This window comes from Myotis nattereri, assembly GCF_964212035.1.
Source record: "Myotis nattereri genome assembly, chromosome: 1".
NCBI classification, from domain to species: Eukaryota; Metazoa; Chordata; class Mammalia; order Chiroptera; family Vespertilionidae; genus Myotis; species Myotis nattereri.
The window spans coordinates 179,550,754-179,839,111 of NC_138075.1; the positions used below are offsets into that span (position 1 = coordinate 179,550,754).

At 38.6% G+C, this 288,358-nt stretch overlaps 1 protein-coding gene across 2 annotated transcripts; it reads left to right on the top strand.

Annotated features, from left to right (window-relative positions):
• The first annotated feature begins 13,494 nt into the window (after positions 1-13,494).
• Positions 13,495-152,381, top strand: ANTXR2 (ANTXR cell adhesion molecule 2). 2 transcript variants are annotated; one of them, XM_081099790.1, is made up of 17 exons: positions 13,495-14,197; positions 14,858-14,929; positions 17,015-17,086; positions 30,626-30,707; positions 31,166-31,273; positions 31,418-31,486; positions 32,489-32,569; positions 46,119-46,179; positions 47,872-47,970; positions 49,766-49,835; positions 62,096-62,174; positions 72,009-72,104; positions 85,316-85,363; positions 86,775-86,867; positions 93,428-93,595; positions 93,906-93,986; positions 150,897-152,381. In XM_081099790.1, exons 1-17 carry the CDS (start codon positions 14,046-14,048, stop codon positions 150,933-150,935), a joined length of 1,470 nt encoding a protein of 489 aa, XP_080955916.1. In that variant the 5' UTR covers positions 13,495-14,045; the 3' UTR covers positions 150,936-152,381. The 2 variants fall into 2 exon arrangements, with proteins under 2 accessions (XP_080955916.1, XP_080955915.1); XM_081099789.1 differs by lacking the exon at positions 150,897-152,381 and having other exon boundaries at positions 93,906-94,147.
• Positions 152,382-288,358: the final 135,977 nt, after the last annotated feature.

Below are 288,358 nucleotides of genomic sequence, written 5' to 3' on the forward strand. Positions count from 1 at the left end.
AACTGTGTGTCAGACTGTACTATTTATATGAAAACTCCAGAGTCCTACAGAGAAGGAAGGTCAGAAGAAAAAAAAAAGAATGTTTAATTTCAAGAGGATGCAGAAATTAAAAGCGCAGGCAAAATAAAAGGAAGATTTCTCTACCTGAGGCAGGTCCTAAGGCTAATACATGGGAGGTGTTAATCTATATATATGTGCTCAGAGATAAATGTTTTAGAGACATATGTGTATAAATATTGGATCAACTAAGTTAGCAATGTTAGGAAGAGAGGAAGAAGGAGGGAAAGTGCCCCACCACATTCAAAATATTTGCCTGAATCATTAGGATAAAGAATTTTAAATACCTGTTTTGCTAGTGGAGGTCTGACTAAAGAGACAGCCAGTGATGCAGACACAATTACAGGGGCTGTCCTGGTCATACTGGACATGGGAATAGCTTGTAGTTGTTTAGCAAAAGGGTGATTTTTGTCATATTTCTTTAGAAATTTATTTTATACTAACATATACATTTTTAGTCTGCACTGTTAACTTATTAAGCCACAGCAAAGAGATTTAAAAAGACTACATTTTTTTCCCTTGTTCTCTTTGGAACTAGCTTTCAGTGTAAATCCCAGCATGCAGTAATGTATGAAGAATGTCAATACACTTTATCTCCTACAAGATAGTCTTGTAAGAAAAATTGCTAGTTAACAGGGATGATACACTTCTTAAGAGTGCATCAGGGAAAAGAGAAATTATTTGTTTGATGTCATGCGTTTAGTAGTGTGTTATGATACCATCTAACATGAATGCAGTTTAAAATTCTGTGTGAAGTCCCTCTATTTTGACTGTCAATTCAGGGTGGAAAACCATTTTGTTAGAAGTGTCAAGGATATATGAATGGTGAAGATAACAACTTTGTTAGCTTATTTTTTTGACTGCCACATGATTCTTCTTGCACGATATCATGTATGAACAAAAAAAGGCATTAATTCAAAGACCAGAAATGCAATGAGTTTTAAACTAATCACCTCAAGGTGCAATGAATTTATCTGCAGTGTTCTTTATATATTGATGTCTGTGTCTATGTTGCTTCCTTGGCTTATATTCAATATTTGCGCCACAGAAAGGAAATCATTAATGAATGCCTTTAAAATGCAAATTTGTCAAGGTCAGCATTTCAAAAACAGAAGCTTGTGTTAACCATTCACTGCATTTTATTTCTCTTTAATAGTTGGTTAGCTCCTCCATCAAACTGTTGACTATAATTGTTAAAAATCTTATATAATAAAAGCCTAATATTCTAAGTGTCCAGTTATCCGGTCGGCCATTCAAACAATCAAAGCATAATATGCTAATGATATGCTAAGGCCACCCAACTGCTCGCTATGATGTGCACTGACCACCAGGGGGCAGATGCTCTGATCAGTAGGTTAGCTTGCTGCTGGGATCTGGCCGATCGGGACTGAGCGAGATAGGTCAGACACGCCCTGGAGCCCTCTCATGGTCCCTCCCTGGCTGGCCAATCTCCTGCGTCCCTCCTTGCCCCAATCATGCACCAGCGGGGTCCCTCGGCCTGGCCTGCACCCTCTCGCAATCTGGGACCCCTCAGGGAATGTTGGAGAGCCAGTTTCAGCCGGATGGCAAAATGACCAGTTGCTATGATATGCACTGACCACCAGGGGGCAGATGGTCAATGCAGGAACACTTGAAGAGTGCATTCTTTTACTATTGTTTAACATTACATATCAAATTTTTATCTATTAGGTGCTTTTATCACCAACCAGATTCAAAATAAAAGGTGAGTTAGGTGCTTTAAAAGTAGCTTTGAAATTCAGCTCCCTGGTGGTCACTTCGCTCCCACAGGGGGAGCACCGCCTGGTGGTCACTTCGCTCTATCCACCTATGCTCTATCCACTGAGCCAAACTGGCTTGGGCCTATTTTTTTTTTTTTTTTTTTTTAATATGCGTACTCTTCTCCCCATTTTCATTAATGATGCCAGACCCAACCCTCAGATATAGAAGCTGGCTGTGGCTTTCTTTCTTCAAGTTTCTTTTTCAAGTTGCAGGTTAAATGTTCTGTCCTTTATCAACTCTGATCTCTCCAAATAGCAGTAATTTCTCTCTCTTTGGGATTCCTGTTACACCCCATCACATCACATATGTTTAAAAAATAACCATAATTCTGTATCATGGTTATTTTTTAAAGTGTTTTAGTTTAATAACTAGACTATCTAGAGTGTCTCTGGGAATGGACTGGATGCAGTGGTTGGCAATCTCATTAGTCAACAGAGCCAAACATCAACAGTACAATGACTGAAATTTCTTTTGAGTGCCAAATTTTTAAAAGTTAAACTATATAGGTAGGTACATTGTTATTAACTTAATTAGGGTACTCCTAAGCTGGCCTTTGCTTAAAAACTCCTCAATCTGATTGAGGTACGTTCACTGAGGTCGACCCCTTCCAACTCTCCCATCCACACTTGTCTTGTATACTTGTTTCGTCTATCTCCTTTCGTCCATCCTCTCTATATGTCCAAACCATCTCAACATACCTTTCTCAATCCTCGACACTACATCTTCTTTCACTCCACAACGTTCCCTAAAATTAACTTAATAAACTTTACTTTTGTCACCGGCGCACGATTTGCAGATGTGACTAGCACTAACCACTGCACAATGAGACTGCTGACTGACTGGCTCACTCAACTGCATGAATCGTGGGGGCCTCCCCCGCGCTGTGTATCCTGCAGGCCGCCTGCACCGCGTCTCCAGTCACCCAACCCGACACCTCCCACTTCTTCTAAGGCCACTTCTTCAAAATAGACTCGCCCAGGCCGAAAACCGACTTCTGCACATGGGCCACGAAGTTTCAATCACACTGTACGTGCGCGCCTGCATGTGGTATTTTGTGGAAGAGCCACGCTCAAGGGGCCAAAGAGCCACATGTGGCTCGCGAGCCGCGGTTTGCCAACCACTGGTGTATCCTAAAGACCACAGATCAGTGCTTTGCAGAGAGTAGGCATTAGAAAGTTATTGGATTAATAGATTTTTAATACTTATAAAGATGGATTTCTTCACATTGAAGTTCCCTTTGTTTGATGAAGAAGTGTTAACTCTGTATAAAGATCAAGGTCAAAAGCAAACCTTTGGTTCACTAATCTTTAAAAAATACCCTCAGGCACTGTGGTCCAGTGTTGCTGAACTGAAGTTGGCACTTTTGCTAGCCAAATTCGCTCCATATGAAACCCACTGGCCATTTGGGGATTGACAACTCTCCTACTGCTCCTTTCAGAGAACTTCTTAAGAAAACTGGGATAGATAATCTATGTGCCATATGTGCTGTTAAAATAAAGTTGGATATGCACTAATCAAGCGGTTTCCATGAGAAACGCAAGGCCTCCAAAATATGAAAAATCGTTTTAATTGTAGGACTTATGGTAAGCACTCCAAATAGCAAAATTACATTTCAAAGTTTTTTATCTAAAAAACTAAAAACTAGTTTGTACCAAAGCTTAAATATCCTGGAGCAAAAACACTGTGGCTGTTTAAAATGTTATAAAACAAGTTTGAAGCAAGCAAAAGAAACTTTTCTCTTTCATGTTGCCTGAAAAGTCTTTAAATTAGTGCTTAGCTTTTTGAGAATGGTGGAGACTCAGGTATAGGGTTCCCCTTTCTCTCCCATAGCAGACTGCAGCCAAGAGAGTGAGAATAGCCAAATCCAAGTCCCTTAGCTGAAAGCACTGGCTGAGAACATCCTGATTTAGGTGTCAGACCCAGGATAAGCCAGTTTTTTTGTTTGTTCCTTTTGAGGAAAGTGATAGTTAAGGAGGAATTGAGATGGAATACTGTTAATTTTTAATGCACCCAGTGTTTAAAGCCAGCTGGTCAACTAAAAGTGTTTTTTTAAATCAAAAAGACAATGTAGACAGAAGCACTAAAATCTATAACTTGCCATCCAAATTGGTTTCTATTGTTATTTTTAAGTTTTATGTTATCACAACATATTATGAAATAAAGATTACAGTAGTAATTTAAATTCTTCTAAGTTATTATGCATTGTTAATCTCATAGAAGTCAGTATAAATATGCAACCTATTTGTTTAAAATAATGCGGGAGTGGCAGACTGAAAGATTACTTATGTCCTTTGCAATTTTTTAATTGAATTTATTGGGTTGACATTGTTTCACAAAGTGATACAGGTTTCAAGTGCTTGCTGCAACTTGCTTCATTTCCCTTCTGAATTGTCTGCTTCTATTTATATTCACTCCTAGGCTTTGAATTTTGTTATTTATAATTTCTGCCTCTGGTTCTATAGGTAGCTTAAAGGATTTATATTTGTCTTCCAGTATTCTCAAAGAAGTAGATTGGATCTCCTTTTATAAAATCTACTAGAGGCCTGGTGCATGAATTCGTGCATGGGTGGGGTTCGGCCGGCCTGCCCCGATGGGGGCTGATCTGGCCCGACTAGCGACGGGGGGGGGGGGGGGGGGGACACAGGAGGTTGGCCAGCCACACCCCCTATTGGGGTGGGGGTCGATCGGGGGTGGAACTGGCTGGGGAGGGGCCACGGGTGGTTGGGAGGGCTGATCAGGGCTCCAATCAGGCTGGTTGGCCACCGCAGTGTACACCATAGCAACCGGTTGTTCTGGTCCTTCCAACGTTCTGGTCGCTTGGCTTTCATATATATATAGATTTCTCTTTTTCCTCTAAGGCAGTGGTTCTCAACCTTGGCTGCACATTAGAATCACCTGGGAATCTTTTTAAAATCCTGATTTCTGGGCCTCATCCTCCGGAAATTCTGTTTCTTTGCTACTAATGTTGTGGAAACAGAATTTCCGGAGGATGAGGCCCAGAAATCAGGATTTTAAAAAGATTCCCAGGTGATTCTAATGTGCAGCCAAGACTCAGAACCACTGCTCTAAGGTATCTATGTTTCCCTCAGAGGAGGAATAATATCAAATGAGTGCGATGGATAATTTAAAACTTCACAATTTTTTATCTTTATTTTTCATGTATAACCCTTTAATTATAAATGCCAACAAAATGACTAATTTAAGGCTTATAGAGATGATAGAATGTTAGGACTTGTCAATGCCTTTGAAAACAGAATCTGCTCTAGCGACTTTAAACGAAAGGGGTGTATTAAGGGTGTAAATAGCTTCCAGAGGCATTTGGCTTGCTGAAGGAGAGGGAAGGCTGAGCTCCCAGGAACAACTCCCAGGGCACACTCAGGCACTGAGCTGCAAGGGGGCTGATCTCTGCTGGGATCAGGGAGGAGATGAACCCCAGATCCTTCAAATGGGCCCCCAACTGCTGCCTCCTGCACGCTGCCTCTGTCAGGACCCGCACCAGCAGAAAGGACACCCCATGTCCTGCCTCTCTCCCCATGGGACTCAGGTCTGATTCAGAGTCGGGCCTGAGCCTGTATAGCCAGATTCTAAATCATGAGGAAATCGCCCATAGGGGAGTCCAGGAGATGTCTCTTTTAAGCTTTTCCTAATGTGCAGAAGGACGTGTTAGAGGGGAGTTGGGTCAGTGTTGGGTTTACCCACCGGGTCCATCATGCCAGGCAACTTTTATTTTCTCTTTTCTTTGATTCTCACCTCTGATAAACATTATGCTGATAAACAGCAAAATGATTAGAATTTGAAAACTGGTTTAGGAATCAAGTTGTGTCAACATGCATCAAAGACCAATGAGGAAAATAACTATTTTCCCATTTCCTTACGTGTACCTTCCTTCTCTGATGGTGAAAACATGGCTCCCACGATCTATACTTGCTGAATTTATCAACCTCCCCTGTCTGGAACAATTCCTCCTCACCACTGTGAGCCTCAACCTGCAGGAGCTCTGACACCACCACCAGCCTGCATCGCTACCCAGGCGTCAAACTCCCCATGTGGCTGCTACTCTGCCAGGGCATTTTCTACAGCCCATCCCCAGATTTCCCGACAACGTATGGGGGAAAGTGATTTCTGAAAAGAATCTCCCCATGGAGATTACATGGGTTTTCATCTCCCATGCTTGGCTCCTCCTTGTTCTGAACTTCTTTTCCCCTGCTTGCCCCACTCCTGCTCCACATTACGGACAGCTCAGGCTCTCTCCCTTTCCTGTTCATGCTCTGACACCCTGCACTGGGGTGACTCTCCTGCACAGAAGTCCATACTGGAGCTCCAACTCCTTCAAGATGAGCTTCCCCCATAAAGAAGTCGTCCTCCCCTCACATGGGCTCAGAAACCACACATTGGGCAGTGCTGCCTCTACATACATGTCGCACACACGCATAACCTCCTCACCTGGCTTGTTCTTTGACTCTTCATGTTGGGCCACTGCCTTCGCATGTGGACATCTCTCTTACCCTTCTTGGGCTCCAATACCCCATGCCAGGATGCCCCTCTCTGCACCGGGGGACACTCCTCCATCTGCTTGGCCTCGGACACCCTGTGCAGGACCACGATAGCTTCTCTTTTCCATGACACCATTTCTTGCCCCTACCTAGTGGCTTTTGACCTGAATTGTTCCTTAAGGGATTGGAAGAGCAGATAAATAGGAGGAACGTGGTATCAGAGAAATGGGGGTACAAAATGAGGTAAGACCAAAGGTATATCTGTGTATGTATATGAGGGACACAGAGTACATAAGGGGACTTATTAGCGGTGATAATAGAGCTAATTTGTGATGCTACTGTGGAGGGCCTTACATTGTCAGGGAATGAGATTTCTTTGGCAGTTGGTAAGTGATTGGCTTTTATATTTCAGAAATAAATCACATTGCAGTGTGTAAAAGGTATGGGAGACAGAATACTATTAGAATAATTCCACTGAGAATTGAGAAACTGACCTGGACCAGGTCAATGAGAGAGGGCATGAGAGGAAGGGATGCAGTTACACTGAGTGGAGATTATTATGACCGGCCAGATTGTTATGGCCACCCCATCAGTACTTCGTTGGGCCACCTCTTGCCTTCAGTACTGCGGCGATTCTTCTTGGCATTGATTCCACGAGATGTTGAAAGGTGATGCGAGGAATCTGACACCATGCCTGATGAATAGCACTGTCCAGTTCTGTGAGATTTGATGGTTGTGGAACCAGCTGCCTGATGGCTCTTTTAACTTCGTCCCACAAATGCTCAATTGGATTGAGATCTGGTGATTGTGGGGGCCACCGAAGCAAGATAAAGTCTCCCTCATGTTCTTGAAACCACTCCTGCACAATACGAGCACCATGGCATGGCGCATTGTCTTGTTGGAAGAAGCCATTGGGATACGCCATCAACATGATAGATGAACTTGATCAGCAACGATACTTAGGTATGTTGTGCTATTCAGACGTTTATAATGATCTGGCTCTCTAGCAACTTCAGTGCAAAATTATAACTAATTTGCCTACAAACGTGAGGTGGTCATAATAATCTGGCCACTCAGTGTATAGTGCAGTTATAGATTTTATCCTTCCAGAATGCCATTCGGAGCCTGACCTGGTTAAGGTCTGACATTGCATGTGAGATGCGACTTTCCTCAAACAAGCTGCCAGGTGTCTTTGATTTTTGTGGGTGTTCTAGATGTTATAGTTGCTTCACCTGGATTCCTTCACCAAGACTGAGGCACTCCTTCCCCAAAGCCAGGAGTTTGGCTGATGACAGCTCACCATTGAGTTCCTCCTTAAAATTGCCTTGAGCCAAAGGAAGCTACCTTGTCCCTGGTTATGCTCCCTCTACAGGGGCAGCCACATTTAAGGAATGGTCCGGGAGGGGACACAAAACCCTGGCCTCACTGCGTCACTGAAATCAGGACAACTATGAAAGACCATTTCAACTCCAGGAGCTACCCCTGAAGTTGGCCGAGGCCTCCTTTGCAACTTCATCATGTTCAGCTTTCCCTCTGAACATTCCTGCTTCTCACACCTGTCATAGTGCTTGCTCCTGAGAGCACGCTCCAATACACCTCCCACATGCAAAGCTCCGAGTCGCGGGTCTGTTTCTGGAAACTGGATTTAAAACGCATTCAATCCCAAACGCGGATGTTGGTAATCATTCTGTCATTGGTTGACGTCCTCTGCTGTCATACACGGAGACATTAATGTTGAGGTAGAATCATTTTGTTCCCTTTCAGGAACTAGTTCAGACATTGGGGAAGTCTAACTCTTTCATGACTGTACCTGATAAAAGTTTAAATAAGCTTTGTCACCTATGGGTCCTGAGGATTTATTTTCTGCCTCTGAATCATTGGGGCTGTGCGATGAATCGCTCTGCATGTGATGTGACTATGATTCACTTCCAGTGTGGTTCTTCCCTTCCAGGAGAGTCGTGTTTGTTGCTGCGGATGTAACACAAAGGTATCTGCTTGTAAATAATATAGATCACGTGATTTTTTTACTCAGAAAGGATACATTTATTTTACTTTCCTATGTGTATTATTGTTGCTTATTTGCCTCTGCTGTTTATTATTTGTCTGGGTGGGAGACATAGAAATAAGTTAATGATAGGGTGTTGGAGAGGTGAATTCCTGAGAGGAGTGGGTATATAATATGTGCTTAGAACATTGCCAGGTACATAGTAGGTATCAAATATTTGTTAAATAAAAGTTAGTAAAGAAATAATTAAATAAAATTGAACAAGAAGTCTATGGGAGCTCTGCAGGTGGCAGAGGGCCTAGTGAACATTTTTAGTCATCGGGTGTCCACCTCAAGCTACTCTAAGTCTGTACAACTGGGTTTAAAAGGGTTTCGTGCCATAACCGGTTTGGCTCTGTGGATAGAGCGTCGGCCTGCGGACTGAAAGGTCCCAGGTTCGATTCCGGTCAAGGGCATGTACCTTGGTTGCGGGCACATCCCCAGTGGGGGGTGTGCAGGAGGCGGCTGATCGATTTTTCTCTCTCTCATCGAAGTTTCTAACTCTCTATCCCTCTCCCTTCCTCTCTGTAAAAAATCAATAAAATATATTTTTAAAAAAGGGGTTTCGTATTCAGTAGCATATTTTTTTTTATAATGAGGTGATAAATTCTAACATTGAATTTGAAGTTTGGTTTGATACCAAGAATAATTTTCAAAGAGTAGGGTCTTGTATGGATTGTGAAGCAAAATACTTCAGCAGAAATCTAGATAATTTGATAAAAAATATTTTAGATTTCTTTATCTAAATAATTCAGTCTAGCCCCTCATCTCTCTCTTCCTCTCTGCTTTCCCTCTCTAATATCCCCTTTCATTTTCTGTCTCTCTGCTTAAAAATCTGCATTTCCTGTCCCATTCTTGATTTAAAACTGAAAGTTAAACAGAGTTCCTTAACCTGGCTAGTGTCTAGCTGTCACAATGCCCCAGTCCTCTCACCTGGTAGAGAAGAGAAGGTGTTGCTATTGTTACTGTTCCTTCTTCGTGGCTTGGTGAGATCCCAAGTCTGCCCTCATTATTGTTTGGGAATTCGGAGACCAACAGCCTCCTTCACCAAGGACTATCCCAGGGACTGCCCCAGTTTTAGCACTGAGAGTCCCCTGTCCCTGGACACCCCTCATCTGGAACAGATCAGGACAGGTGTTTGAACAGTAACTAATGCACTTTCCACCGATTTTTATTAGGTGAAAGTGATTCTGATAATTATCGATTAATTATTGGTCTGTGCCAGGAGAGGCCACTTCCCTGCTTTGCTGAGACTCTTATATGTGCCAATGAATACAATGAAAAGAGTTCCAGAACTGGGCTGAACTAATCACCCAAAACAAACAAAAGAATGGTAACAAACTTTAGTATATCAATCACCTCTACTGGCTTTGTAGTCAGGAAAGAGGAACTGTGTGGGAGGACTTGACTAGGGCCTGGGAATTGGAGGAAGAACAAATTTTAAGGTATTCTGTTTTACTTTGTGCCTAAAACAAGATGGTTTCTGAGATCAGTTTGTGGAGTCCCAGAGATGAGCAAAGAGTCAAGAAGCTAGGGGAAAAGAAAGCCAATAAATGTGAGTTTAAAATACTTCATCATGAGGACATGTCGCAGGCAGATAGATAGTCATTATTCAATGCAGCTGGTCCTGAGGTCAGCCCTGGAGTCTCACCATTTTCCTGGTTTTGCTGCTTCTCTGGGCCTAAAGCTGAAATACAACTGAGGCCTAGGTGTTATCTCTAGGGAAGAAAGGTCACACTGGGGATGAGATCACATCTTACCTTGTCCTTTGCTAGGCACCTGGGGCTTTCCACCACAGTGACCTTTTGTACTTGGCCCATTGTCCTTGCTCTGCTCATATCTGCCTTCCAGCCTACCATAGCCCCATCAATACCTTCCCCAACCCATCAATTAAGAAGTGGTGGGTCCAGAGGATGGTATTAGAATTTCCGTCTCCAAGTGGCAGATATTTCAAAACAGGGTCCATCTGTATTTACTGAAGCTCTTACCCATTCATTTTTCTCGGTTAAGCTGCTGTAGGATGATATAGTCTCCTAACTGGTCTCCCTCCTTTCATTCTTGTTCCTCCAAGTTCATTGTATCATATCAACACAAATAATCTTTGAAAAACATAGATCTTATTACTTTATCCCCTATCCCACCCTCTGGGATAAAATCATCTAATGGGTACTTGTCACACCTAATATAAATCTTTATCACAGAAATCTTTATCACAGTTTACAAAGCATCATCTAATGTGGCCTCTGCCTACCTCTCTTCATCTTACCCACACAGCTCCAGCAACATGATTGTCTTTCTGCTTCTTGAATGTGCTCAGTTAATGTCTATGGAGAGTTGCAGGAGCTGGGAATGTGTCCTCTTTCAGCTCCTGGAATAACTGCCTTCTTTTGGTTAGTCATCTAGTCAGTTATTCTCTATTATATTTTAAAACTAGAGGCGCGGTGCACAAAAATTTGTGCACTCGGGGAGGAAGGCGGGGTCCCTCAGCCCAGCCTGTGCCCTCTTGCAGCCTGGGACGCCTCAGGAGATAACGCCCTGCTGGCTTAGGCCTGCTCCCGGGTGGCAGAGTGCAGGCCCAATTCCTAGGTGCAGCCCCTGGTTGGGCTCAGAGCAGGGCCGATTGGAGAGTTGGGGCACCGCCCCCTGTCATGCACAGAGCAGGGCAGATTGGGAGGTTCGATGCCACCCTCAGTCACGCTCAGGGTAGGGCCGATTGGGGGGTTGGGGCACCACCCCTGTCATACTCAAGGCAGGGTCGATGGGCAGGTTGTGGTGCCACCCCCTGTCACGCACAGAGGAGGGCCCATCGGGGTTGGGGAGCTCCCCCCTGTCATGCACAGAGCAGGGCCCATCAGGGGGTTGAGGAGCTCCCCCCTGTCACTCACAGAGTAGGGCCAATAGGGGAGTTGGGGCACCGCCCCCTGTCACACACAGAGCAGGGCGGATCAAGGGGTTGGGGCGCTGCCACTGCCATACTCAGGGCAGGGCCAATGGGGAGGTTATGGCTCTACCCCATCACACACAGAGCAGGGCCCGTGGGGGGGGGCAGGGGGTTGGGGTGCTGCCCTCTATCACCCACAGAGCAGGGCCAATCAGGGGGTTGGGGCGCCGCCACTCTCACACTCAGGGCAGAGCCGATGGGGAGGTTATGGCTCTACCCTGTCACACACAGAGCAGGGCCGATCAGGGGGTTGGGGAGCTGCCCCCTGTCACAATGATCTGGGTGCCGGGAGGCCTCAAGGCTCCGCTGATCCCGGTGCTGGGAGGCATATTACCCTTTTACTATATAAGATAGAGGCCTGGTGCATGGGTGGGGCTGGCTGCTTTGCCCTGAAGGGTGTCCTGGATCAGGGTGGGGGTCCCCACTAGGGTGCCTGGCCAGCCTGGATGAGGGGATGATGGCTGTTTGTAGCTGGTCACACACCCTTCAGGGTGGGGGTCTCTACTGGGGTGCCTGGCCAGTCTGGGTGAGGGGCTGAGGGCTGTTTTCAGGCTGACGGGTGACTGAAGCTCCCAACTGCTCCTTTTTTTCTTTTTCTTTTTTTTTTTATTCTGGGCCAGCTTTAGCTCTGGCTCCAGCTCTGAGGCCTCTGCTGCTGAAAGAAGGTATCTGGATTGTTTGTGTTCTATAATTGAAACAATGTATAACTCCAGCTCTGAGATCCCGGCTCGCTGAAAGCAGGTTTCTGGGGTTTTGTTTTGCTTCTATATTTGTTACAATGTTTCAAACTGCAGGCTCAGAGGCCGGCAAGGCAGGCGGGGAACATTGGAGTCCTCCGACACTGAATCAAGCAAGCCTCATGTTAGCTTCAAGCTGCCTGGCTGCCGGCCACCATCTTGGCTGGCAGTTAATTTGCATATTTCCCTGATTAGTCAATGGGAAGTGTAGCGGTCGTACGCTAATTACCATGTTTCTCTTTTATTAGATAGGATATTTTAAATCTCTGCAAACCACCTTTTAATATGGATATGATTTATTTATTTTTGTCTGTTTTTCTTCCTTGACCACACTGTAAGCTTGGTGAAAGTAGGTGCTTATCACCTTGTTCTGTGCATTAACTGTTAAGTACTAATACATAATTGATAGCAAATCTTTGTCAAAGTGACTGGTTTCTATCCTCAAAATGCTTATAAACAAATCCGTTTGTATATAAAAAATAACTTAAATGAAAAGTTGCATACACATGACAACAAACTGGAGAGATAGTAAAAGGCAATATGTAATTAAGTACTATGTGAACTTTTTATCACAAAGCCTTGCTTTAGTTAAAACACAAAGGAGGAGGTGACACATCATATTACTGTCAATCATTATAAGTTCTAAAAGCCAGTTTTAACCAGGAGAAGGCAGAAGACTTAGGTGGAAGTGGTGGAAAAGGAGAAAGGAGTGGGCGGGGAGTGTAGTTGGCCTACATAGAGTATTCGAATGCAGCAAACTTCAGCTCCTGTACTAGTTTGGTAAGGGCAGCCTGGCTTGCCCCAAGATGAAATTCTTAGTATTTGGAGCTTGGGGTAAATGACAGTGGGAAAAAAATATTTTGAAGTACAATTTTCCATTCAGAAAGATCCACCCCCCCACCCCCAACCCCCCACCCCCTTATCCCCGCCACACACACACACACACACACACACACACACACACACCCCTTTCCTTGGCTTGGCGAGATGAAACTACAAAGGTTTATAATAGAAAAAGAAGTTGCCTTCCTAGGTGGAGAGTTGGGGAAGTAAAAAGAGTGTGTGTGCTTGTGGGAGTCGGGGTGGGGCGGAATAGCCTATCGCCCCGCTTGGAATTGTTAGTCTTTGGTTTTCGATCCCAGCGATTCCAGCTGCTGAAACAGACCAGGCCTGCAGGGTATATGGGTGTGCAGCTGCTACAGGACATTTGCTTTTCTAAACTCCTCCTCTTCCCCAAATTTGGCAAGCATTAGTCATTTTCAACTCGGCAAGAACCCACAAGTGTGCGTGTGTGGCTGCGGGCTGCGGATCAGGCCCCGCCCACACTGAGCGGTGACTTGGCCCCGCTGCGCTCCGGGCTCTGGTTGGAGTGGCGGGTCCGAGCCACTCGCCCCGGGCCGCTCAGCCTCCTCCCCTAAAGGGGACCGCCCGGCCGCCGAGCACAAGGAAGAAAGTTTGCAGCGCCAGGGCGAGTCGGGCCGCCGGAGGAAGGGAAGGAGCCGGAGGACCGGGACCTCCGCTCTGAGTTTGTGCAGCCGTCGTGGCGTCCGGGGGGCGGCTGCCCGCCGCGCACTGCAGCCGCCGGGCTTCGGGCCACCCCGCGGAATGGGGCTCGGGGTCCCGTCCTAGGCGGGAGCCACAGGCTGGTCTGGAGGCCGGGGAGGAACTTCTTCCGCGCGCTGCCGCCTGGGCCCTGGCCGCCTGCAGAAACCCTCCGGATCCTCAGGGGAAGGACTGATTGCTCTCCGCCGGGATTCGCCTGGGTTCCGGCGGCTGCGGCTGCAGCGTCTCCCTTTGTCCTCTGTGGACCTCCCTCCCGCCCCTTCGCCCTCCCGCTGTCAGGGAGCGGGTTCCGCTGCTCCAGGCGCCGGCGCCCTCGCAGCTCGTCGTCCCCCCGCCCCACGGTCCTGGGGGACTCCTACCACCGCCGCCGCGTCCCGGGGAGCCCCGCCGAGGGGGCCGGGAGCTGACGGAGGCGCAGGCTCCCCGGCAGGATGGTGGCGCGGCTGTCGCTGGCCCGCAGTCCGGGGAGCTGGCTGGTCCCGGGGCTGTGGCTGCTGGCGCTCGGCGGTCCCGGGGGGCTGCTGAGCGCCCAGGAGCAGCCCAGCTGCAGAGGCGCCTTTGATCTCTACTTTGTCCTGGACAAGTGAGTGCCAAGGGGGTCCGGTGTCTTGTGGTGCGGGTGGCATGGGGTGAGTTGTGGCCGGGAAGCAAAGATGTGTGCGCGCCCTGGGGCGGGGAGTGAGAAACCCGTGGATGGCTACCTTGTTGCTCTTTCCGGGCACAGGGCCAGCGCTTTGGGATCTTTGCTGGCTGGGGGTGGTGATAGGAGCCAGTCCTGAGGTGCAGGACTCTCTGGGAAAGTGGGGTAGTCCCTGCTTGCAGTCCAAGGGCCTTCTGGGAAATGGAAATGCGGCCACTGGGGGTAGCCTTCTGTGCCCCTGGAACCCACACCAGACTGTTTGTCAGCCTCCCGGTCCTCACCCAGTCACTCTGGCTAAAGTTTGCTTGGTTTTATCCTACGAAATGCCCAGGGTTAACAAACCCTGAGTGGTCTGCATGTCCTAGGAAGAGGGCTGTGTTTATTTTAAAGAGCTGGGGTCCTGCTCCAAACTATGAGCAGGCAGGTGGTCCCCAAAGATGGGTTGACTTTCTCAGTTCTTGCAGCACCTAAGTTTCATGACTGGTGTTGTTACTTTGATTCTAGCGGCGGCCCCATGTACATGTTTGTTTTTCTGATCAGTTCTATTTCTTTCTTTCTTTCTTTCTTTCTTTCTTTCTTTCTTTCTTTCTTTCTTTCTTTCAGGTCTTGGAGTGTGGCCAATAACTGGCTTGAAATTTACGATTTTGTCAAGCAACTTACAGAGCGATTTGTGAGGTATTTCTCCCACTTTACTTTTCTAGCGACTGGAGTGTGAAGTTGAGGGAAGTAGACCAACATGCAGGGTATCCACCCACCCCGTTTTTGGAAACCTTTTGCAGGAAAAGCCTTCAGTGAAATGTGGATGTGAAAGAGCCTCAGGATCATTATTACACACATGCTCTTATTAGGACAGACCTTCACTTGTGGAGGGCTTATGTCATCTGGACCCCAGAAACTTGGCTCAGGCCCCAGGGAAGCATCTTCAAATACTATTCCACATGTCTTTTCCTTTTTGAATTTTCATCTGTTATGGATTTCAGTTATGCTTTCTCATAATTTATCACATTAAAATGTTTATGCTAATAGTATCCACAATATATTTTCCTTTCCACACGATTCTTAGCATTGTAGAGGTCCTCATTAAAAAAAAAAAAAAAAAAAAGTGTTGGTAAACTTCAAATGAACATGTGTTAATAACCTACTACCAGAAAAGGCACTTGTGTGGATGTTTAAAGAAATGACTTGTGTTTACAAAATGTGTGGGTGGGTGTGTGGTGCGTTTAAAATTTAACTGTTCTGTATATGCAATAAGCCTTACTACGAAAGACTGGTTTCTTCTCCTATAAAAAGCATAACTACTATGCAGTCCAGCTCACCCTCTTATTTAGAGGTAACTAGGAATTAGTGGCATCCCTACTTAAACATAGCCCCCAGACACCCAGGCTTTTGAGGCTTTTTTCCCCTTTCATTTTTCTTTTTTTAAAGAAAAAACATGCAATGAGCAAATGCAAGTTTATCAAGATAATGGAAAGGACACAAAAAGGAGCTGTATCATTAAATATTGCTTCTTTCAGTCTTGTTAGCCCAAATGTTGTCTGTAAAACAGGCTTGGATGATCAAAACATTTTGAAAGTCATGTTGCAAGTAACTTCAACAATCTGTAGAGGCCTAGGCAATCCTTGCTTTCAGTTATTGGCAGCCGTAAAGTTATCCCTATAAAATGTATGCTTGTCCATGTTCCATCATCAGTCTCCTGATTCAGAAATCAAGTATGACACTCATTTCTGGGCAGGGTCAGAGGTAAAACTGTCTAAGAAAGAAAAACAAACAGGGCCCTATGTCCTTTAATGTCAAAGGCAGAAGAGAGCTGTTTATAAATTTTCTGATTTAATCCAGGAGTGTGCAGAGAGTGTTCACATAGATTTTGATTGAGAGCAATGGATCATTTCAATACTACATTTTTAAGAAGTGAGGTTCTTATTTATTTGGTCTGCTTTGCAAGTTGGATTTCTGGAATACACAGTTTTCTGGCTCAAGTTTGGTTGCTCCGTTACTAAGGATACAGCATAGGAAGTGAATAAAGGGTGACTACTGAAGAGAGTAACTTTCAAAATATGCATGGGACATCATTCTGATCTTGCGGTCTGTAGGTCTTAGCTTCATACCTTCAGTTTCCAATCTGAGTAATGGTTGCGAAGAGTGTCTTAGAAACAGGAACCATTCTGTGGTATAAATGCCTGAAGCTTAAAAGATGCGGCTCACTGGGGCAGTTGTTGACTATGGAAATATGATCGTTGAGACATGGAAAATTGAAGATGACTAATCAAAACGGGATTTGTTGGTCTCTTTCACATTGCCCATGGCATTCTTTAAGTATTCTAAAGTATTCAGGGTAACTTTTTATGAAATTCATAATGTAGTGGTAATTAAGTCAAGCTGGCTACTCCCCAGCCCTCGATATTGCTAGCCATAGTCTCTCTGCAGGGTTTGGTCTCCTTTAAGGAGATGGGATAGAACATCAAGCAGTTTCTCAAAAGAATTGTTCATGGACCTAGAATTTATCTTTCTAGTAAGTCTCTTCCTAAACGGCCCCAAGGGTCATGGAGGAGTGCTTGAGTGCTGAGAAGCACGGCCTGAATCCAAAATGACTTGTGCAGTAACGTTAAGCAGAGTTAGTGTACCTACTTAGGGGGTTCCATTGAACAGAAGCCTGGGCTATTCAGTGAGACGGATTTTAAACGAGACTCCCTAGCTATATATCTGCATTGTATCACTGTTTCCTTTAAACATGTTTTAACTGCCTCTCTTCTTATTTTGCAGCCCTCGCATGAGAGTATCTTTCATTGTGTTTTCTTCTCAAGCGACCACTATTTTGCCATTAACTGGAGACAGGTTAGTGCATTATCATGTCGCTGCAGGCTTTTAGCAGAGAGTAATCTTAAAAGAATGATTGATATTCCAAGTGGTGGTTCAGGCCTCTCGGTGGAATCAAGCAAATGCACAGACAATTGGGTTCTCTTCACTAATAGAGGGGGAAGGAGGTATGAGTAATATAAAAGAGCGGATGATCTGAAAATCAATATCATTCATATTGGCTGTGGAATGTACAATGAAACCCAGAACTCTGCCTAGCTGTATGTCCACTACCTCCCACCATTGCCCTCCTCTGTTACTATAAGTAGTTCTACATCTTCCTTGTTTAGGTGTAATATATTAATCAACTAGGAATTTGAAGAACATTAGGGAGGGAAGGCTATGGATCTATTTGGATAATTCACTAGATTCAGCAGACATCCTGGATCTCTAGTCTTACTCTGAGGTGCCCTGGTGCTGAATATGTTTATTTTTGTAAAGGAACTTGCTTTATATTATATTAGTATGTATATGTATATATATAACATACATATAAAATACATCTATATAGCTCACGTTTTTATCAGACATATGTAATATATATGTGTGTGTCTCTACACACAGATACACACACACACACACACACAAATACACAAATCTTTTGTAAAAAGTGTGGCTTTTTCCAAGCCGATGTCACAGGATTTCATATGACCATTTCTATGTCGTTGGAAATAGCCACCGCCGTATTTTAAGGAGTGGCTAGTTTCCATGGGGTCAGTTCTGCTTACTAGACTCTGAGTTCTTTGTTTTATATCTACTTCATTTAATACCAGCTGTGCACATAGCTCTTGCTCAGTTCTTGTTGAATCAATGAATGAGTTAGCATTATTTTGAAATCAAACTGTAGTTTTAGCAGGGGAGGCTGGTGGAGTTTGTTTTGCATAATATGTGGATTTCCCAGGAGTTATGTGTGAGTACTGGTTTCTTTTATAAATTATTTTTTCTTTGAAAAATGTCAAGAAAGCATAGTATTTAAAAGGATTCAGGGAGAGAACTTATATAAACTTTAAAGTTATTTGTGCTTTAAGTATTACTTTTCCTGGAGAGGAAGTCTGTAGATGGCGGGGGTGGGGGTGGGGGTGGTTCTGGCTTACAACCTCAGGCTTCTCATGGATACTTCCCTTCCATCCCTTTTTACATGCACCTGGGTTTCTTCAAGGCCAGAACAATAGCAGCCCCTTATAACCCATATACAACATCTTTCTACACTCAGTGAAGTGACAGTCCGTGCCTTCATGGGAATACATTTTCTTCACTGCCCAGCCTCATTTCCAAAGAAACGGATTTGGACCTAGCCTATCCTCTAGGAGGAAATAACAGCGTAATGGTGACATTTATGGAGTGCATATGTAGAGAAAAGCACTTATCATAGTGCCAGGCATACAGCAGACTCTCAGTAAGTGTCACCTGCGTATGCTGTGCCAGGTGCTCCGTCAGACACTTTACGTATGGGTCCTCCAGCTCTTTGAAGATGAAGTGTAATCGGTGGTCTCCAAGTTGATATTGCTTAGACATGCACATGAGGAGTTTGAATCATTAATGTAAATGAGAGGTTCTTCCCTTCCCTTGGTTGAATCTAATCGGGGAGAGATTGGAATGGGATAAAGAGGCCTCTATTTGAAGAGACAGCATAACATTGTTGTTAAGAGCCACTGAACTGCTATCTAGCTAAATGGTCATGGGCAAGTTACTTAACCTCTTTTTATTTAAAATATATTTTTTTATTGATTTTTAGAGAAAGAGGAAGGGAGAGGGAGAGAGACAGAAACATTGATGTGAGAGCCAAACAGAGACAGGCTGCCTCCTGCACACCCACCCTGCCTGGGAATCAAGCCTACAACCCGGGCATGTGGCCTGACCAGGAATCAACACTGCACACTTGCAGTGCAAGGAATGATGCCCAACCAACTGAGCCACATTGGCCAGGACACTTAACCTCTTCAGGCCTCCTTTTTCCCCATCTACATACTGACGGCAAAGATGATGATGACAATAACCACCTCATAAGACTGTTGTAAGAATCGAAGTCAGTGAGTGAGGAGAATATACAACAGAATCTGGCACATATGTATTCAAGAGGTGAAAGCTTTGTTGTTACCTGGTGCTAGGGAATATGTAGTATTTAATGATCAGGGAAGAATTGTGTTTATATAAAGAGATTATTGTCCTTTTGAAATGATTTATAATATTCCAGGCAGAATGTTAATAATGCTACTTGCAACTTACGCTGCTCGCCTGTCTCTTGGAAATAAAGATACATTTATTTTTATTGAACTTGATGGTTTGTGGCATGCTGACCTAGTTGGGGATGGCAGAGAGAACACCAAGAAGGTATGGGTTAGAGTTCTGGTTTTGCTACTTCCTGACTTGGAGACTTGGACCAAGTATATACTCAGTGTGTTACTTTTTATATGTGTAAATCACAGACATAAACTATCAAGTTTTCTTAAGGGAGATGTTATGAAGATCAAAACAAGATAATGCATAGAAAAGTACATTGTATATCACAGAATAGTCTCCAGTAAAGGATATTATTTTCTGCTTCTAGTTATTCTTATACTAACTTTATTTAAGTCAGTAACTTTTTAAATTTCTATGGCCCTCTATATTTGGCTATAAGATCATTTTTCACCCATTACATACTGTCAAGTGTGTAGAAACAATTTGCATATTTAGATGCAAGATCACTGAACAAATGTTTCCACAACTATTGTGGATCTTTGAGTCAAAGCCTAGAAATTGGTATTCTACATATCAACTTTCTTGATGGCGTGTATCAGACTGACAAACAGATGTGCATGCATGAGCAACACAAAAGTTAAGCACAGCAGGTTTCACAATTTTGGTTCTATCACTCATAATTCTTCAGTTCTGTGGTAAATATGAGAAGTACCTCTTTCGTGTTTCTCAGAGTGTTGCTAAATACTTTCAGTAGAAATGAAGCAAGATTGGAGGGCAGTACGTCCTTATGGTCGGGCAGTGTCTTCTGTTAGGGTTTCAGCATAACATCTAGTGCTATGTAAATGCACGAATAGAATAATGGCCAGAAATGACCAGTTATACATTTCATATACTCATCACTTAGAGACTTTATTCTTTTAAATATTTCAATTGAAAACATTCCCTTCTACTCTCTTGTCATCATGATTTTTATCCTCTATATATCTGTTAGTCCATTTTTTCCACCTACCTGCATGCCTTCCTTATAAGATTTATTGAGCATTGTGGGCTCTGGGAGTAACACAAAGATGTATAATCTAGTGTGTGTGAAAATAAGGGGTGTGCACGTACACATCAGTAGTTCAGGGCTGAATTACAGGATCAGGTAAGAAGAAAGTGCTGAGTGTTTTTCAATATGGAAATATCCAGCCTTTTAATATTAGAGAATTTGAAACAGGACTAATTTTAAAGGATATTTTTAGCCTTTGTGGTGCATACTTGGGGATAGTGAATTATGCTCAGTTGTGTTTAGTATGGTCTTAATGATATAAAAGTGATTTAGTTGAAATCATTTAGTGAACAATTATTAGGTGCTAGGCAGTGTGCAAAATGCTTTCCATTCATTACCTCATTGAATCCTCCTATCAACTCCATGTAATACATACTATTATTATCTCATCTTTACAAATGAGGAAACTGAAGCTAACAAAGGTAATGTAGCTTGTCCAAGGATACTTAGTTAATAAGTGGTGATCAGTATATCAGCCAGAATGGTATCTTAATGTATAAAGTAGATCATGCCACTCTCATGCCAAATACAGTCTAATGGCTTGGAATAGAAGAACATGTCTCCCCGTGGCCTAAAGCTCCTACCTGATTGCCTCACCCAATCCTCTGTTACAACATTAGATGCTGTAGCTAGCCCACTGGCTGCCTTTCCATTCCCTAAAAAGGCCACGCTTGTTTCCACATTAGGACATTTGCTCTTTCTCAGCCCCAGATCTTGTCCAGGCCAGGTCATTCTTGTCATTTTGGCCTTATCCGATGTGTCACTTCCTCTGCGAGGCCTTGCTTGGCCATCAAGTCTGAGGGAACCCTGACCTGCCTCCTCAGTAAATTCTCACAATACTCTATCTGGTTATCATGTTTTGAAATTATTCTATCAATTAATCAATTTATTTTTATCTCCATGACTCTAATGTAAAGTACATAAGAGCAGAGGGATCTTCTTTGTCTTGTTCACCCATATATTCCACACCTAGAACAGAGAGTGGCACACAGTGGATGCTCAATAAATGTGTTGAGTGAATGGTTGAGTTTGCCTGACTCTAGAACCTTAGTTATTAATTGTTCTAATGTTTTTTCTCTCTTTGAAAAATGATAAATGATGTCATATTTCCCAAGGATGTCATATTTCTCATTCCCATTCTTATAGATCAGTTGTAAATATTTTCAATATATTTGTCCCAAGATTTAAAAGGTTATATTTATTTGATCTGAACACAATTACCCATTACTTAGGAAAAAAATATTCCTTGGCCTGACTTGTTGGAAATTGAAGAGAAGTCATTAAGTTTAGATAATATACACATTTCTATTATTTGAAAGAATTTATTCTAATTCCTAATCATCTGAATTAAAAATGTACTTCTGACAAGATAGTCCTTTTAAGGGACATATGACAGTCTCTGTAAATGTTTAGAAGGTTCCTATTAGCAGTTCTCCTTTTTAGGGACGATGTCTCACTGAGATACTAGCACCAGAGTGCAAAGATAGGCATGTGCAAAATTAGACGTTGCAGCTTTGTCCATAATGGTGAAAAACTGTATTCAATCCAAATGCCTATAAATTGATACTGTAATTAGAGTATATTCATAGAACAGATACTATGCAGCCATTAAAAGAATTGGAAAATTCATATAGATTGACATGAAAATATATCTAAGATATATTAATTGAGGAAGGAAAGTTGCCAAACACTCTGTTAAGTATGATTTTATTTTTTAAAATAAAAACAAAATATTTACCTGTTTCTGTAGTTGTGTGTGTGTGTGTGTGATTATAGAAAAAAGGCTGGAAGATAGGCAACAAACTGTTAACAATGTTACTGTGAGATTCAATGTGGGGAAAGTCTTTGTGTTTTAATTTCCATGCATATAGTTTATTCAATTTTATTTTGACAATAATATACCATGTAGAAATTAAAAAGAATTGTTACTGACTTTTTCTGTAGCTAGAGATGGCTATCTTGAAATCAGAATGAACCCAGGGGTTTGGAAGAGTAAGCGCTAGGAATAGAGCATATCCAGCTCTTCTACTGGAGGGTCCTGAAGTCTTCTTGTTAAAATGAAAACGCCAGGACTACACCTTGGGTAAATAGACATAGGAGCTATACACTAGCTGTGTGACTTTGGACAAGTTACTTTGCCTCTTGTTGCCCAATCCCCTTGCCTGCTAAAAGGAGCTTATCATCCCTACCATATAGTGATGCTGGGACAATAAACACATATAATGTGTGAGAAAGCCTCCTTGATGACTGGGTGGGAAGGAGGCTTATGTGGAAATGAGATTTGGAGGCTATCAGTGTACGCAATTATTATCATTTCCAACATCTGTGCCAGGATTATAACTCAAGTGATTTGCTCAAAGGTGACACTGCTGAGTAACTAGACCCAGAATTCCCGCCCAGGTCTGACCCCGAACGTGAATCCTTACCTGCCGCACTGCCTTAGACTCTGTTCCCCCTTCACCAGCTTTCACAATTAGTCAGAATTTGTCATAATTCAAAGACATAGTCATCCTCTGAGTTTATTCTATTATGTTGAAAACCAGTGATGTGATGAGAGGAAGTGACTGTGGGGTTTAAAAAAACTCTAATAGGGAAGTAATGACTCCTGTTTAGAAAAGCCAGTTTTGGCCACACACTGTGCTAATCCTGAGGGGTTTGGGCATGGCAGCTCAGATCCTGGTCCTGGGTATGTTAATACTTACTTTCAGTGAAATTCTACATCTGTTTTGTGTGTTCTAGAGAATTAAATGCACTGTTACTCATGCCTGTGAGGCAGCTCTGGCCTCCTGAAGTGGTAGAATGCCGAGGTCCACTTCTCATGGCCCAGGAAGGCTTCGAATGGGGAAATGGAATAAAAATGTACAAAATGCAGTTATGGACTCCAGGTGTGATCTGTGTGCCACGCTTTGGTTAGTGTAGAATAAATTGGAGAACAATCTTTCACAAAACCCGGATTGTGTGGAGCATTTTGTAAGCAGAGACTGTTGAGTCAGGACTGCTACCTTAGGGTCACTGGTTTGGACTGGAGCACGGAGGCTTGGGCATATGTTAGCCTTAGAGTGACATGTTAAATAAATAATAAGCAAGTTTGTATATAAAGAGATAACTAAACTTAGATAATAGAATATATTAGCAATGTTTGTGTTTAGAAAATAATCTTTCACTGTTTGGAAACCTTAAAATATTTTTAAAAAAATATATTTTATTGATTTTTTACAGAGAGGAAGGGAGAGAAATAGAGAGTTAGAAACATCGATGAGAGAGAAACATCGATCAGTTGCCTCCTGCACACTCCCCACTGGGGATGTGCCCGCAACCAAGGTACATGTCCTTGACTGGAATCGAACCTGGGACCCTTGACGCTCTATCCGCTGAACCAAACCGGTTAGGGCTTAAAACATTTTTTTTTTTGGTTGAAGAGCAAATAAGAAAACAATTACTTTTCTGCAATTTATCATTCATGCAGTATGTAGTATAGCAGAATATAATACAATTAAGTAGATAATTGGAGGAGGTATGTGTGAATGAATGAACAGGTTTCCCCTCATATTTTTTTTTTTTTTTAATTTCTGGCAGTCTGGTGAATATTGTGGCTTATTAATAGAATGAGACAATAAAAATAGATAAAGTTCATTGAACACTTACTATGTATCAGACATTTTGTTAAATGCTCAATATACACCTCGTGGCCTGATGCATGAAATTCGTGCAAGAGTAGGCCTTTCCCTGGCTGCTGTCACTGGCTACCCTCTGGCACTTGGGACCCGGGCTTCCCTCTGGCTGCTGGCAGGCACCCAGGACCGGGGTTTCCCTTGCGGCCCCTGCTTCATCCGGAAGGTCGTCTCGTCTACTCAGCATATTATGCTTTTATTAACTAGAGGCCTGATGCACGAAAATTCTTGCAAGAGTAGGCCTTCCTTCCCCTGGCTGCTGGCACCAGCTTCCCTCAGGCACTGGAACCCGAACTGGCTTTCCCCAGGCTGCCTTCAGGCACCCAGGACCCAGGCTGGCCTCCCTCTGGCCCCAGCTTCATCAGAAAAGACGTCTGGTCTAATTAGCATATTACCCTTTTATTATTTTATTATAGATAATTCAGGTAAAGTACAGTGCTAAGTGAATCATTAGTAATTTTTTACAGACAAAAATAAAATTTTGAGAATATTGTTTTGTTTCATATTCTACTCAATCTACTAAGGTCTACTTGTAAAATAAAAATTTTATTATATTATGTAAATGGGTTATAATGATAAAATTCTTAGGTATTGCCATGTTTTGTTTGCAGTTACCATTTATTTTAAAGACTAATGCCCTTGACTAATAACATCTTAAGAATAAATAAGAGAATCAATGTATGATATAAACATCTATACATTTATGCTTATGCAGTTATCCAAATTGGCATTTGGTAGCATAGATGCCTGGAGCTTTTAGCTTTTGTGGTAGATTGTTCTTTTGTGACCTCCAATGAAGCACAGCATACATGCATACATAAATACATACATAAGTGTATATGATCATATACGTAATATGTGTAATATATAAAGTACATGTATATATGAAATAAATATATTCATTTAACTATATAATTTTAAAAATCTGGGCTGGCCCTATTGCTTGCTTTAATCAAGATTGTGACAGACATAAACATGAAACATGAAACTGTACCAGTGTCAGGTCTAAGACTTAATAAGGTGTGGGCGTTTCCTCTTCTTGTGGTCTTGGTAGCCAGCTGCCATATGAAAACTTTGACAACCACGAGACCACCATGGTAGGAGGAAACCTCGCTGAGCCACATGGACAAGTCACATGTAGAAGAATAAAGATGCTGGTCAGCAGTCCTGGCTGGGCTCAAAGGCAATCGCCAGCACCAGCACCAGCATCAACTTGCCAACCATGTGTTGGAAATCATTTCTACTTTCCTAGCCATTCCAGCCTCCCAGCTCACAACCTGTGAAGCATAACTGCTCATTCAATGCACAGTATTATGAGAAACAGTAAAATGTGTTTATGCCACCAGTTTCTGGGTAGGTTATTATACAGCAGTAGATAACTGCAATAGAAATTGTGGGAAGCTGAGTGACCTTGAGGAGACTGAGAGTAAAAACTGGAAGAGCAGTGACAAGTTGTTATTGGAGGCTGACGCAGAGATGACCATTTTATGTTAACAGGGTGAACAAAATCCTACTAACAGGGGAGTGACTGATGTCAACAAATAACAATAGTAGCTACAACTTACTCTGCACTTATTATGTGCCATTTAATCCTCACAATGCCCCCACAGGGTGGATATCTTCATCCCTATTTTATAGATGAGGAAACAAGGCTTAGAATAAATCTCTGTTCTCTCTGGCTATATGCCATACTATTTCAGAAACTGAACTTTACAGTTTAAAAGAATATCCTTGTCACTCCCAAACCCTTTCAGTAGGACTGACTGGCAAAACAGGTAAGGAAAAGAGCATTCCAACAACATGGAAAAGTTTTTAAATTAGATTAGGCCAGAGGTTCTTAGTTATTATTTCCAAAAATTAACCCATCCCTATTACAAAGCAATTAGAATTAGAATATTTAGGTAAATTAGAATCTTTTAATTAAGGCACAGAAGAGATTTTTTTAAAAAGCCCATTAGGTGATTATAGGGCACAACCAGGGTGGAGAACTACACTGCACCTGTAGAGAGGTATGTGGGAATAGCCATGGTCCATGTGTGAGCTGTTCTCACATCAGAATCACAGTGTTAATGTGGGGGTGTGTGTGCAACAGATGTGTGTAGGTTGGTTGACATCTGGAAAGAGCTTTGAGATCTGGAACATTAAGATAATGTGCATTGAAAAGTTCAAGAACTATAGAGATAAATTGTATACTAGTAAATGTACATCCTCAGCATAAGTAGAAGGTACTTAAAATTGTGCCTTAATTATGTTAGTTGGGAAATTTAGAATGCTCTGCCAACCCTTTTTTTTATGCCACTATTTGTAAAAATACATCTTTGTTTTAGTTATGACATCATGAACACCTTTCACAATTCAAAGTGTTATAGGGATGGAGAAAAGCCATTGACGTCACACAGTGCATGGTAGCTGTTGCTGTTTCCGTCCCTTCCATTCTTTTTTCTTCTTTTTTTGTATTGTTTCAAGTATTACAAAGAGTATTACATATGTCTCCTTCTCCTCCCCCCCCCCCTTAAAATTCTCCCGGCCTCCCCCCCTTCCATTCTTTCTCTTGTCTTTTTATTCTTCCCTTCCCTTTTTATTTTTTTAAAATATATTTTTATTGATTTTAGAGAGGAAGGGAGAGGGAGAGAGAGATAGAAACGTCAATGATGAGAGGGAATCATTGATTGGCTGCCTCCTGCACGCCCCCTATAGGGGATCCAGCTGCAACCTGGGCATGTGCCCTTGACAGGGAATCAATCCTGAGACCCTTCAGTCTGCAGGTCGATGCTCTATCCACTGAGCAAAACTGGTTATGGCCCCATCCCTTTTTAATCTCTTCCTTTCCCTACTCAACAGAGAAATTTGAGAGGTAGTAATAGAGATGGAAGTGCTAATTTTATAGATTAAAAAAGGGTCAAGTCTTATAGTTGATTATAGAGTTTGGTCTCCAGTTCTCATAAAAACAAAAAACCACCGGTTAAATATACCATTTGTTTAAATTTTTCCTCTTTCCAAAAAGTATCTGAAGCTGCACAGAACATTGCAGAAAATTAACAACATATAAATATAAAAGTGGCCATAGCCAGTTTGGCTCAGTGGATAGAGCGTCTGTCTGTGGACTGAAGGGTCCCAGGTTTGATTCTAGTCAAGGGAACATGCCTGGGTTGTGGGCTAGGTCCCTGTAGGTCCGTGGTGGAAGGTGTGCAGGAGGCAGCCAATCAATACCTCTCATCATTGATGTTTCTATCCCTCTCTCCCTCTCTCTTCCTCTCTGAAAGCAATAAAGAAAAAAACAAAAAATAAAAAACAAACCCATAAAAATAATAAAATAAAAGTAAAGTAAAGATCTTGGAAAGAGGGTGCAGCCTTATAATAACCATAGAAGTTTCTCGGGATTTTGTGAATGAGTAAGAAATTTACTGTGGGCTTCCCAATAAGAGGAGAAGGAAGTTTACATAATGTAGTTAGCAAAAAGGAGGAAGTGTGCAGCAATTACTCAGGGATGACAAGAAACTTCCGCTTTGGGACCTTCTAGGTGACATTGTGTGTCAGGAAAGCAGCACACGCCCTTGACTACAGCTTCATAGCAAGTAGTTTCAATATTGCTGTTCCTTGTAGTTGAAGACATAATGTTAAAGCCCAGCCCAATAAGGTTGATCTTCTAAGGTTGAGATATTGGATTTTAGCTGATCTTTACAATGTATCCATTTTTTTCTATGTTGACGTTTATCATTTCCTCCTTGCTTTTCTTTAGAGATTTCTTTAAGTCAGTGGTTCTCAACCTTCCTAATGCCTCTACACTTTAATACAGTTCTTCATGTTGTGGTGACCCCCAACCATAAAATTATTTTCGTTGCTACTTCATAACTATAATGTTGCTACTGTTATGAATCGTAATGTAAATATCTGGTATGAGGGATGGTCTTAGGTGACCCCTGTGAAACGGTCGTTGGACCGCCAAAGGGGTGGTGACCCACAGGTGAGAACCGCTGGCTTAGAGTCTTCTGCTGTTGTTGTCTGGTCCTCAGGGGTGATGGGAAGCTGAATCTGAACTGAATGGGGAAAGCGATTTTTGCCAGTCAGAATCTGTTTGGGTAAACTTGAATTTCAGTTGTCTTTTTCATTTTCTTTTTGACAGCAAACATTAATGCTTGAGGACACACTGCCACTCATTTCTGGAAAGCACCAAATATTTGTTTTTTATCTGTGAGACTCAGACAGAATCAGTTCCAAGTTGTTCCTGTAGATACTAAAGATAAATATTTAAATTAAAAAAGTTTATAAATTATGTAATTTACTCCATCATCTGTGGAATTATGAATTTTTTCCTAGGGTAGGTTGAAAAATTTATTGAACACTTACTTTGTAAAAGACATTACAATGAGTAATAAGTGCAGAGTAAAGGGATACATTATACATACCAGACATGGGGTAGCCCACTGTAAACTTCTAGTCTTGTCGAGAAGTGAAAATATTACGTGAAATTAATATTTTAAATTATTTTAAAGTAGAATGATTTAAGAGACAGTTATTTATTGTAGTGAAAGCTAAACATTCATAAGTTTGGGGTACTGTAGAAAGAGAGTATAATGAAGTTAGAGATAGGCTCAGAATAGGTAGATTCTAAACCAAGTATCAAAAGAGACAGCATCTGTTATTAGAGATAACTAAATCAGGAAGGAGAAAGATTAAGATCATATTTTGAAAGTTGTCTTGTGTTTTGGGGAAACTTCTTGAGAGGGAAAACTTATCTAATAATAATTTTCATTACAATATTATCAATAACTTACTTTTAAAATGTGAGTGAGGCTCTTGTGAATGACTCATTTATTGCAAGTATTTGAAACACAACATTGCAGCATGAAAAAATAATAATTAATTTTTTATTATTTTTGGCATGTGTTTTAATAGTATATGAAGTATATATAGTATATACACATATTGTGTATGACCCCAGTAAATTCCTTGATTTTCAGATAACATGAAAACTTGAATTTCAGTTCTCTTATCTGTCATCTATCATCCTCATGCGTAGTGTGACTGCTTTTCATGATTTATTGAAAGCATTATACTTAAGTTTAATATTTCAAGACTTTTATTTAGAAAGGTATTTTTCTTTGCTTCTGTTTTAAAACTATAATACTCAAAGCAATATATTAAGATCTCTCTTCTGATCTTATAAGTTTAAAATTTTAAAAATTAGTTTTGAGTTTATTTCGGGTTATTTTGTAACATTGAAGTATTTATCTCTTAAGATTCTTGAAGTGTTTTTTCCCCCTCTTTTTCTTTTTAAAAAAGTCTTTGGAATCTGTATTGAAAGTATTTCAATCTGTATTGAAAAATGTGTCTTCTCTTACTCATACACACAAAATACCTCTTCCTATTATAGTCACTAGAGGCCTGTTGTACAAAAAGATTCGTGCAATACACCTTCCCTCCCCCTGGCTGCCGGCACTGGTTTTCTTCCGGCACCTGGGACCCAGGCCTTCGCTCCAGCTGGAACCGCCTTCAGTCTTCGCTGCTTTGGCCAGAGCCGCCTTCCAGCCCACCAGCCCCGGGTCCCCGAGGGAGGGCGGGATGAGGGCAGGGCGGGTGCCCGATCTCCACAGTCCCACCCGCCAGCCACAGGTCGGGTCGCACACGGGACACCCGCTGCCCCGGGTCACAGATAGCAGGCCTGATGGCGGGGCAGGTGGGATGGCGCTGTTCCACTATGCCTGCAGTATGCAAATTAGCTGCCATCTTTGTTGGCGGTTAATTTGCATATCTCACTGATTAGCCAATGGGAGGCATAGCGAAGATACGGTCAATTACCCTGTATGTCTATTATTAGATTAGATACTTTATTTCAACGTACTCCATTGGGACAACTAATTAGTCATGATGGAAAAAATATTCTATGGTTCTTTCTCTTTTTAATTCATACTATTCTTCTGAATAATCCATTGTCATCCATCCATCCATCCATCCATCCATTTGTTTTTTTTTATTTGTTCATCTCCATTTATTCTTTTATTTGTTCATCAAATACATGTTAAATATCCACAACATTCAAGAGAATGAAGTGGTGTCTGGATGGATGAGAAGGTGCTATAAAATTGCCTACATCACAAGACTTATGACTCTGGGAGACAAAAGTAGAAAATGTTAATTTTCATAAGTAACATTATTAAGTAACACACTTTAGGAATTTGCAGATAACCAGGAAAATTTCCAACTCATAGGGATGTGGGCTAAGTACTTCAGAAATATTTTTCAGTTAAGCTGACCTACTCAGTCCTTGGTGGTTTTTCTTTTTTCTTTTTTTTATGAAGTAACATGTTTTACTCCTTAGCATTTAGTAAAATAAATATGATTGAAGGTAGATGTTCTCAACTCGAAATTAATAGTTTATGCTTAGATTTTCAAGATATTTCACATTGTTAATACTTTTATTTTTTGTAGTTAAAACACAAATATTATTATATACTCATTAACGTGACAGAAAGCATGAAGAGCTATCTGCCCTCAAAGCTCATGCTCTTTCCTTTTCTTACTGAAGAAAGCTTAGTTGCAATGCTGCCATGTGTTTTGAGAAGTGCTTATTGTGATCTTTGCTAATTTTTGTTTAATGTTATAAAACATTATTTTCAGAGGCAAAATCAATCAAGGCTTGAAGGACTTAAAAGATGTTGTTCCAGTAGGAGAGACATTCATCCATGAAGGACTAAAGAAAGTAAGTTTTTTAACATTTATGCATATGAGAGAGAATGTTTTCTTATGCTGTGATGAAATAATTTATAGCTCTCTAGTCAAAATGAAAATCGTATTACATATCTACTTAGAAAAAATCTAAATTCATTTAGTTGTTTTAAGAATGAGGCTGATAGAAAACATTACTTATCATGATAAGAAAAATTTTATTTGGTATTTTGCCTTTTAAAATTATTTTATTTTATTTTCTCTTTGGTAGTCAACCAAAGCTAAAAATCTATGTCATTTAAACCCAATAGTAACTACTCTATAAAGTAAATATATGTATATTTCAATAAAATAGTTAACACAAATACTGTATTTTAAAAGCCAGTCCATAATATCTTGATTTTGTCACAATTATAAATTCAGTTTGAATAGAACATGCTGGTTCAAAGTTAAGATTAAATTGTGAGTTAGATAATTATTCTTCATTTTCAGGCAAATGAACAAATTGAGAAAGCAGGAGGCTTAAAAACCTCCAGTATCATAATTGCTCTGACAGATGGAAAGTTGGAAGGTCTGGTGCCATCATATGCAGAGAAAGAGGTGAGTATTGAACTGAAACTGTTTTTTATACCCCAGTGTATTCATTGATAGCCTGATATTTGAGTAATATCTCTCTCTCTCTCTCTCTCTCTCTCTCTCTCTCTCTCTCTCTCTCTCTCCCTCTATCTCTATTTCTCTCCATAGGCAAAATTAGCCAGGTCATTTGGGGCTAGAGTGTATTGTGTTGGTGTCCTTGACTTTGAACAAGGTCAGGTGAGTAGAGCAGATATGCAAACTTTAACCTAAATCATATAATTGTCTTAAGGCTAGTTTATTAAATTCCTTGCACTGATGCTAAAGATCTTCTATAAAAATGCACATATTCTTGTATGTCTTGATTAATAATGTCTGATCTTAACATATTTTATTACTGAAATACTGAAAAACAAAATTCAAAATTTATTGAACGTTTTTTGGTTTGGAAGAACTCAGGACAAACATTTAGGTTAAAATAATATAAGTACTTCTGTTCTTTAACTCAACTGACAAGATTATTATGACAAGATTATTATTATGTCTTATTTAAGTGTTTTATTTTGATTTAAAACTAGACCCTTAGGAGTTCAGGGATTTAGGAAGTTTACTTATGAGAAATCTTTTTTTTAAAATATCTTTTATTGATTTTTAACAGAGAGGAAGGGAGAGAGATAGAGAGTTAGAAACATCGATGAGAGAGAAACATCGATCAGCTGCCTCCTGCACATCTCCTACTGGGGATGTGCCTGCAACCCAGGTACATGCCCTTGACCGGAATCGAACCTGGGACCCCTCAGTCCGCAAGCCGACGCTCTATCCACTGATCCAAACCGGTTTCGGCAGAGAAATCTTTAATAATTTTCTTTAAAAAAACTTTTTTTTTTCATGAAGTTTTAAGGTTTTATATATTTAAAATGTTTTTTTGCACTCACAAAATGATTTTGCATTTAAAGTTTTGGTTGAGCATTACTAATTAGGACTCCTGTCTCGGTGACGTTTACAGCTAGTAGAGTTCTGTACTGTTCTGAAACTGAAACTTGAGGCCAACTTAAAGCTGATCTCAGTTCATTTCATTGTGATGCATTTAGAGTATCCCTAGTGCAGTTTCTGACAGGCTGCAGTAGGGGATAAATCTTGTGGTGTAATTCTTCAGAAGAACATAATTAAAATGTAATGAAGTTTATAAAGTGTTATATGTCTCAACCACCTCTTAATTAAATTTTTCTCCTCTTTCTAAAGCTCGAAAGAATTGCCGATTCCAAGGAACAAGTTTTTCCTGTCAAAGGTGGATTTCAAGCTCTTAAAGGAATAATTAATTCTGTGAGTATTTCTCTGGGGAAAGGAAAGGCTCATAATTTTAGATACATTTTAAACTGTAAGAAGTAATCCTGCGATCCAGTTCAGGTGGCCATTATCTTGAAGAAAGAGGTTAAGGAGGAAGGTTGTTCAGCATTGCAAGCACCATGTAATTCTGAAGATCTAGATTTTGTTTGTCAGATTTGGTGTTAATTTTTGCAAATTGAGCTCTGTGAGATTGCGCTTGTGATTTCAAGTTTAAGATTTTCATAAACAATCTTAGACACTTCTACCCTTTGAGCATGGCGTTCCTCAACATCTTGATAGCTGGAGAGTTTTATAGGCTTTATAGAAGCAATGTCAAATAAAAATTTGGATTGGAATGTGTGATTACTCTCTTTCCAATATGGTATTTCCTAGCTATCAGTCAGGCAACTTGAACCACCGGCTGAATATTTGACTGCTCTTGTTGTTCTTTCCATTTTAATGATTAATAGTTTCACTGGAACTCATAATATTTCTGTTTCAAATTCAGCAGAGCTGTCTCTGGTGATCATTAGAATCTGTGCTATCCTAAACAGGGTATGGGGAAGTGGAGTGATGAAATGCAAAGCAAAACTCCCGGACTTTCACAGCTGAGGTTTATGTTTCATTTTACTGCCTTTTGCTAGAAGCACTAGGAACAGTTGCTATTAAGTATTTATGATATTTTGGTAAACATCATCCTAAAATGGAAGTGAATAATATAATATTCTCTAAGTCAAAGCTTTTCCTTTAATCTCTAGGTATTTATTGAAGGGGGAAATATTGTAGTTTCTTCTGACATTGGGCTCTGGCTTTTAAAATTTTTCTTTAAAGATCATGTTTTTCAGAAACAGAGTAATATTTATTGAATTTGGTTTTAGTATCATGTAAGCTCTTTTTCCTATTTAATTAATGGAGCTTTTCAGAGAAGACATGTGATTTGGCCTTATCACATATTAGTACTTCTAGTGGACAGGCAAAATGCAAATGCAGAATGGAACAGAGATTTAAATATTTTAGGAGTTTACATACATTAGTAGTTTTTATGAAAAATTGCAATATTTTTATAGCTGGATACAAGATAAATACTTTACAACTGTGATTTGCTTTAAAATATAGGAATATGGGTGGACATTGCAAAATAGAGGATAATTTGACCCAATAAATCAATCAATCAATGGATTGTATTTTAAATAGAATTTTATTGTGCTTGGGAATTTATAATTATTTTAATAATTATACTGGCAGAGAAAAGACCTTGCTGAGTTATTCCCTTTGGAATATTTTTTCTCTATATGAAAAATTCAATTCAAAATTCTCCACATGACTAATTTCCTTTTCAAAACTCTTTATGGGTTATGATTACAGATTTCTCCTTCAAGAAATTAATAGTTAACTACCAGAGGAGATAATATTGTTGTTATTGCTTTGTTATAATTATTTGTTAAGTTTCGTTTTTAAACATTTGTATTAGGGAAACTTTAGAATGGAATTTCTAAATCCAGTCTTTCTTTCCTGAAGTTCTTGATGGACTTTAGCTTGAGTAAACTGTGTTGAAAGACATTCACTGCTGGTGGGAATGTAAACAGCCACTACGGAAAGCAGTATGGAGATGCCTCAAAAAATTATGAATAGAGCCTCCATCTTACCTAGGAATCCTTCTTCTAGGTATCTACTTAAATAAGACAAATTATCTTCTCTGAAGGGGCTTGAAAATAATGATAAATTGAGTTTTGGAATATGGTGATCCCCTGCAAGAATTATGAAGTGTGGGGATTTGGAGGTGGGAAATTTCAGTGAGCTACCCTATGTGGTAAAAAAGAATCCTATAATGTTATTTATATTAAAATGACAATATGGCTACAGTAGAGTTGCCAGAAGGATGGGTTAAGTTTGATATGTAAAGTCATGGAAGCTTTTTGTGGTAGGGATTGGATTGTACTGTGATAATTGGAGTAGATTGAATTAGAAACAAAGAACATAGACTTTTAGGAACAGCTTGGGCTGAGTGGCTGAGGCGCAGGAGGGAGTGTGGCTTGGCCTGGATCTGGGAGGGATATGGGGAATAAACATTGACCTGCAGGCTGGGTCCAGATTATGGAGGCCTTCAGATGCTTGGATGGAGACTTTGCACTTATTTCATAAATAATTTTGGAATCATGAAAGATTAGGGTATGAAATGTATACGATAGCAGTGAATGTTTAGAAAGAATCCTTTTATGATAATGTAGAGGATGATTTGGAAGATGGAAAGGTGTATTCTAAGTGTCTTGCAGTAATGTTTGTGAGACACGGCAAAAGGAAACTTAATATAGTGGAGACAATATGGTTGGGAATAGAATGACCTGACTGAGTTCCAACCATATCACTGCCATGTGGCCTGTATACGTTCTCTAATATAACCTGAGTTTTAAAATTCTCATCAGCCCAATGGGGGTATTAACATCTGTTTCATTGGGTTGTTTTGTGAATTAAATGAGATGATGATTAAGAATGATCTACTCAGAAGGGCTGGTAAGAAGCGAGGAATGGCGTGAAGCTGGGACCGTGTAGGAGAGGAGTCCCCTGAGAGAGATGCCAGCATTCTAAACAATCAACACTTTAGTCCTAAAAGGGCATGGCATTGATATGTGAGAGGATCAAATCTAGCAAGTGGGTCATAATAACAAAGAGTGCTAGATGATGTTGTTACCCATAGTCATGTATTTGGCCAGGCCTTAGTTCTAAATCCTTAGGCCATGGGACTAGGGGACCAGTCAATAACTGGGGAAGGAGATTCAGTCTTCCCAAGACAAAAACTTTGTGGAATTTCAGGACCCTGCATTCAGAAAAGAGCCACCATTCTCACGGAAGACCCTATAGTGCAAATTAGTGATGCAGAGCAGAAACCTAGTTTTTAAGGAGGAAACAGCATCCTTGATGGACCATACTTCCTCAGGGCTTATTTCAGGCACTGGGATGCTAGGTCTTTTGCAATAAAACTAGGTCAAGAACCTCAAGGGAAATGACTAATAGACTGTGCTCTGTCAGAATCTTATCAATAGACAGGGTCGGACTGAACTCTAGGTATGAAATGTTTTTCTTTCTGAGTCAGGCTCTGAAGGCTCTGGCAAATATTAGCTGGCAGCTGTTCATTGCTGTTGTTACTGTCATGGCAGTGAAACTGGAAAGAAAAACGTAAACTTGGTAAGCTTTAAAAAGTTAATAGGACTTGAGAGCTCACTGGATATACGATGAAAAGGACAGAAGGGCTCACATGCCCCCTTGGGCATTCTCCCCCTGACTAAGGCGACTGACTAGAAACAGTGAGAATGAAAGCTCTTTTTACAAAGTGTTAGAAGACAAGGTGGAGTTGGGTAGGAGGGCAGAGAGAGAGAGAGATGTCGAATTGGGCCTCAGGAGAAATCCTAGAGGGAGATGTGAGATGTCCCTTCAGGAAGTGGAGGTCCAGTGAAATGTTCAAGTGGGAAAACTTCAGAATTTCAGTCATTGTTCCTCCTCTTGTTCTTTCCTCCCTCCCATTGCCCACAAACACAAGGGTATAATTCTTCTATTTTCCACTTTAGGTTGTCATTAACATCTTAGAATGGTTAACATTTATTTTTGGTTTCTTAGAAAAGTGAGCGCAGGACTTTTATTTAAAAGGAAATATTTAAACTAGTATAAGTCAGACTGACATGTGAGTACCACGTGGTTTCTGGTTTAGTGTTTCATAATGCAGTGCTGTGGAAGAAAACATTAACACTTTTGAAAATCTAGGATTGCTGAAAAACATGGAAATAATAAAAATCAAAATGCTCTGTGGAAAACCCCCCTCCTTTTTATCCCCCCTCCCCCCAAAAAACAAGACCATGGGATGTTTTTCTCTTTGCAATTAGTTCCATAATTTTTTTTGATAGAGTACCTCAGAAAATAGTAAACAGAAGAGATGAATCACTTGTGAAGCTGGTTGTATAAATAGCCCTCATCGAGAAGAATTAGCTCTGCATCCTGGGTGATGGCAGCTACTGTCCCAGTTCCTAAGTCCCTAATGGGAAAGTACAGGAAGGTAAATAGGAAGGGAATGATTGCTCACACGTGTAGGAAATTTAAATAAAACTGTAATGCATTCTTTATAAAGGGAAAAAAAGTGCAACATACATTTAAAAAGTAACTTCATTCCTAGTGCTGAAAATAGAAGCTTCGCTGGACCTTTAGAGCTAAATTATTACAGGAATGTCTATTATTGTTGTTTGGTGTTTTTGTTTTATTCTTTAAAAGTATCTCAGAAAGGTGTCTAAACTATGTTTTAGTGGAATGATAAAACATTGCAAATTCATTTTCTCTTCAGGTAAAACATTTCCATAGAAGAGGGTACATAATACACATTCTGATAAGACCTTCGCTTAAGTGGTTTTAGCAGGTTTTACTACGAATGTTGACTGGTTAGTTGTGGAAATCTTTATGTATAAAATCATGGTTGGATAAAAAGCCTAAAGACTGAGCTAAGTATAAAGATATATTCACAGGGAAACAAACCAAACTGGTAGGACTTTACTCAAAATTAGAAATCAGTGTCTATGACTCTTTTTAAAAAGTACTGGCTATAGTGTAAGGCTTGCTATAAATCAGATTCTTCTGGGCTTCTGTTTGTCCAAGGAACGTCAGTACTGAATAGAGATGAGGAGTCTCATCAGGACATCTTTCATATTAATTGTAGGAAGGTTGGGACTATATTTTCCTCCTCCTTTTTATGCCTAGTGTCTAATATAGCATTGAGTAAGCAGCCATTACTTAATTCAAATGTATAAATGAACAAGTCAATAAAATTTATGCCTCCTGAAATTATTTTTGTATTTTTATAACATAGTTATGGTGTATTTAAGCATTAAGAAAAACAAAAACTTTTTTCTTTTTCAGAAAATGCTTAAATTTGTTGCCAGAAAATGCTTTATTCTGGTTCCATATAACTTAGACTTCATCTTCTTATATATATTCCACTCTATTAAGATTTTTGGTTACAACTGATAAAATCCAAGTTCATAATAGCTTAAGGGAAATAAAGACAATCATTGGAATATTACAGGGTGGTCCTGAGGAGGAAATTGCCTCAGTTGCAGTTGGATCCAGTGAATTGATCAATCCTCATTCTTAGGATTTTCTTTCTTTGTAAATTTTGTCAGTTATTCTATTTGCCTCATTCTCTTCTTGCTCAGATGAAGGTAATTGTTAAAGGTGTCAGGCTTACAGGGTCTTCAGTTAGCAAATCTGTTGAAAAGAAACAGCTATTGTCTCTGGGCATCAGTATATTTGGTTGCAGATAAAGACTGATGAACTCATCTGGGTCAAGTGCTCATTCTGTACTGATTAGCTTGTGGACGGTATGTGGACTAGCCTGTATAGCCTGCCTATTTCCGTAGGAGTTGGGAGCAAGGTGGAGAGTGAGAAGGCATCCCGAGCCATAGCCTCACCAGGGACACATGCAGTGGAGAACAGTTTCCCCAATAGAAACAGGAACACTGTTCATAGACATGTTAAAGATGAGAAAGTGTTCTTGGGTAGAAAAAAAAAGTCAATAGCTATTACAGTCCAATATATTCAAATACATTTAAATTTTTTGACATATATTCTAATAAGGCACTTTGTTTCTTCTAAATTCCAATGAACTAAAAAATACAAATATAAAATTTGCTTTAAATTATACATTTTATTTACTGAAATTTTACAATGTTATCTTGACATTCATTGTCCAGTGCCCTATTTCCACTTGCACACTCATTTTACTTAATACTAACATTAGTCATTTCTTTTTCTTTAGTTGGTTGGGATCGTAGGTTTAGGAAATCAAATTACTTTGAATAAATAATTACAGCTTTGTGATATTTTGTGAGTAAATTAAACTGGTAACATGGGTTTACATCGCCAAAATTAGTGCCCAGTGTTTATTTCTTAGCAGTTATCTGTTGGGCTGCAAAAGGAGACATCAGTTAGAGGTTTACCTATTCTTGAAAAAGCAGATTCAATTCAATAGAAGGCCATTGAAAAAGAGGAAATAATGGTTACGACTTATGACTAACTGTATCATCAGTGTAAATTGTAAATTGTAATGGGTGAAATGCATGATTTCTCAGTTATATCTTATTTCCCCCCAATGTTGTAATTCCTAATTCATTCAGAAGCACTTATTGAATATCTACTATGTTCAAGGTACTTTTCTGGGTGTTGAGTTACAAACATGGATATGGTACCCCTGACTTTTCTGAGCTCACAGTTTTTAGGCATATGTGTTTGATGTAAAATTAATAGAAAAACATATAAAGCTTTTTTTTCTATTCTTGTTGGACAATACATATTTTATATGTCAATCCAGATTTTGAAAAATCAAATTGGAACAAGTGTAGAGTTAGAATGCCTGGCAGATCTATTTCATGTTTCAGTTAATAAAATAAGAGAATGGACAAATAGGACTAATATGAAATAATATATGCTGCAGAGTGAGAAACATGCTGGGATGCAATTTCTTTAGATTCTTAAATAGATGGTACATTTATTATTACTTTATCCCACAATTTCAATGAGCTTTTTGTGGAAAGTTTTCACCCTGTAAGTAAACATTAAGTGACTGTTCTGAGTTTGCGCTGGTCAAAAGAATAGAAAAACAAAAAGTAGAGACAGATAAACTCTGTTTCAGATCAGTTCATTTTTAGCATATTTCTATGATATAGCCATATTTTCACCAGCAGTATAATCAGCACTCTGCATGTGTTGTGTTTGGAGCTGAGGAGAGTAAAAGGCAATGATTATAACTTACATTCCTCCCTAGATTTCTTCGGGTAAAAGTGTGTTTAGAAATTTGTCACTTGTGCTTGTACTACCCGCTCACGTGCAGAGGAAGGGAGACTCCATATTTAGAAATGGTCGGTGCAGAACACGCTGTATTGAGCAACTGGTGTTTTGAATCTTCAAGCCTTTTTTTTAAAAAAAATGAACTCAACCAAAACATGTGATTACAAATTACAATTGCTTTCCATTGAACTATTGCCTCTTAGATAAAAATATATTTGAGAGCCGAGAGGAAATAAAAAGTATAAATCTGTATATTGAGAGGCAAAAGGCAAACAAGAAAAGATTGTGAGAAGCATCTTTCCAGTCGTCTTAACTGCTTATATTATGCACCGATATGACTAATTACGAAAGCTTTATTCTGTTGGGAACTTTAGAACTAATGCTGTTTAGTGACTTTTTTCTTATGAGATTTAAAAAATTGGAATCCTTTATATTTGAGATGAGCTCCTATAGTGCTTAAAGCTGCTCAGTGAGTCAGAAAAAAAAAAAGCCTGCTTTTTAGACTTCATTATTATCCTTACTGACATTTTCTGACATGCTACATGTCACAGAAATTAGCAATTTCTATCTGTTAAAAAGGCCCACCTCGGGTGCTTGTAAACTCCCTGCAATGTTCTGTTGTGGGTGGTGTTATACCCCCAGAGTCAATGTTAGAAAATGATTGCTATGGTGAATATTTTGAATTTTAATAAAGTTTTAAAATGTTGGAGATGTTTAGGTGTCATTGAATTTAAGTATGAGGACATATTTGGCTTTTAACTTTCTTGTGTTACTATATGGCAGGCTTTTCATCATACATTGTAAAGGAAGCTTTCAAGACACATACATTTTTAAATAGGACAAAGTTTTGATGATGAGGACAGTGACTGCTATTACAGAGAGTAAACATATAAAACCATCTTTATGCATTTTATTCACAGTTTGCAACAACATGCTGGAATGTCTAATTTTTACACAAAGTACCAGAACTTAGGATTCTATGTATTCTAACATCTTTTCTATTATAGATTTACTTTTACTAGCTTATACACACACATTTTGCAGATGGTCTTGTGTACACCAATAGCTACTCTGTCCAGACCTCTTTCTCGTGGAAGTCCACGCCTTCAGCTTCTACCCAGCCTGCGCCCTGTGTGTGCGACTGCAGGTGGAAAGGTTTAAAGACGCTGCGGTTCAGACACATAGGAGGGGAAGAAACTGAAAAAAAAGAACAGAGGACAGACCTGCTTCCGGCACACATATAGGCAGACCGTGTTTTCCGATGTTGGCATTCCATTTCACAAAACATTTTCCCTCACGCTGCTTGCATTTCTTGCCTTACTCATGGTTCTGCTGCCTGGATTTCCATGGTTAGGGTTTTTATGGCTAAAAAAATCCTCTTCATTTTTCCTAGGTGTAATCCTGTCTAGTTGTCTGAAGGATAATCAGTTCACATATTCAGATGTACGTACAGGAGGTTGACAGTTATTTGTATGGAAAATAATATAATAATAAGTAATAATACAAGTACAAACTCTGTTTTCTGTACTCACAACTTTAAACCTACTTTTGCCTGACTTGTATTAGTATGAATGAGTTTATGCAGTGAGAATGGCTACATTGAAATGGAATATTTTAGGAGGCAAGGCAAACTCAGTAGTGATTGTGTTTAGAAAAGAAGTGTCTATGTGAGACAGTGGTGTGGAAAGGGACAAAGACAAACTTATTTTATATCAATAATTTGCCTGAACTCAGTTCCACATCCAGAAAAAATAGAGAAAAACAAAAGAAAATTGAAACCCCATTCCTTCTAGCGCTGAGAACCCTTTCTTTTTCCAGGACTCAGGTGAGTTCTACAGTTTTTGAACTATGAAACCTAAGTACTATCGATGCCATTACTTTTATGAAAAAAAAGAAAAAGAAAAAAAAAAAGGTGGTTTGGTTCAGTGGATAGAGTGTCGGCCTGTAGACTGAAGGGCCCCAGGTTTGATTTTGGTCAAGGGCATGTACCTCAGTTGCAGGCTTGATCCTGGCCCTGGTTGCGATGTGTGAAGAAGGCAACCAATTGATGTGTTTCTCTCACGTGGATGCTTCTGTCTCTCAGTCTCTTCCCCTCCTTTCCACTCCGTCTAAAAATCAATGGGAAAATATTCTTGGGTGAGGATTAACAACAAAAACAACAAAAAGTCTTCTTAGATCAAATAACAAATTACTTTTTCTAAACAGTTTCATTTTAGTTTTCCAAATGCTTGCTATGTCCCCAAACTAGAGTCAGGACCTCTGGTAACCTGTCTTTTAGGTTCTGGATGATGCTGAGAAGTAAAAAATATGTGTTTTATCTGTGTAACACAAATTTTCAATAGCAAGCAGTAAAAGACAATAGAGAAAAACTAAATAAAAAGAAAGCAAGCTCTATGAATTTGGGTTTCCTATATATTATTAATTCAGAGGATGGTCTAAAATTTTTATTTATTCAAAGTCAGTGGTATTGGGAATTTTAAAACAGACCTGTAAAATCCCCAACAAATGAAAGTCAAAGTTTAGTGACATTCATTTGAAGATAGGAAAGAAACCAGATTTTAGATTGTTTTTGATAACATAAAGGAGTCCAGGAAAATAGGCAACTAAATTTCACTAGTTTGTTAGATATTAGGTTTTATAATGGTTAGACTGTCAAAATGGGTAGTAGAGTGCACTGGTTAGAAGAATGGGCTTTGGACTCAATCAGACATGAATCTGGCTCTACTCTTTCAAAGTTAGTTATTCAGGGCAGTTTTTAAAAATCTCTGTAAGCCCCAGTTTTCCCACCTGTAAAATGGTTATGAAAATAGTATGTATTCATAAGACTTGGGAGAGTTAACTGAAGAAATTCAGTAAAGTGCCTAGCACAGTTTCTGGAACATAATGATTGTGCAACCAAAAAAAAGTGATAATTATGATTATCATTGTTAGTAATTTGTTTGAATTTTTGACTACTTATATTTGTATTCAATTTAGAAAGTTGACTGTTGTCATCCATATTAATATTTGAGGATTTAAAAGTAGGGATTAGGTAATGATATACATATTACATGCATTTGTAAATATACCTTAATACTAATATCACTTAAGTGAACTGATGCTTTTGATCCAGGAGTATACTTTTCATGATGAACATTAAGTTCATTGTCAACTTATATATATTTTATATTCCAAAATCTCAAATGGTGCAATTTTGCATGTAGTGTATGCAAGACTTCAAGTGCCCTGATTTTGTTAGTGGTATTTGGCTTGTTTTTAAATTTGGTTGATGGTGCTATTGGCTCTCTCTGATGTCAACCTTTATTTGAAACTATTTTCTGTTTCTATTGAGATATAATGAAGACAGATAGAAACACATATTTGAAGAAATATCCTTACAAGAAATCTGTTGTACAAATCATGGAAGTACAGAGTATGAAAGATAATGTACCAGTTATGACAATTGGGACACCTGATCCAATGTTCAATCAATCAATAACAGTATTTGATTTGATAAAAATTAACCAGAGTGTTTAAAATATTTGTCCCTCTCTGTCCATTGTCATTTAGTGATGATAATTTTAATAATAGACTCATTTTGAAATCTTGAACATTTGATCTTGTGCAATTACTTGGTGAGAATAGGTTATGAACTATTTTGTATTTAACTGATTATTTAAAAAATGCAATGATGTAAACTTTTGCACACAAACATTAAATTAATTCAACTTCTGGTTGTTTTCTTAAAAATAGGAATATGGTAAACTCCAGATAGAAAAACCAAAGTTAGGATAAATATTATTTTCTAAGAATTTATATACTTTCATCTTTCTCTTTTTTCCCTACCACATTCTCTCTTTGGTTATTTTTCATTTGGAAATGGTTTTGGTGAACTTAGTTACAAATTATGGGTTCCTGGCTTTCCAGCATTCACAATTGATTGGAAGGGGAGATGCTTTTTCACATAAATTAACTTTATTTTTCCTTATGTTAGTCCTACTATGATTGTTCCTTTGCTTATTAGACGTTCTTAATACATAGTCTCATTACTTCATGCATTCAGTCTTTGTTCTGTAAGTGTTTCTTGGTTGTACTGCATGTAAAAACGAATGTGCCAATCCAGAAAGGGTTCAGAAATGTAGCGTGATTCTATTTCTATATTCAGAGTTTGTCTTCTGAACAAGGAAGTGATTCATCCACTCAAATAATATGATATAAAGTCCCAATAAATTTTAAAAAATGAAAATATACTTTAGAGAAAGGCAGGTTGGTCTGTGGTAAATTCAAATGCATTGTGTTCCTGTGTATAAATATGTATTTTTACAAGTTACTGCAAGATATGACTAACCCTTAAATATTCATCCCTGCTTAATGTAACTTGATTTTTTTTTTAAATTTCAGATCTGAGTGCAAGATAAATTGCTAAATGATCCTGAACTCTTTGTTTAAAATCAAATACTTTACAGGGCATTAAAAGAGTCTAGTTTCAGAGATATAGACCATCAGTGGTACTTGAAGGTATTTGATCTTCAGTGTTAAGGAGAGCTCTATAAGAATTGTTCATTTAATCTTGTTATTGAAACTATCATTTAAAAAATGATTTGATAGATTACATCAAATAAAGGTGGAAGTCAACATGCACACTTGTTTTAAATATTACAAGATCTGGTTTAATTGTCGTCAATTTGGTAGGAGAGAGAAAACCAACATAATTTCAGAAATTCACACAGGTCATTCTGGGATACATATTCTTTGACATGGTCTTTGTAAAATCTCTTTACAACTTTTTGATTTACCTTGTTCTAAGAAATATTTTTTTAAAAAGTATATTTTATTGATTTTTTACAGAGAGGAAGGGAGAGAGATAGAGAGTTAGAAACATCGATGAGAGAGAAACATCGATGAGAGAGAAACATCGATCAGCTGCCTCCTGCACATCCCCCACTGGGGAAGTGCCTACAACCCAGGTACATGCCCTTGACCGGAATCGAACCCGGGACCTTTCAGTCTGCAGGCCAATGCTCTATCCACTGAGCCAAACCGGTTTCGGCAAGAAATATTTTTTAATAGATTTCTATTTCAATAGGTTAAACCTTTAAACTACTCTCATACTTCTCCTTGATGCTTGAAATGTTTTTCAGTGAGTCTAACAGAGGTGTGGCTAAAAACCAATAAAGAAATTGTAAACTTGGTGAAGTTCATAATAAGATATGTTTTAAAATAAGTTCTTACAGAACTGCTGGCAGAGAAAACAGATCTGAGGGCTTTGTGTTTTTCTTTGACCTTCCATTTTGGTGGCTCACTGTTCTCACTTTCATTTCAGATCCACCAAAGCTAAAGCTATAATGTGTTTTACAGTTTTGTTTTTTAAGTTGGAACATTGTTAGCTCTGTATTCCTGTAGCAAAACTTTATATTTTGTTTCCTTTATAGTCTTGTTATCTGGATTATGTCAAAATATTTAAAGATATTAGTGATTTAAGATACTTAAATGTACACCATACTAGAGTGCACATTAACCTTTGACAATAGTCTTCAATTCTTAAATCTTTTTAAAAAATATATTTTTATTGACTTAAGAGAGGAAGGGAGGGAGAGAGAGAAATATAAACATCAAAGATGGGAGAGAATCATTGATTGGCTGCCTCTGCCTGCCCCACACTGAGGATCGACCCTGCAATCTGGGCATGTGCCGTGACCAGGAATTGAACCATGACCTCCTGGTTCATAGGTCAATGCTCAACCACTGAACCATGCTGTCTGGGCTTAATTCAATTCTTAATCGAACAATGGTACTCCCTCCTCAGTGGATAAGATAAAATAGCAGATCCAGAGGAGGTATTTGGGTGTGGAAAGTTTTTGGAGTGCTATGGAATCTCTTTGGTCAATCTCTTTCTGCATTTAAATAGACCTCATCTAGAATTTCTCAGGTATAAAAATTTACTACATATGTTTCCTAATCACTAGGTGAAAAGTGGCTTCACTGGGAAACTGTCTAAAAACAGTTGCCCCCATTCAGAGATGCATAGTCAGCAACAAAATTCCCTCAGTTGAAACAGCTAATTTTTAGGGTCTGACAGTTTATATTTTCACTGTTGTTAAAGCACTGAAAATGTTATTTCCTGCTCCAGTCCTTCCTTCCTGTTCTAGTTATGAGCAGGAGATGCTAGAAACCACTGTACGTGCATTATCTGTTTTCAACTCCCATCAAGAAAGGAATGTTGTGCAAAGATCATCTGGAGTTTGTCTGACTTTGATAATGTAGTGCAGAGCAGTTCTAAAAATAGACAGGATTGTTGTGTCCATTAAGAATGGCCTATTTCATCATTGTTGTTTTTCACTTGTAGTCTTGTGCCTTGTATGGTGGTTTCTATTTTTCAGGACAAGCTAAGAAGAGCCATTCTGTGTCTTTGCCCTGGGAATGCGGCACACAAGAGTCTGTGTTTCTGAGAATAATATTTGGCTCATACAAGGAGCCTGTGTTCTGCAAGTGTCATGTCTAATACATATAAGCAGTATCAGCACTCATAGGAATGGAGGCTTTACAAAATAAAGCCTTAGAATACATGCTGAAAAACAATACAGATTTCCTAAGAGCTTGGTAACTGTGTATGTGATGGTTAATAGATTTTTCTCTGTCATCTGGTGAAGTTAAGGGGAGGACTCAAGATTATTAGTAGTCTTATAATTCACTTCACATGTTAAAATTTAGTTCTATATCTTGGTCTTCTCTCTTTCCTTTTTAGATACTAGCTCGGTCATGCACTGAAATCCTGGAATTGTATCCCTCAAGTGTATGTGTGGGGGGTAAGTGGTTAGAATTTAAAAATACCATGTAAGAAAATGTATTTTTTTCCTAGTTAAAATATATGATTTGAAACGCATGTTGGAAAGAGAATAGCAAAATTAACTTTTTTGGCATCTTTGTCTGTAAGAATTTTTAAATAATTCCTTGAAATATTTCTATTTTAAATTCAAATTTTTAAGACTGGAGTGTTATTTTAAATAATGAACATATTGTGTGACAGGCTTTTAGAGTCTTCTGTATATTTAGTTCATGTTTGAGACCTTTCCTATGACAAGTAAAATGAAATATGAAATTTTGTCTTTTATCTTATTATACAGACAGTCATGGATCTGTAGAGTTTGAGCTCCATGGTTTGATAACCAGCCCAAAGGCCATTATTCATCAGCTTAGGACACATAAGGAAGTGACTTAGGGCTTGATGGCAGGAAGGAAGCAGGTGGCTTCTTTAGCTGGTGCTAAGTACAGACTCAGGTTTTAACACATCAAAGCCTTCCTTACCCAGAGCATGAGTCTCTTTGGCCTTTTCTATTTCTCATTCACGTCTGGCCTGGAGTTCATTTTAACCTGACTTTACTTAGGAAAGGAAAAATAATTTGTCTGGTGGGGGAGGAAATGTGCTGTGAAGTTGACCATCAGCCTCCCAACTGCAGGACATGGTGTTGTGTTCTGTACCTTCTAGACTCCTTAGCTAATGATTACTGAGATGTTTAGAGGGAATAGTGCATTGGGCCATCCCAGCAGTTTTATAATTCCTGATTCACAGATGGGGAAACTGAGGCAGAGAAAAATTACTATTTGCTATTAGTAATTGTCTTATTAGACTTCTTTGACTGACTCTAAAGCCCATGTTCTCTTTCTACTGAGTCATATTTTAATTATTACCTGCATTTTATTTTAACTTGTGAGTAAAATTCCTTTTATAACCCACTTCATGGCATGGCAGTATTTTCTTCCATAATTACTATTATGTATGTGTTAGATTATGTGTTAGATAGGAGGTATCTGAGGGGATTGAGAGCCAACCACTATCAAAACAGTTATAGTATATCATCTTGCAGCTAAGCAGCACACATTTATTTGCCAATCAAGATTTCAGACGTTAACTTTTTTTTCTAGCATGTTATTTCACTCTCTAATGTTAAGTGACTGCTCCTGTTCATATACATAGAGTACAATAAGTTAAGTCAACTTTCTTTAGTGACTGGCCAGAGATTATCTGTAGTCCAAAATACTTTACCTCCAGTGAGTTATAAATTTGTACGCAACAAAGAATGAATGTGGGATTAGTAATGTGAAGAAGCTGTTAAAGAACTCTGTATGGCGTGTCACACATAGATTAAAGAAAACACAGCACATGACAGTTCTAAGAACCAAAGCGCAGCAATCACTAATGTTCTTTACATTCCCATACCTCAGTACCTGAAAATAGAGAAAAACAAAGAGGTTTTATTTCTTCTCATATTTTCCTAAGGAGAGAATTGGGGGAAGTTTGTGCGGTAGATAATATCTCCACTTTTCCCCTAAAGGTCTAAGAAAGCACGGAGAGTTGGAAATAGAGCCATGTCTTCTTTGTTATCAGTTGGCTAAATAGTGTGAAGAAATTCATTCTTTCTACCTTGATTTTTCAAATTATATCTTTTTTTTGTGTGTGAAGCAGTGATTAAAATGTTTATTTTTCTTTTTACTTCTAGAGGAATTTCAAATCGTTTTGAATGGAAGAGGACTCAACTTGGGCAGTCGCGATGGCAGTGTTCTCTGTACCTACACAGTAAATGACACCTACACCAAGAGTAGGTCCCCATAACCTGTGTTGCTTTAATACCTGCTGAGCAAGTCAGCGTCAGATGTTTTCCTCTTTTCCCAACTGAAACCAACTGTCCTATATTTGTTAACAAAGGAAAGGGAAATGAAGTCCCATGATAATAGAAATAGTAATAATTATTTAATTGTTATTTAATGAAGGCAATGTTTGCTCATAGCTTAAATGTTGGATGCTGTTCTGAGCAGCCTCATTACACAGACGATGGTCTTGTGGCTGAAAGAGTCAAATAACTTGCCTGTGGCGACACAGTCAATAATGGGCAGAGCTGAGAGTTAAACCCAGTTTTCCTGTCTGCACTCTGTGGTGACTGCATCAACTGCCTGATTAACTGCCTCTTTTTCTAGATTTATTTCTTATCACTCTTGCTTGAAAATCTAACTCATTTGGACTACTCTACTACTTATTGTCACTTGTTTTCTTTATCCAATTTCCCAATAATTTGTCAATTAGGTTTTAGAGATAGGCTTTTTGTCTTATATTTTATGTCTCTAGTGCTCACCCAGCATAGTGTTTATTGATTATTATCATATTTATGGAGTTAGGTTTTATTTTTCCTAGCGTGGCTTTTAAAAAAGCAGATGAGTATAATGTTTTTCTCTTCATTCTGAGAAATACTCCACTTACATGGTCTTAGTATTCTGAGCATTTTGGGTTTCTGTTAAGACATTTTTCCCTCATTGATTATAGTGTCTTCTAAAATTTATACTGGAAGGCATATGCTACAACTCTGAACTCTGGTAGAATTATTTCTTGAGAGGTTCATCTGCAATTTTGCTGTTTATCTGATGGTACTAAACACTTCAATTAGCATAGCTTTGGCTACACACAGAGTAACTAAGTGTTCAATATGTGTTTGTTGAATTAAAGTGGTGATGATCTCAGCATGATAAATGTCATAATGAATTCCTTTCTTTTCTATTAAGATCATCATTTTGGTAAGGCAAGATAATAACATATTTTAACAAATTCTCTATGTCGTAGGTCCCAAAATTGAAGAGGACAAATTATTTTATTTTTATTCAGTAGTCTTCTGTACCTAAGCATTAGTTTTATCTAACTCCTTTTGATTACATAGCTGAATTGATTTTACTATAAACATATTTTATACTTGGCCACATACGATTAAGTTTATTAAAGTAAGTATTCAAACAAATAAGTAGTATAGATTGTATTTTCATAATTCCCATTCTAGGATTATCCATTTGATCATGTAATGTGTGAATATTTATAGTCTAGATCATTTCCTCACATATTATTAAAATTACAAGGGAAACTTAAGCATGCAGCTTTATAAAACATAGATTTTATATTATAGACACAACTGTTTTATTAAACCCTTGAAATAAATTCATTCTCTTTTGGACATTCATCTTTGTTTTCCCATCATTTCTAAATTCTGCTTTTAAATATATATATATATATATATATATATATATATATATATATACCATTTTAAAAAATCTAATGTATTTGACAAATTAGGGGGGAGATGATAATTTCATAGGGTCTACAAATGTATGTGAATTTAGTCTAAGTAAAAATGTCATGATTTATAATTTATCAATACTATGTATCAATGAAATATATAACTTCTATTTTTCATTCCTTTTTTCTTCTCCTCTTTCTATAGATGAGTGTCTGTTTTTTCATGCTAGTATATCTAACATTCCATACTTGAACTTGATTGTCTTTGCCTTTCATATTATTAATAAAACTGAGATTCATAAAACCCTTTACCAAGTCTATGGCATTTTATTTTCCAGGTGTAAAGCCAGTAAGTGTGGAGGGGAATTCTGTGCTTTGTCCTGCACCTAGTCTGAATAAAGTTGGAGAGTAAGTACTTCATTAAAAACATTTAAAAACATTTTAGCTACCAATTATTAGGGAATGGTGACAGATATACATTAGTTGTTTTATTATATTTTTTGTATAGTTTGAACATGAAATAGTAAACCCTAAACAAACCACTCTGATTAATACTTCACCTATACTCTTAGTTTAGTAAAGTCTGTTATATCTTATTTATTAACTATTGATTAAAAAGCTCTATAAATATTTATCTGGGTGGGTTTGAGAACTATTGTTAGAGCCTTTAAAAAATCAGAGCCACAGCCATTATTTTGAACTTCAGAGTATTTAATTTACCCATGTGAGTGTGGTAAACACAAACACACACACACACATGCACACACACACACGTTCCAAAGTGAGATTTTGAGTAATTACTATAGTTTTTAAATATTAAGATTAAAGATAAAAATGAAAATGGCTCAATAAGGCACACCTCAGACTAGGAAATACTTTTGCTTTAATTTGTTTTCTCCTGTCAAAGTCTATATTCTTTTTTTAAAAAAATATATTTTATTGATTTCTTACAGAGAGGAAGGGAGAGAGATAGAGAGTTAGAAACATCGATGAGAGAGAAACATCGATCAGCTGCCTCCTGTACATCTCCTACTGGGGATGTGCCCGCAACCCAGGTACATGCCCTTGACCGGAATCGAACCTGGGACCTTTCAGCCTGCAGGCCGACGCTCTATCCACTGAGCCCAACCGGTTTCGGCAAAGTCTATATTCTTACATTCTTCAGTTAAAAAAAGGGATATTTAGTTTGGGAGAAGACCTTATTTGAATCACCTATACACAAGTAATTTTACTAGTAATTATTTCCACTTATGATTTCTTATATCCTCTCTATTAAGAAGGAAATGATTGGAAACATTTCAAATATTCCCTAGCCCAATAGTAGTGGAAACAATATGCTTATGGCAATGAATAGGATACAGTTTTGTTTTATTTTTTAGGATCACTTTCAACAGATCTTGAACCTAGAGTAGAGGAAAGTAAAATATACAAGGCCCCAACCCAAAATCTGGATTTGTGTTCAGATAACGAAGATTATATTTTTTCTCTCTGGAACCCAAGAGAATCATGTTAGTAGTTTGAAGTTTACTTGAGCACTTATCTTCTGTGGATGCATAAATATTCAAGATATCTATTAAACATCACTTCAGGTCACCTAAGTAAATTTGGGCAGTATCAGCTGTCTATTTTAAATTGATTGAAGTAGTGCAAGACGATCAGACTCTTTTTTTCTTTCTAAGAAAATAGTTATTTTCTGTGTTATGTAATAATCTAGTTTTATTGATAACATGCTCATGGATGTATCAGGCTGCGTCTTGGAATTTGAAGCAGATCTGGCTTAGCCCCAAGTGCACAGTGAGACTCCACAACTTTCTGAGTAATCATATCCTTGTTAGCAGTGATACATGTATGGACTTGATGTTTGGTTCTATTTTAACAAATCTATAATTCCATATTGATCCTCCTGATCATTCTCCTCCATCTGCTCCTGTAGCTGTCTTTTCTGTCTTAGTCACTGGCAGCTCCACTTTTTTGTGGTTCAGGTCAGAAACCTTTGATTCATTAATGATTTCTCTTACATGCAGGCCATCAAAGAACCTCATTAGCTCTACTTTCAAAATATGTTCAGAATCCAATCCTTCCCCACCACCTCTACTGATATCATCCTAGACCAAGCTACTGTCATCTCTTGCTTGGCTTATTAGTCTCTCCACTGGTTTTTCTGCTTCTGTTCTTGGCAGGAGTGATCCTGGTAAAGCACTTAAAATTGTCCATAATGAGCCCCCCATTCCACTCACAGTGAAAGTCGAGTCACTGCAATGTTTTACAAGGTTCTACAGGATCTGGCCCCTCCGATGTCTCAGACTTCATTTTCCTTTTGCCCTTTCCATTATGGTCACACTGGCCTCTTTGCCATTACTTAACCTCGTCAGCTTACTCCCATACCAGTACTTTTACACTTGCTGTTCCCTCAGCTTGAAATGCTCTTCCCCCCATGGTTCACTCTCTCACCTTCTTTGTCTTATTCAGAGGTCTTCTTCTTAGTAAGCTCTTCTTGGTCACCTCATGTAATTATACAGTCTTACTGTGTCTCCTTCTTGCTAGGGTGCATTTTGTTTGCCTTGTTTCTCGCTGTATCTCTAGCACCTTACACATGCCTAACCTACAGTAGATTCGCTAAATGTTTGTTACCTGAAGGATAAATACATTTTTCTCCAATACTAGTTATATAAACACTTAAAGGAGCGCATTTGGTTGCTGGGGCCAGGGTCTCTATTGGGTCAGAGAAAAATGATCAGATTCCTGTTTTGGAAGGAATGCCATTTAAGAAAGCAGAAAACTATCTTAGATTTTTTTTTTTGAATATTTATATCCATTGATTTGGGAGCTTGCTTTGTCTGTAAACTCACAACTGATAAGGCACATTGTTGCAAGATCATGGGGGCTGAGGGAGAGAGACCAATATGAGGATCCTGGTAAAGGACAAAGTGAGAAAACTTCCTGTTTCTTCCTCCCTCCCCCGACTCCAGGAGCAAAGAGCCACAGGTTCCAAAGTCCAGGTGGCCTCCTCTTCACCCCCACCCTTGTTATCAAGCTTCCTTTAAAGCAACACATCTTTAAAAATTAAGTTCTTCTGTTTTTGTTTTGTGTATTTTTTTATCATACGAATCCAAAAAAAAACAATGCTTGGGAATTCATTCTCAGGAATTTATGTAGAACAGGTGGCCTAGATTAAAGCCTTGGCAAGATTCTTGGCCAAGCCGAATCCACAAACCAGCAGAACATGCACAAAGGCAACAGTTCTGGTGAGAAATGATGAGTTACTCCTGTCGGGTACAGGATTCCGGAGTTGGTCAGTTTAGGAGCCAAGGGCCTTCTGTCTTTGAAAGTATGAAACCAGGTCTGTGCCAACTCAATACTGCTGCTCTAGGAAGCAATGACAGCTACAGATAATAGAAACACAGCACAAGAAAAAAACCCTGTTTATATTTTATTGAGTAACAAGGAGCTCAGAATAGTCTGTTGTATTTATTTGCCTCTTGCCAAGCCCAGAGCTGCCTCGGGAGAGGATGCCGACCGACCTTGTCCAGAGTGCCTCTTTTGCAAAGTGGAAGGCTGTAGTGACAGGTGTTTCTTCTGTTCTTTTTTGCGGTGACCTACCTCTTCCAGAAACCAAGGGAAAGAAGCTGACAAACTGCTGAGAACGTCTGTGTACAGTTCAAGAGCATGGTGATTTCTGCGCTGCTCTTTGTGTTCAGACACACCGAGTTTACCATATATGTCAGGTTTCCTCTTGGCTGCCTGGCCTGACAATTAAGCTGATTGTAGACAGATGATTCAATATGAATTGAGCACACTCTGTATGCCATGCATACGCCCTGGAGAAACTCTCATCCCTCTGGACAGTGCAGGGCCCTTGACTCGCCTGAACCAAATGACCATCAGTACATTTTCTAATCTGTGCTTTCTGTGTGGGAATCCCTTCTCCCTCTTGCTAGGAGAATGGATGCAGCACCCCCAGATATTAGCCAGTGTGCCCTCTGAAAGGTTTTCAATTTGTCATTTGCCGAGAATAACTGAGGAATAATATTTTATCTTTTAATTCTAAGAGGAAAACTAGGTTTGGGGTTTCTTTCTTGTGTTGTGTTTCGGTGATCTTGGATTTTTAATAGTACAGTAGTGTCTACTTAAGGAAGACACCTTACTTTCTTCTCCAAAGTAATTATAAAATGCAATATGCCTGGTCTGTCCCAGACACTGAATGTGCTTTCTTTAGAATTTGCCTTTGGGCATAGTCTCCTTTTGAAGAGACTACCATAGAGACTGCTGATAGTCTTCTGTGGCTTGTAGATAGGCTACATTCAGGAGATGTGACTTTTAGAGATCATATAGAGCGTAATAAATATCAGACATGACATCCTCCGTTTGGCTTATGACACTAATATTTCACCTACAAGCAAACTGAGATTGTTTGGGGAAGGAGCTTAGTCTAAAGTAATTACTTTTGATCTTTTTATTTTTTGAAATCAAGTACATTATGCCACTGAGGCAAAACTTGAGAAGATTTTGTTAGTGTATGAGGTATTTAGGGACATCATTATTTTTTCTACTAAGTATGTTGCAAGTAATTTGGAGCTTTCCTTTGCCTTGACTTTTCTTCAGATGCTTTTGTAGCTCTCTTCTGAGATTGGATTAAAATCAACACAGCCGAAACACTTTAGCCTTGTAAGGTGACGGATGCTTAATATGCTTGCTTAATTATCTTTTGGCTAAGGTTTCAAACCCATTAAGTAGCTAGTTAGTCTATATTTCAAATGAACACATCTGGCCCAGCAACGAATGAAGGTTTTTCCTGTGTGAGAGTGACAGATGTGACGATGGTTCCCCCTGTTCCCTCACTTAAATAATTAACAACAGGCTGGTGAAGTAGCCTTAGACAGACAGTCTCAAAGCCAGATGTGTAGTCTTAGAGCTGGATCCATGGGCATGTGCCTCATCTCATTAGCCTACTCTAACAGTTCCTTTCTCATCTTTATGTTATATTTCCTGAATTACATTTGTTTGAGGATTATTTCTTGAAAACCCAGGGCTCATGAATTTTGGGTTGAAAGAGGGTTAACATGAAATTGTTGACTTGGAGATGAGAACAAAGGATGTAGCAGAGTAGTTAGGACATAGATTTGCATTCGGAAATTGATATGGAGTAAACAAAAGTTAAAACCACCTGGGCAACTCTTATGCAGGTATATCACCAGTTAGCCTTGTTGAAGTGGTTCTTCGAAGTACTTTCTTTGAGAAAAATCTTTCATTAAATTTCTTTATTTGATAGAGATTTTTAGACTAAGTTGAACAAATTCTTAATATTTAAACAGAAGGTATGTAACGGTGGTAGTAGTGAGGTTGTTCTTTTCGATTTCTTTCATTGGACACAGTTTAATTTTAAAATGTCACACAATTAAACAAATTGTCTTACCAAGAAAACACAGTAGATAGTTTGGAAGCTTTTTTCTGCTAATGGATCATTTGCACCAAACTGTCTTAAGTTTGAATGGAAAGGACTCTGTGAAGGCCTTTGAATCCTCCCCATTCCAGGGCAGGCGCCTCGTGGTATACAGTGCAGGTGTTAGCCGTATTTTCAGGATGGGTTTATTCTCTGACCCTTGTTTAGTGAGACATCAGCAATAACACAGCTGCTCTGCAATAGTTGAGATCTCAAACCTGTAATTTGGCAAGAAGAACAGAGCAAATTGGGTAAATATACATAAACACATTGTGAAGAAAGAAAAACAGAACAGAATGAACTGGAGCCTTATCCTACAGTTTGTTTGATAGAGATTATTTAAGGAGGCATATGGTATAGTTAAATGTGCTTTCAAAAATGTTGGCCAGAATCGTCTGGCAAATATGAAATAAATATCTAAGTCAGATGAAACTGATAGTATTAGTTCTCTTAAAAGGCACTGTGGGAAGACACTTGACAGAGTGTTTTTAGTAAGAAGTGGAGGAATATCAGCGAATGTGGAAAATTTTAATCATCTGGTGCTGATGGGTCATTGAGATGAATGGTGCGGTAGACTTGGGATTAGTGCCTGAGTTGATAATAGAATCTTTTTTAAATTTTCCTCCACATTGTTATGTTTCTAATATAATCCATTTTCCTGGAATAAATTGATTAATTTCATTACTCTTTCTTGGTTGGACAAATTCTGCCTTTAACCTAGCTTCTTACATGAACACTTCTTTTCAATATACATATGTATGTACACTTATACAATCTCTCATTCCATTGTCTCAGTAGGCGGTGATACAGTCACAACTTAATTCTTCTGTTTTCCCTGATAAATGAGACTTTTATTTACTTGTTTTTATCATGGATACCAGGACGTTCTTTATGTCTTTATTTTGGATATAAACATTGATGCATTAAGGCTGAGGACACTCTCTGTTTCTCTATTTCAGTACCTGCCCTTCAGTGGTGGAACTTTTATCTTTCCTTTCACACGGTGTATTGCTTTCTGATTACATATAAAAATGTGAGAAGTTTACCTAATCTGCATTTTATTTCTACTTTAAAATATTATGTTCTGTTCTGGAAATTGTCTTTTAAGAGGGTTAACAATTAATTTAAGCCAATCTATGGGTGGCCAACAAGATGTTGCCGAGTATGGAAATATTAAATAGGATGCACTTTACAATTTTGGCAGAGTTGGATTCAGGAGTGACACATCAGCTCTGTGCAAACATCAGGTCTGGTCTGTCATGTAAGAGATAGATTTTACTTATTCTTTATTGCCCCAAGTAAAGGAGAGAGAAAGAGTAGAAGGTAAAAGGAGGCACATTTCAGTTCAATATTGGGAAATCTTTCTAACAATTAGAATTATTTAGAGAGTGCTTGGTAACTAAAAGTGTTCAAAGAGGGGCAGCTATGTGATGAGGTAGAAGATATCCTTAAATATGTATGTAAAACCCTTATTATCTGCTTCTAAGTTTTATATTATTGAAGCTTCTGCTATTACTAAGACACTTGACATTTTTAGATGAAAGGCACTAAAAATTGAGTGATTATTTCTAAGTGCCTTTTTTGTATTTTATTAAAATATACAAATCAGTTAAAAAAGAGGTTATTTTCAGTGTAATACTGAAAACATTTACTATACAACATAGCTGTTATGTGCTGTACATCTCTGAATATAGCTTTGTTTTTCTTCTGAAATCTAGCAATCTTCCTGACTGTAATCTTTGTTTTAGTTATACATATATTTTGAGATATCTCAAAAATAAATTACTTTACTTAAGAATCTTTTAACCATATTGAAGAAAATATTTTAGACAAAACATTAATTTATATAAATTCATAACTAGAAGTGAATTCTTCAAAGTATTCACAAATATGAAACTTCATTTTTCAACTTGTAATCTTTATTATGCATAAAACTAACTTTTAAAAAGCTCTGCAGAATATTTAATAGTAGCACTTAATTTCAAAATACCTTAAGTCACCTTAATTTTAATAACTTTCTGAGTAGTTGCCAGTTTAATTTTCAGTATGTGCAAATTGGAGGTAAATTATTTATTACTTCCAGCAAATGTCTTTCACAATTTTATTTAATTTTTTCACCATTTTTAATGGATCATAAAATGGCAGTCTTTTATTGGATATGCATAAAGTCAGTAGCAATTGAATACCTTGCAGATAGGTTACTATAGATTGAAATGTCAATCATATTTCATGGAGTATGAAATTTCTCAGATCAGAGTAGCTCTGACATATGGCACTGAATTATTCCCCTGTTTTGGAACTGTCATACATCTTTAAAAATTAAATAAAAGCACTTTGACCATTAGGCCTTCTTAAATTTTATTTAATGAATTATATATCACAATACTATTTAATATTTTCTCAAATGGAATAAATTTAGTTTTATCACAATTAATTGAGTACCAATTGATATTAAAATGCACTTCAAACAATCTTTTTGTTATGTTAGATTGTTTGGGCTTCTTCTATCCATCTACTTGGGGAAACATTTTTTAAATATGGAGCAAAGAGTGGAAGCAATTCTAAACAATGTAGAACCAATTTATAGAAAAGGAACTTGAAAGAGCTGGTAGTTCTCAGCCTATCTCCCCAGACCACCATGTGTTATCTGTACTATGGGCCAGTCCTGTCTCAGAAGGTTCTTCCTTATATTTCATGAACTTCACTTTCTCACCTGCAGGGCTGTTTCTTCTTAGATGTGACCTCAGGCTCTTCTTCTTGCAGTCCTTTAACGCTCACTTTTCACCATGATTGCATTTCTGATCCACAAATACATCTTCTCTGCTTCCTTTTCTTGCTGATGAGCTTCAAATCTCAAGACAAGATCTTTTCCTTAGCGTAAAACCCACTATTCAAATGTCCACTATCCAGATGTCTACTAACTCACTTATATTTCCCATAGTCACCTTACTCTTGAAGTTCCCAAGTTAAACTCATGTTTTTCTGTTCAAACCTGCTTCTTTTCCTATGTTTTCTGTGTAGGTTTATCCACCCACTTGTATAAGATGGAACCTATGAAGTCATCTTTATTCCTTCTTCCTCACCTACAGCCAATAAGTGTTCAAGTCCGTTTATTCTAAGTCCTAAGTATCTCTCAGTTTTTATTTTAATACCACCCTCGTTGCCACTATTTTCAGTTCTACTTTGATTCTTATGTGAAACACAGTAAGAACCTCTTAACTGGTCTTTCTACTGTAGAAATTTACTCTTCCAAGCCATGCTCTATACTGCAACAAGAGTGATATTTGTAAAACACAATTTTGACCGTATTTCTACCTAGTTTAAAAACTCTTAAGACTAATTCCACATGTCTAAAGATGGCATCCTGGATTTTCCCCCCTATTCCCCTTTAGCCTGAAGGCATATATTCTCACTCTCACGCTCTGGGTTGCTGTATATTTAATGGCTTTCAGTTCCTTGACTCTTCTTTGTCTTTCTTGCCTTCCAGCCTGTCAAATAGTGCTCCATCTTCTTGAATCCCCTTCTAATCTCTTTTCCTAACTTCTGATCATTCTTTAGGATTCATCTTAGAGGTGAATTCCTGCAGGAAACCTTTGTTGATGCCCATGGCAAGGCTGAATCAGTTGTGTCTCCCACCTCATTCTCTGGAACGCCTGTGCATATATCTATTTTAGTTAATATCACACTCATATTGTCATTGCTTATATGACTTTCTTTCAATTACATTGTAATGCTGTGTGTGTGTTTTCTTTATTGGTTACTGCAGCCCTACTACCAAGCACAGCCTAGGTTGGCCTATTGCAGGTAATTTATGAATATATATTTAATTAACTAGTAATAGAATGATTGAGTGGTTGATTAAATAAGCTTATTGGAAAATATTCATAAACTAATTGGGAATGCAGTTTTAGGTTTAACACACAGCTCAACATTTCTACTGTTGCCCCACCCTGTGCGTAATTAGTAAAAATGACATAGCTTTAATATATTTTTGTTTGTAATAAAAGCTCTATAACTGAGAGTATGGGTTTACTGTCTTGATTATATAGAAGTTATATAGCAATAAGAATGAGAAATCCATATATACTAACAGAAGTAACATGAAAAATTACAGAAAACTTTAAACACATATACTGGAGCCTTGGGGTGAAGAAAATCAAGGTATTGAGCTTGGTTAGAGGGTAAGATGGTTTTATCAATGAGTGTAGTAAGCAAATAGCATAGTTTTAGACAAAGGTCTTTTCCCAGCAAGCATGTGTGTGTGTGTGTGTGTGTGTGTTCACAAATAAATATCTCAGCATGTAGTAAATGTTATTATAGTTATACATAAGAAATATGTGAATATAGTGAAAAATTAAAGAAGTGATACTAAGCCAGCCGTGGGCAAACTATGGCCCGCGGGCCAGATCTGGCCCATTTGAAATGAATAAAACTAAAAAAAAAAAAAAGACCGTACCCTTTTATGTAATGATGTTTACTTTGAATTTATATTAGTTCACACAAACACTCCATCCATGCTTTTGTTCCGGCCCTCCGGTCCAGTTTAAGAACCCATTGTGGCCCTTGAGTCAAAAAGTTTGCCCACCCCTGTACTAAGCCCTTGTCTGTGAGAGAGATTTAAATATAAAACCCTAAAATATTTACCGAGGATTAAGGTAGTTTGTGGTAGAAGTGACTACAGAGTCAGAGAAGTCCAATATTTGGGCAAGTTACCTTTTAAGCTTCAGGTTACTTATTTGGAAAATTGAGATAATACTACTTCCTACCTCATTGGCTTACTGTGAGAATTAAATGAGAAGGTAAATTTAATATGGCTTATAGTTAGAATTGATAAATGCCATAATCATTAATACTGCTGTTGACAGCAATGCTTTGATCAAGAAGGTGAGGATTATATTTTTTCAATTGAGTCCACATGTCAAAAGATTCACCAGGTAGCTTTCCATGTATGCGGAGTCTTTTTTTCTTTAACCCTCATCCGAGGAAATGCTTATTGATTTTAGAGGGCAGCGGGGGGGGGGGGGGGGGGGGGAGGGGGAGAGAGAGAGAGAGAGAGAGAGAGAGAGAGAGAGAGAGAGAGATGAGGGAGAACATTGATTGGTCACCTCCTATACATGCCCAGACCAGGAGTCTAACTGGAAAGCTTTTGGTGTACAGGACTATGTCCCAACCCACTGGGCAACACCAGCCAGGCCTCCAGGTCTGTGGAGTCTTAGATCAGTTTTATTTGACAGCAGCCACATTATACTAGACTGAGTTTTGGAGGATAATGTGTAGTTATTTTGGTTGCCTACAAAATCTCATCAGCATGCATCCCTACCATAGGAAAGAGTGAGCTTTCTTGTAAAACAAAAACTGTTCTATGGATCCCTTGAAAACTGAATCAATAAGATTACCTGCAATAATCATACCTTATTTTAAATCAAATAATCTTCCCCCAAACTAAAGCCATGTCATGTCACGTGCTTCCTGGTACGTGCTTTAAAGTAGAGGAATTAGGAACTAGGAAATATTATTTTTGAATTCAACTGTGCTAGTCTTCAACAAAATAAAACATGGCATTCAGTTTTGCAGAATAAGCCATTAGGTTTAAGTTTTCTTTTTTAAGTAAGCCACTTGGCATTCTACGTTGGAATAGTTCAGAAGTTCACTTAAGTTGATATAAACACCCTAAGTTCTCATTCTCTTGTGGATTTAACTAAGCTTTGTTTTAAACACAAAATGTTTTGGAGAGAATATTTTACAAGAAATATTATTAATAGGAGTATTCCTGAATTTTGAAGAAGTTTGCTAGTAGTCACTTTCCTGGTGGTTCTCTCTCTGTACAAATCCATACTAAGTTCACATTGAGAAAAGAAACACATTAGGAACTTTTATTTCATCAAGCATGTGTAGTTTGATGGAAAGAGTTCAAAATTTGTTAAAGTCCTAGTTTTACCACTTTCGGCAAGGTAATGAACATTTCTGGGCCTCATGTACCCCATCTGTAAACTGTGGAACTACTTCTTATTGAAGAGTTATTGTAAGGATTAAATGAGGTAATGTTTGTAAAATGTCCATGATAGCATCTGGCACATAGCAGGCACTAAATAATACCTCTCATCTCTCTTCTCCGGCATCTTTATTCTGTTTAATCCTACCTCTCCTTAACTAACATATATGGCACTCGATTCAAGGTGTAGAGAAGAAATCTTTTAAATCTAGCAAAATTCTACTAATTCAGAGTAATTAAGGCATAGTTTCTGGCTATTACTTTTTGGAATATCTTATGAGGATTGGAGCATAGCACTTTATAGGAGCCAGATTAACAAAATGTTACCTCGTACATTTGCTTTAATGAATCTTGTGATGATAGTAATATTTAGAAATGGGGAAAATAAGCTAAATGGGAATTAAGGGTATTTTATCTCTTTTTAGATTTTTTGAACCTGAAAAAAATCTCATAATTTTTACAGATTAAGGAATTTTTTTCTAATTTATTTAAACCACAGTAGTTTCTCCTTATCCATGGGGAATACATTCCAAGATTCCCAGTGGATGCCTAAAACCAGGGATAGTACCAAAACCTATATATAATCTGTTTTTCCTGTATATACATACCTTTCACTTAAAGGGAGCACTTTACCACTTCTCTTTTGGAATATCTGAAACACTACTTTTGCACTTTGGGGCCATTATTATATAAAGTAAGGGTTACTTGAACACAAGCACTGAGATACATTGATAGTCAATCTGATAATGGAGAGGGCTAAGTGTCTAAAGGGCGGAGAGCATTTACAGCATGGATTAGCTGGGCAGAAGGATGACAGAGCAGGATGGTGAGAAATTCATCATGCTACTCAAAACAACATACAATTTAAAATTTAACAAATTTTTTTTTTATTTCTGGAATTCTCCATTTAATATTTTCAGACCACAGTTGACTATAGACTTATCTAAGTAAAAATTCAGATAAGGAGAGGATTATTGTAAAAAATAACAGGGATTTCTGAATGTTTCTGCTTATGTTAATACTTTTAGGAACAATTAGATCACTTACAGAATTTGCCTCTGGCTAGTCCAGTAGGAACTGGCACTAAGAAAGAAAAAAGCTGGAATTGGTGATTAAAGCATGGACTTTTAAAGTAGACTTTCCGGTCAGTTTTGAATTATGTGAGGAAATAAAAATATCCCATACTATTCTAGTTTTAAATTTATTTTTAATTTTTGTTTCTTCATTTTATTTCAGAACTCTTGATGTTTCAGTGAGCTTTAACGGAGGAAAATCTGTTATCTCGAGCTCATTAGTAGTCACAGCCACAGAATGTGTAAGTACAAAGTTTGCATAAAGTTGCCTTTTAAAAATAGTTCTATCCAGAAGTAACTTCCGGGTCCTCAGTGTTGATCATACTATAGTAAAGAAGGTATATGTAATAAATGAGATCATTACAAGGAAAAATTTGTATAGAGTTTAAGCTATTTTTTTCCCTGTGGCTGTGTTGAAAGGGAATTTTCAGATAGTATATATTCTATTTTGATATTTATAAAATTCAAGTCATTTAAAATAAAAATAAGCTATGAGAATGATTTCCAAATGAAGCATTTCTTCTTGAAATATTAAACACATGAACAGAATGCTTTTTTGTAATGAAGGTTGCATTATAGCATCTATGACATTTATCCTGTTCTCGAAATTATTTGTGCATCTTAATGAATGAGCTATTGTTTTATCCATTTAACTGTTGGCGCTTTCTCATATGATTAAGGAATTTGATTTTGATAGCTTGATAGTATCTCAGTTTGAAGCTATATTTTAGTTGAGATGCTGATTTATATTACCTAAGATGCAATGTTTTGAAATGTAAGCTCCCTTGATAAGATAGTGTTTTCTTTGTAGTTAAAGTTTGAGGTTTATGGAAAATTTTGATATTAGATTGTTGTGCATGAAAACAGAACACAAAAATGGACTGATCACATGGCTATTATTTTTACAAGTATATTTTCTTCCTAAAAACATGTAAATAAAAGCAAAAGGGAAAACAAGCATGCATATGGGCCCTTGGTCGCTATGAATACCCTAAGGATAGCTCTATCGGTACCTGTTTCTATTTTGAAAATAGCTAGTTTTAGTCCCCTTTTTACCTATAATTCATGTTGTAATTTGTAGGTTTGGTGGATGTTGCAATCTGTTAAGTTTTCTGTTCCCTCCGGATGTGGTTGAGATCACAAACACTTGTGGTATAGCTCACTGTTAAGCTCACTGAAATGACATTCTTTCTCCATCCTTCTTCCTATTCTGCACCTCCAGCCCTCTTTTTTCACCTCTTTTCACACAAGCAGGAAAACAAATCTTTTCTGTATCCTGTAACCAGCATGATTGCAGTGTGCATAGATGCTGAGGCTAAATGACTCATCTGGCATTTATAAGTTAGATGCCTTAAGGCAGTCTTTCTACATCTTGCTAGTTCTCAGGAAAACATAATGTGACTTAAAGTGGTTTAAGAGTGAGGTGAAAAAGAAAGAGTGAGGTGATTTCAGAAAAAGGGATATCAGTTGTGTCATAGATGGAGAGTGAAGGGACAAGCTGTAATATTAAATAAAGGATCAAAGCAATTTTCATGGAAAAGAGAGTTGAGAAAATACTTAAGGAAGGTGAGGGAGGGAGCCCTGAAAATCACTCAAGGGAGGAGTGTTTCATGCAGAGGGAGCAGCTGAACAAAGCCTGCAGTGGGACTGGGTCTGGCTCTGGCAAGTTAAAGAAGAGCCAGGTGGTTAGTTTTCTGGAGGGGAGGCAGTTGCGGGAAGCAGGAGTCTTGAGATGAGTAGGCGGGAGTGGAGGAAAGGAGACAGGTTTTGTAAGTCATTGTAAAGACTTGAGTTTTTCTGCCGAGTGAAACAGGGGGCCTTGAAAGGTGACTTTTATGACAATGTTTTAAAAGGATCATTCCAGCTCTTACGTAAAAATATACTTTGCAGGGAGAGTCCAAAGTGGAAACATGGAGACCGATTCTGTGGCTGTTTCCGTAATTCAATTCTAGGCAAAGAGAGTGTGGCTACACTATGGAGATAGCCATGGAGATGGTGAGAAGTTGTTGGATTGAGTTTAAATATATTTTTAAAGATGGTACCCATGGAATGGACAGATTAGATGTGGGTGTGAGAGAAAGACATTAAGAATAGTTTCAAGCTTTTTCATCTCTGCAACTAGGGTGAGTTGTCTTCAGGTTGAGTAATTTTTGCAAGAGGACAGTGGGTAATATTATGAAAAATACCTGGGCATTGTATTTAAGTGAGATCCAGTCTTCCCGGCATATTCAGATGTGATAATTAGGTGAGAAGCACTTAGTGATGTTACTCATTATAAGGTGATACTTTGGGTTTTACAGGCATTTGAAAACCAAACAGAAGAAACACCATTACTTTAGCAACGATTAGTTCTTGTGGCAACCCCACAGATACAGAAGCCTCTCTCTGCGCTCCAAGAACAACATCCGGGCTTAATCCTGTTAAGGCACTCATGTCACTGAACTGTCATTTCCTGTTGACGTCCGGCCTTTCTCAGCGGTCTTGAGATGTTGATGGCAGGGCTTGTGCCTTGCTTGTTGCCCCCTCCCTTGCACAGGACTCATTCACCAAAATTATTCGTTCAATGAATGAATGAAAGTAGCTGTATATCTAGATTAAATGTGGGAAATCTAAGGTTTAGATGAAAGAGATTTAAGACTAGAGCCTGTGGAGGGTATTTGGGCAGTCATTTCTTTTCTATCTCAGAAGGCCTCCTAACTGTGTCTCTGTTTGAAAAAATACAGTTAAGGGTGTCTTGACCTCTCACTTCCCCCCTATCCTCCTGGGAACCACTGCTCTTCTTCTGAATCACTTGGAATGATAATACCAAGAATGCGTTTTCTGACCATGTATTAAAAGCAAGACACTGTGCTCAGCACTATATATGAGTTAATCCCTTTATGACTTCATGTGATACTCAAAATTCAAGAAGAGGCGATTGGTTATTACTTTAATTCTACCGATGAGAAAACTGAGGAACAGAGAGCCGCCTTCCGCTGTTAGTGCACATTTATGTAAACATGTTAGAAGGTACTTTTCCTGTTAGGTGGACCCGACCCTCAGCAGGGGCACATGGTTTGATGCGCAGAACATGTGCTGATTTCAGCCCCCACTGTGCCGAGAGAGGGCGGACTTGGGACCTAGAGGCTCTGGAGGTTAAATTACTTGTTCAGTTTCCCAATTGAGTAAAGGCTAGAAGTGAGACTTGAACCCAAGTCTGTCTTGCTCTCAGGCTGGACACCTGCACAACCTGCCATTTATAGCCAGGCCCCAAATGGATTTTTATAAAACAGGTTGGTAATGTGTGTGTGTGCATGTGCGTGTGCGTGTGCGTGTGCGTGTGTGTGTGTAAAAAGTCAGGTAGTGCCCTAACCGGTTTGGTTCAGTGGCTAGAGCGTCGGCCTGCAGACTGAAGGGTCCCAGGTTCGATTCCAGTCAAGGGCATATACCTTGGTTGTGGGCACATCCCCAGTAGGGGGTGCGCAGGAGGCAGCTGATCGATGTTTCTCTCTCATTGATATTTCTAACTCTCTATCTCTCTTCCTTCCTTTCTGTAAAAAATCAATAAAAATATATATTAAAAAAAAGTCAGGTAGTTAGCATTTCAGGCTTTGGGGCTGTACTGTTTTTGTCACTTCTACCGAACTCTGCCCTGTTGTGCAAAAGCGGCTATAGACTTCTATAAACAAATGGGCACTGCTGTGTTCAACACAAATATGCACATTGAAATTTGAATTTCATGAAACACTCTTCTTTTGATTTTTTCAGCTATGTAATCATGTAAAAAATTTTCTTAGTTTGTCAGAGATCTTATGAAATAGATGTGTTGATTTAACCTTTGGGCCACAGTTTGCTAATTCCTAATATGGAATATTCCAAAAGAATCCAGTAAATGAAATTATCACCTACTCCACGATTCCCCCTACCCCAACTCTAAAGTCATGGAAACAAAATTGTGGAGACCATTTCCCCCTTTCTGTGTCTGTTTTATTTTTAATAAGGTTGCTGTGATTATTTTCTAGATAGATTAAAACTATTCATGGAATTTGGAAATTTTTGACTGATTCCTCTTTCCCATAGTTATTTTGGAAGTGTGGTAGTGACTCTGGTTTGTTTTTATATTTCTGTGATTCTCTTAGCTAGAATTTCAGTTATATTTGGCAAAGTTTTTGACTGTACATTACAACTTGCTTTTAATGAAGTAAAGGAAATTAGATGCAGAGAAAGTTAAAAAACGTAATGTATCGAGGATGACAAGAAAATCTATTTCTTCTACCCTAAGATCAAGTTCAATATCCTGATATAGCTCTAGTTAACCAGTAAAAGAATTTTGGCTTCATGGCCTTGACCAATATCTGGGTACTAAGTTGCTGACTGGACTGCTCAGTTAACTTGTATACCCTAATCTTTTTAGATATCTGAAAATGCTACTGTTCAAAACTATAGTTAGAAAGAATTGTTCTAACAAATGGCCAATTGAAAGGTCATTCAACAAATGACCAATTCCTTCTGTAATAAAAGGAATTACTACTTTTTAGAAATTTGTGTTTCCTATCTCCTCTTCAGCTTTTTCAGGTGCTAGCAGGTCCCTCAAACTCTGTGCTTTAGCCAAAGTTGTCTTTTTCTTGTTTTTGCAAAAATCCATTAATTCTGCTTCCACTCCCTCCCTGGGCTTTCTTATGATCCTCAAGGAGGTCCTCTCAGAACCTTAGGCCAGGTTAGCTCGCAGTTTGACATGTTTCTGTCGTAGTTTCCTTATATACTCACATTTGTAATGATTTTTTCAAGGTCTGTCTCTCTAACTAACTGTGGGCTTCGTGAAGACTTGTCTAACTTTGTAACTTTGGTGCCTGTTTAACCATGTGCCATTGAAACAGAAGCATGCCCGACCAGAAGTGAGAGGCATTTAGGTTCTGCGTACGATACAAATCTGTGTTATCATATCTAGTTCCCTTTGACTCTAAGGCTTCAGTTTGCAGCATGTTATCTGCTCATAGGAATGAAGTCTATGTATTTGACCTCTCCTTAATTTGTTTATAAAGTATGTGAACAATGAAATGACTTCCCTTTCATGATTGAAGTCTTTTATGCACTGACAGTGGCTCTGGGGAATCAAAACAAAGGAACTGGGAACTTCTGAACTTGTATACAGCTAACTGAGCCAATGTCTGGGACCAGGCATCCAGAGCTGGGTTTCATACATTTACAGCAAGTCCCGGTTGTCTGAAATTCTGTGCTTCCTCTGACCCATGTTCTATCATGCTTAGCTTAAATATGAAAAAAGAATAGGTCTGCAGGTCTTTAGAAGGTGTGTATTTTTGTTTTAATTTAGTGTAGACAAATCTTTGGAATCAGTTGAGATGATACTGTCATACTAAATGTATATTGCATCTAGACATGCATAGTGTTTTGTCAATTGTTCCTTATAGGGACATTTATTTTTAGGGAAAATCAAGAATTTAATTGCCTATCATGCCCAGCCCATCTACTTCCGATTCTGTCAGCATCATTTTCTGAATTTCCTACTCATAACACATTCATAGAAAAAAACTAACCACTAAACTTTTAGCAGGTCCATACCCCCTGGTTGCATATCCTTATTTCTGAACACAAGGTTTGAATTCTAAGAAAGGAAGCCAGATGTTCAGAGAACCCTTTTGAAAGCTATATAGCACAGCCAATGAGCAACTTCCGTGAGTGCTACGGCTAGTCCCTTGTGCAGGAGAGGTCTCATGCCAGACTCATCCCATACACGAGCAGTCCCAGGCTGGATGTACCTTATACAAGCCCTTAGATGTGAAGGTGGGATCATGGATTTATACATTTGACAGCATTTCTTCCATAGGATACCCCAGTTTTTATGTATTTCTTTGACATTGTTTTTCTGTTTGCTTAGATTTTAAAGCTGAGCATAATCAAATCTGTGAAGAGTTGCATGATTGTTCATGACTGTTTAGAATTCTGTGTTTAAAGATGCACTTTGAGTATTTTCCTAAGTAGCCTGATGTATATTTGAATTATTTTCTATAACGTACTTATCTCCCTCCTACCCCACCCCCCGCCACACACCTCTTTCTATGTGAAGATTCTTATTTAGATATTTAGGATACATCAATGGCCAAATGTGGAGCTTATATTTTCATTCTCCCTAACTCTAGATGAATAAATTGCTAGATGCATAGATGCCTTTTTACTAGTGGCCCGGTGCACAAAATTCGTGCATGGGGGGTGTCCCTCAGCCTGCACCCTCTCCAATCTGGGACCCCTCGGGGGATGTCCCTCTTGCAATCAGGGACTGCTGGCTCCTAACCGCTCACCTGCCTGCCTGCCTGCCTGATTGCCCCTAACACTCTGCCTGCCAGCCTGCTCGCTCCCAACTGCCCCCCCCCCCGCCAGTCTTCTCACCCCTAACTGCCCCCCCCCTTGGCGGCCTGCTCACCCCCAACTGCCCCCACCCTGCCAGCCTGATCCCCCCCAGCTGGTCCCCCCTCCTGGCCTGATTGCCCCTAATCCCCTCTGCCTTGGCTCTACCACCATGGCTTTGCCTGGAAGGTATCTAATTAGCATATTACCCTTTTCTTAGTATAGATAGAGGCCTGGTGCACGGGTGGGGGCTGGCTAGTCTGCCCTGATGGGGGTTCCGGATCAGGGTGGGGGTCCCCTTGTGGGGGTGGGGCCAGCCTGGGCAAGGGGCTGATGGCTGTTTGCAGGCTGGCCATACTGCCATTGGGGTTAGGGTCCCTGCTGGGGGGGCGTGACCTTTCTGGAGGGCTGAGGGCCATTTGGGGGTGGTTTGCAGGCCAGCCAAGCCCCCAGCTTTGTCTGGAAGGACGTCTGGAAGGTCTCCAGAAGATCTCCGGGTGTAATTGGCATTTCATTCTTTTATTAGTATAGATGCTAAATTATTTTTTATGGTAAATATCATGTAAGAACATTTTTGAGTGCCTTAAGAATGGTTTGATAGTAGATGGAAAAGCTCTGTGAAGATAGTGTGGGTGTGACGTTTTCTAGTTATTTTTGTTTTCTGAAAGAGAAATCAAATGAAATGATCAAGGATTCTAAGTGATACTTTGGTGGTGTCTGTTTTGGTTTATTTGTAACCTAATATTAGTTACAGAAGTAGCTCCCATGGTTAGTCCCTCTTCCATCCAGATAAAAAAATTAGAAAACAAATGACAGCTTTAAATGGTCATGTGTACTTGATTCTAAATCTTTTTATGAAAATTTCTGAAGTTAGTTAATGTTTTATGGTCTATGCTGCCCTGAGAACTATTTATTTTAAAAATTATTTTTAATTTTAGTTTACATTATACATTATTTTATATTAGTTTCAATATACAGCATAGTGATTAGAAATTTTCCAGGCAAATATTGAAAACCAAAGAAAATAATTCAAATATACATCAGGCTACTTAGGAAAATACTCAAAGTGCATCTTTATACACAGAATTCTAAACAATCATATTCTTTACAAAGTGTTCCCCCTGATTTTCCAGTACCCACCTGGTCCCATACATAATTATTACAATATTATTGACTGTATTCCCTATGTTGTATTTTACATCTCTGTGACTGTTTTATAGCTACCAATTTGTATTTCTGAACCCTTTCATGTTTTTCACCCAGCTCCCCTGAGAATTGTTTTAAAAGTTATTTTGTAATGGATTTATTGAAACTGAAAGCCTGCTAATAATAAATATCTTTGAAAATTGATTTGTTTTGGAACGGTTTCCAAGCCACTATCTAGAATCTCGTTTGCTTTGCATTTCTCTGTGATATGAACACATGATCAGGAAGTGACACATTTCAAGATTTTTCAGATTAACCGAGTAAAATACTAGCACTTCCTTGCTAATACTTTTGAAAACTACCTTTTCTTCTTTTTTCCAGTTATTTGCAAATAACTGTTTACATAAAGATTATTATCTCTTTTTGTGCATAGGTCACTATGTATTACTCTTCCAATTCCATTATAAAATGTTCTGATTAAGTGCTACTACCATTCTCGCTTAAACATCAGAAAGTCTCTATTTGATCAATGCTAACATTTTCCAAAGTGGATTCTAGGAATTCCTGGACCTGTAGGTTAGTGAAAATGTTATGAGAAAAAACAAAGGCTTCTGTGCTAATATTAAATTGGACTTTCTTTTTCTTCTACAAAACCAGAGCTTTAAACACGTTAATGAGCAAAGTAATTTTCTGAGAGATATAATAGTCTGACTTTTCCACAGAGTTTGTTGCTTCAGGAACAACTGGCTTTCTTATTTGATGGATTAGTATGATGGTCTAATTTTAAGCGAACTGTTTAATTTCTCTGGGCCTCTATTTTTCAGTATCTTTAATACAATGCCATTCTAAAACCCATACTGGTAGGTCCTCTGCCCCGCCCCCAACATCTCAATCTATCAGCTGTTGGGATCAATGTGGCTCTCACCCTGACTTCTGAGCTTCTACTGATTTGTTTGGAATGCCAGAAGATGTATCTCTGAAAATCTGCCTTATAAAGTGCCTTATAATGTTTTCATCCAGACAGTGCATTGATTTATTCTTTTTCTTCCCTGAGTTCTTTCCCTTAAAAAACAAAATGAAACATTATTACTGGGGATCCCACAGCGTGGGTTAGGTAGAGACACCTTGCCCCCTTGGGACCTTTAGCTTTACACTAAAAAATCAGTCAGCATTCTTCTCTGTGTTTGTGGATGTTGCAATCTTATTTCTTTGGAGGCCATTCTCTCAGGAAGTAACCTCTCATGGGGTAGCCACGGGTCAGTGGGCTGGACCTGGCCCTGCTTCCTAGAGGTCACAGCGAAGGTTTCCTGGGGTCGTGACTGCAGTTACGCTTGTGGGATGAACAGGTGGTCGCTAGAGGAAGGGGGTTAGAGGCAGAGCCCAGCGAAGGGCCTTTGGGCTGGAGGAACTCTACACTAGAAAGTAAAAGAACACTGCTGTGGCTTTTGTGGGGAGAGCATTCGAGCTGCCGTGAGAGATTGTCTGATACGTGAATGCACGAGATTGCATTCTTGCATTGGTGCATGTATACCATTTGTCAACAAGAACCTCTGTTGTTAACTTTTCACCTTGGTGATTTTGATATTCATCTCTTCTATCATTAAATATATAAAGTAAATAGTATTCCATCCTCAAAAAGTCAAGGGAAATTCTGCATAAATTCTGTCTAGAGGTAATCATGATTGTAACAGTCCTTTCCCAGAGACAAAAGATAAGGATCATAGGGACCATTCCTGTAACCCAAATACTGATTCTTTTTTACATTCCTTTACATTCTTTTTACATTCCTTTAAGGCATAATTTAAAACAATCTCTAGCATTTTGGAAGATTTTATATTTATTATTACTTGCCTTATAATAACATATATGAAATAGAATATAAAGCAATTTATATACTTTAAAGAATTTAAAGGAATAGAAATCTGGTTTGACATTATTATGCTTCCTTTATTGGTTTCTGGTGTTTCCTTAAAAAAAATGTGTATTGGGTATAGACATAAGAATCATTCATACCTATTGAGAATTTTTTTAATCCTCACCTGAGGATATGCTTTTATTGATTTTTAGAGAGAGGGGAAGGGAAAGATATTGAGAAACATCAATGTGAGGAATTTCTCTCCCTTCCTCTCTCTCTAAAAAAAGAGGGGAGGATGGACATTCACTAGAATTTTTCACACAAACAAAAATGCCACAACAAACAAAAAAGTATCAAAGGAGGAGACCTAAGGACAGTTACATGAAATCCATTGTTGGTAGATTAAGGGGGCAGGAGAAAGCAAAACAGGGACATCTCTGGGACAGGATAAAACAGAGACACAGGATAGTTAATAACAATAGACAGGCTCACTTCAGATAAAGGTTGGCCTTTGTCAAGGAAGGTGCAGTCCTCGGACGTGACTGCTGGCCTTGACCTGCTTTTGCTTAGGATTTTTATGTTCAGACCCTCCTGTGTGGTTATTCTCTGTCTCTTAGTTTGCAGGCTCACCACGCAGGCCTCCCCTGAGCTTAGTATGTGGCCCCCTTTCGTCCACAAGGACTTGACCATTAGCTTCGCTGACCATCTTGCTTTTGTTTTCTTCCTCCTCCAGTCTAATGGGATTGCAGCCATCATTGCCATTCTGGTGTTACTGCTGCTCTTGGGCATCGGTTTGATGTGGTGGTTTTGGCCTCTTTGCTGCAAAGTGGTGAGTAAGAAGGATTTTTAGCTACTCCTTATTTAACCCGTGAGATATAAATAAGACTTGGAATGTGAATCAACACTACATTGTTCACCAACAGCAAAGTTTCAATTAGCAAATTGAACTTCAATCATTTTTATCACTAATAAGTTCTAGGAAACATGCATGCCAATAAATATTTATTGTAAAACTTCATCTCAAAAATATTTCAAAATCAGGTGTGGAGGAAGAAGGGAAGAGGAAGGTAGAGGAGGTCATAGAGATAAAGGCTTTTGTACTAAGTACAAAAGAATTTCAAGTAAATTGCATGGTATTTTCTACTGGATTTATTGGAAGAAGTTGATCATCTGTCAGGTTTTTTTTTTTTAATATATCTTTATTGATTTTAGAGATGAAGAGAGAGGGAGAGAGAGGTAGAAACATCAAGGATGAGAGAAAATCACTGACTGGCTGCCTCCCACATGGCCCACACTGGGGATCAAGCCTATAACCCGGGCATGTGCCCTGAGTAGGAATCGAACTGTGACCTCCTGGTTCATAGGTTGATGCTCAACCACTGAGCCACGCAGGCTGGGTTGTCAGGTGTTTTTTTAAAGTGCATATTGAATCTTTCATTACCTCTTTGAAAGATCTACTATTTCAGAACCTCTCTGTTTGCTTCTCAGAAAAGCAGTTTAGAAATGTCATGTGCAAATGTTAGGGGAATGGTTAGATAGTCACTTTTGAGGTTATGCCAGTTGGTTTTTGTTTGTATCATGTTCCATGAGTGAGTAAAACCTCTGAGAGAATCTGGGAGTGAAATAGTTTTCTACTGCTGCTGTCTTAGGGTAACTTAGCTTAAAACAATGCATATTTGTTATCTAACCACGATCTAATCACAGATCCAGCACGGGTCTCTCTGGGCTAAAAGGTATCAGCATGGGTACATTCCTCCCTTAGTGCTCCAGAGGACAGTCTGTTCCCTTGCCTTTCCAGCTTCCAGACAACACCCACATTCATTGATTAGGGGTTGTTATGGGTTCACTCAGCGAGATAGACCACCAACTCAGAATTTAAATTTAAGAGCCTTTATTAAGCTGGCCAGCTGACTACAGTTACAGCACCCTGCCAAAGCAGAGGCCGAACTGCAGTGCCCACTTCCATGGCCAGCGACTACAGTTACAGCACCCTGCCGAAGCAGAGGCTGAACTGCAACCCAGACTACAGGAGTTACAGCGTTTTTATTTGCAAAAACCACATAGTTACAAAACCTTAGTTCCCAACACAGTACAGCATCATTACAGTGACTACCTTCCTATCTATGTGTTCTAGGAACAGAGAGTACAGAGTGCTGGGAAGGGGCCATGAGACCATATCTCAGGGCCTGGCCTGATGTCAGTACCTTCCTATCTATGTGTTTTAGGAACAGACAGCACAGCATGACCCGTCTGGCCAGAGTGCCAGATATGCACCCCTCCCCCATCTTCAAAGCCAGCAACGATGCATCTCTCCTGTAGTCACGGCACCCTCTCTCTCAACCCAGCTGGGATGGCACCTCCAATGTTAAGGAACCATGTGATTAGGTTGGACACTAGGATAATCCAGGATAATCTCCCATCTCAAGGTCTTTAACCTTAATCGCATCTGCAAAGTTCCTTTTACCTTGTAAGGCAATTTAGTCACAGTTCCAGGGAATTAGAGTGTGGACATTGTTGTGGGGCTGTAATTCTGCCAACCACAGGGTGGAATGTTGAGTGGTAAATATTGGCAGATTTTAAGCAATCCCATTTGGACTCTTCAGGCTTCATAGAAAAGATTATCCTGAAGAGCACCTTTTCAAAGCATGCCTACTACTTATTTTGATAGTGTCCCTTTTATTAGCAGCACATCATTTAGAACTTTGTATTCCATAGATCACAGTATTGTTTTACGTACTATTCCTAGACTGCCTTTCCCTCTCATCTCTGCTGACTGATTTCAGCAACATCCGGCAGTGCTTTTGTATTAGTCCTGCATCCATTATTCATTGTACTTCAGTCGGCTTTCACGAGGCAGCTTTACAGTCCTTTACGTCAGAGCCTTTGGCCCATGGAGGAGATACAGAACTAAACAACAGTAGAGACAAGAAGCATCCTGCCTCTTTGCTGAACTAATCAGTTTCCTGCCGTAGCAGTTTATGCACAAACGGCTTCCTGTTTTAATCTTGATTTTCCTAGCTACGACTATTGTAGAGCGGCTAGCATTCTTGAGTCTCAAATTTACAAAGCAAAAATGTGCCCTAAAGTGATTTGTACTCCTTGCGTTTTTATTTTAAATTTTGCAATGCTGGATTTCCTTCCTTCATTACTTTGCAATTTCATCTGTTATTGGCCAGAGGGCTCACAAGTGTCAAAGTGTATGCTTTTTAAAGATACTTGCAAAAACTGAAGCAGGCTTCTTTGGGAGTTTGCTGGATGTGCTCCAAGGAGGTTTCCACTATCATTTTGGTCGTGAAAATAGATCTATTTTGACCCTGAGACTCTTCAGATTGCAAAGCACATAGTGTATTTCCTTCTGCCAGCCTTAGGGCACCTTTAAGGTGTGTTTTCAGGACGTGAGGGCTGCCAATCATGAACGTCTGCTAATTTCTAGAGCTTATTTACCAGAGAGAACCAGTTTTAGTTTACATTTAGAAATATAGACTGAGAGAGCAGCTAGCCCTGTGTATGAGCTGACACTTAGATTTAGGTATAAATGAGTCACAGCTAATATTTCCTAAAGTAAGGTTTAAAAGCAGAGAGAAGGTAAAGGCAAAATTCTGTATTCAGCTCTTAGCAATCTAATAAGTTCCAGTATTGTGCTGGGAACTGGGGAGTGGGTGTGTCTGCACAAAGATGATGATAATATGATATGAAAACATATTTTAATATGGAAACACAGAACTGTGGGTAAAATGTCAATGGAGGGTCAAAAGTGCCTCAGTAGCAACAGGTGTAAAAAGGAAGAGGGATTTGCTAGAGCTAAGGGGCTATTTTAGAGGAACCTGACTAAGCTGCTGACTCTAAATTGAGCTTTGAATAATGAATAAGTTGTTGGCAGTTGGTGGGGGACATTTCCGGTGAAGTGTGTGCAGAATTACTAGGTATTCTGGCATGCTTTGGGAAGGCCGAGGCTGAGGCCTAGGATGCCAGTGGCAGGGAGGGGTGAAGAATGGCTTGGGATGTAGCCATGAACCCCATTAGGGAGGACCTCCTCTGTCTTTTAGGAAGTTTGAACTCTCCCTGGGCATGAGGAGAAGCCGCTGGAGAGGTTTGATCAGTATAATCCTTGAAAGAAGCTTTGCTTGTTGCTTGGTTAGAGGTCTGGTCCTCAGGGGGTTAAGTCTGCGTCCAACGCCGTTCCATCAACAATTGAAATGGGAAGCCAGTGACAGGTAGTGCATCTTAGAAATGGTTGCAGCAAAGTATCTCTAACAAAGTGTGGAGAGTTGGAGAATAACAGAGAGGCTAAGTGAGCTAGGGAAACATGGAGAGGTGATGGGAAACCAGGGCCAGAGGAGACTAACCTTGTAGAAAAAATGTTGAGTGTATCAGGTGTTGCAGTATAAATGCGGGAACTTTATTTTACTTTGTTCCTTTTACAGGATACACATGTGCAATGCTGGAATTAGAACGTGGTTATTTAAATAATCCTTAGCATTAACTCATCAGGGATCAGTTTGACTTCGGTTGTCCATTGTTAGCAGTGATATTACTTTTTAATGGGGTGAGAACTGCATTTCTCTCAGCTTGGTGTTGTACAGCTTTCTTTTTGGTTCAGTGTGTTTTAAGTATCAGTGGTAGAAATTTAAAGGTATGTCTGTTCTCTGGGCATGTGTACATCGTGTCTGTGATTCACCTCTTAGGGAGTCACATGCTCAGAAACTCTTATCAGGATAGAGAGCCTGCGGGAAAAGCCCTGAACAGAGGCCTTAATATTTGTCACACATTCTTCATTCAATGGTTTCATATTTAATGGGAATATCTTATGAAATGATTTGATCATTCATTGTTTAAAAATTACAGTTTCATGTACAACAATAGCTCAAATATGACAGTGTTACTTATATCTTAGACAGTGATTCTCAGTTTGTTTGTTTTTTCATGCCTGAGGACTCCTATAAGAGTGGCTGTCCGACTTCAGTGGTGGCCGTCCTCCCTGAGGGGAAGGAGGGCTGAGATATCCCGGGATCAGTGCAGTTTGGAAAGCCCTGTGTGGTAGGCTGGCTAATGATCTCTGAAGTTATCTGGGTCTTAATCCCTGTACACTGAATGCTAGCTTCTAAGGTGAAAGGGACTTTGTAGATGTGATTAAATTAAGGATCTTGAGATAGGGAGATTGTTCCAGGGTGACTTAGGTGGATTCCTAGATCAACCATTGTAGTTCATTATTTAATGAACTAATAAAGAAACATATATTTCTATATCAAAGATTTAGGTTTTTTTACACATTTGATAATTATATTTTAATATAATTGGGTTTCTTTAAACTCTGTTTATTTTAATTTAGCTTAATTATTCCGAGAAGGGGTTCCATAGGTTCACCAGATTGCCTCTGAGGGGCTTAGGATGAAAAGGTTAAGAAAAAAAAACAAAACAAAACATGCAATAGAATCTGGACAGCCAAGATGCTTTTAATATGAGACTGTTTAAAAATTTTAAATCTTTCAGTTTATTTTAATGAGTATTTTCAAGACTAAAAGAGAAATGATATCATTTAAAATGTTGCAGAATAGTGTCTTTTCTGTGCCTGGGCTTTCCATGACAAATAGAAATCTAAATCAATGATATTTGGAGAACTTTATCTAGTAATAATCACAACAAAAGAGCCCTCATGCAAAGCTGACATTTTGGGGCACTACCAATAGTGAATTATGGAGTGTGTTGAGTTTGCAAACTATTCCATAAGGGGAAAAGTTCTCATTTTTGTATGAAGTTATTTCTCACCATCTGTTAAGAGTCTGTATCCTGCTCATTGAGTATCCTCACATCCTCTTTTACAACTGCTTTTCTTTAACAAAAACATCAACAGCATCCTCTCTTTTTCCTTAAATTAAAAAAAAATGGGACAGGAAAGATTAAAAATAAACTTATGTATTGAATCATGAGTGAGATAACGGAAAATGTGGATGTTTTCATCATTGTTTAGCTTAGAAGGCATGTTGGGTTTATGGCAGATTTGTTGTACTATCAGGATGGCAGAAATGACGATCCTGTAGTTGCATCATTTGGAATAACCAGACTCTCCACAGGATTACAGATGTAAGGCTAATGAGGTGGCAAACAAAGGCTTTCTGGAGTGTTGTCAATTAGAGTGTGTTATACAGCTGCAAATATCTGAATATACTGGAAATGATACATGCTCACTCTGCTCTGGTGTCCTTGGCCAAAGTTCTGAATCCGCAAGGGAATACTCATTTCCCTTAGTGCATTTAAGACATTCCATAAAGATCTCATACATCTTAATTTAAAAAACCATTTAAAAAGTTATCTTTTTAAAGCCCAACTTGTTTATAAGTAAGTTGAGCTTTCATGATGAGGATATATCTGACTGGAGCTCTAAGGAATCATTTTCTTAGCCAGCAACAGCTGTGCTGTTTTTTTGTAAATAGTAATAATGCTTCCACATTCACTTGTTTTTTATTGTTGAGGAGGGCTCGTGGTGCCTTTATTGAGTTACTTTGAGAGCAGCTTGATAATTTTTTTTGGAATGCACAATAAAGTAGAAGTAATTTAAATTTTAATGTGCCTTCCTTGCACCATTAATTAAAATGATTTATGTTTGGTTGCCCCCTTGAAATAGAGTGTGATGTTAGTACTCATTGCTTCCATGGTGATGTTTTTCAACAGAGCATCGTGTACAAAACAGGGTACCAAACTCTTCCTGGTCCTAGCTTATTTGCCTTGACAGCAGCAGCTTAACTTAACTGCTGGCAGAATATACTCTCGCACTTCTTTCCAGTCCTCATTTGGCATTTTTAAATGATTAGTCATTGACCAGACTTCCTACCAGTTATTTGTTGATAGTAAGAATCCTTTCCTTATTAAAGATTTTTATTGATTTTTAGAGAGAGAGGAAGAGAGAGGGAGCGAGAAACATCACTGTGAGACAAACATTGATTGGCTTGTCTCCTGAACTCCCCCTACTGGGGATTGAGATAGAAATCCAGGCATGTGCCCTGAGTGGGAACTGAACCAGCAACCTTTCTGTTGCCGGGATGATGCCCAATCAACTGAGCCAGGCCAATCAATTTTTGACCATTGATGAATCTGTCAAGGAGGAAAAGAAAGGAAATGAAAGGAAAGGCAGGATGAGGTAACCCAGATCGCATTTTGGTCTGGCTGTTGAAAGCATCTAATTTTGTGAGATTTAGAAAAGGACTTCCCAAACAGCAATGTAAGAGCCTTTGTGCTTATGCACTTCAGAGGAGAGGAACTACACTTGCTCTCTGATCTTATCAAAAAGAGATGGGAGAATGAAAGGAAGACCCACCTATATTTTTCAACAAATTTTTGTAGCCAGTAAGAATGATTTCTCTATTGTCTGTGGGCTCCCAGACACTTAGATGACATTGCTGATAAACTGGGCATTTGTTTTTGTCATTGGCAAGAATCAGTTCTGAAATAGTTCTTGATCTACAGTTGCTGTACAGTATCTTTTTTAATTCAGTGCAGTTCACTGTTGACAGTTCTTTTCACTCTTTTCTGAATATCAGAACATATGATTGCATCAAGCTGGCTGCAGGCTCCAGTGCTGACATTTTCTAGCGCAAAGAATGCCCACATCACTCGAGCATTTGAAAAGTGTTAATGAGCAGATCAAAAGGACTGTTGCCTGAAGCAGCTAACTTTTTTTTCCCCCTAAGAAATCGGCTCTCCTCCAAACTGAAATCTTCATTCTAGCAGCTAAGTAGATGAGATGTAATCCTCCCCGATGATGATAATAACAAATAAAAAAAAATTGGAGAAGAATCAAACTCTGCATATGGTTCATAAAGTGGTGAAAGTGTTTTCCAGAATCTTCAACTGAGCTGAAGGATGCTAAGTGGAAAAAAATCCTGGCAACTAGGCAATATTATGCCTTTTAAAATCTGCAAATTCTCATAAAATATGGTGCATATGAATACATCTTTTTCTGAAATGCATGTGCTCTTGCACTATTTAACACAAGAATGAGATTCTCATGACTGTTATTTTTAATGTATTTGGACTGACAGTAAGGTTTCCCATTCTCCTGCACTAGTTTGACTGAAATGTAGGGATATCAGTGGGACACAGATTTTGCCATTTTTGGCTTTTGGGCTGAATGGCTTCATATCATTTCTCCCCTCCTTTGTTGCTTATGAGGCCACATGGTAGAGTGAAGAGAGGGAGCATTTTGAAACATCAGACACATAAGGAACATTTTATTTTCTGTTCCATCATTTCTAGGTTAGGGATGTTGACTATGTGAATTATCAAGTTATTGCTCAATAAAATGGGATGATAAACTTTTTTTCACGTAGTCACCATAAAAATTAAATTATATCTATCTATCTGCCTACTGTTTTAATGCATTCATCCATCCGTCTATCTGTCCATTTTTCTATGCATCCCAGCCAGTGACAATTACTCAACAAATCTTAAGCCTTTTCTTCTACCCTCTTCCCCTTTGCAGTCCAAACTTATTTTGAAAGGATGTCATATGGCAGAAGAAGTTGGACTCAGAGTTTGAAGGTAGATGGGCCTGTGTCCTGGGTTTGAATCCTAATACTAATGTTTTCTCTTTGTATATCCTTGAGCAAGTTATTGAAGTTGGAGTCCCCTTATATTTTAATGGAGAGAAGCATAGTAACTGCATAGGGTTATATGACAGAATCAATAAGTGGTGGTTACTGTTAACAGTAATATTAATACACAAATGAGCCATAGCACTGACTCAGTTTCTGAAGGTAGTGTATATTTTGTGGTGATGGCTTTGTCTCTTAGTTTACCAGGTCAAAAGTTGACTTAGGCAGAGTTTTAAGGCTGTTGTTCCTATTGTTAACAATGTAGAAAATGTATCTGCCAGGATTTCAGAATCAATTTAAATTTATAATAAGTCATGCATTTAGTAATTTGTAAGAGTAATTACATGTTATTGGAAAAACAAACCCTAATGTTCTTTTCTATAATAAGGTGAATACAAATGCTTTAGACATATGGCCTACTTAATTATGGAAAGGCATAGAAGCAAAAGTCCTGGTGGAGACATTATGATTTGTAGTATTTTTGTTTGTTTGTTTTTTTAGCATTCTATTGGAATTTTCATCTTGGAAAGGGCTACAATTAATTGAATTAATTTTCTAGATGAAGAAACTTAGGGTAGTCTTACATCTTCCCACCTACCACCGAGTTCCTTAGTTCTCTGAATTTATTGGTTAAGAGAAATGTGATGCTCCATTTTCTTTGGAATAAGCAATATTTTAGTTTCATGGAAATCATCTCTGTTTATCATTTATTTATTTTTCCTTCCTATTTTTCTCATAAATTTAGAGGTTGGCTATGAGCCTTTTAGAATGTTCTCAGCTATTTCCTTCAGTTTACTTTTCATCGTATTTTTATTACCTGCTGCTTGCAGAGCACTTTATTAGGTACTAGAGATATTTATAAAGAAGGGGGAACTATTATTGCCCTGAAGAAATCTACAGTCTTAAAGAGTAATTGAAAAATTCCAAAATAAACATATAAACCCAAGTTAATGAAGCATGAATAGTTCAACTGAACAGCAAAATATAGTTTTTGAAGTTTTAAAGCTTCCAGATAAAGCAATAGTAAGTTGGTGGAGTAGTCTGTGAATGCTGGATAGGAGTTAGCATGAAAATGGTCATTTCATTTGGGGGAAGCAAAGGGATCTTTGGTCTTCCTGGAGTAGAGGGACATGTAAAGGTATATGTGTAAATCGGGGATTAGGATGGAGCCACACTGTGCTGAGGCATGTGAACAAGGAGAATAGAAAACCGGGCTCATGTAAATGTATTGAGAATGAGCTTTGTTTTTCCAGGTTGTGTCTTATGATACCAAATAAAGGGACTCCAGTAAGGTGAAAGAATGCAAAGACATCTCTTACTATCCTTTTGTGAGTTTGTCAGCAGTGATCATATAAGGATTGGAGTTTTGTCTATATCAATACTATGCAGGATAATGAGTATGGCATTAAAAATGGCAGAATCATGGAGAGGGGTGTCCAGTAATTCTTGGAAGGTCCATAGAACAAGGCTGTGGATACCATTTATTTCCTCAGAAATTTATATCCCAGTGCAAGATGTACAGGTAATAAGCAGAGTAAATTTTAAATCCTCAGAAGGAAATGAAAATGAGTTTAGATATATTATACTCAGACTTAGCGGAATGAAGGATGTACCTTGGTCCTTTTCTAGTGAGAGAAGTTTAGACAACACTTCATGGTAATTTGCAAAATTAAGGGTGGAAGCATGATTTGTAAGGGCTCCAATAAATTTCAATAATTCATTGATTTCAATTGTGGTCATTGTAACCATTGACCCATTTTGACCAGAGAAATGATCAATTAAGCTTGTGTTAGAAAAATATTTACCTGACTACATATGTTAGAATGAGGGATGGATTAGAGATAGATAAACAATCTAGATGTCTAATTTAAGTAATAAGAGAATGTAGACATTGATGACAAAAAAGCAATGGTAATTAAAGACTTGTCAATCAATACCATCAATATGTTATTAGTTAAAATGCATAAAATGGGAGTGAGGACTGTTGGGGTGCATCTGTTTCCTCTGAGCACCATTCATTTACTGATAATGGGTATGCCACACTTAAAGTGCTATTAGCAGTTCTGGAAACCACACTTTGACATATTGATCAAATGAACATACACTAATGAAACTGACCAAGATGAGCACATAACTCAGAGCCATTGCATGAGAAATGGCTGTGATGTTTAGCTTTGAGATGAATAAGTTCAATAGATACATGGTTATCATCCTAGTATTCAAAATTAGGAACTGCTCTCTTCTGGAAGAAAAAGTAGTTGTGTGCCTGTGTATTTCCACATCTTAGGATCAGGACTAAAGAGTGGCATCTACAGAGATGGAGGCTTTGGCTCCTTTGGGGAAAAACACTTTCAAATGATTTGAGTTTCTTGCCAATGGAATGAATTGTTTTGTGAGGTAGTGAGTTTCTCTTTATTGCAGGAATTCAAACATAGTTGGGCTACAACTTGGTGGGAATTTTTCACAATATTGAAGTTTTGGTTGATTGTGAAAAATGTTGTATTAGATATTTGTAAGGCCCAGAGAATATTGAGTTTATGATTTTAGGTAGTGACAGTGGGAACAGAATGCAAAGAATCTGCCCTTCTTCCCTGGTCCCCTCCTCTTCTCCTTAGCCCTTTCTTCCCCTCTCCTCCTTTTTCTCCCTTCCACTCCTCTCTCCTCTCCTACGTCCTTTCTCTCTCTTTGTCCCTTCCTCCCTCCTCTTTGCTACCTTTCCCTTTTCTCCTGTCCTGTCCTTCTAACTTCCCTTCTCTGTCACCCCCCTTTCTTTCTTCTCTCTTCCAAAATAGAAAATTAACTAAGTACTGGGAATACAGTGAGGGACAAAGAAGACAAAAACCCCACCCTTATGGAAATTTCAGTTTTTTGGAGCTAAGAAATGTGATCAACTCTGATAAATGCCAGGGAAGAACAAATAGGCATCTGTAAATATGAAGGGGATCTGCTTTGGGAAAATTGGGGGAATTCGTGAGGAGGGGTAATTTCTCAAAGAATCTATTGGACATGGTGAATGATTTGGTGAAGTCACTTAGAATAAAAGAAGAAATTATAGAGTATGAAAAATTTGGAGCTTCAACTAAAAAGAATGTTATACTTGAAAGGAAGAGAAAATAGGGAGAAGAGTTGGCTTTTAAATGAAAATGTTTAGGTTGCTTTTGACTCTTGAATATGAAATGTTGATGGATCTGGTTTTCATTGGTTGCTTTTGGACATGCAGGTTGATAATGGTATGAAAGTGCTTCTTTGTTATAAAGGAAATTCACCTATAGCTTGGTAACCTTGACTTTTTTATTTTACCACAGCATCATTTTAAATTTTAATCCTCTGCTGGCATTTATTTCAGATCTAACTGTAAAAACTCACAGATTTTTATCTTTCAAAATTACCAAAAAGAACTGGAATTTAATTTTATTAATAAAATAAAATTGAATTAAATAAAAGGGTTCAATAGAAACAACAGCATTTCTTGTAGCATTAAGTGCTACATAATGAGTTAGTTTGAGATTCAATTATATCTGTGGGGTTGTAATTATTGTCCGTGTATTTTTTCCTGAGATATACATCTAAACTAAAATTTGAATGATGAAAATATTATACATAAAAATTGAGTCTGTTTTCTCCACTTTATCAATAACATTAATTTTTAAAAAATATATTTTTATTGATATTAGAGAGAAAGGGAGAGAGAGAGAGAGAAAAACATCAATGACAAGAGAGATACAATGATTGGTTGCCTCTTGCATGCCCTCCACTGTGGATTGAGCCTGCAACCTGGGCATGTGCCCTGACCAGGAATCGAACAGTGACCTCCTGATTCACAGGTCGATGCTCAACCACTGAGCAATAACATTAATGTTTTAAAACACCTTTTATTAAGAAAAGTTTCAAATGCACACAAAGAAAGACTAAAATAACGAATCACCCTTTTCTCCTTTATTCAGTTTCAATTTCTGGCTAACCCTAAACCCAGATTATTTTGGTGAAAGTATCAGAAGCATATTATTTAACTTGGAAAAAATTGTAGTATATATCTTAAAAGGGCAAGCAGTCTTTGAAAAACATATCCAAGATAATAGTAATACACCTAAATAATGATTCCTTGATGATGTTAATTTTTAAACTTATGATTTTAAACTTTTGAAAATTTAGTAACATAATTTAAACATTTGACATTAGATGAAATAAAGCAATTATATTTTCAAAGTTTTTTGTTTGTTTGTTTGTTGTTAGTTAGTATAGAGACTTGATATGTACCTGAATGATCAGAAGACACTGGCACTTGGTCAATTATTTTCTAACATGGTGGTACAAAAGTCCAGATACTCCAACCAGAAAAGGTCATTTAAATCAGATGGAGGGGTCTATTTCTCTCACTTAAAGAATTAACCACATAAAATTTCATGAAATAGTATATTAAGTAATTGTTCACAGAAAAAGGAATGTTGGCTAAAAAGTTGGTTTGTTTCTAGGTTACAGGCTGGGGAAAGCATATGTTAATTTCCCTGTCATCTCACCCAGAGCAAACTAAGTTTTGTATTGCCAACCTATGAAAAAGTCAATGAGTCATAGCAGGGAGATTTTGCAAGTCAATCCCTACTCTGTTTGAGGGGACATACTGTAATCTAGTGGGGAAAAAAAGTTTGTATTTTGACATTAGAAGGACCACTTAGTGAAGCTTTGTGCAAGGTATTTGACAATTGTTCTTGTTATTCATGTGACATATGAAGCTAATAACATATTTATGCCGTAAAGACAGAATGAATGTGTGTGGAGTAGTTTTGTGAATTTTAGGTGCTTTTTTTCTATTTTGCCTAACAAATGACTCCACAACCTTGTGTCTTCAAGCAATAATTTAGTGTCTTCACGGCTCTGTGGAGACTGGCTCAACCAGGAGGTTTCCACTTGGTGTTCTCTCATGTGATTGCGGTCAGGTGGCAGCTGGGCTGGAGGCATCAGAAAGTTAGAGAGGCTCTATGTCCAAGAGAGATTCTTCTCTCACATTCTGGCACCTCAGCTGGGAAGGCTGGCACAGCTGGGGGCTGGCCATGTGTCTGTCTCTCACCACCTAGCCATACCATAATGTTATCCTGGGCTTCCTCACAGCTTGATGGTTTCAGGGTAGACATGACATGACAGCAGACTTCCCCTAGAGTGAGTGTTCCAAGGGTGTCAGGGGAAGTGAAAACACTCTTTTTACCTAGCCTCAGAAGCCACATGGTATCACTTCTACCTCATGCTAGTCTAAAGCTAGTTACAGGAAAGTCCGGATTCAAAGAGAGGAGCATACATATTGGGCAGCAGGAGTGGGTGGGGGACGGGGTGTTAAGGATCATTGGGGACATCATTGGTGCTAACACAGTATTTTACTAATCTAATTACTTTATACACCCTTACTGTTTCCTCTCTATGACACAAAAGTTTTATATTTAATTTTTTTGTTTCTGGACAGGTTATCAAGGATCCTCCTCCACCACCACCCTCTGCACCACCTGTAGAGGTAAATGAGTGCTTAATAATTGATGTCAGTGTTTTTCAGATATTATCTCCAAACTTGATCAATTACATTATTATTAGATAACTGTGATACCCATGTATTGGCTTTTGAATTCATGAAAATCAATAGTTATTGTTTGTCCTCTTAGGATTTCTTACATGTGCTAGACGAGATCAAGAGTACATAGATTTAATTTGCTTCTCATAGCAATATATCAATAGTTCTTAAGTCACTTATTTTGTTTAAAAAAGTTTGAAACTGCAAACTGGCAGTTCAAAGATGTTATTACTTTCCTCAAAATGATTAATACAGTAGTCTCCCCTATTCATGGTTTCTCTTTCTGTAGTTTCAGTTATCGGTGGTCAACTGTGGTCAGCTGAGGTCTGAAAATATTAAATGGAAAATTCCAGAAATAAACAATTAAAAATTTTAGTTTACATGTCATTCTGAAGAGGGTGATGAAGTCCACACCATCCCATTCTGTCCTGCCAGGGATGCCTTTGTCCAGTGTATCCCTGCTGTATACCTGCCCATTAGTAGCACAGTAGCTGTCTCGGTTACCAAACTATGCCTCAGTAGTGCAGTGCTTGTGTTCACATAACCCTTATTTTATTTAGTGATGGCCCTAAAGTATGAGAGTAATGATGTTGGCAGTTTGGATATGCCAAATAGAAGGTGTAAAGTGCTTCCTTTATGTGAAAAGGTGAAAGTTCTCAATAAGGAAAAAAAAAAAAGTTGAGGTTGCTAAGATCTACAACAAGAACACCATGAAATTTCCTAATTTATAAATTAAACTATATCCTAGGTATGTATGTATAGAAAAAGCACCGTATATGTTAGGTTTGGTACTATACACAGTTTCAGGCATCCAATGAAGGTTTGAGGGGGAGGGGGGATAAAAGCTAAAAGCGGGCTATTGTACTTTAAATAACTGTTTTTTAGCCAAAAATGTGTTAGCAACATGAAATACAGCATGTACTGTCTTATGCATGTTTAAAGCTTCTCAACTATGTATCTTTTTAGTACAAACTTCACCGAACTCAAACATACACATACTTTGATGCGTTACATGGTTATTGAAATGCTCTCCCAATTTTAATGTTTTATCTTTTCAAATATCAAGTGATGAATAGAAAAACAAAACAAATGATGCTCATAGCAACGTTTGGTAACTTAGTGAATAAGGGAGATTCCCTAAAATTGTGGAGAAGAAGGAGTCCTCCTGTGCTCTGGAACTCCAGGGGAGATTTATGCCCTAAGCATCCACACATCTGCATGTCTCATGTATAACTTGTCTGTGTTTCTTACACATGAATTGCATTATGCAGAAAAATGGCTCAGTGTGAACCAGTCCTGACTAAGCAATATTTTAAAAATGTAATTGAACCGATTTTTTAAACTTGTATCTAAATAGGAGGAAGAGGATCCTCTGCCAAACAAGAAATGGCCAACTGTGGATGCTTCCTATTATGGTGGTCGAGGGGTTGGAGGAATTAAAAGAATGGAGGTTGGTATCTTTAAAAAAATAGAAGCTACTAATTTGGAATATGAATTTCTGGAACTATGAAGCCATGGAAACTATACTTTTTATAATTCAATATCACAATACATCCATTTTTTTACTTAACACTGGTTCTTTTGCAGATATTCTTTTTCTATGGAATCATCTTAGCCATTTCAAAATTCTCTAAGAAGAACTAACTTCATTAGTCAAAGAACTGCATTGATACCATGTCTGATTTCTAAAGGGCAAAACAAAGTTAGGAATTTCCTCAGTATTTTGGAAAAAATTACTGCAGAGAACATCAATTTTAAAGAAGCCAGCCACTTAAAATTGCAACAATACTCATCTTTGAAAAGATCTAATAGCTATGTGCTATTTGAGGAGAAAAATGTTAAAATATTCAATAGTATGGATATGACCTTATCACAAATGTAGAGGAAACACATGTGAGGCTTTTTTTTTTATATACAGCTTTTAGTTACCACTTATGAACAATCATAATTAATATTAAATATCTTTTATTAGAATGCATTGAACTTTTTGACTGACTCAAATTGTGGAATGAACTGAAGTTTAATATTATATTTTAGAAATTAAATGAGGTCTTCTACCACCACATAAATATTCTTCAAAGTGATTAATCTTATATAATAAAACCCTAATATGCAAATCAACCAAACAGTGGAGCAACTGGCTGAACAACCAGTTGCTATGGCACGCACTGTGGGAGCGCCACTCAGCCAGAAGCTGGGCTCATGGCAGGCAAGAGCAGCTTCAGTGATGGGAGCCTCTCCCTCTTGTCTACGCTGCAGGTGGGTGGTAAGGAGCAAGAGGTCCTGGACTGCGAGAGGGATGTCTGATTACTAGCTTATTAGAGCACAGGTTGGGCTGAGTGCCCCGCCCCAGTACATGAATTTCATGCACCGGGCCTCTAGTCCTACTAATAAAAGACAAATAGGATAATTAACCGTACCTCCGATACGCTTCCCATTGGCTAATCAGGGCAATGTGCAAATTAACTGCCAACCAAGATGGTGGCTGGCAGCTGAAGCGAACATGAAGCTTGGTTGCTCCGGCGATGGAGGAAGCCAAGGTTCCCCGCCTGCCACGGCCCGGCCCGGCCCGGCTCTGAGCCTGAAAGCAACAGCTCCAAAAGCAACTATGTTTCAATTATAGAAGCTAAACAAACCCCAGATACCTGCTTTCAGCCAGCCGAGGTCTCAGAGCTGGAGCTGCAACAGTGTTTCAATTATAGAAGCCAAACAAACCCCAGATACCTGCTTTCAGCAGCCGAGGCCTCAAGCTGGAGCAGGGCCTCAGAGCTGGAGCCGCCTCTCAGCTCCAGTAACAGCATAGAAGGTAAATAAATCCCAGAATAAAAGAAAAAAAGGAGAGGTTGGGAGCTTCAGCCGCCCACCAGCCCGAAAACGGCCCTCAGCCCCTCACCCAGACTGACCAGGCATCCCAGTGGGGACCCCCACCCTGAAGGGGGTGTGACCAGCTGCAAACAGCCATCAGCCCCTCATCCAGGCTGGCCAGGCACCCAAGCGGGACCCCCACCCTGATCCGGGACACCCTTCAGGGCAAACCAGCCAGCCCCCACCCATGCACCAGGCCTCTATCCTATATAGTAAAAGGGTAATATGCAAATTGACCCTAACAGCAGAAGGACTGGGAATGACTGGTCACTATGACACACAGACCACCAGGGGGCAGATGCTCAATGCAGGAGCTGCCCTCTGGTGGTCAGGGCACTCTCACATGGGGAGCTCTGCTCAGCCACAAGCCAGGTTCATGGCTGCCAGTACAGCGGTGGTGGTGGGAGCCTCTCCCGCCTCCTCAGCAGCGCTAAGGATGTCCGATTGCAGTTTAGGTCTGCTCCCCGTTGGCAAGTGGACATCCCCCGAGGGCTGCCGGGCTGCCAGAGGGATGTCTGATTGCCATCTTAGCCCCAATCCCCTGGGGAGAAGGCCTAAGCCAGCAAGTGGTCATCCCCCGAGGGGTCCCAGACTGCGAGAGGGCACAGGCTGGGCTGAGGGAACCGCCCCCCCACCCCCCCGAGTGCACAAATTTTTGTGCACTGAGCCTCTAGTTAATTAATAATATGCAATCATTGCCAGCACTGAGCCCTTTACTAGTTCAAATATGCCAGCATCTCACCCCAACGAGAATTGAAAGAATTTTTCATTGATATATTACCTTCATTATTAAACACAGATCTTGATATTTTTCTTCTTTAATTTTACTTCTTGATAAGGAATTTTTTTATGTTGTGCAGTCATGGCACATGTCTTCTGTCATATCTGCTTTGTCCCATCACTGCCAGCAGAAGTCAATTAGCTAACTAGCAACCTCAAAACTGTTGCAATTTTCTTTTTTAAACACTTCAATAAATTTCAGATTCCCAATAAAAGTTTCCTCTTTGTAGAATAAATTTCAGTAGTTTTCAAAAAAAGCTTAGGCCTACTTAACATGTTTGTCATTATCGAAATGGTTATTCAAGTCATCTGATAGTGATTGTCATGTTCTTGAGCACATTACATGTTAAAATAATGCACATTATCCATAAAAGCTTGCCACTCTATTGTTGAAATATCTTCGGAGACAAGAACCTCAATTGCCTATAAGCCATGAAAAAGGCAAGTGCTAAAATCTATTAAGTTTGTCTTTTGGAGAGAATATTGCATCTGTGTTTGCCTGTGGTCAATTGGGAATATCAAGTAGTATGAAGACCATAACTGGGCTAGCTCTTGTTGCTTGATACAGAAGGAAGGTCATTTTCCTTCAGCCTGACTTTGCTATGCCATTCTAGCCTTGGAGGGGTGGGAAAGAGTGGATTAGATATTCCTTTGTATATAGAAAATACACTTGTAAATAAAAGTGTTAATTTGGATATCTACATATGACATCACAACTTATTTTTAGCTTAGTTAGCCTCATTTCAAATGTGTAAAAAGATGTTTACAAAGGGAAAAGAAAGTTTTGACATGATATACCACAAAATGTTAGAATAGTTTTCTCTGCATGGAGTGATTTTCAATTTGTGCTATATATTTCTCCGTTTTTTCCTTATTTATTTCATATTGAACTCATAAGGGTGAGGTAAAAGTAGGTTTATAGTTCTGAGTATGTGAAATAGTTTATTATTGTATTATTATTTACTAGTTATTGTATTATTTTCTATACAAACAATTATAAACCTACTTTTGCCCAATCCTGTATTCAGAACAATAAATTTAATTCCATTTTGAAATCTACACTTGTAAAATACCACATGACAACAAGATACAGATGTGTTAGTATGTAATATATTAGTATATTTTAGATGAGTAAATAATGTTCTTGTTAAAACTCTAGGAATTATGCCAGATTTTTGCTAGTTCAATATTTCAGTGTCCCAAAGATTGAGATCTCTTTCTAAAGAAAAGCATAGGCATGAGCTGAATAGGTCCTAAGTTAAAGGCTATATTATTGGTTCATGCTCAAGAAAGCCAAGGATTCACACACATTTTTTAATAACTTGTACTTTAAGTTTTAAGCATTATTCTCTTAACACGTGAAATTATGTTGCCTGTTTCTATTCAGTTGAGAAAACATTATGATAAGGACTCACCCACTTTTAATAATTGAGATCCATTTTAGCTTTAGATAATTCTGGCTACATTATATGGTGTATTCCATCAATAAGATGGAAATGGGAATGAGAATGACAAAAAATGAAAAATTAAATGTGGACATTACAAAGGGGAAATGCAATACCTAAAAATACACAATAAAAATTGAAGTGATCGTTAAACATCATTAAACTTTCTCAAACATGAACTTACCTAAACTTGGAGAGGGAAAACAGAACACATAATCTGCTTTAAAATTTTGCCTATTTAAACCTGGAAAGCATTTTCTTTGAAAAAATACATTGAACTGGGGAAAGTAAAAGGAATTCTAGAAATTATGACCAGATCTGAATTACAGAACAAATCTTCATAACTAATGCTATTTTAAGCTGGTATAGGGATTTTAGTTAGAACTATGGTAATGGAAATTTGCAGAAAACTGGAATTGAGCTGATGTTAATAACAGCTGTTAGCACAGCTGATCCACAATACCTAATGACTTCAAATGTGTGTTTCTGCCAATTCAGCGTGAAACTGCTTTTGTTTCTTTACTTGATTCTGAAATTGCTCCTTTATAATATAACCTTCTAGTCATCCAAATATGCTCTGAAAATTATGGAATATTATTGTTTATCATGAAAGTCAAGCAGAGTTGGAAGAACTTAATTATCTAGCTTGTGCTTACTTTGCCAACCACCCCCCCCCCCCCGAAAAAATATCCATGTATATGAACTCTGCTAAGTCTCCCTTTGGTGATTTAGTCTTGTTATTCTTTTATCCTTTGTGACCATCTCAATGTGGTCAAACTAAAATATTAAAATGTATACATATACTTGTGTACATACTTAACTGCTTTTAAGAGTTTTAGGAAAACTATAAAGTTAGACTTTGAGATGAAGTGAGATCGTTTGTTATGTTGTTTGTCTGATGGTGATGATGACAAAACAGCTACTTCATGAACTAACACTAGTAGATTTACATGAAGAATTTCCTTTAGAACTCAGCAACCATATTTCATACATGTAGTGTCTTGATAGTTGAGTTCCTGGAAATGCCACCTTGGGTCAGAACTCTAGTTTAATCAGCTTTGGGTTCTTTATCTGAGATTGGTTTTTCAGTGAAACTTGGAGGGAAAAGATGATTACCATGACCTTTGCGATACCAGCTGTGAAGGTTAGGCTGAGGAGCATTAAAATCTATCTTTTCTAAATGGATCTAAAATGTATCTTCTTATACTTCTATTCTGAATTACTTTCAGAATTATAATACTATATATTTACTTAGCTGCATCTTTTTCCATTTTTTGTTTCTCCCCTTAAAATTGAGACTTTACAACTGCAAGGATATGTGTCCTGATGTTAGGGTTTTGTAGTTCAATTTAGCTGTATCTAAAGATTTTAGAAGTCTTAGTTTATCTAGGTGAAGGTGCTGTGATTTGAAAGAGAAGGTCATTTCTCTGGAAGGAGAGCCAGCTATCTAGCTCTAAAGGTTTAATGGTGTTTAAAGCAGTTTAACACCCTCATAAAGAACATTCTAGTACCACTGATCACACTGAGAGATACAGATACATTTTGATGAGTCAATAGGGCCCAGTTGAAATTGAAAGCCTATTCTAAAACTGTAGTAAAAAAAAAAAGTTAAAAACATCTAAGGAATCCTTACCAAAAAGCGGGGAATAGTTCTTTCTGTAAATAGGGATTATCTGTATTCCAACCCACTGAGGTCATTAACTTTGTAGAAATCACTTAACTCTGCTGAATCAGTGTGCCCTGGACAGGCCTTCCTACTTCTATCTAGAGCTTCATTTATGTTACCTCTGTCATCTTTGGTAATGCCCTTGGCTTTGGACTTCTCCACTGCTCTTGGTTGGATAAGCCTTTTCTAGGGGCTGCATCTTGTTCACATGCTCACACATGAAAAAGCTGAGCTCAGATTTAGCTCTTATTTCTTGTTCATTTTAAAACAGAGAAAACAATCGGTTGACCCTGTGGTTTTTCAATGTCCAGAATTTTCAGAGAACAAAAGTCCCTAAAATTTGTGGAAATCCCTGGTGTTTCTGAAATTTTCTTTCCATAACCGAGTTTTTTTTTTTTTCAAAATTTGTCGTCCTCAATGAAAAACTGTTCTATCAAGTAACCATACTCAGATGAGAACAGGAACTAAAGACTGAAAGTTACTTTATAAAATCAAGCTTTACAAAAGTAAGGAAAAAACATATATAGTTATTTTACTTCTGAAGAATAAATGTTTAAACCATACATTTTGCCTCAATCAAACTTTATGAAAAGTTTGGAAGGAGCAATGAACTCCTTTGTGTAAAATACATTTATAAAATCCAAACCTATTTGAAACTTAATAACCTATTTCAGACTATCTGCATTCAAATCTCTGCCCTGCTACTTACTAGCTGTATGGCTTTGGGTATGTCACTTAACCTCTCTGGGTCTCAGTTCCCCCATCTGGAAGGCAAAATACAGTATCTCATTGCATTTTTATATGAATTAAATGCAGATGGGCACATAGTAAGCATTCCATAAATTGTAATTACCATTATTATCGTCTATTTTCCTCAGTGCCATCAGTATATATGGGTATGTGTTTAGCTGGAAGAGGGCCCTATCCGATTAAAGAATAGGATTATAGACTATCATGCATTATGAACTAATTCCTTATTTGAAACAATGGAAAAATGGTTGCTTCAAATTTTAATTAACTCTAGATTTATACAAAGGGCCTTTTATTTTTATTTTTTTCTGGGATCTTAATGTTAAGACCATAAGTAATGGTGGTAAACCCATTAAATCTCAGAAGAGGAGAAATTTAGAGTTAGTCTACTAACCATCTTCTTTTTACTCTGAAGTGGTGAACTGATGGACCATTGGTTAAATCAGAACTTATTTTTCCAAGACACTGTATGTCTGAGATAATGTTTTCCCCTTCGTTTGAAAGGTTCGCTGGGGTGATAAAGGATCTACTGAGGAAGGTGCAAGGCTAGAGAAAGCCAAAAATGCAGTGGTGACAATCCCTGAAGAAACAGAGGAACCCATCCGGCCGAGGCCACCTAGACCCAGGCCCTCTTACCAGCCTCCTCAGACAAAGTGGTACACACCAATTAAGGTATTGCCCAAGTTTTATGTAATTTAACTGAAATTTCCAGAGAAACTGTAACTCGTTTTGTCCTCCGCACCCAAATCTCTGAAGGAGGACCCAGGTCCATCACATAGCAGACATTCAGTCTGCATTATAGCCACTGAATATGTTCTCAGCAACAAGGACCTCCTCTTATTATTACTTACTTATTCTTTATTTTAATTTATGAAAAAAGTGAGAGCAGTGATTAGGCTGTACCATCTTCATTTTAACTCATGTATTCAGCTAATAAAGGTTGCGTGTTTTCCTTAGGAATTTACAAATATGTTCCCTTTAGGGTCGGCTGGATGCGCTCTGGGCTTTGCTGCGGCGGCAGTACGACCGGGTTTCCTTGATGCGACCTCAGGAAGGAGATGAGGTTTGTATGCGAGGATGTGTTGGGAAGAAGCTGACTGCGTGGGTCTGTATAATGAAAGTGAAATAATAATAATCAAAAAGAATTTAAAGCCCTCAGTACAATTGAGGAAGGAATTATCATCTACTATTATATACGGTGCTTAATAAATTATCTGTTTTTAGAATACATCTTCAAGATGCAGTTTAATAAGTCCCTTTTCAAGTAATACATAAAAAAGTATGGCCCATTGTACACTTGCTTTAATGAGCACACTCTTTGCTTCAGCCTTTGACTTGGATGACCTCATGTTCTGAGGTTTCATCCATTGGGGAGACAGACTCCAGGTTAGGAATTGAAGTCTTTCTCTAGCATTTCCTAGCAATGAAGACTGGAGAACACTCCTCAGAGCCTCTATTTCTCAGTATAAATATGTTATTTCCCTGCCTCCAACAGTTGATGAATCTAATTTCTTAAATATTTGAAAGTGTCTTTGAAAGTATTATAGAAATATATACACACATACACATATGTATAGAAATATACAAATACACATACACATGTGTATGCATTTTCTCTACCAAGTAAGCCTATTTGAAGCTTTTTTGTTTTTGGAGATTTGTCTAGAATTCCTCCAGTTTTATAATTTCTTTAATATATTAGCTCTATTTGCTATTGTATCAATGTAGAAAAGAAATGTTTAAAACCTTTTGATATGTAACAATAGTGAGTTTTGTTGAGAAACACACCACTGTTAGTGGTAACAACAATGTTTTCATTATGTGTCAGCACGACCCTGAACATCATTCACTTCAGCTTCAGAGGACTTCGGTTCATTCAGGTGCAATAAGCTATTTTTTTTTAAGGATAAATAAGTGATGAGATTCATATTTATTTTACAGTGCCAAGCTAAAGTTATATTTAGTGTTGTATGATTCTGTCATGGTATTTAAAAGACAAACATGTCTAAATCTTACGATTTTACTCCTATGAGATGGGGGTGATTTCAGAAATATCTGAGTTCAACCATTTAGGAAATCTAATTTGAGAAACTATTCCTGGAATATTCCCAGATCATTTACCCTTTGCTAGTACCACAGGTAGAGAGAATGAGGTAGTTTTTGAAGCAGACTTTTTCATTACTAGACTTCTGTGGTTAATAGAGTGGTCTTATATTTAATGGTACCTCTGTTTAAATGTACGCATGATTTGGAGTTTTGCTTCTGCAACAACATATAGCAACTCTACTTATCATTCAATATGCTAGACTTTCTCTTCCTCATGTTAGACATTAGTTCATGTGTTGGGAATTGCTAACACTGAAGATATATTGGCCAGCAAAAACAGACAATGCTCTCAGCACTCTTGCCAATACTTTATATGTTCTTTTAATTCCCATAATTAAAATTTATTTTTCAGTCTTTCAAAATTCCTACCAATTTTGATTTAATTAAATAATTTTTATTATAAATATGTACAAGTAATGGCATCAGGTAATACTAACCAAGGGGGCAGGTGGTATACAAACTGTAGCTTTTGCTCTTAAGAAACCTGAAATTTGTTTGGGAACCGAGACATATACATATAAAAATAATGTTTTCTCCAGAATGTGATCTTGGGTGTATACAGTAAGAGAGATTAAATCTTCCTTTTGGAGGAATTTTGGATGTTTTTTCAAAAACATAAGCCTTTTGTCTTTGAAAAAAGGTAGGATTTCATCAGGTGGAGTTAGGTAGAATGAGCATTTCCATTGACGAAGCATCATGAGCAAAGTCTCCGAGGCAGCCAAGAATACTATCATTTGTGGATTACTAGGAAGTATGGAGGTTGGAGGTTAAAACCTGAATAGGTTGGGAACAGAAGAGATCTTTGAGTTTGGATAAGTTGATGTATTTGGTTTTTGAAAGGATGCATTAGTCTCATTCATTCAACAAATATTGAGGTAGTGCCTAACACGGACCAAGATGTCCCAGTGGCAAGACTCTTTGTGTTGGATTTTCTTGGTAGCCGGGAAATCATTGAATGAGAAGGTTAGTGTTGGAGTTGTTTTGATTGCATTTTTCCCCCAATATAAATTGGTGAATAACATTTGCACATAATTTTGTTATTTTCCTGTACTCATAAAAGCTGGTGTATGTTTACTACTGAGTATACTTCTTATGAAGTATTTGTTTAATGGTGTAGGAGGTGTGTGTGTGTGTGTGTGTGTGTGTGTGTGTGTGTGTCTGTAAATATAAAGCAATCTGTATGTTATAGGAATTAGGTAGGCTTTTGGAAAAATATTCTAGTTGGAATTGAATGCAGTTTGTTTTATATTGTCAGGAAACAAACAAGAGTGCTTTCACTTCCGAATTTTTAAAGGAAGGAATAGTCTTTTTCCTTAAAAAAGGAAAAAGAACAAACCTTATGATGTTTAAGAAACAGGCCGTGGCTGATGGCTCCAATATAACAGAACCTCTGCCTCGTCAGCGGCGCGTTTCCTACCTTGGAAAACAATCTTGTCATTTATTTATAAGTTGTTTACTGCAGATTCTGCCTCCTGAGAGTTCAGTTTAATAAACAAATCAGCGAACGTAGCACTAAACCCAGAGTCACGCACACTTATTCTGCAAGTCAAATACTCTCCTTTCATGACGCGGAGGCCGCACCGGGCTCATTTGCAGAATTCACGGCTGAATTGAAGTCCTTGATCAAGTCATTGAAGTTCAGGCATAAAGTATCAAAGCGGTGCGAGCCATCCCCGCGTCCCTCGCTCCCGCTCCCTCTGTGCGCCGCCAGCTCCTGCCAAGGAGGCGGTGCGTTAGCGGGCGCCAGGCGCGGGCTTTGACTGTGGCTGCGCCCCCTCCGAGCCATGAAGGTCTCAGCGCCGGCGCGAGGGCAGGGCCGCGGCCAGGTGTGAGCCTGCAGGTTGTCGCCGACATCTGTTTGCGGCCGCGGCGGCGGCCTCCCCAGCGCCAGCGAGCGGCCGCATTGCCCGCGGAGGAGGCTGAGAGCGGCTGGACCGTTTTGGTCTCACCGCTGCCTGGAGGCCCGAAACACCAAAGGTAGGAGCAGGGGTGGACACAGCTGCGCTCCCAAACTTGCCTTAGGCACAGATACAGAGATCTAATGCGGTTTGACTCCATGGCGGTGGGGAGACCGGGACAGAACGCCGCTTCAGAGACGACCGAGCGCTGCAACATCTGCCGCCAAGGTTCCCGGGAGTGAGGGGGACAGCAGGTACGGATCGAAGCCTCCAATAAACAACCTCCACCGCGCGGGGACTCTTTTGAAGGGCCTCCATCAAACGCGCTGGAGTGCGCAGCAGGAGTTTGTTTGGTTTTCAAAGCAGTGTTTTGTTTCTGCAATAACAAGGTAACTTATAAATGATGCATTACCACCCGTTCTTTTTTTTTTTTTTAATTTGAAAAGGGAGAGTTAGAGAAGCAGAAAGGCAAAGAAAGAGGAGAGCACAGCACCGGTTTTGGAGTGGTTCCACAAACCCGTTAAATCCCCGCGGAGCTGCTTGGCTGAACCTGAGGTTATGTTAACGCTCAGGCCGCAATCCCTCATTCACCAGTAAGCAGATGTAAATGTATATACTGCCCTGGAAGGCTCCAAGCAATAGTAACACCCGTGATGTACACCCACACTGTTTGTTTTTATTTATTTTTAAACATATTTTTGTTGATTTCAAAGAGGGAGAGAGAGACAGAAACATCACCGAGCCATGCCAGCGGGGGCCACTGTTTGTTTTTAAACTTAAATCACGGGGCTTCTTATGACATGGAGGTGAAATATAATTTGATTTTTTTCTGATCGGTACACTCTTTTAGTAAAGCGAAGTTAGGAAAATTGCTTCGACTTTAATTTTCTTCCTCTTTATAAAGGCTTCATGCCTATATTTGGATATTAAAAATAAGATTTTAAGTCAAAAGTAAGAACTTCATGGTACTGGTAAAGGCAGCATTTTTCTTTTCTGAGGGGGTTTCCCCCTCTACCATCTAGGTTCAGCCAGAAAAAAAAAATTGTGTAATTTTCTCTGGGAATATGGCAAAACTCACAATTATGCACACACAGATATATGACATAAAGAATTGTTTAAAATAGCCAGTTAAGTAAAACCCCAGGGTATAGTACGATAATACAGACTCTATAGTCCTGTAAATTATTATCATTAAGAAAATGTAGGCCAGCCCATGTGGTTCAGTGGTTGAACATGACGAGGAGATCACAGTTGATTCCAGTCAGGGCACATGCCGGGGTTGTGGGCTCAATCCTCAGTGTGGGCCGTGCAAGAGGCAGAGAGAATCAATGATTCTCATCATTGATGTTTGTATTTCTCTCTCCCTCTCCCTTCCTCTCTGAAATCAGTAAAAATAATATATTGAAAAGAAAATGTAGGCTCCCTCACCTGTGGAACTCTCTGCATGACCATTTGAGATGAAGGACAGGTGCTGGCCTAAAGGCATCCTTTGGAGTGGGAGGAGCCAGGGAGCAATGGCCTGGGGACGGATGCTAGTGTGTAGCAAAGTGTTCACCAGTTAGTGGTGAAATAAGCAACATAAGTGCATGGTGAATTTCCCATTGAGCTAAATTTATTTTATTGAGATTACTTTTGTTATTTATGCAAATACAATTTTAATTTTCTGAAATGATTGTAGCTGCTTAAAAAACAGTCCATTCTGACAGAACTCAATGTTAGTCTTCAATTTCTAAAAATCTACCCAAACAGTGGCTGGGGAGAGGTCAATGGGGGAAAAAAGGAGACTCATGTAATACTTTAAACAATAAAGAATTTAAATTAAAAAATTTAAGTTAAAAAAAAAATAAAATAAAATAAAATAAAAATCTACCCAAACAAATCTGAACATAGGGCAGGTTCGTTGAAAAGGCACCACAGTAACTGATAACTTCAGAGGCACATGGTTTCAGACGGGTTCTCCTGTTTACATCTCTCGTTCTATATTTATGTTCCCTCCTCTGACCGTCCTGCTCTTGAATTCTCATGCTCAAATCAAACTGGCCTTGCCCTCCTCAGTGTGGATTCTTCAACCCTTCTAACCCTCCCAAGGATCATTCTGACTTCCTGATGCTTACAGATCACCCAGTGCTCAGAAATATCAATCGCTTCATCTTCAGACCGAGTGAACACCTTGATAGCAGAGATGTTATGCCACATCACATTTGCAAACTGTAAACCACTTGTGTTACTGAAAAGATTGACACCTCCACTCAAATGGTTTGATGTGCTGCTCATGACTGCATTCTTGAACTTAGTTTTTAGGTTCCATCTAAATACAGAGCGGGGCAAAAGTAGGTTTACAGTTTTGAGTACGTAAAACAGTTTATTCTTATATTACTATTTATTCATTATTGTGTTATTTTCCATAAGAACAACTGAAACTACTTTTGCCCCACCCTGTATGTTGTGCCATAATAGATTTTAGGGACTGTAAGGAAACCCTTTCTTTTAGCATGAGTCAGTATAATTGCACACAAAATGCCCACAGTACTTTCATACCTTTCCTTTTTAAAAAAATATTTTATTGATTTCACATAGGAAGGGGGAGGGAGAGAGAAATAGTAACATCAGTGATGAAAGGGGATCATTGATCGGCTGCCTCCTGCATATTCCACACTGGGGGTCGAGTCCACAACTGGGGATCGAGTCCATATGCTCTGACTGGGAATGGACCTGTGACCTCCTCGTTCATAGGTGGATGCTCAACCACTGAGCCACGCTGGCCTGGCATACCTTCCCTTTTTTTGTATACTTAAATGAAATAGTAGAGAAAAAATATCAATGAAAAAAAAACCCTATAAAGTGATTGCTTACCTTTGATTTCTGTAAGATTTGAAGTTTTATATGGTTCTTTAGGCCAATTATGCTTCATCACCGGGAAAGAGTACCACTAAACCTTCCTGTCCTTTATGTTACCAGTAGTCCCTTTTATTCTTATTATTTCTTGTCTTTACATTTCCTGGCATCCTTATGATACCTTAAATACCCTGTTTAAATGAGTAGAAGTAATTATTAACTTTGGATCATACATATTTGAAAGAAATTTTTACTAAAATAACCCATATCATGAACATGCCGTTGTTATTACAATCCCACTGACTGATAGATGTATGTTTACATCTGTATATGGGTGTGCATAATATGATGAACATAAGTATATGTATATATTTCTATAGAACATGATTTTCTCAGGGTGTATGTCATCAACTAATGTCCATTTCAATGGAAAATAACAAACTTATCAGAGTACTTTTTCATACAACTTCTTAGCTTAAATAAACCCATTTCTTAATTATGCATATTAGCTGGCAAAAGTGTTGACTTAATTTGGTTTCCTAATGTGAAATATAGAATATACTTAAATTACCAAAACATTTATTTGTTCAAAGAAAATGTAAGTAGAACTTGGATAGTGAATTGCCTTTTTACTGTCCTGGTCCAGACATAATTTGTATTTAGTCTCATCATATACATTTTATGTACTAACTTAAAAGTTTAGGTAAAGATTTTTCTTGGTTGAAATTGATCATCAACCTGCTTGTCCACTATGAAGCACAATTTTAGTTTGAATCAAAATAAGAGATTTCTAACGTGTTTTAAAAAATGAAGCACTATTTCTTACAATAAATTTTTCTACTAAAGCCATTTCCTGACACTAAGGATTTAACAAAGAGTTTATTGTGAATTCAGTATATTTCATTCAATTAACATTAATGACCCCAGTGAGAACAGTGTGCACACACACTTATACACAGGATTCTATGGGTTTGCAATTACACATATACATCATATATCACATAATATTTTAATTGCCTAACAGAGTTAGTAAGAAAATTTGTAAGATATCTACTATATGTAAAAGCCTAAGCAACCAGCCAATCTGCTGACTGTCTGACTGTCTGGTAGCTATGAAGCACAATGACCATCAGGGGGCAGACACTCCAACCAGTAGCTATGATGCACACTGACCACCAGGGGGCAGACACTCAATGCAGGAGCTGCTGAGCTGTGGTGACTTGGCAGCTGCAGTTCTTGGGTGACACACCCAGAACCACAGAGGAGGGAGCCCGATTCCAAAGTGTGTCACCCGAGTACCGCCCTCTCGCAATCTGGGACCCCTAAGGGGATGTTGGAGAGCTGGTTTTGGCCCGATCCCTGCAGGCCAGGCCGAGGGACCCCACCGGTGTACAGATACACCAGGCCTCTAGTGTTTTAACAAATATTTAAATAGCACATTTATATACATGGCATAAAAAGTTCTATAGTTATGAGTATTAACTCTCTGATTATCTTTCTCTGACCCTCATTTATCCCCTTTTTCCTACCTTTTAGCATTGGTTGATTCCTAAGTTTTAACCCTTGATCTTATGTTTTTTCTCATCCTACTTTTCTAGAGAGCACACAGATTTTCACTGTTTCGCTATCATAATAGGCACGTCATTTTTCGAAAATCTATCCTCTCTCCTGAATTTTGCTTGCTTGTCTCTGTAAACTTATATGAATTTCCTCTTGGATATTCTATTGTCACAACATCATCTGTTTTTACCTGGACCTACCGTATTCCCTGTGTATAGCTTTCTAATTTTAACTTCTCTCTGTTGTTCTCTCTATCCTCCACCTGCTGCATCTAAGCTAAGGCCCAGCAGACCTTATGGTTCTCACAACTCAGTGAGTGCGGTAAAGACTTTAACTTCCTAATTCAGAGTATGATGTCCTACGTCAACAAGTCACAATGTTTCCCTATAATGTTCACAAGATATTGATTCAATGAAAAGAATTGTGTCTATTAATGCCCCTCTTCATTTTATTATAATTGAATAAAAATGAACTATTGATAAATATATGCATTAGACTCTCCTGATTCTTAAGAGATACATCATTTTAACTTTGTAGAATTTAAATGTTTTTGTTATCAGGACTTATAATTTTACCTTCATGATTCTACCCCGAAACTAAGCTACTTGAGAAAATTAAGACGTCAGTGCAATTCTCAAGTGGACAAATTTGAATTATTTCTTATAACAATACTAGAGGCCTGGGGCATGAAATTCATGTACTCAGGGGGTGGGGGGTGAGTTCTCAGCCTGGCCTGTGTCCTCTCACAGTCTGGGAGCCCTCAGGGGATGTCCAACTGCTCCCCAGGGGGGGGTCAGGCCTAAGCCATCAGTTGGACATTCTTAGTGCTGCCGCAGAGGCAGGAGAGGCTCCGCCACTGTCACTGCACTCGCCAGCCTGTGAGCCCAGCTTCTGGCTGAGCAGCGCTCCCCCTCTGGGAGTGCACTGACCACCAGGGGGCAGCTCCTGCATTAGCATCTGCCCCCTGGTGTTCAGTGCGCATCATAGCGACCAGTTGTTCTGCCATTTGGTCAATTTGCATATTAGCCTTTTATTATATAGGATGGCTGAGGATGCTGCTGCAGTGTTATTTATATTGGGTGATGATTTATCATTTTTGGATGATGATTAATTTTAAATTTATTATTAAATCTTAAAATTTTCAGAGTTATAAATCCATGACACAATTCTTTTCCCTTAGGCTGAATTCTGAGTAGATTAAGGCTTATACTTTTTAATTCCCTTTATCAGGATATGTTTATTTTGCTGCTTGCAGTGGCATTCTTCTCATTTTTTTTTCTTTTTTTAAGCCTCAACTACTTTATTCTTTTTTTTCCCTTTACTGATTAAGGTATTACAAGTATGTCCTTATCCGCCCCCCCCCCCCCCGTTGTCCCCTCACCCCCCCTCATGCCCTCACCCCCCCCACCCAGTGTCTGTATCCACTGGTTATGCTTATATGCATGCATACAAGTCCTTTGGTTGATCTCTCCCCCTTCATTTTTTTTCTAAGGCAGATTTAATGTTTGTTTTATAGTCGATTGAAGAAGAGTTTTCAATGTTGGAAATTCTTGTGAGATCTGTATTTATCCCAGTGAAATCATACATTATAATTTCAACCTATTGCATAATCATTTTCTGTGCAGCAGCTTAGTCCAGTTTATAGAAGTGCTGGCTCTTCTCAACAGTGAGAAGAGGACTGAATCTTAAGTTCAGTTCCTCCTCTCCACAAGGAGTGGCATGGCTTTACCTGTCCTCTGAATCCAGATTTATAGACTAGTCTTATGCTCTTAACTAGATCAGTTCCTCTTTCATTAATGACTTAAAGTATGGCAGCTGTCTGAGCTGTTGGTTGTAAATTTGCAAATGTCTACTTCCTTAATCTCTGATACAAAAGGCAGCAGATAACAGGATCAAAGTTTCAGGACCTGCGGTTTTTACAGCCTGAGAGGAGGCTGGGAGGGTGGAGGGAGTGGGGCATAGAAGAGATGGGAGGAAGTGTTACATTGGGCAGAAGGGGATAACTTCTGTCATTAATCTTAATTAATTGCCAAGAGTTTTAAATCTGAGTTATTAATACTGAAGTTAAGCCCTTAACATACTGTTCCTGCTTTGGTATCCGATGCTCTATTATGAGATAAGAGGTTTAGGAGGGAGGTGTGTGTGTGTGTGTGTGTGTGTGTATGTGCGTTTTACATAAATATTTTCATTTACATCTTTCAAAGATTTCCCTGGCTTAATATTCAGGCCTTCACCTTTAACAGTTACTGTGGAACAGTTAGGAATTACAGACAAGTAACAATAAATCCAAATAAAATCCCTGGGCATAGCAACAGCAGTAAATCTGAGTAATATTACTATCACGTTTACCAGAATACAAAATACTTCACTGAAGAGGAAATGTGAAATAGGAAGAGGGAGAATCAAGAGCTAGAAAGGAGAAATGATGGAAAGAACAAAGAGAAAGAATGAAAAATGGGGAAAAGATATTATTCCCCTGAAAAATATGCAGGTGATAGGAGAATGAAATGTTTATTTAAATAAATTACAAATTATATGTGTGTAAGGTTGCATATTTCACTGCTGCAACTCTAATCAACAAATGGAACCTTGAAATGACTAAGAAGTCTCCTCTTAAAATCTTCTTTCCCGTCTCTCCCCTGGCAGCTGTTCCATGCATGTATTTTGGGGGTTAAACTCCTTTCACCATTGAATCTGTTAATGTTCTGAGATACTTTTCAATGTGCCATTGCATCTAACTGTATTAATTATAATCATTTTGGCTATGGAAAAATGTCTTGTAATTCTTCATAGAGAAATCTTTTAAAAACAGAGAAAGCTTAAACTTCAGAAATATGATTTCAGGATTGTATCATATTCTCCATACATTTGGACAAACTAAAAAGAAAAGGTCTGTAATGAAAACATACAGCATACCAAATTAATTTAGGTTTTCCGATTTTCAAATTTAGTTTTTACATGTATATCTTATATCTGATTTCTGTAACCTGAATTTCAGTAGTAAGTTAGAGTCAGTGGCTTGAAGAGTCTTGTCTACAAATTTAAAATTATAGATTTGGCTCTGAGGTATATATTTCTTCTTTACAGTAATTTTTTGTTCTTTTTATGGTCAACTTTAAATGTAAATAGGACAAGCATGAAACAGTGTTCATTTATTTTACTTATCCACCTCTTTATTTTTTCACATAGTAACTAATTATTGGAGAGACTAAAAAAATCAAGTCTGCAGATGCCAAGAGTTTAGATTTTAATTTATAGGCACTGGAGACAGTAAAGTTTTGGAGCTGGACAACAATATGCTCAAGTGAAATTAGAATTAGGCTCTTGGAAAGTTTGCAAATAAATTTGTGACAGGAGTGGAGAGAATATGTGGTTTTCTGTATATCCTAGCCCTGTATCAATGTGTTTATCTTTGTATGTAGTCTCTCATCATGAGTCACAAAAAGAATCACATAAAATTATGATGTAGCAGGTCTGGTGGAATATCATGTTGTCAAGTCATTTCTTGGATAAAGTAATTTTTTTCCCCCAGTAGAAATCCCACCTCGCCCCTTCCTCCTCTTTCTTTCTTTCTTCCTTTCTTTCTTCCTTCCTTCCTTCCTTCCTTCCTTCCTTCCTTCCTTCCTTCCTTCCTTCCTTTCTTTCTTTCTTTCTTTCTTTCTTTCTTTCTTTCTTTCTTTCTTTCTTTCTTTCTTTCTTTCTTTCTTTCTTTTTCTTTCTTTCTTTCTTTCTTTCTTTCTTTCTTTCTTTCTTTCTTTCTTTCTTTCTTTCTTTCTCTCTTTCTCTCTTTCTTTCCCTTCCTTCCTTCCTTCCTTCCTTCCTTCCTTCCTTCCTTCCTTCCTTCCTTCCTTTCTTCCTTCTTTTCTCCTCCTCCTCCTCCTCCTCCTCCTCCTCCTCCTCCTCCTCCTCCTCCTCCTCCTTCTCCTCCTCCTTCTCCTTCTTCTTCTAGAACAGTTAGAAATGTATGGCTTCAGATATCTTTTCTGATTTGTCAGGGGTCATCTTTTTGCTTCTTAGAGATTTTTAGATAGACAACAAGCTCAGGCTTACAATATAGATGCATGTGTGTGTTTACATGTGTGTGCATGCATGTATATGTGGAGGTTGTTTATGTGTCTAATGGGGGGCAGAGCATTGTACTTGTTAAAGGCACTCATAATTTCAGGAAAGAGCAATTTATAGGAAAGATTTAGAACTCAAATTCAGATAACAGTTATTGAGTACCTACTATTATTTAGGTATTTAAACTCTTAACAGTATTAAGAGTAGGTGTGATATTCCTCCCATTTTGCAGATAAAGAATGTGAGACCCAGAGATGTTTTGTGAACTTACCAAGGTTACATTGCTAAAAAGTAACCAAGTCTAGATTTAAACCCAAGTTGTTTAAATTCCCAGTTCAGTGAATGCTGTCATTTTACAGTGTGACACTTTATTCCACTCCCCATTCAATCAATAACTGATTGGATTAAGGCTATTATATAGGTAGAGAAGTACTTTTAAAATTTCAGTTTTGAATTTGATTCTCCTGTGATGAAATGATCAATTTTGTGTCTATGTCTGTACCAATATACTGATAAATCATTTCAACAGGTCTTCAGAATGTATGCATATTACTCTGTTATATATAACATTTAATTTTATACTTAATAATACTTAATTTAATATTATATATATTTAATTCTACATGCATATATAAGTAAAAGGCAATAGTTAGAAATGGCAGTAAGTTCCACAAAAAATTTATTTGCATCTTAAAAGTAGCATAATTCAACCCCTTGCTATACTGTGAACTTTCACCCCTTCTTTAACTCTGTACCTCAGAAGGAAGAGCAGATTTGAAGAAATAAGAAGCATGATATAATTTGTACATTCCAGGAATTACAAGTACTTTTCTAGGCTAGAGTAAGAGTCTGGTAGTTGGGAATAAGTTATGGGAAGAAGGCAGAATTACAGATATGCCTAAAGTCCTCGGTTGAATATTGGTAACAAATGCACTACATTTGGAGGCATTAAACTTGACATCTCTATACTGTCATTGATCATCTTGAAACCAAGCATAAATTTACTCATCTTTTTGGTCCTTGGTTTTCTCATTTGTATATAGAGAAAGAAATTATCACCAAGATATTTTTGAATTTTAGCAATCACGTTTTTCGTCTAGTTCCAAGCAGGCCAGCTCTATGAAGATAGAACTTTTTCTGTCATGTTCACTAGGAGAACCCCAGGACCTTGCACTTGGCCTCTCAGCCAGTAGGCTTCAGTAATCTTTGATGAGTAAAATAATATAATCTTTGATGAGTAAAATAATTTTTGTAGATAGAAAGTTAAGTTCATTGTTTACAAGTCTGTTTAAATTCACACTTTTTTAGTAATTAGACATTTCATGAGGCCACTAATAATTAATAAACATGTATAAACATTTTACAAGTTACTATAAGAATTAAAAGGTTGCCGAAACCGGTTTGGCTCAGTGGATAGAGCGTCGGCCTGCGGACTGAAAGGTCCCGGGTTCGATTCCGGTCAAGGGCATGTACCTGGGTTGCGGGCACATCCCCAGTGGGAGATGTGCAGGAGGCAGCTGATCGATGTTTCTCTCTCATCGATGTTTCTAACTCTCTATCTCTCTCTCCCTTCCACTCTGTAAAAAATCAATAAAATATATTTAAAAAAAAAAAGAATTTAAAGGTAGCATATATTTCTCACAATATTCTGGAACATGTTTGAATGTTATAACAAATATACAAAATATCCATAATGAATATTTGGCTACCAGTAGCTTAAAATAAATGGAAAATACTGCATATGGAAGAAAATGAAGAGGATACAGATTTAAGAAAACAGTGTATTTAAATTTTATGCCAGTTTTGTCTTTATAAGACGTCTACTTCTTGCTGCTTTTCTTCTTTCAAAAAAAGAGAAGATATTAATGTGATATTTGATTATTTCCATTGTCCATTGTCATTTTGATGTGTCGCAACTTGCTGCCTAGTGTCACTACTGCAATAGAATTTAAAAGTAAGGTTTCTTTTATTTAATACTAGTATAAGCAGTGGAGTTCTAATGTGTTCCCATCATTAAGTGCATGTAGCTCCATGGAACTGTCCTCCCATTGGCCCACTTTGGAATCGATTTTCCAAGTTGGGCTAGCAATGGTAGACAAATGCTAAGTGAAAATCAATCACTTTTTAAGTCAGCTAAATATACTCTTTTTATTAAGTGTTTGTTTGTTTTTGCTATGGATGACAAGTAACACTTGTGGTGACCTCTAGCCTTTGAATGCTTTTAACATAAGCCTTGAAGGTCGATGGCCTGATTATAATTTTATTCTTACATTAGAATTATCTTAATCTTGATTGATTAGCTAAAAGTATCTTTTAGATATTATTTATAAATAGAAAATATTTGATTTATTATTTTGATCACAAATTCTTAGACCATTAATATTTCAAATGCCTGTGAGAAATATTTCATTACAAAGTTGATGGAAATAGCAACCTGTTATTGGGAAATACAAGGATGTAGCAAATACCTTAACCTTAAAAGATAACTATATACCTTAGCTAACTATGTTCCTTCAATAACCATAGTGATGTTGGGACAGTGTCAGGAACAAAAACTGTGACAGCCAGCATAGAAAGTCAAAACCTGAGGGATATACTTAACTAAAAAATTTAGAATACAAGTCTATGGAAGTCAGCATACATTAAAATCATTATTTACATCATCATTAACGACAAAAAGCCAACACAGTCTCTAATGCGATAGCTAAGTGCCACGCATTGTACCAGTTACCTTACATATGTTAGTCTAATTCTCAAAACAACTTGTGGAAAAGGGCTTTTATCCCCATTTTATGGATAAGGAAACTGGAGCTCAGAAAGGTCAGTTAAGTTGCCGAGATCCTGCAGGTAGAAGGTGAGTGAATGTATTAACTTAGTTTGAGCTTTAAATAGTTTATTGGAAATTTTAGTTAGCCACTTAAATTCTGCTTTAATTTACGTTTCACAATTACTTGGACAAATATACAGAAAATGCACCACAGTTTTTATGGTTTTAGTTGTAATTTATAGTCCCATGAGGATAAACAATGAAATTAATGGAAATTAATGGGAATTATTAGTAAACCACTTAAATGACAGGCATCACTATATGCACAAAGGAGACTAACAAAGGTCAAACAATTGGTAAGTGATGAAATTTAAATTCAGAACTTAATGTCACCAAAACTTCACTTACATTACAATGGAATTACTGACTTGTAAAGATACAGTTTACCAATGAGTAAATTCTTGGGGCATTGACGGACCCTGAGATTTTAAGTGCATTTCTCTCTACAATAATTATTATTCATATATTTTAACTGGGTATATTGGCCTGCATTTTCTCAGGAAGACCTCCACAGAGGTAAGGATTATGGCAGTATGGTCACCACCTGGGATGGTGACAGCTGCTGCAGCCGAATCCAGCCCTTGTCATCACTAATGACCTGCATTTGACACTTTATCCCAGCCATCCTTGTTTAATGTACAATGTATTGCATTAGAATAATTATGACCTGTCATCCTCTATTTAACGGACAGCTCTTAGTCATCCCAGACATGCAAATGTCATGTGATAATGTACCAAACCCATGCTAGTTCCTGTGTTCTCAGCCTGTTGATGGGCTCCTGTGTCCTCTCTTTCCTTTTTTCTCACAATGTTCAAATACATTTTATACCTAAATTGAAGCAATTTTAGTTTATTGCTGATATTGAAAGGGTTAGACTCCTTCATTTTTAGATAATAGCCAGACATTTGTTAAGGGATACTATTTTCTGAACATAAAGCATGGTCAATGGATTTAGAGTCCCTATTCGTCCTGCTAAAAATACTGGTGAGCTGAAGTAGAAATCAGAGAAAGGAATAGTAGTGCTGACTCGAGGAAAGGATGATGACCACATCCAAATGATATAAATCATGTATGGAGGGTACTATGCCTATATTAAACACTTTATTTTAATTTACAGATCTGAGTGACTCTCAAGGACTTTCCCTTCTCTCCTTCTTTCTTTCATTTAGTTTTAGGGAAAGAAACACAGGGGATTCACTCTATTATTGAAATGGAACTCCACCTTGATTTTAAGTCATCATAGTGTTGTTGCGTATCTGTTAACTGGGTTTAGAAATAACTGTGTCCCAGAGAGTGAAGATTGTGACTTTTTAAATAGACTTGTATTATCTTTGTTTTGCTTAAGGCCCTACTCATAGGCTTCTGTTATGGTTTATTTTACTTAGGAGAGTTAATCTAAAATGTGCTACTGAATTTCTGTGTATCTTAATTTGACACTTTAAGAAAACAAAATAAGTCATGCCTGAAATTTGGAATAACACATGCCTTCTATTCATTATGTGGTTTACCCCAACTTTATTGTCAGAAATCCAAGTTCAGTATAATCTTTTGCATTCATCAGCTGATTGGCCTTGAGCAAGTTATATAACCTCTCTGAACTTTTTTGTTTTTAAGCAACATTTTTCAGCTGAGGCTTTTATCTGAATCACAGAACAGAAAAAATAATATAAGGGACTATTTTCTCATTCTCCCAAGTATGTTATACAACTAGCATATGGCTTACATGAGAAGTTATTTTATCATATACAATAGAGCCTTCAACAGTCTTAATGTAATTATTCAACCCTGGTTGTGAAAGGCCAATGAGGATTTAAAAGTTTCTTCCACTTTACATATTTTTACCACAGTTTTTCTCATTTGTTGAGAAATATGAGCATGATACTTTGATTTTGCAAGCCAAAGTGAATGCAGTCAACTAGTAATTTATTTTCTTTAGTTCCCAGATTATTACTCAGTAAAAAGGAGCTTTCTCTAAAACTAAATTTAACTTCTCAACTATGTACATTCTGGATAAAGTATCATTTTATAACAGTAATGAATGGTGAGAAGAGAAATCTGTTTTTAAATAGGCTTATTCTATTACATATTTATGATATTAAGTTTCTGTATACATTATGTTCTCTTTGGAATGCAGCCTTTTTTAGAGTTTTATAATATCCACTGACAAGTCACTTAACCATAGATAATAATTGTGATGCATGACTATATGTTTTTACCATAAGTTGTATTGTTACTCAAAAGTGACCTTGATAGGGAAGCGGAAGGCAAGAGAGACATGCAGGGCCTCTTGAGAGCACGTGGAGTGATGCGTATCGGGAGAAGACACTAAAGATTTATTGTCTGTGGCAAAGGAAACACAGATCTCTGCTTGTGCAATAAGTGTTTTTGACATTGCCCACCACGGTATAGGGTGATTAGAAGTTGTATGTTAAAATCTTCTGCTGGAGCAAAACAAACAGCTTTACAGTGTTGCTTATATTATGACCTTAGATTGCTTGTTTAGTCTTTATAGCATTTAAAACACGAATGATGGTCCAGGCCGGTTGCTCAATGGTTAGAGAGTCGGCCTGCTATCTGAAGGGTTGCCGGTTCAATTTCAGTCAAGGGCATATACCTCAGTTGCAGGTTCCCTTAAGCACATTCTTAGGCTAAAACTCATTACCTTTTTCTGAGTATTATAATAGCACTTACCACACAGGGTTGTTTGAAGATTGAGATAGTAAAGCACGTCGCTCAGTGATTAACTCGGAAAGCTCTTAATGAATATTTGCTACTGTCAGTTTACCACATTTTTAATCATATTTCCTACACTGGTAGTCTTTGTCTCTCCATTTCATGCGCAGTCTACATTTTATCATTTTGTGTATCCCACTTTGGAAGAAAAGCTCACTTTCTCTGCTTTCAGCTTATTAAACTTTTACAAATTTTAGATCAGTATGAAGTGGGCAAATCTAGGATATTTATTGACATGTAAGAGCAAATATATTAAAGTAGGGCCTATCTGTGATGCCCCAAATAAATGTAATTCAGGCTCCCCTTGGTGTCATTCCGCTCTTGTTCCTGCATGAGCTCCTTCATCCATTCTCCTCATACCAGAGGTGGGAGGGCTGGGTCTGGAGCAATGCGACGTGAACACCTACAATGAACCTGAGTGGCTGAGGTGCACTGATAGATAATGAAACTGAGTATTTGGGTTTCAATTTGTATTAGGGATCTCGGATCAGTAGATTTTAGGCTTCTTTTTTTCTTAATATATTTTTATTGATTTCAGAAAGGAAGGGGAGAGAGAGAGAGAGAGAGAGAGAGAGAGAGAGAGAGAGAGAGAAACATCAGAGATGAAAGAGAATCATTGATTGGCTGCCACCTGCATGCTCCACACTGGGGTCTAGCCCACAACCCTGGCATGTGCCCTGACCAGGAATTGAACTGTGACCTCCTTGTTCATAAGTAGATGCTCAACCATTGAGCCACACTGGCCCTACGATTGTGGGCATTTTAATGCAAAAAAAAAAAAAACACAACACACAAAAAACACGCACAAAAAAACAAGCCATAAAAATTGCCTCCCTAGCTTTATTTTACGTCATATAAACACACTGCTTCATTTTGTGAAGACTGTATGAGCAAATATATCTGAAACATTTAGAATACTTCCTGAGCATACAGTAAATGCTGAATAAGTGTTAAATCTTTTAGCCATTGATAACAATACATAGATCAGTGCATTTCTTCCAACAAAATGATGTAAGATGAATGATGATTGACATGGAAATCTGGAAGCTGAAATTGTAATGGGAATTTTGATGAGTAAGATTATCCCATATTTAAGTTAACTACTGCAATATTAAAAAAATACTTTGGGGCTTATTCTTGAAAAGAGATTTCCACCGACTTTTGTACATATTGCTTAACGTAATAAGCTGTATTCTAATTGGACAAGAACTTTCTGCACATTTCTTTCTAATCATTTCCTTCAGAAGGCAGGAGAGTGAGAGCCCCTCACACTCATCACTTCAGGAGCTCCGTGGGGACGAATCGATCTCCATTAAAGCTGCTTGAAACTAAGTCTGGATTCATGAATTAAATAATTCAGGTCATGTTTTAAAAATCAAGAATTATCTGCTTGAGAAGCATTTATACTTAATTTTAAGAAGCTGAAGAGTAGAAACGTGTGGTGTTATTAGGTAATTATAAAACAAGTATAATTTTCATTGAATTTCTTTATCTTCCTGTTGCCAGGAGTCACTGCTGAAACCGTGAGCTCTAGGGAGAAAACACTGGGCTAGAGGAAAGGAGAATCTAAGGGGCAGGAGAGCCTGGCAGCAGTGGTGGACATGCTTAAGTGTATTTAAAAGATTAATAGGCTATTGAGATTTAAATTGCCAACACAAAGCATGTTACACCAGATTCACAAACGTATGGGTAACAACCATATGGGCTACAGCTTAGGCCAATAGCGTGCTTTTGTGTTGTGACAGGCATAGATATATTGTGAAGGCTGAAAAAAATACCTTTTAATTGTCACTTAAATACAAATATACACTTAAAGACAAGAACTCATGTTCACACACACACCCCTCCCCCAAGCAGTGCAGTAAATTATTTTTTTTTTGGTGAGGTGCCAAAATATGATATTGTAAAAATCTGACCATCTTTCTTCTACTGCAGCGGTTTGAAATGGTCTTGTGATTTAGTGGTTTTTAATGAGTATGATAGTAGTAATTATCCCTATATATAATACAGTATATTAACCACCGTGGATAACACAGTAGTAGTACTTAATGCAATGTACTACTTTTTCAGCATTATTCTAATTTTTCTGTAGGGACTGAATTGGTTATAGAGAGGTTGGCATGAAAATGCTGATGCATTTTGGATACATTTAATGGGCTTGAATTCTGCAGTTCGCTTCTTTTTCCTGTGTTTCCATCACTTTTCTGCAGTTCACAGAGATACCCTCTGGAGGAAAATATTTTGTAATTTGTATGAATAGCACTACTCGTGCTGTTAGGCTTTGCAAAGCCTCTGGCAGGTTTAATTAGCTTGATTCAAACTACGAAGTCTGCTTTCAGACCTAGCCAGAGAACTTGCCACTGTGGTTAGTGGTCTTGCTTCTGAACTTCTCCATCTACATGGACAATAGTACTGTTTATAATCTACCGCAGGAAAGCTTTTGCAAAGAGTTGAAACAACAAATTCCTAAAAGTGAGGAAAGGTAAGCCAGTTATTTATGAGTAAAAACTAGGATAAAATAGTAAGCAGATGTCACAGTAAATTTCTTGTTTTTACTGAGAAGCAAAATACCATTGATGGGTTTTGAAAACACAGGTATAGTGCTAGGTACGTGGTTGATGCTCAGTATAAATATTTGGTTCAGTGGATATTTAATTGTTCAAGTTGTACTTTGTTAGTGAGGCTCAACACTTTATGATTTCTTTATTTCTAGGACAGATAATGAAACAAAAATCTGTTTTTTGAGATTGGTATAATCTAGGCAGTATCTCTATCAGGGTAGGTGTAAATTAGAGTTGGGAGTTAGTAGCTCAAGTGAGTGACAGAAAAAAGTTACTTGCAGATAGATAATTTTCTGTGGATGCACTACAGTGAGAATTTAAAGGAAGATATCCAAACATTTATGAATCTGGCAAACAATCTTGCAGGAAACTTTTTCTTCTGTCCTGTTTGATGCTGTTTCAGATGGTTATATGAGACTGGTTTTTAAGGAACTTAATTGAGCAAAATATGAATCTTTTGAGATTTTCTTGTTACTGGTAATTGCCTCATTAAGAAACGGAAATGGGCATCTTGCTTTCTTAATGCTACTGTTGAGACTATAGTGATTGGCTCCTAGTCTTTATAGCTGAATTAAAAGCCTAATTAAGTTTATGGGTGTGTTCTTAAACTGTATAAAATTAAGACTAATTCATTTATTACTTTTGTAAGACTAAAGCAAAAAAGTTATCATCAATACACTTTTTTCTTCTTTGTAACAAAGATTAAAATGAGAAATACCTTCAAATGATTGAGTGAATACATAAGCAAACTTTTCATTGCTTGCTGACTTTGAGTCTAAATTGTGCAAGACATGAAAAATGCAAGCATAGTTGTTATCTTTGTGTAGCACAAAGTAAGAATGACTATAAGTGTAAAGGTCGTTATAATCTACTAGTAGCCCTGCGCATAAATCTGTGCACCAGTAGGTCGCTGCTGCCATCCTGTAGCTCCCCCCACCCCGTCCCTCACTCATAGCTTGCTGCCCTGCCCCATCCTGTAGCTCTCCGAAGCTCGCTTGTACCTCGCTGTCCCATCCTCCTGCTGATCTGTGATCTGGTCCTGAGGGGTTTGGTTGTTAAGCCTCAGGGCGTAGGCTAATTAGCATATTCTCTTATATAGGATTGTGCAATATATAACCAGAATCTGAAGTGAAATACTTTAACTGTTGTACAATAATTTTAAAATTAATTGCTTTCTAATTCATGTTAGTTCTTTCTCCACTATCTTTTACATTTAGTAAAGGATTTTTACTTCTTTTGCATCATTCTCCAGTCTCCGAGACCAACTTGAATAGTATTGAAATATTTCACTATTTCCTTCTCTCAGCGATTATACCTGAACTTTTATAAGGAAATAAATTATCTTAAAAGGAAAAGAAACCTTGATAGAATTAGAAAAATGTGACAACATTCTAGCTGTTCACTTAGTTTGTGGATGTGACATTAAGGGGAAAACTACAGGTATGGGAAGCCTCAATGCAGGGCTCTAAGGTAGCGCTACCAGTGATAGTGCTGATTTAGGTAAGAGAACGGCAATAGTTTTGAAAGAGAATAGCCAGGTTCTGCTGAGAGAAGATCTGAAAATAGCATAGTGGAATAGCAGTATATCAATTTAAATTTTATGTGACTAGAGATTGCTTAAAAATTCAGCAAAAGATAGTGATACCATTTGTAGTACTTATTGAAGAGTGGTGTTTGAAATAGCTAAACTTTCAAAAGTAGCATCAGAATGATACTGGCAGTGCTGTGAGGTACTCCCTACATTTAGAACGATGAATAATATTAGAACATGTGATCTGTAATCAGGTTCTACACATGGCACATCCTAATAAATCCCATTTTCTGCCCTAGCCTGTTTGGCTCAGTGGATAGAGCGTTGGCCTGTGGACCAAAGGGTCCCAGATCCATTCCGGTCAAGGGCACATGTCTCAGTTGCAGGCGTCTTCCTGGTCAGGGCAAGTGCAGGAGGCCACCAATCAGTGTGTTTCTCTCACAGCGATATTTCTCTCTGTCTTTCCCTCTTTCTCCCACTCTCTCTAAAAATGAATGGAAAAATACCCTCTGGTGGGGATTAAAAAAACAACACATTTTTCTTACAACTTTAGAATAGGATCAAAATTCTTGGTGCTTTTTTTGTGGAAGAGGCAATTATAGTTTAAGTAATAGATCCCATTGAAAGCTAAGTCATCTCTTGAGGGTATATTAACTAAGTGTCACTCTTTAATGTGGCTCTCTAAGAGCTGGACTGCAGTAGAAACATACTACATAGCATTGCAGTGAAATGCTCCTTCCCCAGACAAGTAGCCAACAGACACACATGTGGGTACTCATCTCTAATTCACCTTCGAATTCCAAGTTCTTTGCTTGAATTCTAAACATGTCTTGAAATTTCTTCACATTGCAGTATCTGTAGCCAAAAGCCATAAGACTTCCTTCTCCTTTTATCCCATGTACCTTAGGCACGCAAGTAAGTATCAGTGCACTGTCTTGCGCTTTGGTTTCTACTTTGCTTCCTCAAATTAGTGTTTGATCTAGGCTTCACCCTAGTTACTGTTCCTTGTGGTATTTCCCCTAGTTTTAGCTTCCCTCTTTCCCATCCAGCTGGCCTTCGAATTTCTCCTTTTCTGTTCATTATTTCTTCGTAGATAATCTAACTCTCCCTCCACCCCTTCATCACTACTTCAGTTTCACATTCGTTGTCCATGATGGACCATCACATGTAATTCCAGGAACGCAGTTTCTAGTTGAGCACGTTGTGTCCTGCGTAGGGTGGGAACACAGTGATGGGTGTTCACTGGGTCCAGCCCACGCTGTGCTGGTCCAGCTGGGTCAGGGTGGAGGAAAGGGTGCTTGTTCTAACTGACCAAGGAAGTGTCTTTTTTTTTTTTTTAAGGGAACATACAAATTTTAAACTTTTCACATTGGTAGATGGCATATTCTTAGTAACGGCCAGCACTATTTAGTATTTTCTTGATAGAATGCCCAGAGTCAGTCTTCTGAAAGCATACACAACCACACTCTGACTAGAATGTATGCATTATGAAAAGAACTGCTGAATAGATAGATAGTTCTTTGGTTTGGAAATTAATTAATGAAGGATTTTTGGTTTTGCATTTGTTCTTGTTGCCCCCCCCCCCCCCCGCATATTTACTTTGAAGTTGTATTGAAAACAAAATCTATAAATCAAACTATTTGCCAGTTCATCTCTGTAAGAATACATGACACTTATTAGAGTTTATCATGTACATCTCCACAACTCTCCCACTATCTCTATGAGGCAGTGCTACATTTTATAAATGAGAAAATAAGATGGAAAAGATACCTTGCTTCAAGTCAAATGATTCTCAAATATTAGATTTTGTTTTCAAAGACAAAAAGAACCCACATTCTTGACCACTCCTTTTGTCTTATTTTATCGCATTGATGGTTATTTGCTGCTGCTGTTATCACAGAAAGTCTATTCTATTGCTGTTTTCATACACAGTTTATATTTGAGAGAAAACTCAAAATTATTAACAGCTATTTAATTTCTTCCAGGAATTTGGCTCAATGATAAGATTATAATTGAGAAAAAGTAACTTTGTTTTTGTGTGTGTATAGAAGAGGTGGGATAAAATAAATAAATAAGGTGTTAAGTTTTTTTTTAATTTATCTTATTACAAAAATAGATATGTACTTATTAAAGAAAACTGCAAAAGTTTCAGGACAAAGAAGAAAAAAGTTATCTTTTTATATCACATAAACCAGTTTTCTGAGTTTTTTCTGAGCCTGTTTTTAAAAACATAATTGAAATATACTATATAAATACTAATTTCTATTATCTAAAATTATATCATAATTTTTATATTGAATAAATTTCAAGATAACAATCACAAAATTATTTTTTTATTTTATATATATTTTTTATCACCATTTATCCCTCATACCCTCCTCTACCGCCCTCCCCCACCCCCTCTCATTATCATCACCACACTGTTGTCCATGTCCGTGAGTTCTTTGCATCTTACTACAGTCAATTTAGTAATACTCTGTGTTTGAATATTTAATATAGTTTTTATTGATGGGAAGGGCAACATTATAACTAATGCAGCAATGATTACTTTATTCCAATTTGGGTTTAACTGAGGAGAAAATGGATAGGTTTATAATGAAGAATTAGAAAGGAATATCTTTTTCCAAGGAAAATCATTAAGAGTTGTGGTGAGTCGTTTGGACAATTACACAAGGAAATCCTTAATCCAGTGATGTTCTCCCCTCCAGGACTGCCTCCTCCACTCCTCTTCTGCTCTCAGACTGGATCACACATTAAATGTTTAACCCTTTTCTCTTCTTGGTGATATTCTTCATGAAACAAACTTAACCGTGAGGTAGGCACATATAGGTAGGAATATAAACATAGTTAATTTCATTAGTGTTTTGCTTGAATTTAAAATTGAACTAAATATGAATATTAAAGGCCTTATTTAAGTTACCTATATCATGGATATTTTGTGGGCAATTAAAATTTAGAATATGGTGATATCACTTGGTAAAAAAAAAAAGAAGAGAGAAAATATTAACTATCCTCAAAGTAACATTATATCAGCAGTTTGCCATACATTTGAGTTACACCAGAACACTGTTATGAGATAAGGAAACAGAGACTGGGTAGGAAAAAGTCTCCAGATATTCGGATACAAATGGATTTGTGAATGCGTTCAGACATTGCACAAACCAGGTTATCTTCATTTAGTATTATTTGTAAGGATATATCATTGATCCAAACACCATCTAAATTAATACACTTGTGGCAAATAAAACAAATTAAACATGCTCACTTGCTCAAGAGTTCCTATTGTTGATCTGGGAACCAACAGCGAGCGTTCACGGTTGCAGCTTTAACCTTGCCAATCACAGACTTCCTGCAAGTGCACTGCAGTTATTTGGAACCTTTTCTGGGTTGGCATGGGCTTTCTTTTGCTAGATTACATTTATGCATTAGTGCCATCTGTGCCCGCCGTACCTTCTGTGAGTTAGCCCTGGCCAAGTGACTGGCATTTATCTGGAAGGAGAGAGAGGGGAGAGAGGGGGAGGTTTGAGTAAAGTGGGGGGGGGGGTTGAAAATATGAATGAAAGAGATCCTAGGGCATTTATTTTACTCATTGTTGGAACAAGTGGAATTTAGGAAAGAGACACACTGGTAAGCATAAAATATTTGCAGCTGGTGTCCCTGACTTCAACCCTTATGAAGTTAGCTCTATTAATTTTCTTCTCTTAAAAATGTATATAGAATAGCTATTTACATTTAGCCTGGGATATGCAAAAGAAGTTCAACCCAAGCATTTAAATAAGGAAATACAGCAAAACATTTGCAAAATCTTCAAGTTGAGAAAAATCATGTACAATTCGAATATGTGTGCACTTCTTAAGTGACAGTGAATATACATATTGTGAGCTGGGTTTCATTGTTTAGATTTGGTAGACTGCTTGAATTGGACTCTATTTTGGTAAGTGTATTAAAATGTAGACTTACGAATATTACAATCGTGTGTAGGAAAAGTATGGTTCTATATTCAATGTATAAATAGAACTGAATTTATTCTGTAGAATCTTTATGCGATTATATTATTTTAAACTATAAGGTATTGCAAAAATAATTCAGCAACTTCCATACCTAAAATACACTCTAAAGTAATAATTGGAAATAGCATAGATAAATAACTCTCTAATCAATAAAAATATATATGAAGAGTTTCAGCTTATTTATACTACTAGAGGCCTGTCACACGAAGAGATTCATGCAATAGGCCTTCCTTCCCCTGGCTGCCTGCACCAGTTTTCCTTTGGCACCCAGGACCCAGGCCTTTCCTCTGGCTGCAGCGGAGAAGCCAAGCCTCTTAAGTCTTCAGTCGTCTTCAGTCTTCAGTCGTCGAAGACTTCAGTCTTCACTCCGTGCCTACATATGCAAATTAACCACCATCTTTGTTGGGTTAATTTGCATACTCATCCTGAGTGGCTGGTGGGCATAGCGGAGTGACACCAATTTGCATGTTTCTCTTTTATTAGTGTAGATTATCTACATATATATTATTAAATATGTTTTTATTAATTTTAGAGAGACAGGAAGGGAGAGATAGAAACATGATTGGCTGTCTCCTGCAGGTCCCCAGCTGTTGGTGTGTACCCTGTCTGGGAATCAAACTGGTGATCTCTTAGCTCATGGTCCATGCTCAATCACTGAGCCCCACTGGCTGGGCTGCATATATTTTTTATTCCTACTCTTAGTGGGCTTATTTGATTTCCATATATCAGGTATCTGGCAAATTAGAAGAAGTACAATAGAACTGAGGCAGAGGGATTATGAAATATGGATAGAGCACAGTACTGAGAATTAAGAGTTGCAAGGAAGAAAATGAGAGAACTGAGACACAAGATTTGGACAAAACACTGCAGTCTGGGATCTTTTCATGTAAGAAGAAACCACTTCAGATTCCCTCAAGTGCCCTGAGAATATTGCCGGGCTATATCCTGGTGTAATGATCAATAGTCATCATTATAAACCTTTGTCTTTGATATGAGAACATGTGCAGACAACTCAGATAAGGAAGATGGAAATGAGAATACATTCTTGAAAAGAGTCCCATCCAAAATGGAAAATATATGCAGTAATAGGACTTAATGTATTTAATCTACAGTTAACCTAATGTACTAGCCTGTACTGAGCTTTAAGTTCCAGACATCCAGAGAAAGTTCACTTTCTGCAGTTTTAGAGGTATGGTCTCTTTTCTATATGTTCCCCTAATAATGTTTTATATTCCTTTTATAATATTCTTCAGACCTCATTTATAATGTATTTAATTTATGCATTCCAACTGGATTGTTCAAAAAAGGTAGGCATTTTCCCCTGTATTCCCACCCAAAAAATATTTTATTATATCTAATATTTATACAAGTTCCTAAGATATAGGATTTAATGATTATGCGCGGTGGAGATTGACTCTCCTGGCTCCAGATCTTGGAGCTGCCATTTGCTTGTGATGGCATTTTGAGTAAATGACTTGTCTTCTCCAAGCATCAGTTTCCTAGTCTGTATGTTCAGAAAACTAATACTTGCCCTAGAAGACCACTGTGGTGATTAAATAATTCTAGTGCTTACAAAACCCTTAGGAAAGCACCTGGTACATAATAAGGACTAAGTTGTTTAATGGCTGGTTAGTCAGTATTAGTATTGCTGTTGTTGACAAGAAAAACATTAATTATGTACATGTGGACTATAGTTGGTTGTGGTTCAAATTAGTTCAAATTATATCTTTAAAAATGATTATAACCAATTATCTGCATTTTATTATTTTTGACTATGTATCAATTTGGACAGATCTTGAGAATCAGTGATACTGCCATGTTAGCACTACAAGAAAGAATTACCACAGCAATTGCTCCTGCCTGGGCCCTGGGGCCTGTCTCAGTTGAAGAAACTCCATGTGGCAGAAACATTAGGAACAGCTGTCCAGCCCTGGCCACTGTGGTTCAGGTGGTTGAGTGTTGTCCCGTGCACTGAGAGGTCGCTGGGCGATGTTTCTGTCTCTAATCTCTTTCTCTCTTTCTCGCTCTTCCTTCTTCTCTTTCTAAAATCAGTTACAAATATATTTTTTAAAAAGAAAACTCTTTAAAAAAAGAAAAGAAGAAGAGCTAGTGAGAATTTTATTCTTTCATTAACACCTGCTAGAATCTTTACATTTTTGCCTTTGATGAATGAGTCTGTGAGCTCACTGGTGGTCAGCTACATCCACCAGATGGTAGGCAATAGAGAAGAAGGCCTCTATGAGGGCCACTCTAATGGCTAAGGGGACGGAACAAAGGCTCCTTTGCATCCCACTCTCAATTATCAGGATAATTTTTTCACTCTGAATTACTTATTCCAAACTATTGCATATAATTAAGATTTTGACTGTTATCCTTTGATTGAGATTTAGATAGTAATATATCTAAAAATAATTTTGAATTAACATTTGAAATGTCGACTATATTTTACTGTTTCTTACAAAAAATACATATTAAACAATAATTATTATTTTTTGCTATGTGCCATCATTAGTTTTATGTTATTAAAACTGATGGACTAGCTTGGTATATAAAATAATTATGATAAATATATACACAGAGAGGACCACATATTTATAATTTACAAGAAAATCTATTATATATTAAAATAAATTAATAATAAATATTTTATTTAAACATAATTTCTCAATAATATTTCTAACAATAATTACTGTAATATGGGGACTTTTTTGTGTGTGTGTCTTATATTCACCTTATCAATGATTTCTATAAAATATAATATTTTAATTTATTTTAAACTCCTATAGATAGTAATTTTATTGGGTAAAATATATATATAACATAAAATTTACAATCTTAGCCATTTTATGTATACAATTTAGGAGCATTAAGTACATTGATGGTGTGCAACTATCACCACCATGCATCTCTAGAATGTTTTGATCATCCCAAACTAAAATTCTACACCCATTAAGCAATAAATCCCCATTTCCCCCTAGCCCCTGGCATTCATTAATTTTCTATCTCTGAATTGGATTATTCTATGTACCACATAAAAATGGAATCATACAATACTTGACCTTTTTTTGTCTGGCTTATTTTACTTAGCATAGTATTTTATTTATTTACTAGAGGCCCGGTGCACAAAAATTTGTGCACTCGGGGGTAGGGGCCCCCTCAGCCCGGCCTGTGGCCTCTCGCAGTCTGGGACCCCTTGGGGATGACCACTTGCTGGCTTAGGCCTGCTCCCCAGGGGATTGGGCCTAAGATGGCAATCAGACATCCCTCTGGCAGCCAGGCAGCCCTTGGGGGACGCCCACTTGCCAGCAGGGAGCTGACCTAAGCTGCAGTCAGACATCCTTAGCGCTGCTGAGGAGGCAGGAGAGGCTCCCACCACCACTGCTGTACTGGCAGCTATCAGCCTGGCTTGTGGCTGAGCAGAGCTCCCCGCTGTGAGAGCGACTGACCACCAGAGGGCAGCTCCTGCATTGAGCATCTGCCCCCTGGTGGTCAGTGTGTGTCATAGTGACCAGTCATTCCTAGTCTTTCTGCTATTAGGGTCAGTTTGCATATTACCCTTTTACTATATCGGATAGAGGCCTGGTACATGGGTGGGGGCTGGCTGGTTTGCCCTGAAGGGTGATCAGGATCAGGGTGGGGGTCCCACTTGGGTGCCTGGCCAGGCTGGATGAGGGGCTGATGGCTATTTTCAGGCTGGCCACACCCCCTTCAGGGTGGGGGTCCCCACTGGGGTGCCTGGCCAGCCTGGGTGAGGGGCTGAGGGCCGTTTTCAGGCTGGCGGGTGACTGAAGCTCCCAGCCTCTTTTTTTTTTCTTTTTTTTTTTTATTCTGGGATTTATTTACCTTCTACGGCTATCACTGGAGCTGAGAGCCAGCTCCAGCTCTGAGGCTGTGGCTGGCTGAAAGCAGGTATCTGGGTTTGTTTAGCTTCTATAATTTAAACTCTGTTGCCACCACTGGCGCTCTAAGCTCTGAGCCCGCTGGCAGCTGAAAGCAGGTATTTGGGGTTTGTTTAGCTTCTATAATTGCAACATTGTTGCATCTGGAGCTCAGAGCTGGGCTGCGGCAGGTGGGGAACCTTGGCTTCCTCCTCACTGGAGCAAGCAAGCCTCATGTTCACTTCAGCTGCGTGGCTGCCAGCCGCCATCTTGGCTGGCAGTTAATTTGCATATCTTGCTGATTAGCCAATGGGAAGGGTAGCAAAGTTACGGTTAATTACCATTTTTCTCTATTATTAGATAGGATTTTTTTTCTTTATTCATTAAGGTATTACATATGTACCCTTGTCCCCTCTCCCCCCATTGGGCTTTCTTGTTGTTTTGTTGATGGTTTCTTTTGCTGTGCAGAAGTTTTTTTTATTTTTATGTAGTCCCATTTGTTTATTTCCTCTTTAGTTCCCATTGCCCTAGGAGCTGTATCGGTGAAGATATTGGTCTGCATATATCTGAGATTTTGCTGCCTGTGAATTCCTCTAAGATTTTTATGGTCTCCCATCTTACATTTAAGTCTTTTATCCATTTTGAGTTTATTTTTGTGTATGGTGTAAGTTGGTGGTCTAGTTTCATTTTTTTGCATGTATCTGTCCAATTTTCCCAGCGCCATTTATTGAAGAGACTCTTTTGACTCCATTGTATGCTCTTGCCTCCTTTGTCAAATATTAATTAAGCATAGTGGTTTGCGTGGATTTCTGGGTTCTCTCTCTTATACCATTTCATCTATATGTGTGTTCTTGTGCCAGTACCAGGCTGTTTTGAGAACAGTGGCTTTGTAATATAGCTTGATATCTGGTATTGACATCCCTTCTACTTTGTTCTTCTTTCTCAGGATTGCTGCAGCTATTTGGGGTCTTTTTTTATTCCAGATGAATTTTTGGAGAGTTTGTTCTAGGTCTGTGAAATATGCCATTGGTATTTTAATGGGGAGTGTATTGAATCTATAGATTGCTTTGAGTAGTATGGACATTTTAATGATGTTAATTCTACCAATCCATGAACACGGTGTGTTCTTCCATCTGTTTATGCCTTCCTCTATGTCTTTTTTTCAGTGTCCTGTAGTTTGCTGAATACAGGTCTTTTGCCTCCTTATACCTAGCTATCTTAATTTTTTGGTGCAATGGTAAATGGAATTGTTTTTTTAATCTCTCTTTCTGTAAGTTCACTATTGGTGTATAAAAATGCCATAAATTTCTGGGTGTTAATTTTGTACCCTACTACATTGCCAAATTCATTTATTAAGTCTAATAATTTTTTGATAGAGTCTTTAAGGTTTTCTGTGTACAGTATCATGTCATCTGTGAATAATGACAAATTTACTTCTTCTTTTGCAATTTGGATACCTTTTATTTCTTCTTTTTGTCTAATCGCTATGGCTAGCACTTCCAGTACTTGTCAAACAGGAGTGATGAGAGTTGGCATCCCTATCTTGTTCCTGTTCTTAGGTGAAATGGCTTTAGTTTTAGCCCATTGAGTATGATATTGGCTGTAGGTTTGTCATATAGGGCTTTTATTATGTTGCGGTATGATGCCTCTATTCCCACTTTGAGGGGTTTTATCAAGAAAGGGTGTTGGGTTTTGTGAAATGTTTTTTCTGCATCAATTGATATGACTATGTGATTTTTATCTCTCAATTTGTTTATGTGATGTATCACGTTTATTGATTTGAGGATATTGTACCATCCTTGCATCCCTGGGATAAATCGTACGTGATCATGGTATATGGTCTTTCTGATATACTGATGGATTCAATTTGCTAGAATTTTGTTGAGGATTTTGGCATCTATGTTCATGAGGGATATTGGCCTGTAATTCTCTTTCATTGTGTTGTCTTTATCTGGTTTTGGGATTAGGGTAATGCTGGCTTCATAGAAAGAGCTTGGAAGTGTTCCTTCCTCTTGAATTTTTTGGAAGAGTCTTAGGAGAATGGGTTTTAGTTCTTCTTTGAATATTTGGTAATAGCATAGTGTTTTCAAAGCTCATCCATAATGTAGCATGCACCAAAAAGTATATTTTTAAGTTTGAATAATATTCTGTTGTGTCTATACCACATTTGTTTATCCATTCTTCTGTCCATGGACATTTGGGTTGTTTCCACTTTTTGGCTATTGCAAATAATGCTACTATCAACATGGATTTAAAGTGTCTGTTTTGAGTCCCTGATTTCAATAATTTGGGTATACTATACCCAAAGTGGAATTGCTGAATCATGTAAAATTTTTAATTTTATGTTTAATTATTTAAATAAAACCACTGTACTGTCTTCCTGTTGCTGCACCATTTTATAATTCTCCCAGGAATACATGAGAAGTCTAGTTTCTCCAAAACTTTTTATTTGCTGTTTATTTATTTATCAAATTTTTGATACTAGCTAACATAATGGAAGTGAAGTGGGATAGGGACAGGTTTTTTAGCATGTACTTTTCTACTTTTTTTTCCATTTGTAAACAGAGAGTATGCATTTACTACTCAGGCATTTTGTTTGACATAGGAATAGAAAGATAAAATACTTATATGATAAATTATGGTAACCTCATAGCAGCCTTCTAATATAAGAAATATAGTTGGACTTCTTAGTTCATTAAAAATATCTAAGATGTCTTATATTCAGCTATCTCCACATTTGGAGAAATTGACTTATTTTTAAAACAAGTTACTTTAAAACATGCAAGTCTTTACAGAGCTTTATAAATTCTCAGCTTTTATTCTAAACTTAAAATCAAATGTCTTTGTTTCAATATGGAAACCATCTCCTCTTTCCATCCACATAAGCTAACACAATCTTCTATGTGGGATGTTGACATGTGATTTGTAAATGAAATAAAGTTAAATATATTTCCTATCTCAGTAATAACATGGTATAATAAACTTTTTTTTTAATAGGCATGATTGGTATTGCTGTGTTAGGTAATTTTAATATTCAATGAAATTATATCAGAAACATACATAAAACATACAAATCTTAAATAGATGATTACTTCTGAAAGAAATTAGATTCAAACTCTCATTCAAAAATATTGATTGTTTTATTTAACATATAGTAATCATGAGTAACTCAGCTGCCCCTTGGCATTCTTGAAAGTTTTCCAAAGCCATTATTTTTTAATTTTATTATACAGTCTTTCAAAGGCAAAGAACAAAGGACATTGAACAGAGAAGCATCGATTAGACCAGTGATGGTGAACCTATGACACGCATGTCAGAGGTGACACGCGAACTCATTTTTTTGGTTGATTTTTCTTTGTTAAATGGCATATAAATATATAAAATAAATATCAAATATATGTCTTTGTTTTACTATGGTTGCAAATATCAAAAAATTTCTATATGTGACACGGCACCAGAGTTAAGTTAGGGTTTTTCAAAATGCTGACACCCTGAACTCAAAAGGTTCGCCATTACTGGATTAGACCATCAAACCTCAGAGGGAAGGCAGGAGAGGGTGGGGGTAAGGGGGAGAGATCAACCAAAGGACTTGTATGCTTGCATATAAGCCTAACCAATGGACACAGACACCAGGGGAGTGAGGGCATGAGTGGGGGGTGGAGGGGCAATGGGGAAATAAGGACAGATATGTAATACATTAATCAATAAAGAAAAAAAAACATACTTATTGGTGGTAGATAATTCGAAGGCCATTTTGTTTAGTATAGTTTGTTTTCTTCCCATAAATGTGAAAGGCAACAGAAGAAATTACTTTAAAAATTATGCATGTCTATATGACAACTGAATGATGTTAAATTTCTTTCTTTTTTTTTTTTTTGTGGTCAGGATTTGTTCAATATTGGTTCATGGACACCACCTCTGTGATAGCTAGTACAGTTAAGTGGATAGATGGATGTTGTTACACTAACAGTAACTGCTAATTTATTCACTGGCTGCCTTATAAAGGTGTTATTTTTAATATTGACCAATGAGAAACGACCCCAAAGTCCTACAAAGTGAAGGACTCTTTTGATGTAATTCTTTTAAATTCTGGGACTAAATATTTTTAAAATCTGAACAATGAGATATCAACTGTGGCAACTTGAAGTCCTGAAGGTTAGTATGATTACAACAAAGAGATTATATTTCTGTTCTTAATCTCAAGAGATTTGAGTCTGAATTATTCAGAATTACTATAAAGTAGCTTTTGAACCAATATTTGTGCCTGGAACTCAGATTTGCTTTGTCTTATTTTCATATGTTCTGTTTTAAACATATGTTAAGTTGTATATTTAAGGCTAGAATTACTAAAAAGCCCACATTAAAATATGTTTTCTACATTATCAAAGACTTCAATGCCATCATCATTTGGAAAAAAGAAACACTGAATATAATATGTCTGTAAAACAGACTTTTAACAGCACCAAATAGATTGAACATCTGGCTTTCTTTTCACAAGGTGCACTGATGTCAGAAAAGACTGAATAAAAATGCTGATATGATTGTCCAGGTTTGGGGTTTGCCAGTAGAAGAATATTTTATTTAATCAGTCTATTCTAATTCCAAGTACAGGTGTTGACATTGATGAAAAAATACAATGATACCTATTTAGAATGACCAGTCATTCACATTGAAATCTAAAACTGTGCTGCTGCTATTGGATTTTTCTGAGGGATGCCATTCAAACACCACAGTACACTGTCACCTCACATAGCTTTTCTGGCTGCTGGTTATGGTATGACAGGTCTGTACAGCTTTTATTATGGCCTTGTACCCATGCATGGCTATGAGCACTTCTCTTTCTTTTTTTGTCAAAGAGATATTTTCAGGCAATGAGGTTTTGAAATGGAATTTTTGTTGTCATTTAAAAAAACTGTACCAAAAGCTGCATTACTGCAGTTTTAAAGAAAGCAAGCTTTATGAACATTAGATTTTTTTGTAATTGAAAAAGGCAGTTTCTTATCTTTTTATTTCTTGTTCCTGACTCTGAAGAATGTTCTGAAATTCATAATTCCTCTAATAATCTCTCACCAAAAGAAGAACTCTAACAATGCATTGCAGATTAAAGACTTTTTCATTAATTTTAAAAAATATGTATTAAGTGAAATTGATTTATCAAGTTATATTTTATTCTTTTAAAGAAAGTTTTCATTCTTTTTAAACCTGAATCTTTACTTGTTGATAAAGAGTCCAGACTTAGTATCAACTAAATCTTAAACTTTCACATTTGTCATTAAATGCCATCAATCTTGAGAGCATTTAAAGAATATGTTTTGATAAAGCTGTATGAATTATGCTATATTGTTTTCAAATTTAATGATGCTGTTAATGAACAAAAGTAGAATGATTCCTCCTTGATGCATAACTTGGTCTCTGGAATTTTATTGACATACATAGAATAGCAAGTGGTATGCCACTTGTGTGAAGAAAGAATATCGATGTCTTAGACAGGGAATAGCAGAAACAACAAGGAAAATAAACACCCACAAAATCAGTTAATTGGGCACTGATGTAATGTTCCACTACTGCAGGACATGTTTACCTGTGGTTAGGTTGCTCATAATGATTACTTCCTGCTTGTCAAAACATGTGTTGTATTTAGATATAAGGAGCATAATGGGCTTAGAATATATACTTTTATCTCTACTCTGAATGTTGGGGGTTTCAAGCATGAAACAGACTTCATTTCAAACCATCTGCTCTCTATTTAAAATTGACATCAAGTTCAGTTCCTCTCTGATGCCTACTTGTTTCCCAGCTTAGAACACGTCTATCCTGCAGTTCAGCTGTTACCTATTATGCCTCGCCATTGAGCCAACATATAAGAAATGACATATCTAGGAGTGCTTGGATATTCATGTCACAAAATAAACCAGGAAGGCGATTGCCACTATTGCTAAAGTACAAGTCAGTTAGTAAAAACTAAACTATAGTTACTTACTTTTGTGTTTGTAAGTTTAGACAAGTAAACCATTTATTTTACTTTATAGCTTACTAATCATTGTGTTGTTGGATTGAACTGTCAATATTTATATAAATATCAATATCAGTTATATGTTTCAGAGCTATAGTAGCTGCATGAGTAAAATTCAGTGTTTCAAATCCAGTAGTTGTTAATGTAGCGAATGTTTTTAAGCACTTGAGCTGTAGAGTGAGGACTGCATTTGCATTGGTAGTGAAAACAACATCATGGAGATTACAGTCTAGGACAGAAGACAGAGTTTAAACAGATGCTTAGATATCTTTGCTAAAAAATTAGCCGAGTTGTTATAATGCTGAACAAACTTTATTATCTAGAGTCTGATTATATTTTTGAAGTAGAATATTAAGTTTATTATATTTTTGGTTTAGAAAATCATTTTGCCTTTGACTATAGACAATCAAAATGTGTTTTTCTAAGCTAACTGAAAGATGGACTCTTTATATCCATATCTATCTATCTATCTATCTATCTATCTATCTATCTATCTATCTATCATCTATCTACCTATAAGTCATCTATTTTGCACTAACACCAGACCCAATAGTTGACTTGTAGATAGACAATTCCAGTTTCTGGTTATGGGATTTATGCCGAATAATTACATATAGATAATTAAATGGATATTAAGTAACCAAAGGCAATCATTTTTTGTTATATGACTCTTAAATGTGCATGTCTTTAGATTTTTGAGCTCTATGGACCAAAAAGCAAACTATCCTCTGTACATAGAAGTAACTTAGTACACATGAGTAATTAGTATTCTGAGACACTATCACAATCATGTTTGTTTACTTATCTGAATATCTATATGCTAGTACAGGTATAAATGTTTAAACTTTGAGTTTATTCTTTCAATTGGGGGGATTAATTATATCTCTAGAGATGGTTTAGCATGTTCACAGTTGTTTTAAGAATCTTGTTAGTTTATATGTTTTTTAGATAAGAATGCCTATATTGATTTCAGGATAAAATTAATGCATGTTTAGTTTCTTTTCAAACAGTGAGCAAGGGATCCCCATTAAATGCCATTGTATGCTCACTGATCAGTGAAATAACCTCTGGGTTATAGTGGCATCTATCCTTGCAATATAAATACCTGTGGTTATGTATGAAATGAGTGTTCAGACTTGTATCTGCACATAAAAGCAGGATTAGCTGGGAATTTAGTCATCTGACAAATAACCCACATTTCTATGGATGCTTTTCAGGAGAGACAGATAATGAAAATCTGTATGAATGAAGTGTAGACTGAATTCATCAACACATTTTTTAGTTATTAATTTTTTGACGGGGACAGCATATACTATTTTGGGGTCCTAAAAGTGAGGGTTTAATTCTTAGAAACTTAGCTATGGATAAATCATTTCATCCTTAGGTTTGTATACATTAGGAAAATCTCTCAATAAATATTTTTCAGTGCTAATGATATATAAGTTTCAGGATTTCTCCTTAAATGTACCAAAAGCAGTTTGTTAAGACGAATTATCTCAATGCCTAATTTTCTAGAGCAGCGGTTCTCAACCTGTGGGTTGCGATCCCTTTGGCGGTCGAACGACCCTTTCACAGGGGTCGCCTAAGACCATCCTGCATATCAGATATTTACATTACGATTCATAACAGTAGCAACATTACAGTTATGAAGTAGCAACGAAAATAATTTTATGGTTGGGTCACAATATGAGGAACTGTATTTAAAGGGCCAGAAGGTTGAGAACCACTGTTCTAGAGGGAAATACATGAATTGCCTAAAAAATGTTTGCTCTATGGTGTTAACACTTGAAGTTAAAGTTTTAAGCGTAGAAAGTATCTAGTGAAAAAATTTAGTGTTTTCATGCAGCATTCTTTCATACTGAGTAAATTAATATATTCTATTTCCCACTTGATTAAACAATAGTGATATAATATGCCTTTTATTTGGATTTTTCTAACATTTTCCTAAGTGCATAATTTAAATATGGACTGAGTTTTCAATTAGCCATTATGTGACCTAATGGTTGGAGTTTGGGTTCTTTATTCTGATATTTTCTGGGAGTGTGTATGTGTGTGTGTGCACAAATCTATATATATATAAAAGCCAAGCGACCAGAACAATTGGTCGCTATGACACACTGTGGCTGGCCCACTGGCCCAATGGGGATGGAGTTGGCTGGCCAACCGCCTGCAGCCCCTCCCCCCTGGCCAGCCCATCCCGCCCCTGATCACCCCCCACACACACACAATCTGGGATGGGGCTGGCTGGCCACGGCCCCTCACACAGGCCAGACCCCACCCATGCACGAATTCGTGCACCAGGCCTCTAGTAGAGAAATAAAGAGAAAGAATGTTGATACATGTGAATTTTAAGAGCTTTGAAAACTAAATCATTTAACATGTTAGCTCAATGTGCTGTAAAATAGACGGGAAGTAATCCAGGTGGTAACTGTGTGTCATTAGTAACTTTGCTTTTTAAAAGAAGATCTGTAACAGTTACTGCTACAGGGTTTCTGTATGCTAGGGGCTCTGCTTGCTCTCTTACCTCCTTTTCCACTTTCTCCATTGCTCAATCTGCTCCTGCCACATTATCATTATTAGTTTTCTGCAGATATGCCAAAGACCCTTACACCCAGGCCTTGTACTTGTTGGTTTCTCTACCAAAATTTTCTTCCCTGAGGTAGTCACAGTTTCACTGACTTCTCTTAATTCTCTGCTGAAGTCCACCTGAATAATTTTTATAAAATTACAACTTCTCCAACAAAGGTCCCGAACACACACTCATATATGCTGATACTCTGTACCTCCTTACTCTGATTCAAATTCACCTTTTTCTTTTGGCATGGATATTCATAAGTGGTACTGTGCATTTTATAATGCATCACATTAATTGTTCTAGTAAGTGGTGCTGAGATAAGTCAGAGAAAGCAGGTTTAAAAGCTTGATCTGTCCCATTGATTATTATACACTAGAGGAGGCCCAACGCACGAAATTCGTGCATGGGTACGGTCCCTAGGCCTGGCCTGCGATCAGGGCCATCTTCCCCAGCTGCTCAAAGCCAACCCCACCCCCTGCTGCCATCCACCCCTAGTTTCCTGTTCTCCATTGGGTGGTTGGAGCCTGCCGGCTAGGGGGGAGAAATTGAAACCACCGTCAGTGCACTTCATAGTGACTTGTTGAGTGGTCGTTCTGGTCATTCTGCCATTAGGGTCAATTTGCATATTACCCTTTTATTATATAGGATAGAGGCCATTAGGGTCAATTTGCATATTGCCAATTTATTATATAGGATAGAGGGCTGGCAGAGTCTAGGGGTCATGGGCAGTTTACAGGCTGGCCATGGCCCCGATCGGGGTGGGGGTCCCCACTGGGGGGCGGGGCCGGCCAGGCGAGGGGCTGCAGGTGGTTTGCAGGCCAGCCACACCCCTGATCAGAGTGGAGGTCCCTGCTGGGGGGCAGTGCCAGCCAGAGTGAGGGGCCATGGTTGTTCTGGTCTCTGGTCGTTCCACCATTTCAGTTGCTGTGCTTTTTTTTTTTTTTTTTAATATTCTTTTTTTAATTTTTTTTTTATTAGTTAAGGTATTACAAATGTGTCCTCATCCCCCCCTTTAACCCCCAACCTCCCCCCCACCCACAAACTCATGCTCCCATCCCCCCGTTGTCCATGTCCATTGGTTTGGCTTATATACATGTATACAAGTCCTTCTGTTGATCTCTTCCCCTTACCCCCGCCCTCCCCTACTTTCCTTCTGGGGATTGATAGCCTGATCGCTGTTTCTCAGTCTTTGGGTCTGTCCTTTTTCATCAGTCTATGTTGTTCTCTATAATCCACAAATGAGTGAGATCATGTGGTATTTATCTTTCTCTGACTGGCTTATTTCACTTAGCATAATGCTCTCCAGTTCCATCCATGCTGTTGCAAAAGGCAAGAGTTCCCTTTTTTTTACCGCAGCATAGTATTCCATTGTGTATATGTACCACAGTTTTCTAATCCACTCATCTGCTGATGGGCACTTAGGCTGTTTCCAAATCTTAGCTATGGTGAATTGTGCTGCTATGAACATAGGGGTGCATATATCCTTTCTAATTGGCGTTTCTGGTTTCTTGGGATATATTCCTAGGAGTGGGATCACAGGGTCAAATGGGAGTTCCATTTTTAGTCTTCTGAGGTAGCTCCATACTGTTCTCCACAGTGGCTGCACCAGTCTGCATTCCCACCAGCAGTGCAGAAGGGTTCCTTTTTCTCCACATCCTCTCCAACACTTGTTGTTTGTTGATTTGTTGATGATAGCCATTCTGACAGGTGTGAGATGATAACGCATTGTCGTTTTGATTTGCATCTCTCGTATAATTAGTGACTTTGAGCAGGTTTTCATATGTCTTTCTGCCTTCTGTATGTCCTCTTTCGAAAAGTGTCTATCTAGGTCCGTTGCCCATTTTTTTATTGGATTGTTTATCTTCCTTTTGTTAAGTTTCATGAGATCCCTGTATATGTTGGAAATTAAACCCTTATCGGTGGTATCATTGGTAAATATGTTCTCCCATGTAGTGGGTCTTCTTGTTGTTTTTTTGATGGTTTCCTTTGCTGTGCAAAAGCTTTTTATTTTGATGTAGTCCCATTTGTTTATTTTCTCTTTAGTTTCCATTGCCCTAGGAGCATTATCAGAGAAGAAATTTCTTCGGCATATGTTTGCGATTTCGCTGCCTGTGGATTCCTCTAGTATTTTTATGGTTTCCCGTCTTACGTTTAAGTCTTTTATCCATTTTGAGTTTATTTTTGTGTATGGTGTGAGTTGGTGATCTAGTTTCATCCTTTTGCATGTATCTGTCCAATTTTCCCAACACCATTTATTGAAAAGACTGTCTTGACTCCATTGAATGCTCTTGCCTCCTTTGTCGAATATTAATTGGGCATAGTGTTTTGGGTCGATTTCTGGGGTCTCTATTCTATTCCATTGATCTATATGTCTGTTCTTGTGCCAGTACCAAGCTGTTTTAAGAACAGTGGCTTTGTAATACAGTTTGATATCTGGTATTGAGATCCCACCTACTTTGTGTTTTCTCAGGATTGCTGCAGCTATTCGGGGTCTTTTTTTATTCCAGATGAATTTTTGGAACGTTCGTTCTAGATTTGTGAAATATGCCGTTGGTAATTTAATGGGGATTGCATTGAATCTATAAATTGCTTTGGGTAGTATGGACATTTTGATGATGTTGATTCTACCAATCCATGAACACGGTATATTCTTCCATCTGTTTATGTCTTCCTCTATCTCTTTTTTCAGTGTCCTGTAGTTTTCAGCATATAAGTCTTTTACCTCCTTAGTTAAGTTTATTCCTAGGTATTTTAATTTTTTTGGTGCAATGGTAAATGGGATTGCTTCTGTAGTTTCACTTTCTGTAAGTTCACTATTGGTGTAAAGAAATGCCATGGATTTCTTAGCATTAATTTTGTATCCTGCTACATTGCCAAATTCATTTATTAAGTCTAATAATTTTTTGATGGAGTCTTTAGGGTTCTGTATGTACAGTATCATGTCATCTGCAAATAAGGACAGTTTTACTTCTTCTTTTCCAATCTGGATGTCTTTTATTTCTTCTTCGTGTCTGATCACAATGGCTAGTACTTCCAGTACTATGTTGAACAGGAGTGGTGAGAGGGGGCATCCCTGTCTTGTTCCTGTTTTTAGGGGGAATGGTTTTAGTTTTTGCCCATTGATTATGATGTTGGCTGTGGGTTTGTCATATATGGCTTTTATTATGTTGAGGTATGATCCCTCAATTCCTATCTTGCTGAGAGTTTTTATCAAGAAAGGGTGTTGGATTTTGTCAAATGCTTTTTCCGCATCAATTGATATGACTATGTGGTTTTTTTCTCTCAATTTGTTTATGTGATGTATCACGTTTATTGATTTGCGGATATTGTACCATCCTTGCATCCCTGGGATAAATCCTACTTGGTCATGGTGTATGATCTTTTTGATGTACTGCTGGATCCGATTTGCTAGGATTTTGTTGAGGATTTTGGCATCTATGTTCATGAGGGATATTGGCCTATAATTCTCTTTCATTGTATTGTCTTTATCTGGTTTTGGGATTAGGGTGATGTTGGCTTCATAGAATGAGCTGGGAAGTGTTCCTTCCTCTTGGATCTTTCGACATAGTCTGAGGAGGATAGGTTTTAGGTCTTCCTTGAATGTTTGGTAAAACTCCCCTGTGAAGCCATCTGGCCCCGGGCTTTTGTTTGCTGGAAGCTTTTTGATTACTGCTTCGATTTCCTCCATAGTTATTGGCCTATTGAGATTTTTAGATTCTTCCTGGTTAAGTTTTGGAAGGTTGTATTTATCTAGGAATATGTCCATTTCCTCCAGGTTGTCTAGTGTGTTGGAGTAGAGTTGTTCATAGTATTTTCTAACAATCCTTTGTATTTCTATGGGGTCTGTTGTTATTTCTCCTCTTTCATTTCTGATTTTGTTTATTTGGGTCCTCTCTCTTTGTTTCTTGGTGAGCCTGGCTAGAGGTGTATCAATCTTGTTTATCCTTTCAAAGAACCAGCTCTTGGTTTTGTTGATCTTTTGTATTGATTTTTGGTCTCTATGTCGTTTATCTCCGCTCTGATCTTTGTTATTTCCTTCCTTCTGCTTACAGTGGGCTTTTTTTGTTGCTCTCTTTCTAATTCTTGGAGTTGTAGAGTTAGGTCATTTATTCTCATTGTCTCTTGTTTCTTGCAGTAGGCTTGTAGAGCTATGAACTTCCCTCTCAAGACTGCTTTTGCTGTGTCCCATAGGTTTTGGATTGTTGTGTTTTCATTGTCATTCGTTGCCATGATGTTTTTTATTTCTTCTTTGATCTCACTGGTGACCCAGTCGTTGTTTAATAGCATGCTATTTAGTCTCCATGTGTTTGATTTTTTTGGATTGTTTTTGTTGTAGTTGATTTCCAGTTTTATGCCTTTGTGGTCTGAGAAGATACTTGATATGATTTCAATTTTCTTGAATTTGAAGAGACTTTGTCTGTGACCCAATATATGGTCTATCTTTGAAGATGACAAATGTGCACCTGAGGAGAATGTATATTCTGTGGCTTTGGGGTGAAATGTTCTGAAGATGTCAATTAATTCCATCTGATCTAGTGAGTCATTTAGGATTGATGTTTCTTTGCTGAGTTTCTGTTTAGAGGATTTGTCCAGTGGCGATAATGGGGTGTTAAGGTCCCCTACTATGATTGTATTGCTGTCAATCTCTCCCTTGATCTTCTCCAGAAGATTTCTTACGTATTTGGGTGCTCCTATATTGGGTGCATATATATTTACCAGAGTTATTTCTTCTTGTTGGACTGCTCCCTTTAGTATTATGAAGTGGCCTTCTTGATCTCTTTTTATGTCCTTCACTTTGAGATCTAATTTGTCAGATATAAGTATTGCTACCCCGGCTTTTTTTTCACTTCCATTGGCCTGAAAAACCTTTTTCCATCCCTTCACCATCAGTCTGTGTGCGTCTTTTTTTCTGAGGTGGGTTTCCTGTAGACAGCATATATATGGGTCATGTTTTCTTATCCACTCATTTACCCTATGCCTTTTGACTGGGGAATTTAATCCATTTACATTTAAAGTTATTATTGATAGAAACTTGTTAGTCGCCATTTTTGTTCTTTACCGCTGCGTTCCTTCTTTGTTTCCTGTTTTTTCTATTTACAGCAGACCCTTTAGCATTTCTTGCATTGCTGGTTTGGTTGTAAGAAACTCCCGTAGACCATTTTTGTCTGTGAAGCTCCTGATTTGACCCTCAATTTTGATTGATAGCCTCACTGGGTATAGTATTCTTGGATTCAGACCCTTCCTTTGCATGACTTTGTATATTTCATTCCATTCCCTTCTTGCCTGATGTGTTTCTGTTGAGAAATCGGTCGCTAGTCTGATGGGGGATCCTTTGTAGGTAACTTTCTGTCTCTCTCTGGCTGCTTTTAAGATTCTTGCTTTGTCGTTGGTGTTTGCCAATTTAATTATTATGTGCCTTGGTGTCGGTCTTTTCGGGTTCATTTTGTTTGGGACTCTGTGAGCTTCTTGGATTTGTGTGAGTTTTTTCCTCCCTATATCAGGGAAATTTTCTGTTACTATTTTTTCAAACAGGTTTTCTATTCCTTGCTCAGTTTCCTCTCCTTCTGGCACCCCTATTATTCGGATGTTGTTTCGTTTAGCATTGTCCCAGAGTTCTCTTAGGCTCTCTTCCTGCTTTTTAATTTTTTTTTCTAGAAGCTGTTCTGTTTGGGTATTTTTTTCTACCTTGTCTTCTAGCTCGCTGATGTGGTCCTCTGCTTCTTCTAGTCTACTGTTGATGCTTTCTATTGAGTTCTTTATGGCAGTGATGTCGTTTTTCATTTCTTCTTGGTTTCTCTTCATTTCCTCTTGGTTCTTCTTCATTTCCTCTTGGTTCCTACACATATTGTTGAATTGGTCTTCCATTCTTTTCATCCACCTTATGACCATTACTCTGAATTCTTTCTCTGACAGGTTGCTTGCCTCCATTGCCTCTATTTCGTTTACTTCCTTTTCTGATGATGCCTGTTTTTCTTTCATATTTGGGTTGGTTCTTTGTTTCACCATGATTTCTCTTCTCAAGGTGTTTGGTTATGTAGATCTCTCTCTGTTGCGCTGATTCAAAGGCACAAAATACAACACAACAAGGCACAACATACAAGGCACCGAACTAAATGCATTCACGATATTAATAACCCCAAATAAAGGTGACCCCCCCCCCCGAGCGGAGAGAATTAGGGGATAAAGAAGAAAAAAGAGAAAAATATTAGAGAGAAAAATAAAAAACAAAAAGGAGTGCCGAAATGAGATTGGGAAAAGGGAGAGAAAAAAAAACCCACAAAAAGACCAAAAAAAAAAACCCAAAAAAAAAACCCAACAACAACAAAAACAAAAACAAAATTAAGAGAATGAAATAGAGGTGGGGAAGAGGCTATTTGTATGGGGAGAGCGAGGGATTGGAAATTAGATATATAAGTAGGGTGAAATTTAGACAGTGGGTAGAAAGAAGGAATAGGTAAAATCCAAAGCAGGAATAGGGTAAGAGAAACAGGGCAACAAAAGGGGAAAAGTGAGGAAGAGAGTTTTGGCTTAAGGGTAAATGTGAGATAGAGAGAAATGATGCTAAAGGAACGATGAAAATAGAGTGTAGAACACTAATCCCAAAATAAAATAAAGAAAAATAAAAAAAAATAATAAAAAATAAAATGACCCTTGAAAAAATGGTAAAAGGATAGCAATAATACTGGTTAAAAAATGTAGTAATTAAAAAGGTAAAATCAGGTGATGAAAAAAATAAAAAATAAAAAAATAAATAAAATAGGTTCTTAATGAAATGGTGAAAAAAGAATTAAAAATATATATATATAAAAATATTCGGAAGTGAAGGTGCTTCAGATCTTCCACTCTTCTTTTTGGCACGCCTCAGTCCTGCCAGGCATTCAGGGGAGTGTTGAACTTCCCTGCGATACACTGTCCCTCCGTGCAGTAAACCACAGACCTGATTTTAAGGCAGGTTGTATTTTTTTTTTACCAGACTGCCTTTATTTGTGATCGCAAAAGAGACAGTTCGTGGCTCTGCCTCTGGGTGGCAGTGTGTCTGGATTTACCTCCGAGGCTCTAAGTCCTCTCTATCAGTAGGGTTTTGTCCTCTATGGTATTTGGAACTGATTCGGGAAGGACCACTGCCCAGAGCTGGTTCCTTGCCACTGTCCGCTGTTTCCCAGGCTCCCCAAAAAGAACTTTCCCCTACAGGCTCTGCGAATGACCCCAACTGGGGAATCCCATGCGCTGGGTTTAATAATCAAATGCACGGATCTAAGGGGAACTGTAACAAGAGCCTGATAGTTGTGCGAATTCGCAAGCCTCCACCTTCCAGGTCTGCGCACAGTCTCTGCGCGCAGTTTCCGCGCGCCCACTCGTCCCTGGCACCAAGCAGCCAGCAGATTGGCAAAGTCCAAGGCTGCTCCTTTACATCCAGTCCAGCTATGGGCTCATTTTTCACGTTTCCTTCTGCCAGCAGCCCTGTGGGGCCCCTTCCCCACTCGCGGGTCACGCTGGTCCCAATGGCTGCGGACTCTGTGGGGCGCAGATCCCGCCCAGCGCGCGCGTGCTCGGTCCTCCCTCTAACCCGAACTGCAAACCGCACCTTTAGGGGATGTCCAACCTTTCCGTGAGAAGAAGCAGTGCTCGTCTGAGTTCACGCAGTCACGCTGCTTGAGATCCCTTGTTTCCAGGTTAGTAGCTGGTCTCTGGATGCCGGCAACAACCACCCAAGATGGCGCAGTCTCCGCTGCTTAGCTGGCGGACCAGGAGAGGCTTCAGCCGCAGTCTCCAACTGTCCTTTTTTTTCCCCTGGGGGGTTCTCAGTCTTTCCTAGCTGCAGACAATCTCTCAGCTGAAAATCCTCTACCTATTCGGGCTGAATGTTACCCGTTTCAGCTGCTCACCCTTATCTGCTCCAGGACAAGGCACAGGACACGTCTGCTTATACCTCCGCCATTTTCCTATCCCGCTGTGCTTTTATTATATAGGATTTTTTTACATGGCCAACATTACTCTTTGATAAATATCTTTTATTTTAGCATAATATTTCCCAGGCTCATCTTCTACATTTTTTGTTTCATAACTGGAATATAATATTCAATCCAGGAAGCCCTAGGTGTTTTTAGTAGATAATGATATTCAGAGAACACATTTTAGATACTAGGTATGCTGTTTGTTATTAGGTTGCCATTGCTTCTAAGCATTTTCAGTAGGTACAGCTAAGAAATTCAATAGGTTTGAAAAAAAATCACAACTATATATTTTAAATTCAATAATATAATATTACCATTTTTAAAAAAAACTTCTTGCCCTGACCGGTTGGGCTCAGTGGATAGAGTGTTGGCCTGTGGACTGAAAGGTCCTGGGTTCGATTCCAGTCAAGGGCATGTACCTTGGTTGCGGGCACATCCCCAGCGGGGAGTGTGTGGGAGGCAGCTAGTCGATGTTTCTCTCTCATCGATGTTTCTAACACTCTATCCCTCTCCCTTCCTCTCTGTAAAAAAATCAATAAAATATATTTTAAAAACAAAACAAAAAAACTTCTTTACTGTTTAAAGTATTACATGAGTCTTCATTTTCCCCATTGACCTCTCCCTGGCCTCCCCCCCACCCCCCCAGCTGTCTGTGTCCATTGGTTATGCTCATATGCATGCATACAAGTCCTTTGGTTGATTTCTTACCCCTTCCCCCCCAACACACACACTTTGCCTCATAGGTTGGATAGTCTGTTCGATGCTTCTATATCTCTGGTTCTATTTTCGTTCATTAGTTTATATTGTTCATTATAATCCACAAATGAGTGAGATCATGTGATATTTATCTTTCTATGACTGGCTTATTTCGCTTAACATAATGCTCTCCAGTTCCATCCATGCTGTTGCATATGGTAAGAATTCCTTCTTTTTTTTACCGCAGCATAGTATTCCATTGTGTAGATGTACCACAGTTTTCAAATCCACTCATCTGCTAATAGGCATTTAGGCTGTTTCCAAATCTTAGCTATTGTATATTGTGCTGCTATGAACATAGGGATGCATATATCCTTTATGATTGGTGTTTCCGTTTTCTTGGGATATATTCCTAGAAATGGGATTAGTGGGTCAAATGGAAGTTCCATTTTTATTTTTTTGAGGAAACTCCATACTTATTTCCACAGTGCCTGTACCAGTCTGCATTCCCATTAGCAATGCAAGAACGTTTCTTTTTCTTTGCATCCTCACCAGCACTTGTTGTTTGTTTATTTGTTGATGATAGCCATTCTGACAGGTGTGAGATGGTATCTCATTGTCATTTTGATTTGCATCTCTCTGATGATTAGTGACTTTGAGCATGTTTTCATATGTCTCTTGGCCTTCCTTATGTCCTCTTTTGAAAAGTATCTATTTAGATCCTTTGCCCATTTTTTGATTGGATTGTCTACCTTCTTTTTGTATGAGTTCCCTGTAAATTTTGGAGATTAAACCCTTATCAGAGATAACATTGGCAAATACGTTCTCCCATGCACTGGGCTGTCTGTCTTGTTCTGTTGATGGTTTCTTTTGCTGTGCAGAAGCTTTTTATGTTGATGTAGTCTCATATGTTTATTTTCTCCTTAGTTTCCATTGTCCTCGGAGCTGTCTCAGTAAAGATATTGCTATGACATAAGTCTGCTATTTTGCTGCCTATGGCTTCTTCTATGATTTTTATGGTTTCCCGTCTTACATTTAAGTCCTTTATCCATTTTGAGTTTAATTTGGGTCGATTTCTGGGTTCTCTGTTCCATTGGTCTATATGTCTGTTCTTGTGACAGTACCAGGCAGTTTGAGGACAGTGGCTTTGTAATAGCTTGATATCTGGTATTGTGATCCCTCCAACTTTGTCCTTCTTTCTCAAGATTGCTGCAGCTATTCGGGGTCTTTTTTATTTCATATGAATTTTTGGAGAGTTTGTTTTAGGTCTGTGAAATATGCCATTGGCATTTTAATGGGGATTGCATTGAATCTGTAGATTGCTTTGGGTAGTATGGACATTTTAATGATGTTGATTCTACCAATCAATGAGCAGAATATATTCTTCCATTTGTTTATATCTTTATCTCTTTTTTTCAGCATCCTGCAATTTTCTGAGTACAGGTCCTTTACCTTCTTGGTTAAGTTTATTCCTAGGTATCTTAATTTTTTTGTTGCAATGGTAAATGGGATTTTTTTTTTAAAATTTCTCTTTCTGTGAGTTCATTATTGGTATATAGAAAAGTCATAGATTTCTGGGTGTTAATTTTGTTTTCTGCTACATTGCCAAATTCATTTATTAAGTTTAGTCATTTTTGTTGGAGTCTTTAGAGTTTTGTATGTATAATATCATGTCATCTACAAATAATGACAAATTTACTTCTTCTTTTCCAATTTAAATGCCCTTTATTTCTTCTTGGCTGATCACTATGGCTAGCACTTCCAGTACTATTTCGAACAGGAGTGGTGAAAGTGGGCATCCCTGTCTTGTTCCCATTCTTAGGGGAAATGAGTTTAGTTTTTGCCCATTGAGCATGATGTTGCCTATAGATTTGTCATATAAGGCTTTTATTATGTTGAGGTACGATCCCTCTATCCCCACTTTGCTGAGAGTTTTTATCAGGAAAGGGTGTTGGATTTTGTCAAATGCCTTTTTTTTGCATCAATTGATAAGATTATGATTTTTTTTCTCTCCATTTGTTTATGTGATGCATCACATTCATTGATTTGCAGATATTGTAACAGCCTTGAATCCCTGGAATAAATCCCACTGGTCATGGTGTATGACCTTTCTAATATAATGCTGGATCTGATCTGCTAGAATTTTGTTGAGGATTTTAGCATCTATATTCATCAGGGATATTGGCCTGTAACTTTTTTTCTTTGTAGTGTCTTTATCTAGTTTTGGGATTAGAGTAATACTGACTGCAGAGAAAGAGATTGGAAGTGTGCCATTCTTCTTGAATTTTTTGGAATAGTCTGAGAAGGATAGGTTTTAGTTCTGCTTTGAATGTTTGGTAAAACTCCCCTATGAAGCCGTCCAGTCCAGGGCTTTTGTTTGCTGGAAGTTTTTTGATTACTGTTTCAGTTCATCAGTAGTTATCAGCCTATTCAGGTTTTTATGTTTTTCCTGATTGAGTTTTGGAAGTTTGTATTTTTCTAGGAATATGTCCATTTTGTCAAGATTGTCCAGTTTTTTGGAATAGAGTTGTTCATAGTACTTTTTTTACAATCTTTTGTATGTCTGTGGGGTCAGTTGTTATTTCACTTCTTTCATTTCTGATTTTGTTTATTTGGGTCCTCTCTGTTTCTTGTTGAGCCTGGATAGAGGTTCATCAATCTTGTTTATCCTTTGAAAGAACCAGCTCTTGGTTTTATTAATCTTTTGTAATATTTTTTTGGTCTTTATGTAGTTTATTTCCACTCTGATCCTATTATTTCCTTTCTTCTGCTTACTCTGGGCTTTTCTTGTTGCTCTCTTTCTAATTCTTTAAGTTCAGGGTTAGATAATTTATTACCATTTTTTCTTGTGTTTTGAGGTAGGCCTGTAGAGCCATGAACTTCCCTCTGAAGACTGCTTTCACTGTGTCCCATAGATTTGGGATCATTGTGTTTACATTGTCATTTGTTTTCAGGATGCTTTTTATTTATTCTTTGATCACTTTGGTAACCCAATCATTGTTTAATAGCATGCTATTTAGCCTACATATGTTTGATTTTTTTTCATTGCTTTTATTGTAGTTGATTTCTAATGTTATGTCATTGTGATCTGAGAAAATACTTGATATGATTTCTATCTTCTTGAATTTGAAGAGACTTTACCTGTGTCCTAATATGTGGCCTGTCTTTGAAAATGTCCCATGTGCACTTGAGAAGAATGTACATTCTGTAGCTTGGGATGAAATGTTCTGAGGATGTCAATTACATCCATCTGATCTAGTGATTCATTTAGGATTGTTGTTTCTTTGCTGATTTTTGTTTTATTGCTATTTTTGTTTTAACCAATGATGTCATAAAGATATCTTATTTCTTTTATATATTGATATTTCTTATTTATTCACATATTTACTGCTTTCTTTTTCTATATTTTTTTTGAAAGATAGGCTTCCACCTAGTGTCTTTTTCTTCAGTTTCAAGAACTTATTTTAGCACTTATTGTTTTTGAAGTCTATTGCAAATATATTTTGCTTGTCTTAAAATGTTTTTATTTTGGCTGCATTTTTTAGTGTTATTTTTTTAATACTAGATGCCCAGTGCATGAATTCATGCACCTTGAAAGGAACTGTGGGACACGAGGCTGTGGTGAGCACAGTGGCGGGTCTCGGCCCATTCTTCACGCTCCCACCTGGCCCCTCCTGCCACAGTCCCTGGTCCCCTGTCTGCCGGAAGCCCTGCTCCCACCACTGCCACTCGCACCCACTGACAGCACAGAGCGATTGGGGCCGGCGCTGTCAGTGGGTGGGAGCGGTGGCTGATGCCTAGATTGCTTCTCAGGAGCAGGGGGAGGTGGAGAAGCCCTTAGGGGCGATCAAGGCCAGCAGCTGCCACTCGCACCTGCCTATGGTGCCGAGCAATTTGGACCAGTGCCAGTTGCTGGCAGCGGGTGTGAGCGCCGGCTCACACCCGCTGCCAGCAGCAGGTGCAAACATGGCTGGCGTCGGCAGCAATCATAAGTGCCAGGCAGGGCTGTTGTGCACGGAAGCAAAGAATTTTCAGGAACCACCAGAGGCTCACTCCTATGACAGCAACCGGCACCCTGCCTTGGTCTAGCACCCCCGCTCACCTGCTACACCATCCCACTGCAGCCGATGCCCACCATGTTCCATGCTCTGCTGCCTGCTGCCGACACTTGCCATGTTACGCGCACACCCCCTCATGGTCAGCACACGTCATAGCGACTGGTTGTTCTGCCATTCGATCTATTTGCATATTAGCCTTTTATTATATAGGATGGAAATTTAGGTTGACTTCCTCTAACCATTTAGCATTTTAGAGAGTTCCATTGTCTTGCATATTTCATTGTTTTTGACAAAAAGTTGGCTGTCATGCTTATGAATGTTCTCTCTGTATACAGATAGTCCCCACTTTATAGTGGTTCTAGTAACAATTTTTTGATTTTGTGGGGATGCAAAAGCAATATGAATTCAGTAGAATCTGTACTTTGAATTTTTATCTTTTGCTGGGCTAGTGATATGCAGTACATTACTCGGTCATGATGCTAGGCAGTGGCAGTGAGCAGCCGCTCCTAGTCAGCCATATGATCATAAAGGTAAACCACTGACACTTTACAGTGTATTTATTGTCTCAGAGAATTTTGCCTCACTATAGGCTAATGTGAGTGTTGTGAACAAATTTAAGATAGGCTATGCTAAGCTATGATGTTCAATAGTTAGATATATTAAATGTATTTTTCACTTATGATATTTACAACTTACAATGGGTTTATTGGATCATAACCCCACTATAAATTGGGGATGTGATGATGAAGGACAGATAGGTATGCTTTTATGATAGTCTTTGGTTTTCATATGTTTTATTTTAGGGTGTCCAAAAAATGTATACATATACTTTGAAAAATTATAAAAGCAGTGTTTGTTAAAATACATTTCATTTTCAAAATGAGCCATCAGCTGTTAAAGTGTGTATACATTTTGGGGGGACTCCTTGTGTATATAATCTGACATATGGTTTTCTATGTATTTATTCTGCTTGAGGATCACTAAGTTTTTTGATTTGTGTGTGTTTATGCCTTTTATCATTCTGGAAAGTTCTGCATGATTATTTTTCAATTTTTATTCTGCTCCATTCTTTCTCTTCTTCTGGGACATCAATTACTCATATGACAGACCATTATATATTGTCCCACAAATCTCAGATTCTCTTTAGTTATTTTTTTTCTTTTTGTTTTTCAATTTGAATAGTTTCTATTCTCCTACTTTCAAGTTTAATGAGTTTTTGTCCTGCTATATCCAGTCTAATTTGTCAGGCAAACTCAGTACGGTATTTCCCTTCACGACATCTACTGAATATCTATGTGGTGTGTGGTCTCCACTGTAAAATGAAACATTTACATATTGGACTTCCATTAGAAAAGAGTATATAGGATTTATACTTCAGATCAAAATCTTGCAGTTTCATTTCTAGCAGAGGATGGCACCATTTCTCTCATATTATATATAATAATATATACATAAATCTTTTTATACCTCACATATATTGATAGGCCTCTCATATATGTCATATCATGTATAGGAGAGGGAAAGATGATAGAATGTGCTCTCTCTTCAGCTGCTACATGAAATCTCCACTCAAAGATTGTGTCCTCGAGTTGGCATTCCTCCTATCCCTGATATTCAGGTTTTCTTGGACCTCTTAAATTATCTTATATGTGTTTCTATGTATATCTGTGCTTTGTATACAGTTTTAAATTTGAATCACTATTTACTGTTGTACAAAACATGAAGGTTTAGTAAACTCTTTTTGAGGTGAGAATATAAATAAATCATCTATGTTTGAAAAGTCTAAACTAAAGTGCAGTTGTATACTTCAGCTTGTCAATGGATATTTATGAGGTGAGTATGATACTATAAAGGTTCTGGCAGTGAAGTATATCCTGCACAGATAGCTAGTAAAGGAACTTGCAAGTGTTAATGCCAGCAGAATTTTAATGCTCAAGAGATGGGAAACTCAACACTTGCTCTGGTTAATGCTACTCTTACTGGCTACAGTGAAAAGGAATGGGTGAAATCAGTTTTTAGATACAGCAATAGAACCAGAGTCTATATTCTTAACCAAATATGTCAGTTCCTAGTATTGTCTTGTTTTCATCTCTTGGTTTAGTTAATTATAGAGGAGTAACATAGCCCCAGACAGTTTTATTTTGGGCATCAACTTCTAATCTTACTTACTATGATACCCAAGAGAGTATTTGCCGACAACAGTTTCCAAAGAAATAGCAATAAATTTCTTATTCTAATAGAAACTTACTATTGTCTGAAAATCAGTTAAGTGAAGTTAAAGCTGACATATTCTGATTGTGAATTTAGCCTTTGTTATGACCAACGTTTTGCTTGTGATTTACCCTTAGTACCTTCCGTTTCTTCCTGTACTGAGGGAAAGTGGGGAATAGAGTAAAGCTCCTACACACAGCTCTGCTTCAAGAGATGAACTGGAATTAATACATGTCTAGTTTATAAAGAATAATAGTGTGCTTTTTCCCCCCCTAGCAGCTAAAGAAAATGAAGTTCAGCATTCAATATTCAGATCTAAGGGATTTATTTTTATAAAAGAACTTTGGGGATTTTAAGAATAGTATAGTTTCAACATGGTTGCATGTATAAACCTCAAGTTCATATTATCTATGTTAACTTAGTTCTGGTTAATCATCAATTTTATCATCATTTCAAATCAGCTATCTGCAAAGTACTTTATTGAGTCCTACCACAATTATAAAAGGAAACAGATAAGGGAAATAGACATGATATGATCTTTTTGTTTAAAGTAGAGGCTGAGGCAATATATTTGTTGGAGGGTTTTAGAGGTTTTGATGAATTATTTGGAGTCTGTGATTAAGAAAATTGAGAATTAAGGAAGAAATATATATCAGTTTACATTTATTTATAACTAGTCTACTTCTAAAGAAGTGCTGAGAAAAATACACAATAAAACTTCAGAATAAAAATAGAGAAATAATAATGGGCCAAAGTGAATATAGAGCTACACCAGAAAATATACACGGTGGGAGCCGTTGCTTTTAGAACATCATGTAACTATGAGCTTTCTGAAAGCAAATGCACAAAGAGAAAGACTGAGTTATATTGTTGCCATCATATAATAAAAGGGAAGCTCTGAACTCCAAGAATTCATCCCTTAATATCAGTCTCCTCGATAGCAATTTTCCAAAATGCAAAATTCCATGAAGAAAATGCTGTAATGTTGTTATAAATCTAGGGAGGCATTTCTAAAAAGAAGTAAAGAAATCAAGTCTAGGCAAACAGATTACTGGTGATCTGGCTTACCATAGGCATGAATGTCCTGAATAATAGTTATAAACTACATTTTTAGTGCAAACAAAACAAAATCTTATACCAAATTGCAATCTTAAAGGGTAGGTGAGAGTGGAAATCCTTGGGTAAAATTAAGATTGCGAAGCTTGCAGTGTGCCCACTGGCTCCCTGCTTGCATGCCACTCCAGCCACATGTCCCTGAGCCACCATGTGCAGCCCACAGGCCTTTGTGGACTGCCGTATAGACCAGCGGTTCTCAACCTGTTGGTCGCGACCCCTTCGGGGGTCGAATGACCCTTTCACAGGGGTCGGCCTAAGACCATCGGAAAACACATATATAATTACATATTGTTTTTGTGATTAATCACTATGCTCTAATTATGTTCAATTTGTAACAATGAAAATATATCCTGCATATCAGATATTTACATTACGATTCATAACAGTAGCAAAACTACAGTTATGAAGTAGCAACAAAAATAATTTTATGGTTGGGGGTCACCACAACAGGAGGAACTGTATTAAAGGGTCGCGGCATTAGGAAGGTTGAGAACCACTGGTATAAACAAAACACTCAACTAGAGAAACAGGCTAAGATTTCACTTAGAACTTCCCTCTCAAAGATAGTTTTGCCAACTGATCTGGAGAGAAAAGATTCCAAAGTTATTACTGATAAGTGAATGAAGTATAAATATTTGTGGTTGTTGATTAAATAGAGAAATATATGCCCTATAGATGCTGGGCATTGAGCTCTGGGGACACTGAGTGCTGAAAAAATGTGACATAATTGGTAGTTGGTAGTGATTTCTGGTAGTGTTCAAGTTCCTAAGATGACTTTTAAAAACATAGATGTCCAGCCCGACCGGTGTGGCTAAGTGGTTGAGTGTCGACTTACAAACCAGGAGGTCATGGTTCGATTCCCGGTCAGGGCACATGCCAAGGTTGCGGGCTCGATCCTCAGTGTGGGGTGTGCAGGAGGCAGCTAATCAGTGATTCTCTCTCATCATTGATGTTTCTATCTCTCTGTCCCTCTTCCTCTCTAAATCAATAAAAATAAAAATAAATAAAAACATATAGATGTCTACAAAGGATTATATTTTCCTGATTTAATTTACTCTTTAGAAACTGTTTTGAAACCATCAAATACATGAACATACAGAAAAGGTATAAAGTAGAATTTAAGAAACCATATGCAATTCCACTACTCAGAGCATGTTGGTGTACTGTTCATTAGTTATCTTTTATTCTTTGCACATATATTGCATAATCACAGTTATGTATATATACATACAAGTTGACATGTTTTTTATAGGCATTAAAATAGAAAATTAAAGATGTATGGAAATTGTAAGTAAAAAACATGTTTCCAAAGAGTAAATTAAATCAGGAAAATATAATCCTTTGTAGACATCTATATGTTTTTATTTATTTTTATTTTTATTGATTTAGAGAGGAAGAGGGACAGAGAGATAGAAACATCAATGATGAGAGAGAATCACTGATTAGCTGCCTCCTGCACACCCCACACTGAGGATCGAGCCCGCACAATCAATACTTAATCCCAAACTTTGGAAGAATTGAAGTAAGGACCTCAGGGTCAAAATCAATAGGGTTTTCTTTACTCGCACTTCTATATCTTTAATTAAACCACAAAATTTAGGTCTGGAATGATTTAGGTGTTGCAGTTATTTTGAAAATTCAGGTGAACTATCAATCTCACTTTTTAATCTATCCAATTTTTTAAAGTAAATGAATCATGGTCACCAAGATTAATCTGGGAGGAGAACAGAAGTGGTCAGAAAAACTGTAAGCTTAGATGAAACTCAAGTAAAAGTAGAGATTCGTGATATCTTCTTTTCCAAATAATGCAGAAGAGAGAAAATAACTTGTTAGGTTCATAAATACACAAGAAAAAAGTCATTAATTCACATCATTGCCATTATATCATTTCTCATACGCTTGTTTGAATCTGCCGACGAGTATATAATCCACTTAATACCTGTTTTATAGATCTTGTTTGAAGATTCTAGTTAACACAAAAATACAGTCTTAGTGCATGGTCTATGACCATTGGATTTACTAACACATTTTGACCTCATTCTAAAGTGCTTATCTCTATGTTTTTCTCCCACTTCCTTTTGCACACATATTATTTGTAGAAAGGAGTAATAAAATTGACAATTACAGAACAGGTTGCTTCCAAAAACATTTAGAAATAGATAATTTGATTACTATTTTCCTTTTAGTCAAAAAGCTAATGGAAACAAGTTTGCTTTTATGCTTTGGGCTATTTCATTCATTTCTGAAATTCCCAAATTTACTGGGTAGTCATTTTTTGAAAGGAAAATGAACTAAAATCCTGGTCTTATGTTCCAAGTTTTCTTCTCCAACACTTGTTTCTTTTGAATATCGTAAATGAATGTATTGTTCAAATTTAGAAGGGGAAAAAAGAGATGTTCTAATATCTGAAATTAGAAAGCAGGTATTATGAAAAATAGGAAAATCTCAACAGGGTGATAATGTTGACCCTAAAGTAGAAGGCAGTATGCTAGTTTTGAGGCTTTTGAGGAATCTGGACATGATTTAGGTAGTACAGTGAATCAGCAGTGTCATACCAAGCAAAGGGAAGGTGGTGGGGACCCTTTATCACTAATTGGAGCTTGATTTTCAAATGAATTTTAGATTATTTACAATTACATATGAAACTATGTGTCTCCATAGCCATTATTGAATTGCTAAGGAATCGGAATGGCAAAGTCTCTTTGGAAATGTGCAATGCAAATAAACAGTCACCCTTTGGAGAGCACACATAATGGTGGTGTGCATTGTGGGCACTGGCCAACAACAGTAGACAAGATCACTGATAAGTATCTTACAAAAGCCTTTTATAAAAGAGAAGGGAAAAAAAAGAGAATCACAAAGAGATGGCATCTCCTCCCTTTCTCCCAGACTCCATATCTTCAATCTCTTACTACTTAAATGCACTCCTCATACATACATTTTAGAACCACCAACTTTATATCAGTTTTAGAAGTACCATATTGCATAAAGGAATACTTTCATCTGAATTCATTATAGAAAGCAACATACAAGGTTGTGGCTTTGATATTCTTATTGCTAGGATAGTAACACTATACTTTCAATAGCAATACAATATTTCCATCTTCCATAGAATTTTTCCACTCTAATTTTACCATACCATTGTGTAGATGAAGTCGCTGTGGAAAATATCTCAATGAGCCATCATGCTTTGACTCAAGGAAAAAAAAAATTATGGTTTCCTGTGTTATCTTAACATTGACCTTACCTTTGGTGATTGTTTATTATATTATGGTAGGAAAAATAGGCATTCTTATGCTTTTTTATAATGGCTTTAATATTTCAATAAGGATTTGTTTCTCTTCTAGGGCCGGTGCATAAACTTCTCCCGAGTTTCGTCTCAGTAAAAAGAAAGACCAAGAAGGTATGAAGATGGTACATCTTCACACTGCTGATTTCCAACCCAATGAAAAACAATAAGTGCATCTTAGAAGTTTTTGGAAGAGCAGCTTTATTCCTCTCAGTCGGGAAATGTTTTCTCTGCCTTCTGCTTTGCTTGCACCAGACCTTTTCAAACACTTGTTCTGCCATCTACCTGGGAGTTGATGAAACCCAGTAGTAACTCATGATTCATGGCACTGAAAATAAAGAGGACCATTAATCTACATGCCATGACTTATACAAAAAAGTTTGCATGAATGTGTAGAAAAGGAAAACAATAAAAAACAACAGCATGAAGATGATATCAAAACGGAGACCACAAAACAACCGGCCGTGATGGATCTTTAATGAAGAGAGGAGTGTTGAACATGGTAACATGGCTCCCGTGTTTTCACATGGCAAGATTGTGTATCCACAGGCAGAGTATGAGATTTCCCGCCAGACTCAGCAAATAAAGAAGTCTATTGCCTTATAGCTCTGTCAGATCACAGAATCCTTCCACGTTCCCTACCACAGTGTGCCTATGGGAAGCTTCTGCCTGGAAAATCTTGTCATTCTAACACTGAAAAGTGCACACGCATGACAAAATGAAGACAGTATGCCCCCAGGTATTGGTAGCAAGCAAGATTTTGCCCTTTAGTTTTTCAAGACACCTTTCTTTCATTATGCACTTGGGAAAGAAGACAGTTAATAGAGCATTATTCCACAGGAAGACGGCCTCTACCCAGAGGTCTTGAGTGGAGTATGAGGGACTCATGATTTGAGAACTTGTCCCTGTGATTGGTCGACTTACCCCTCTTTCTCTGTTTAGGGTTTAGTAGTGCGTAAAGCATCAGTATCTGTAAACATACCAAGCAGTTTTGTTTGCTTTTAATTTAATGGAAGCAGTAACCACAAAGCTTCCGCTCAGGGTTTTTTCTTTCTCCAAGTCTCCAAGGGCTCCTCAGCGTCACAAGCCAGCAACTCTCTTTGCATGAAAATTTCAAAGTTTAATTAATATAATTAAAGGCAACAGCAAGCAGCAGCCTGTGAAGATTTTGCTCATCTTTTTTATGCCTTTTGACATTGAATGACCTATTACTGTATGCGCATTACTTGGATTTTGAGGGGCACTTTATCTTGGATGTGATTCAGTAGAGAAGAAAAGACCTCCACTCATCAATTTGAAAATTAAATGTTCAGGAGGATCAGCCACCACAAAACATCGAAAATGTATATATTAGAATTTTTTAGAAAAACCACCATCGTGTCATGTCGACGATGCCAAATTATGTTAGCGTGAGCGGAAACACGGTGGGGGAGGAAGAAGGCAGCAGCTGAAGAGGAAAGCTCAAATGATCTAGTCACTTTCGATACTGAATTTCAGATGCGAAATGGATATTCGACGCGAAACCTGACAAAGTGCGCCAGCTTTGATGTGAACTGGTATAGACAATGACCAGTGGCTGGGTCAGTGGGATGTCTCTCTGTGAGCACAAAGGCTTATCAAATGACACTAAAAATAAGTTCAACAACCATCACGTTGGAAGGGAGAAGGCGAACATTTCATGTTTGGCGGGCATGTGAGTGCACAAGATGGAAAGAGCGATTTGGAGCAACCCAGTTTAATTACCCCCATTGTGCTCTTCATGGAAATTTCAAAGGACGGGAGTGACTCTGTGGGTTGGTGTCCAGATTTGTGGCGCTGCTCCAAGAAGCCCGACTCACACATGCAACTATATATGTACATGTATATCTTCTAGCTTGAATCTTTTGCTCAAGTTTATTTATGTCACTGGCTGGCTGGATCCAACGTCATGTGTCTACATATTCGTAAATAAAATTTTACCTGCGCCTCTGCTACCATTTTCTTTAAGCCTACATAAACTCAAGCCTTGTTTGGTTGAATATATCATTGTCCTGGTTAGTTTCAGGGACAGAATTATATTGTGTCCCCAGATGTCCCCTGTGTTCACAAGTGATGCTATTGGCAGTAATTATCCATGTGTGCAAGTGTGACTTGGAAGCCCATTGAGTTCTTGTAGACCTTTCTTCTACATTTGCATCTGGGACAGGGCCTATCCCTATTTTCTTTAAATTGGCACTTCATTTCTGATCAGTGCACATTCCTAAATGGCATTTATGAGTATCGAGGATGCCTAGAAGCTAAAGCTTTTGCTTTGATAGTGACTTTGAATGTATCTAGTATTGTGTGGCATTTGATGGCACTTGTATGTTGCTACATGAGCACTGTAAGTAGACCCCGACCTTTAAATGGCAAAGTAGTTTTCGGTGGATTGCCGTGCATATGAATTTGCAGTTCTAATACCACTATGAAGAATTCTCCGTGATGACAGAGAGGCATTGGTCTACGTGTACTCTAAAAAAGTACCGTTCATAATGTTTAAAGACCGATGAATTTCATTGCACTGAAAGATATGAGTCAGCTTTATGTTACTACTTTCTCTGATCAGGCTAAGTAGCAAATGAGAGGACTTTTCTTTAATGAGTACTGTTTTTCTCACTACATTGAAAACCTCTAGACCAGTGGTTCTCAACCTTGGCTGCACATTAGAATCACCTGGGAATCTTCAAAATCCCGATTTCTGGGCCTCATCCAGGTGATTCTAATGTGCAGCCAAGGTTGAGAACCACTGCTCTCTAGACCTTTCAACCAGGAAAATAAAAGGGTCATAGAAAGTCATTTCCATAAGTTTAATAACATTTTATATTTTATGTAGAGAAAAAGTTCCTGTTTAATTTTTTTGGACTTAAGTTCAGTCAAGATTTCTTTTCTGTGAATAAATGAGTAAGCCTTTAGCCATAATCCATTTGTGTGGCATAAGATTTCAAAAACAATTAAGTGGGAAATGACTCCTAACTTATGTGTCTACTCTGCCTAGAAAGAAAGTTTTGAAGGCATCTATATATATTTCATAACAATGTCTGTTCTTTATGGATTTGATCCATAAATATTTATCTATCTGAAAACTTTGATACTTGGAATGTTTTCCTTAAAGCATTTGGTGCTCCAAGAAAAAACATTTGGTGCTAAGAGTTGCATCATTGATGCCTTTCCCCAAGTTACTTCTATTTTAACATTTTATATTTCCTTCCCAATGAGATGCAGAGTAACATGTGAGACCCTCCATCAGCTGGAAGCAGCATCTGTCACTATGGATAATTACTACTTTGACAAAAATATATAAGGTTTAAACTTCCTGTATTTCAGATTGTTAGAGAAGAAATGATCTGCTTATATTTCCCTTGAACTTTATTCTAACCACTTTAAATAATAAATTATTCAATATTTGTTTTTCAAATAAATCTATACTGGGTATAAGATCTGGTGTCTCTGTGAACTTAATAACTTTATCTAAATATCAGTGGCCATTGTTTACTGCTCAGAGGCAATGTATTGGTTTATTTTAAAAATTAAAACACAATATTATGGCCAATAAGGTATCTAAAATATTGTTGATTGATCAGCTTACATATATTATTTAATTTTAAAAAAGACAAACTCTAACTAGATCACATTTATAAGTATTGTAAAGCAAGTATTTTTTCATCACCAAGCCTTGGGTTAACTTCTGCTAGATTTTGTACAGCCTCACATTGTTAGGAAATTTATTGGTGTTTTATTGCTACTGGTAATTGTTGGTGGGTGTTAAGTGCACAGGAGAGAAATGCATACATTATTTATTATAATGTGAATGGAAATGTATAATCTAGAACCATAGAACAACTCGGTACATCTGTTGTATGTTTAAGGAAAGAAACTTGCAGGTGAGATTGGAGAATGTTGTCTATTTGCTGGTAATAAAGTGAGCATAACCATGTATTCTAGCCTCGGAGTTAGATTCATATTTCTCGTAGTGAATGTTTATGGCATGTGTCTGAGAATACTTTAATTGTAATATATCTCTACACTTACAAGGATCTAATTCTGTTAGTTTGATAAAGAAAAAAATTATTTCTCATAAAGAATGTAGACTAACAAAGCCCAGTGCAATTTTTATTTTTGTACTCTTCTGACAAAAGAAAATGCTGATAAGGAAGTGTCAGCCTCGCCACAGCTAGCTTGCTAACATTGAGCAGATCAGCTTCTCAACCAGAAGCTGGAGATGCACTGGAGATACTTAAAGTCTGTTCCAGCTCTGACAGCATATCAGTGAATATTGTCACATTGGAGGCTTTCATATTTATGTATTTCATATTTTTAATAACTTGATTTATTTGTAGGGCATGGCAATATTAGCTTTGTAAACTATTTAGTTACAAAAATACATTGAACTCATAATCCATAATTTGATATTTAGCCATAATAGAGTAATTTCTCAATTAATCTCCTATAACTAGAATTTGTCAAAGAGCATCTGATAATAAAGTTTATATTTGATGAAATCTCTCAAAAGATGAGTAAACTATTGAGAAATAGATTTGTGTATTTCAATCGGACATTACAGTCTTAAGTGTCTCAAAGGCATATATTAAAATGTACAGAAATGGTTACAAGATATATATGCCACCAGTTTTATTGATCGAGGTGCTTTGTACCCTGCAGAAATTTAAATAATCATTAATTTTTTTTCTTTTTTTTAGTCAAAATTGGGGATGGGGAGGATCTTAATTTATAAGCATTAGGCCTGTATTTCCCATAGGAAGTATTCAGTGGAGGATATTTTATTAATTTGAATACAGCTTAGGACAGACATATAGTATGTTAGAATTGCTAAACTTTCACAAAGTTACCATCATACTGTAGAAAAAAAAACAAAACACCTGAAAGTAGGAATTAAAAAAAAAGTATCCTTAACATTGTCACCAAATTACTGTTAAGTTATTTGTATCTTAGATGAACTAGATTTGCAAGGTTGTGTCAGTGGATAATCCAAAATAAGTTGTAAAAGTTATTAAAATGTACATTTAGGTAGATTTCAATTTGATAGAAACTGCAGGAATTAATCTTTTAAAATGTAGAATAACGAAATGATATATGCTGCCTTTATGCACTAGAAGGCAAGGTGATTTTAAACAATTTAGACATAGAACAAAGGAACTGAGAGCACCCAAAGTCAGATGACAGAAAGGAAATTGTTACATCACGTACTAAATTCAAAGCAAATCTGACCTCTCAGCATGCTTCGTACTCCACCATCTGATTTGTATATGTCATTGTGGAAAGACAAACTGACAATCCAAAATAAGATCCACTAGTTCTAGCAGATGACACCTGGGGATGGAATTTTTACTAGTTAAAATTCTGATGTGGAATGAGATGATTGTCATCATCACACTAAAGTTTTCTTTTTTGAGTTATTTTTTAACAACCTCTAATTCCAAAAGTCTGTTAATTAAACAGCAATGACAGAGCTTCATCTTCTTTAAATACTTTGTTTGTGTGAGGCTGTCACATAGGAAGAACGATTATATTTTTAAACAATATGTTCAAGTGTAAAAAAAATCTTCAACAAATTCTTAATGTTTAAAAAAAATGGGAGAAAGTTCTAGGACTTTTGTAATTAACATCTTGGGATTCTTTATAGGGAACTGGGTATTTCAGAATGTTTGCAAGGATTTTAGATAATTTTAAAAGGATATCAATGACTATATATGCCCTGGAATATTCGGTGTACTTTATCTCATCTTAACGGATATTGATTGGTATTGATTGGTATAGGTAGTTTAATATAACACAACACTAAAAGCAAAAGAAAATTATCATGGCATTAACAATTGTTCATTAACTCTGTGTTCCTGTCACCAACCAGAAAGTACTGAATGAAGTATTTATATCAATAATTTAAAATATTCTAATTCAAAATGATAGTGGCCAATTCAGAAGTGATTTTAAAATTAAATCTAGTGAGCTGTAAAAATAGTATACCCTCAAATTAACATTTTAAAATCATGGAAAAATGGAAGGCGTTCCTTTGTTTCAAAAAACATTTTTTCAACCCTTTAAATATTAGTCCAATAAATCTCAACCCAGGGTCATTACTGCATATGTTTATAATTTCTAACTTTGAAAAGACACATCAATTAAATTGAGAAGAGAGGGCTTGCATTTGCTTTCTATTGCTTCTATAAGAAATTACCACAAACTTTGTGGCTTAAAACAACATGAACTTCTTTACCTTACAGACCTGGAGATCAGAAGTTCAAAATCCGTTTCACTGAAATAAAAAACTAAGTTTGAACTGGACTGGTTTCTTTTGGGCGTTCTGTGATGAGAATCTGTTTCCTCGCTTTTTTTCGCCTTCTAGTGGACACCTGTATTCCTTGGCTTGTGGCCCCTTCTTCTAGCTTCAAAGTGTATCATCACTTCATCCTCTGCTTCACCGGATCACCTCTTTTCTCCCTGACCTCCTTCCTCCTTGTAAGGACCATTGTCCCCAATCTGATAATCCTGGATAAAATCCTCATCTCAAATCCTTGACATAATCATTAAGCAAAGTCCCTTTATCCGTGTAAGGTCACAGTCACAGGTTCTGGGGATGAGGACGTAGCCTACCACAAAGGTTATAGTAATTGTCCTTTCACTACATATTTTCCTTGTACCGGATACAATAAGAAAATATACAAGTTGAGTTCAGCTCCATTAAATCTTTGCTTTCCCAAATTCTTTTGATATTGTCATCACACAAGGTGATTATAGTTTGGGATGTATTCCATTTGTTCCAATTCTACTGCTTCATATTTTACTTGAGATTTTTTTTTCTCGGCAAAGGAAAAATGCCAGAGGATAATTTCTTGGAAGATTTTTGCCAGATGATAAACCTTGAACGAGGCTGAGAAGCATATGGGCAGGTTTTTTGTTGCCTCTGGAGTTTTTGCCTGGCCTATCTGCAGAAGCCCAGAAGTTAACCTAGATTTAGTGCCTATAATACTTTCTGCTATCACACTGAAAATCTGTTTGGCTGGTACTGAAATATCACTAGAGACAAAGGACAAAAATCATTGATGTTCTAGTGCTAACATCAGCAATAGACATATAAAAAGAACTTGATAAACACTTCTTAAATTATTGTATTAACTATTTTGTCCTAAATCATGTGGTATTTACCTATGTATGGCATACCCTGTGCTTTACCCAGCTCATTCATTCCCATCTTACCACTCATCCGTGAGGAGTATATATATATATATATATATATATATATATATATATATATACATACTGAGTAGCCAGATTATTATGACCACCTGACATTTGTAGGCATATTAGCCGTACATTGCATCGTATGGGATATGGAAGCTGAAGGCCTGTTCGAACACCTTTGCTGTCTGCAGTTACCAAGATAAAACATTTCCAATTAGCACAGGAACACAAGGATTGAACAGTTGTGCATTGGAAAAAAGTCATGTGGTCCATTTCCAGTTGCATCATGCAGATGGCAGAGTGAGAATTTGGCCAGAAACACCATGAAAGCATGCACCCCACATGCATGAGTACAACCCTTCAAGCTGGTGGGGGCAGTGTTATGGTTTGGGGCATGTTTTCCTGCCCTTTATTTCGTGGGAACAACGTCTGAATAGCACAACATACCTAAGTATAGTTGCTGATCAAATTCATCCTTGGTCATGTTGATGGCGTATCCCTATGGAGATGGCTTCTTCCAACAAGACAATGCACCATGCCTCGGTGCTCGTATTGTGCAGGAGTGGTTTCAAGAACATGAGGGAGACTTTATCTTGCTTAGATGGCCCCCACAATCACCAGATTCCAATCCAATTGAGCATTTGTGGGACGAAGTTAAAAGAGCCATCAGGCAGCTGGTTCCACAACCATCAAATCTCACAGAACTGGACAGTGCTATTCATCAGGCATGGTGTCAGATTCCTCACATCACCTTTCAACATCTCGTGGAGTCAATGCCAAGAAGAATCGCCGCAGTATTGAAGGCAAAAGGTGGCCCAATGAAGTACTGATGGGGTGGTCATAATAATCTGATAATATATATCCCATGGGATAATATATATCCCATGTTCAAAGGCTGTTAAATCACATTGTTTACCCATATCTTCAGAAAAAAAATCACTTCTGTCGTGGTAAACAACCTGCTTCCCTATTTATAATGGTCTGGCTCTCTAGCAACTTCAGCGCGAAATTATACCTAATTTTCCTACAAACATCAGGTGGTCATAAAAATCTGGCCACTCAGTGTGTATATACTATATAACCAAACTATATGATTAGGACTATATATATAACTGGGACTATATATATAAATATATATAAATATTTAGTTTCATGTATGATGTATATTCCAGAACATACATTTCCACAACAGAAAAATTCAACAAATGATTATTAAATGCCTACTAAGTAAGGGTAAGGCAATATGTGGATCACTAAGGAAATGGTGATGAATAAGTTGAATGTACATTCTAGCAGAGAAAAAACACTTTAAGCAAATCAGTAACAAGTGGAATGTGCATGCTGAATGTGTAAGTGCTATGGTTGCATATAATAAGAGGATTTAACCAGGTCTAGGGATTCAGGGAGAAAGTATTAGATGCAAAATCTTTGAAGGGTATGAACACAAAGGGAGGAGAAAAGAAGAATGTTGTAGAGAGTGGGAAGTCATGCCCTGGATTAATAAAACCTGAGGTTATTTGAGGACCGAGAGAGATGAAGTATAGAATGGAGAGCCAGGAAGAGTGACCACAGATGGGACAGGATGGTGTAGGAAGGGATCAGAAAGTGTACGGATCAGAGATTTCACTATTTCTGACTATTTTCAGGATTAAAAAGAAGTCATTCAGTAAGTGTTTGAAGGGCTAAAGCAGGAGAGCAATATTATCAGGTTGACATTTTGCAGCAATCACAGGTTGGAGGGGAAACCATAAAGGAAAGAGTGTATTACAGACCAACAGCCTTTTCAAAAAGTCTCACGTCAGTTTGCCTTGTGTGGATGTTATATTTCTGTTTGTCCTAATTTAAAGTCCCCTTGAATCATGGGAGCATTTATTTTCCAGTACCTCCATTAAAACATAGTCCCCTCAGTTTTAGACAGATGCCATGTGTTTAAAGTTAGAACTAGTCATTCTTGCTTCACACTTGCATTTTTTTCTGTTACTTATTCAGGAGGAGTAACTATTTTGAATAATTTGGCCCTCCCCCTGGTCCCCCCCCCCCACCCCTTATCTCCATGGCATTTCTCACCCCTGTGCCTAGATCTGACCTCCACCCAGGTGTCCTGTCGCTGCTCTGAAATGTTCAGCATTACCCCGGCATTGGCAGGAGGCGACCTGCTCATGCTGTACAACCAGTTTTACAATATTGGGATGTCCCTTCCAGACGAGCCAGCACAATGCACATGGCAGTGTCACCCTTATTATGTTGCTTTTGATTGGGGGGGGTGGGGGCTTCTGCCGCAACTGGAACACAAAAAATCCTACTTACAATTATGTTATAATTGACTAAAATGGGACCATTCCGGATGCCAGGAAACAGTAGTGAAGGGGGACAAGATCTCGGCTTTCATGGATTTTACCTTCAAGTGGGGAAACGGGAAATAAACAATGGGACTTCCAGAGAGATGCTCTCTCAAAAGGCGTCAAGTATGTAACATATGACACATGTGCCATGAAGGAACAAAGCAGGATGAGATAAAAAGTAAGTAGAAAAGGATTTGCAGTTGAGGTGGTCAGGGAAGGTGTCTAAGGGCATGAAAATTCCAGGTCCTGGGACAAAAAACAAACAAACAAAAAAGCTCAGTGAGTAGAGGAAGTTGAGTGGAGAAGGGCAGGGGGTGGATGAGAGAGTGGGTGGTGTGATGGGAGTGGTAGGTGAGGGAGGGCTGTGAAGGCCAGGTGAGCAGATAAGATTATACTCTGAAACAGAAGCTGGCTCTTGGAGGATTTGGGCAGGATAGTGACATGTTCTGCTTTATACTAGAAACCAAGAACGACTCTGACTTCTGGGCGGAGAGCCAGCGTTAGGAGGCAAAAATGGAAGCAGGGAGACAGGTGTAGGTGCTGGAAGATTGTTTTGAGAATTCTGTGTTAAGTATAAGATCATTTATATATTTTTCAATACAGTGATTAATGATATAGATAAATTATTTTAAGTTGATTGTAAGCTTATTAAAAGAAATACCAGGAAATTAAAAAACTCATATTCGACTGGCTTCTGCGCTGGGACACCTGGGGAAAGAAGCTGGCTTTCCTCTGCTCCTCTGCAGTGAACAAAGGAGCCAGGCGGCCCATGCCTCAGAACTAACTCAGTGACTGCGAGCCATGCTGCCACAGCTTCGGTCGGGTTCGGAATTTCTCAGCATCAAACAAGTCTCAGAAGGTGTTTTTATTTTTCACCACCCGCCCCGCCAAGATGGAAGGGAAATAAAATGGGGAAAAAAAAAGAAAAGAAAGAGGAGTGCTGAACAACATCACAGGAGGCTGAGCATAACTGGAGACAATGACAGAGGAAGTTTTCTTGTGTTTTTAAGCGTGAAGATCTCCATACTTCATTGTAAAGTGAATGTGTTCCTGCAATGTACACTCTCCATCTCACAATGTCACTTTGCTGACTCCATTCTTGTGTTACTTAAGGAAGTGAGATGAGTTCAGGAAAAATTAATATAAAAATAAACTTCTCTGAAAACTTGCAGAAATTTTGAGGACTGGTTGCTCCAAAACTGATGAGTGGGTTTGAGGTAACATGTGGATCTTACACAGCAAGTTGCCCTCACCTGTTAACTGTTTTTCCCCAGAATTAAACAGTTAATAAATTTAAAGTTAGTAAAACAAACATCTCCATCAAACATTGTTCAAGTAATAATCTTAAGCAAGACATTAATAAAATTAAGAAAACCTTTAAAAAATAAATAAACGAAAAATAAAATTAATAAACTCTAAAATAATAAAAATAAAAAGGATAAGATTCTCCTGCTAAATTTCTCCTAAAATATAATATTTATGCCAATGGGCCTTGAGTTCTTGGGAACAAATTATTAAATTCTATACATGCAATAAGAATAGTGTTTATGTCTCTCATATTTTTTGTTACTTTAGCTACACACACACTCCTTTCTAGGAAGTATAATTATTTCAAAAATTCTATGAGTGACTCATAATATGAACTTTATGCATTTCACAGTCCCAAGGATATCCCTGAAGCAATTTGACATAAAAAATAATCTGCTAATATTAATAACTTGCATTTATATATCATTTTATAATTTTCCAAAGTACTTTCACATGTATTATTATTTTTATTTAATAAACATGTACTGGCTGCATATTATGTATGCAGTGCTAATTTGACCCAAACCTAGGCAAATTTATTATAAAATTGTGCTGTAAGTGTGTAGGTGGAAGTTAGAAGACAAGGCCTTTACTTTACTCAGTAAAAAAAAAAAAGAAAAGTTGTACAGCATGAATCCTGAGTGGCTCATTTGAAAATAACCCTGATGACATAAAATGAGATTTAATGCTAAATGAGGCCTGTTTTATATGGGCAACCCTAGATAAACTCTACTGCTGAGAGTACCTCATTTTGCTGCCACATCATTTTCCATGTATATTAACAGCCTTCCCGAGGAAGCAAAATACTTTTAAATCATTATATTTGTTGCAAAACATTACTTTGGTCTAACTCACAGGTCAGTTAAGCGCATGAAAATGTAGTGTTCCCTAAGGGAAAATAAAACAAAACAAAACAGAATACCATAAACCTGATGCGGTTAAGAAGTTTGACAGGATTGCTAGGAAAAGGGGAGGCTTCTGGAGGAAGCTGTTTTCAGGGCCAGCTGAAGGACATGATGCTAGAGCTGAGTGCTTTAACGACTCCAGACGCAGTTAATGTTGAACCAGCAAGGGAAGGAAACCCCAGACAGTGCAAGGACCCTGAACTCAGGGTCCTAGTTTTAATTTTCAAGGATTGTCTGGTGAAGGGACTCCTCGCCGTGTAAAAGTGCAGTAGATGTATAGTTTGCTCTGTTCCCTTGTAATAATTAACTGTACCAGGTACTTATTCTCTTTTGACACCATGATTTCCCTTCCATTTTACCAACTGACCTACACAAAGCAGGTGAAGAACCGTGCTGCTTAGGGCAAAGCCAGGCCTGGCAACCCTTCAGCCATCCACAGCACCCTGGTTTTCTGATAGCCCCTGGAGCAGGGGGGTGGGGCGGGATGATGTGTCTGGGGTAGAGTCCTGGAGGCAGAGGGCATTAGTTATGCTTAGTACCAGAGTGTGATGACCCCCAGATGAGTGCAACCATGCCTAAGTTCAGGGAGTTGGTCCTGATGCCAAGAGAAAGATGCCAAAAACTGGCCAAGAAGGCCAGAGCCATATAGCAGTTGTATAAGGAATAAAGAGTGAGGCAAGAACAAAGCCAGAAAGAGGGGGAAATGCCTTGAATTTGCTCATTCATTTTCTTAATTAGAGAATATTAGCAGGTACCTAGCTTGCATCTGTCTCTGCACCAGAAGATGGGAAACAGCCGTGAGAAAGAAAAGCTGGTCTCACCAATCTTATTGACAAGTGGAGGCAGACACGGAAAAGAAGATGCTAGATCATGAGGTACATAAAGAGAAATAAAAGCGCTCTAAGAGCATGTAATGGGAAGGGGCTAACCTCGTCTGGGTCATAAGGGAAAGCAGTGATATTTTTACTGAGACTGGGAGGATGAGCATCCCTCCCTTCCTTCCCTCCTTCCTTCCTTCCTTCCCTCCTTCCTTCCTTCCTTCCTTCCTTCCTTCCTTCCTTCCTTCCTTCCTTCCTTCCCTCCTTCCTTCCTTCCTTCCTTCCCTCCTTCCTTCCTTCCTTCCTTCTTTAGTCCTGTCCACTTAGCAACATAAGTATAACATAAAAATGGCACATAATAGGCTCTTAATGAATATTTGTTAAGGAGTTAAAAAGTGATTGTTCAGACTCCTAGTTCCTCCTAGGCAGAGTAGTCACATTTCTCCCATGTCCTCCCAAATACAACTAATAATCCCTGAATATAAGGGGAAACATGGGACGTCTCTGAAAGGAGGAAAGAAGGCAAGCTGCTTAAGGACTTGAGGACACTGGCAGGTGAGTCCCCTGAGTCTTCTCATTGCCTTATTCCAAACAAGGTGCCTGCAGGAAAGACCTCCTGGCCATGGGGAACTGATGCCCAGTATTGAAGCTGATCTTGTTCCATGTCTGCTCTTGGTAAGTAGAACATGGTTCCATCCAGTGCTTGACTGCATTTTATTTCCCTTGTTGATTCCAATACCGAAATGCAATAGGTAGGAGTGTTTAGAGTCCTCCCTGGGGCAGGTAACAGATTTTTTCAATGTGTTTTTTTTTTTTTTTTTTTGCTAAAATACACGTAACATATAATTTGCCATCATAACCATTTTTAAGTGTATAATTCAGTGGTCTTAAATGCATTTATATTGTTGTGCTACCATCACTGACATCCATCTTCCAAAACACACAATTAAGCATTTTTGGATTTGCTGCAATGTTCAAGTGGTTTGACTTCTTTTTATCATTTTTACAATTTGACTGGTATTCCATTTTCTCTTTTTTTTCCCTTTTCCTCTGCCAAGGGTATAATTTGTGTGTGTGTGTGTGTGTGTGTGTGTGTGTGTGTGTGTGGTGTGAATATTCTTTTGAACTACTTTAACTTGTTCCTTCAGATTTAACATTAAAAGGCCTCAAGGCTACAGTTATAATGAGATTCATATTTTGGAGGCTACATTAGTATAGCAATATAGTTCATGCTGTTGTTCCATAATTTGCTTAATCAAATAAATTGAGATCAAGCATTACATTGGAAGGGTTCAACCTCTCCATTCATACAAAGTTATAGCTAGCTAATCACATAAAAAATTGCTCTTTTCCCAGGGTTTTGTTTGCATTTTTAAGCTAGTTAGAAGTCAGAAATTAATTAGTGTATTCTATTCCTCTATTGAAATCTAGTGAGACCATATTCCCTAATAAGTAAAACCAAAATAATGAAAACAATGTTTGGGGATTAGTTAATAAATTAGTTAACTCAGTAGATATTTATTGATTGTAGCTACATACTAGGCACTTTGTTGGCCACTTGTTCACAGGAGTGAGATAGAAACATGATCCTCACCTTTCATGAAGCTTCTTATCTCTATAGCTGTTATAACAGATTACTATAATTCTTGTATCTTAGTAACACACATTTAGAATTTTGTCTAGCTTCCAATCAAGATGGCGGCAGAGGTAAATGCTCACATCCTCCCACAACCAAATAAAAATTACAACTAAACTACAGAACAACCATCATTCAGAACTGCTTGAAATCTAGTGGAACAGAAGTTCTACGACTGAGATTACAAAGAAGAAGCCACATCTCTGGTAAGAGGGGCAGTGAGTGCAATGGGCTGGTCCCAGGCCCACATTAGGTGGATAAAAATTGGGAGTGATATCTCAGCTTTGGAGGTCCCCCTGAGGAACAAGGGATCTCAGCCCTATACCAGGCCTGAAAGCCCAGGGTTCCAGTGCCAGGAAGAGAAGTCCCTATAGCTTCTGTCTGTAAAAACCAGGGGGATTATGGCTGAGTGAGACAGAGAGCTGCTGGAGTCCCAGGTGTTCCTCTTAAAGGGCCCATGCACAGACTTAGACTCTCTCTAGAAAAACAACAGGGACATACAGAAAGGAACTGAATTGTCTGGCATCAGGGCAAGAGTTGGAGGGAACATTCCTTTGCTGAGCTCTCACCTCACAGAGGTGAGTCTCCATCAACCTGGGTATCACTGTTCAGGCTGATCTGGTGATTGTGGGAAACCCCACCCCACCAACTTTCCTGCCCACCCAAGCTGTCTCTGGTGGCTTTTCCATAAAAATGACCTGTCTTGGATCATGCTTCAGACTTTCCTAACATCTTTCAAATAAGCAGTAGCTGGTCTGGGTGTGCTAGTACCTCTTGATAAGTGGCCCCAGGCCTGGCACTAGGGGGAGTCACAGCATGAGAATGGGTAGGAGCTTGATGAGAGTGATCAAGGTCTGGATGTGTGTTTCAGGAATCAGAAACTAACCTGTCACAAGAAAAAGTGTTCCTAGTAGCTGGGAGCAATTGGCTGGGTTGCACAGGTGGGTTTCTCAGAAGCAAATGGTGAAGTGGAATTTGGGGTGCAAATGTTTAGTGGGGATCATTACCTGTGAAAGAGTGGAAATCGTCTAATGATGTTTTGTGTGGCCACTGGGTGAATAAGCTGTGGATCATTCACATAGTTAAAATAAGTAGTATCAATGTGGATGAATCAGAAGAATACAACATTGAGTGAAAAAAACAACCTGAAATAAGATACTTGACATATGATAAACTTTACGTACATTTTAAAAACAAACAGACCAATAGTATATTTTATGGATGGATAAATAGAGAGCAAAACTACAAAAACATCTATAGGAATGAGACCAATCAATTTGGTTACCTCCGGTAGACATGAAATGGGAAGCAAAGGGAGGTTCTGTGAGGCAAACATGTCAAGCCCCATGCTGGACACAGGAAACACTATAGATGCTAATACGGTAAAATGTTAACATGTTTTCTCTTATTGGTACATATACAGGTGTCTATTATAGTATCTTATTTTATTGTTGCATGTTTTAAGCAATACTTAATGATTTAAAAAAAACCCCACCATCAGGGATACTTTCTTAATTCTACAAGGCCAATAATATTCATTTCCAAAATGGTATGTGACTCTAATCTTCACTTTCTGAGGACCAAACCTCTATGAATTGGTGATCAAGTGAATACTCAAGTCAGGCACATACATTTGGATAAACACACATACACATACATGAACATCCTCTCGGTGTAACAAAAACACAGCCTCATTTAAAGGCTAAGGCCAAATGCACTTGTCTTTTCTCTTTATTTGATGAATTCTTCAAGGGCGAGGCTGATGTCTCTTTATGCTCCACCAGCCATCCCTGGCATATTGTGAGCACTCAGTAAATAATAATTAATTCAATCCCTTAATAATAATCATGCATTTACTCAATAAATAATAATTAAAGATAATGAAATGATTGAAAAGAATGGCAAAAGTTTAAAAAACATTATAAATGAGATATAAATGGTGAAAGAATATATAAATGACAGTGTGAACAATATTATAATTTTTGTGGAGACTTACTTAGAACTTGAGCTCTCTGAATTTGACATAGATATTTGACATCTTAGATGTTAGGACACTCTTGTTCTTTTAGTTCATGTTGTCCCCAATGTCTCAGCTATATTCACATACATTTATATAAACCTATATTATGCATTTGTGTGTGCATATATGTACACACACATATATTCCTATATATATTTATATATGAATAAACTTACATTTCTCATCTTGATCTATATATCTCTGACCCTTGACAACTATGTGAGGTATTGCACTTACCTGTATGCACACATGCATGTGTAAGTGTATTCGTGTGTGTGTGTGTGTGTGTGTGTGTGTGTCTAGAATCCCCTCCACTTTGTAACACCATTGACACTGTGGTAGCCTAGTTGAATCACAGATCATCTATGCTCCATTGTTAACTAATTACAGTACTACCAGATTACTATTTAGTTTATCTCAAATTAATTTGTAATGAGGTATTGAGCTATATTAGCAGTTCAATGAATTACTTTCTTACTTCAATAAGAATTGTTGATGCTTTCCTCTGAAAATATGTTTAACAGTGTGAATTCCAGACATGCCTATGTTGGAAACAGGGATCCTTTTGGTGCTACTCAAATTCTGTTATATTTCCACTAGAGGCCCAGTGCATGAAAATTCATGCACTGGACAGGGGCAGGGGTGGCCCTCAGCCTGGCCTGCCCCCTCTCATAGTCCGGGAGCCCTCAGGGGCGGGAAGTGACCCAGCAATCAGGGGAAGATGACACCCCATCACACCTCTGCTGCTAACATTACTGGTAGCACAAGCCTTGGCCAGCCCTGGTTACCTGAGCCTCAGGCGGCCCTGGGCGGCTGGGCTACTCTGGAGGCAGGCGCACAGAGTGGCTGGGCCTGCCGGGGGCGGGCCTTGCCTTGCTGCACACCTGCCACCCCAGCAGGGCTGAGGGGACTGGGCACCAACACCTTGTGGCTGTGGGTGCTGCCATCTTTGAGGGTGGGGCAGTCAATTAGCATATTCCCTCCTTATTGGCTGTGGGCACCGCCATCTTTGCACCAGCATGAGGGTCAATTAGCATATTCCCTCTTTATTAGATAGGATACTTTTACTATTCAATTTCAGATGGCAAGTGGAAAGTAAATTCACCCAGTCATCACTTCCACATATCTAGCTTTTCCATCAGACAGATGAAACAAGCAAAATATTGCCTTTTAATTATTTTGCTTTACTTTTAGGTTGTACAGATATAGTTTTATTAAAATTTAAACCAACATTCAGAAGTCCATTTGGTAAACAGAGCAGTACACTAAAAATCATCTGTAATGTTATAAACCAATTTAAGTTGATATGACCAGAATCATCTCCTGAATTTTCAGTTTGTTTGTTTTTTTACCTTGGACATCTTCTCTGTGACTCATTCATTTATTTTTTTCCTTCCCATAACTGTAAATGAAATTACTGTTTACCTCATTTAGGTTCCAGTACTTGCCTCTCAGAAAAATGAATGAATGTCTGCCCTTTCTGAGTTGTTTCCACAGAGCGACTAAAAAGAGTGAGCACCCCATTCAAAGAACCATGTAATTCACACAAGGCTTTTACTGATGAGAACAATTTTGCTAAAGCATGAAAGCTTTTTAAAAAGAAGATAAAAAAAAATAGATGTAATAAAAGGAATGAGCCCTTTAGATGACAATGAGGTGATAATAAGCATTTGATGGCATGCTTATGAGTTATTTTATTATTTTATGCGAATAGCCTGAAAGGTATGTTATACGGGGATAATAGTTGGTTTACCATTTGACTTTAAAATAAACTTCAAAGTCAGAGAGCTTTCTGTATTATGTAGGTTGTTTAATTATGTACTTTTAAAAGGCATGGTTTTCATATGCAAAATATCTTCCCTATACAAAGATATTTTAAAAGAATTCTCTTACTCAGAATGTAAAAATATAAAAATAAATACTTAAATGCAACCAGGGAAATTGGTTGATGAGTCCACTCTGCCCCTTTAAAATTCACCTTTGTCTCTAATGCCTGAGCTATCACTGAAGATTAAAGACAGGATTCAAGGAGGGCTATTTCTCATACTTTACCTGCTCATTAAATGCCAAGCTAGTTTTTTACTCAATTATATATCTGCCAATGAAAATGGTGAGCAAAGACAACATCAAGGCCATGTTTTCACTTTGATCATTGCTTGCTAGTGAATTACAGGGTTGTGAGCTCTCCTACAACAATTTATATTGACCTGGGCTTCATAAATCTGGTACAGTAGGCTGAGTTGCTGAGCTATATGTTGTGATCATGTCTTTCTACTAACAACATTAATCACTTGCTTGAGAGAAAGTAGCAATTCAAGAGTGTTCTGTCTCATGCTCTCACCAGAAAGGGCATCTTAATAGAAGGCTTTGATGTTGCCCTTGCCCCTCAGAGCTTTCTAAACTCCTTCCTCTTTTGGTTTCCAAGGTCTAATTTATTTTGTATTCCTTATTAGGCAAGTAAAAAAAAAGCAATAAATATACAAATTATATTCCCATGAGAACAATATTATATTTGTAAGCCAACATTTCTAAAGAGGGGATACAGTTAAGAGTACTAGATGTATTTGCACATGGCAAGCACATGAAAAATTTAATTTTACATGTCTAGATTCACTCAGAGTTGGAGATGTATTGGAGATGAAATAATTTTATGTTTGCCCTTGTGATGGGCTGCTTCTAACTCATTTTTAAAATGAATAATTTCTCCTTAAGGAAGTACTAAACTTAACTGAAAACCAGCCAACACATCTGTCTTTGAAATGTTCCAGGGCAAAGATATTAACAATGAGTCTGATAGGTTATGCATCTGGCCACTATCATTCTATGTGACAAAAGGAGAGCTATGACTAATACATAGGAAATTATGTCATTTGACACTATATTATAGTAGGAAACAAAAACAAACAAAAAAATTAGGCTGGTTTGAATGAAATGAGGTTGTTTTAGGATCATACGCTGTAATTGCACCATTATTTCAGTGCATGAACAGGAGTATAACTACATATTTTTCACTAAAGAATTACTAAAAATAAATACATTACCTGCCCCTTTATACTCTGATTTTTCATTTGCCCTCCTATAACTATTATTAGGTAACTCTTATGGGAGATTTAATTGTTTTTATGTGCAAATTAATTTGTAATCAACTTGTCAATTATTTTTAAATGTAAGGTACAATGTGTTGAACACTATTATCCCTGGCCCTACTGGCTAGTTTATAGAACATTTCTTTCTTTTCTTTATTCTCCTATTTAAAACCAACTTTCATGAAGTACAAAGTGTGTAGGGGACACTTAGTTTTTGTTTTTAAGGCAAATATGATGGCATTTAATTGGGGGAGAGAAGAGTTCTCAGAATTTATTTTTTTCTTACCAGTGTAGAACACATGTTACACTTTCAGAGAATGTTGTTTTCGTCCTTGGTTCTGTCATTTGTGATAGTTTTAGAAAGCCATTTTAATAAGAGTTTAATTGTATACATTTTATCAGACTGATTTCTTTCATATGATTGGCAGTTTTAATTACTGTTGATAATATCGAATTGCCAATTATATGAGACTGGAAATCAGAAGGTCAATTGAGTTTACTTTTAAAAATGTATATAAAATGGTAATAATTTTCCCCTACCCTTTGTGCAAAGAACTAAAGTTTTAATCTCATTTCTGCCACTAATTGGCAGCTTATAAAGCCATGCATTCTCTCAGCTTTATCTGTGTGATGAAGACCATTTTTAATTCAACAGTCTCATGATGGATATAGAACCAGATTGTTGAAAGATTTGTTCCCTGCTTATTAAGTCATCTTTAAACCATCTGTACCTGAATTACATTTTTTCTTAGAATAAAATTAAACTGAGTATATGGGTAATAAAGACATTTAAAGAAATGTTGGATAATACAATTGAAGCACTAAAAAACAATACCAAAGCCAATATTATTTTGTACACATACATGGTAATATGATAGTAAAACTACTATATTAATACTTCTTTTCTATAATATAAAGGAATGCTTACAAATCATAAAAGCACAACAAGGTGAAGAAGGAAAGCATCTCATAGCTTTAGAGGGATTAATGTTACTTTAGAATGTATGCTCTCACTTAGTTTTCTGTTCATATACTACTTTGTATTGAATGAAATTTTGAAAATTAGGATTTCTGGATATGGTGAGCAGGAGTTTAATTGACTAACTTAAGGTCATACGGCAGCCACTGGTAGATTACTATCTGCCTGCTTCAAAATTATCCTAATCCTTATGCGATTATCCTTTCCTTTTTAATGTTATTTTGACACTTAATAAAGTCTATCAGTACTTACTTCTTAGAGGAATCATATTTAGATCACAGAGTCTTCATAAATGATCATTTATTTATTTATTCAAAAATATTTGTGGACCTGAGTAATGAGCCAGGCATGCTAAAATAGCAAATATATGGATCCTTGACTGTGTGCAAGTTGGGGATAGGGAGAAATGTGTGACATAAGTAAGCGAGTAAGTATGAGGGTAAATAAATAAATGAGCAAATGGCTACAGAGAGTAAAAGTGCAGTGAAGTCTATAAGCTGGGTGCTAAGGTGGAGGGTAACTGGGAAGTCTCTTTCAGATAAGGTTATCAGAGGAGGGAGTACTGAGAGGAGGTAACATGCGAATGGGGATCTAAAGAAGAAGAGCTGGAAGAGAATTCTGGGGTGGGAGAGAGTTGATGATGAGCTTGGGAAACAAAAAGGAGGCTAAAGGGCTGGGGCATGGTGAGTAGGGTAGGGGCTGTCTTAGTCTGCTCAGGCTATTGTAACAAAATATGTACAATGGGTGGCTTAAACTGCAGAAACTTCTTTTCTCACAGTTTTGGAGGTGGCAGGTCTGAGGTGAGGGAGCTAGCATGATCGAGCTGTGGTGAGAGGGTAGCTTCTTGCAGTGTCTTCACATGACCTGTCCTCGGTATGTGTGCATGAAGAGAGAGAAAGATCTCCCTCTCTCCCTTTCCTTATACAGGCACCAGTACATTGGATAAGAACCCCATGCTCATGATATCATTTAACCTTAATTACCTCCTAAGAGTCCTATCTGCAAGTATGGTCATATTGGGGGTACATAAATACAGCCCATTTGGGGGGTAAATAAGTACAGTCCATAGCAGGGACACATTATAAAATAAGGTTAGAAAGAAAAGTGAACTCTCTAATGCAGTGCGTGGTAATGAATTTGCATTTTATTTAGTGAGCAAAGGGAAAAATATAAAAATAGGATAATCTTAAGTATTGAACTCTGTCTTTTTTCAGCTTCTAAAAAATGTATTCATCCAGTGGACATTTATTAAGCTCTTGTTTAAAAAAAGAACTATGCCAGACGCTAAGATTACAAGGATAAATTGATCGTAGACTATCACTGAGCTGCTCGCAGCTGAGGAAGCACACAGGACAAAAATAAATGCACAGTAAAGAAGAGTCTTTTCAGCAAAGGGGTTGGGGACAACTTTGACTCCTATCTCACAGAGTATACAAAATTAGTTGGAGATGAATTACAGCTTTCCATGTAAAAGTGAAAGCTATAAAGGCTATAGAAGTAAACATAAGAGACTATCTTTATGACCTTGAAGTACACAAAGAGTTTCTTAGGACAAATATGAATAATATAATGCGTTAACTATTAATCAAGTATAACATACAATATAATCCATTGTGCAACAATACCAAATGTTGGTGATAATGTGAAGCAAACCAACTCTCACACTTCTAATGGAATTGTAAAGTGGTATAATCATTTAGAAAATCAGTTCAGTAGACCCTACTAAAGTTAAACATATAACTACCCTATAACCGGGAATTCCACTCCTTTGTATTTACCCCAGACATATGAAAAAAAGCATCCAATAAAAACTTGTACTAGTTTTATTTATGGTAGCCAATAACTAGAAATAATTAAATATCCATCACCAGAAGAATAAATGTCAACTTATATTAATTTGATGAAAAATATTCGCTATTGTAGATGAATCACAAAAATACATTAAGCAGAAGAAAATAGCACAAAGGTTAAATACAATGGATTATATTTATAGAAAGTTGAAGTGTAAGCAAAACTAGTCTTTAGTGATAAATACTTTAAAACACAGTTCCAGGGCGGGTTCAGGTGGGGAGGTAAGTACTGACTGGACAGGAAACTTTCAGGGATAAAGGGAATTATCTGCATCTTGATTGGATAATGGTCACACAGGTGTGTCATTTGTCAAAATTCATCAAACTCTATCCATAAGATCTGTGCATCCTACTATATGTAAAATATACAAAATAAAAACAAAAATTTATTAGTAAAATGTGATGAATAGTAAGCGGGAGATGCAAAGAAGGGGATATTTATGCCCCAGAGCCTGACTAAAGTGTACTGTAGATGGATCAGGGATTCAATTTGTAATTTGATCTGACTTATTTGGGAACCCATGTTGGGCCCAACACTTGACAATAGTATTTCATTCCATCAGATGCATGGACCAAGCTCAATGGCTCCATACTTCATTTTCTTCCCACCTGTTAAGTGCAAACAAATGCTTCAATAACTGCCAGGAGATTCCAACCATAAGAAGGTAGATTGAAATTCATGATGAGATATGAATCCTCCCATTAGGAGAACCCATTTCTTTTGTCCGCTTGAGTTTGATCTGTGCTAGGAGGGTGGAGAATCTTCCATTTTGGAGCTAGTTTCTGTTGTTATTCTGTCACAGCCTGAGTACTAACCCTCAGGGCACAGGGCAAGCCTCATCTGTTCAGTCTCAATATTAAGGGAAGGGAGGGTGGCTCAGCTTTGGCCTCTCTGGGAAGGGTGGGGCTGCCATTTTTTAATGTTAACTTGTTAATGTTAAGTACATCCAGAAGGCCAGTGGTTGAATAGTAGCTTTTAAGTTCAAGAACAAAATGAGATGAATTAAAATGAATAAATCCAAGACAGCTGATTAAAACATGTTAACAGGTTGGGGTTTTTTTTTATAATAATGCTATAAAAATAAAGATGATCTGCACAGACTTGGATAAATAATTGAATTCCTTAAGACTCATTTACATTCTTTCTAAAGGACCTTTTACATCTACCTGTTTCCTGGACATGTTCCCCTTTAATCGAAACAGTGTGGCAACCACCCATACTATATATGCATTTTTCAAAACTTTGAGACCTGGTGACTCTTCTTTTAGTTTATATAATATGTGATGTTTCCCTAAATAGGATGAATTCCTTTTTATTTATTCGTGTGTGTGTGTGTGTGTGTGTGTGTGTGTGTGTGTGTTTTCATTCCACAAATATTTACTGAGAACCTGCTAAGTGCCAGGCACTATGTTGATTTAAGATAACACAATAACAAAGATAAATAAGACACAATCCCTGCCCTCCAAGAAATCCATGCAAAGAATTTAATAAAACGACTCCAAAGGCTGATAAAATTGCCACTGGTGACAAACTTCCCAGAGATGACAGAGCACAGCTACTCTTCCTTTCATCACAAAACGTACAAAAGGGCCTTTCACTTCACAAGCCAACAGGAACCTTTCATTCTAGCAGTGCTTCCTACCTTCCCGTGAGAACCAGGAAGTGTTGGGGGTTTTTAATTTCTTCTCTTTTTTGGGGGGGTACATAAATGAATTATACAATAGACCAATAGCCAGTTTCTACTCCCCGCTGTCCTTCCAAAGCTTCAGAGCCAAAAATAAAGGTGCCGCGGAGGTGGAGAACCCAATTTCCATTCTAAGTTTCACGCAGTGGGCTTCAGTCAATTACATTTTCTGTTCCTAAGATACAGTTGCTTATGGAGGCAAGCAGCACCCACATTTTTGGGAAACAAGGAGAGGAACTGTCTTCCCCCAGGACCTGCTGGGACTGAGGTCAAGGGCTTCTGCTCAGTGTCTCCAGGGGTGTCCTAAAGCCGATTTCCTTTCCTTTCCCAGGCATCAACTTCTTATCACCTGGGTTTCGACTCCTCTGAGCAACACAACAAACATCTTGGAGGGGAAAACAACATGTTTGTCGTTCTTTTTATCCTCACTAATGCATTGGAACTAGGCCATCTGGCTGCCTTTTGGGTAAATCCATTTTATAACAAGATTTTTTGTGTGTGTGATTCAGTAATTAAACCCCTTTGGATAGAGTTCAAGATGGACCTGCCTTATGCTGGATTTTGCTTTAGAGCAAACTGTTAGTCACACGTGCCAGTGAATTTATAAATCAGGATGAGAAATCGCTTCTAGATTTCAGAAAATTAACCATATTGCTGAGTTCCTTTGACCTTCGCTTCACGCTTCAGAGGTGAGTAAGGTGAGAATGAGCTTCACATTCTACCTCCCTTCCCCCAATAGCATTACTAAGATTGTCATATGCCATCTTTCTCCTAAATCTAACCCTCTGAAATGCTAAAGTGAAGACAGGAGAATCTTACTATTGTTACTTATTGCTAAAGTAGAGACAACATATTAAACTTGTCTAGTCAATCATTCATTCAATAAGCACACGCTAGATTCAGAAATAACTAAAGAAACCTGTGAGCTCAGCTTCATTATAACATGATTCATTAGAGACCCAATATTCCTTTCTTGTTGCCATTGTTATGTGAGAACTTCAAACATCAAAATGTGATTTGCCATGACCTCATTTTTGAAATATTTTCTGGCAACAACTCTTTTTTTTTCTTTTTTTTTTTTTTTGTAAATACCTTGCCATCCCTTAAACTCATAAAAGTACAAAACAATACAAAAACGTGGTTAAAAGTCAAGTGCTCAGTCATGTTTTTCCTGATATCTTGGGGGGAAATTTTTAGCCTCTTGTCCAGTTGTACTCCCTATTTTTTTGCCATGAGTCATGGAAAATGCATACTCAGTTTGAGAATTTTCTTCTAGTTACTAATTCATATGAAAATCCCTTTACAAAACAACATCAATTTGATTTGACTCCCACTCTTTGCCTTTCTTGTTCTTTCTTTGTACCCACTGTCTGATTGGTGAGATGGGCCATCTCTCAACATGCCTATGTGTTTTCTTAGCTATGATCTAGTTATAACACCATTCAGATCAGTAGCATTAAGAGCTTGTTTGACAAGCAAAGCAACCCTCTGTGGCAGTTAGTTGGGAAATAACTTACTCTTACATCGAGCTAAATTGTTTGAATCTTTTAAATAGACAATGAGCTTGGAACTTCTCCTCAGGCATAAAAATATCTTGTCCTGGGTATTTGAGTTCTGGCATTTTCCCTGCTTGGACATAGATTTGCTTTCTTTTTTGTGCCCCTATGAATGTGTGGTCTAGCCTCCTTGAGTAGAGAAAGAATGTTCCTGAATTCCTGAAGGTTCATCAGATGATACCAGACTTCAGAAAATAAGTGGTGACTAACTTTGTGGCTTCCCTATTGACTGACATAAACCACACCCCCAGACATGGGTAGCTGACATTTGTAATTAAAGAGGAATATGCTATATAACTTAGGTCTTGAATTTGCAAGGGCTAACAGAGTAACTCAGCAGGTTTAGGGGCACAAGACCCATTGTTGGAATTACACTTGGGGCCACACTTGGGAAAGAGTTCTGTCCTGCTTGCAATAAAGTTTTTAAAAACTATGCAAGTGTGGTTCACTTTGAACTTTCTGGAAATCAACTTCATCATGAGAATTTTAAAGCATTTTTAGTTCTGGCTGGGTCCCATACACTAAGAGAAAATGATCTAATTAGAAGCCATGCTTACCACGGAGCAAATGACCACAGGTGCTAAAACCTCTCAAGGGCTCCCGAGTTTAGATAAAATTAAAAAAGATAATTGCAATATTGTGAAATGTATTTTTGTTACACGTTCTTGTGAGCGCCGTAGCATGATTATTTCAAAGGGTTATCAAACCAATCTTGTGTTCACAGGATTTTTGTGTGGTAGTGATCTTTTTTTGGCTGGTGAGATTTGTTCTTCTTGGCCACAGTAGAATGTGCTCGGTATAATGTATGGATATTGGAAAGAACTTAAAGGCATATTGATGAGTTTTACAACTTGGAAGCCCTCCTTATTAGTGAGGGGTAAACTCCAAAGATTCCCTTCGGAGTAAAATCCTAAAGACGGGCTTCCTCTGGTTGTTGGGTTAAGACAGCTCTTGTAGATTTAGCTGCCTAGAGTTAATGCTAGGTTTGTGTTGGTGACTGAGCTGATGAAGTCTAAGTGAACAGGAGTAAGAGACACAGTGAATACTTGAAACTGCAAAAGCGAAAAGCGCATCAGTAGGATTGCCCGTGATGGTCAAATTAGTGACCAAAGCAATGGAGTATGTCACTGTGCAGATTAATTACCTGTTTTTCTAAGAGTCAAACCTGTGATTAAGTACCACAGGGGGGATGCAGGTGTGGTTCCAGAGAAAGGACCAAAGGAGACCCTTTTGCTCTTGCAGAGTTGGCAGAAATGATGCCTTCCATGGAAAAGTCACCATTGCATGAAGAGGCCAGAAGTCTTTGAGAGAGAGTAGATTTTTGGGTTTTTATATTTCTTCTTAGATACATTAACTATACATCTTAACTTTATTAGAATTAAACTATGTAGAGATTATAATTAAAACAAGTGTTCACCTCCCATACCCTTTTCCCATCCCTAAGTTCCACTTTCCAACATGAACCCTTTTAGCTGTTTCCTCTGGTATTCTTTTCCATTTGTCTAAATAGGACAATGATATTGTTATTTCTTAATTTAAAATTTTTGTAGATTGTTGTTTGATTTTTTACTATAGACAATAAATATTTATTGCTACTCCCCCACTCAGGCACCCCTAATTACAGCCACACCTGTTTCCTTCTTCTATCATCCTTATCTACTTTTTTTTTTTTTACCATTTTTGATTAAGTCAATATTCAGTATGTACATTACTGTTATTACATAGAATTAATTACTGCTGAGCTGCTTGATGTAATATAGTAGCTTTCCATTGTCGCACAATTTTTGTTGTTTCTAGAGTTGTCTTTTTTCATGTATTTACTTATAAATTATTAAATAATTTGGAAAATTTATGAAAAAATTTACCAAACACATCAAATAAGCTATTACTTAAATTATTTTTTTTCACCTGGCTGGTGTAGCCGGTAGTTGAGGGTGGACCAATGAAGCAGGAGGTGTGTTCAATGCCCAATGAGGGCACATGCTGGGGTTGCGGGCTCAGTCCCCTGTGGGGGGCATGCAGGAGATGGCCGATCTCTCCTCATGAATCTCTCTCATCATTGATGTTTCTATCTCTCTCCCTCTCACTTCCTTTCTGAAATCAATAAAAATATATTGTTTAAAAGTATTATTTTTTCTTTAAGTCCTCTCTATTTCTCCAGGAGTTTTTAATTTTATTGTCCCAATCTTGACTGTCAATCACTAGACCTTCCAGCATTCCTTCACAGCCATTTTGTCCTTCTCTGTCTTTGATCCACACTGCTGGCTTTATTGTCTTCTACATTTTTGATTCATTCTCTGATTCTGTCAGAGCGCATCCTCAGGTAGCTTTCTGAGAAAGGTTCATGAGAGATTGATGCTTTGGAGTATCTCATGTTTGAAAGTACAGTATCCGTATTCCATTTTCTTAATCCTTGGTTGTTTGGTTGGCTTGTCTGTAGGATTCTAGGTTGTAGGTTATGTATGTATGTATGTATGTTTTCAGAGAAAAGAGAGAGAGAGAGAGAGAGAGAGAGAGAGAGAGAGAGAGAGAGAGAGAGAAAGGAAACATCTGTGGTTGCCTCCTGCATGTGCCCCAACTGGGGGTCAGGGATCCAACGCCAACCTGGGTATGTGCCCTTGCCCTGACCAGAATCAAACCCTCCACCTTTTGGTGTGTAGGACACTCCAACCAACTAAGCCGCACCAGCCAGAACCTACCTTACTTTTTTCTTATCTTTTATTTCAGGTCCCAGTGCTGCTGTGGATAAGTCTGGTATTGTTCTGACTACCAGTCCTTGGCTTATGATTTTTTTTTCTCTCCAAAAACTTTTTTTCTTTCCTCTTTTCTTTTTTTCTTTCCTATCTGTGTCTGGTTTACTTATTTGCAGCAGAATGCCCAACATAGCACATAATTACAAATACTCAGGTATGCAAAAGAGGTATTCAAAAGCTTTTTGCAATCTTTTCTTTATAGTGCTTACAAACAAATGGGAGACATGATTTCCTTTAAGTACATACTTACACACAGCTCGGTCCTACAAGCAACTGGACTCCAGGTCTGCCTGGGGAAGCGGCCCTGCCTATGGACTAACAAAGAGGTCAGGTTCCCCTCTCCCTGTAATCAGTGCATGGAATCAGGGTGCCAGTGGTGGTGATCACCATGAGCCCCTTCTGGAGCCCTCCCCATGGGCCTTCTGCACATGATCTGGTTGGGTAAAGACACTGGAATTTCTGGAAGGTCAGTGGCCCATACCAGCGATGTATTCTAGGTGACTGTCTGGATGCCCGTGTCTGGGTGAGTCACCTAGATGACTCTTTAGCTCATGGTGCCACCTATGACCCTGAGGACTTTAGACCAGGTGCCCTTGAGGAAGGCCTTTCCCCTCTGTCTTTGAAAATCTTCTGCCAGCAGTCCATGCCCACCCCCACCTTACATGATGTTGGCTCCTTTGTGCCCCACTGCATCAGCCACCACCTCACAGTGCTGAAGGGGTAGGAGACCATGCCAGCCACAGCAGTCACCCATCTCCATGATGAGTGATGTGGGTGTTCTTGGGGTCAGGGAGCATGTGCCAAAGTAGGCAGCACGAAAAATGATGATGCCCAGTGCGGAGACGTTGCAGCCCTAGAGTAGGCCTCAGAAGCTGCCACCAGACAGATCTTCACTAGACAGTCTCCAAGGCCTCTGATTTCCCACTGGGTGCCAACGCCCCCCCCCCCCCCCCCCGCCACCACCACCTCTTTGCTCCTCCTGCACCCCCATGGGTCCTGGAGAAATCCAGTGGGAAGACGAAGGAGAGGCAGCACAGCCAGAGGCCAGGTCGCCAGCAAAACACTGCGTGTGCTTGTCCATGTCCATATCTAAGACCTGCTGCTACTTATCCTTGAAGGTGAAGTTAAGGGCTTATGGGGGTGGCAGCGGGGAGAGTAGCAGATGAATCCTTGGGGATGAACACGATGCCGTCCAGATGTCCTTGTATGGCTTGTAGGGCACAATCTGCTTACTGGCATGTTGCATGTGCCTGCTGAGCTGTCCTAACAGTTCATAATTTGAAAAACCAGTTCTTTTAAGTTGTAACTGTAGCCAGGACAATTGCAAGCGACTGCCTGGCAACGCTGTAATTAGCACACTACCTTTGCAACAATTCCACAACCGAGGACTGCGCTTTATTCCTGCTTAAAATCGCATAGAGAACTGTAAAAGGGGAGAAAGAGCCGAAGTCCAACAAAGGCGTTAGCGGGATCCCGCTGCCCGTGCTCAGGTCATAGCCCAGGCCCAGAGAACGCGTGCACACCCGAGGCCCGGTCTTGTCTCTTCAAAAGCTTTTTGCAATCTTTTCTTTATTGCATTTCCCCCCATTCCTGGTCTTCCTGCTGAGACCTTTAAAAGTGAAATCACAAACACGTGTTCGTAAGTTCTAGGTAACTTCTTTGTATTGTCTTTAATAATTTCCTCTTTGACTTAATTTTTTTTTTTCTAGGATACCTAAGTCAGATGTTTATCTCTTGAATTGATGGTGGGTTTTTTTGTTTGTTTTGTTTTGTTTGTTTGTTTGTTTTGCCTTTTAGTTTTACTTTCTGAGTCAATTCTTCAACTTTATTTTACAGCATTCCCATTAATTATTTATATTTCTTCTCTCATATTTTTATATTCCTGCAGCACTTTCTCATATTCCAGGAATTTTCCATTTGCATTATCCTGTTCTTATTGCATGGTTACAAACCCTCTTCTTACTTCCATGAGAATATTATAGTGTTTGTTGTTTTTTCTTTTTTTCTTCTCAAATGTCAGGTTTCTCTTTATGTTAAAAAAATAAGATGTACACATGTATGAAAGATTATATATTCTCATTGTCCCTCTTAATTAAAATATACAAAATTCTAGATAAAATTTATGTAAAATATGAATTAAATGCATTTGGGACCTACATAAAAGAAAGTGTGCAGAGACCAAAAACAAAGTGAAGTAGGAACCCATGAAAGTAAGACACACCAAGCCTGTGTGACCCTGAGGGATTCTAAAGTGAGAAGGACAAGGAAAGAGATCTCCGGATTACTACTCTTTAGATACACCTTTAAAAATACTTTGTCACTTCTCATTGCCTTAAATTTGATTTCGTAGCATAAAGGTTTCCCTCAGTTATACTACTGTGTAAGGCAATGAGAAGCAGATTAATGAGGTGAAGGTTATAGAAGAGGGGCAAATAGCAACAGAATTCTTGGTAGATAGATTTTCAGAGACTTTTAGTCTTTGGGAGCAAGAAAACACTTTCATCTATTTATCAACAGAAATTGAGTGAACTGAGAAATATTAATTTTACTTTTCTTCCATGAAAAACTCTTCTTAGGGATAAATTGAGTTAGGTTTTTATAAGTGACGAGGCCTGGCCAGCGATCAGGACTGATTTGTGGGGTGACCAGTGGGGGCCTGCAGGCTGGGAGCAGCTCCTCCATTAAATGTCTGCCCCCTGATGGTCATAGTGGCTGGTCATTCAGCCAGTCGTTCAGCCGGTCATTTGCCATTAGGTCGATTTGCATATTAGGCTTTTATTATATAGGACTAGAGGCCCGGTGCACAAAAATTTGTGCACTTGAGGGGAAGGGGAGGGAGGTCCCTCAGCCTGGCCTGTGCCCTCTCGCAGTCTGGGACCCCTCAGGAGATAATTACCTGCTGGCTTAGGCCTGCTCCTGGGTGGCAGAGGGCAGGCCCAATCCCTAGGTGAAGCCCCTGGTCGGGCTCAGAGCAGGGCCGATTGGGGAGTTGGGGCACCGCCCCCTGTCATGCACAGAGCAGGGCAGATTGGGAGGTTGTGATGCCACCCTCAGTCATGCTCAGGGTAGGGCAGATAGGGGGGCTGGGGCACCGCCCCCTGTCACACTCAAGGCAGGGTGGATGGGGAGGTTGCAGCACCACCCTCTCTCATGCACAGAGCATTGCCAATCTGGGGGTTGGGGTGCTGCCCCCTGTCACGCAATGAGCAGGGCCCATCAGGGGGGTTGGGGCTCCTTACCCTGTCATTCACAGAGCAGGGCCCATGAGGGGGTTGAGGAGCTCCCCCCTGTCACTCATAGAGTAGGGCCAATAGGGGAGTTGGGACACCACCCCCTGTCACCCACAGAGCAGGGCCTATTAGGGGTTTGGGGCGCGGCCACTATCACACTCAGGGCAGAGCCGATGGGGAGGTTATGGCTCTACCCCATCACACACAAAGCAGGGCCCGTGAGGGGCGGGGGGGGGGAGGGAGTTGGGACGCCACACCCTGTCACACACACAGCCGCAGGGTGATCAGGGGGTCGGGGAACTCCCCTGTATCAGGCACAGAGCAGGGCTGATCAGGAGGTTGGGGCGCCTTCCCCTGTCATAAACAGAGCAGGGTGGATAGGGAGGTTGTGGCCCTGTCCCCTGTCACACACAGAGCCGCAGGGCGATCAGGGGGTTTGGGCGCTGCCCCCTGTCATGCTGATCCCGGTGCCTGGAAGACTCTCAGCTCCACTGATCCCGGTGCTGGGAGACCTCACAGCTCCACTGATCCTGGTGCTGGGAGGCATATTACCCTTTTACTATATAGGATAGAGGCCTGGTGCAAGGGTGGGGCTGGCTGGTTTGCCCTGAAGGGTGTCCTGGGTCAGGGTGGGGGTCCCCACTGGGGTGCCTGGCCAGCCTGGGTGAGGTGATGATGGCTGTTTGCAGCTGGTCACACACCCTTCAGGGTGGGGGTCCCCACTGGGGTGCCTGGCCAGTCTGGGTGAGGGGCTCAGGGCTGAAGCTCCCAACCGCTCCTTTTTTTCTTTTTTCTTTTTTTTTTTTATTCTGGGCCAGCTTTAGCTCTGGCTCCAGCTCTGAGGCATCTGCTGCTTAAAGCAGGTATCTGGTTTGTTTGGGTTCTATAATCGAAACAATGTATAACTCCAGCTCTGAGATCCTGGCTGGCTGAAAGCAGGTTTCTGGGGTTTTGTTTAGCTTCTATATTTGTTACAATGTTTCAAACTGCAAGCTCAGAGGCTGGCAAGGCAGGTGGGGAACGTTGGTTTCCTCGTCACTGAAGCAAGCAAGCCTCATGTTAGTTTCAAGCTGTCTGGCTGCCGGCAGCCATCTTGGCTGGCAGTTAATTTGCATATCACCTTGATTAGCCAATGGGAAGTGTAGCGGTCGCACGCTAATTACCATGTTTCTCTTTTATTAGATAGGTCTAGAGGCTTGGTGCACAAAAATTTGTGCACTCGGTGTGGAGGGTAGGTCCCTCAGCCCAGCCTGTGCCCTCTCGCAAACTGGGACCCCTCGGGAGATAACAACCTGCTGGCTTAGGCCTGCTCCAAGGTGGCAGGAGGGCAGGCCCAATACCTAGGTGCAGCCCCTGGTCGGGCTCAGAGCAGGGCTGATTGGGGAGTTGGGGCGCCATCCCCTGTCATGCACAGAGCAGGGCAGATCTGGAGGTTGCGATGCCACCCTCAGTCACGCTCATGGTAGGGCCAATTGGGGGGTTGGGGCACCGCCCCCTGTCACTCACAGAGTAGGGCCGATAGGAGAGTTGGGGCACCGCCCACTGTCACACAGAGAGTAGGGCGGATTAGAGGGTTGAGGCACCGCCCTCTATCACCCACAGAGCAGGGCCGATCAGAGGGTTGCAGCGCCGCACCCTGTCACACACAGAGCCGCAGGGCAATCAGGGGGTTGGGGAGCTCCCCCCTATCAGGCACAGAGCAGGGCTGATCAGGGGGGTTTGGGGTGCCTTCCCCTGTCACGAACAGAGCAGGGCGGATAGGGAGGTTGTGGCCCTGCCCCCTGTCACACACAGAGCCGCAGGGCGATCAGGGGGTTTGGGCGCTTCCCCCTGTCACACTGATCCCAGTGCTGGGAGGCCTCGCGGCTCCACTGATCCTGGTGCTGGAAGGCATATTACCCTTTTACTATATAGGATAGAGGCCTGGTGCATGGGTGGGGGCCGGCTGGTTTGCCCTGAAGGGTGTCCTGGATCAGGGTGGGTCCCCGCTTGGGTGCCTGGCTATCCTGGATGAGGGGATGATGGCTGTTTGCAGCTGGTCACATCCCCTTCAGGTTGGGGGTCCCCACTGGGGTGCCCGGCCAGTCTGGGTGAGGGGCTGAGGGCTGTTTTCAGGCCGGCAAGTGACTGAAGCTCCCAACCACTCCTTTTTTTCTTTTTTTTTATTCTGGGCCAGCTTTAGCTCTGAGGCTTGGCTCCAGCTCTGAGGCCTCTGCTGCTGAAAGCAGGTATCTGGTTTGTTTGGGTTCTATAATCAAAACACTGTTTCTACTCCAGCTCTGAGATCCCGGTTGGCTGACAGCAGGTTTCTGGAGTTTGTTTAGATCAGCCGTGGCAAACTACGTCCTGCGGACCGGATCCGGCCCGTTCGGCTGTTCTATCTGGCCCGCAGAGCCAAAAGAGCAGAGGGTTCTCTTGCTCTCCCCTCTGCTCCTTCACCAGCAGTAGTGTTAACATGGCAATGTCAGGAAACACAGCTGCAGCTCCTTCTTCTGAGTCCAGTTTAAGAACCCATTGTGGCCCTCGAGTCAAAAATTTTGCCCACCCCTGGTTTAGATTCTATATTTGTAACAATGTTTCAAATTGCAAGCTCAGACGCCAGCAGCGGCAGTGGGGAACCTTACTTCCTCCGTCACTGAAGCAAGCAAGCCTCACGTTCGCTTCAAGCTGCCTGGCTGCCGGCTGCCATCTTGGCTGGCAGTTAATTTGCATATCGCCCTGATTAGCCAATGGGAAGGGTAGTGGAGGTATGGCTAATTGCCATGTTTCTCTTTTATTAGATAGGATAGCTTCTCTCACTTTCCAACTTGAATATGTGATGATCCAATATGGATTTTGTTGTTGTTATTATTGTAAGTCAGTAATATTCCATGTTAAATCAAAGCTCCTCTCCACTGCTTGCTCAGACCTTTCTTAGTAACTGACCATGTCACACTTTCCAATTGGGATGACATGACTAAAGCAAGAAACTTTTCTTTTAGTCTGTATTAAGTTTGCCTTTTAATAATTTTTAAACACAATTTAAAATATTTTATTTCACAAATGGGCGAAGAAAAGGAGATATTACTTCTCATCCTTTAAGAGTAAAAGAACAGTGATAATCTAATACTGAGAGTCTTTACAGTAGTGTCTATCTTAAAAGCATTTCAGAAACACAAGTGTTAGGGAAGAGGAACATATGTCTCAGCGAGCAGGTGGCTGTACAAGAAAAGGAGCTCTATAATGGCTGCTCTGCATTTCTGGAAGCTTGAAATAAATACTGCATAAGCACAGCCTTACTTTAGGCATAACAGACAGCAGAGTGTGACTTAATGATCAAAAAATAGAGAATAAAAATTCAGCTACAGGTGTTACATGGTGAAGCCCTGAACCATGAGCAGAGCATAGCCAAGTAATTTTAGCATTTTTGCAGGGTTTTTAAATATCTGCATTACACTAGTCTTTTTAAGAAGAGAAGTGTTATTCTTTTAGTTATTTACTTCACAAACCTTAGTTGAGTGCCTATTCTGTGCCATGCCTCACAATGGATGCAGAGATGTTCCACAGCTCATAGTCCAGCAGGAAAAATGAGCAGCAACTTTAGACATTACACTATGGGAGAGTGAATTCTGTAATGAAAGGAAGCAAAGAATGTTGTGTAAGGAGGGCCACCTAACTCAGCCTGAATGACTCCCAGCATAATATTGAGGCAAAGTGAGACTAATTTGGAATAAGAATGGTTAGGAGTGTCCCTCTAGGGCAGTGATGGCGAACCTATGACACCGCGTGTCAGAGGTGACAAGCGAACTCATTTTTTTGGTTGATTTTTCTTTGTTAAATGGCATTTAGATATATAAAATAAATATCAAAAATATAAATCTTTGTTTTACTATGGTTGCAAATATCAAAAAATTTCTATATGTGACGCGGCACCAGAGTTAAGTTAGGGTTTTTCAAAATGCTGACACGCCGAGCTCAGAAGGTTTGCCCTCGCTGCTCTGTGGAAAGGAAGAAGTATGTGCAAAAGCAGGAGAGACTTGGCTCAAATCAGTGATTTTGAAGTGAACGCACTGATATACAGAGTAGCAAAACTTAGATAACATTCTGAAGGTCCTTGACTGAATCTCTGTGAAGCCATTGTAGGTTTTAGAAAGATCAGACTGAGAGCAGTGTGGCAAGTAGGGTAAAGAGGATTACAAATGAAGGCAGGGAGACCAGACACAACGCTGCTACAGCAGTGGCTCTCAACCTTGGCTGCACATTAGAATCACCTGGGGATCTTTTTAAAATCCTGATTTCTGGGCCTCATCCTCTGCAAATTCTGTTTCTGTGTTACTAATGTTGTGGCCTCACCCCATAACAAAGAAACAGAATTTCCGGAGGATGAGGCCCAGAAATCAGGATTTTAAAAAAATCCCCAGGTGATTCTAATGTGCAGCCAAGGTTGAGAACTGTGCTACAGTAAACAAAGTAAGAAATAATAAAGTACCAAATCAAGGTAATCACCATTGATATAGGGTAGGCAGATGTAAAACATTTAGGAGATCTTTTAAAAAGAATCAACTGAAACTGATGACTAATTTGATGAGGTAAGTGAGTAAGGGAAGGTGATGGGTCCAAGATGATGTTCAGGTCCTTGATTGGAAGAGTGGGTGCAGGTGCTGCTAATCACCCAGCTAGGGAAGTCTGCAAAGAGAAGCAGGTCTGAAGGGAAACTGTTTTGGTTTGAGGTGGGTTCTGTTTACAGTCTTTTTTTAAATTTTTTATTGATTTTAGAGAGGAAGAGAGAGAGATAGAGAGATAGAAACATCAATGATGAGAGAGAATCACTGATCAGCCACCTCCTGCACACCCCCACTGGGGATCGAGCCCGCAACCCAGGCATGTGCCCCTGGCCAGAATCGAACCCGGGACCCTTCAGTCTACAGGCCGACGCTCCATCCACTGAGCCAAACCAGCCAGGGCTACACTGTCTTTTTTTGGCATCCCATAGGGACTTCCATGGCTGGTTGTATATAAAAACCTTGAAGCCAGGAAAGAGGTCTGGGTTTAGAGATGTACCACTGAGAGTTATTGCATAGTGATAATAATTGATGCCATTAGTATGACTATATTATCCAGGAGGAGGCTTAAGGGTCAACTTAAAGAAATACTGATTCTTAAGGAGCAGATAGAGAAAGAGGACATTTTAAAAGAGACTGAGAAGTAATAGCTGGTGAAGTCAGAGTCTAACCATGTGAGAGTGGTCTCCCTAAGTCAAAGGAGTTCAAAGAAAGAGCCTGGGTTACAGATGTAACTGCTGCCATGCAGCCAAACTAATTAAGGCTTGAAAAGTGAAAGGAGTGATGGTATAAATTATCATCTAATGTAGATAAATTTAAGAATGAAAGGACTGTGATGATTGATTTTTATTGTCAACTAGAGTGGGCCATGGGGTTCTTGGATGTTTGCTAAACATTACTTGTGGGCATGTCTTAAAGATGTTTCTGGGTTAAACTAGCATTTGAATCAGGAGACTGAATAAAGCAGATTGCCCTCTCCAACTGGGGTGAGCATTATCCAATCAGTTGAGGATATGAAGGGAACAAAAATCAGAGGAGAATTTGCTTTCTCTGTGTGACTCCTAAGCTAGAACTCTGGTTTCTTCAGCTCTTAGACTGGGACTTACACCATTGGTACTCCTGGTTCTCAGGCCTCCAGAATTAATTAACTTGTTAGCAAGAGAGAATGTGTTCCTTGTATTTCAATAACAACTACAAAATGTCCACCCAGTTACTTTTAAGAAGTGCTCTTTCGGATACCAACTTCATGGTTAAGCCTTGGATTCTCTGGGCAGAATGACAAGGATGCTTGCTTATTCTGTGTATAGTGTGGTTATTGTTCCCATTTCAAGTCTACTATTACTCTGGAAGAATGCAAATATTGAGGGATAGTGTGGCTGTGGTTTCTAGTTAGTTTGTGCCTTTCCTGGATTTTCTTTGATTGTGTAAGCTCTTGAGTTCCAGTGACAATCACTGTCTATAGAATTTACTTTTCCCAGAAATCCTGGGGAAACCTGAGTTAGGAATAAGAAATCTTAGGAAAAAAATCGTAGAAAATTATTTTGTTATTTAACTAATAGAAGATATAATTCTGTGTCAAATGAGCATATGGAGAATTTGGATGATCTCTATCCGCAAACCCACTTATCTCACCTAAATGTGTTATTTTATTCCTTGCCTGGGTTTGTCTTGGGATCTTGTTTCTTAGCTGCATCTTGGCTTTCTTGACTGTATGGTTTGACTCCAATTTCTTCTCTATCAGCCCTGAAACATTTGTTGGGGTTAGTAGCTCACTTCTTTTTCAAAACTCACTCTAATACCACTAGAATGTACATGACTCATGGGGAAGCCAGGAAAATCACTTCCAATCCTTTTACCACTGTTTCTGGCCCAGGCTGTTAGTTTCCTCATGCTGTGATCTTCTTGCTTTAAAAATCCACAGACTAAAAAATAGCTCTTACCCGTCTAAAATTTTTTCCATGCAAATCATCAAAATCCACTCTGATCTTACCAAATGGGGGAAGTAAGTTGATTCCTTCCAATGCTGGGAACCATCTTCTTGTAACTAGTTCTCTCATTTCCCCCTCGTCCATCAGTAAACTTTGAGACTTCTCAAGATTTTGTTCCAATGCAAAGGATCTAGTCCACCCTTCTTGTAACACTTCCTTGATTTACATTTGTGGTGGTTTCCAAATAACGTAAGTATTCAACATGAATATTTTAAATTAAGACATTTTTTATCCCCAACAGAACCCTAGTCATGAATCTCTCAAGTCTGTTCTTTTGTGTCAGTTTGTATTACTGGATATGGAGCCTTCTTGAAAGCCCAGGCAGTGCAAGGGTCTTGATATGATGAGGTGACTATGTTGCTATCCTGATTCTGCAGCTGGCCAAGTGGTCATTGTTTGGTTTATTTAGCAGGAGTTTTTGCAAAAAAAATTACTTTGATGAGAGTAAAATAAAACTTCTATTTGTTTCTCCCTTGGAAGATAGATGTAGGAAAGATGGATCAGTAAATACATTTTAATTAGTTAACTATGAAGAGAAAATGGGAGAAAAGTAAGGAGGGTCATCAGTAAGGGAAGTTTCTGGAATCTTGATGGAGCAACTGCTGATATTGGTTTCAAGGTCAAAGACTAGAAGACAATGAAGTTAAACTTGGCTTGTCTCTCATATGATATGTGCTTAGAGCAGAGGTTCAGGGAAATTTGATCCTTCTCTACACATATTAGATTACATGATTATGAATTTCTGTAGAACTAAGTAGCTTTAATTAAATAAGAAATAACTTGGTAGAGGAAGAATATAATGGTCAGAGCAATGACAAAACTTGAATTGTTCATGATATACTGTGGCTCTAAAGAACACTGTGATACTCAGCAGAATGAGATGAAACATTTTTATCTATTTTCTTACTGCTGCTCGATCTGTTGTTATTCAGTGTCCTCATAGTCATAAATGTTAAATAACCTATGAGGGAATTATAATAGCCTATGAGGGAATCAGGCTTGTGTAACTGTACCTGTTAGGACATAGATGTGGTCCAGCATTAAGGATTCTTAAAATTTTTTATTGATTAAAAGATAAACTCACGTACACACATGTACACATATATTCCTAAATTGATGATTAGATAACTATTTAAGTATGTAATTATTAGATTGCTGTGTATGAGTAAACAAATGAGAGAAATTTAAAAAACTGAAGTAGCCTCAATGAATGAGTGATACTTATGCATATTAGTTCTTCAAAAATGTTTAATGAATAGACAAAAATATTCCTCTCAGGGTATCAGTGCAGAGTTTTACCTGAAATATTCATGTTAATTTTGTAATTTACTATGTACTTACTAGTATATTTGTCTTAGACTTAGTATGTTTTATATTTATAATAACGTCTTAAGAAGAACAAAATTAATGAAAGGTTTTCTTCCCCAAATCTTTGAGTAAGATGGATTTTCCAGAAAGATATATTCAGTTTTTATCCTACAGTTTTGTGTACTACTGAGCACACCAAAGTGTGGTCCTAATTTACTGGGTCATCGCTGTGGCTGGACAGTAGAAACACTAGGGTACATTTTTAAAATGCCAATATCTGGGTCTCACCAAAGTCTCCTTAAATCTGAATCTCTGGGGTAGATTCTTAGCACTGATATTTTTATAATCTCATCAGATGAATCTAATGTGAACCCAGTGGTCACCCTGCTATTATTGGGGACTTACTCCACTTTGAGAAACATGGATGAGGTAATATTGGACACTACCCTTCATACCTACCTCCACATCTTGAAATTGTTTCATCACTAGGACCTTAGAATAGCTGTAAGTACAACAGTAAACTGATTGCAGGGGACTGGAAACCTGGTTCTCAGTGAAACCCAGGCCTAGCGTGTGGCCCCTGGGAATCCTGAAGATCAGCGTACAAGCTACTGATTCTACAGTAGACAAACAGGACTGCTATTTCTTAACACTTTGCCTATTGATTCCTCCCATGGTAACTTCCTACACTGAAGGAAATTTTTATTTGACAAAATTAATTGTTGATTTTTGGAAGTAGTAAGTAATTATAACTTTATCAGTTTGACTTTTTAAAAGCCCACCAAATTCTCCGACAATATTTTCAGTATTTGCTGAAGGATGACATCCCCCTTGCCTTAATCATGTGCCAGATTACTCGTAAACCTGGACCATATGCCACTGCAATTTGTTGATGGGCCCAAGCTGTTTTGGTACATAAAAACTCCAAGGGGATTAGAATGGCTCAATCCTCACTGTGAACAGAGCAACGGCAGTAGGGCAGCTATATGCTCATCTGTCTCTCCTTGTCTATACATTACCTGTATTCTCTTCATTTAGGTCATTGGGTACCCCAAATCTGGAGATCACATTAATGACTGCAAAAAATGCCTTTTACCCTAATAAGTTCTTTCTTTAGATGCTTACACAGAAACCACGTTTCAGAGACACACAGATCACGCAAATAATGGAATAGCGATCACTGTGTGCACAAGCAGGAAACGCTCTCACAATGTTGGCTTTAGGATGGTCCTGGGGGAATAAGCACTCTAAAATTGATGAGTGTCATAAAGTATTTTTCTCCTTTATTGGACTCCTGTTTTCTGCTCAGTACAGTTGATGGTGTTATTCTCTGTCATCAATATTTGAAAAACTACAAGTTTCTCTGTTTCTAATCAAGTAAACCTCTATGACTCTTGACTTGAAATCAGAATCAGATGGTTGATTACATTACTTACATTTAAAAATGACTTTTGGAAAAATATAATTTTCTAAAAGACACTTTCCCACACTCCACTTTTCCTTTCTATTGCAAGTAAAACTTTCCCCAAATAAAGAAATCATTGTGATTTGTTTCTTATGTCTTAAGATCCTTGATAATTCTTGATAGCAGACACTTGTTTTAAAAATCTGACATGGTGTCTTTAAAGGTGAAGCAGTAAAGCATATTGATTTCAAGTCTACTAGTTTTTCATACTGCTAAGAGTGCTTTATACAAATATGAAGCAGTGGGGAAATACTGGTTATTCAGATTCCAATGTTGCTATTAAAGAACTCGCACATTGCACAGTTATGTGTGGACCTTGGAGAATAGGATACTTGAAGTTATAGTTGAAGTGAAAGTCATTCAAGCCAATGCAGGAAACATCTACATGTTTTATTCTGCCCAATTCAAGAATACTCCCTAAACTTCTCTGAAAAATCTGCTTTGAATACTTGTAATGATGAGGAATGCCAGAGAGCCATTCTTTTTGTCTGAATCCTACACCCTGCAACTTTCATTCAGAGCTCTGCCTTTGAGAGCTCAGCAGAATAATTTTAATTTTGCTATTCCTCATGACCATCCCTAAATACTGTGTGAAAGACACACCTCTATCCCCAGGAATTTGACAGTCATGATGACTAGCTCTATACATGCATTTGCCTTTTAGTAGAGATGCCATTCCCCATACACAAGGGGTGATGTTATCACTTCGTGGCCCAACAGCATTACCACAATGTTGCAACTGGCCAATACCCACATGTGTGTTCAAAATGCATCATGCACATACAGGATAGCTGTTCAGTAGGTCACCATTGACTGTGGGTCTCTTTTCAGCAGTCAGAAAGGGATCATGCTCTCCTGGAAATGCTCCTTACTTTCTTTGTTGTTGAGTATAGTTATGACTTATTTAGAAGATATGACATCACATTACAAAAAGGGACTCACATCCAGTTCAGATTCCCACGGGTGGGGGAGTCTTTCTTAATCACGAATTAATTAATTAAATCACTGCCTCTTTACATCCCTTAATCAAGTTGGGTTTTCTTATCATTAAAAGTGGCACATAAGTCTGGCTGCCACAGAAAACAAAGTGATTATTATTATTAATTATTCTTGCACAAGCAAGAAGACTTGGTGTTTCAGTCTGCTGCTTCTGTGCTGGGCCCTGGGGTGGAGCCACCGTGAGTACACATGGCCCATTTAAGAACTTTCTCAGATAACTATAGCCGTGTGGGTCTTGAGGATGCAAGCCCCATTGACTTTCAAAGCTAGATGTTTTGGGGGCTGGTCACTCAGGTGCAGTTCTTAAAAGTTGGGGTGTCAAAATTGGGATTCAAATCCTTCACTCCTCAGGGAAAAGCTTGGAGTTGTGAGCTCCTTGCTGAGTGTGGGTCGCCATGCTGGGGGTGGTGTGTATGGTGAGATTGTGTCTCAGTCTCTCTTACTGGTTTAGATGTGGGTGTTTCCATGTTTGCCTGATGTGGAGGAGTCGCTCAGCTAGATTTGTGGTTTCTTTCAGAGAAAATTGTTCTATATGGAGCTGTAGATTTGCTGTGTCCCTGTCAGGAGGTGAGTTCAAGATCCTCCTGTGTCATCATCTAGAACCTCTTTGGTCAGCACATACTTATGTGCAGGCTGGTCCCTGGATCCCAGCATGTCTTCTTCTGGAGCTGTAACCCTGCTTGCATGGGATGCTCGGAATCTGGGCTTCTTGTTATTCCAGATTATCACTTCATCTGATGTGCTCCCACTTGCTCCAGTAAGCGCAGATGCTGTAATTGAGAGGGGGGGAGGGGACTACACATCTGGGGAATAATTATATACTTTTTATTATTTCACATGCCTTTGTTTGTCTCATCCTCTCCTAATCCAGGTAGGCTTTCTCCATGTGGTAGGTGATACAGTTACCAATAGCCTTAAGTTCATATTCCAATTCAGTGATCTTACAGGATTTAAAACGTTTCTATAAGCCCTGCATGAAAAATTATAGGAAGGTTGAGGCCACCTACATATTTCTGAGCTGGTGACTGTGGCCACTGAGTGTGTTACCACAATGGGTCAGGCCAGAATCACACGCCTCAGTCTGTGCCCAGGTTCCAGGAACTGGGTTCTCACCTGATCTCTCTATGTCTTTTCCATGGTGATGTGGGAGGGAACGTGAATGGCTAAATGTGCACATAATTCATGGGAATGAGTTTAGGATTTGAACTTTCTCAATGAACTTTGAAATGTTGCATGCTGGAGAAACATATTTCTGTAATGATTGTGCTTCTGCTGAACTCTGACCTTAAAATGTCCTTAAAAAGTGAATACATTATTCTGAACTTATTGTTTTTTGTTCTGAGATCAATTATATCATTAAACCCACAAATCATCTCTGTCACATGAAAAAATATCTAAGGTGGCTCTGAGTTATAAAAATTGTCTTTCAGCTATCAACTTAAAATGATTTCAAAGTCCCTTTTTGTCAAATGAAAAGTTTACAATTCCAGACTGTTTAAAGAGATAGTTATTTAATTTTGAGAATTTAATAAACTACCATTTAAAATTGTTCTCTAAAATCTTAAAACATCTTAAGTAATTCTTATACACAGAGTACAAGATGTGGGAAGTGTGAAATGAAAAATATTGTCACTAATTAGAGATGACCTTATATAGTTTCACCACTTGTAAGTTATCAGGACATATGTAACTTGTGAAAATGATTTTCATGTCTTACTTCCAAACATTATGTGTTTTCTCTTCATTTTTAAAAAACATGTAAACATACAAATGCACATGTTAAGATATACTTTTATATAAATAGGAGTTAAAAATCCGTTTGTTAAGATATCCCAACAAAAGCATAATATTTATGTCCTTCTCTGTCACAGAAGGGACACTTTTCCGGAGGCCTAGCAAACTGGTGCATCGGGTGATGGAAAAACATCCACAACATCAAATACATTTTTTTTACACATGTACTGAAAGTGCAGTAAGGTGAGCATAAATTTAAAACTAAACTTTTAAAGGAAATGGTGAATGGAAGATTAATGGACTGGATAAAAGTGTTAGGCAGGTAGAGACATAAATGGAAATCTGTTTTAAATCTGTTTCCATAACATCACGTCACAAAAAGAGGGTGGAGGAGGTCATAAGAGGCCATGCTTTACATAGGCAAGTTGGGAAAATCAGGCTGATGTTTTGGTATGATTATGCCAATTGGCATCTAAACTGAGTGATTCACATACTTGGCCTCACATATTCTTGGGCCACTTTTTACTCCAGCCTTTGCTGCAGCAGCAGGTGGTGTGCAGTGGTAACGTGATGCGATTTTGCCTGCACTGCCATCTCTGGGCCTCCACAGAGCAAGGGGAGGCTGAGATGATGTCAGCTGGTGCTAAATGTAACAAGGAAGCAGAAAAGGGTGCCAGCGTTGGTAGAGGAAAGGGCCCCAATTTTTAAAAAGGTGGTCAGTGAAGTTCTCACTGGGGATATAGTATTGCAACACAGACCTGAAGGAGCAAGGGAGGGAATCTCTGGGGGATAGAGGTCCAGGCGCAGGAAGCAGTGCAGAGGCTCTGAGGCAGCAGTAAGGCTGGAATGCTCCCAGGTACCCAGGAAGCCAGTGTTTCTGGAAAAGAGAGACAGAAAAGCTGGCACTGAGGTCAGAGGTAATGGTGCCCTGAAATAGAACTCCATAGGCCTCTCTGCAGATAATGGCTTGAGCTCTGACGAGATGGGAACTCAAAGTTTTGAAGGACCAGTATAATGTGGTTGGTGTGTTGAGACTAGACTATAGCTTATGTGGGCAAGTGTGGAAACAGTTGTCTATTAGCGGCTATTGCAATAATTCCATCAAGAGGTAATAGTGGATTTGTAAAAGGTGGGAGCAATGAGGAAAATTGTAGCTATATTTAGAAGGAAGAGCCAGTAGAGTTTGCTAACAAAGGCGATGTGAGATATGAGGAGAGGCATGAAGGATAATTGTACTATCTGAAAGACAGAAAGGAAGCAATCGCTGTTAACTGAGACTGGGAAGACTGACAGTTGGTAGGCTGGGGAGGAGATCAGGTTTTGGATACAATATGTGTGAGATACCTATTAGGCATGCAAATGAAAGTATCAATAAGGCATAGGTTGGACATATGTGTCTGGAGTACAGAGGAATGCTGGGAAGAATTGTAAATTTGGAAGTCATCATCATCTAGATGATATTTAAAGCCACAAAACTTGGTGAATCACTGCGGTAGGGTATTCAGGGAGAAAAGAAAAGGGGTCTCGGGGCTGAGGTCTGGGTCACTCCGAAGTGTGGAGGTTGGGGGGCTAGGGACAGGTTTGCAAAGGAGCCAGAGAAGGAGTGGACATTGAGGTAGAGGGTAACAGGGACAGTGTGAAATCTTGGCAGCAGGTGAAGAAAGAGATTCAACAGTGTAACCACGGAAGGGAGGTATGTGAGATGATGATTAAGAATTAGCCATTGGATTTAACAGTATGGAGGTCATTGAGGATCCTGCAGAGAAATTTCAGTGGAGAGGCGGGGCAAAGGTCAGATGCAGTTCAAGAGTAAGGGGGAAGAAATTAAAAAGCGTATGATTTCACGTAATATGGAATCTAAAGATAAAAAAAGATGAAAATGAACAAACAAAATTGAAACAGATTCATAGATACAGAAAGGGAACTGGTAATTACCAGAGGAGAGGGGTGTTGGGGGTCTGGGTAAAAGAGCTGAAGGGATTAAAAAGAATAAATTGCTGCTTACAAAATAGCCAGGAGGACATAAGTAAAGCATAGGGAATATAGTCAATAACTGTAATGAATGACACTGCAATACTATGTATGGTGCCGGTGCGGTACTGGAAATATTGAGGGGAACATGACATACCAGTAAAGTGTATGATTGTCTAACCACTGAGCTGTACACCTGAAACCAACACAGAATAAAACTGGAAAAAAAATAGTGAATACAAACAGTATTTAAAGGGAAGGCCAGCATGGTGTTGTGGCTGGAGAGGGTCCTTGAAGTCAAGAGAAGGATTCTTTTATTAATATGGAGGAGATAATAGCATGCATATAAGCTGTTAGGAGCTGTTCAGGTAAGAAGGAAAATTGGTGATGGAAGAGAAGAGAAAGAATTGCTGGAGTTATGGCCTTGAGTAGACAAGAAGTCATGTGATCCAGTATACAAAGGACCTTAGATAGCAACAGAATGTACGAAGTGACAGAATGACAGGAAGGTAAGAAGAATACATGGGCACACATGCAGGGTGGTGGTTAGATGTGGTGATGCAAGCTTATTTGAATTGGTTTTTATTGTTTCTATTTTCCTGTTAAAGGAAGTAAAATCAAGCGCTGACATGAAGTTGGAGGAGGATGTGGTGGGTGGATGAGGGTAGAGGAGGTTTGAAATGGTCCTTAGAAGGCTGGGAGAGTGAATGGATTAGGGAAACACATTTGGTTCTTGAGCAACATTATGGCTTGATTGACAGTGGGGCACCTACATTGAGCATTGTGTGATTTTTTCCAACCGTGTTCATCTGGGTGGAGGGGCAGTTGCAACCAGAGATTTGAATATAACTATGATGGGGATTTCGCCAGTCTACCGTGCTACACGAGAGCCGTGCAAGGGAATTGAGGATGTACACAGGGAGGATTTTTGTGATAGCATGATTTATACTAGATTTATGTTTTCTTTTAAATTAATTCTCTCAACTGACTTCCCTTTTTCTAGTAAAGCTCTCAGCTGTTACTCATCCAGCTTTGGAATCTCAGAATCGTTTTGATATCTCATTTCCTCTCACTACCCAGATATACCCAGTCACCAAGTAGCAGCTGTCACATCATTCTCATCCCAATGTCACTGTAAAAGAAGGTGAGTGCGGGAGCTGATGGTGTGTGGAGGGGGGGAGTAGCCTACCTTCAGAATGTGGAGGTTCTAGAAATCCAAGGTGAAGAATACCATTATTAATTAAACAGGAAGCCATAGACTTCTTACCTGGTGACAAGCTTCTTCGGTATATCCTCCCAGGAGAAACATGAGGAGCCATGGGCCTTAGTGACTTAACCTCAGAAATCTCAGAGTAGCCTATTTTTGTAAATAAACTGTATTGGAACGCAGGCAGATTTATTTCTTTACTTATCATCTATGGCTGTTTTCCAACTTCCACAGCAGAGGTGAATGATTGTAACAGAAACTGTATGGTCTGCAAAGCCTAAAGTAGTGACAATCTAACCCCAGGAAAAAGTTTGCTGAGAGCTGCTCTAAAACATAAAAGAAAGTGTCCAAAGTGGGAGTTTTCAAACTGACCGGTCATGACCTTTGTCGTAGAACAGTGTATACTGTAAAAATTGACAATATATATAGAGTCATATCTACAAAACAGTTCAAATTTCTCAGTGAGATTAGAGGGGAGTTCCTACTCCTCATTTCCTCTCTCCAGGGATGTTACCTAAGACAAGACAAAATACATGATCAAATTTAAACATTAATTTTGGGACATTTGCCAGACCAGATGGTTAGAAAAGCTAAATACCATTGATTTATTTCTTACCCTTTGTGAAGCAACATTAGAGACAATGGACCTTATCAGAACAAATGAGAATAAACAACAGAATGCAGATCAGAGGAGAATTAAGAACAAATGCTATTGGATTTTATAATGCTATAATTAATTTTGTATTTAGAAAAGCACTAATTATTAGCAAATTTTAAACGGCACCAACCAAGCTTTATCTCAGCGATTTTCAACCTTTTTTAAAAAAAAAAAAAATCTCATGGCACACATAAACTAATTACTAAAATTCTGCCAATCTGACCAAAACAGAGGTATAATTTTGATTCATTCACACTGGGCAGCTATTGCTGTGTTGGCTGTTGTCATTTTTTTATTTGACAGTCTAAGGGAAAAGAGGTCAGGTTGTAAAAATTCTTCGTCACACTGGTTGAAAAATCACTGCTTTATCTGATGGCAGCTGGGCAAAGATTGCCTTTCCTGTTTCATAAATATCGCTTTTCCTTGTTACAATAATGTTCAGTATCCTGAGGCAGCTCTCTTGCAAATGCAGCTCACCATCCATTAAATGCCTTTGAGCACTTAGTTCATTCTGGAGGCTGGAGACACAGAGATTAGGAAGAGCTGCTCTCTGCTAAGGATGCTGCAGAACAGTGGGGATTGCACCCAGAGCTTCAGCAATATTCTAACATTGTTTCAGGTCACAGACCTTTATGAGACTGTGTTCAAAGCTGCAAATCCTAATTTAGAATAATAAATGTGTAAAGGCACATGTAAGAAAATTTTACATAGAACTTCAAGGTTGTTTTATTTTATTTCCTCCAGGTCATTTATGAAAGTCCATATGGGGGTTAATCCCCTTTTTAGAAGCGTTGTGGAGCAGCATGAGCACAACGGAAAGAATGTGCAGACCTTTGCACGTGTGTACATGCAAGTGTCTTCGTTTCTTCAGGGGATTAAGATGGAAAAAATCATATATAGGTGGGAGGAATGGTTTATGCAAAAATAATGAGATATGATACAGCAGGGGAATTAGGAAGTCAAGGCAGTTTGGTATAACACATCCTTAATGGAACACGAAAGCCTCGGAGAAGGGGCTAAAAAAGAGACTAGAGACTGGATCACACCAGGTTTTGTATAGTGTATGGGTAGACCTGTCTCTTCTCCTTCTGGGATTATACTCCCTAAGGGGACACACCCTATGTATGGGCCGTGCCATTTATCAAGAACGCTTAAAAGACATATTTGTTTGCTTCTGGCTGGTTCATTTTCTCTTGCCTAGCTTTCTCTTACTTCTTTTTCTTTTCTGAATTAAACTACATTCTACTAAACAACATACTTTATAGACAATAGTCTAGAATTAATTTAATTTTGTAGTATGCCTGCTAGGTATATTTTATTTTACCTAGTTACACACAAAGGATTAAGATCCTGAAAGGCACTAACTTGAGCAAGTTCACACAGCTAAAGTGGCAGAGCTGGGCCGTCAATCCTCTTTTGACTCTAGGTTTTATGCTTTTTTCTCTGGGCTTATTTATACTGGGCCAAATAAAATTTTATTTGAAGAATAAGTGATTATTTCTGGCTAATGTAGAATCCTCCCTTAGGGTAAGTCAGGTTATTAATTAAAACCTACTTTCTATTGAGTAATTTTATTTAGGCCAAGAATTTTTAAGGGACTAGGACTTATTTTATTTTTTAGTGATCCTTCACTCTTACCTCCCCTTGCTTTGGTTTCCATTTTGGTAAAGAGAATGCTGGAGGAAGGCTTATTGCTGGGGTTGAACTGAGCAAGCCGGACAGACTGGGAAAGGACTGGAAGGGCTAAGACCTGGATTGCAAGGCACTGGGAATTCCTCCAAAACACAAATTGCAAGCAGTAGACAAAATGTGCATCATAGAGTTACACATTAAGAATGTTTGAAAAATGTCCCTGGCCTTCGCTAGGGGTGGTAAAAATATATCATTAGATAATCACGAATCGGAGAAGGCAATGATGTCAGGGAGGGGAGAATGTCTACATATTCATAAATATAGTCGTCCCTTCCCCTCCCCCCTCCCCACTGCCAGTGCCAACTGTGGCTTCAAATTCTGTCTGCTTTGCTTTTAACATAATAGCGTATTTCTAGAAGGCCTTTCCAAAGGCTAAGCCCCATTAGCACATGGACTCTTATTGAGAACTACATGCTGATTAAAGACGACCGATGCTGAGGTGAAGAGTAAAAAGGAAGGGACGACGCAGGAGTGAGTTTTGGTTGTGAGAAGATTTAGGACATCCAGCCACCAGGGAGATCAGAGTGAGCGCAGTTTAAGCACAGTCCGAACCCAACAACAAGAAAAACAGAGACAATGGTGGCTGGCGATGTCAACAGGGAGGAGGCTTCATTGGACGGATCTGGCTTGCTCTGTAATTGTGCTGAGGGCCTGCTCTGAATGTAATACATTAAGATCCAGCACATGATGAAATAATTTATTAGGAGACATTGAACCATGTTTGCAAGAGAGTAAAACAGGTCAAAGGCACCTCCCAATGTTGCGTAAATGAAGGGGAAGCACTGTTTGTGTGTTCCCCTCTGAAGGCCAGCCTCTAACCCTGCTCACCCGGAGCCAGGGGAGTCGCAGCTCTGTTTACGGGGAAGTTTCTGTGATCCCTCCAGCACGCTTTCCCCTCAGCTGCACCCCAAGCACAGGCCCCTTTCACAGCCTTGCATCATCTCCTCGGAACCAGGCCAGGTGGAGAGGGAACAGCTGTGAAGGGAGGACTGGCCAGAGCCCCAAGGATTCCACAGAGGGTCCAGAAATCCCCTTTACCAAGGAAACTTAAGGAGCCGGAGGGCACCTTCAACACACACAAGGGCACTCTCATCACACAGAAGGGCAGCGTGAGGAGACAGGAACAAAATACAAGCTGAGTGCCGTGACCACACTGCAGGACAAAAGACATTTATAATGAGGCTAAAAGTTTTGTGTATTTCTTAGCATTTGGTAATATGATGACAGGCGTGTTTACTAAAGCCTACGAACAGATGCTTTTAATACAATAGGGCATGGAATCCCACAGCAGATCAAAAAGTCCCACTGTATTTTCATAATTAAAATACATATTGTAAAGATCCTTTCAATGGTTCAGTGTCACTGTGCACATTATGACTTAATTTTATTAAAAAATCTGTTTCTAAAATGACTCTTCAGAACTGTCAATAGATCCATGATACGAACTGTACGTATTTTTAAGGGAATAGCAGTTGTTATCATTTATTCTGATCTCATTCCTCTAAATTAAAAGACAGTATTACTAACACATATCTTGGGGAGTTATGAAGTATTTTTCACCCTCTATTTTTGGTCCTTTGAATGACTTGCATTGCTGTGTCATGATTTACAAGCTGGGTATTATTGTGGTACTTTTAAATCTCAGTACCTGTGTAATTGCAGCTGCAAAAAGGAGATAATATTAGAATCTACCTGCCTCAGTTGTTTGAGAATTAAATGGAATAATATATGTAAACTCCTTAGCAAAATACTGGGCCATGGAAAGTACTCAGTAAGTGCTAGCCATAATAATCTTTATCATCACCACCATTACTCATTTAAATTCAGGTTAGTCAAGAATACTGTAGTTTTTAGATGATACATTTTGTTTGAAGATAGCATATAACTTCTTTTTTCATAATTATTACTAATGTCTTATTTGAAAACATACATTTAGAATCCTCCAAATTTGCTTTGCAAGTGAATCATATATGTATACATGGGGAGAGGTCTGTTTTTTGTTTGTTTGTTTTTTGTTTCAATTTCAAATAATAATAATATCTAGGTTTAATTTCCATGAATGGTAATGTCTGAGTTGTGACAAACTTGAAAGTCTCAATAATTAAAATCTGTTGCTAATCACATTTGCATTATATATTTTGTCTAATCTTTAAATCTAATATACCAACATAGCGTCTTTGATGTTTTTAAATTTGTTTATTCAAAGAAAATGTGAAAACACTTGTATACCAATGTGGAATGCTGAAAAATGTGTCATTCAGAGGAAGTTGGAAACATCTGTGAACCTCAAACTCATCTTGTTTGCTGTGTTTTGGGGCACTGGATTCTCAAGCATTATTGAGAAATGTTCAGAGATGAGTGGAAAGTGTTTTGAAATCAGAAGAGAAGATGTACTCCAATTCCTACCCACCACAGCGTGGAGCCCTCCCTTTGTTTAAAGGGCAGCCAGGCATTGTCTTTGGATGTTCATGTGCCCATCACAATGACATAAATGGGAGTGTCATGTTGAAGTCCTTTCAGCCTTAGAAACATCACGGGTTGGATATTTTAGAACTAGATATGAGTAGTTTCTAGGCCTAGAATCAGATGTAAAGAGAGTTAAATGCCCCATCATTATTTTTCAAAAAGCTACAAATATGATTTAATAAGTTTTTTTAAATTGATTTTTAGAAGGGAGAGGGATAGAGAGATAGAAACGTCATCAGTAGGCTGCCTCCTGCACGCCCCCCACTGGGGATGGAGCCTGCAACTTGGGCATGTGCCTTGACCAGGAATTAAACTGGTGATCTCTTGGTTCCTGAGTCGATGCTCAACTTCTGAGCCACACCAGCTGGGCACTACAAATACAACTTAATTGGGATAAGTCCTACTCTAATAAATAAGTACTGTTTCCCAGGCCCCTGTGTAGAAATATAATTCATTGAAGTGGTTAACATTTTCATGTTTCAGAAGTTCTTCCTTTCTGGCTTACCACAACTTTAGATTCCTTAATAATCCTTTGTCTTAGACACTCTCTGAAGGCAGATTCTAGGACAAAAGCTTCCATATAAGTAGCTCATTCCTGAATAACTTGAAAGCAAGAAGCAAGTGATACTGGAAAGTAAGGAGAAGTGGTGGAGGATGGACCAGGAAGGGGGTGAGAAGTGAATATGGGGATGCATTACTGCGTTGGCTACACCACTGGTGCTCAATCTGTGGTTCCTTCTGAAGAGCCTTCTGGTATATGTCTCAAAATTGACCAGCTGGATATCTAAAGGGTGGACATCAGTCCTTTAGCTTCTGTCTCCTCTCCCATTGGCCAAGGGAAGCCTCCCTGACATTGACTCCCTTGCAGTTCCCAATGATGCATGTGTTCTTACAGATTTCCCATGCAGCTGCTTCAAAACCAGAACCAAAGAAACAAAACCAAAAAACAAAACCCCAGGCAGGAAGTGAGAGATACTTACCACAGGTCTGAACCCAGTGCCTTCAGGCTGCACCTGTGGGAAGCTGGGTGCAGCCTTCTAAGAACTGGTCACTACAGCAGTCCTGGAGTGGAACGCAGACAGGATTTGGGGAGAGCCCAAGAGGCATCTGCTATAGTTTATCTCTTTCACTTCTCAGGTTCTCTCATTCCCATTGCAGTGTCCCTTTCAAGCTAGTGAACAAACTTTTAAAGACTTAATCACAGAGGGTTAGTGAATGATCTACAGTCCTCACGGCTGGAGCTAGCCCTGAAGCCATGATCAATATTTTCTTTCCTCTACCATGCATTTTGAATTTCCCTTATACTGTATTTGGCTAATAAGACAGTCTAGTTGTTGCCTGGTGGAATGACTCCAGGCTTTCATCACTGGGCTCTGAACCCTTGGTTGCCTTACCCTTGTTGGGCTGTGGCTGCTACAACTACTGATTCTATTACCACCCAGTGTAGAAGCACCAAAAGACATCTCAGAGAGTCTCCTCTCTTTCAGGTATACTCTTCCATGACCCCAGTGGGTAGCAGCAATCCTCACTCCCCATGGGAATTAAGCTCCATTATTATCCCCAATGTAGTTAACTCTTTACTTGCTGATCCTCAGGCATGTGAGCCCAACTTGACCAGATGGTAGTTGTAGCTCCAAGTATACAAGGCTTACAGTGTACCCTAACAGAAGTATTTCATCCTGGGAAATAAGACTTCTACTATGACCTAAAGTGATGGTGACCAAGAAGCATACGTTCTGAAAGTGGGTCACTGGGAGTGATGGTGAGAAGCACCAACCCTACTTCTACCCTTGGTTTCCAGATCTGTCCATTCCATCTATTAGGGACATTGATACAGAATTAATCCACATTTTGGAGGACTGCATGCCAACCTCACAGAATGATATACCTGAGCTGGTGGCTTTGTGAAGCCTTCCTACTATTCTATTCTACAGATAGCTATTCTACGCAGGCTTACTGCTTCTTACTGATGAGGTGTATAATAAGATTCTGTGGATATGTGCCCATTCTTATACATCCTTTGCTGTAAAATTGAAATTGGTCTGTTCTTCTCAAGATGAAGCAGACAGAAAAGGGAAGGTACGTGATCAGTGCATGTTCAGCTTTTAACTCAAATAATGACTTTGTGTTGGATATAACCCAAAAGATAACAAAGTTTATTTTTCAAATAATTCAGTAAATCCAAACTGCCATGCATAAGTTATAATGGTTAACAGCAATCACAGGGTAGAGCTATTTTTCTAACAGACCCCTCTAGACTAGTGAAGACTGGGGTTATTACTTACTTTGTTTTTTAAATATATTTTTATTGATTTAAGAGAAGAAGGGAAAGGGAGAGAGAGATAGAAACATTAATGATGAGAGAGAATCATTGATCAGCCACCTCCTGTACTCTCCACATTGGGGATAGAGCCCGCAACCCAGCCATGTGCCCTTGACTGGAATCCAACAGTGACCTCTTGATTTATAGGTGGACGCTCACCCACTGAGTCATACCGACCAGGCAAGCTGTTTATTTGATTGCAGATACAATCAGGTTGATGCCCAGGTATGTGGGCATCATAAGAGAAATGGAAATTCCTTGACATCTGCTACCCCCTCCTCTGCACTCTCCCCATCCTCCTTTCTGAAACAGCTGTATTTGCTTCAGGAACTTTGAGTACTGTGGGCAATTTAGAAAAAAAGAAAATGCAGTTTGAAATTATGAATGTTTCAAAGTACTGTAAGAGTAATTGATAGTAATGATTTTAAAAATCAACTTTTTATTACCTCTCACCAGCTGCAAAGTGTTTTGTACCAGTGAGTTTTTGCAATAATGCAGGATGGTACATTTTTTTCAATTTTGAAGAAAAAAATACTTGAACTACAGAAAAAGAAAAAAGGGCAAAGGGTGTGTGTACAGACACTGGGGCAGGCACAATACAGCAAGTCTGAGGAGGCGGAAGTCCGTGCTGCTGCTGGAGCTTGGACAGAGAGGATGGTAGATAACTCACCAAGAATCCAAGCTGTGGCTGGGCTGCGAGGGCCATGGAGCAGCTGGAGTAAAGCCACACTCTGTGTACAAGAACATTCACTTCAGGAGGCTAGGAGCAAATACGCTAATTCTCCTTTTCTGTCCTGATCCTCATGCAGTTTATTGGAGGATGTCTTGGATTTTAAGACGTTCTCATGGTGAAAGGCATCCACCTGGACACCACAGATGACACCTTGGATCAATTCCTTATGGGCTGTGTCTTCATCCCCTGGCAGATTGAGACGATGGAGCCTGAATGTTTCAGGGACATCAATGAAAGTGAAAGTGAGGAAGATGTGGCATTAGACCTAGAAAACAGGCCACCCCATTCTCAGACTCCCCAGGAGACAGGACTGCCTTAACACTGGCCCCGCGGAGAATGAAGAGCCACCAACGAGACTGACCACTCACTGTGCAGAGTCAGACCTCAATGCCAAGGAGCATGTGCTCAGTGTTTAATACTCTCGGTGAATTGTAATAAACATGTACTACACTTCTTAAAATGTAAAAAATAAAACCCCAAACCAATCTGTTAATGGAAGGCAATGTTACATGTGATACCATGTCGCTGTTCCAATAGGAACAGGCAAACATTCCAATAGTAGTGCTAGAGGAGGCTCCGTAGATATAAAAAGAAAAGCCAGGTGTCAGTTCTGGTAAGGATGATACAGGGAGGAAGAGGTACAATGTAATAAAATTGAAGTCAAGACGTTTGACTATTCTCATGGGGGATGGTGCCTAGGGCATTCAGTAGTGGCAGTAGCTAGATCATTGTTGATGAGAGAATCCCCATGCTATATAATCCATGTACAGCCCTGATCCCTGACACAATGGCCACATCACTCATAACTCATTGTGTCAGCACCACTGGGCTGAGTAAATAAGGTGATGACACAAGATGGATCGATCATCCTGTTCAGTTGGTGATTGAGTGCCTCCTTTGTGGTGAATGCTCCTCACTGAGACTTGAATATTTGCCCACTCACATACTCCAATGTGAGACATAAATATTTGCATACTATACTCATTTCTTTTGTTCCACCTACTTGCTTCTTTTGTAGTCTTCCTTTTCTTGATATTTGATTGTTGTTCCTTCAGTCACAGTGATTAATGTATATTCATGACTCTAACCACTCTCCTCTCCACGCACGGTAAAGGATAAGCTGTACTGCTTACAGTTTGAACAGAGAGCATTTCCTTCACCAGTCTGCTGTGGGCAACCTCTGAGTCAGGCTGTAGTGTGGCAGTAGTGTATTTCTGGCTAATCCCAATGTAGTAAGCCTTCCCATCTGTGGACCAGACCTGACTTTGACCTTTTCTTGTTCATTGGTCATAATTGTTTCAGGTTGGGTTCCCCAGTAAGCAGAGATTCAACACGCAAGAGGTTTATCAGAGTGGGCTCTTGAGAACAATATCTGTGGAAGGAAAGGGAGGGGGTGGGATGGCAGAGAGAGAAGTGAGCTGTGATGCAGTTTCTATGGAATGCCTGAGCCAGGGGGACAGAAAAATCTGATCTGCGAGTAGGAGACTCTGAGAGCCGTCCTGAGTTGGGACAAGAGGGCTGGGCCTTTGTATGCCTCTATCAGTGGTGAAGGAATGTGGGCTGCTCCAGGAGAAGAGTGATCTTAGGCAAGAAGACTTTCGTTGCGCAATCCCCAAAAGGGCGGACAGCTGAGGGCTGGCTATTACAGCAGGTAGGGTAAATCCTAAAGGGAAATCTGAGTAGTAGATCTCAGCATAGGCCAGAGTAGCCAACTTCTGGAAAGTATGGCTTGAAGGAAAGGAAAGGCATGGGTACAACAGAGATGGTTTCCATGGGAGTCTGTCATGTAATTTGCTTGTTCTCTCTAATTCTGCCCAAGTCTGAACCTGAATGAAACATTGTCCCCATTCATACACAGGATTGCTGCTGTGTCCCCTGGACCTTATGGCTTGGTTGATTAGCAAGGGCAGCACGGGACCATACTCATCCGGTACTCCAGGTAAGGCTCCAGATCTAAATACCTATATTTTTAATCCATTGGATGCAAGAGAGCTAAATTCCTATCTAGAAGTTTATCACACTCGGTGAAGACCTTGATCTCTGCTTTCAGTCCCTGTAGTTTGTTGATGACGGTAGCAATTCCATGGAGAATTAGCGTGTCAGAACACCAAGGCACAAGTTGAAGTTGAAAATTAACTTATGAACTCATTCTTTTAAACAGAAACTTTTCCTGGAGGTAACAATGAATTGACTGAGCAAAAAGAACACACATGATAATTATGCTCACAAAGTACTTTCAGTTTTCTCTTTTGGCAACCAATATGAGTAGAGTTATAATTGAAGTTTCTTTTTTTATTATGTTTTCCTTTTAGAATGTAGGTTCATAAAACCCTTAGGTTGCTAGAGATCTTAAATTGTCTAGCTAGTGCCTTTGCCTATAGTTAAGCACCTATGTTAAAAATTAACCTTCTGGAAGAAATACCAGTTGTTTAATAAACATTTAATAATTTATTTTAATACTTGACTGCTGTAAGTGAATTCTAATATATTTATTGATCAATTGATGAGGATATTAGAAATTTATACATAAATTACATATATAAAACAAGGAAGGTATATATAGAAAAAATATATGTATAAAACAAGTCCAATACACTATATACTCCTGGTATAATATATAAAAACTTGAGAGAAAATTAAATGATGTGGACGATGCATGTCTCCAATATGTAGGATTATGTGGTGGCTTTAAAAGAAATTATTTTAGAGAGAAACTAAGATGGCGGCATAGATAAACACCGGGAAATTGCTGCTTCCCGCAACAATTGATAAATGCATCAAAAACACAAGGTGGACATTGTCCAGAACTACAGGAGGGCTGGCTGAGTGTAAATTCTACAACTAGAAGGAAAGAAAAGCACACTGAGAGCCAGAGGAGCTGCGGAGGTGGAGTGCAGAGGTACGGGGGCTCGTGCGGAAAGGGTCTGGCACCTGAGGGCTCGGCTGTCTTTTTGAATCCGGAGGGAGACACAAGCTCCCGACGGCTCTGAAATCCGGTTCAGGGAAGTCTCTGGGAACCCAGGACTCATACGGGGAGAAACTGGACTGTCTGGCAGCGGGCGAGCTTGAGAGCGGCTTTCCCTCAGAGGTGCTTGCAACCATTGCCCGGACACTGGGACTCCCGACTCCTTAGGGCGGGGCTGAGGCTCCGCCATAGCCGCTCTCTCCGCCCTTTGATTCCTTGAGACCCCGCCCCGCCCAGGCTGCAGCAGAGGCTTTTGCATATGAATGCCCTGGCCATTTGCAACCTGTAATTACCTAACAAACTGCAGCTGGGCAAGACAGACCTAGAACTTCCAAGAGAAGGCCCAAGGCCCCACAGCGGCTTGCATTGCTTCACAGCTGAGCCTCATCAGGGCACCTCCAAACTCCAAAAAAGAAAGGGGAATCTGCAGTTCTCTTCATAGCTCCTGCTGTGTAACCTCAGGCAGAGGCTAAATTAGCACCTCCTTAGATCCAAGAGCCACTGTGCCCAGTGGTCAGAGGGGGGCCATCCAGATCACAACTCCTCAGATCCATAAGGGACACACTCAGGGTGCAGTCTCAGTGAGCACCAAAGCTCCACTGAAGCAAGTCTTGCCCCAGAAGGGTGTCTCCAGCACAGAAGTTCTCCCAGTGCAGACACAGCTGATTCTCACTGCCAATTGGCCTGGAGGTCAATTCCTCCCAGTGATCCTACAACAACCAAGGCATAGCTACAACAAGACTGTGCACAAAGCCCACAAGGGGGTGCACCAAGAGTGTCCACCTCAGGTAACTGGGGAGGCGGAGCCACTGGGCCCTACAGGACACCTAGCACACAAAGCCACTTTATCAACACAGGGAAGCAGCCAAAATGCGGAGACAAAGAAACTGGTCACAAATGGCAGAAATGGAGGAAAGCAAACGACTGGATATAGAGTTCAAGGCCACGTTTATAAGGTTTTTCAAGAATTTTATGGAAACCGCCGATAAATTTAATGAGTCCCTCAATAAGTATAGTGAGACCATGGAGGACATGAAAAAGGACCAACTAGAAATTAAGCACACACTGACTGAAATAAAGAATAATCTACAGAGATCCAACAGCAGACAAGAGGATCCCAAGAATCAAGTCAAAGATTTGAAATACAAAGAAACAAAAAATACCCAACTGAAAAAGAAAAAAGAAAAGAGACTCCAAAAATATGAAGATAGTGTAAGGAGCCTCTGGGACAACTTCAAGCGTACCAACATCAGAATTATAGGGGTACCAGAAGAAGAGAGAGGGCAAGATATTGAAAACCTATTTGAAGAAATAATGACAGAAAACTTCCCCTACCTGGTGAAAGAAATAGACTTACAGGTCCAGGAAGCGCAGAGAACCCCAAACAAAAGGAATCCAAAGAGGACCACACCAAGACACATCATAATTAAAATGCCAAGAGCAAAAGACAAAGAGAGAATCTTAAAAGCAGCAAGATAAAGACAGTCAGTTACCTACAAGGGAGTACCCATCCGACTGTCAGCTGATTTCTCAACAGAAACCATGCAGGCCAGAAGAGAGTGGCAAGAAATATTCAAAGTGATGAATAGCAAGAACCTACAACCAAGATTACTTTATCCAGCAAAGCTATCATTCAGAATAGAAGGTCAGATAAAGAGCTTCATGGATAAGAAAAAGCTAAAGGAGTTCATCTCCACCAAACCAGCATTATATGAAATGCTGAAAGGTATTCTTTAAGAAGAGGAAGAAGAAAAAGGAACTCTTACCATTTGCCACAGCATGGATGGAACTGGAGAGCGGATAAATACCACATGATCTCACTCATTTGTGGAATATAATGAACAACATAAACTGATGAACAAGGACTGATCCAGAGACGGAGAGGCATTGATTGGACTGTCGGGCTTTGGAGGGAGGGTAGGGGAGGGTGGGGGTAAGGGGGAAAGATCAACCAAAGGACTTACATGCATGCAGGCATATAGGCCTAACCAATGGACACGGACAACGGGAGGGTGGGTGAGGGCAATGTGGGGACAAGGACACATATGTAATATCTTAATCAATAAAATATATTTAAAAAAAAAGAAATTATTTTAAGTTCTTCCCATCAAGATTTGAGGTCTAAAGTTTCCTCCCTTTGAATATGGACTGGCTTTAGTGACTCTCTTGTGATTAACAGAATGTAGCAGATGTGAGCTATGTAGCTTCAAGGTCAGGTCAGAAAAGACCATGAGGCTTCCACTTGTTTCCCTTGGAAAGCTTACTCTGGATAAATAAGGAACCGTGTAGTCCGATTATGCTGAGACCACTACCCTGGAAAAAACACAAGTAAGCACTCTAGTTAACAGCTCAGCGAAGCAGCCTACAATCCAGTCCAGGAGTCAGCATTTGAGTGAACCTTCTTTGACATCCCGTCCATTCAGACTTTTGATGACCACAGTCCCAGCCAACATCTGAGTGCGCCCATATCACAGACCGTTAGAGTGAGTGACCCAGCCAACTCTTGCTCAAATTCCTAACTTTTAAAATGTAAGTAAAAACAAAGTACAATGTCTGCTTCCACAGTTTGGGGGTAATTTGTTAGGCAGTATTAATAACTGATTAGTATGTGCCAAGCACTCTGCACCATGCTTTATCTCAATCAACCCCTTAGGTCTTGACCACATTGCAAAGTAAGTACTATTTCATTTTAGAGATGAGGAAAGTGAATTTTATGTAAGTTAACACTCTCCTAATGTCATGCAGCTAGAAGAGGCAGAGTTGGAGTTCAAACTCAAGTCTGCCTGATTATCTGTTACCTGAAAAATAATATCAAAAAAGTTTGTAGAGTAAGGTCCATTCTTCAAGTAGGAAAAAAAAGGCAACATATTTGAGTGAATTATAAGTACCCATCTACACTAATAAAATAGAAAGATGCAAATTGACCATACCTTCGTGATGCCCACCAGCCAATCAGGAGTAGGTATGCAAATTAACCCCACAAAGATGGCTCAGGGCCTCTGGGCAGCATGGGAAGGCAGAAAGGCGGCTCCGGCCAGAGCAAAGGTGGTGCTGGCAGTCAGGAGAAGGAAGGCCCATTCTTGCATGAATCTTCATGCATTGGGCCTCTAGTATTCAAATAAAACAATTAAAACACTTTCTAGAATTCAGCATGTGCAGACTGAAAATGAAAAATTTTGATGAGAGGGCCCTAATGAAAAACAAATTTAACTATTACCAGATGAGCATTGTTGCCTGAATAGTGATAATGCTAAATAGCTGAGCAAGATGTATTGAAAATAATCTGTAACAACTTTTGTAAAGATGTTTTGGCATGAAAATGAAGAGCAATTTCATTTTAAAACACTGAAAAGCATGAGTGAAAGTATAATTAGTATCAGTAAAAAGTGCTTTACTTCAAATGACTTTGATGGAATTCTAGTTCTTCAACATGCCATTACTCATTTAAACTAACATAAAAAATGAAGAATCAATATTTCTTTTCTTTTTGCCCCCTGTATAAGTCTCCTTTTAAAACAGAAATTTCAAACTTAAACTGCTTACTTTAGTATTGCATGCCCAGACTGATTGAGGGGCTATAATTATGCCCATTCACTCACAAAACTGAATATATTTTAAAATTTGTTCTAATTGTGTATATAGCTTGTAATTTATTTATATCAAATTAAAACATGTTTTACTTTTATGGTTAATTTACACAGTTTTTTACATAGTAATTCTAAATACCAGCAAAGATTCTTTTCATCACTGATTACCTCTTGGATTGCTCTATATCTTCTTCAGAGGTTCTTTGCTTTATTCCTCTATAATGGTTGATATTTGGGGGATATTTTGGATGTTTAGGGTACATTTATTAGGAATTGGTTTGCTTGACCCATGGTTCTCAAGCATTTGTGTGTCCATAAAACATCTGGGGGACACATTATTAAAAACAAGATTTCAGGGCCACATTGCCAAAGATTCTGATTGGAATGTGGTGGGTGAGGCCTAGAGTTTTACATTTCTATGGAGGACCTTAAGAATTTCTTTTGCAGATGGTCTGAGTGTCATAGTTGGACAAACACTGAGTATTATGTTAGTGATTTTAGTGACTCCCATCAGATTGTAGGATGTCACTTACCTAAGTTGTTAAATGTGTAGCCCTCATCCATACAAAGGTATGAGATTTATTAAAAATAAAAAATAAGAACTTCAATACTTAAAAATATTACTCAAAATAAGTGAAACCATTAAGTGGAAAAAATATTTATTGTAACTATTTGAAATTATTACTTAAAATAGTTTTATCTAAAATTTAATGCTATACAACAATCTTAGCAACCCTAATAGTATTTATAACCTTAATTCCCATTTCCCCAGGAAACTTAGCTTAGTCTCAGGTTCTAGAGGTAGGGGGTGTGTCATTATTCCACCTACAGCAGATGATAAACCCAGAATATAAAAGACACAAAAATTGGACTTTCTCCAATCAGGCATGATTGTTACCAGTTTCTGCCTGTTTTAGGGAACTGGAAGTCTAGGAAAAGTCACATCAAGATAATTTACATCTTTTTCTAACTTGTGTGGTCCATCTTGCTTTTGTTAATTATTGATGTGTTTGGCTAATTAAATCCAGAATTTAATCTAATCTGTGTGTATGGAGAAGGCTGGGAAGTCTCCACTTGCCAGTCCGCAACCAACACAAAGAATCAGGAACTCAGCAAAGATGAAGTTGTAATGCACTATTTCTCAACTTGAAAATTCAGAATGAAAAGTATGAGCAATCCTGCTCTTCTAGGGAATTCACTTTCAATCCCAGCGTTCAAGAAGAGGTTGTCAACTGCTTAAGGATATTGCAATAAAAATTCAAAGTATGATGGGGATTAGAGTAGATTGTATCTAAGATACCTTCTATCGTGTGTTTTATTATTTTAACTATGTCAACACAATGGAGTTAATAATGATTTGGGAACTGTCCTTATATCATGGTATAACCCAACCAAGTCCCTGTCAGCAGGGCAGTGAAGGAGACTGAATCTGCTGCAAGAATTGCCCACATGCTGAACAATGAAAAACAAATTGGGAGAGGACAGAATTCTGAGTCATGTTACAAAAGAAGCTTTTAAGTTTCAAGGAAAATTTGGTAAACTCTCCTTGGGAGTTCTAGTAAGATGCCCAGGGCCATGAATTAAGTGTTCACGTGAGGGAGGATTTTAGAAGCCAGAAGACAGATGTTTAAATATGCCGATGCTATTTTATTTGATGCTAAAAAAGGAGAACTGTTTGTCAAATCTAAACTGTTGCTGAGAAACTAAGAAAGGTATTTCCAAAGTAAGATGCCAGTAAACGCTGAAAAACCTTGGGGGCTGCTTGCCAAGGCTGTAAACTCTATTTGTCACAGTGCCTGTGTAGTACAGAGTTTCTTCTAAATATATCTTCTCCACTTGTTTTTGTTATAGAATTATATACCATGAGAGGTCATACACCTGAAATTGCTTCTTTTAGCTTTGTCAGAAGCAATTTTGTTTAATATCAACTGCACTGTTAAAATCTACGAGGAATCAGATTCATTAGGTCCTAACGTTTTGAGGGTTAGGGGCGTTGTCTCATTCCTCTCTGTATGCTCTAAATTATCCCACTTAATGGTTAATACATACTAGGAGTTACATGCCACCCAGACTTGTGAACCAATGAATATATTGTAAGAATAGATTGAATGAATTACTGACTAAAAATCAATGTAGAGATGTTTCCTTTTTTTGATACTTTTTCATTGGGGATCGAGTCCACAACCTGGGCATGTGCCCTTGACCAGAATCAAACCTGGGACCCTTCAGTCCATAGGCCGACGCTCTATCCACTGAATCAAACTGGCTAGGGCTAGAGGTGTTTCTTTAATATTTTGTGAAATAAGATATAGAGCAGATATGGTAAATAGAACCTTATGAAATTGTTAGTATATTATTCTTTTTATCTATAAAAAATGGTAATTTCTTATAGTTCTGAATATTAGTAGTTTACTTATCTTTCCTCCCCAAGTTATCATATTTAGAATAAATCATAATTTATTAGACTTCTATTAAGGGCCAATTGTTCAGATGTCTTTTTCCATCTTATCTTATTTAATCTTTAAAACAACCTTAGAGTAGACTGAATTCTAAAATGGCCTCCAAGATGCCCATTCCTGCTGTACATTTTTGTACATTACCCTGGCACTGTGAATCTCATAGATTTTACTTTGATAATTAGATTATGTTAAATGGCACCATTGACTTTAAGAAGGGGAGATTATCTGGGTGGATTGGACCTAACCATATGAACCCTTTAAATCTGGGCCTTTGAGGTCAGATACAGAAGTCAGACAATAGAAGCAAGAGAGGGTCTTGAGGTGAGGAGACTCTCAGCTGCTGGCTTTGCAGGTGGAAGGACCACGTGGGAAGGAATGGGGCAGCTTCTAGGTGTGAAGAGTGATCCAGATACAGCTAGTGGGAAAACGGGGCTCAGTTCAACAACAGCAAGCACAGGAACCCTGCCAACAGTCCTTGTGCTCTGACAATGACTCTGAACCACAGATGAGAAATGAAGAACCAGCTGACACCCGAGCTTCAGCCGGTGAGACTGTGAACAGTCTAGTCATGTGTGAGCTATAGAGACGGAGAAGGACTAAATTTGTGTTGTGTTTTGGTCCCTGTGCTTGCAAGAGGTAATTGGTTACACAACAAAACTAATACAAATCCTCTACACTCTTTCACTTCATTTTACAAAAGAGGGTCAGAGATGAATAAATAATATACTGATATGAATAACTAATTTTCTCTCTTTTTAAAAAAATATTGGGGTGACAATGGTTAATGAAATTTATAGGTTTCAGGTGTACAGTTCTATAATAGATCATTTGTATATTGTATCGTGTGTTAAGCACCCTACATCAAGTCTCCTCCCATGACCATTTATCCCCTCTTTACTCTCTTCTACCTACCCCACCCCTTTTTTTCTCTGGTAATCTCCATACTGTTGTCTGTATCTATGGGTTGTTGCTGTTATTGTGTTTTCTTTTTGCTCAATCCCTTCACCTTTTCACTGAGCCTCCCAAACCCTGTCCCCTCTGACAGCGGTCAATCTGTTTTCTGTATCTCTGAGTCAAGGGATGGGCACAAAGGGCCTTACCACAGTACTTTTGAGTTTGTGGTTAATATTTTTTCTAATGTGTCCTACTCTTTGTAAAGAGCTTTGGAAGAGGAAATGAGAATTTATGAATTAGAGTTTTGTCAAGACAATGGTAGATTTTCATGTAGGCAAGAGGTCATGCATAGAGAAGTTCCTTTACTTGTGGTTATATTAAACTTTTTACATTTCTGGGTGTTTTGATGACAAACATAAAAATCCTCTGTGAACTCAATTTGGGTAAGATAAAAAAAACTTTTGGCTAGAAAGAATCACATGATGTTGGGAAAGATTAACTATCTTTCTGAAATGCCAGATGCATTTGTGGTAACTTTCAAAGTCATGGGATTCCTCTTTATTTCTTTCTTGCTGAGAAAACAGCACACCAAGCCCAACATTTTCTGAACTATTTTTAAAATAAATCACATTATGCTATTTTGTCACATGTTAGTATGTTTTCTATGGATCTCTAGAAGTAAGAAAAGCAGTATTTAACAAAATCACCCAATATAGGCTTCATATTTTATTACATTAAATAGTATGTGTGTGAGAGGGATCATTCTGACTTCTAGAACTATGCATTTTACTTAGAATTTTATATTGTCTTTCAAAATAAATTGATTTTATTGTTTTGTTTTTGTCATGTAATTGTTGTATTTTATGTAAATCATATAACTGAGAAAAGTCCTATGGAGTTTTTAAAAAGTTATTCATAATCCCAATACCGCATAATAATTTTACTGTTTTTTATTAGCTTTATTCTAGACATAGTTTTATGTATATATGCAGACCAAAAGGATAGATAGAACAAAAAATATATACTACATAATATTTTAAAATAAATAAAATTTTACTTGGGAAAAAAGAAATGAAATGTATGCTGAATTTTCAATAATTTCCTTACCACATGACATATTAACTCTAAAACCCTCTGAAGCACAAGTGGGAAAACTTTTATTGTAGAGGGCCAAGTATTATATATTTCTAATATTTAACATTAAAAGGTTGTAAGCCACACATGGTCTCTGGAAAGTATCTTCTTGTGTGTCTAGGGAAAACACAGGGTGCATTATATAACTTTTTTACAAATTTACAAATAATTCTTAGCTCCAGGGCTGAACAAAACAGGCCATGAGCCAGAATTAACCCAAGATAAGAATTCAATATTATGACAAACATTAAAAGATTAAAGTTATATTTAGTGAATTCCTTTATTAAAGTACTAGAGGCCCAGTGCATGAATTCATGCATTGGTGGGATCTGGCCAGCCCGGCCCCAATTGGGGTGGATCAGGACAGGGCCCGTTGGGAGGAGGAGATGGCTGGAGGTTGGCCTGCCATCCCATCCCAATTGGAACCTGACCAGGGTCGGGCTGGCTGAGGGGAGGGGCCATGGGTGATTGGCTGGCGGGCCCTTCCCCCGATTGGGGTGGGGGGCCAATTGAGGGTGGGGTTGACTGGGGGAGGAGCTGCAGGAGGTTGGCCTGCTGGCCATGCCCCCTATTGGGGTAGAAAGGGGGTGAGGGATGTGGCCAGATGGGGAGAGGGGCTGGAGGCCAATTGGGGTGGGGCAGGCTGGGGGCAAGGACAGCTGGGGGAGGTTGGCCAGCCACCCCACCATCAATCAGGGTGGAACAGGCCAATCAGGGGTGGGGCTGGCTGGGAGGAAGGGCCTCGGGAGGTTGGCCAGCCGCCCCCTCCCCCCCCCACCCCCCTTCCCCGATTGGGCCAGTTCACTGGCTGCAGTGGGCATCAAAGCAACCGGTCGTTCCAGTCATTACGCCAGTTCACTGGCTGCAGTGGGCATCAAAGCAACCGGTCGTTCCAGTCATTACAGTGTTCTGGTCAATGGCTTTTTATAGATAGATAGATAGATAGATAGATAGATAGATAGATAGATAGATAGATGATAGAAAATGTAATACAGAAAATACACAAATCATGAACATAATTCTCAAAAATTTTCACAAAGTGAACTCATTAAGTAATAAGCTAAATTGGATTAAAGAAAGTTACATTTTTAGCAGCTCAGAAGTATTGCCTTCTACCCATGGCAGCCATGGAGGTGTTGCTTTCATCTTTCTTTAAAGAGGCTTGCTATTCAGTAGCCAGGTGTGCAATGACAGACTGCCCTGAGCTGTGCCTCTTTCAGCGTCTGTGGCCCCTGAGGCCCACCCTTCTGTGGTAACCCTCAGTCAATAACTAAACACAGTGGGCTCACCGGGGCCCGCCTACTACTGCCCAACTCCTGTATTTGCTAATCTTTTTGCACAGCTTCCTAATGGATTGACTGAGACTTTCTCAAACCTGCACTTCACTCTGAGGTTTTCCTTATTCAATTCTGATTCCTTTCCCAGGTGTTGGAGCAGCACAGGATGGGTATATAGCCTTTCACTCCCAATCATGCTTCCATCCCACTTATATTTATCAGGTATTACCTCTCAGTAGACCTGTTGCACTCTTAATCCACCTCAGCAACTGCTTCCTGGAGGACACAAAATGACACCTGTCCCCTTCCATCTCTTCCTCCACCCTGTCAAGCGTAACCACCACCCTAACTTTTACCATCCTAGGTAGTTTCCTCAATTGAACTTGATATCAAAGGAATCATTCATTATTTAGTCTTTGTAACTGGCTTATTTTGCTCAATATATTGTTTGTGAGATTCACCTTTCTCTTTCTTATGGTTGTATGCCCTGGTCTTTTCACAGCAAGGGTTCAGGAATCTGGAGAAGGGGCTGCAATATAAATGGATAGAGACTAGACAAGAAATATAAATTTGGAAGGCATTGAGGGAGCCAGATGGAAACCCTTCTCTAGAGGAATGGGCTCCCTGAATGTCCAGACCCACAGCTTTTTATTCACACATTTTGCCCTTTAGCAAAGCAGACACACATATCAAAGGTAAGGTTTGGTAAACAGTAAAAGGATTATCAGGTTAGGGAAATTGCCTTCAGCTGTTTGGCCAGCAGCAGGGTAATATAATGCTGATATTCAGCCCTCCTGAATATCAAAGCCCATCAGCTTTTTGAGGACTTTTCGCATTTATTATGACCTGCTGGACTTAGCCACTAGCAGCTGTAAATTGTTCCTTCTTGTTCTTTGAATTTCCATTGTGTGAATATACCAGAATTTATTTATCCATCCTCCTGTAGATGGACAACAGGTGCTTCCAGTTTGAGGTTATAAGCAGAGCTGCCATAAAAATTGCTGTACATGTCTTTTAGTGAACATTTGATTCACACCTTTCGCGTGGGTTTATACCTAGGAGTGTAATTGTTGGGTCATATGGTATCCATATGCTCAGTTTTAGTAGATTTTGCCAAACAAATTTCCAAAGTTATTTTATTAATTTACACTCCCACAAGCAATGTATGATAGTTCAAGTTGCCCATAAAAAAGAATCTTTGCCTGGCCACGGTGGGTCAGTGACTGATCATCAACCTATGAACCAGGAGGTCATGGTCTTATTCCTAGTCAGGGCACATGGCCAGGTTGCAGGCTTTATCCCCAGTGGGGGGCATGCAGGAGGCAGCTAATCACTGATTCTCTCTCATAATTAATGTTTCCATATCTCTCTCCCTCTCCCTTCCTCTCTAAAATCAATAAAAAAAAATATATATATTTTTTGGGGAAAAAAGTTTTTTATTTTAGCCATGCTGGTGGGCATAAAGATATATTACATTATAGTTTTCATTTGAAGGTCACTGTAAAACAAATCCAGGTGAGTACCTTTTCATAAGTTTATTGGTATTTGGATGTTATCTTTTGTAAAGTGTCTTCAGGTATTTTGCTCATTTTCTATTGTATTGTATTCCATTGTATGCATTTTTCATGTGGATTTTTTAATGTTTCTGTATTCTGGAAAGGAATCTTTTATAGAATATATATAGGTCAAATGTATTCTATTTTTGCTGTTGTAATGCTTCCTACTGATGAAAAGAACTTCTTAGTTACAATATAGTCTAATTTATTTTTTTTAATTTATGATTAATGTTTTTTGTTTCAAGTTCAGAAAAAATTTGCCTACCTCAAAGTCTGAAGATATTCTACGTTTTCTTCCAAAAGCTTCATTGTTTTAGCTTTAACACGTAGCTTTTGACTTTAATTTTGTATACTGAGGAAGTAGTGGTCATGATCCAGTTTTTTAATATCAATATTCAGTTTTACCCAGTACAATTTATTGAAAAAGTCATCTTTTCTACAACACACTGAATATTCATTTAGATTATAAAAGTGTTGAATATTTATTTACCCTCAATTTAGTTCCAGTGGTCTATTTTTTCCCTCCATTATTACCATCTTTTCCTAATTTCTAGAGCTTTGTAATATATCTTGGTATCTAGCATTGCAACTTCTGGCTTTATTCTTCCCCAAGAATGCTTTGTTTATTCTTGGGTATCTTTTCTTTTATATAAATTTTATAATCATCGCATGATTTTCACTCAGTTTAATAATATTAAATCTGTGAATCAAATAGTTGACAACTAACATTTACAATACTGAATTTTCCAAACTATAAATATGGTATAGGCTTTCATATATTAAATCTTCTTTGATTCTTCATATATATTTATATATATTGGTGTGGAGATCTTGTACATATTTTACTATATTTATTTCTAGATATTTATTAACTAATATATTTTTCTGTAGATTCTTTTGGACTTTCTATATAGTCAATCAAGTTGTCTGTGAATAATTGAAGTTTTAATTCTTCAATTTCAATACTTATAACTTGTATTTTCTTGTTTGTCTTTGTTTTGTTTTATACTTCAGATTACAAATACGATGTTTAGTGGTACTAAGATGGTGATAACAGGCATCTATCTCATTCTGAACCTTAGGAGAAAAACTTTCTGTAATTTCTTATTAAATATGCTGCTTGGTAGATTTTTGTAGATAATCTTTCAAAGATTAAGGGAGTTATTTTTATCATATACTAGAGGCCTGGTGCAGGAATTCCTGCACCAGTGGGGTCCCTTGGCCTGGCCTGTGGGATTGAGGTAAAACTGGCTCTCTGACATTCCCTGAGGGGTACTGGATTGCTAGAGGGTGCAGGCCAGGCTGAGGTACCCCACCAGTGCACAATCAGAGCTGGGGAGGGACACGGGAGGTTGGCCAGCTTGGGAGGGACCGTGGGAGGGCTCTAGGGTATGTCAGGCCCATCTCACTCAGTCCCGATTGGCTAGACTCCAGCAGCAAGCTAACCTATTGGTTGGAGCATCTGCCCCCTGGTGGTCAGTGCATGTCATAGCAACTGGTCGACTAGTCGACTATCTGCCCCATGGTGGGCAGTGCACATCATAGTGAGCAGTTAAGCGGCCTTAGCATATCATTAGCATATTACGCTTTGATTGGTTGAACAGACAACTGGACGACTGGATGACTGGACACTTAGCATATTAGGCTTTTATTGTATAGGATAACTTTTGAACTTTAGAGGTGCTTTTATGTATCTATTGAGATTATACCATAAGTTTTCTTCTTTTGTTCATTTATTTACTAGAGGCCTGGTGCACAAAATTCGTGCATGGGGGGAGTGTCCCTCAGCCTGGCCTTCACCCTCTCGCAATCTGAGACCCCTCAGATATCCCTCTCTTAATCCAGGACTGCTGGCTCCTAACCGCTCACCTGCCTGCCTGTCTGCTTGATTGCCCTTAACCACTCACCTGCCTGTCTGATTGACCCTAACTGCTTGCCTGCCTGCCTGATTGCCCCTAACTGCCTCTGCCTTGCCCACCCCCACCCCCCCCCCCCCCGCTGTAGCTTTATCTGGAAGGACGTCCAGAATGATGTCCAGAAGGTCGTTTGGCTGTCCTGTCTAATTAGCATATTACACTTTTATTATTATATACTTTCTAATGTTAAACCAATTGTTTATTGCTGTATTCAATACCTATATTTTGTTTAAAATTTTTGCATCTATTATTATGAAAAAAATAGTCTGTAACTTTTTTATTTTAATATCCTTGTCAGTTTTGGTATAAAGATTATCTTGGATCCATAAATGAGTGTTTCTTTTTTCTAACTTCTGAAATGATTTGGGTAAATTATTTTCCTTAAAATTCTGGGAAACTTTACTGAAGAAACTATCAAGATCTGATGCTTTCTTTGCAGGGAAATTTTAACAATGAATTTACTTTCTTTAATGGATTTATAATTATTAAATTAACTACTTCTTTTTGTGTCTACATTGGTAATTTTCTTTTCCAAGGAATTTGTTCATTTCAATTATACTGTCAAATTTCTTGGTGTAAAATTTTTTTCATTATAGTTCATCCTTAATTTTTTATTATATCTAGGATTTGACTCTTGTCTAGTTTTTCATTACTATTATCAGCAATTTGTATTATTTCCCTTTTTGGGGGGTGGCATTGTTGCAATGCAGCTAACAATTTAATTAATCTTTTCTAAGAACTGACTCATGACAGTTGATTTTCCTCTACTGTAGTTATTTCATCTATATCCTTATATCTGCATGTCTAATTTTTTCTTTCTTCTATTTCTGGGGGTTCAATTTGCTGTGTTTTTTTCTAACTTCTTGTGGTGAAATATTAGGTCATTGACTTAGACCTTTTTCTTCCCAATGTAAGCATTTGAAATTATACATTTTTATGGTTTTTGCTGCATCCCACAAATTCTGGTATTTTCTAATTCAAATGTTTCAAATTATCTAACTTCTTCCTCATTTCTTTTTGACCCATGAGTTATTTAGGAGTGTGTATTACAATTTTTTGCAGCTTTTCTAGGAATAGTGTTGTTAGTCATTTCTAATTTAATTCTTTTGTGATAAGGAAACTTACTGTGAACTATTTAAGTTTTCTTGATATTTATTGATAATTTTTTCTTGGCCCAGTATATGCTCTATCTTGAACATCTGCTGTGCACTGGAAAATAATCTGTAAGTTCTAATTGTTGGGTTAAATGTTTATTAATGCCAAGCAAAGTAAGATGGTTGATAGTATTATTCAAATATCCTCTTTCCTCTTTGATTTTTTTGACTACTTGTTCTATAAATTATGGCAGAATGTTATTAGAGCTTCCAACTATGAAGCTGTGCTTGTCTATTTCCTCCTTTAGTTTTATCTACTTTTCTTCCATGTATTTTGAATTTCTGCTGTTATATGCATATGCATTTTGTGATTTTTTTTTTATATCCTTGCAATGATTTGACTCCTTTTCCATGAATTTTCCTTTTATCTCTGGTAACACTCTTCAAATCTACTTTTGGAATTAACATAGACATGACAATTTTCTTATGCTTACTGCTTTCATGGTATATGGTTTTATAATTATTTCAGTTTATCTCTTAAAATGGATCATTTAAAGAAAACACAGAGTTGAAAGTTGCTTTTTTATATAGTCTGAAAATCTCTGATTTTTAAGTAGACACTTCAATTGTTTTCTATATAGTTCAATTATTTCATTTAGTTGGGTTTATGTCTACCATTTTGCTATCTGATCTTTTTGAAAGTCATTTTGTGGGATTTTTTTCTATCTTATTTACCACTTTCTGTTTTTCATCATGTATGTTGTATTTATTGCTGTTTTTGCTTTTAAGGTGGCTTTCTCCTTTAAACGTATTTATTTTTCTCTTACATTTTATTTTAAAAGTTTGCTGGCCCAATCTCGTCTTTTACTTTTTATAATTTCATCTTTGAAAGCTTTGTAGTATTTGTGGGTGTTTTGTCTTAACAATATACAGAGATACCTATGAAGAACTATTTTTATGATTTCCTTTTCAGTTGCCTTAAGTGATATTTACTCTTAACTGATATTTACTCTTTCACCTGCAAGTTACTTATGTTTCAGTCCTTTATTTATTCTCTTCCCCACCTAAGAGCTTCATACTGATTTCATTGTTATTTGGAGGGAAGCTAATTATTTGTTACAGATTCATGTAGTTTGAAATAGAGATAGTGAAATGAGCCAGTCAGCTTCTTCTTGGAATTTCTGCTGCAAGTTCCCTCCATAGATCTGTCATTTCATTTGTTCCAGGGACAATTTTCTTATAGTTGTTACTAGAGGCCTGGTGCATGACATTTGTGCACATTGGAGTAGGGGGGAGGAGAGGGAGGACCCTCAGCCCGGCCTGCGTCCTTTCGCATCCGGGACCACTCGGGGGATGTTGGGCCTAAACCAGCAGTCAGACATCCCTCTTGCAATCCAGGATGCTACATGCACCAGTGACCATACTTTTCATACAGGTGAAAGGCATCTTGCTGTTGTATGGGGCAGCTCCATTTTTTTGTCCTGATTATAAAAAGTAGTACATAACATGATCCTTCTGAGGCAGTAGTACCATTTACCCCATCTTGTGGGTGGAAAAACTGAAGCAGAGAGAAGTAATTGGCTTTGTCACACAGTTATAAGTGTAAGAATCAGGGCTGACCACAAAACGTGCAAGCCAGAGTGCATGCATGTCATTGCTGAATCATCCTGTTTTTTCAGTGTTAGAGTAATCTTGCCAGATTTTAATTGTTGAATCTAAGATACTGTTCCCAATATATAGGGTAATGTCCCTAGGCCTGACCAGCAATCAGGGCCATCTGTGGGGTGACCATGGGTGGGGCAATCAGGGGAGCCGCTGCTGGCACCTGCCTTGGCTGGTGGCCGGGTGCCACCTGCTGGCCAGTGCCACCCCCTCCCCCCCCGCCCGCCACCACCACGGGTTGACCTTCTTGGTGGGGGGTAGTGTGCGTCATAGCAACCAGTTGTTCCGCAGGTCGTTCTGCCGTTCGGTCAATTTGCATATTAGGGTTTTATTATATAGGATTATTGTCAGTGTTCAAAAGGCTTACTGAAGAAGTCTGTTAGTTGACAACTCTCTGACAATCACTTCCTAGTTTTTTTCCTTGATCTTAGATCTCCAAGGGCTCCCTAAGCTAGCACAATGAACGTAAAAGTACCTGATCAATACTGTTTCTCCTTCAGCTTCACCTCCCTTTCCATCCTGCGGTCTCAAACAGGATTTCTAGCAGGGTCTTACATTCCTTCATGTGATACAAGCATACCCCTAGTTCTTGTCTCTCTGAACAAGGGATATTTGTATGGACCATTTGTGACCACGCTCTTTAATTTTAAGAAAACTCAGAAAACAGAGGCAAAATCTCATCTTTCTCCTGCAGTTTGATGCACATTTTATAGTATTTTTGCAAGTATGCTTTGGGTTTCTGGTTTTCTAAAGTTTTAATACATATTATTTTCCATGAGTTTCAAAGAAAAGAAATGTAAAAACAACAATTTTATTCTATATTTAACAGGAAGTCCAGCCAGTATTTTTTTTTAAAGATTTTGGTTTATACTACACCTTCCAGACAAAGATTTGTGATACTTCCTCTGCACTTTGAGTGTTTTAGGATTTGGTGAATTCTATAGTACCAATTTTACAGCACCATGAATAACACCTTCGTCTCAAGTATTACCTATTAAAGGAGACAGCATTGCACTGAGTTTAATCTCATGGTTTTGAAATGACATAGGCCTGTGTTAAAGTGTTAAAGCTACCACACACCTGTTGTATGAGAATTGAGAAATTGCTTCATTTCTCTAGATCCTATTTTCTCCCTCTCTGTGTTGGTGATGAGAATACTTATCTCATAGTGATATAATTAGATAAATGTTTAAATGAGAAAACAGGAGAGAATTGATGTATAGTCATTGCTGAATAAACAGCAACAATTATGATTATTATTCTAGATAAAGATATTTGACTCAAATTGAAATATTAATTGTCATAAAGTTATATTTCAAAATTCACCTTTCATAATCCTTGGGAAGAAATATATAAGTAACTCTCCCCATACAAGTAAAATTATTTTTCTGGGGAATCAATAAAGTATTTTAGAAATGATTCCTATATCCTAGGACCCCGATATCTTAGCTTACTGGGAGAAAAGTTTTGCTCATGCAAGTATATGCCAGCTGGTGGCATGTTATCTTTTATCTTGTCTGCACCCTGACCTTTCAGCTTTATAACTTCCAAATGTTTATGGTATGAGAACTGCCCTTTTAAAATTGACACAGTGATTAAAATTGAAAATGAGAGCCAAGACTCGTCTCATAAATAGGCTGGATCTGGGCATGCATCTGTCCAGCAATAATCTTCTAAGCAAGCAGGCACGCATTTCTTTGCTTGCATTGCAAAAGTAAAGGTGACATTTATACCATTCAATACTTTTTCTCTCCATCTGTTTATTCAATGGTGAGATTTAAGTTGGCAAATGCTACGTTCACGTTCATACTACTCCTAGGCTATCTTTCAAATATTCAGCTATTAAATGGATGTATCCAGGGCCTTGTTGACATAAATTTCTTATAAATTTCAATTTCTAAGAAAACACCTCTTCCAAAAGAGAAGAGGCACCACGGCAGAACCCCCCATACTCCAGCTGTTTATCTTGCTAACAGACCTGCCAGTTTCATCCAGATTTCCCAGATCCTATAACAGGTTGTCTAAACTACTCTCCTCACTTAGGATCATCTATATAACGTTCTTCATACCTGAGTAGAGGTGAGTTGCAATAATTCAAAACTATTTTTCTCAGGAGCTACGGGGGAGGAAATCCCCAAAGCATAGTAGAATGCCCACAGTAATTTTAATTGTATGCTATTCAAAGAACATAGAGATTCAGTGGAAAGATTTCATAACAATACAAAGTTTTTATTTAAATACAATTTAAATCAAGTCAGATGTGAACCAGACACAGGCATTTTAATTTTTCCTCTTCCTTACTCTGCTTTCATCTGCTGAAGTTCTAGTCACAGTGGCCTTCTTCTTATTTCTTGAGCATGCCAAGGTAGATCCTTTTGACTAGTTGTTGGACTTTTATCACCGGTTGATCCCTCTTCTTGGACGACTAATCTCCATATTTTTATATGTGTGAATCTTAATTAAAAAGTTTTTCCTCCAGGGGGATTTTCCTCTTTAACTCAGTGCCCTGTTTTATTTTTCTCCAGAGCACTTAACACTATATAAAATTACAGATGCTCCTTGACTTACAATAGGGTTACATCCTGCCAAACCCATTGTAAGTATAAAATATTGTGAGCTAAAAATGCATTTATACCCCTAACCTACTGAACATCCCAGCTTAGCCTAGGTCAGTGGTCGGCAAACTGTGGCCCCTTGAGTGTGGCTCTTCCACAAAATACCACGTGCGGGAGCACACGTACAGTGCGATTGAAACTTCGTGGCCACACTCAAGGGGCCAAAGAGCCGCATGTGGCTCACGAGCCGCAGTTGCTGACCACTGGCCTAGGTTACTTTAAATGTGCCCAGAACATTTGCATTAACCTACAGTGGGAAATTATCTTGAGTTCCATCTCAAGAGTAACTTCCTTCCTCTTCTCACCAGGAGCAGGAGACACAGATGAGCATTTTGCAGAAATGATGGGATGTGAAAACATATACAAAACATCCAAAAAACACTGGCAACACAGCACACTAAAGAGTATTGGTTGTTTACCTTCATGATCCCAGGCCTGACAGGGAGCTGTGGTTTGCTGCCTCTGCCCAGCATCACATGAGGGTATCATACCATATGTCTCTAGCACTGGAAAAATAACAAAATTCACAATTCAAAAGCATGGTTTCTAGAGGAAGCCTATTGACTCCATATCATTGTAAAAAAAATTTTTAAGTCTGACTGAAACCGGTTTGGCTCAGTGGATAGAGCCTCAGCCTACAGACTGAAAGGCCCCAGGTTCGATTCCGGTCAAGGGCATGTACCTGGGTTGTGGGCACATCCCCAGTAGGAGATGTGCATGAGGCAGCTGATTAATGTTTCTCTCTCATCGATGTTTCTAACTCTCTATCTCTCTCCCTTCCTCTCTGTAAAAAATCAATAAAATATATTTTAAAAAAAAAATTTTAAGTCTGGACTGTTGCAAAAGACCAGAGAAAAACCAAGCAACACTTTTAGAGAAACGGAGTTATACTGTTTATTTATACCAGTGGACTCAGCGGAATAACTTTCCAAATCTGAGTAAAGCAACATGCAGGGGGCTTCTCTTTTATGTCTTTCTGGTGTCTTTGTCCCTCAAATATGGATTATGCTTCCGGTCCTTTTTGCGGGCTTTGCAAGAAGGCCCCAGGTATTGGGGGTCTCCAGGCCATATTTAATGGTCTTGCCTGGCGCCAGCGCTAATAACACCCCTCTTCAGGGCTGTGCACTGTTCACAGTTTATGGCCTCTGTGAAATGTGAGCATTTAGATAACAGGTTCTGCAATACCAGTTTCTGGGAAAGAGGCAATGACTTAATTATAGGTTATCAAGAATGTATACTGGGCTTGCTGGCACAGATTCAGATTGCTAGCCCCCCAAATATCAGGGTAACATTGGAATTAGCCTTTTTAGCCTTCTCAGGACCATAATAAGTAAGGACCATATGTATTTTGTCTTTTACATAAAAACATTCTCCCTTTACTAGAATGTAATCTACACGATAGGAGGGACTTGGTTTTTTTATTTTATTTTTCATTATTTCCCTTTGTGTAAAAAAGTGTTTGTAATATAGAAGGTGTTCAGTAAATACTTGTTGAATAGGTAAATGAATGAATGACATCTGCCAACTAGACTTCAGCTTTCTTCTAAGCTTTCTTTTGTGAAGTTTGATTCTAACATCTTTTGTTTTAAGCTGGGGTCTAAGCTAACCACATTAAATTATGGTGACCACACTTAGTTCATCTGTGTTCTTCTTTGCAGGTAAATAGAAGGGGGTTTCTTTTATTTCAAAAGCCTGAATCTCCTACTGGTCTTCCCACTAAGTCCTGTATCTGAATTTGAGGGATGCATCTAAAACGTATTCATTTGCTAGGAAAAGAACATTGACATCACCGGGTCAAATAAATCTGACTTTCTTCACTTTCAAACTCTTCTGATTGTCTCCCTCCTGTGGGAGACAAATGCTTATAGTGTCTGAACATGCCAATTTAGAGTGTTTAAATGTTTAAATATTCCAGTAATAATAATAATGGTCATTATTGTAGATTTAATAATAATTATTTGTAGAGTCTATTCAGGAATTTACAAAAATCCTGAGAACACAGGAAGGTCTCATCACTTTGTAAACGTTACTTATTATCTGAAGCATGACACCATTTGGGTGCTTTAGGGAAGGACATTAATTGTTAAAAGTTGAGAGATGTAAAGGACCCCAAAAATCATCTAGTCCAACTCCTCCTCCAGTGCTTGGATTCTCTGCATAAAATTTCTCCCAAGTGATTGTCTTGTGAGACTGTGCCTGGACACCATTATTGAGATTGGCATGATGATTTTAGATAGTAAATTCCATCTTTGGACAATTTTGATTGTAAAAAATATGTCCTCTTATGCTGAGAGGATAAATTGTTTTTCTGAGGAGTCCTTCAATTGATTCCATTTCCATTCCATAGCACATACTGCACAATTTTATTTCCAATTACCAAAAATAAATTTTCTTTTAATATTTCTATTATAAAAACAACACAGGCTTATAATAAAAATTCAAATAATATACAAGGGTGCAAAATGAAAAAGTATCTCTGCCTCACTCCATCTCAGTCCTACTCTTCAGAAGACCCACTACCTAAGTTTACTTGGGGATCCCTTGAGAAAATTCTCACCTAAAAACACATATATCTACCGATATAGATAGAAGTTATGTCGATTTTAAACTAGGAGTTAGAATGCACACTATTCTGAATTACCTTTCCATTTTATAACTGATTACTATTTCCTATGAAAACCTACAGACCTACTTTATTCTTACTATTAGTTGCAGAATATTTTATTGGAAAAATACTGATTGATATGTTTTTATCCATGTCTAAAAATACGTGTAGGATCAATTCTTCAAAAAAGGATTTGTTGGGTCAATTTTTTTTATTGTTGTAAGCAAGAATTTTGCTGTTTTTAAAAATAATTCATTAGTACTCTGTTCTAAAATGACATAACACAATTACTCCCCCCCCCCAAATTTCATAGCAAGTCTTCTCTCTTTGAGAGAAAAAAGCATAAAATAAATGTTATGCCTGAGATTCAACCTTTTTTTTTCATTTTTAGAGTTAACAAGCTAAAATTGTCAATATTGAAGTAGTTAGTACCCTTAAACGTAGCAAAGGGGATAATGATCAAATACTACCATTATTTATTTTCTTGCTCCAATTACTCCAAATTTGGCTATTGGGAGTATAACAAAATACCACAGGTTGGGTGACTTAAACAACAGAAATAAATTTCTCACAATTTGGGAAGTTGGAAGTCCAATATCAAAGCGTAGGCAGGTTTGATTTCTCCTAAGAACTCTCTCCTTGTCATGCAGATGGCTGTCTTCTCAGCGTGTCTTCACATGGCCTTTTCTCTGGGCATGCACATCCCTGCGTCTCTCTCTCTTCTCCTAAAGACACTAGTCCTAGGGCCCACCCTTATGACTTCATGTAGCCTTAATTACCTCCTTAAAGGTCTTATCTCCAATACAGCCAAATTGGGGGCTAGAACTTCAACATGTGAGTCCATGCATAACAGCATTTATGTGTCTTCAAGTGTCTTTGAATAGCAATCGAAGTTGGCTGCCACTCAAAGCCTCTCCTTCTATATTGCAGCCTGCTTCTGCTAAGGCTGCCTTGCTTCTCTGATTCCTCATCCTGCCTTTTCACTGTGCTTCTTCATAGCATGAAAGGGCAATGATACCATTCCCACACTCCTCCCTCTCTTCAACATGTTTATTGCAAGCAGAGTCATTGTGTGAGTCCTTCAGGCCCCGCTGATTAGAGGGAGACTGCATGATGTGAAAGGTCGTAAGATGTAGATGTCTTCTCAAAAAACTTTCTTAATTTGGTACAAATTTCATTGGATGTAGCAGCTCTCAGTCATAGTTTGTAGTTTTTCTGTGCTTTCCTAGTTTTATTGAAGATGGAGTTTTCTTCCCTGTTTTCCATTCTCTTTATTGTTTTTAGTTGGCTTCTGGAAGAGTGGGGCCAAGTGCCTTTATTTGACCATTATCTTTAACTACAGGTAAATTATGTTATTTATTGTTATTTTTAATATTATGGAAATTCTAAAGACATAACTATAGATACTAATGGAGATTGCATACTGATAAATTTTAAAATATTCCTCTAAGTAGTACTTGTGTTAAACATAATAATAATTAAAATAGCCAAGGCCGGTTTGGCTCAGCGGATAGAGCGTCGGCCTGCGGACTGAAAGGTCCCAGGTTTGATTCCGGTCGGGGGCATGTACCTGGGTTGCAGGCACTTCCCCAGTGGGGGATGTGCAAGAGGCAGCTGATCGATGTTTCTCTCTCATCGATGTTTCTAGCTCTCTATCTCTCTCCCTTCCTCTCTGTAAAAAATCAATAAAATATATTTAAAAAAATAATAATAATAATAATTAAAATAAGAGCCACCAATATTTACTGAACTCTTATTCTATGCCAGATATTGTGCTAAGTACCCATAAAGAAAACCCAATTTACTCTTATAACCACCTTAAAACAGAGATAACAGCATTACATTTTACAAATGGGAATACTTGTTCAAGGCCACCCAAGTGATAAATGTTAGAGCTGAATATTAAACAAGGTATACCTACCTAAAGTACATATTCTTAACCCCTATGTTGTAGAGATTATCTTTGGGAGAAAAAAATGCAAGCCATAAAATAAATAAATACAGAAGAAACAACAGTAACAACTGAACACACCTCAATAGTTTATAATACTGTTATCTTAACTGACTATTCTATCCTATATAATAAAGAGGTAATATGCAAATTAACCCTCCCACCCTTACAAGATGACTGCCTATGACCAGGCTGGCAGGGGGGTTAGTGAGGGACGACCAAACGACTGAACAAGCAGGCTGCATGGGGTGACCAGGCTGGCAAGAGGGGAGCATTTAGGGGCGACCAGGCTGGCAGGGGGAGGGTGCAGTTGGGGGTGACCAGGTCGGCAGGGGGTGGCAGTTGGGGGTGATTAGGCTGGCAGGGGGGGGCAGTGAGGAACAAATAGGCTGGTTGGGGAGCAGTTAGGGGTGACCAAGCCAGCAGGGGGGGTAGTTAGGAGTGACCAGGCCAGCAGGGAGGGGGCAGTTGGGGGCAACCTGGCCAGCAGCAGGGGGCAGCTAGGAGTGACCAGGTCGGCAGGGGGATTAGTGAGGGATGACCAAACGACTGAACAGCAGGCTACATGGGGCAACCAGGCGGGCAGGAGGGCTGTGAGGGGTGACCAGGCCAACAGGGGAGGCAGTTGGGGGTGACCAGGCCAGCAGGGGGGGCAGTTGGGGGCAACCAGTCAGGCAGGCAAGTGAGCAATTAGGAGTCAGTGGTCCAGGATTGTGAGAGGGATGTCTGACTGCCGGTTTAGGCCCGATCCCTGGTGATTGGGCCTAAATTGGCAGTTGGACACCCCCCAAGGGGTCCCAGATTGGAGAGGGTGCAGGCTGGGCTGAGGGGACCCCCCCCCCCGCATGAATTTCATGCACCGGGCCTCTAGTTTCAAATAATATCACTACAATGCATGTTAACTCATTTTATAAATATACTCACAGAATAAAACAAACACATATATGTCATGGTCACTATATAATTTTTTACTTACCAAAGCAACATATTGCTTCTACTCTGAGTGGTCTGTTTCATAGTTATTTACTTTTTTATACAAGAAATAAAACCCTGGCACTGGTTACTATACACTAATATAGTCAATACAGACTGATGCAGTTTTCTCCCCATGCCCACATAGCTATTAACATGGAGAAAATCTGGATTATCAGGTGCTGAATGTGCAAAAATGAGTCAAGCTTTCTGTGCTGGGTGATTGAACATGTTCTTGGATCAGTCTATCAAGCTTTAATTGAACTACAAATCCAGTGATGATTGGAATAGAACTCTGGTCCAAAACAGATATATTCTAAGCTCTAGTTAATGAGCAGAGGCTAATGGAGACCTCTGCTTATATACATGGCATCCTTTGACTAAGATCTAAAAAATATGGCAATGTAGCATTTAAATTATTAGTTATGTAACAATATTTAGTCAGTAACCACTTTGTGCTCAATAAATGAGACTAGAAAAATAAAATGTAACATTAGAATATTTTAAAATAACTCAAGTCCTCATCTGTATATTATGTTCTTCAAGGCTATATGTTTTTTCATACACTATTAGTGCATTATTAAATACATAGAAGTTGTTAAATATATATTTTATTTTTACTAGGTGTACCAGTTAATAGGGGATTTTGTAATCAAAGAAAAAAAGAAAACACGATAATTTCAAGAGAAACATCAAAAGTGCTTTATTCAAATTAATGTCCATCGCTAGCTACACATTTCCCCATCTTTCAGGTAATTTGTGGATACCATCCCAATAGAACTTTTCTTGTTTAAAGGCAAACCTTTCAGAGACCCAATTTTCCACTGCTTTGTATGTTTTGTAGGGCTGCTCAGAAAGTGTGTTTCATTGATCAGAACAAGTGGTAATCTGAAGGAGCAAGGTCTGGTGAATACAGTAGGTAGGTTAATACTTCCCAGGCAAGATTTTTTTTAATGTGTCTTTAACTGGTTTTGAAGTATGTGATGGTGCGTCATCATGAAGCAAAATTACTTTCCCGTGTCTTCTGGAACATTCTGGTCATCTCACGATCAAAGAATGGTTAAAATTGATTATTTGTTGTCAGTAGTGATCAGTATTAATGGTTTCACCTGGTTTTAGAAGCTCATAATACACCACACCTTCCTGATCCCACCAAACGCAGAGCATTGTTTTCCTTCCGAAGCAATTCGGCCTTGCAGTTGATGTTGATGGTTGACCTGGATCAACCCATGATTTTGTGCATTTGGGATTCTCAAAATAAATCTACTTTTCATCGCCAGTCATGATTCGATCCAAAAAAGACTTTTTTTCATGCAGTTGAAGCAACATTTTACTGATGACTTTTCAGTTTTCCATTTGTCTTTCGTTCAGTTGATGTGGCACCCATTTTCCTTTCTTTAAAATCTTTCCCATTCCTTGTAATTGATCAGAAATTGTTTTCTGAGCAATGTTTAATCTTTCTGCAAGTTTTTTTTGAGTTTGACTCACATCTTCATCCAATAATGCTTATAATTGTTGGTCTTCAAACTTTTTCGCTTGACCTGGATATTGTTTGTCTTTCACATCAAAATCATTACTTTTAAAGCGTTTAAACAAGTATCTTGAGATGGAGCATGTTAACCATGAGCTTCCTGAAGTATACAATAACTTTTTCTTCAAAAATAAAGTAATGAATTATAACTTCCCGCAAATGCTCTTTTTTTTGGCACAAAATTCAACATTTTTAAGCGTAAAAATATCTATGATGTTAATACTTTCAGCAAATTTGACATATGAAGTTTTGAAGCTTGTTGTCAATACAAAAAAATAGCATACATATCAAATCACATATATATCAACATATGTGTAAATCTATCTATTGAAAAAAATCCACATTATTAACCGGTATACCTAGTATGTATGAATGATGGGTCTTTGGAGGAAATAGATAAGTAGATGAGTTATATAATAGATTCCATTCATTATAAAAGTTATAATAGTCAATATAAAATGTGTGTTTACAAAATAAATGTATAGAAGTTAGTATTGCATTTGTTACTGTCAACATTTTCATCTGACATTTTGAATGAGCTCATTGGTTTAAAATTACCAAAATTAGTTAAGCCACAGGAAAATTCACTTAACATTGTCAACTTGACAAGGTTTGAGAGTGTGAAGTTTGTTTCTGAAATATTTTTGAAAGTGTTATTATTTAAAATATTCACATTTACAAATGCACACAAAATTAAAGGTAAAAGTGATTGAGTAAATCCAAGTGACAAAACTATAGAGATGGAGAGGTGATGAGTGGTTGCTAGGTATTAGAGATGAGAGAGCAGATGGAGAGGTATGTGGCTATAAAGGGTAGTGTGACATCCTTGTGGTGATGGAATTGTTTTGTATCTTGAATGTGGTGGTAGTTGTAGGAATCTATACATGTAATATACATGCTCACAGTGACACATGTAATAAAATGGCACAGGCACACTGCATTGATATCAATTTTCTGGTCTGGATACTGTTCTATAGTTATATAACATGGAATCATTGGGAGAAACTGGGTGAATCATACATAGGACCTCTCTATTATTTTTGTATCTTCTTGTGAATTTATAACTATTTCAAAGTAAAAGGATAAAAAATGATTGAGCAGAGTTAATACTGACTTGTACTGGTTGTATGTTTTCCCTCACCACTTACATTTAAATATTTTCTACAGTTCTAGTTTGAATGATGCTATTTACAAGCTGTACATATTTGGGCTTTTAACAAGCAGTTGCAAGTGGCATATCAACTCATCAAATGCATCGTGTACTCTTGTTTTTTCAGTGATGAACACATGGCATTCAATCTGATATTTTTCTTTGGACGGCAGAATTTCTCAAGTGTTTCGTTCGAAATACTGTTGTGACACTCGCTCGTTTCTACCTTTATTGCCAATATGGTTTCATATATTTCACCAGTGCAATAAAAATGTGAAATCCTGGAGTTGCTGATTTTACAGTTTCTCTGTGATGTCAAGTATACTTTGAAACAATATATTAATATTCTGTTATTCACAATCTCTTTCTTGTGTTCCTATATATTACACTTAGGTGAATGGTATATAGATCTTCCTCATAATGCATAAAGCATGCTGCAAGACACATTGCTGGCATCTTATTTTATCTGTCTAAAAGTGGATGAGAAAGACATTACAACTGTCTTGCCCAGTCTGTCTCTGTCAATGTTAGGAATCATCCACAGGCAAATATCCATCTCATTGTTTCCATTTGCATTTCCTTGAAAACTAGTGAAATGGAACCTTTTAGCGCTTATTTCTATTTGTGTTACCGATTTTTGAATTGTCTTTTTGTAGTGATTTGTCTTTTTCTTCTACTTAGATAATATTATTTTCCCAATTGATTTAAGGAGCTGTTCCTGACTATTAATATGGAGCCTTTGTTGTATATGTTGCACATATTCCTTTGTAGTATATCTTCAATGGGAGGAGGAACACCCTGGTGTGTTCAAGGAAGTGAAAAAACAAAAAAAAAAACCACAAAAACAAGCCAGCCTGGTGTAACTGATGCACAGAGAGTGAAGGGGAACTAGAGCAAAGAACCATTAGAGATATAGAAACACACAGGCTGTGTAAGGATGTTAGTTCTTATTCTAAAGCAGTGTGAAGCCATTGAAATGTTTTACTAGTAAGGTGGCATGAAGTACAGAAATGATTGTGATGTTGTAATTGAGATTTATCCTAAAAATATTAAAAATAATCCATTAACACTATTAGCAAAAAGAATGGACTATAGTAATCTTCTATATATATAAAAGCCTAAGCAGCCAAACCACAGAACGACCAGTTGACTGGTCGCTATGACGAGCACGGTCCACCAGGGGACCGACACTCAACTCAGTAGCTGCCCCCTGGTAGTCAGTGTGCTCCCACCAGCCCAGCTGCAGCCACTCACTCCCTTAGTAGTCCTGCAGATCCAATCTCTGGAGAATGTGCTAGGCACCAATGGACTGGTGCCACCAGCACGATCCCAACAGCGCTGCCAGCCTCTGGAAGTCAGCCTCAGTCACCACGGTCACCATGGCCGCTTCCCCTAAATGCTCTGCAAGGAAGAAACAATATAAAAGTGGCCGCCATGTGGCTCCTGACAACTGGCATGAATATCTGCAGGAGGGATCTGGATCCCAGGCCAGCAAGGGCATCCCACTGCCCCCCCGGAGGACTGATCACATCCTGACCCCCCCTCCTCACCCCTCTTGGGACTGGCACAAGACACAGGGCTCATGGCTGGCTAGCACCACTGTGGTGGCATGAGCCTCTCCCAATCAGGACTGACGGGGTGCAAGCCCTCTGCAGGTGCAGCGGAACCAGGATGAGTGGGAGTGGCAGGCAGGAGCAGAAGGTGGCGTTGGACTGCTGGTTTCTGCCCGATCCCCACAGGCCATGATGAGGGACCCCACCTATGCATGAATTTGTGCACTGGGCCTCTAGTTATTTAATAAATATCTGAGTTCATTGTTAATATGAATATAATGATTACTCTCAACATTGTGTCAGAAGAAGACTATGAATTCTGATGAGGCTAAATAATGTTTTCGATGCCACAGCTATAGAGAACTGTTTCTAAGCTGCATCTTATTCTCTTCTGATATCCAGAGTGAGTGCATGTCTGCAGCAAGCAGTCTCAGAATTCACAACACAAATTTGGCTAAGGAAGTGATCCTGTAACAGGCCAAGGCATTAGGAGTGTTAACAACAAAAACTCAGTCATGCATTCGGTCACTCCCATGGGAGTCATAACAGGTGCATATGATCCATGTGTTGGAGGCCAAAAGACTCAGTTACAAGAGCATTTACACAGAACAGGGATGGGAAACATTATTATCCTCATTACAGAGTCAGTCTGCCAGGATTTACAAGTGCCATTTTTCAAAATTAAATAATTTACAAATTTTGTGTTTACAAACATGCACATACTTTGTGGGCCCTCAGTAAATGCTAGCTGATTGGCTGACAGATAAATACTACCATAAACAGATAAACACTTCTAAATTAACTGTAGCCATATATTTAAAAGGCAATATCAGATCTATGTGTATAAACTGGAGGTTAAATATACTAGATACATAGCAATAATGTAATAGTAAAAATATCTTCCTAAATTGTGAGTTCCTTGAACATTAAACTAAGATAAAGTTCAGTAATTATTAAAATAGCCCAAATGAAAGTTTTATAAAGTAAGTTTACACTACAAAATAGGTGCTCTTCCAAGATTATAAACTAGTCCATCCACTTTTCTAACTTCAAATCTTCACTCTACCTATCAATTTGTCAATAATGAGGCCAGTGATCTTGTGTGATGGTTTTGAGAAAGAAGATATAAAGAAAAGTTTATCTTTACCTTAATTACTTTTTTTTCTATTTCACGGACAAAAGTGCCCAAATTGAAACTCAGCCTTCATCTTTGTCTCCTGGTTAAGACTATGGCAAGTACACCCTCAGGTTTTATTCATCAGAAAAGCCACACCCAACCGTATTTGAATAGCCATCTGAGCAACTCTCAAAGATTCATTGCCATTAGAAGGAGACATGAGAAATGAGTGTCAAATTACTAAAGACATGCCATCCTAATGAAAGGAGTCCTGTATAGAAGCCAGTGAGGGTACAGACATGGCCAAAGTGGTTATAAATCTTATCTCTGTAAATGTCAATATCCCAAAACCTGATCCTTTAATTAGAATCTTTTGTTTGTTTGTTTAAGCTCAGGACATGAAACTCATTTCATGTCAAGCTGCCTAGAAACTGAGTTGCTTAGAACAAAAAAATTTGTCCTGGAAATAGAAAAACAGGGTTGTAACAGTCTAGATATATAAATATGTATATGGACTATCATTTTCTTATAATAAATGGTAAGAAGATATTCGGGTGACAGTGAGAGAGGCCTGTGGAGGGCCTGCTTTATCACCGGCCTCGGGCTATGTTTTCCAAGCAGCACACTCGCCATCTAAACCCTGGGCCGTCATTAGTTCCTGCACATGGAAGCAATGAAGGTGTCTCTTAAAGTAAATCATGTGAGGATTTTTATAATCTCAAATAAAATTTTCTAATCTTTTTTTCTAAGTTTTCCAGGTTTAAGGTTTTAATCTTTTATTATTTATTGTGCAGCAGTTTCGAGGAGCATGGGGAGAAGCAAGTCTTGGTTAAATAGTTAGATGGCAAAATCTGTGCTGTTCAAGGCTCTGTTAAAAACTAAAAAGTTCTTTCTTTTTAATATTATTACTATTTACCTTCTGATGCTTAACAATTAATAGCTTGTGGCTTTGTAAACCTTTGGCTGTTGATCAGTAATATTGTGGAGAAATGTATTTTAGAGATTGTATGAGAAAGAAAGCCTGCATATAAATTTTCTCTTCAACCATCAGAAAGACCATAGGCGTCCATTTCAACCGAACATATTTTCCAGTGTATTATTTTTATGATATCAGGATAAAGAAAATAATACGTCAATAAAACAAAACAGAATCTATTGGAAACTTCAACTTTGAAAATTAATAAGAAAGCTGTTATGGGATAAAGATAAGCATTTCTTTATTCTTAATGAGGATTTGATGAAATAGTAATCATTGCAAATAATTTTTTGTCAAACTAAATGAGAATAAATTCAATAAGGGGAAAGGGACACTGTTCTAACTTATTTTTTTGAAAGTTGTAAGTCTCTGTATTTATTTCTGGTATTGTTTGAGGCAGAGAAATTGGCACCAGGTGTTAAACCAGTGGGGTCAGATTGGATTTGGGTTCAGCAACTTTGGGACTTGAGTTCTGGCTAGGACAGAATTCAGAGCCAAGACTCAAACTATAAGAGAATATTTATTTATAAAATTTGTATAATCACAGATGTAAAATAAATAAATCATAGAAGAAATGGGATGAGGAAACAAGTTATAGGGGCAAAGGAAGGATCCTAGGAGCTTGGGAGTGAGGAAGGTAATTGTAACCCCTCTGGGGAGAGGGAAAGTTGTGGGGTGCTCCCAGGAGGGAGAGCACTCTGGGTCTTCTGTCCAAAGGGTTCTAAGAGTAGAGATCTTAGGGGAGGTCCCAGGGGAAGATCTTAACAGAATTCAGCATCTTTCCAGGAGTGTCCTTTCAGGGTCTAGGTCTCCACTGATTGGTTGTCAGTGCCAGGGCAGGGGTCATTATCTAATGCAGCTGGTCCTGAGGGCGGCCATAGCATTGCTTGTCTGGTTTTGCTTCTTTTCTGGGCCTGGAGCTGAAATACGACTGAGGCCTAGATGTTATTTCTAGAAAGAAAAAGGTCAGTGGGGTTCAAACCTCATGACCAGTGATATAAGAGGGGAGGAAGGGTCAGCCTGAGGATAAGACCACACCTGGCAATTATCCATTGGTAGGCAACCAAGGTGACCTTCTGTACCTGGTCCAACATCCTGGCTCTGCTCATGTCTGTCTAACTTCCCAACACAGTATTAAGTAAAGTTTATTTGTGTCTGCCTGTTAAGCCTTAGATATGAGCTTGGTTAGAAAATTATGAAACCTGAAAGGGTCTGACCCTTATCTAATGCAGGAAAAATGAAAAGCAGACATACTGAGAATCAATTCAGAATGAAAATTCAAAACGTGCAGTCATTAGACATTGACTATTGAATTATTATTCTTGTATATTTAGGTGTTTGTAAATCCAATATACATTCATAGGAATGAAGGGAGGAAAGCAGGAAAAAGCAAAGATGGCAAGAATGAAGGAAGGCAGGTAGAAAGGAAATCAGTAAAAATGAGGGATGGAAATAAAGAGGAAACGAAATGATTACTGATGAGTGTGAGATGAGAATTGAATCAAATATAAAATAACTTCCATTCCTATCCTGCTTCTTGAACACAATGCTAGCTGTCGTTTTTGTCAGCATTTACAACAAAAATTATAACCATTCTTTTATTTATTTATTTTTAATATTAAAACATAAACCAGCTTTAATTATTTTATTTTATTTATTATTTTTTTATTGCTTAAAGTATTACAAAGAGTATTACATATGTCTCCTTCTTTCCGCCCCCCCCCCTTGCTAAAACGAGTCTCATCCTTCCTTCTCTTAGACTCTGATTTTGAAAAGACTACTGTAATTTTGGATTATGTATGCCATTTGGACCTTCAATTTATTTATGGCAGCAAGCACTAATGAGTGTACTGTTTGTCCCATAATTGCTATCTTCAGTGAGCATTTTGTTCCATTATGATCGCCTAGAACATTTTATTCTTGAAAAGAGGTGGCACAGACTGATTCTTCATTTTCAGAACACTCTTTTAAATTCCCCGGTTTTAAAATATTTAAAGTTATCTTTTGAATAACAAAATGTGGAGAGAAATGATCAGAACTGGAACACATTTCAAAACTTATGTTGAATATTTATACTTTTATTTTGAAGATGAAAATATATTATGAAATGTAGCCTGACACAGAGAACTCATTCATGATATGCATTAATGATATAAATATATAGATGGAAATAAATTCAGGTATAAAAAATAAGGTAATTATGAGTGCTTTTTACCAGACCATATATATATATATATACTAGAGGCCCGGTGCACAAAAATTTGTGCACTCGGGGGGGAGGGGGGGAAGTCCCTCAGCCCAGCCTGTGCCCTCTCACAGTCTGGGACCCCTCAGGGGATGACCACCTGCTGGCTTAGGCCTGCTCCCCAGGGAACTGGGCCTAAGATGGCAATCAGACATCCCTCTGGCAGCCTGGCAGACCTCAGGGGATGTCCACTTGCCAGCGGGGAGCAGACCTAAGCTGCAGTCGGACATCCTTAGCGCTGCTGAGGAGGCAGGAGAGGCTTCCACCACCACCGCTGTGCTGGCAGCCATCAGCCTGACTTGTGGCTGAGCAGAGCTCCCCAATGTGGGAGCACACTGACCACCAGAGGGCAGCTCCTGCATTGAGCGTCTGCCCCCTGGTTGTCAGTGTGTGTCATAGTGACCAGTCATTCCCAGTCTTTCTGCTATTAGGGTCAGTTTGCATATTACCCTTTTACTATATAGGATAGAGGCCTGGTGCACAGGTGGGGGCCGGCTGGTTTGCCCTGAATGGTGTCCCAGATCAGGGTGGGTATCCCGCTTGGGTGCCTGGCCAGCCTGGATGAGGGACTGATGGCTGTTTTCAGGCTAGCCACACCTCCTTTAGGGTGGGGGTCCCCACTGGTGTGCATGGCCAGTCTGGGTGAGGGGCCGAGGGCCATTTTCAGGCTGGCCGGCGACTGAAGCTCCCAGCCTCTCCTTTTTTTCTTTTTTTTAATTCTGGGATTTATTTACCTTCTATAATTGAAACTTTGTTGCCGTCACTGGAGCTGAAAGCCAGCTCCTACTCGCTCCAGCTCTGTGGCCACGGCCTGCTGAAAGTAGATATCTGGGGTTTGTTTAGCTTCTATAATTGAAATTTGTTGCTTTTGGAGCTCAGAGCTGGGACGCGGCAGGCGGGGAACCTTGGCTTCCTCTATCACTGGAGCAAGCAAGACTCCTGCTTGCTTCAGCTGCATGGCTGCCAGCCGCCATCTTGGTTAGGCTAATTTTCACATCGCGCTGATTAGCCAATGGGAGACGTAGCGAAGGTATGGTCAATTACCATGTTTGTCTATTATTATATAGGATATATACCCTATTTTTCCATGTGTAAAACACTATTTTTTTCGAAAATCGTTAGACTGAAAATTGAGGGGCATCTTATACACGGAAGTCAGCTGAGGAGGGAGCCAGCAGGTGCATAGCTGCCCATACCTTGTCAAACAGGCTTCCTCCAATCACAAGCCTTATTGTTACTGACGTCAGCAGATGCCATAATTGGAGGTGGAGGTGGAGAGTATGCAGATGCAACAGGGATAGGAGCATTCTGAGCTTATAAAGATGTCAAAAAATAAAAAAGATAAATACCGGTGATTGTCTTACTCTGCAAAATTCAAACTAAATGTAATCAACTATGCAAAAGAGCATGGGAATAGAGCTGCAGAGAGACAATTTGGACCTCCTCCCACTGGGTGTATGATAAGACAGTGGAAAAAAACAGGAAAAACAACTCCTTAAGATGCCAAAAAAGGAAGAAAGCCTTAAGAGGAAAACCATCAAAATGTTTAAAATATTGATTCTTAATTTTGGGTTGGAAAAGTGGGGGGCGTCTTATACATAGGGGTGTCTTATACATGGGAAAATATGGTATTTTTTTTAACCTTTCCTTATGCAGTGTCCAACAGCAGCAGCAATAATGCTGATTTTAACGTAAAGACTATCAGTTCAAGTGTTGCTGGATATATACATACATACATACATATATATAAAATGACTTAAGCCCTGGCCAGTTCACTCAGTGGTTAGAGCATCAGTTCAAGGACCAAAGGATCTCGGGTCCAATTCTGGGTCCAGGACATGTACCTCAGTTGCAGGTTTAATCCCTGGCCCCAGTTGGGGCATGTGCAGGAGGCACCCAATTGATGCGTTTCTCTCACCTCTCTCTCTCTCTCTCTCTCTCTCTCTCTCTCTCTCTCTCTCTCCCTCTTTCCCCCTTTTACTCCCTCCCTTTCACTTTCTCTAAAAATCAATGGAAAAAAATAACCTTGGATGAGGATGAAAAAGAGAAGAATGACTCTGAGTGTTTTAAAAATGTTACGTTGTTGCTTGCAATCCATCTTTGTGATTTTTGAAAATCAGCAATGGGTGTTTAGGAGAATATGCATTTTATTTTAAACTAGTGACCTGGTGCACGGATTCATGCACATTGAAAGGAAATTAATTGGAAGGTAGTCAGCAGGGTGGGACTCGGTGAGACGGGTCAGACATACCCTAGAGCCAACCTCCCGAGGGTCCCTCCCTGGTCGGCCACACCTGGGGTGGTGCTGTGGCTTGAAGGGCATCTGCGGAGTGAGCAGGGTCCCTCCGACAGGTGGGGTCCCTTGGCCTGGCCTGTGGGGATCAGGCTGAAACTGGCTCTCTGACATCCCCTGAGGTGTCCGGGAGTGTGAGAGAGCACTCTGCAAAGTTGCTATCATACAGGGTGTGGAACGCAAATGCAAGTGTGCAGTAACCAGATTTGGGGCTGACAGTGCCCTAGAAACAACATAACCCACAGCCAATGGTGGAATCGTATGGCCCCACGAGGAATCAGGCTCCCTCCTCTCTGGTTTCAGGGTGCGCCATCTGAGAACCGCCACTGCCAACAGCTGAGCAGCTCCTGAATTGAGCATCTGTCCCCTGGTGGTCAGGGGAGTTGGGGCACCGCCCCATGTCATACACAGAGCAGGGCGGAACAGGGGGTTGGGGCGCCGCCCTCTATTACCCACAGAGCAGGGCCAATCAGGGCAGGGCTGATGGGGAGGTTATGGCTCTACCCTGTCACACACAGTGCAGGGCCCTTGGGGGTGGGGGGGAGGTTGGGGCGCCACACCCTGTCACTCACAGAGCAGGGCCGATCAGGAGGTTGGGGCACCACACCCTATCACAAACAGAGCCCCAGGGCAATCAGGGGGTTGGGGAGCTCCCTCCTATCAGGCACAGAGCAGGGGCGATCAGGGGGTTGGGGCGCCTTCCCCTGTCACAAACAGAGCAGGGCGGATAGGGAGGTTGTGGCCCCGCCCCCTGTCACACACAGAGCCGCAGGGTGATCAGGGGGTTTGGGCGCTGCCCCCTGTCACGCTGATCCCGGTGCTGGGAAGCCTCGAGGCTCCGCTGATCCTGGTGCTGGGAGGCATATTACCCTTTTACTGTATAGGATAGAGGCCTGGTACATGGGTGGGGACTGGCTGGTTTGCCGTGAAGGGTATCCTGGATCAGGGTGGGGGTCCCCACTGGGGTGCCTGGCCAGCCTGGATGAGGGTATGATGGCTGTTTGCAGCTGGTCACACCCCCTTCAGGGTGGGGGTCCCCACTGGGGTGCCTGGCCAGTCTGGGTGAGGGGCTGAGGGCTGTTTTCAGGCTGGGACTGAAGCTCCCAACTGCTCCTTTTTTTCTTTTGTTTTTTATTCTGGGCCAGCTTTAGCTCTGACTCCAGCTCTGAGGCCTCTGCTGCTGAAAGCAGGTATCTGGTTTGTTTGTGTTCTATAATCGAAACACTGTATCAACTCCAGCTCTGAGATCCCAGCTCGCTGAAAGCAGGTTTCTGGGGTTTTGTTTAGCTTCTATATTTGTAACTATGTTTCAAACTGCAAGCTCAGAGGCCGGCAAGGCAGGCGGGGAACGTTGGTTTCCTCCATCACTGAAGCAAGCAAGCCTCATGTTAATTTCAAGCTGCCTGGCTGCCGGCCGCCATCTTGGCTGGCAGTTAATTTGCATATCGCCCTGATTAGCCAATGGGAAGGGTAGCGGATGTACGCTAATTACCATGTTTCTCTTTTATTAGATAGGATAGATAATATTTAAGTAATTTAAATTCTCATTAGCATTGTATCAAGGACCATATGCAAAAACCTTGTAAGAATTTACTATATAAATGTTTACAATGTATATATATTTGTAAAAAATGATCTAAGATGACACACAGAGTAGCAGATGGTTATAAGTAAAGTTAGAGAGGTCAAAAAACATATTCTTCAACAAAATGTGGTTGACAGAGAAAAAATTATAACAGGAACATATGACAAGACACGGTGATTTAGATTTAACTATGGCTCTGGGCTTCCAGATTGCCAAGTCAAATAAGAGTCCATTTCTTATTATATGACAAAAGAAAGTATAGCAAATCTTATGAGAAGAAAAGGTAGGTGTCACGATGCAAATAATGTGATAAATAATTCTGCTAAGAAGAAGCCAATTCTCAAGATACAAGCTATAGATGGGCTTATGCAAGTATCTAGATAGACATTTCCTAGATGTCTTGGGAAGGAGGAGGGGATATTATCATGTCTCATGACTATTAATTTTCACATCCACTTACGAGCTCATTACTTAACAGGATACACAGTAGGGAGAGCAGCACTTTTTTTGCACTTGGAGTTTTCTGCCTGAAATGCTCTCCTTCCCTGCTACATTTAAGTAACCCCTACTCCTCGTTCAGCCTGAGCACAAACTTCAATCTCTAAATGGAAGGTTTCTCTAAGCATCTAAACTTTCTTTTAGCACCCCAGTATGATACTTTTGACTGTGTTGTTATAGTTGATTGACTTCTCCCTCCTAGACTATAAACTTACTGAAGGCATGGGATATCTTAGTTAATATTTTATTCCCAGTACCTAATGTGGTCTTTGGCACTTGGTAGATGCTCAATGACTCTTTGGTAAATGGATGGATGGGATGGATGGATGGATGGATGGATGGATGGATGGATGGATGGATGAGTAAATTTAGGGTTGTACTAGGGAGTCTTGTCATCAGTGAATGGCTTTAGGGTGAGAAAGTTGAGTGATTTAAAGTGAAAGCAAAAGACAGCACTATTCATGGAGAGGAGTGGGTGTGTCTCAGCCTCAGAGCTCAGATTTCAAATGCTTCCTGGAGGAGCTTCCCAACCATTCAAAGTCAGCCTGGGTATTGATTCTTGAGTGAAATTTGGTGAGGGCTGAGAAAAGGGTTGATTTAATCACGTTTCCAAAGCTCAAGCTGCTGTGTACTTGAAGGCTGAAGGAGAGAACTGGAAAAAAATCTTGCTAGACATCTATTCTATAACACAGATTTTTGGGGCATTCATTCTTAATACTGTCTTTTTTTCAGTTAGCTGTTAGATATTTTCCCTTTATTTTTAACATAAGTACATATGAATATGGAAAATTTTTTATTTTATTTTTTGTTATACTTTACATTTAATATTATTTTGTTTTAGTTTCAGGTGTACAGCATAGTGGTTAGAGAGTCATATGCTTTAAAAAGTGGTCCTCCCATTATTTCTAGTACCACCCTAACCCTAACCCTAACCCTAACCCTAACCCTAACCCTAACCTTAACCCTAACCATACATAGTTATTACAATATTTTTTACTATATTTCCTATGCTGTGCTTTACATCCCCGTGACTATTTTCTAACTACCAATTTGTACTTTTTTGTAATACTGTCTTTATCATGGTTGCCTTTGAGGAAGGCAATTTATATTTAGCAATAACTGCTATTAATTGGTATTCATGGGCATAGCCTTTCTTTCTGTTTGTTCTGATGTTCCAAAAGTGCAAGGAAAAAAAATGCCTGCTATTTAATTATATTAAATCAGATATGTGAACAACGGAATTCTGGCATCAAGGACTCTATTAGCAAATTGTGCCAATTAGAAACACACAGCCAGTACCCTACACTTTCCTTTTGCATTAGTGGCTTTTAAATCATATAGTGGCAGAGTAGCAAATGCAGCTAGCATGGTCTGACTGTCACATTTTCCACACGTTCATTTTTAGTTATTTTGCCTTTTGAAGAACACATACAGTATGCTGTAGGCCTACACATAAAATGCTTCCCAAAATATAAGAGATAATAATTTGCTTAAAGAGTAATATGCAAACATTCTTCTTCAGATAATTATGAGCACTTATATTTTTGTATGGGAAGCTAGCCAACAAAGAAAGACGTGCTGCACTTTGGGATGCCATCCATGTTTAATAAATTAAATACTTCAAAAAAAGAAAGTTATCAGATTTCTTATGATCAAAAGAACAGCCAAAAGTAAAAAGATATTCTAAAATGACAGTTAACATCCACCCCACAGGGCCCTATTAAACAATAATCCTATGAAAAAACAAAATCTGCTCTAAGAATAAATGTTGGTAGTCATCAAGAAATATTTCATTTTTTAATAGACTATGAAGATATATCTTCCTTCCTAAATATATGTTATTTATATATAGCATTATATATAGTTTGATTAAAATCCACCATCTAGCTGGTTGGTTTTTATTAGTTCCATTTGTTCTTTAATTCTCTTTATTTTATTTTCTGTATTTTCTGAGCTTAATTAAGCTTTTTTTATGATTCTATGTTATTTTCTCTAGTGACTTATTATTTATATATTTATAAAAAAATTGTAGGTGTCCTAGGAATTCTACTATATATGCATGTATATGTGTGTATGTTCTTATATTTTATATTTCTGTCATTTCCATTTAATTTTATAGTTTCAACTTCTTTCATGAATATATCTATCTGGTTTTATATGTGCTCTACCTTTTCATTCAGAACCTTTAACGTAATAATTGTAGTTGTTTTAAATTCTTTGTCTGATATTTGCAATATCCATGTCATATCTGAGTCTGGTTCTGATGATTTCTTTGTTTTTCAAACTCCTTTTTTTCACTTTCTTATGTTTCATAATTTTTTAAAAGCTGGACATATTTCATAGTACAGTACATACTGAAATAAATGTTTTTTTATAGTTGTATATGTTATGCTTCTCCTTATGCTAGGCTCTTCGTATTGAGAATTGTGTTAACATACTGAAGATTTGGGCTAAATTTGCAATTTTTTTGCACAGGTTTCAACTGTCTCTAGTTATAGGGTGTGGACAAGTTGTCCAGGGCTTTTTTCCCCTCAATATTTTCTCCCCAGAGAGAATACAACTCTCCAGCTGCATTTCATTGTTATCATTGCTGAATGCTTATTGGCATGGTGGTGGGAGGTGCGGGGAGGGAAAGTGCTCTGGTGTCCTGATTAAGCCTCACTCTTAGGCAGGTGAACCTGAGTCTCCATGGTGTGGCCTCCTGCCCTTGCCACCATGCTTCGCTGAGTACATATTCCTGCTCTTTCCCCGTTTATTTCTTCCTTGTTTCTTTTCTCTAGATTTAGTGGATTTCCAACAGTGCCCTGAGCAAGTTTGTGGGTTTCCAACAGTGCTCTTTTCCCTATATACTATCTCCCTATAGGGAATGAAGGGAGATGAGTTTGGGTAGGGTTTTCACAGTGGCTGGTGTTACCCTCTGCCTGACAAGTGTCATGAAGAAAGTTTTCTTGGGATTCTAAGTATGTGAGTATTTGATGTGGTTCATGGAGGAAAAATATATTAGTTGGTAAAGACTTACACTATATATGCACTCACAAATGACTTTAAACCTTCCATCAGTTCACATTTGGCCTTTTGTAATGCAACAAAATTTTAGCTGACTCTTCTTACTGGCTTACTAGTATATATATATACCTGAAGGCATTTGACCCACGTGTGCAAAAGCTTGGTTTCTTTCTATCCATGAATAATTTCTGATAGCTTCAAGAAAGTCATTAATTCACAGTTTGGGGGAAAAAAAAACCCACACAACTTTTTTTATAATCATGAGATCAATATTCTTTACAGCTCTTTATATCTCTGATATAAAACAAAGTTTATCAATGTATTTAGTATATCCATTCTAGTAGGTGTGAAGTGTTATTGTCTTCTTAAATGTGCTGCATTTTCTGATGACTAATGATATTGAGCATATGTTAAGTGGTTATCAGCCATTTGTATATCTGTCATGTAGTTTGGAACAATTTTATGCTCAAGTTTTTTATACACTACTTAATTGGGTTGCTTATCTATTTATTATTGATTGGTAAGATCTCATTACATATTTCTGATACAAGTCCTTTGTCATATAGATGTATTGGAAATATTTTCTCCTTGTCAGTGGCTTTCCATTTTATTTTTTAATTGTGTCTTTTGATGAAAAGAAGTTTTTCATTTTTATGAAGTTCTATTTATCAAATTTTTATGGATCTTGTGTTTTGTGTCCTTTAAAAAATCATTACCTACTCCAATAATAAAATCATAATCTTATAGGAGCTTCCTGTTTTTAGATTTCATGTTTAAGTCTATGATCCATAGCAAATTAATTTTTGTGCATGGCATAATGTAGGAGTTAAGGTTCCATACCCCACCCCTTAATATTGACGTAGTTATTTCTAGCACCATTGGCTGACAAGTTAATTCCTTCTCCCATTGAATTATGTTGATATCTTTGTGGAAATCAGTTGGCCATATATATGTGTGCCTATTGCCAGACTCCATATTCTATCCATTAATATATTTGTCCATTCTTAGGCTAGCACCACACTACAATGATTTCTATGCCTTTGTAATGCATTAAAGTTGGATGGTGTTTTAAGTTTTGGTAAGAGGGAATTGCAGTTGGATTTATAAGACTCAGTCTCGTATCTTTTTCCATTTCACTAACCAAGAAATGAAACCAAAACTTCTAAGCCTTCTGAACTCTTCTACCATCTCTATCTCTTTTCTTTACTTTCTTTTATTCTTTTATTTATTTTAGAAATTAAAAATAAAATATCCTTGCCTATACATCATGTCAATGCTTTTAAATAGCATTGCTCTATGAAGAGTTGTAAAGAGTTTTATATGTGAAAAGTCATGTATACCTGTTTAGAAGCTTCAGATTTTTTTTTTATTTCTGATTTTGACTCAAAGACAAGGAGAACCAGGGACACAAAACCATAGAAGAATTAATGTTGTATTTCAATTAAAATAGGGCCTCTTTTCTTCTTATCACCCAATACTTCCATCTATAGTCAGGCAAAAATCAAATTAGTTATTAATTGATGTACATTAAAATTCATTAACTCTAAGTGTGAAGCCTGGACTATAATTAACTGTCTTTCTTACCTTTTGTTCTGAAATCTCTAGGTAAAAGTTCCCATTGCTCATAAGGAGGAAAACAATTTGTATTGTATAGGAAGTTAGAAATGAGGCCTTAAGAAGGCTTGGTGACTAAGTCCCCAAAATGTCGGATCATAACCAAGAGGCAGGGTCAAATCTCCAGAAACGAGTTTCCTATGTGCAGTTTATCTTCGACATATTTGAAAGGGGAGAAAAAGTAGTAATAGCTTACAATATTCTAATCTTATGATATTTATACCTTAAATTATACTTTGTATATGTCTTCAACCAAGTCAAAATTGTGTTCAAACTTAAGAGCCCCCCCCCCAAAAAAAAGCAATACTCCCTGAATGTGCACTTTCAAAGAAATGGTTAGAAAAATATAAAATTTAAACTAAGTGCATCGAAATCACTATATGTTTTCTTAAAACACACCTTACAAATGAGTGATAGAGAAAATAAATTACCTCAGTCTCAGCTAAAGTGAGAATTGATATTCAGGCAGATTTACAGCAGCAGTTATATTGGAGCTTTGGTATCTGTAATCTACAAAAATAACAATAAAGTAACTATTATTCTGTGTGATCTCAAGCTCATTAAACACTGGGTATGAGGTGAATTATGCACAGACTTTAAGTGGTGATTTTAACTCATTTTGCAGTGGGTTCTATCCATGGATAGACAGGAAAAAAATAATGTGAAGCCTAGATGGTGTTGCTCAGTGGTTGAGTATTGACCTATGAACCAGGAGATCACGGTTCAATTCCTGGCCAGGAAACATGCCCAGGTTGTGGACTGGATCCTCAGAAGGGGGTGTGCAGAAGGCAGCCAGTCAATGATTCTCTCTCAACATTGATGTTTCTCTCTCTCTCTTCTTCTCCTTTCTTCTATAAAATCAATAAAAATACACATTTTACAAAATCACGTGAAATGGGAAATGAAAACAAAATTTATAAGATTAATTGAAAATCGTTAAGAAGTTTTAATCTCTCAATTTCTTTAAATCAACTGAGGCCCCATTATTAAAATGACTTTTCAAAGCCATAATTCTGGAATTGCCAGAATTATAGGACAAACTTGTTTTCTACCTAGTTCATAAGTAATTTTCTTCAGGGCATAATGAACTTAATTCTCTATTTATGATTGAATCATTTTTATATTAATCTGGACGTCCTGTATCTGACTCAGAATATAACTACATGTGATTCCTATAGCTGATATTGATTTCAGTGCTATATTAAAATAGTTAATAGTAAGGAAGATGCTATGTACTGAATTGTGTCATCTCTCTCCCAATTTCATCTATTTAAGCACTAACCTCAAATGTGATGGTATTTTGGACATACTTAAGTTTAGATGGGGTCATGAAGGTAGAGTCCTCATGATGGGATTAGTGTCTTATAAAAAGAGACACCAGAAAGTGTAGGTGCTATCTCTATCTCTATCATTGTCCTCAATGCAATATAAGAACAAAACAAGAAGATGACCATCTACAAACCTGGAAGGAAGCTCTCATGAGAAATCAACCAGGCCAGTATCTTGATTTGAACTTCCAGCCTCCAGAGCTGTGAGAAAATAAATGGTATTTTGGTATAATGGTGACCAGAATTTACTGCAACAAATGGTTTCAATGTACCGACAAAATGTTTCTACAAGAGAAAGAATTTATTTCTTGTCATTTGCCACACTCAAAATGGATAATACCAGATTAAAAGCATAAGGGAAACTAAGATTTTATTCTTTTTATCTAATTCCATGGAAGCATGGAACTGACTGACAGATCTCAGAGGGAAGGGGGTCAGGAAGAGATTACCCAAGAACTTATATGCATATATGCATTACCCATGAAGGCCTGGGGTGAGGTGGGATGGGGTGGGAGCTGGGTGGAGGGGAGGAAAGGGGGGGAAATGGGAGACATCTGTAATACTCTCAACAATAAAAATTTTTAAATATTTTTTTAAAGTTTATTTCTTTATATGTGAGTAAAACTGGAATTTTAAAGCCAGAGGGACCTTGTGTGTCATTTAGTACATTCCTCCTGCCTCCACTGTACAGATGAGGAAACTGAAATTCAGAGAGGTCAAAAGACCCTTTCAATGTGACTTGGATAGTGATTGGCAGAAATAGGAATAGAAATCAAGTCTCATGACAGCTTTTTAAGGGTATATTTCCACTATATCACACTGATGCTTCTTAAAAATTAGTGACTGGAAAGTAGAAACTGATCATTAGCAACTGGATGACGCTGAAGCAGATGCTCTGGTGAGGTGAAGCTTATGGCACAGAGCAGAGACACAATTAACAAATACTATTGGATTTGCCATGGAGGAAGTGAGCTTTATGACTCATAACAAAACCCCACAAAGGAGGATTTCGGCAGCTTCAGGTCAACTTTCAGCAGCTCTTGCTCGAGACTCAGCTTGCTTAATGGGCTGAGCTACCCTGGGTCCTCCGGGGGCTCATTAGATAAATGACTACGGTCTTTAGACCTTGAGATTTGGAGCTGAAGCTGCTTGTGCTGCAAGAGGGAGACTAGTAATTACTGTTAATATTAAAGAGCAATAGATCATTGGGATTTAAATTCCAGTTCTCTCTGAGGACATAAAGATATCATGCAAGGCATGGGATAAAAGTATGTTGCCAACTATATTTTAATCACAGAAACTTTGAATAAGTACAATCGTGAACGAGCTATATCTTATCATGGTTTTACCCCTTAATTCTAGGTCATACCAGTAAAAGTATTATTTTCTACCTATTGGCCAAGAGATAAAACATATGGTAAAAATGGGAGAGTTATCTATTTCTCTAAGTTGTACAAATCCAACTAAATCTAGTTCACAAGTCTAGAGGGCAGGTAAACCCCTCATATAATGCAGGCAACCCTTCTAATGGTTGCTATCAATTTAACATCCAAACCACAGTGCCTTAAATTTGTGGTTTTCTTTTCAAGACCTCTAGGACTTCTGGAAAATTAAATAATAAAAATTTTTAAAAGGAGGAAAAATCTTCTTTAAAACATATGGATATGTCAAATAAATGACATCTTTCACAAACCTCATGGCCTCATAGCCACGTAACTGGTGGCAGCCAGATGTTTCATTCCTGTGAAGGGAAGCGCAATGCTGGGGCTGCTGTCTGTGTGGGCGACCTTTCAGAGTTTAACCAGTTGAAAGAAATTTTGCTGAACTTACTTCACTATCAATGATACTTTTGAGGTTGTATGTTCGGTGACTGCGTTTTTATTAGTTAGTTAGTTAGTTAGTTAGTTAGTTAGTTAGTTAATTTGCCCCTTGAATGTTTCTCTTCAAAAGGGACTGTATAAGCCTGTTAACAAACATTACTAAAGTGATGCTCATTCAAGTAAGGGTTCATTTCTTGCAACAGCCTCTGATGAACTTAGATTGTTCAGTTCTCAGGGGTTTTTTGTTTGTTTTTTCAGTTATCAACTGAAGATGAAATATTTTAAAAATTGGAAGATGGGTCTGAGCCTTGCTGGCCTTGTGGTGAGGAGGACTGGGAAGTGTGCATTAATTCTGCTGACATTGATGCACCTCAGTTATATAAATCTATCAGTGAGCAGCATACTCAATCACAAGTCTGCTGCCAATATTTAATTCTAACTTTCATCTGTTGGGGAATTTTTACATTGGCCTAGAATCAATATTTTGCTCTGTCAAGAGTAATCACTATAGAAAGTACTGCATACATATTTTGTAATTCATTTAAAAAGATTAATACTATTTTTTTTTTAAAAAAAAAGGTCATACAGCGCAATATTACTCGGTCATGAAAAAGAAGGAAATTAGACCATTTGTGACAACATGGATGGACCTGGAGGGTATTATGCTAAGCAAAATAGATCAGACAGAGAAAGACATATGCCATATAATTTCACTTACATGTGGAATCTAAAGTACAAAATAAACAAAGAAACAAAACAGAAATAAACTTATGCATACAGAGAACAAATTGAGGATTGCCAGATGGGACAGTAGCTGGGGGGCTGAGTGAAAAAGGTGAAGGGATTAAGAGTACAAATTGGTAGTTACAAAATAGTCATGGGGGTGTAAAGTACAGCATAGTGAATAATATTGTAATAGCCATGTACGGTGCCACGTGGTACTAGAATTACCAAAAGGGGATCACTCTATAAATTATGTAATTGAACACTCTGCTGAGCTACTGAAACTAATCCTATCTAATAAAAGAGAAACATGCAAATTGACCATAACCCCGACACCCTTCCCATTGGCTAATCAGGGCAATATACAAATTAACTGCCAACCAAGAGGGCGGCCGGCAGTCATGCAGCTGAAGTGAACAGGAGGCTTGCTTGCTCCAGTGATGAAGGAAGACAAGGTTCCCCGCCTGCTGCTGCTGGGCTCTGAGCTGCAGTCTAAGAAACAATGTTGCAATTATAGAAGCTAAGCCATCCCCAGAAATCTGCTTTCAGCCAGCCAGGATCTCAGAGCTGGAGTTGAAACAGTGTTACAATTATAGAACCCAAACAAACCCAGAGACCTGCTTTCAGCCAGCTTTGGCCTCAGAGCTTAGAGCTGCTGTGATGGCAACAGAGTTTCAATTATAGAAGCTAAACAGACCCAGAACCTGCTTTCAGCCCTCAGAGCTGGAGCCGGCTCTCAGCTCCAGTGACAGCTATAGAAGGTAAATAAATCCCAGAATAAAAATAAAAGAAAAAAAGAAGAGGCTGGGAGCTTAAGTTGCCCTCCAGCCTGAAAACGGCTCTCAGGCCCTCACCCAGACTGGCCAAGAACCCCAGTGGGGACCCCCACCCTGAAGGGGATATGACCAGCTGCAAACAGCCATCAGCCCGTCATTCAGGCTGGCCAGGCACCCAAGCGGGACCCCTACCCTGATCTGGGACACTTTCAGGGCAAACCAGCCGGCCCCCACCCATGCACCAGGCCTCTATCCTATACTACAGGCAGGGTGGGACAGTGCGAGCTGCCATCCGGGCCCCCTGTGCAGCCCTGGGCAGTGGGGCATAAGCCCTGCCCCCAGCCGGGACCCCTGTGTGCCACCTGAGCCCCCAGCCGGGACTCCCGTGCTGCCTAAGCCCCACACTGCTAAGCCCACCCCCAGCCGGGACCCTATGACTATTGGAGAGCAAGAAAGTGCCGCTGGGCCCTGGGTCGCTGTGGTGATCCGGCCATCGATAAGTAGAAAAGTGTGGCCTGAGGGCAGCCCCCAGCTGTGCCTGATCCAGGAGCAGGAAAGCAAGCCCGGTTTGTGGGCAGCCCCCAGCTGCGCCTTCTTCCTGGTCACCATGGTGATCCAGGAGCAGGAAAGCAAGCCTGGCCTACAGGAAGCCCCAAGCTGGGCCTGCTCCTCAGTCGCCATGGAGATCCGGGAACAGGAGAGCAAGCCCAACCTGCGGGCAGCTCCAAGCTGGGCCTGCTCCCCGGTTGCCATGGAGACCTGGGAGCAGAAAGCCCAGCTTGCAAGCAGCACCCCCATCCTGGCCATAGCTCAAGGGAGAGTACAACATGCAGTGGAGGCCAGGAGCCTGAGAGATCAACACAGAAGGGCTCCTGCTCCAAGCCTCCATGGTGTGGCTGGGGGCAGGCCCCCAGCAGACACCCACACATACACACACAGTGCCTGCTCTGAGCCTCCAATGTGGCTGGAGCAGACCCCCAGTAGGGACACATACACACACACACACACACACACACACACACACACACACACACACACGGCAACTGCTTCGAGCCTACGTGGTGCAGCTGGGGGCAGGCCCTAGCAGACACACACACACACAGGATGCCTGCTCTGAGCTTCTGCTGCCAGACTGTGGACATCAGTAGGACATCCACTGAGGGCTCCCGGACTGTGAGAGGGGCAGGCTGGGCTGAGGGAACCCCACCCCCCAGTGCACGAATTTCATGCACCGGGCCTCTAGTATAAAATAATATCGAAAGTCAACTGTAATTGAGAAAAAGAGCAAATGAACCCACATTCTGATCTGAATTTGAGATCTTAAGTGTATTAGTATTTAATGTTTAAATAAATGAGCTATATGTAAATGAAAAATAATAAAATGTTCTAAAAATGATAAAAAAAATTAATCCAAAAGTCTTCCTCCACTCAAGATTGTTTTTGAAAACTCCCACAATATTATTTTTGTTTGAGTGATAGATCCTATGTTAGCAGTGTTGAATAAGGGAGAAAAAGGTGCTGTTTTGGAAGTAGTTTTGAAAATGTAAAGCTAAAGAAAATCCTAAAAATATAAACCTATTGTTATCCTTATTTTCCTAATGGTGAGCTTTCTAGCACTTCCTGTAATTTTTCCTTTTTTGAGCAGGAAGGAGCAAGCCAGTTAGAACTGTGATTAACAACGTGACGAAGGCATAGTCTCTCAGAAGTTGCTATAAAAATATACCCACCTGTTTTGTATGATAGCTTTTCTGCATTGTTCACCATTTCTGAATCTGTAAGTCTGAGGAGAGAGGAGAGATCAGATGCACTTGGTGGCTGAAGCAAAAGGGCAGGATGGTAGTGGGCACACACTTTCCCTGGATGGCCAACCAGAGTCTGGAACAGGGGTGGGCAAACTTTTTGACTTGAGGGCCACATGGGTTCTTAAACTGGACCAGAGGGCTGGAACAAAAGCATGGATGGAGTGTTTGTGTGAACTAATATAAATGTAAAGTAAACATCATTACATAAAAGGGTACTGTCTTTTTTTTTTTTTTTTTAGTTTTATTCATTTCAAACAGGTCCGGCCCGCGGGCCGTAGTTTGCCCACGGCTGGTCTGGAACAATGGCTTTGCACCATGCTCTGTCGCTGTCGGGGAGGACCTTACCCTCTATTTCTCAATTACATCTTGGTTGCCGATAAAAATAATAACAAATTATTAATTCATGTTGATTGCTCTTCATGTGCTGTGAGACACAGTTCATTAAGTATAGTTTTCCCAGTTGCAAGTTATCTTCTATGAGGGATAACCCCAGAAAGTCACCCCATCTGGAAGTGTCAGGGGTCTAGTGGGAAGAAAAGAAAGGGAGGGAGGAAAACTGGGTAATGCATTCACGCCATGGTTCTTTGTGAAATAAGATTGCTGCCAACATGTGTCACTCTGACAAATTCCTTAGCAGATTTTAGAGCAGTGGGCCCAGAAATCAGGATTTAAGAAAGGTTCCCAGGTGATTCTAATGTGCAGCCAAGGTTGAGAACCACTGTTTTAGAGCATCTTAGAGATGTTTAAGAGCTGTATTAGCCAGCAGCTGTGAAGACCACCAGCAAGCAGCTGAATGAAAAAAAAAGAAAAAGGGAAAAAAACACCCAGTTAACAGAAAGATGAAAAGTAGGAAAAATAAGCATTTCCCCCCTACTTCTATGACTCTTGAAGGATTATTGAGGCACCCAGTGAAGACAGGGAAGGTGTGTGGGGCATATTACTCATGTCATTACTACCTATAAATGCTGGACAGCCCAAAATGACAAATGGCAAGTTTGCCATTCTGAAGGAAAAAAAGGCAAATTGGGAAGGTGCCTTTTCAGCCCAGTGAAGCGATGTTATTGCACAGCATTTAAAAAAGAAGCAACCACGACTAAAAAGTGCTGGTTACTCCAGGCAAGCGGAAGGTATAGGCTGCACATTACTGCCTTGAAAGCAGAAAAGTTTCTTCTTTTCTGAATCAGTGACCCCCAAACTCTGTCATTAGGAACAATAATTAAAAGGTGCTCTACGAGGGAATGGATGGATGATTGCCACTAAGAGGCACATTCTCATTAATTTATTACCGATTTTTAACTTTGCTTCATTAGGACATGTCTGCTGAAGGCCATTTAGGACTCAGGGGATTTGCCTGCACTTCATGTTGCCTCCATATTGGTTCCAGGGAAGGTGGCTCATTTCAGTTTGTTGTCCTCCATGGACCGATACGTACAGGAAGGTGCAGGGAAATCTATGGCCTTGTAAATCTTCCAATCAGGGAAGTGGTCAACTTCTTTAGGATGTTCTTGGGGACTGACTGAGGAGGCTTTTAGGAATCAATTCTGAGAAACAATCATCAGCTAAGCAAATTGCGAAGCAGTTTGCATGTCATGTTTATGCTTTTGCCCTGGTGCGATATATGCATAAAATTTGACCCCGGCCCAGATAAATTAAGATCCAGGCCTCAAGGATTCTGAAAGCAACCTTGGGCTTAGGTTCCTTCCACATATTTTGCTCTCACTGTGTTTCCAGTTGTCACAGGCTTCCTGAGGACTGCCTCATCGGAGGGGTGGGGCCCCTACATGTGTGATCTTAGAGCCATACAGCAGGTAGCATCACACGTGATGGAAGAGGGTTCATTCCAGAGAGGTTCTCTAAATGTTCTTTTTTTTCTTTTTGTTTTTTCAAATATTTCTGGCCAAATGAATTACTCCTATCACCTCTCTGACTTAATATCCCTCGTAATGGGGCTGCAAGGACATAAACTGATCTATCCCAGAATTGGACTACTTACCACCAAGGAGACTAGAATTAGGCATCTGTTTGCTGTCATAATTTACTAGAGCTTGTCTTTGTCTCCTATAGAACAGCAAATGCCATGTTTTCTGACCTTGAACTTTATTTGAAAGGATCAACTATTTAAAAGTTCCTAGGGTGAAAATTTCCCCATCCTTACCATTCCTTTGTCTCCAGAAAGCCTGGTATAAACCAGAACCTCAGTCTAGTTTATAGACCCTGAATGATTGAATAAGTGTTAGTTCATGTCTTGAATGCCATGGCTTTTCCTATTCTTTTCCCTATGGTGTGAGGTTTGGAGAATGTGATCCAAGATCATCTAAAGTAAATTCTTAAATTAAAAACTGGTCATTGGCGCAGCCAGTGTGACTCAGTGGTTCAGTGTTAACCCATGAAACAAGAGGATGCTGGTTTGATTCTGGGCCAGGGCACATGCCAGGGTTGCAGGCTCCATCCCCAGTGGGGAGCGTGCAGGAGAAGGCTGATCAATGTTTCTATTTCTCTATCCCTCTTTTTTTCTCAAATTGCCATGGTAAAAACAAGTGCACAAAATGAACCCATTATCCAATATTCATAGAGCTCTGTTTACCAATAATTAACAAATCCAACTGATATTAAGAACTTAACCCCTCTAATGGGGCAGACCACAGGGAAATATCAAAGAAGTGCTAGCAGCTGACTTGTTAATATTCTCAGTCTTTTTTTTTCCTTTTACAAGAGAAAACAAATGAGAAGCACAAAAGCAATTATACAGTTATCCTGTTTAAGATAAACCATCAGAAGTAAAAGTACTGACTGGATTGATAGCATAACTATATCCCAGATCATATATTCTAATATTGGTTAACAGGTATATAAATGTTATCAGCTTAAGAAACACTAATATCCCAGCAACTGATTTTATTCTTTAGTAAATACTTTAGTAAGAGAAGAACCCAATCAGAACTCTTAATAGAGAAGAGCAATCTCATTGAGTCACTGCTAAACGCCATCTATTTCCAAGCAAACCCATATGAAGGAGCCCTTCAAATAGCAAAAATACCACAAAGAATGCCAAATTTCACCTTGCTTTCATTCTTTATTTATTTTTTATATTTCAGTTTATTTTTAAGCATTGTAGATGTAGTGATTTGAACAGGTAAAAATGAAAGCTAAATATAGAGCTAATCATTTAGAGGAAGGAGCTATCTTATCTTTCAGATTTCTTCTGCCCTCCTTATGCCACCCGCTTCCCTGGACACTCATCTCAGTGGTCACTTGCTCAAAGAAGCCTTCCCTGACTCAGACATGGAAAGCTCCCTGTCTATAACAGGTATACTACATGTTACCTGGATCATAATACTCATCATATGTAAATTTCCAGGTGCTAAGTCAACATTTATCTCTGGCACAGTTCCATTCTCTTCAGTATTCATTTGAGTGCCTGGCGCATGGTAGATATTCAATCAATGTTTGTTTGTTTTTTAAATAAATGAACAACCAAATTAATTAAAAGATCAAATGGTAAATATACAATTGGACCAATATCACCCTAATTTAAGTAGATATTTTTAGATAATATTTTATGAGTATCAACTGGAAATATACCATTAGAAACATTTTTTTTATCAGCAGGACTTTATACTTACTAAGCCTAGTATAACATCCTATCTAATAAAAGACAAAAAGGGTAATTGACCATACCTTCGCTACACTTCCCATTGGCTAATTAGGATGATATGCAAATTAACCGCCAACAAAGATGGCGGTTAATTTGCATGCATAGGCTCCAAGGGGTGGAGCAAAGCCAAATGTACCTGAAGCCAGCCAAGCAGCAAGGCCTCACGCCCCCAGGATCAGCAGAGCCAGGAGGCCTCACGGCCCCAGCGCCAAGTGGAGCCAGGAGGCCTCATGCCCCCAGGATCAGCGGAGCCACAAAGCCTGAAGGCTGGGGGAGAGGGGCTGGAGGGGGGCTCTGGCCGGAGCCCAGCCAGAGCAAAGGCCTGGATCCCAGGTGCCAGAGGAAAACTGGTGCTCAGAGCCAAGGGAAGGGAAGGCCTATTGCACGAATCTCTTCGTGCAACAGGCATCTAGTATCCTATATTAGATAATGATTATCAAAGACATGTCTATTTCAGTAGCACCCAATTCATTTAGTGTGTGTGTTGTGTGTGTGTGTGCACACGCGCGAGTACGCGCATGCACACTCCCTGCAGGTAGAGGATAGTTAGATCCCCCTACGCTTCTTGTATTAAGATGCTTAAGTTTCTAAAGGGCCATTTATGAAAGATATCTTTTCCTGAGTCATTGTAACCTCTAGTCCTGAAACACTATTTGGATCTCATGAAATTTTAGATGCAGTTTTAAACCAGAAAAGAATCCAACTAATTATTATTAACCTGGACTTTACCCTTTGGGTCCTCTCATTCCAATGGCTTGAAGTAATCATCTTCCTAAGTATTAGACTATCTCCTTTTCACACAACAACTTATTTTGGGACTCGGGACCCATGCTGAAAGAATCTAACTATATAGTATATGAAAATATGTGAGGATATTGTAGTGCAGCAAATAAAATTTAAGGCAAAAGATGGATAAAATCCAATTTTACTAAGAGGGAAAGCATTATGATTTATTACCTTATACTTTGTGTAATAATCAAACTGTTTAAGTTTAAGTATGTCTGAAACAAGTATATAAAAACCAAAATTAATGTTCACACACTTTCACCTTCATGAATACTAAATATTTAAATGGCTTAGACAATAAAATAAGATGAGGAAGAAAAATAGGTTTAAAATACCATTAACCTTTGTACTTCAATTTCACTATCTGGAGTGCAGGGGACTCTTGATGAAGTTTCCACGTGCTAGCCATTCTGGTTTTGCACGGTGACAGCACAATGAGTTAAGAAGCTGCTGCAAAACATCTTATTATCCTTGTTTTGAAATAAGCACCTTCTTACACTTAATTGGACAATGTTGAACTTGAAAAATGTTTTATAGTTCATAAATTAAATAAATTTTTATTTAATTCTAAGAGGAAAAGCTAAACTCTGTAAATATTTCATTTATGTCTTCATTTAATTTGTGTGTAATAATTGCTCTTTGTTTCATCTTCATTTTTGTGTTTATGTATAAGTATATGCATGTCGCCGAAACTGGTTTGGCTCAGTGGATAGAGCGTCGGCCTGCGGACTCAAGGGTCCCAGGTTCGATTCCGGTCAAGGGCATGTACGTAGGTTGCGAGCACATCCCCAGTGGGGGATATGCAGGAGGCAGCTGGTCGATGTTTCTCTCTCATCGATGTTTTTAGCTCTCTATCTCTCTCCCTTCCTCTCTGTAAAAAATCAATAAAAAAATATATTATAAAAAAAAAAGTATATGCATGTCAGTGCATGTGATAATTCCTATTTTTTTTCACCTTATTCTGCCTCTTTTGTTATTTTAGATCCCCAAAATAAGTAAATATAATAAAAGTTTATTAGAATTAAACGTAAATTTACTCTTTAAAGAAAATAATTGTATATCATAGGCTTCTCCTGGTACCATAGTGATTCACTTGTGCACGATTCCTTGTCTCAGAGGTCACGGAGTTTTTTAAAGAGAAACTGAGTATAAAATTGAAAGATTTAGCAGGGAGGTCAGCATTGGGACCAGTAAGGAAGGTAGAAATAAGAAGGAAAATCACCCTAGTTTTACAGATGAGGAAATTGTCACGTAGAAAAGCTTAACTTGCCAGGCTAATACAGCTAGTTAGAAAGTGGCCATGCTGAGCTTTAACATAAGTGTGTCTGGCGTCAAAGACTATGTCCATGTCTCACATGCTTCCTCTCGAAGGCCGAGTACCAAGCATGTGTGTAAGACACTCATTGAGTGCAGGCGCTTGATGATATCCCACTGAGCACCATCCGAGCAGTGAATAGCATACTGGTGTTACAGGAAAGAGCCCATTTATAAAGGGTGGTGCCTTTGAGAAACAGAGATCAGAGTAACAAATGGAATATACTGACTTCAAGGTCTGAGGCCTGAAAGGAACACTTTGGTAAATGACTATAGTCTAGAGCTAGGATGTTTCCAGGTGCTTCCTGGTGCTAAAGGCATTGGTAGCATCTCCCTGTGATATGGGAAATGTCAGAATTGGAAATGAGCCCTGCCATTGTGGTTCAGTGGTTGAGTGTTGGCCCACGAATCAGGAAGTCATGGTTAGATTCCGGTAAAGACACATGTCCAGGTTGCGGGCTAGATCCCCAGTTGGGGGCGTACAGCAGGCAGTTGATTAATGTTTCTCTCTATTCCCATCCCTTCCTCTCTCTAAAATAAATAAGAAGAATTGGAAAGGAAATCAGCTTTTCAAGTGCCTTTAATAGTAGAACATACACGTGTTCTCAGAAGACTTTTCAGTACAAATCACTTACATGCTATAGGCACACTTTCTCCCTTATTATTTAAATTGTGATTATTAAACATGTTCTGAGTTTAAAATAACTAACATTTTTAGGTGAAAAGATGAGGATGTTATTTTTAAATAAGATACAGTTACTTAAAGGTGCCTTAGTGACTTATGTGATGATCTTTGTAATTTCTGTACTCTGGCCTATTTTCTTTCGTTTTCATTAACACATATTACTTAAGCATGAAATATCAGTGATATTTAATAAACAATAAAAGTGTTTTTCAATTGAAGGAGATTAAAAGTTTGGGGAATGTGCGGCTGGGAGATGGGGAATATATCTTTGGCAGTTAGATGGCTGTGGCTCCAAAATTTGGAGTTAAGAGGCAAGCAAAGAATGTTTTATTGCTAGTATCTAAAAGAAATTTTATTGGAAACTTTTATGTTTGTAGGTTTGAGTAGGTTTTATAGTGAAGAGTTCTGAAAACTGCCATAAAATTTTGCCTTGGGGGTTATGATTACATTTGTATTTCCCCCAAACTTATATAAATAAAAAAGACAGTTTTTACTGTGAAAGCTTAAAAGGTTAGAGTGGTATTTGGTCTGTGATGAACCTTTTATAGGCTTGATGTTATAGGAATTTATTTTTAAAATATCAATAAAAATACAACTTTAGAGGCCTTGATAAAAAAAATTGTAGAAACTTGAAGTTGAAGTTTCCATTCAAATAGATTCACATAGATAATTTAATTAATTTCACTATGTAAACTATCTTTAATATTAGCTGATGCTACAATTTTAGATGGTTGTGATACATAATTTGTAATGTTTCTTTATGGATAATATGAGTTAATGCCAGTTAAAATTTTCCTTGCTAAGGTTTGTTTAACATTAGGATGGAGAATCACATGGCCGAAGAATTGAATTGTTCCCCCTTATCTGCAGGGAAACCATAGTACTGAACCCTATGTATACCATGTATACATAGTACCGAACCATATGTTTTCCTGACACATACATACCTTTTCACTTAATGAAAGCACTTTACGATTTCTCTTTGGCACGTCCGAATCACCACATCCCTACTCTTGCGTCTGGGGCCATTATTAACTAAAATAAGGGTTCCTCGAACACAAGTACGGTGATACTGAGACAGGCAGATCTGGTCACTAGGAAGGCTGCTGAGTGGCCATGCAATGTGTAGTGTGTACAGCATGGGTACATTAGACAAAAGAATAATTAACATCCTGGGTAGAATGGAATAGGATGGCATGAGATTTCATTACGTTACTCCAAATGACACTCAATTTAAAACTTATGAATTATTTATGGGATTTTCCATTTAATATTTTTAGACTGCTCTTGACCATGTGTAACTGAAACCACAGAAAGCAAAACTGCAGATAAAGGGGGATGGCTGTCTAGAGAAAATTGACACATCTCAGAGGAGACCAGATGAACCCTAAGATTTCTTTTCAAACCAGATACTGTGAATTTTAAGCTCTAAGGACAGTTTTAAAATAATATGTGGAAATGTCCCCCTTTCTACCTCTTCCTTTGGACCAGAGGTTTTATCTTGCAATAACAAATTCTATACCAAAGAAGAAGAAAGAGAAAGAATCATTGCTGTGTGCATCATGTATTATATATGACATAAAATAACTATGTAAAGAATGAAGTATTTTCTCATTTTCTAACTGAGGTAACTGAGCCAATTAGAGATAGAATTCAGACCTGAGTCTCCTCTATACTCAGACCTGCGCTTTTCCCCATTATGTCAATTTTTAAATGTTAGTACTTAGAGTGAAAGGTAAGGTGAAAAGTGAGGAAGTGATTGCTAGTTTATTCTATACAATAATATAGAACCAATAGTATGGATTTGGCTTCAAAGGCTATTGTCTGGATACTTCTAGATCAGTCAGTCAGTCAACAGATATCTATTAGGCACCTATTGTGTCAGAATTGTTCTAGGCACTGCAGTAAACTAAGTAAATAGAAACCTTATATTCTAGTGGGGGAGGAGACCAACAATATACATAAAGAAGACAATTCTAGGCCTTGATAAGTACTTTGAAAAAAAGTCGAGCAAGAAGAAATAAATTTGTCTTGACTAAGAATAAAAGTGGCTGAGTATGGTAAAAAATTTTGACTCTAATTTGTTGAGCACATTGAAAGCCATGCTAACAAATTTGGGTTTGAACTTGTAGGTAGTGAGGATTCCATGAGAATTTTGTTCTAGAAAATTACATGATAAAATATGTGTTTTAGACACTTGCCTCTACTGACAGCAGAGAGAGTGGAATAGAAGGAGAAAACAAAGAAAGACAAAGACAAAGTTGGAGACTTATGATAATTGAAGCTATGATGATGAAATCACCAAGGCAACAAGGATAGTTTCATGAAGTATTAGTGAAATATGAGGGCAGGTATTAGTTAGTGGATATATGGGATGAGGAAATCACAGTGGCTGGATTTGCTAATCTTGAGTAAAAATATAGCTTTTCTTGTCTTAGAGAGATGAAGGATATAGGGCAGGGGTAGGCAACCTTTTTGTGAGTGCGTGCCCAAACCAGCAAAATTTCTGACTCAAAATTTTTCTGCATGCCAACCCTAATTTTTTGAGAACATGTTACGCCTACTTGATATCTCTTAAGGTGTACATATGTGAAGAACCTTGAAGAAATAATAAAATTCATTTGGGCGACAAAAACACAGTATATGATGGTGAAAAATACATTTATTGTTTAGTGTATACATGTACACTGATAGTCTGACAGAAAACTTTATGACTCCGTTTGATATTATCAGTGGGACTTCTGCTGCTGCATCACTGATGACAGAGATTTTACATCAGGTTTATATTTCGTGACCTTCAGAGATATGCACGAGCTACTACTTTCATCCGTCAGGCTACTCCTATTACGAGACTTAACAAAATTCATCACTGAGAACAAAGATTCACAAGTGTATGTGGATGAAACCAAAACACTGGTCGGATCTAGGAAGGCAGGGAGAGTTAAGGCAGAGGCATAGAAATTGCTCTTCCCCTCTCTCGTCAATCCATGTCTATGGTCTTTAAGATAACTTGTTATGTAAAATTATTTATTTATCTAAGATGCACCTACACTGAATTTATCTGAAAAATAAAAAAGTCAATATTAAGAAAAAAATTGTAAATGGAAGATTATAAGAGAGGGTTTCGCGTGCCAGCAAAAGTTACTGGCGTGCCATATTTGGCACGCGTGCCAGGGGTTGCCCACCCCTGATATAGGGGGAGGCAAGAGGAGAAATAAGTGTCTTACTAGAGATTTTAGATTTGAATTTGGACAAATTGAATTTAAGGTACTTGTGGCCTCATCCAAGCTAATTTATTTCAGTAGGCATAAGTATTCTCTTGATTGCAGTTGAGTCTGGAGATAAAAAATTAGGGAGTTAGCAACTTAGATGTGCTAACTGTGGCTTTGATAATGGATTAAAGATGATACTACAGATTTTAGGGTGAATAGATATTGGGTATACAGTAAGAAGTAATTGTGATTATCATGCTTTTCCCAAAGTAATAGCTTTAGAAACTAATATAATAAGCACTGAAGCTACTTGAAAAATACAGAGAAAAATTTCCCTGGAGTGTGTCCTTATCTTCTTCTGTACACTTACCCTCTCTCTCACTCTCTTACTTCACCATGCAATCTCTTCATTCAAATTAGTTATCCCTCTCCTCTTTTCTCTTCAAAGTCACTCTCTCCTTCTTCTGCATGTATATCACTTCTCTCTTTATTCTAACAGCATTTTATAAGATTCTCAGCCTTTTCATTTTCTTTGTAGCAAAAATGACTCTTAGTCAAAGAAAATGTAGGCCATGGGAAGAAGAATGTCCTTGCTTCAACCTTGTACAGATGAATTCGAAGGATGGCATGATATATTGGAAAGACCAGAGAATATGTTGCCAAAAAAAGTGGGTTTCCAGTACAGAATTTCTACTTACTAACAGTATGAATGTTGAAACTTTTGAATATCTGTATGCCTCATAAGAAGACACACTTCACAGGAGTATAACAAGTATTAAATGGAATAATATATGTAATGTGTTATGTAGAGAGCTGTACAGATATTGTTTTCATCTACTGTCTGGCTTACTCAATAAATGTTTGTTGAATGATCACCTTTATTAAGGATTCTTGTGTCTACCTCTATAGATCTGCCAGTCTCTATAAGATTGTGTCATTAAGCATTTATAGCTGCCAGAATTTCTGGCCTTGAGTGTTTTATAATACCCTTATGTATTTTTATTGCATTGGCTTTATCTTAAAAAACAAATGTACTAAATTATTATATAAAATTATATCATATAATTGTTACTAAATTATGCTAAAATAATATTAATTTTTTTCTTTTTGATTGTCTTTTTAATAATCCTGATTTCTCTTTTTCTGTAAATCTTTTTTATTCAATTCTCAACTATACACAAAGAACATAAAAATATTTAATCTACTCTAAAAAAACAAACATAAAGGCATAGCAACCAGATAAGGCTATCATTTACTTAAGTTCTCATTCAGCTATGATTTTTATATTGTCTACTAAATTGTATTTACTTTCTAGGATTTTCTTCCTTACTGTAAAATATTGAAACTGACTTTGGGGCTTGTCTTAAAAACTTTAAACTTGAAAACCATGATTATTTCTTAGAACCTCTAATGAACCACATATATAATTATATGACCTCAGAAGGCCATTGCACTCCCGTCTACAGCTTTTTTTTCTTTTCCATCAGATAGATTAAACTCCATTCTGTGCCATGCTTTTAGATTGCAGTCCAAATCTAGTACAAATATACTGTAGAGGTTAATGATGATGAAAGCATGATACATATTAGACTATAGGCTTTATGAAAACAAAGGCAAAGTCAGATATTTTTAATATGACTGTATTTTTCCATGTATAAGATGCTATTTTTTTCTAAAATTGTTAGACTGAAAACTGAAGGTCATCTTATACACAGAAGTCAGACGAGGATGGAGCCCTGTGGGTGCGTAGCTGCCCATATCTGTCAAACAGGCCTCCTCCAATCATGAGCCTTATTGTTACTGATGTTAGATCTCTCTTCAAATGTCCTTCAGAGGGTCATTCCTTGACTACCTCATTTAAATAGTTTTCTCCTAACTACCAGTCTCTATGTACTTTACCTAATATGTTTTTATTTATAGTACTCATCATTATCAAAAATTAAACTTTTATTTGTACACTTGCATATTGTCTGTCACCCCACCACCACTAAACTCTAAGGTTCGTGCAGGCAGGGATCTTATTTGTAGCTACTGCTGCTATACCCTCACAGCTTAGAAGAATGCTTGGGAAATATTAGGTGCTCAATAAAAATTTGTTGAATTGATACATGAATTCCTGATATTTGCATTTGATTTATCTCTAGGAATCCTGAAAGATCTTTGAGAATAGAAATTACATCCTATATCTTAACAGGCAATAGTAGGGTCAATGTCACTGAGTAAATAATTAAATTTATCATTTATTTGGGACTTATAAACTAGACACCTGCATTTTCTCATTTAGTCCTCAAAACAACTTTCCGAGGTAGTTATTATTATCCAAGGAAACTGGAATACAGAAAAGTGAAGTAGTTTCCTCAGAACCATTCAGTTAGTAAGTGGCAAAACTGGCATTCAAATCCCATTTAGTTGGACTCAAACACTATGCTTTCTAGTTATGCACTATTTTAGGTGGAAGCCTTTAAAATTCTCTTAAATGGAAACATAATGCATCGGTTTCTGTTTTATCATCCAATAGCAAAATTTCCACAGTCTACCTAAAACTAAACCTCAATTCAATGTTGCACTCAACAAGTCAGCCTAATGTGAATGCTCTCATGCTGCCAACAAGTTTTCCAGCCCCCCAAACTCTCAGGCTTGAGGCATAGCCTCCCTAGACCTGGACACTAAAATTTCTCCTATTATGTTCTTTCACCTAGCACATTCTATTACAACATCTTAGCACCTGAGTGAATCTTATCTGTCCTACATCCCCTCATTTTGGATCATATAAATGCAACTTAATTTTATTAGAAATTGCATTGCAAATATGATTTAAATGAACAGCAGAAGTTATTAATCCATTACTGACAAAAATAAACAACTTCAATATAGAATTGGACCCCAAATATGAAAGCAAGGAGACAATTGACAAAGAAAACTTGCATCAGATAAGTTAAACAGGCTAGGACCACTTTATTCAAGACGATTGTAATAAGGGGGGAGAGACTGAACTCAACCCCCTTAAAACAAAGAGTAGGGGAGTCACTGGGATGAGCTCCTGAAGAAGTCTTGGAGAATAGTAGCAGGGAGGTAGGTCAATGTGATTAGGTCGTCTGTGTTTGTTAATGGAAGTTAGGCTCCTACCCTCCCATAGAGACTGGGAGATAGAGGTACTATTTTTCTTGATGATTAAATTTCGAAGGATGGCTCCCAGGTTATTTAGAAAGACATTTCTGGATGATAAAACTGTCAAGAGATTGGGAGGTTTACATCACAAAGGGATAGAATAGAGATGTACAACAGTTTTATAACAGAAAAGGGAGGTCAGGGGCTATTAGAAAGAAACCCCTTCTAAAGTTGAGTCAAACTGTGGGAACTATTAAGACCACCTTGGACAGTATAAATAGGTGGTCATCAATGTATACGAACTATTTCTATTCATAGAGCTAGATAATAATTGTGCCTTTAGCTAACATCACAGATAATTTAGAATTTTTATTTTGAAACTGCTTTCCAGTGTGATCATGACTATAGCTTACCAGATGAATTAACGCTCAGGAAGCACTATACAAGGCCCTTTTGTCTAGTCCAGAGATTACTATTTAGCGAATGCTCTCTGGGAAATAATTCCCATGCCTTGTTAACTAGCCCAAAGGGCTGGTTCTAAAGTGGGAATTCCAAATTTTCTTTATATTTCTGTGGGTAGAAAAAATATTTCATAGAGTTAAAATTTACATGTTTCAGAAAACAGCATTTGTTATGGTATGAGTTAATGTAATTATTTACATAGTTAGAATTTTTTGTGTTTTGTTAGAGACAAGTTGTGGAGTTGTGGAAAACCCAACAGATTAACTAAACTCGTAACTTGGCAGGGCTCAAGCTTCAAACTCTGTTTTCCTTGCAGATCTTGTCAAGGCTAGGATCTGTTATGGTGGGCCTAGAGTAATCCTTGTTCTGATATAGTGTTTCATCCTAAATTCTGTTTTTTTTCTGTCATGTTAGCTTGATGTTTGGGGGTTTTAACACAGTCTCTCCCCTCTGGCTAAGATGTAACTGTAAAATCTCCCGGCATTGCTTGATTTATTCGCAACCCCAGTAAGCTTGCTGGTAAACCTTGTGCAGTCTTGTCCTCTGCATGTGAAGTCTAACTCTTGGCCAAGGGCTGTGAGAAGTCCCACCCAGACTTTGGAGTTTCTTCCCATCCTGTGCAACCACCTTTCTACCAGGCACTCTGCTCTGTTGAATCTAATCATTTCATCAGTCCAAAAGTGGAATTTTTGTCTCCTTAGTAGCTTGTCAGGCAACTGGCTCCATGGCTCTATGCCATGAGCTGTGGGGCAGGGAGTAGGGTATATTGGGTGGTAATTATGCATATACAGAGAGCAGAGTTAATATGGGGCTCACCCTATGAGTTTCCCTTCTCTTAGGGATCATAGCCCTCTACTGCCACAACCTTTTGCAGCGAGGATTCAGGATCTGGAGAAGGGGCTGTGCACAAATGGATATGCTAGACAAGAAATATAAATTTAGAAGGCATGGGAGAACAAGGCAGAGACCTACTCTCTAGTGTAGTGGCTCCCTGAATGTCCGGACCCATAGTTTTTTATTTATTAGAATACACATTTGTCCTTTAGCAAACCAAACAGACATATCAATGGTAAGGTTTGTAAACAATAAAGGATTATCAGTTTAGGGGATTGCCTTCAGCCATTCAGCCAGCAGCAGTGTATACAATGCTGATTCTCAGCCTTCTGACTGACTTCTCACGTTTATGTTAACTACTTGTTGGTCTTTGCCTCTAGCACTCTACAGTCTATTGTTGAATATCTGAAAACTGTTCTCTCATAGATAGCATAATTCTGTAGTTGTTTATGGTGGAAAAACTAAATTAGTACTCTCATAAAACAAAGTAAAAGACTTCTGAAAATAGTACTTTTTAATCTTATTTTAGGGCACTTTGATAATATGCTAAAAGCTATTGACTGTTTCCTCAACATTAATAGTTATTTAGATCTATAGGTTGACCTCAATTGGAAGGAGATTTAAAAGAGTGTTTCTGTTCATCTTTACATATATCTTACACAGTTTAAATAACATGCATACAGTTTCCTGATGTTTTCATTATGCCTTATGCTACCAATTACTGAAAGAAGACTTCATCACATTTACAGGAAATCATCTTTGCCAGCTATTTATATTGCAACATTTGTTTTCTTTTTCTGGCATTTTCTTTTATATAATTAATTAGTTAATTACCATGATTTATTCTGAGACAACTTCTTTTAGGTAAGTCTGTAGTATTTAGTTACAATGGGATTTTATTTTAACCAAATCCAGGAGTCCCTTCCATTTTATTCATGATTTTATTAGATGTACGATAATCACTATAATGGTATTTTCATTTTATTTCTGCTGTTACGTTGTGGTGTGTGTGTGTGTGTGTGTGTGTGTGTGTGTGTAAGTTTGCTTCTCTAATTTATTATCTTTGATTAGTTACTTTGGGTAATTAGAAAAAGATATAGTTCTATTTTTAATTCTAGTAGTGGTTACTTCAGTCTCATTGTTTCACTTGTGTCTCTAGGCATGCATGCATATTTGACATTCCGAATTTCTATTCTGTGTCATTCTCATGACTTCACAAGCAGCTCTTCAGTTTACCTCTGAGTGAAGAATTCCCCTTGTATCATCTGCTTTATTCACCGGCACATATTGTTTTGAACATCTGGATTTGTGCTTGTTCAATGGTATGTGAGTTTGAAATGCCAAGGGAAATAATTGGACAATGCAATCTACTCAAAGTTCAAAAGATTAATTATGTTTCTAATGCTCTATCACTTGTCAGAAGCCTACTGTGTCAAATCACAGACAGATATCAGAAAGTCCCTGTTACTTAAAAAGTGTCCTGGGAATGAATTTTTATTCTTTTTTAAAGTTTTTTTATCTTTTTTGTTGAAAATATTACTTATGTCCCCTTCCCCCCACTCTTCCCATCCCGTAGCCCAGGCCTTCACCACACTATTGTCTGTATCCATGGATTATGCATATATGTATATAAGTACTTTGGTTAATCTCTTCCCACCCACCATATGCCCCCTTCTCTCGAAGGTTTGTCAGTCTACTCCATGTTTCTATGTCTCTGGATCTATTTTGTTCTTCAGTTTATTTTGTTCATTAGATTCCACATATTAATTTTTAAAGTGTTATCTCAACTCATTTCCTTACAGATCTCTTTCCATTCATAAGTCATTACCATTGCCTTTCAAGTTTCGTGTGAGAAGGGGATCTCTGAGAGATATATCAAAAAATAAAAAAGGGTATCTAAATTGTCAAATGGAATAACAGAGAGGTTCTAAAATGTTGGAAACTTTGTTTTAATTCTAGATCAGAGTAGAAGTCCCCTACATTTTAGTGGTGATCTATGGAATTATTTTACTAATTTATTCCTTTGTGAAAAGAAGTCAGGAGAAGAAGTTTACAGCCATTGCCCTTGAGTCTCCCTTGTGAAAATTCAAGAGGGTGTCATGGTTTGGGCAAGTCCACTTGCATAGACATCTGGGAAGAAATCCCATCTAAGCCACCTTAAACAGAATATATCTTTCTTAAAAAAAAAAGTTCCAGGATACAACCTTCTTCATAAAAAGTTCACTTTATATTTCTGAAAGTTCAAAATGTATATTTTTATATAAAAATTTCAATTATGTCTTATGAAATATAATTAAGATTTTTTATTTAATAATTTATTTATTTTAACATTTTATTAAGTTTATCTTTCCCCAAACTCAATTCATGTCTCTTTTCCACAAATTGTCTAATAACATTTAGGCTCAACTCTAAGAATAGGGTGACTATGTGCCTCCTTGTTTCCAAAATATCAACCCTACTTCTACCATTTCCACATTTTAACAGCTTCTATGTCATGTTATGCCCACAACAATTAAACCCCATTTACACTAATATTATGGGATACAAGTTCAATCTAAAGTATTAATTTTTAATAAACTCTAAAATTCCAAAGGGGTTACTTAAATTGAGACGCAGAATGGAACACAGAGTTAGTAAAATCATGAGGAAAGTGAACAATTTTGTGGGATTTGGGAGAAATTCCTCAAGGCAGAGGCTGAGGGACTGCTCCAAAGATAAAAGGTCCTCACTTGACAATTTGTTTTACTACCTACTCCAGCTGTGCTCCGTGAAATTATTCCCAGTGAACATTTTTAAAGTGATTTACTAAAAGAATGACCAATTATTATTGAATGATATTGTTGATAGACACATCTCATTATACTCTTGCCAGCACTAAGTATTGTAATTTTTAAGATTACCCTCCTTGTATTGAAATCTAGATGAAACCCAGGTAAACTATTTCACCTAGAAAACTAATTCCAGTTTCTTGGTTTTCATGGAATATGTGTTAGTGTTATTTAAGAAAACCCTCACCAACAAAAACACGTTTCATATAACAATTTAATTTGACCATTTAATGTTCAAAAAAACATTGGTAGTTAGATACATTTGATATACCTGTTTATTACACTGGTGATTTTTGTGGCCACATTTTGGGCTTGACTGAATTGTCCAAATCCATACTAGCTATATGAAAACACATAAGGAATCAAAAGGAAGAAATTGAAAGGAGTTCAACAGATATTGCAATTGATGAAAGGATTAGTGAAGTATGGAAATGAGAAAGGTAGATATATCTAATGCTATTAATGGTTAAAGTTTACCACCTGTGCCTGGCTGGTGTGTCCCAGAGGTTGAGCACTGACCATGCACCAAGAGGATGCTGGTTGGATTCCTGGTCAGAGTTGCGGGCTGGTCCCCAGCTGGGGCCGTGCAGGAGGCAGCAGATCCATGTTCTCTTTCATTGATGTTTCTATCTCTCTCTCCCTCTTCCTTCCTCTCTCTTTAAAATCAATAAAAAACATATTAACAACAAAATGTACTACTTATTATTCACTTTATAATTAAGCGCTTCACATATAGTGTAGGTTTCAGCCTTCAAAACAAGTTTATGGGACAGCTGATATTTTTATTCCCATCATGTGAAAAAGAACTAAAGCTTAGAAAGGTGAAATATCTTTTCCATGACCAAAGAGCTTAGCAGCAGAGATAGAATTATAATGCAAACTTATATGATTTAAAAAACTGAATATGAATTACCCTTAATAGCCAAATTAATGTACTTAATTAATTTACTAATTTAAAGTAATATACCCACCAAATTTAAAATTCAAATAGTTTAAAACAAGGCATAAAACTAAAAACAACAATTAGTTACCCTAAATCCCACACTCTAGATGTAACACTTTCAATTCTTTTACCTGTGTTCTTTGGTCATTTAACTCAACATTTCTAAATAACAAAGTTTACACCACTATTTTTTATAAATTAAATGTACTGAGCTTTAATTTATTACATCACAAGATATACTATTCAATGAGCTTAGATAAATGTGTGCATCCACACCTCTCTAATCAGTAGACATTACTATCACCCCAAAAAGTTCTCATGTGTCTTTTTCCAGCTAATTCCTTTGCCCACCTGGATCCAAGGCAGTGATGTAATTTTTATCAACATAAATTTATATAAATTAGTGTTATCTGTTTAGAACTTTATATATAGTACATTATTTTACACTAGAGGCCTGGTGCACGAATTCGTGCATGGGTGGGGTCTCTTGGCCTGGCCGGCAATCGGGGCAATCAGGGCGATCAGGGCCATCTCACCCAGTCCTGATAGGAGCTTGCCTGGGGGAGGGACCGTGGGAGGTTGGCTGTGGGAGCGCACTGACCACCAGGGGGCAGCTTCTGCATTGAGTGTCTGCCCCATGGTGGTCAGTGCATATCATAGTGACCTGTCAACCGGTCGTTCGGTCAACCGGGCATAACGGTCACTTGGGCTTTTATATATATATAGATGTCTGGCTTCTTTAGTTCAGCAAAATAATTTTGAGATTCACCCATGTTATGGCATATAATAGCACTTAGTAGTATTCCATTGTGTAGATGTGCCACAATTTAAAAAATCTATTTTCCTTTGATGGAATTTGAGTTTTGTTCAGTGTTTGACTATTAGGACTAAATCTACTATGAATATTTGTGCATAAGTCTTTGTGTGAACATACGTTTTTCTTTATCTTTAAAGTGAAATGTGGTAGGTGTATGTTTAACTTCATAAGAAACTGCCGAAACATTTTCAAAGTTGTACTGTTCATATTTTTATAACAGTGTATGAGAGTTGTAGTTCTACAGCCTCACTGACACTTATTTTTTCGGTATTTTTAATGTTAGTCATTATCTTGGATGTGTAGTCCTATCTCATTATAGTTTTAATCTACATTTTCCTGAAGAGTAATGACTTTGAGCATCTATTTATGCACTTGGTCATTCATATATTTTCTGTTCTGAAATATCTGTTGATGTCCTTTGACCACTGAGTTTTTCTTATTTTTGAATTGCAATTTATATATATATATATAAATTGCCAAACATATTTATTGCAAATATTTTCTCCTAAGGTATGATCTGCCTTGTTCTTTTCTAAATTATGTCTTTTAAACAGAATGATTACATTTTCCTGAATAGCTCATGATTTTTTTCTGTAGTTTTTTTTTAGGCTATTTAAGTGACTATTAAAAGTGTGAATGGAAATATTTTGTACCCATCATGCTACAGATTGGCATCTTCAAAAGATAAGAAATATTGCCAAGTCTATTGTTAATCAAGTTCCATAATTTACAACCTGTGCAAATTGTGGGCTGAGAACCACAGCAGTTGTGCTGAGCATTTCTGGGAAGTTACCATCATTCCAGCACCAATTATTAAAGCCTCTTACACACATTAAAGCTATAAAGATTAAAAATATAGCACACTTGTCATTAAATATGGATGACTTCATGTAATATGCATCATATACAAAAACAATGTCCTGCCACTTGAGCTTTATCACCACCCTACGGAAAATCCACAAACCCAGCTTCCCACATCAGAGCTCATTTTGGCAAAACCAAGGAGCAACTTTGTCATGCAAAATAAACACAGATGTTCCGCACTCACAAGCGGAGGTGGTGTACAGGGGGATGCAGGGCTCTGTAAAAGATAATGCCTCCTTGTGTACCCTACAGCAGTATCTTTTGTAGAGGCTACACATGGTGCTTAAGAAGACGGATTTTTCTGTTTTAAAAAATAATTGTCTGTTCTGACTACAGTTAAGAACATAGTTCTCTCTGCAATTATGTAGAAGTATAAGCACAAGGTCTGAGGATGTTGGTTTGGATGTTTTTGAGCTAAAGAGAACTAAATTTCACATGCATCGTAAGCAGTGCCTTTCTTGTCAGTGTTTTATTGATTTCTGTCTGTAAGGTACAATATTAATCACCATATTAATTATAAGAAGGTCCAAGGAAGGAAAAGTTTCTAGCCCTTCTATTAACTCAGAGTTAATGCTGGGTCGTTCCAAATGACCAGACTGCTGTAACTGAGTTCCCTTTGTTCCTTTCATTCTCAGCTCATTGCGATGGCATATCTCTGCTAAATAAACATTCCTGGCACTCAAATGTATTTCCCCAGAAACAAAAATAGAGTTGCAAAGGATGAAGAACACATGTTTGGGATTTCTGATACCTGCCCAAGAATTGCATTTGGCATTCAGTTATGGCCTATTTAAAATACCTACTCAAAATAGAGTTTCCCCTCGTCCCCCACACTGCCATGTAGTTGGGAAAAATGGAATCGGATAAAATTGGAAGCAGGAGGATAAGATTGGTGTTATTGTTATTTGGGAACTATACAAGTTTTGTGAACACCGCTGTCTTGAAATAGTTTTAATCTGAAATATACCCAAATCCCATGGAGGGGAGGAGTGTTAGAAGGCTAACAAAAGCTCCCTATGTTCTGACAGCAATTTTGTCTTGGTTATAATGGGGAATCAATCCTAGTAGTCATATTCCAATTAGTAAAAAAAACATGTAAAAAGCATTTTAGGAAATAAGCATCCTCTTGAGATGACCAGAAGTCATGTCCACCATCTCTTACCACCTTATCAGTATGATGCCTTAGATGTGACAGACAGAAAATTTCATGGTGTACCATTGGCCTTTCATGCTGCAAGTATTTGTGTTCTCTCATGCTCTCTTTATTACAATGTCTTTTATACTTTTCTAACAAAACATTCTTATCAATATTTTCATAACAGACTCCAAATGCATATTTATTTACTTATTGCATAGTCAAATATAAAAATTAAAACAGATGTGGCTAGAATAAAATTTTAAAGACAATTTTAGTTTTATTTCTTATTATTGGTTTAAAAACCCTCTTGTGTTATAATTTTATTTTGGACTAAAATGGCTATAGAACTGAGAGCCATGTGATCAACTTGACTAAATATGCTTTACAAATCTGGCTTAACATTTATGATACAGCCATTTAAGAATCTTGTTCTTCTAAGTGGAGTTTATGTCTTAGTTATAATAACTGCCATAGTTGAAAGATACTTTATGGGAAGACAGAGAGAGCCAAATGGGAGGTCATCTTTGGCTGTGATTAATAAATCATATTTATTTTTAAAATCTCAATGAAGTAAAACTATTTTTCTTAAAATTTAGCTAATACATTTCCAACTTCTTGATGTCAATTAGTTTCACTTGCAAACTAATAAGTTGTCATATTAATTTTGACAAATTGCTCAATCCACTGAAAATTTTATTTTTCAGATTTTAGCATGCATAGATTTTAAAATATTATATATACATTTTTTATTTGGGCCTAAAAATATCACTTAATAATAGAAATATTTCTAAACAACAGTTTTCTTTCTATATACCATCCCTATAGTACAAATTACTTTCTCCCCTGTTATTGAAGTGTTAGCTTTATCTTGAAGGGGCATGGAACAATACCTCCTTATCCCCAGGGGATACATTCCAAGATCCCCAGTGATTGCCTGAAACCATGGATAGTATTGAATCCTATATGTACTACCTTTTTTTTCCCTGTACATACATACCTTTTCACTTAAAGAAAGCACTTTAAGTCTCTTTGGCACATACCAATTTCCAGCATCACTATTCTTGTTCTTCGGGGCCATTATTAAGTAAAATAAGGGTTACTTGAACCCAATCCCTGCAATAGCACAACAGTCGATATGATAACCATGATTGTTACTAAGTGACTAATGAGAGGGGAGCATATAATGCCTGTGCATGCACCCTACATGGGATCAAGCCCAAAACCCAGGCATGTGCCCTGACTGGGAATCAAACCATGATCTCCTGTTTCATTGGTCAATGCTCAATCACTGAGCCACACTGGCTGGGCCTTCAAGTGTATTCCTTTTTTAAAAAATTTTGTTTTATTGCTTAAAGTATTATAAAGAGTATTACATGTGTCTTCTTCCCCCCACCCCCCTTGACATTCCCTTGGCCTCCCCTACCCCTGTGTCTTATGTCCATTGGTTATGCTTATATGCATGCATACAAGTCCTTCGGTTGATCTCTTACCCACCCTCCTCCCACCCCTCCAACCCTCCCCAGCCTTCCCGCTGTAGTTTGGCACTCTGTTCGATGCTGCTCTGCCTCTGTATCTATTTTTGTTCATCAGTTTATAATAGTCTTTATTATCCATAAATGAGTGAGATCATGTGGTATTTTTCTTTCATTGACTGGCTCATTTCACTTAGCATGATGCTCTCCAGTTCCATATATGCTGTTGCAAATGGTAAGAATTAGGAATTCTTATCAAGTGTATTCTTGATGTCAGATATGTTATTCTTCATTTTCAGCTGAATCTTATTTATGAGTTTGACTTTTTATTTCATGCTGGTATAGTTCTCACTAAGTTTCTTGAAATTCTCACTAAGTTCCTTGAGCAACCTTATAACCATTACTTTGAACTCTGTATCTGATAAATTGCTTGCCTCCATTTCATTTAACTCTTTCTGGAATTTCCTCCTTTTTTTATTTGGGGGTTGTGTATTTGTCTCCCCATTTTTTATGTCTCTTTGTATTTGTTTCTATATATTAGAGCAAATTGCTATGCCTCCCAGTCTTTGTGGGGTGGCCTTAGGTAGTAGGTGTCTTATGGGACCCAGTGGTGCATCTCATAGATCCCCTAAGCTGCTCTAGGAATGTCCCTTGTGGGAGTTACTTGGGTTTTTCCATTGTAATTGGGTCCTGAATGCTGCTGTCCCATTCCTGATGAGTTGGTGATGAGCTCCCTCACCTATTTCCTGCTGTGCCCCATCCATTGACCCCTTTCATGGGCCTTAGCAAGGGCGAATAGCCTTCCAGCTTCCACAAGTTTATGAAGTTAGAGACCTTCTGTGATATTCACACCCTTTAGGATATTTCAGAAAATATAATTAAGTTCCACTGATTCAATAAAGAAAAATAATAAACATCCTGAGTGGTTCAGCACTCAGAGAGAGAAGAAATTATTCAAATAATGTTTCGAGTCCAATGAAATAGAACAACTTAGAGACACATAGGAATACATAAATTTATTTAAATGAAAAAAAAAAAACCAGCAAGAGAAGTAAAGGGGATTTGAGTGTGGCACATGCACACACATAAACACACTTACACACACCCCAAATTTTCTGAAGCTTTAAAAATGTCTTAAACTAAAAATGCAGTGGTTGAAACCAAGGAGAGATGATTACTGTTGATACTTGTGTTAATCATGTTGTTAACTATAAAATATCAATATATTTTAAAATATAGAAATTATACAGCCACTCTCTGATCATAATTCAATAAAATTAGAAATTAAAAATTAGTGACAAAAAGTCTTACCTACATAGAAATTAAAAATATATACTTCAATCAAAGAACAAATAAAAAATTAAACATAAAAATTAATATTAATGTTGTTCGGCCCAGCCGGCATGGATCAGTGGTTGAACATTGACCTATAAATCAAGAGGACATGGTTTGATTCCTGGTTGGGGCACATGCCCGGGTTGCAGGCTCAATTCCCAGTGTGGGGCGTGCAGGTGGCAGCTGATCAATGATTCTCTCTCGTCATTGATGTTTCTATCTCTCCTTCTCTCTTCTTCTCTGAAATCGATCCAAATATATTTTAAAAATATATATTGATGTTTTTGGGATGCATGCAAAATATCATGGTCAGCTAAAAGAACTCTTAAAGTGACTAAACAATACAAGAATTGTGAAAGAAATCTATTCTCTCATTAGGCATGTGTTTGTGAACTCGGTTATTGTCATTAAGTGCTTTAGAAGACTTGATTGATAGGAATTACCAAATGTTTGCAAACTTTATAATTCAGATTTTATAATAGATGGCTGCTACCAAACTTTCTGAGGATTACAGTGCACTTTACAGTTTAATTCGTTTTCATTTTGAGTGTCTTTCTGTGTGCCAGGTCTAAGTGCTAGATATCAAACTATTGTGCAAAAATATTCAAATGCATTCCAGAACATATTATCCTGTTACTAGCTGCTATGAGAGAATGTGTTCAGGCCCACCACCCTGAATTCACTTCCATCAGGTCAGACAACAACCAAGGACTTAAAAATTGTGTTGCTTTCTCTGTATTGAGGTCATAAAACTGCCTGAGTTCCAGCACAGGTGGCTAATCTCTGCATGAAATGCCTGAGCCTGTAAAATAGGAAGGTATGTCATAGATCTATGGTGATTGCAGATACACCAAGGACCCCCGTTCAGTACATCTGTCTGAGAACTGAGGGAAGTCAGACATCATAGGAGGCAGAAAATACAAAGCAGTCTAAATAACAAAGTTTCCTCTCATTTAATGCCCACATGCACTAAGAAGAAATGTTTAATCTTCTCTTTAAGATATGTTCTTGAATGCTTTTGAATGATTGATTTGTTTGTTTGTTTTCTACAAGTTTTATCACCTACCAATAACTCAGTTGGGTAGGAAGCTGCTCCTTCTTCAGCTCTGAGTGATGTTTTACTTCAGTAGATTGTGTGGCTACTGATATCATTTCTTATTAATCACAAATGAATAAATCTATCATTAAAGCATCTTAGCGTTAACTATATTAAGTTCAATCTTTTAATTTTTAACAAAAATTATCTATACATTGACATAGTTTTGAGATTTTTTTTTAGCATTTCTTTAGTTTTGTTTGTTTGTTTTTTGTGGGAAGGGAGGCAACCTGTTCAAATATGAGTATGCTGTCTTTATAATATAGTATAATAATCAAATATGGAAATCTGCTGATTTCTAATTTGAAAATAGAACAAAAATAAAATAGAATATATTTAAGAAGTATATTTGCATTAATCATTGTCTTTGGTCACGATTTATTTATGGAAACTAGATACTGACTTCCTCATGGTATATAATCTCTTCCCCTTATATGCCCCACATAAATTCTGGGAGGTATTATTCTATACATCTCATTTTTCACACTAGAGAACAGAAATATAAAGAAGTTATTTATTTTATCCTGGGGAATATCATGAGTAAAACAATTAGAATCCTCAAGACTATGACATTAATAGGCTATTTCATAAGGATTACAAATGAGTATATGCTATAACTATCAGTTACCAATGAAAATAGAAAGGCATCTTTTAAAGACAGAAATTAAAATAATGGCCTCAAAATATCGTCACTCGACTTTCCAGAAGAGCTGAATCTGGAAGCTAAAGTGTTAACATCTATAAGCTGTTCCAACAAGGGAATATATACTATTAAATATTGGGAGTTATTTAAAATGCCAGTGAGTATAATAGCAGTGCTCTGAAATAACCATTTCATCTGCCTACATTACTCTAAAATTAATGAATAATGAAGCGATGCCCTTCACATTCTCTTCCCTTTCCATTCCAAGATATATTGATTAGATGACATTTATTTAAGTTTGGGATAATGTATTAATTTCAAGATAATTATTCAATATACTTTTGTCACTGTTGATATGCTTCAATGTCATCCAGGGGCCGGGGGATGAATAAACTGTTATCTGACATTGCTGGACAGGGTGCTAGAAATAAATGCAATTTTTCTCCTTGAGAGTCACTGACTTGGGTTTTTACTTGGGGAGGGGTGTGCAAGAGGAGAAAGCTGAAGGTGGAGAGGGTATGATGATGTAACCTGCAGGTTAAGCGGATAAATACATTTTAAAAGATGGTACTTTGGGACAAAGTGCTTTCCCATTGTTGCTGGGGTCAGACTGATCCTCAGCAAAGCTGACAGAGCCCATCCTTAGTGGATGCCACTGCAATATTAACATTCATTTGGAGCAGATGTGGCTAAAAGCATGAAACATTGAACAAACAGCTGCCATGGATCCAGTGCCATTGCATAAGCACTTATGTTCTGTTAATGCAGTGGATTGCTAGGGCCAGTAGGGCAGACATTATTCCCCACATTTCTTTAGCAGATGGGCTAAACCATGGCTCCTCAGAGCAGTGTTGCACCATTGAAGCAATACTTTTATCTTATGGAAAGATTCTAATACAAAACCATCTACCCATGAAAAGGATGCATTGAAAGTCAGATTACTCTGTCAAGGTATTTTGTAGGGATGTACTTCAACATGTGTTCACTTTGTTGTATTCCGTTTTGATGCTGATAGTGTGCCAATGCTGCAGTGTTCTTTCTTCCTCTCCTCTCACCTAGTGTTTGTGTGTGCCCTTACATGATGAACACAGGACTCTGTGATTCTACACGTAGGATAAGTCGAGATCTTGGTACTTCTAACATGCATCTGTGCTTGCCCGATTCAGTGAGCTCAGACATAGTGCCTCCACGTCTATGGTTACCAGTTTGGCTTCTTTCCTCTGTTCATTGGAACCGTTTAGAATTTAGGACCACAGAACAAAAACGTCAACCATTATGAGTCACAACTATAAGGTGTTTGTAGTAACATCAATAGGTCTCCAGACTTCCTATAATGCAGAGGCTGCATGGGTGGTGTTTGTAAGTTTAGAGAGGAAAGGGGCAAGCAATAATTGTAGCCTGTTCTATCTCAGGCTGATTTATACTCAGTTGCCTTTCCACTTCCCCATGCAGACTAGAGGCACTGGGGTAATTAATCCTTAATAAGATGACACACTGATCTCTAACAAGTGGCTAATTCCTTCAAATTGAGCACAAGTGGGAGAAATGCCATATGGAATTACATTTTCATAGATTCTCAAAGAACAATTGTTCCTAACTGAAATTGTAATTCACCCCTTTATACTATCTAAGTTATCTGCTCCAATATCAGGAGGGAGGGGGAAGAAAGAGAAAGAGTGAGTGAGAAAGAGAGTGACTGAAGCCATAAATGGAAAATGAAAAAAAAAAGGGAAAGCAACAATCATGTCATCCACTCATTCTCCTTTCTGAGAGTATATACTTAGTGCCAAGTACTATTGCAAGAATATAGGTAGGGATACATTGATTAAGTCAATGATCACATGAAGCTTATATTTTAACTAGAGGCCCGGTGCCCAAAATTCGTGCACTTGGGGGGGATGGGAGGGAAGTGTCCCTCAGCCTGGCCTGCACCTTCTTACAGTCTGGGAGCCCTCGGGGGATGTCCAAATGCCATGGAGGCAGGAGAGGCTCCTGCCACTGCCACTGTGCTCACTAGCTGTGAGCCTGGCTCAGGGCTTCTGGCTGAGCAGCACTCCCCCTGTGGAAGTGCACTGATCACCAGGAGATAGCTCCTGCAACGAGCGTCTGCCCCCTGGTGGTCAGTGCATTTCATAGCGACCAGTCATTCCACCATTTGGTCGATTTGCATATTAGCCTGTTATTATATAGGATATAGGGCAATGATTAAAAAAAAACACACACACAATAAACCAATACATTAAATCGGTCATTTCAGATTTTGATGAGTGCTATAAACAGAATAAAATAGGAAACTATTTGAGAGTAAAAGACTGGGATAGTGGGGCAAGGGGTAATATGCTACTTTATGGTCAGAGAAGACTTCTCAGAGGAGGAGCTATTGGGGTGCTGAGAGCTAAAAGATGAGAAGAAGCCATCACTGGGAAGAGGGAGACACAAGAGCTCAGGTGGAGGGCACAGGGCAAGGATCCTATAGTGAAAACAACTTGGTCTATTGAGGAGTAGAAAGAAGGCATTTTATCTGGCTGCACTAGAAGCCTCTGTATTATGATGTAAACTCACTTTTTAAATTGCCTCAAGTACAGACATTGGAGAAGAGGGATTACAGAAGAAATTTAGCGTGCTATCGTAGGCCCTATTTAACCAGTGGGTCCCTGGGGATCCTTCGAATAGTAGTTGCCCACATGATTCTGTTAGATAGTCAAGATCACCCTCCAAACCTTAGGTTGCTCTCTCAAAAACAGATGTCATGACCCAGAAGAGAGAGAGGCAAGGAAGTGTGACTATCTCTGTTCAGCTATCTCCTGCTTACTGTTCTCCTGACGACAGGGCCCGTATTTTCAAATATGGAAAACTGTGGAACTTTGCTACGGATCCAGTAAATAACAGGAGAAATTGTGAGTAATGCCTTAGAGTTTTCCCAGATGCCTGAGAACTGAATGGAACTAAAAGAACTGAGACTGGTACCAGAGAGGAAGTTAGTTCAAAATGTTCTTTCTTTGTTTTTTACCTAACATGAAACAAACCCAAAGCCAGGAAGTGGCAGTTCTCAGCAAGTTGTGCTAGATGCTGCTTAGAAGCAGCAAGGGGATGTGTGAAATGGCTCTGTCATGTTGGCATGTTCACTGCTCTTCTGAGAGACAGATGACTGAAGCCCACCTCTCCTGAAGCTCTGGAATAAGAATGTGGGCACTCTGTGTTGGCAAGTTGATATCGATAACAACAACCACAACAACAACCAAGAAAAAAAAAAAGGAATGGAATAGGCTTAATCATAACACAACCCTGGAGAAAATGAACCAGTATGGGGTGAGGGAGGGGCCCTGAGCATGGTGGTGGAAAGAGAAATGATCCTATACCCAGGTCCAAAATTTTGGATATGAGTTATTTAGTACAATGCTTTAGAGACAATGCATCTTCAGTCTCTGCTTGAATTTAAAATTACCACCTGGAATTCTTAGCTTTATGCTGAAGACCATAGAATCGAAAAGTTCTTGCTGAATTAGCCTATCATTGATTTTCAAATTGTGTTTTCCTGAGTCCTACCTTAGCTAAAGTAGAGCTGAGGATTGAGGAGATTAAGAAGATGAGAAAGAACTTTCAGTTTCCCACCTCGTTGCTAGCTGGTTCTACTTTCTAAAAACCCATAAAGATAAACATTGGCTTTGCAAGGTCAGGAGGCTGAAGGAATTTGCAAATGAAGCAATACAGCCTGCTTCTTCCTTTAGGTGGGTTTGACTTCTTGGGCATACATGATGTTTCTGAAGCACAGATAGCAAACTAAACAGAATTTAAGTAGACCTCGCAGCATTTATAAGCTATTCCTTTCTCTACTTCTAAAACCCATCACAACCTGCCCTGTTTGCCGATATCCAAATACAGTTCTTGACATATGACTGGTTCTCAGTGCTCAAAACCTATTACAGAAATCGTCATCATGCTGTGACAGACGAAACTCTGACTTCTAGTTTGGGGCTCTGTATGCTGAGGCTATTGGGGCCCAATCTTACCCATACTAAGGCCGAGTCCGTTTATCCCTCCTCCTTCATGCAGCCCCCTAGACCTCACTAATCTCTCCTCTTAGTATCATTGCAGGGGAGTGTATTCAAGTACACAGCCTCCTTTAATGTTGGTTGGGGTTCTTTTTTCAGTTTTTTTCTGTCAATAAGATTGTAATGTCCTTAAAAGCACAAAATTGTTCTTAGATTTTTAAAACTATTTTATTGATTTTTTTTACAGAGAGGAAGGGAGAGGGATAGAGAGTTAGAAACATCAATGAGAGAGAAACATCGACCAGCTGCCTCCTGCACACCTCCTACTGGGGATGTGCCCGCAACCAAGGTACATGCCCTTGACCGGAATCAAACCTGGGACCTTTCAGTCCTCAGGCTGATGCTCTATCCACTGAGCCAAAGTGGTTGGGGCAGATTTTTTTGTTTGTTGCATAGATGTCTCATATTCAAGTACTAGCACAGTGCTGAATTCATTATAGGCAAGCAATAAATATTTGTTGTTTTATAGGCCTCACTTGTTTCCAAAATACTATTACAATTTATTGAAACTGATTCCAACTTAGAAAATATCTCTTATGACATCTGCTTTCTATATTATTTCTGCTCTTATTTTTAAAATATATTTTTATTGATTTCAGAGAGAAAGGGAAAAGGAGAGAGAGAGAGAGAGAGAGAGAGAGAGAGAGAGAGAGAGAGAGAAGAGAGAAACATCAATTATGAGAGAATCATTGATTGACTGCCTCCTGCACTCCCCCTACTGGGGATCGAACCCACAACCCAGGCATGTGCCCTAGACTGGAATTGAGCCCAGGATCCTTCAGTCCACAAGCCGACACTCCATCCACCGAGCCAAGCCAGCTAGGGCTTACCTCTGCTCTTGAAAGGATATTAAAAAAATATTATAATAAACATTTTTTATTTCTTTAGTACATATATAATCCTATTCTAGATCAAAATTAAAAGAGACTTGCATTCTACTGTCTTTCAGTCTTGTAGTTAGAGGTGAATGTTATTAGGACACAGATATATTGGCATGACTAAGAATTTTAGATACTCCACCAGCTGATATGCTGGCTTGTGTATGAAACGACAATTAGAACTTCTATATTTTCAGCTTAATGCTATTTCAACTTTTGCACAACCTTAATTCTGAAACATTATGTCTGCATTTAGTTTTCTTTTTTTCTTTATCCTTACCAGAGAACATGCTCTTTTATTCATTTTACTGAGAGAAGAAGGGGGAGAGAGAAACATTACTTGGCTGCCTCCCATATGTGCCCTGCTTGAGGACTGAACCTGCAACCTGGATATGTGCCCTGACAGGGACTCGAACAGGCTACCTTTTGGTGTAGAAGATGACGCTCCAACCAACTGAGGCACCCGGCCAGGGCCAGGTTTCTAATTTTTAAAGTGACTGGATAGCGCTCCCTCATCTGCGTGTGAGCCATGTTCTCAGTCTGATTTAGATGCAGTCTGTCAGGTGCTCTAATTGCCTTAGAGAACAGTACTGTATAAATACCAGAGATCATTGTTATTGTGTCTCCAAGACATTAGTCCAAGAAATGTAATTCCCTGGCCTCAAATGTAAGTTAAATGATATAGCATACGCTTTGCTCAGAGCGCTGATGACTCTGGTAAAGCTGCCACCTGGCTAACAAGCCCAGTGAGAAATGTACAGGGGGCTCCGGTGTCATTTATAACCATGCCTATACCCTGGGTAACAAGGACCGCACTGGCTCCCCCCTCTGTTGGCTGTCTTCACTCTGGAAAGACTGATCTGCCTTCAGAGCTGCTGTTGGCCATTGCCACCTGCTGGCTCTGGCATACCCCTCCCCTGACTCCCCTCCTGGCGTTGTCCTGGCAGCCTCCCCTAACTGCCAAGTTTGAGTCAGAGAGCTCAGGGGTTTGGGAGCTTTCGTGTAGCTGAGGCTGCATCATGCACACCGGCTGACAGTGGGGTGTCCTGGTGCTCTCCAGGGGCAGTCTGTTGACTACTATGGTGATCAGCTGGCCAACAGCAGCAGTGATTGGAAATAGCCCCAGAGAACGTCACAAATTGGCAAGGAAAGGCCACCGAGGGAGCAGCCTTTCATAACAGAAAACAAACAATGTTTTATGAGGTAGCTGCAAGCGTTTCTATCCAGCCAGATTTCATTTTAGGCCTTCAAAATTTGCTCAGATAGAATTGCATTTAAACATTTATACTTGAGTCTTGCAACTCTTCATTCCTTTTGTTTTACTTTTAAGTTCTTGCCTAGAACTTTGGTGTTTCTATTCAGCACGTAAGGGGTCAAAGCCTGTCTGAGGTCATGATGGTTTCTGGTGGCAGACCTGCAATGAAACAAAGTGTGCTCACCCTGTCTAGTTCTTTTAGCACAGACACAACTTATTTGTATACTAGAGGCCTGGTGCACGAAATTCGTGCACTGGAGAGGGTGGTTCCTCACCCCGGCCTGTGTCCTCTTGCAGTCTGGGACCCCTTAGGAGATGTCCGCCCCTCCCCGTGGGGAGCAGGCCTAAACTGGCAGTCAGACATTTCTCTCGCAGTCCAGGACCCCTCACTCCTTACCTCCAGCCTTCTTGAAGCTCCTTACCACTTGCCTCACTGCTCCTTAGCGCTGCTGCAGAGGCGGGAGAGGCTCCTGCCACCACCACCGCTGCACTCGCTAGCTGTAAGCCAGCTTCTGGCTGAGCGGCACTCCCCCTGTGGGAGTGCACTGAGCACCAGGGCGCAGTTTCTGTGTTGAGCATCTGCCCCCTGGTGGTCAGTGCACAACATAATAACCAGTCGGTCTGGTCATTCTGTCATAAAGTCACTTAGGCTTTTGTTATATAGATTGAATCATCTGCATGACAAAAAAAAGGGGTTTGTGGGCATTGTCAATACATGGAATAATCTTCTCTTAATATGGGTGGAGTCATTAATGAGCTTTTGTCCTAACTGGGCTATAAAAGGACGAATTGGAGTGAGTCATATTGGAGTGCACTGTGAATACAGCACAAACACACTCATAATAACAAAGCTAGCATTCCAGGGAGTGTGAATCAGGCCAGGAGGCTGAGGCTTTCTGTAATGTTTTTAAATGTAGATTTTATTTTTATGCAGATATGATGAGCCTAACACATTAGGAGGTAATTACCAT

Bases quoted from the DNA above. Each gene is read 5' to 3' on its own strand.
- ANTXR2 (XM_081099789.1), top strand. From the start codon at position 14,046: ATGGTGGCGCGGCTGTCGCTGGCCCGCAGTCCGGGGAGCTGGCTGGTC. The intron at 17,087-30,625 runs GTTAGTGCATTA...CATTATTTTCAG, and splicing joins TTGCCATTAACTGGAGACAG to AGGCAAAATCAATCAAGGCT. The intron at 31,274-31,417 runs GTGAGTATTGAA...TTCTCTCCATAG, and splicing joins CATCATATGCAGAGAAAGAG to GCAAAATTAGCCAGGTCATT.